Source organism: Porites lutea, chromosome 9, assembly GCF_958299795.1.
Source record: "Porites lutea chromosome 9, jaPorLute2.1, whole genome shotgun sequence".
Classification (NCBI taxonomy): domain Eukaryota; kingdom Metazoa; phylum Cnidaria; class Anthozoa; order Scleractinia; family Poritidae; genus Porites; species Porites lutea.
In genome coordinates this window covers 11574980-11785646 of record NC_133209.1, presented here as the reverse complement: position 1 = coordinate 11785646, position 210667 = coordinate 11574980, and the positions used below count along the sequence as shown (strand labels likewise).

General features: G+C 38.2%; 2 protein-coding genes and 1 long non-coding RNA gene across 3 annotated transcripts in view; 1 reads left to right on the top strand and 2 right to left on the bottom strand.

Moving 5' to 3' along the window:
* The window catches only part of LOC140948898 (VWFA and cache domain-containing protein 1-like), a 40168-nt gene extending 16372 nt beyond the window's left edge, over window positions 1-23796 (top strand). The window contains exons 14-26 of the mRNA XM_073398163.1: window positions 731-833; window positions 5636-5688; window positions 6714-6825; window positions 7476-7655; window positions 13662-13721; window positions 15408-15486; window positions 15586-15682; window positions 16131-16226; window positions 16827-16977; window positions 20452-20612; window positions 21571-21718; window positions 22077-22368; window positions 22915-23796. Of these exons, the coding sequence (XP_073254264.1) occupies window positions 731-833; window positions 5636-5688; window positions 6714-6825; window positions 7476-7655; window positions 13662-13721; window positions 15408-15486; window positions 15586-15682; window positions 16131-16226; window positions 16827-16977; window positions 20452-20612; window positions 21571-21718; window positions 22077-22368; window positions 22915-23279 (1897 nt within the window). The 3' untranslated portion in view covers window positions 23280-23796. The remainder of the gene's footprint in view (window positions 1-730; window positions 834-5635; window positions 5689-6713; window positions 6826-7475; window positions 7656-13661; window positions 13722-15407; window positions 15487-15585; window positions 15683-16130; window positions 16227-16826; window positions 16978-20451; window positions 20613-21570; window positions 21719-22076; window positions 22369-22914) is intronic.
* A 23126-nt stretch (window positions 23797-46922) lies between these two features.
* Window positions 46923-185351, bottom strand: LOC140948897 (uncharacterized). Its single transcript, XM_073398162.1, has 112 exons — window positions 185339-185351; window positions 185141-185295; window positions 181451-181655; window positions 179404-179745; window positions 178687-178812; window positions 174376-174498; window positions 163307-163441; window positions 163090-163212; window positions 161884-162006; window positions 160699-160821; window positions 157631-157753; window positions 157255-157404; window positions 152999-153148; window positions 152139-152288; window positions 149696-149818; window positions 148847-148969; window positions 147278-147400; window positions 146724-146846; window positions 146042-146164; window positions 145398-145520; window positions 142815-142964; window positions 138404-138553; window positions 137979-138101; window positions 137164-137313; window positions 136925-137074; window positions 135171-135293; window positions 134765-134914; window positions 134476-134625; window positions 133347-133496; window positions 132437-132559; window positions 132181-132330; window positions 129231-129380; window positions 127300-127422; window positions 126960-127109; window positions 124240-124389; window positions 123966-124115; window positions 123418-123540; window positions 123154-123303; window positions 120864-121013; window positions 117953-118075; window positions 112912-113034; window positions 112423-112572; window positions 111363-111512; window positions 106073-106195; window positions 105823-105972; window positions 104482-104631; window positions 103963-104085; window positions 103685-103807; window positions 102991-103140; window positions 102424-102573; window positions 102142-102264; window positions 100947-101096; window positions 100489-100638; window positions 99999-100121; window positions 99618-99758; window positions 99208-99357; window positions 98084-98233; window positions 96699-96821; window positions 96321-96473; window positions 96096-96245; window positions 95657-95779; window positions 95422-95571; window positions 95174-95323; window positions 94923-95072; window positions 94713-94835; window positions 94479-94628; window positions 94165-94314; window positions 93886-94008; window positions 93538-93660; window positions 93318-93467; window positions 92964-93113; window positions 92616-92765; window positions 92381-92530; window positions 92129-92278; window positions 91637-91759; window positions 91356-91505; window positions 91128-91277; window positions 90927-91049; window positions 84516-84665; window positions 82861-82983; window positions 82161-82283; window positions 77922-78044; window positions 77437-77559; window positions 76376-76498; window positions 75803-75925; window positions 75353-75475; window positions 75073-75198; window positions 73827-73942; window positions 69795-69859; window positions 69046-69191; window positions 68835-68948; window positions 63681-63806; window positions 63485-63598; window positions 62860-62963; window positions 62403-62606; window positions 61921-61989; window positions 61005-61010; window positions 58036-58186; window positions 57032-57193; window positions 56499-56789; window positions 56292-56370; window positions 55909-56050; window positions 54717-54769; window positions 54501-54624; window positions 53948-54054; window positions 53764-53863; window positions 53500-53656; window positions 52810-52876; window positions 52499-52562; window positions 51319-51422; window positions 47775-47901; window positions 46923-47381 (listed from the first exon to the last, which is right to left on the bottom strand). The coding sequence occupies exons 1-112, from the start codon at window positions 185349-185351 to the stop codon at window positions 46923-46925; spliced, it is 15348 nt and encodes a 5115-aa protein (XP_073254263.1).
* LOC140949245 (uncharacterized) lies at window positions 86149-88636 on the bottom strand. Its single transcript, XR_012167101.1, has 2 exons — window positions 88251-88636; window positions 86149-86565 (listed from the first exon to the last, which is right to left on the bottom strand). It is a non-coding gene; the product is annotated as an uncharacterized lncRNA (long non-coding RNA).
* Window positions 185352-210667: the final 25316 nt, after the last annotated feature.

Here is a 210667-nt window from a genome sequence, read left to right as displayed (position 1 = left end):
TTTGTTCGGATTCATTGAGATTTCACCATTAACGCCGTCCACGCGTTCCAAAATACAAAAAATATTTTAGTTTCACATACGCGTCCTCTAAAGTTCATTTCCGCTCCTAGGAAGGCCACACATTTTATTGGTCAATGATGACAGCTGATAACAGCATCAAAAGTCGGTGCGTTAACTCAGGCATGACAGGCCAAGTGGACGGTTTTCAAAGTCCCGGGGGTTGTCTGCAAGCGTTTCCTTCCCAACCCCTTCCCCGCTCTTTATCTTGCGCCATTCATCGCGCGTTCCTCGTTCCTCGTTCCTCGTTCTTTTCTCCTAAACCGCACGGAAACGCTTGCTACGCAAGCTAATGATAGCTCAATCATATATTACCATAACTAATTTCTGCTGAGTTTGAAATTAAGTCTGGAAAACTACAAAAGCTTTTTATTTACACAATTAAGTCTTTTGTTTTGGTGGAAATTCAAATGGAACAATCTTCTTCATCATGTTGTCATTTATCTTTGAGAGCAGACGCTTGTCATTGATACTAGGGTAAATCCAATTTGCAACGACGTGACAAGGCGGCTATGTCGGTTGACAAAACAATGCATTTTATTTCACAGAATTTGTATGAAAATCAGTTTAGTTCTAGCCCTGCGGAGGGTTGTCAACCAGCATGGCCATCGTGACGTCAGTTGCGAATCAGCGATACATGTTATATTCTCTAAACTCTATATTCAACTCACAGCTGCACCGGAAAGCCACTAGACAATAATCTAAGAAGAGATGTGCTGGCGGTTATTGGGATGGAGATGACCCAAAGCAGTTTCTTACAATTCATTATTGACAACGTAAGTGCATGAATTTAGTTAGTTCACTCGTATTTTACCGTGCATTACCTACTACGAATGACGTTATGACTTCAAAGGTGGCGGTGATATTCATCGGGTGACTAAAGAGAGGTAACAAAGGCTCCTTTTGTAGTCTAATATAGTGATTATAATAGCTCTTTCCGGCTAAAACAGTGTTAGTCTTGAAACTTGCCCCAGTCCCTTCGCGCTAAACGATCATTTTAAGCCGAAATTGTCACTTTGTTGTCTTTTTACGGTGAAACGAGAATGGTGACCCCGTTTTTGGTGTTTTTAACTCGCTATGGTTACAAGAAAATTATATGTTAAAGAGAAAAAGAACTCTGGACAGAAAATCTGTCATTTTGATATGAATGATAAGAAACTCCGCATTTAGAGAGAAGTATGAGATAATGTTAAAACTGTCCATTTTTTTTTACACGTTTTACAGGATCTGGGTAATTTAAAGTCACTTTACATAAAAATTACAGCCCAGACAAACAAATTTGGCTTTAGTTTTTAGTAAGATTCAAAGTTTCTGCTACATTACAAGATTTTTTGGTGGCTGTAAAAGTTTCGAACATTTCGCGCGTAACCGGGAAAAAACACCAAAATGAATCTGTAGTTACCTCACAGATCGCAAAGAGTATGTTGAATGTAACGGCCTGGCCTCTGAGTATCATAAGGTTAAATGTTAAAAGTGGTGTTCCACAGGGTTCTATCATGGGCCCTTTACGTTTTAATATTAATGATAAATTTAAAAGTTTATACTATTTGCTGATGACATTAACGACTTTTTCTCAACTGCTGAAAATTTCTAATCAGTTAAAATACCGGTGTCAAAATACCGTTTAGGTTTTGGTCTCTCGACGGTGCGCATTTGGAATGCCGCCAGAAATATTTTAACACAAACAACAGCAAAGGATATGCTTCAATACAGTTCTTGTTTCATGTTGAAATTCTATGTACCAAATGGGTTTTTACAATGGTGAAGTTAGGTCAAATTTGCAATTTTTGAAAAATGCTGAAACCGTGTTTCTTCTTGCGGCTGGTACAGTCACATTTTAACGGTTTATTTAAAGTTAATAGCTGAATTATAAAGTAAAAATGTGTGTCTGTTTTGTGACTTGATTTCATTTAGAGATATTATTCCGTTTTTATGTATGAGGGCGAAGAAAATGCTCAATTTTCGCTAATTTCATACTCGAAAGAGCGCCGATTTAGAGTTTATCAAACTTTGCCTGATTCCTGAAAAAATAAAAAGCTGTTACAAGTTGTAACGTGATTTTTGAAATTAGTGTACTATAGAGTTTATTTGGGCGAAATATGAAGAAATTCAAAAATTGACGACTGTCAACCGATTCTCGAAAATTACAGACATTGGCTCTTAAGTTTATACTATTTGCTGATGACATTAACGACTTTTTCTCAAATGCTGAAAATTTCTTATCAGTTAATGGCCAATAATCTCACAATTAACGAAAAGAAAACTACCCTCCGTGCCTTGTAATATAAGAATAAACAACGAAACTGTTGAACTTAAAACATATACTGAATTAAATTTCTTGGTGTTTATGTAGATGAGAATTTAACTTGAAAAGAACATGTTACCTTAATGCTTAATGCCAGTAAGGTCTCTAAATCTATAGATATAATAACGAAAGCCAGATTCTACCTTTCTATTCCATCGTTGCGTAACCTTATAATTTGCCCTTGTCTATCCTCATCTGAAGTGTGGAATCATTGTTTGGAGATCTGCGTATAAAACTACCTTGAATAGACTTTTTGGGTTGCAGAAATGTATCATAAGAGTAATCACTAAATCCTGTGTTACAGTCTGTGTTGATGCACCAGTGCTCGATTATTCTATGACCATAATCTTCTTAACATAACTAATATCTACATGCAACAGATTGGCTTGTTCATGTTTTCTTTCAAGAACTAGAATCGCCGAAAGGCGACTTTACCTGGTCTACCAATTCAAGGGGCGATTAGGGGGCGGCTTTACACACTCAGACTACCATAAAACCTTGTCGTCGACCATTGCGTGACCTAGAATCTCATGTGAGAGTGAAACATAAACTTATTTAAACATTGTACATTTGGAAGACTTTCGTAATTATGTAATTATCAATTAGGTTGAGTGAGAGATCGAGACACGATAGAACCTAGGAAATCTGTAACCGTAAAGTTATCAAAGTAAATCTGTAGACAACCATATCGAGAGTGATTATTTGTCGGAAACCCGTTCATGACAACCTAGACTATACAGAATTATAGTACTGCAAGAAAACGATACGTTAGCCAGAGCAGACAGCGAGCAGCTTTTAAGAGAAAACAACCCACTATAAAACACATCAAGATGCACGGGCCTTATTCAACCGAGACTGATAAAGATGATCAATAGACGATAATCTGTAATTAATGGTCCACATTGTGCCCCAAGATAAAAATATAAATACGTTTCAATATTCTTTCTTTTAAATTGTTATCTTCCTTCAACCTATTAAAAAAGGAATTAGTTCGTTTGCAATTTCCGACCTGGGAAATTTAAAAGATTACTTACCGTTTTTTTTTCCATGGCTGCACTAGCCTCCCACTGAGGCGTTTTAAGGGACGAAATACGAGCTCCCCAAAAACCACCTGCGTGGGAGGCTAATTGGCTGCACGTACTTAAAAAAAATAATGTAAATAGATCAAACGGTCGATAATTGACTTTTTTAAACGCAAATTGAGTCAGCGTCAAAGTGCTGATGACACGAACTTCAAATTGTCTTTAATTCAGGCTATTCATCTCGAAGCTCAATAATTGACCTTTATATAGTTAAACGGTACATATACTTTATACACTTTACTTATACAGCGAACGGATTCAGAACACTTTCAGTAAGATACGGGTTATGTACATAAAAAGGTATGCATGTTAAAGCGAGCGGTGAATTTTCAAAGTTTATCGAAACTCACTAGTGCTAACATCAAACATGCTTGATGAATTGGCGGAAAGACAGAAATTAGGAGAAGCATAGACACAAACAAAAGCAAAACCTCTTTGCTGCATTGAGAACAACTGTAAACTCCAGGATGTTAAGTCACCAGACCTTGTACTAGTAAGTAATTTGTCTTTGTACTCTATTTCTATCAAGTTGGTATTTGAAGCTCCCGGTGAAACTTAGCCTGTGAACAGGCCTTTGGTCGAGCGGGGAACTGGGGAGAGGGAAAAGCGAAACAGAGAGCCCGTTCACAGGCTAGGTGAAACTTTGCTTTCTCGAGGCTTCGCCGCTTATTTGCCCTCTCGCCAATGTCAATGGCGTGCGAATTTCTCAAAGTTCCTGTTTTCGTTGGACCAGTCTTCTTCTTGATCCGAAATTTAGACCTCAAAAATGGCATGTGTTGCATTAAACAGGAAGAAATTAATCGGCTTTACGCAACGCGCTCTAGGATACTGAGGTAATAACTGATAGTGTTCCGATTTTATAAACTTGATCTGCCTTGACGCAGACCAGTAATAAGCTTCCATGATACGTTCATATCTAGTTCTCAAACTGCATTCTTACAATACAAGAAATGCCATGAATTACAGTTCTCAGTTTTCTAGGATCAATGTTAGGAAATTTACCATTGCTTACTAAGGCCTAGCCTGCGAAGACATCCGTTTCTCCACGCTCTTCGCCGCTGGGGACGCTCCGCGCAGAGGAACGTCTACTATTCAGCGTCAGAAAATCCACACTGGTGACGTAAAATCTGTCCGGAATCCGGTCAGAAGCGCTGATTGGTCGACGGAGTAGTTACATTGTTTCAGCTATTGTTTACGAATGACTGACAAGAGACAAAAGGCCACAAAGGTCAAATGCAAAAAGCAGTCAATGTTTTTGGAACATAGTCTTCTCTAGCAGAAGCATTTGAGTTTCGCTGGAGCTCGTTGGCAGATGAACACAACACTTTACCGAAATCGACGAGAAGACACGTAGCATTGGGCAAAATTATTCTTGGAACCCCATGACTACCAGATTTATTATGTAAACACTGATTTGCGTCATCAGTATGGAATTTCTGTCGCTGAGTCGCAGACGTTCCTCCTCGCGAAACGTCCCCAGCGGGGAAGTGTGAGGAGAAACGGATGTTTTCGCAGGCTAACCAAGGCCCAAAGTATTGGAATACTCTTCCTACTGAACTAAAAAATGAATCTTCAAAAAGTGTCTCAGAAAAGAAGTTACATAGTAGATTTTTAGTTCATTAAGCAGATCTGTCCTAAGTTAATTTCAATTTGTTGATCAATAATTGTTTGTGTTTATTGTTTTTCCTTCTTTATAATAATATTTAATTATTTAATTAGAATTAATTATTGGTCTAGAATTATTAGATTCGATAATTACATACCCTAAATTAATTTCATATTGTTGATTGATAATTATACCTCTTAATTCGCTGTTGTAACCGTTTGTAAATGGGCCTGAATCTAATTAATAAGCCCCATGGTTTTCCGCTTAGGCTGCCCTGGCACCAGAAATTGGTAATTTTTTTCTTGGTGGTAATCTGACAATAAATAAAATAAAAGAATAAAAAGAATTATGAGCACGTAGGGCGAAAACAAGCGCAGTGACCCCATATTATTATTGTAGCTTTTTCATGTCCTATATATGACTGTTAATTGTGCCAAGTTTGAAAAAATCTGGATAGTACATCCTTTGTGAGTGAATTCCCTTAACTGATCATATTGAGAAGCGAAACATGCAAAAAAATCAGTACTATTTAAAGTGTGCATTGATCTTCGTAGGATATCTTAAAAACTGAAGTTTGCCTCTCAGGTTGCTTTGCAAAGTGATATGAACACCACCTGGTATATTCTTGACGACAGCGGGTGAGTATGGTAAAATCATTATGCTCATCATTTGATTTTTATTATTTCTTTCTCAATCGTCCAATGATATTTTTGTCTACTTTTGCTATGTTTTTGAGGCCGTGTGAATCTTCGCCATTTTCTCGAGCATAGCTGAGCTACGGTGCCGTGGGTCTCTTTTGCTCGCGATATCAATACGATTAATTGACGTCAATGGTATTGATATCGGCAAATACACCTAATTGCAATAACGTTGTCTTAGAAAAATGAAAAAAGGAAAAAGCCAAATAGGAATTAATTTGGCATTTGCAGCATCCGCGCATGGACGTCGTATTTGCCTGTTGGAATTTGCTATTGTTTTAAAGGTGAAGGACAATAAAATTGAAAATTCCAGCAGGGAAATGAAACGGCTGCAAATGAATCCACCATGAGAGTGTGGCTAAATTAGCCGAATTAACTCCTATTTAGCTTTTTCCTTTTTTCATTTTTCTATGACAACGTGTTTACAACTGGGTGTTTCTTCCAAGGCTAGCTGGTTGTCAAGTCTTAGCCTTGAGTTTGAAGCCAATCGGAAACGAAGAAATATATCAGCTTTACAGCCCCGACGAAGTATGATCTTAAAACTACTCCCTCAAAACATAGCAAGAACAGCAAGATTAGAACTCGACGGATGACATCTGCTGTTTTAGCTCGTTTTTGAAAAACGAATTATTTCGAATGAATAATAAAGCGATGAATCAATTATTGGATTCGGCTTTCGCATGATTTGAAGAATTATGCAGAACTCGGAGGGTGTTGTCCGCCTTGGCCGATAACACCACCCCCCCCCCCGCTCCATCTCGATATTTCTTTAGATCTTACGAAAGCCGAATCCAAGAATTGCTAACTGATATCTAACAACAGGCCCTCAGACGGGCAACAAGTAAACCAGGATTTAAGATTTCATTTTCTTTTTGCACCAACGTATTTAACCGTGTCTAAATAAAATATGTCTATGTATATCACGAATGAGCTATTATCATTGTTATTCTCTTTTGACTTTGTAGGTACCTATTACTAAACTTGCCGAATCCCACTATATTGCAAGCCCACAAAAAGCATTTAACGGAACGCATCCCTTGGTTGGCAAGAGATTTAATTCGAAGAAATATTCTTAAGGTAAGATTTTGTTCAAGTTTTTTAAAAAATACATAGTTGCTTGGAAATACAGATTCTCTGTAAACTACTTAAAGGAGACAGTCTAAGGTTCCATTCTGTCGTAATATATAAAACGGGGCGGCATTCTAGCTCTATTAACATTATCCAAAACTTTTCAATGGTTAAACAGACTCGACTACTAAATACTGCTGTTTGGATTGGAGCTTATTAACCTCTGTATAAAATAGCATCATATTTAAAATGAAGACTTTGGGAAAAAAAACTCCTGAGCCCGTCCTTCTTCTTCTCTCGATGACTTAACAAGTGTACTTTCGCACTTTTTGAATTGGTCGAACAGTTTGCTGTTCAATGGCTGTTGTATCTTACAGTTAGAAGTAAATAACGAGGTGACGTTATTTTCTCCTGTTTTTATCTTTTTTATCATTTCTCGAAGCAACCGCGTTACTTGTTATTCCATAAACATTTTTAAGTAATAGCTTTATATCTACGGGTGCCGGGAAAAGGTGTGTTGTCTATCTATAGAACCCAAAGCTTTGTCTTCGCATGAGCAGACACATGATCACACCTATTCCAACCTACCTATCCCTTCTCATCTTTACAATGATATCTGGTGAAAATTTGTTAAAGTTAATAACATATCATATTTGCAGGTTTCCTGGTGCAATAACTATCAGCATTACACAACTGAAATGTGTTACGAACTTTTAAGTAATGAATCTTCAAATAGCACCGTCCCTTGTCGTCAGTTCTCATTAGAACCTATACCTGGAACATCTCTTTTTCTATTGGCGGTACCCTCCAAGGGTAAGCATCATTGTGCAGCCCAACAGGTCAGTATGCATAATTCCAGGTAATCAGTTTGTTCTTCCAGGTGATTGAGTCCACTTAGGACCTGACCTCATTCTTCCAAAGGGATTAGGTTTAGGAGAAATCCTTGGTAATCTTGATGAAAGATAAATCCTGTATAACTGTTAAAAATCTTTAAAATGAAGTTTAAAAAGGGTTTCATGGACAAACAAGGACTGTGCAAAAAAATATGTTATTGGTGGTTAGTAATGCGTGGCACTTGTAAAAATGGTAGGGTTGATATTGTAGAATAAACATAAAGAAAGTAAATAGAGGATATTACACGGTGGCGAGAAGATATGAATTTTATGTTCGAGTGGCAAGAACAATATCTCACGAGTGAGCGAAGCGAACGAGTGAGATATTGTTCTTGCCACGAGAACAGAAAATTCATATCTTCTCGCCAACGTTTAATGTTCTTTTTATTATATGGAGAAACCAATTCAACAAAAGCAAAAGGCGGGAATCGTGACGTCATTGAACGATACGACACTCACAAAGGTGACATACGGAAAATACGCCGCTCGGGTCCCGGATGAAGTGGCGTATGGAATCTACGAGTGGTTTAGTTCCCAGTAAATCACTCTCCTCCATATAATAAGAGACGTTACGTTTCGTACAAAAGCCGTAGAGGGATATGCAGTGAATGACATTTGCAGACCGCAGACCGCAGACTGCAGACTGCATGAGGCAGCAAGACTGTAAATTGAATGAAACCAAAAATATCGTAATAAAGGTGGCGTCATCATCAACATTACCTTTTTCCGAGAAATAAGGCCTAGAAGCCAAGTTTTATTTTTCTCGCAAATTACACCGACCTCATTCCTAAAGGAGCTGTTGGCTGTTCTTTTCGTATTGAATTAGAGCAGAATAATGTCTGCTGATGTCACAAACCTGCTCATGAATCCATAGCAACAGTCTAGCAATTTAGCCTGCACCACAGACGAAACTAAACTATGGTTATATAAGTCTGTCTGTGAAACAGCGCCGGGATCCTTATTCTACGGGAGCCCCACCTGTGTACTAGGACTTGCCTATGAGCAATGATTTGCCTATTTAGAAATTCAAAATGCACTTCTGGTAATTCGTCAAGTCCTGGTAGGATCTGTTCATTTTAGATTACTTGGCATATCCCTATTACGTACTGCTAAGATGAAATACGTCATTTAGAAGGTGTTAATTGTGCATTGCTACTTGTGATTATCAATTCACAATAATCAAAGAAGAATAAAGAATCAACGCAATTAGTGATATGCCGGATGAGTTGATAAAGGGTTGGTGAAGAATAGCCAACAGCATCTTGGGAATGAGGCCATTGTAACTTTGCGCAAAATATCAACCTTGTTCCCAGGCTACTTTCTCACTCCCACAGGATGTTATATTGTTGATGACTGCGGTCTGCAGTCTGCAAATGTCATACACCGACGAATATGAGACTGCAGAGTTCAGACATCGGACATGAGACATCGGACAACGGACAATGGGCAGTGGGTATGAAGTCAAAGCGGAGACAAAATGTTCGACTCGTCTTTTCGTGTTGTCGTTTTCGTTGTTTGTTCCTGAGCTTCTTCGTTATTTTACAATGCGACCGAGTTGGAAACTTTGTTGCTGAGAACTCGTCAAATAACTGTTGCCGTTAGTGTCGATGACAGATCATTACAAGAAAGATTGTTCGAGTTTACAGGATGTTGAGGGCGTCCTGTAATAGATATTCCACAGGAAATGCTGGAGCTCTATCTTGAGCATCATTTCACTCCAGTGAAAATTGCTCATCTGTTTTCTGTGTCGACGAAAGCGATTAGAAAACGCCTTGAGAAAGCATAGCCTGCTTACATCTCATAGCGCAATTCTGCATCTGTCAGACAGCTATGCTTTTCCAGGGGCGTAGCCAGGATTTTTCAAAGGCAGGGTCACAGAGGCTACTCACAAGATTGTCATGTCGACCTCCACGCCACGCCACGCCCATATTAACTAAAGCCAAGGGCCGTTGACGAAAATACTTTACAAAGAAACAAATTTTAAAAAAGGGGGCTTTTCGACACGATGGGAACATAAAACAACGAAGAAGCTCGTGAAAAAGTATATATCACTTTGTCAAAATGTGTAATGAGATAGCTTACTTCACTCTCACTCTCATCGAACTGTTCATTTACGCGGTTAAAAATGAGCTCTACACTTTGGTGGAGGTCGCCATATTGTCCAGACAGTCAACTAATTCATGTTATTCCTGGGCGAATTATACCTTTTCTCGTTCCCAGGCTAGCACGGTGAAATAGGCGAAACGAAACGACGAAACGACGAGACGAATGACAAATCGAAACAAGGAAACGACGACACCGGGGCGACGAGACGACGGAACGAAGCAACGAAGTGACACAAAGAAACGACAACGCGGAACGACGAGTCGAACATTTTGTTCACGATTTGACTTCATAAATGGGCATCAGATGTCAGACACGAGACGTCAGACATCGGACATCGGACGACAGAGGTCGGACGTCAATGGACGTGGATAAACGGACAACCGACGACGAACATCAGACAAATGACTTTATACATCACACTTAAGTCTTTGGACTTCCACAACTTAACGCCATGTTGTAGAACAAGGAAAGAACTATTTCAGAGTCAGTGAAACTTTGATTAAAGTCGCGCTGTTGTAAAACCGAGGTGTTTAGCAACGTCATGGTTTGAACTACACCTTTCTTTACCTGGGGTAAGTTACATGCATGCAGTACGACTTTACTGCCGGCTTTTTTAACATTGATGCATCCTCCTCTGTCTTTGTAGTCCTCCTCCATATCATTCATGGGTAACATCTATCTGAACCCGTAGGACTGATAAAAAGCCGGTTGGAAAAGTCTTACTCTTACCGGGGTTTTGTGAAAGCGTTCTTCGGCTATATAAACGACCTTGTTTTGAGGGCGGGTAGCGGAATTGGAAATAGTTGCTGATCAAACTTCGTCACGTTCAAGCCATATTTTACATAGATATGGAAGAAATGGGTAGATACAGACAGTTGGGTGAAGGGACCAAGTGACAGTGCATAGACTCAACATAACAATAAAAATATTTTGTTCAAGGAATAAGATAACAAAACCAACTACCTCTCGAAAGGGGAGATCTTGAGGTTAATCCTATATAAACGACTCTCCAAAGTAAAAGAGAAAAAATCCAAATCTGAAAACTAGATTCTAAGAATAGACTGCGTAAATCCTGGTTCATACTGTCGACATCAGGGAGTGTAAGCAAATACAAGGGCGACGGCAACGTCAAAAGAAGCCATAGATTTAATTACCAAAACATACGTGCATCACACTTTTCTGTATATTTCTTAGCCGTCACTGCACGACTACAACGTAAAATTTCCAATTTGACGCTTGATAGAGCCGTTAACACTCGACGGCAAATTTTTCCTCCTTTTGTGAGACTTTGATATGCTTCCTAAAAATTCAACTCCAGAAAAACTCGCCTATATTTCACTAATTGAGTCAGTTAGAATAGCAACCATGAATTAAAAAAAAGGAATGCATTTTATAAGTGACGTTTTTGCTGCCGTCAGTATCCTTATGGCTTAATAGACATAATGATCAAAGTAATTTTGACTAAAAAAGAAAAAAAAAAGAAAGAAGGCGGAGGCGAATCTGCTTTATGCGTTTGGATTTATTTTGTTAGTCTTTTATCGGCGGACACGACAACGTCAACAAACGCTTCAAAATAGGAAACCGTTCGCGAAAAAATAATTATTCTTTATTTTACTGCCTTTAAAGGGACCGTGACATGCTTCTGCGCATGAGCAGCATTTTGATTTCGGGTCTGGCGAACCATTTTTCAAAGTTGGCTTTCGGTGAAGATGTCCTCTTCCATTGACCCTGAGAAGCCTGAGAAAGCTATAACATCAGTATTAAAGAGTAGCATGAATTTCAGACGATTACTTCGGGTCGTTTTCTCCTCTCAGCAATGTCGTTACTGAGGGAGTAAAAACGACTCGAAGTAATCGTCTCAAATTTAGGCTATATTGAAGAGCTATCTGGTCCATTTTGGAAGTTTTAACCTCCATATTTTGTATTTCCATGCAAGCGTTGTCGAGGAATTCGAGTTTATCGCGGAGAAATGTCCGAAGCCATATTTGTTGTTGTCAGTGTTACTACTAGCGGATCAAATGAGGCGTTTAATTTCGTTATCTGGCCTTCATTTCTGTCTAAAACATTCTCCAGTAAACGATCTACCTTTACCGGATAGATTTTAAACGATAAATGTATAATGAAAGTTGAAAACTGGTTTCCTTGATACGGCCTGATTTTATTTAGCTACCTGACAATCGATCTTCTGCAACAGTTTAGTCTCTCGTGTCACTGTATGGAATCAGAAGGAGAAAACTCAGCAATCTTTTGTTTTACAGAAAGTCATGTGAGGCTTAAGGAAAGAATCCATCGAACATGAAAAGTGTTAACAGGCATTTGATTTATGACTCCAATCTTGTTGTACCCGAACAAAAGTACACAACACCCCGCGCGATCTTCATCGATGTGGTACGCTTGAAATGTTCCTTGTATCTTTGCGGTATGAGCGTATATGTTTAAGAATTGATCTTTAAAGATAAATCGTTACCATGAATATTCTGTTTATAGTCTGTTTTCTTTATGTGCTCTTCTCGATAACGGTAACTTGTTTTGTGAAACACCCGACGCAACGTGAAGGAATTTGTTCATTTGCTGATATGCAATTGAAGTTATGCTCAATTTTGCGGTTTTCCTTATTTTCATACGTTATGCAGCTACTGTTTTAATGAAATCATTTTATGATGAAGCGGTATTAAAGACACATTTTCAAACACTGCTACGTTTTTCAGCTGGTATCGGCTAAGCGACAGTGTTCATGCAAAGTGCTTATCACGCTAACCGAACGCATGACTTATTCATAATGCCCATTCAGCTGGCATTTTTAGCAAAAAAAGGTGCCTTATCCGATGCTGTGTGTTTTGGTTACTGGTCTGGCGCTATTTGCAGGCATTTCTAAGTTTATACAGGGTGAACTGAGCCCGGGACAGAGAGATCAGTAAGGCTTGTTTACAAATTTTATCTGCTGATCGGAGACAAAGGTTTGCCAGTGTGGGTACACACGTAGGTAAATGTTTGTTTCAAAGCAAAACAGGGTTGTAAATTTTATTCTCATAGGCTGGAGCATATATCTGAGGAATAGCAGAGAATAAATATAAATCATGGGGATATATAAAATCGAATTAAATGTCCGGAAGACTCCTGCGTCGCCAACGATGAATTTAAATCATGTAAATTTCCTTGCGTGCCTCTACTTCGCTTCCGACTGGTTTAGAAACAGTCAGCTACTGTCACAACTCACACATGCGCAGTATCGTTGTACAGTCCCTTTAAACTCTTGCAAGGGTTTGTCCTTATATGACAGGGTATTTCCGAACTCTCTGATAGCAGTTCTCCATTATCTGCGTGTACTTCAACCGTCTACAATCGACAAGTTCAATAGTTTTTGAGGCGCTCTGATACGTTATTTGTTATGTCGTTATATCGAAGATTATTCACACTTGTTGGTACCATAATCAACCTCAATATTAATTGAACAGAAACGTATATAAATATAAGAAATAAGTTCAGTGAGAAAACAGATGGACTTGGATTGAATTGAGCCATGATGTTATGGCTGATGTTAAGGCAAGGGAGCTGCCCAAAAGCATTGACCAATAGTTTGTATAATTTCTGGAAACCTTTGAAATAAGGGATAGGATATGTTGATTGTATTTCGAACGTAAGATAGACTGAAAATAATATCCGTACTTGCCAAACAACACGCTTTCGTGATCTTTATGAGCCTTAAACACATTTAGTTCTAGTAGTAAATTTTGACCAGGCTAAGCCTTAAATTTGACCGCAAGAAATGGAACCTTGCGATAACTTTTATCCGGTAAAAAGAAAAAGCATGCATCTGATGATCTTTCAAAACTGTTTAACTTACAGGACTGTTATTGTGGGAAAGCGTGTAACGTTTGCTCTGCAGATGTGACTTTTAAGTGTCAGGTTAGTCTTGCCCACTATTTTTCTTTTAAGGAATACTGTACCAGTGATTAAAAAAGTCCAGTGATTAGTGTATGCAACAGGACTACATGCTGTCTAATTTGGAAATAACTGGATGGAGAAAATTCCAGCCAAAACTGAGCCAGGACGTCGGCCACTGCTGTCAAAGGGCTTTACACTCTTTGCCTGTTTTTATTAGCGGAGCTCCACACGCGCGCGAAGCACCATTGCTAAGTAAATCTACCCATCCCAGAAAATTTGGTAATCACGTGACCGTACACCGACCGACCGCCCGCCGTCCGTCCGCACCACAGGGAAACCAATGTTTACTCTCACACTTTTAGCTAGTTTGGGAGCTCAAGAGAAAACTAATTGCACAGGCTACACATCAATGTTGTGATCAATTGACAGCTATCAAAACAGTGCATCCACTGACAAGTATCACCTGACCGTACCGCGGGCTCAAGTGTCGACCCATCGAGGTCTAGTATTTTTTTAAAGTTATCCGCTGACAAATTACCAGTTTCAAATGATCGCAGGCTCAAGTTTATTTTTTCCAAGGATTCATATCAAATATGTTGTAGCGAGGAGTTCACCTTCGAAAACAGTAGACACCGCGCTGGGAAGCCGGCTAAAAGATAAACTTAAGCTTTACGCTTAAAGACTCAGGATTTTTAGAGACACTTTAATACTTGTCTTCGTGAATGAAAATTGTTGTCTCTGTAAATATTTCACGGAATTATATCTCTTTTTTTGATTGTTAGTAGTCTCTCTTGCAATTTTAATCGCTTGTCCATGCCGTTTGTTTTCATCGTCCATGACCATCGCTTGCAGGAGTACTCAAAAATGTCGCGCGTATCAAACGCTTTATAAGATTACACATCGTTATAACTGAAACCATTAAATAACAAAACAAATAATAATAAATTCGCTATTATGTTGAAGCGTAACTCTGTTAAAGTTCATTCAAACACTCGACCACACTGACAGCTCGCACTATAGAAACGACAACCAGCTGGCCGTATGGGTGATTTTGGAAATTTTCTGAAATTTTTGAACGGTTTGGCTCGTCCTGAATATTGACTGAGTACAATTTGTCTTGAAAAATTGTGAAATACCGCATTCTGTCCGAGCTCTGTATGATAAATAGTACTGTTTCACCTCAAATGTGGTGTATAAGAATTATAAAAGGTTGGTTTAAACACCCCCAGATTTGTTGGCAAGAATTTGTAAAGTAAACCTGTCGAACGTAAAAAAATTTGGCGTGATTTGTTTTCCAAGAATTTGTTTTCGAGGCCTAATCTACTGTGATCTTGAATGTGATCGAAGATGTTTGCTATTTTTTGGGTGTACATACAAGGTTATCAATTCGATGTAAGATGTTTCACTCTAAAATAACTTAGCCTTTCCCTCAAAAGTCACATGAATGTGCCCTTAAATTAATGATTTGTGGATTAAAAGTTTATTGTTTGATTTAAATTATAAATTTATTAAAATTGGAGCTTCGCTTTTAGCCCTGGCTAAATCTATGTATTATTACCTATTGTATTTTATCGGATTTGATCTGCTCAGACAAACTGTCTAAACTTTCCTAAAGTTAAATTGGACAGTTTTATTTCTAAAAATTAAAATAGAATAGCTACGCTTATGATATTGGATCAACTGACTTGCTAATAATTACTACTTCAGTGCCCTTGTAAATGTCAAATGTCATACGACGAATGTGAGGATTCCGTAACAAAGCTGTGGACCTCGGTACCCTGTCCTTGTGAGTACGCAATGAAAAATTAAAAAAATGTTTTGCCCTCCATCATTACTTTTTGAATCAACAGACGGATTTAATGAACAAATTTTGTAACTTTACTAGTGCCAGCACCCCCACTGTTTGGAACAGAGGCCGAAGAGGCAGTTTTCAAGAATGCACTCGCCGCCGTACCAAGATGTGCTCGCGAATGTCTGCCAATGTACGTATATCAATGTAAATGTGAGGCATTTTTCCGTGCATCACTAGAGCGTCTATTACAGTTTGTAAGCAAGACATCCAAATAGGCGTAAGATTATTCAGGAAAAATTTAACGGCCCTCTTTCAATTAAATGAAATTGATTCTAACTGTATTTTTAAAAATTAATCAAAGCTAGTTAATTCGATTTAATTAATTTTTCTTGTCGTAGGGTGGTCAATCATAAAATATTTCTTCAAAGTCATAATTAAGAGACAGTATATTCTTTGATTATGTGCCTATATTGTATATTTATATATTGCATATTTTCTTATTTTGTAAGTGAAATGTTTTTGTTCTTGAATTTCTTTTTCGAGACTTCTAGCTTCCACATTCCTGCGAAGGGTCCAAAAATTGAATGCCTGGTTTCATCGTATAAAACAGCATTCAGTTTTTTCTTTTCTTCCTTTAGCTTGGACATGGATGAATGCGAAAAAACTTTAGGTTGTCACTGGTGCAATATAAATGCAAAGAAATCATGCAACTCAGAATGTAGAACGGGCGAAAGGTAAACCATAGTTAAACATGATATGTATATACGTTTACCCAGTAATAATGCATTATTTGATGCTTGGCTGTTTTGCCTTATACCTCTCCACAGTCAATATAGATCCGTTGCCTATTTTATTCCCCCTCAAAATTGTTTGCGACCAATTTTCATTTAAAATTGACTAAAGGCGAAAGTAATTGAACAGTGTTTATAGGTATAAGGATACTTCTTCAAAGAATTAGCTGTAACCCTCCACACGGGGCGAATCTAATGAATAAAAAATTATGTTAATGTATGTCTCCTAGTACCTGTAGTTTCATTAACACGCTAGAGCTAATTGTTTGCTCAGTTTATCAAGCATTCAAAAAGTGCGTTGGATTTGACACATTCTTGATTAATGCCAAAGTCAATTCATTTGAGTCCACAGAAGTAGGTATTTGATTTAATGAATGAAAAGTTCGACGTTTGAAACGGGCCAGACCTCCTAAATTTTAGTATTCGTTCTTGGTTTATAACCATTGTGACTGTTAGAGTTAAGACAACCGAAATAGAGAGAGGTTCATGAAATACTGGTAAGTTGCTATAAACACACAGACTTTTCTTTTATTTTATTTTCAGTTTGTCGATTGCTGTCCTGTTTCCTTGCAACAATTTTCAAAATTTGTCAGCTGTTCAAAATGTCGCTGTCAAGTTCCTTTTGAAACGAAATTTACTGAATCTCGTTTCTAGTATGACCTCGCTAAGCTTGGAAGTTTTAGAACTACAAAAGGTAATGTAGCCGCAGGGGACCGCAGAAGTGATATTATTCTAGCAGTAGCACTGACCATCAACAAAAGCACAATTAGGTATATTTATTGCCACATTAGTCTCAATCGTAGAATAGAAAAATTAAACGAGACTTACCTGTAAGTTGAAGTTTGATTGAAATTCTGTTACGTGACGTGAGGAGGGGGAAGATCACATGAGATAGCACAGCGCACGCGCCAAGTCATTCTTCAAAATGTGTGGGTTTGAAAGGGACATAGAGTACCAAATAAAGCCCAAATTTACTCAAAGGTATTTGGCGCTCATTAAGAGCAACACAGAAGTAATGTTCCATGGGAGGAAACAAAAGGGTTCGGGCATGTGATCTCCTCCCTCCGCACGTCACGTGATAAAATCTCAATCACATGTCAAATTTCGTCTCGTGCAATTTTCCTGTCCTATCACGTGACTACAGGAGACAGGTGATCCCATGAGACTTTAAAGCCTTGAACACCCACAACAGTCAACAGTGTATTCATAAAAGTTTCACTTTATCACAATAATACATATAAATCATGAAATAACAAAGAGTTGTTCAATAACGATAGCAATACGATATCCTGGCCTGTGGTACAGCACAAATATTTGCATAAAAAGAAACCTATTCTCGTATAAACATAAACCTTACTTACTAACCTAAAAGACTTCCTTATTTTGATACAATTCTTTCAACAGCTGTTTCAACAGTTGGCTGGCGCTCAGCTGAAACCTTTCACAAGTTTTATGATAAACCAATCTGGGAGGACACCACAATGGCCTCGCGGCTATACTGTCCACCTATTTTCTGTACAGAACAAAACTTCTGAAAGGTTTCAGCTGAGCGCTAGCCAACTGTTGTGAGAATTGTATCTAAACGTTCATCTTTCTCTTTGGCCTTGAAGGCTGAAACCACTCTAGTGCTATGTGCAGAAAGTTTTGTTGAATCATTTCCAGATCTTTGAAGTACAGATCTGGTTTCCAGGAGCAGTATGTGTCAAATTTATTATTGATCCTTGTTGCAAACAGTTCTATGTTAAGCCCAGGATATTCTGATAAAATTTCTTTTAAAGCCCAATCATATTTGTCAGAAAAGTTGCGTGATTGCTAATCTGCACCTACATTTGACTTCCCAGGAGTGTGAACTGCTGTAAGCCAGTTGTCACGTTTGATAGCCCATTCCAAAACTTCTTGCGCTTCACTATCCGCTTCGATGCATTTGTCGCCCCTCATGTTGTCAATATAGACCACAGTGGTAGCGTTATCTAACTGTAACTGAATATGCGCCTTTTTGACATGAGCCCCAAATGACTGGAGGGCAAATAATGCTCCGCTTGTAACTCCAGCAGGTTTGTGTCGAGATGATTCACAGGGGGTCCACCTTCTCCAACTTCTCCATCCTCCAATTTCTGACCCTTCAAACACTGTCACCCACCCCTTTTTGGATGCATCTGATTGGATAATCATATGGGGTGTAGATTGCAGTTTGGTTGTTTTGACATAAGGTATATTTGCAATCCACCAGTTATTCTTTAAAAGATGGAGGATGATAACATCCTAGGTACTTGGAATATCACTGGCACTAAGGGCCTTGGTTTGTCATGCTCCAGTGGTCTGTGGTGTAGTAGGCCAAATTGAGCTCCCTGAAGATTTGATATTATAATGCCAATTAGCCTGGCCACCTCTAAAATTTCAGTTCTTCCTTTAGAAATGATCTGCCGACAGGCCTGAACTGTCTTTTCTACCATTTGGGGAGTGGGATATTCTGTCATTTCTACCGAGCTCAAAACGAATCCCGGAAAAGTCAAAATCTGGTTAGGAATGGACACAGATTTCAAGGGATGGAGATAAAACCACAATTTAGTAAATAAACATGCGGTGTTCATGACATTGCGTCTGCATTCTTCACTCGTGTCTCCTTGCAAATTGGAGTCATCAATATAAACTAGGCTCAGATGGCCCTGATTATGTGGACTTGAATAAACAGGCTTTAGTAACTACGTAAAAATGCGAGGCGCACTGGAAAGACCATTAGGTAAGCAAGTTTATTGGTAGAGGGTGCCATTAGACACCATAGACATTTCAACTATTTCTGGCGCTCAGGGTGTATTGGTACTGTGTAAAAGGCACCCTTTAGGTCCACAGATGCCATTTAGCACCCAGGTTTCATCATCCTTATTACGATCTCTGACGTGTCCATTTTGAAATGATGGTGCGCTACAAACTCATTTCATTGTTTTAAATTAGGGATCATTCGAAAAGATCAATCACTCTAGACCTTAAAAAAAATAAATTCACCTGGTTCAGTACCAGATTCCTTGATAACCTCCTTTTCAAGAAGGGCTTGAATTTCAAGTTCAAGGATATGATGTTGCTGGGCTTTGAATACACCTGGCCGGGAAGTTCCCTGGCTAGGGGAAATCCCTCCCATAAATGAAAATTGACCCCACGCACGTATTGTGGTATATTTCGGTCAGACATAATATCACACCACGCGGGTTGAAACTCTTTCAGCTTTCCCTCTTGAAAGGTAGTAAGAGTGTACATAAATTTACCAACATTATATTAACATACCTCTGAAGTTACTGTTTGGCTGCCCTATCCTTTTTGAGCCGAAAAATCACTAAAAATTGTTCCAAAAAAATCGACAGAAAATCACGTCCAGTGCATATTTTATGGGCTAAAACGGCTGTTTTGATTCCCAAAGTACCTTCGACCACTAACATTATTTTAGTGGTTGCTGTGGTAAGAGCTGGTCTGGCACTTTCTTGCAGGTAGGCCTTTTGGCGTCAGTGATGTCTTTTGTCAGTTTGGACTGGTCGCCGAAAAGAACTTCCGAGGACGGAAGACACGTGTTCTTGCGGCGCGAAAATGCACGAATGTATGTTGCTTTAACTGCGTTAAAGCTCCATTGGGAATCCTTAACGTTTATATTTAGGTGAAGTACGTTGACTTGTCAAGTGAATGCGAAGCTTCCTATGTAAGTCTCTTGTGATTCCCTGGCTATTTCGCAAAGTTTCCGTGTGACACTTACGAAGACAACCTAGCTTTCCAGCGCAAACTGTGTAATGATCTGGCGTGTTCGCTGTGCTATCTCAAGGTTTCTCCTTTCCCCTGTAGTCACGTGATAGAATCTGAATTTAGAGCTTGTGTTTGTGTCGCATTTTTATTGAATTGAGTTTATTGCGCTGGTAAGTCCATCGTAACTTGTTTTACAAAGTGTGATCTTTAAACTAGACGAGAAAAAATAACAACAAATATGGCACTCTTCCATTTATACATTTACTCCCTCCCCCAATTTCTCATTCATAAGCTCGATAACCTATTTGAGCCAGTAAAAGTTGTGATTACTGCACGTACTATACGGCAATCTCTTCGAGTGAGGTTGCTGCTGGTCATCCTTACTTTCTTGCTTCCTAAGTTTGCCTTGTAAGGAATAAAACGTCATTCTGTTATACAATAGGATGGAATACTACTCAAGTTGTTTGCAACCAGCGTAAGTAGTGATCTCAAAGGAATGCAACAAAATATTCAATGGTTGGCAAGGCAAGGTAAAATAAGGCTTGGATCTGATTCGGATCTACCTCAAGTTTACGTTGCTAAGAGTCCAAAGGACTTCACGGAGTGAGTAGTAGTTCTCTCTTGTTGATCTACATTACAAACTATTCAGGGGCCATTTAGAAACAATAGCTTTGATGGTTGCTGCATAGGTTCAAGTAAAAGCTAGGCTTAATTAATAAATTGTAATCAGAATCAGCTTCAGCCTGAAAATTTTTCACACTTAACTTTCGACCTTTTTACAAGTGTCGCTTATATTTTTCATTCTCATACACTGCGTGCATGATCAATCATGATCAATATGACGCCTACTTGAACAGAAATATAAATTATAAACTGAAGGCAGTCATGTTTACTATCGTGGCTTTATTGCTTGTGTTTAGTACATCTGACCTCCCTAATAAACCCCATTTTTTTTCAACCTTTGACGAGAACGAGTTAGCTAGACGTTTGTTTGGTGGCCCCACAATACAGACGTCTGTATAATTTCTCGTCTTTGCGTGGAGCATTGTCTTCTATCTATTCAGACTCCACTCGAGCAACAGTCTCGATGAATATTCCCTATCTGGTTCTTATCAAACTACAAAAATCCTCGGAAGGGTCTATTGCACACAGTTACAACAACAAACATAATTTCAATACTTTTCCGTTATCCCTAGTTCTTCGGCAATTGTCTTCCTCTACCTTTTTTCTAAAGGGGAAAAAGTCTGAGAGCAAGATCACAAATCCGCCCTAGTATAACTATTATATAGCATCCAGATTTACTGAACAGAGTAATTAAACACGAAATCTACCGTAATTGGCTAGTGCCTATATGGCTGTAGAAATGTTATAAGTAATTTATATATTCGTTATGACCCCGTGTAACGTCGAGGTGGTAATTTATTTTACTCAACATAACTTGTTACAATGTTCGTTTCCGCCCCCTAAAACTGGCTTTTATCTCTTTAATTGCGTCCTTTTGAGTCTTAATCAAGTCAGTGTACTTTTTAACGTGACTTCCGTTTAATTTCTATCTTGTTAGTTTGATCATTTGCTTAACAGTGGACGGTGATCTTCCAGCGGAATCCCTTGTTATGAGTTACAACATTGAGTCTGAACTGCAATATACTCTGAACGTGTTGCTGGGAAAATCACTGGTAACACGAATCCGTCGAGTACATTTTAACAAGGTAAGATAAATCAGACATTTGTTTCTTTTTCGTTTATTTCTTAAATTATTTGAAAAGAAACCAATTTGTAACTCTTTTTTAATCAGGTAACAGAAACGAGTTCAGTAAATATATTGATAAAAAATAATCTGTTTTGGCATTTCCCGCTTGCTAAAGTTTTGTATTTTGTAATGTCATTTGGTTGCCGCCTTTGTTACAAACGTGAAGGGTGATTTTTCACAATAGTGGCATCCAGTGATATCATGCTAATTTAAAATATTTGCGTTCAGGAAAAAATAGAAGAAGAAAGTAAAAGTAACCTTACTGTTCGCCTGAGATGAGTAACAGAGGCTAATAAACGGTCTTTTTCCGGTTTTAGACATCAGTTACGTTCTCTTTGAGTAACGAGGGTTACACACACTTGTATCCAATGGAGGCATTTAAAGAAAGACTCAAAAGAGCTGTTAGATTGGGCGAGCTATCGCTCCACATTCCCCTTGCCGAGGGGAAAACTACAAAAAAGAACCTGACTGTCATTAACATCTCCGCACGTGGAACGTTCGATTTTCTTTGTTATCCATGCACACTAGCTACAACAAAAGAGGCATTTCAAACTTCCTCGCAGACAACAACGCATGGTGGTAGTGATGGTACAATGGGGGCAATAACAGGTGAGGTGTAGTCGAGTCTGCCTAATATGTGTGATGTCTGTGTATCCTATAAAACCAAAATAGGATAACAGTTGGCACTACGGACCCGAGAAGAAACAAACAGGATAATCTCTCTTGTACAAACAGCTGAGACCTTTCATAGAGCGTTTTTACACGACGTCACTACGGCCATATTGGTGTTATAAACAACTCCTGTAAAAATTGAACTCGTTTTTTTATGTAAAGGTCTTCTCTTTTTTGTTCCAATAAATTTGAATAGATGCTGACCACGTGACTACAAACGCTCCGTTCGGCTCAAAACATTGGCCAACATCTTAACTATCAATTTACATTTTTATCCTGTAAAGAAATTTTACCTGTAATTTAGCAACACCTTACACCAGAAAAAAAGGGTAGTTTGACCAGTTGAAGTATCGCGTAAAACTTTTACCCATATATGTATACGTTCCTTTTTCGTTTCGTTCTTGTAATGTTTAATCTTCGTTGACAATGATTAATGGAGTCGCAGAAACAACCAACTTAATTTGTCGTCTATTTATCCTTTAGCGAAAAGTACTTTCAACACCCCGTCAGAGAAGGACAGGGAATTAAAGCCAGGCCTTACCCCAGTGGAGATAGGAGTGATTGTCATAATCTCTATACTTGCTTCTTCCTTGCCTTGCATTCTGTGTCTGCTGCTTACAAGAAAAAGACAAAAGAAAGAACGCGTTACTCCTCAGCAAGATCTTGACGAAGATTTGTCATCTGAAATATCTCAGCTATCAGAAATTGACGCTGATTGCAACATTATTGTCAATCGCGCGTACTTACTGCAAGAAGAGTCCAGAGCATATTGTCCACCGAAGAAGGCCTGGGTCAGAGCGAAGGAACTTGCAATATCTAATCATGTCCCAGAAGGAGCATGGTTTTAACGCCCATGTTAACGCCCAAAATACATGGGGATCCCCACCGATGCATTTTGGTCATATCTTAACAATCCTTGATCGATCAAACATCGAGCCATCAGATAATCTCCGTAATAAGAATAGTAATAATAATTAATATATAGATTTAGCCGGGGCTAAAAGCGAAGCTCCCATTAATAAAACTATAATTTAAATCAAACAATAAACTTGTATTCCACAATTCATTTTTCTGACCGGGATTGTATTTACCTGCAATGTTGCAGTAGAGTTCGATGACTTTTCCCCGGTTACTCGGTACAGCTAGACCTCTTCGGTTGCCTCTACTTTCCACTTTCGTTTGGCATTGTATCCCATCCTGGTCGCCAATTTAATAGATCAACTTGTCAACAACTTGGTGTGCATGTCTGCCATGCTTTCAATGACCTAAGCAACCGAGCCTTACATTGTCCCAGAGTTCCTAGCGTGTTTAATTAGTGGCCCGTATGAGCCGCCTGCGATACTACGATGGAGAACTACCAATTTTTTCGAGAAGGGATACGAAAGTTGTGGAAGCTGAAGAAAGTGACGGTTGTGCAAATTGTGATTGGGGCTGGAAGCTATGTCCGATACTTTGAGAAAGACGCGGGAATGCTTAACGTTACCATCAGACTTGAGGTTATCCAAAAAGCGGCTCTGTTGGTAACAGCTGGATTATTACGGAACGTTTTGGCTATTTAGGGACGCAAATGTTAGGACTCCTTCGGGACACAACATATTTCAGATCAATTAAAAAAAAATAAACTTGAGCCTGCGAGCATTAGAAAACTAGTAACTTGTCAGTGGATAACTTCAAAAAAATACTTGACCTCGATGGGTCGACACCTGAGCCCGCGATACGGTCAAGTGATACTTGTCAGCGGATACCCTGTTTTGACAGCCGTCAATTGATCACAACATTGATGTCCAATCATATGTGTGCATTATCATTTCCTGTGCTCCCAAACTAGCTAGAAAGTATGAGATTGAACATTGATCGCGATCTAGTAAAACAATTAACTCGTCAGCGGGCAACTTCCAAATAAATCTCGTCACCTCGATGAGTTGACACTTGAGCCCACGATATGGTCATTTGATACTGATCAGTGGCTATCCTGTTTTGACAGCTGTCAATTGACCATATTGTGAATGTCCAATGTGAAAGATGTAGATTTACTAAGACACGCCTGAGACATCCCTCCCTTCCTTTTGATAGTCTCCCCTACCCACCCGTGCAATCTGTAGACGCGTACGTATGTATGTACGTACGTACGCTCGGTCAATCACGTGACAACCAAACGAAAAGAGGTTGACCATTTCTACGAGTATGTGGATCTGTCCCACGCGCGCGAAGCGCGCGTGGCAGCCCCACCTATAATAATAATAATGATAATAATAATAATAAGAAGAAGAAGAAGAAAAAAAAGAAGAAGAAGAAGAGGAAGAAGAAGAAGGAGAGAAGAAAAAGAAGAAACAATATATAGCGCTAATTCGGTAAAGTTCATTAGCGCTTCACACTAAAATGAGGAATTGTTAAAAATAAATGATTAAAATAAGCAATAATAAATTTACATGTTAAAAAGCTTTCAAATGGTCTCCGAGTTTATCTGGCAGTGTATTTCAGAGAATGGGTGCTGCAACTGAGAAGACTCTAAGACCATAAATTTTTAGGTAAGACTGCGGTTGACTGCGGATTGGTGTATACGGGTGAATTAAAGCCTTAAGATAAGCAGGGGCAGTGTCATTGAATAGTCATTAGTAGGATTTTACATTGGATCCTGAACTCAACGGGTAACCAGTAAAACTGTTTTAACAGAGGTTTGATGTGTTCCTGCTAGTTGGTTAATAGCCTGGCCGCTGCGGTTTGAACGCTTTGAAGGTTTTGTATCAGTTGATTAGGAACATCGTCAAGAATTGAATAGCAGAAATCCTTTTTTGACGTCACGAGGGAATGAATTAAGGTCTCTGCTGCTTCTGCTTGCAAGTGTTTTGGTATTCAAGCTATGTTCCTTAGATGGAAGAAGGCAAATTTCCTTAACATGTTCTTTCATAGACAGTGACAATAGTAACTGAGGCAAAAGGCGGTGGTGGGTGATGTCCGCGTTAAGAATTAAAAGCTCAGTCTTACTTCTGTTCAATTTAAAGCATATGCAGGCTTCGATCCTCGTTTTTGCCAATTCCGCTCATGAAGACAGGTAGACCTGGGTTTCATCGGCCTAAAAATGGAGCCTCGGATCGTGTTTGTGGATAACGTCTGCTAGTGGTGCTATATACATCAGAAATGGCACAGGGCCAAGAATGGAACCATGTGAACCTCGTAGGGTAGATTACGATGCCAGGATGTGGCCCCATTGACACACACATGTGGCCCCACTCAGATAGATGCGAGGAAAACCAGTTGAGCGCTGTAATTTTAATACCAAATCTCTGAGAGAGTCGAGTCAACAGAATGGCGTGGTCCACGGTGTCGAATGCCGCGGATAGGTTTAATGGTAGTAGTAGTATAACAGACTGTTGGCGATCTAAGGCACGAGGCACTTAATTTTGGACTTTTACTAATGCCTTTTCCGTACTGTGGTTGGCTTTTTAAGCAGATTCAACAGCTCATCCATATTATTCTCTTCCATGTAATTACTTAGTTGAGTGGAAACAGTCTTTACGATAGCTTTTGATAGAAATACAAAATATGGTGGAAACTAGAATACGCTTTATGGTGAAGGGACGGTCTGAGAGCAGTAATCTTAAATGTAGCTGGCTGACACTGCTAGATAGTGATAGGGTTAACGATCATTGTTATGGTGGGGAGAAGCACGTAAATAAAGTGTTTTAGGACAGAACCTGGAGCTGGATCAATGTCATGATTTTAACTCGTACGAGAGATTTTTTTATCATGAGTCTAGCGAGCTCAACATCAGTAACTGGAACGAAGTACAGTGGAAACTCGATTTAATGAACCTGTATATAACGAAGTCCTTGATATAACGAACGATTTTCTTTACTCCAATAATAGTAAAATATATGAAAAAGAACCTCGTTATAGCGAACAATTTTTTAAGTCCCTTGGCCCATCGTTAAATCGAGGTTCCACTGTAGGTTTCAATCACAGAATCAGATATTGAAGACAAAGGTGTTAGCTCATCCCTAATTTTTGTGATTTTGTGGGTAAAGAAATCGGCTGAGGCATTAGCTAGTGTGTTTGGAGACTCACTAGAAGGACATATTTTACCTGGTGTTCTGTAGAGCATTTTGTTTACCAGTAGTAAACAGTACTTTTTCATCATTCCTGTGTTAATCGATCACATTAGACCAGAGGGACATTTTGGACTTTGAGATTTCGGAATTAAAGCGCTACAAAGTTAAGTACTTTAAGAGAAACTCGTTACCCCCTTGCCCTTTCCTTGCCCCGACATCTGGCCGGGAATATATAGAAACAAACACGCTCACAGGGGAGATATTGGAGACTGACCGACCAATCTGAAACTTTTGTTCACGTCTTTTGTGGGCGCAACCTTGCCACCGCCGTTTGATCGCGGGTTTTTCCTCTATTCGCACTCGTTCAGCTTTTCGCCCGCTGTTTAGCTCTCTTTCAATACGGCTTCCTCAGAGGCGCCAGTCACTAACGGTCTGACACCGTAAGCCGCCTTTCCTACAACTTCGCCTTCAACGAACTCTGTTAGACTAGAAATCTGGCTACCTTTAAAGATAAACATTAATAAAATTAAACACCGTGTGGGCGTGTGTTCCCGCGCTGCTTGCAATTATAACCAATTATTATTGCGGGACACGCGCTCGCGTGCTCAGCTTGCTTATGATTAAAAGAAGAACAAGTAATAAAACCAAGCGTACCACTTTAGATATCCAACCGAAATACACATATATTAAGTAACGTTTGTCAGTTTGGTAGGAAAAAATTTAGCGGAGCTAAGTCGCGGTCTAAGGCTCGACAGAGACTGATACCCCGTTGGGGAAGAAAGTTTGCTAAGCCTATCGATGCGAGAGATTTTAGCGACTTCAGCGTTTTAACTCTAGATATAAATTAACCGTCGCAGATGAACATTTCATCTGTTAGCACTTCTGATATTCGTGATGACAGATGAATCAAGCAAAAGAGAATTTTGGCTCGTATTTCGTCTAAGCACCGGTTTTGTATCTCGTGTGAAACGGTCATTGCTTGAAATTTCTTTGTTGCGGAGAATAGAGTGAGTGCACCATAAAGTTGTTGCGGTACTTTAATCAATTTTATTTAAACTTTATTTCAAAGACAATCTATTAGTTTTGTGTAAAACTAGACATCTTAGAACATAATCTTAATTTACTAATTGCACGATGTGATTCAAAAACGAACACTTTATGTGGAGTTTGCTAAGCACATTTAAAATCAATTACGGGGAATTCAGTAAGTGCCAAGGTTGTTACTTTTTTCCAAGGGAAAAGTTATATCCAGAAGTAGTAAGGAATTATAGTATAAAAACATGGTATGGTTAGCGCCTCCAGAAGCAACGAAAAGCTGTGTTCACAGGTTATCTTGATTTATCTAACTCATTCTGAATACTGTTGTCGTTGAGTGGTAAAACACGAAGTTGCTTCGTCACTTGTAGTGCATAGCTCACACAATGGTAGGTAAAACGCCGCTGATCTATGAATAAACTTCAAAAGTTTCGGCAATGCTGTCTTCATCAGGGAAAGATATTCTCTGGATATTAAAATTTATCCATATCATTATCTCTCCATTCATGGTAAATATTACTATTTGTAGGCCTCGCTGACTTTCATTTCCACATATCTTGATAACTGTACGCATGACTAGTACGCACTGACCTCACCAACGCTTTGACCTCTTAAGCTGTTTAACTTACCCCAAAAGCGCATAGTTTATTACCGCAGGTAGAGTTATCAAAAACCAAAATTTGTAGGCTCGTGCCTACCGGTCTATTGGGTGGCTACCCCCTGTTTTAGACAAATTCACACTAGGGCTCTTCAGTGCACTTGAAGTGCACTTGATACGTACTTTTAGTGTGAACTCCTTTCTGAAGGAGTTTGAATTTCGATTTATTTACGTACATGTTCAAATCTCCTTGTGAAATGTATCAAAGAGATAAAATTTATTGTAAGATGAGTGTAATCAAAAACATTCATAATTTGCAAAACGTCTTTTTCAATGGCTACTAAACAAAGACGGGTTGCCATCAGACAGTTTTTGAAAGTGAAGTCTGAATAACTGAATTCAAACAGCACGAATTTTTTAAAGTATTTAAACCTTTCATGGGCATCGGAAAGGCGTCTTCAGGAAACGATGCCATAACCTTAAATATCAATGGAGCTCTGGTAAATGTTCAGAAAGTTGTCTCAGAAGAACGTGCTTGTTACTTCCCTACTGTGGCAGATGAGATTGGTGGTAGAGACAATTTGTCTTTCTCTGAGGATGACTTCACATTGCACCCTAGTGTGATCAATATTAAACACAACCAGCCTAATTGTGATCTTTTCTTTTTCACCGAAATCACGGTTGAGGATACTATAAAATCTTTGGAAAAACTTAATACTTTTAAATCTACTGGTTGGGACCTAATACCATCAAGGATACTGAAACTACAATCATCGTCAAAAGTGTTGGGAAGGTTGCCCTTTTTACCTCTTCTTTTCCTTCCTCCCCCCGCCCCTGGCCCAATGTTGATCAAAACGTTAATGTTTATACGCGTAATTGTTCTGTTATATTCCAACATTGAATAGGGGGGACGGGGGATATTTAGCAAAACAGAAAACTCTCTTTTTTCAGGATTAAAATGGACTACTGTTAAGTTGTACAACCTTCCCAACTACTTTTGTCTGTGATTGTAGCTGCAAAGGAACTGGGACCCTGTTTGACAGATCTCTATAATTTATCTATTATTTCTGGGCAGTACTTAAAGCAATGTCGTGTCAGCCTTAAAAAATGAAGGCAGTGATAGTAAGTGACTGGTACAGAAGCAATTTCCTCCTATCAAGCAAAGATAAATTTCCCACAGCAAAAGATACATCGGGGATATATGTACTGTTGATGATGAGGAGATCGAAAGCATAAACTCTCTGAAATTATTAGGAGTCGTTCTAGATAACAAACTTAATTTTAGTGAGCATGTTAAGTTAATGTGCTCCAAACCTAATTCTAAGATTGGAGTTCTGACAAAGATGAGGAAACTGGTGCCAGAGAAGACCAAGTAGCCTCTTTTTAAATCAGTTATCCTTCCTGGATTGAACTATTTTTTAATTGTATGGTTATTCATTAGAGCATCCGACAAGCGCAAATTGGAAAGAATGCAAGAGAAAGGCTTGCGAGCGGTATTTAATGACAATACATCAAGTTACGAGAACTTGATGTTTAAAGCTAAGAATGGAATGTCTCCATTTCTGAGCCGTTTCAGAAATCGGACACTAACTATAATCTAGGTAATTCTGACTTTATGATTCCTAGATTCAACACAATCACTTTTGGTGAGCATGCTATAAAATATCTTGGTCGGTATCTATGGCGAAATTACCAATAGCCTTAAGAACGTTAACTGAAATTGATAAATTTTTAAAATGAAAATTATGAAAAGTGATTTAGCCGGTCACTTGACGGAAGACAAATGTTGGTCAGAATGCACCTTATGTAGCTATTAAATCTTTCTTCCTTTGTATGTATAATATTTTTTAAAAAGACTCCATAGTTTTACTATAGCAGTTTTATGTTAAAGGCATATTTCAAGCAGACGTTTTGTAGAAAATTCTACGTTGTGGAAAACGTTGTGATTTAATTCTGAGGCGGCTACTCAACTGCATGCCAACTTATGCTCGCAAGCAATTTGCATTTAAACTCGCAAACGAAACAAAATTACCATTTTACTTTAATTAGCGGCATGTCACAACAGTTGCGCACACTGGTATTCAACAAAATCAAATTCCGTGAAGAAGAATTAACTCCGAGTGAAAATGTGGACTTTACAGCTCGACATGTTGCAGACACAAACAACGTCAACCTGGTAAGATGAATGATTTAGCGTATTTTTGTAGGGAACCTAAAAATGTACTCCCCGCAGAAAATAATAATAATAACAGATGAAATAGTATTTGAAACAACAGTTTAGAAACCTTATAACTTTTTATACAAAACCCCCTTATCATGTCTTAGCTGCGCGCAGTCATGGCTGAAAATCTATTGAGTAGATCTTAAGTCTGCTTGACATCAGGTGCACTTCAACTTTGGTCTTCGGTACACTTTGGTCCCTAGTGTGAAGGCAACAATTATTATCTGGATATTTTAACAGCGTTACCGAAACGTTGGCATCTATTTCTAGGATAACAGCGTTTTACCTACTATTTTTCACTACGTTTAACTCAGGACTCTGCGCAATCATACGCGATTGAACCTTATGGAGGAAAATTCGACTGTAAAGCCAAATGTTTAGAATTGTTTCTGTACAGGAATTACACCAATTACACGTCTATGCCTGTCTATCTCTATACCCAAACAAAATGAAGCTAGTAAAACAGTGCTCGAAGACCGCGGACTATTCAATTATCCAAAGAGAGTTGTAAGTGAGTCAGTAGTCATTGATCACCCTCCATTGTTTCTGCAATAAAGGAAAATAAAAGTCAAGAAACCATTAAAAGCCGGGGCTATTGAAAAAAGAAAACAAACAGACAAAAGATGTTATCTCTCCAAAAAAGTAGTTAATTTTGTCTGGCCAGGTCGATCCTGCTGTGGCCTAAGTTGTTGAGCCCAGTTTAAACATATTGGCCAACTTCGATCAACAATGTTGACTACAACCTGTTGGATCAGTCGGAACATGAACAGTGTTGTGTGTTGGTGGATGAAGTTATACCCGGTTTGAATAAGTCAGCGTCACCCAACATTTAGTTCCCGGTGGGCGATTTATTGTTGACGGAATTTGGATTTTCAGATCAATTTAACCTCGTGCGCTTTTATATTTAAGCAAAAAATGGCCCTGAACGTGCCTTTTACATTTTGCAATAATATTTAGCCCGTGGTTCTTTTTGACTTAAATTTCCAGGGTGACATGCTAAAAGTGACGAAATTGGCTTCGTTTGAACGCTCCATTCAACATAACCAACCCCGATACAACTATGGAAGATGTATGGATGGTTGATGAGAAGGGCTTCTTCTAATCTAGCACGAACGATGTGCATAACAAGTATCAAATTATTGTAGCGCTAGGCAAATCCGCGGGTGCCCCTCTGAGTAAGTCACGTGACATATGGCGTAATAACCATGCGCGAAGTAGGCATTGTGAGACTGTATCTGATAGCAGATTAAAGATGTGATGTTCATTTAACGCTGTTTTAACCGAAGATTGTGGCGTTACACTGATGTCAGCGGTAAACAAATACGAACTTCACAGATATATGTGTTCCATGGCGATAATTTAATGGTTTGCGTGACTGAACTTCACCGTTTTGCATTGCTTTGCATTCGAAGTCTCTTCCTGTGTTTAATACCGTGGTTTTGCCCGTTTGCAATGTGGATTCAGGGTTTAAAGGAATGAGTTGTTTGATGCCAGTTAATCCCTTTAAACCGGGGAACTCGTTTACAACAGTCTGATTCAACTGTAGACTCATTAGTGAATGTCGAAAGTCCAAGCCAATCAGCAAACCCGTTTGCATCGCCGCTAGATCCATCACTAAATATTAGTAGTGCAAGTCACCGATTTCACTACGCAAAACCGTTCGAATCGGAGAGTCAACAGGATACTTATTCCACTTATCTATTTACACACTGCCAAAAGTTTAACAAGCCTATTGAAAATCCTGCAGATTATGACGGTACTCGGTCGCTAAGTGATTATTTGAAACACTTTGAGCGTTGCTCTGTTGTTAACGGCTGGAGCCAAGAAGAAGCTGCTTTACTTCTTGCTGCACGCCTTCGAGAAGAAGCCCAAAAGGTACTTAATGGTATGTCTGATAGCGATTGTCGAAATTACACAAAAATTGTTGACAAATTGGAGGTTCGGTGTGGAGTTGAAAAACATTGTGACTTACAGTAAGTGCGTCTTCATAACCGTCGCCAACTGGAAAACGAAAGTGCTCAAGCTCTTGCTGCAGATGTTCGGTCCATGGCCACTTTAGCACAGGACACGCATATCTCAGGACACTCAAGAAAGATTTGCCGTCAAACACTTTATTGATGCACTCAAGGATCAAGACGACAGGTTTAAATCGCGTGGAGATAAACCACGCTTCCTAGCTGGCTTGTGAACTCGAGGCTTTTTTGGTCTTTTGGGTGGAGATGGGCGTAGAAGCTGTCTGAAAGTTCGATCCGTGGATGAAGTTGATAAAGAACATGATTTGCCCAGTTGGACATGCTACGGTCTGCCATTTTGGCGCAACACAGCGTCGTGGGACGCAGCAAGTTGCCCTACAACAGTTAGTTGAGCAGGTCCAGCAGCTCTCCCAGTCATTAGAGAGATTAAGATTCACGTTTACGCCAAACGGCAAACGTAAATATGTACCACATGACCAAGTTTTTCGCTTAATTATCGTTAAGTGTTTATTACTTTAACTAAAAATAAGTAGTTTCAGGCCAGTTTTATACAGTAGTTTCTGGACAGTTTTTATCTGCTTATTTTCTTTTCTGAGAAATTCTCAACTTGAATCTGACGTTTGCCCTCTGGCGTAAACAGGAATCTTAATCTCTCTATTATCTCTAAACACCGCAACGCCAACCTCCTTCACGTTACTTCAACCGAAATGGTCCATGCTGGAATTGCAAAGAATTTGGCAGGTATCGTCGGAACTGCCCAAAGCACAAGTCACTTGACCGAGCCAACCCGGAAGGGGGAAACTCCAGCAGGGTGTCGCCCCCGGGCCAGGGGGGTGTTCACCCCACCACTAGTAATTATGTGCTTTCTCTCAGCTATCGTTAAAGAAGGAAATGACATGTCCTGGTACACCCATGAAAGAGACATGTTAATGAAAAATTACGAGGCCTTTATTAGCCAGGCTTTCTTGGAGGATCTGGTGTTATGTGGTTGATAGACACTGGTGCTGCTCCTTCAGTTTTGTCGTTCAAGGTTTATAATTCTTTCCCTGCTAGAGTTAAGTTCAGTCTAGGTTCAGCGAATTTTGCCATTGCTCTTCCTGATGGTCAACAAGCAAAGACTTATAGTACGGGACATGTGTAGTGCGCCTGGGTAACAGAGAGTTTCAAATGCATGTAATCGTTGCTGAGGTTAAGGGTGGGGGCATTTTGGGTATGGACGTCCTGTCACAAGTTGATTCACTGTTGACATTGCGAAAATCAAGTGTTCATTAATGGCGAAATGTTTGATTGTTCGGATTTTAAAAACCAACTCCTTTGTTCTAGATGTACAGTTCGACGGTTAACCATGATTGAGCCTAACACTGAGGTGATCATTGCAGTAATTGCTCAAAAGCGTTCATTTAAGTTAAATTCAAAGTCATCCCAAATAGGCATGCGATTGTTGGAACCGTGCTTAAACTGACACTTGCAACAAAAGGGACTTTATGTTGCAAGGACTCTGGTTGATGTTAAGGAAGAGTGGTCCCTTTACGTGTTTTCAACGTTTCTAATGAAGTGTTTCACTTCGCTGCTGAGACTGTGATTGCCCTAGCTAAGTCAGTTATTGATGCCACCTCACTAAAGCTTATGAAGAGAACCAGGAGAGTGCAATGGACCAAGCTGGAGCAATGAATGAGCATGTGTCAGAAGGAGCAGTTTATACGACTCCACCGAAGGCCTTGAGGGGAAGCACTATATTACTTAACTGACAGTGAAACTGAGAGACGGCAGGAGTTGCTTTTTAATTACAATCATGTGTTCTCAATTTCAGACAGAGACTTAGGCACCACGCATATGGTCCAGCACAGGATCGAAACGGCAATCCACCTCTAGTACGAATACAACCAACGCGAACTTCACCAAGTAAACATGAGAAGATAGAACGACAACTCACCGACCTCATACAGCAGGGAAAGTCAAAAGAATCGTGTAGCCCCTGGTATTTTCTGGTTGTGCTAATAACTAAACAAACTATCGCCAGCTGAACGCAGAGACGGTAAACGATGTCTTCCCTTTGCCGCGAGTTGATGATTTTCAAGCTGGTTTGATTGGGTGGCGATGCTTCTCAACCTTGGATCTCCCGTCCGGTTACTGTCAAGTGGCAGTGGATGCGGACACCCAGAAAAGCCAGCATTTGAAACTTCAAGCTGCTTGTTCGAATGGACCGTGATGCCTTTTGGCCTCTGTAACGCACCCAGTATCTTTGGCAGATTGATTGAGCTTATTTTGAAGGGACTACATTGGACGATTTGCTTGATCTATCTTGAAGATGCGATAATTATGGGACGCACATTGGAAGAAGAATTAGAGCGGTTGAAAGAGGTGTTTGACTGACTAGCCAGAGCAGGACTAAAGCTTAAGCCAAAGAAGTGTTTTGTCTTCCAGAAACGGATCTCGTACCTCGGACATGTGGTCACAAAGAAAGGCATTGCTGCAGACCCTGGAAAGGAGGAGCAATTTCGCACCTGGCCCAACTCGGAAAACAGCAAGGAGGTCAAAGGTTTCCTTAGACCTACGTCTTATTACCGCCGATTCGTCCTTGATTTCTTGACCATAGCTAAGCCGCTGTATAAGCTAGCAGAAGCCAAGACGGAATTTGTTTGGACAGCGCAATGTCAGTTGGCTTTTGACGGTCCTGGCCTACCCGACAAGAGAGGGAAAGGTTATGCTAGACACCGACGCAACAGAACATGGAATAGGCAGTGTTTTCACAGTTTCAGGACGGGGTAGAAAATCCCATTTCGTTTGCAATTCGGACATTGTCCAAGTCCGAAAAGAACTATTGTGTGGCCCGTCGTGAGCTCTTGGTAATTGTTGAGTTTGATAAGCAAGATCGGCATTTTCTTGCAAAGTACAGAACTGCAGGTTCCCCTGGATGTCATAACTGAGAGACGTCCTGATGCATCATTACTCTAGACGGGTTATGCTCAAGCTGTTCAAAAGAGATCGGCTGGTGCGCATGATTTGCCGAGGCGTCATTTGAATAATTTGGGCTATGCTCAAGCTGTTCAAAAGAGATCGGCTGGTGGGCATGATTTGCCGAGGCGTCATTTGAATAAAGCAGCTGTACGACAGAAGAGGAACTACGATAAAAGGCTTGCTGGTAGATCATTCGTTATTGATGGTTCTGTTTGGCTGCATAATGTTCGAAGGACGACGGGAAGAAACGCCAAACTTGACTGTCCTTTGGAAGGACCGTATCTTGTAATATCAGTGCTGTTGGATGTGGTGTACCGTATCCAGAATAGCCGTAAGCCCAAGCCCAAGGTCTTTCACTCAGAGAGATTAAAGCTTTACCATGGGACCCCCACTGGAGGTATGGATTCCAAAAAGGCAGAGGTAGGTAACGAGCCCAAGATAACAGGAGAGACAGACAGCAGATGTCGATTCTTCAATTTTTGTCGACGACAGCCAGTCAGCTCCGGTTGAGGAGAGAGAGGAAGTTGAGCTTGACGAAACAGAATCTACGGAAGGAGACAAGGCTGATGTTTCTCCGAGACTTCAGAATGCTTATCGCATTGCGGATGATAACGGTGGGTGAGCCTGAACCTCGAGCGGATTTGATAACTTCTGTTGGGGATGACCATAACCAGGAGGGTGTGAGCTGTCAAACAACCGAGTCGATACGAAACTTGGGTGACTGATTTGCCTGAAGTGTTCCGAGAGTGAATTGATGCTGTTTCGGATTAGTCGGAACTGATTCGTAAAATAGTGGACCAGCACTGGGACAGTGCTTAAAAAATGGGGGAGAAGTGTAGCGCCAGGCAAACCCATTGGTACCCCTCTGGGTAAGTCAAGTGACATATGAAATAATAACCAAGTGCGAAGTAGTTATTGTGAGACTGTATCTGGTAGCTGACTTCTGGTAGCTAAAATAATTTAATTGGACCCTTTCAAAAGGCTTCAAAGACAAAAAGGATCCACTACTGATGGAGTGGTACCTCCAAAATCATATCATACTATCGCACATACCTTACAACTAACTTACGTCGGTCTATTTTCGGCTTTTATTTGGTAAATAGTGTAAGTAATGCTAGATTGGATCGAAAGTCGTGCCTGCCTTTGTTAGTTTTTTCCCAAGGAAGTAATTTGACCAACTTAAACCACGCATTTATATGACTTCTAAATCAGACACGAGTCAATACCTAAAAATCAAATTAAAAGGTAGTAGCTTACTTTTATGTGTGTGTTAGGTGCGTAGAGCTTGTTTTCATTCTTTTGTCTTTCTGCCTGTTTTTTCATAAACGACTTTTTTGAGCTGAATGATTCGTTTGAGTAAGCCGTTGCCTGAAAAGAAAATCAAACAAGAGCGAAGCGATAACAATATAAGTATTTAAGAAAGATGATATTAATATAAGGAAGTGGACATGTTAGAAAATACCCACATGTATTTATATCTGGGAGAGGGTCGGTCTGCTGAGCGGGAGGTCACAGGTTCAAACCCCGGCCGGACCAACACTCACGGTCTTTAAATAACTGAGATGAGAAGAAAGTGCTACCTTTATAATGACATCTGCAAACGGTTAGACTTTCTAGTCTTCTCGGATAAGGACGAAAAACCGTAGGTATCGTCCCACAGCACTTACACGTATCTTGTTCTTGTGGGACGTAAAAGAACCCACACCACCGTTCACACATCAAATCATTCACATCATGGGTTGGGTGGATGATACAGTAAGCTCATAAATGGACTGAGAGCGGCTGCCAATGGCGCCTTTGTATGCTGACGCCCGAGCTTACTGTTCAAATGTTAAAAAAAATGTATTGTAAGAGGGCACGTCTGTTGTCTGCACGACTCTTTATTCATTCATTCATATTTAGTTTCTAAGTAAGAGCCATATACCTGTTTTAACATGAGCTACCTCTACAAATCATAAGACTTTAAACATGCAAATGAAGTATGTTTCTTACCCTGCTAATGGACGAAGCGAATATATTTTCTCCTCCAAGACTAACCGGCATACTGGAAGACGACGGTGATCGGAAGGGAATCTTGGAAGAGTATTTCTTCAAAAACTTCTTAAACGCCGTGGAAACCTTACAGATAATAACAAGAAGAACTAGCCTGTAGACAAGCACCTTACTGGAAAGCAGATTTGGCGAATAAAAGCCAAGGAAATTGGAGAGTTTTTCCCTCCCCTTCCCAAGTGGCACTGAAATTCGTCCGTTTCCAGTTAAGGAGCTTGTCCACAGGCTACTGCATAATAATGACTAATTTGTAGCAGCAAAAGGTGAAAGATGATTATCTCATGACATCGGAGCTAGCTCGAAAGATAAAGCAGACAGAAATAGCGTAAACAAGAAAAGAAATAGACGAGGGAATGCAAAAAGAGAAAAGGGCACAGGTTTAAGTCTTCCCCCTTTTTTTGCCACCGTGGGTAAGGGAAAATGAAAAGTATATAAATAATGATCAGACAAATTGCGACTTTGACATAGAAACCACAGTAGAGATATCTAGTGAAATCAGAGGAATGACGGCAAGTAGGATAAAGAGGTACAGGACAAAAAGACAGAACAAACATTATCCAAACAAGGACAAAAACGTTGATAGGGCGAAAAAGCGGAAATTAAGGAGGATGAACAAGGTCAGTACATACAGTACTAAAAGAGGATCGAGTTGGAACAGAAAAAAAGAGAGGAGGGAGGATTGCCGGCAAGAACAACGAATAGACATACAGTAACAAAGGCTAATCACAAATGGAAAGAGAAGTTTGGGGGCGAGCTTTAAGAGCCATTATCTGGGAAAATCGAGAATCGCAAGACACTCGTCAAAAAATCGACTTTTTTTTTATTTTGCCAAAACATCCCTTTTAGTGACCTAATTTAAGGAAAAATAGTTTTGGGTTCAAACGATTCATTTTAAAGGAGAAATTTAAAAAAGTTTGAAAAATCGATTTTATGCCTGTTTTTCGATCAAAACACGGCAGGATGCAATGGCAACTTCGAGAGAAGGGTGAACGCGTAAGAAACATTCCCTGACATTGAAACTTCCCCGAATTATTATTTTGTTTTTACTCTTGAAAACCTTAAAAGAAAATTTGAAAAACAATGTCTTACGTTTTTATGATCGACAAGTCTAAAGAGGTCATATTTGTGACGTTAGACATGCTAGAAAACGAAGGCCAACTTTGACCATTAAAAAAGGCCTCTGGTATATGCCGCTTAATCATAAAATCAATATAAAATGGAACCTTGGCTTTTGTACTAACTTACTGGAAAGTTTTAGCTCTGGAAATCAAATACCATCCTGACACCAAAGCAAGCGGTGAGAGCAATTGAATTGGGAAATTTATGCAAATTAGACGGCTTGCCGACGGTTGTCAAACTAAAAGAAAGGTTTTACATGAAAGGATTACTCACCATTGCTTGTAACACGTTTTTACGGCAAGGAAAGTTATTTCCAACTTCTGTTGCGTCGGTTTGAGTCACAAAATCCACAATTTTAAGCCAAAAGGTCCAAAAGACAAACGTACGTTTGCTCAGCGACTGCGCCAGAATCCGGCCGTGAATCGAAATAAAGTCACAACACGTGGAAGCAAGAGTTACAAGAGTTTTTACTTCAGTCAGGAGGCAAAAGGAATAAAAATTCATCGCAAACTAATGACTTCGATTTTGAAAACCTTTCATCACTTCAATCGTTCGTCGGCTGATAATAAACATCGCACAAGATCGTATGACCTTTGGCGTCTGACCGGAAATTGGTCACACGCTTTAGTCACGTCAGCATGCTGTCACGAAATTTTCGTAGTTGTTGTCAGCAATTTTAATACAGTTTTCACATTTTTTGACAAGAAATCCTCTCATCGCAGTAGAAACAGCCATGCATATTTATTTTTCTTTTATTTACCTACTAGGCTTTGAAACAGCTTTTTTGCCTTCGAAGTACTAAACAGGAGGGGTACCTCAGATACCAAGTGTCGTGAGTGATCCGTGGAAGCGAAAATTAAGACCAAAAAAGAACGAATATTTTGAATACTTAAGTAAAGCCACAGCTAAAAAAAAAAGATTTGTTCAAAATATTTTCAAACCAAGAAAAAAACATACTTCGATCATCCCCGTGGCTTGGAATCTGGCCAGAGTACCCCCCTTCCCCTTCCTTATGCCGGGTCAAAATACTAAGTTCCCCCGGCCCAATGTCCCATAGTCAAGGGAGTATACTCTCTTGCTGTAGTAAAGAACTTGCAGAATAATACCAATTCTCCGTGACCAACGGATTCAACGCTATAGTTTACTTTGGTTTTTGCTTGTTGATTTTTTCGCTATTTGCTCACGATCAGGAGCCCATAACCCCAACCACGACCAAATTATGAAACCTGTTATTAGAAGAAAAAAAAAACACAAAGAAACAGTCAGTCACTATCGAATAAAAAAACCCAGAAACCATTTTGTGGAAAAAAGGTTCGCATACAGCTATCAGCTTCTTTTGTCCACAACTCGCCGGTAGAGGTGCGCGGAAACTAGTGATTGTGAAATGGCTTCAAACTATGATCCTATACTGTTGGAATATTACTTATCACAGAAAGCTACACCTGATTTCTTCTAGCAGACCCAATCCTCTTGGTTCGTGTGGACAAAGTAGCTCATCCCGGCTATTTGCACCATGCTACCATAGTCTCCCTAGATTCCCAAGCCTCGCACGCAGACTTTCCTGTCCCAAGAACGTTGTTCTGCAGTTGATTTCTTTTATAGACACCTTCTAGGTATTGACAGGCTGTGAAAAAAGTGTATTTTTTTTTATTATTTTTTGGACTGCTACATCATTTTCCTATAAATTTCAAACGTGACTGCTAAAAGACTGTTTGGAACCCATGGATGGAGAAAAGCTGTGCCGCAGAGAAGGTCAACCTCCCAGCCGAGCCAACTTTAGCGAGTGTTTATATGAGGAAATATTGACAACTTTGTCCGAGTCAACAGTGCTTGCGCATGCCGTCTTTGTCTAGCCTTGACCGTGTTGTGCCAGCTAGCTGGGCGAGCCAAAGTAGAGAAATATTAGCCGGGCTAGAAGGGTGAGGCCACCAGTACCGGCTAAGTGGAGGGCTGACTTCCGGAAGCTTTCAACCCCGCCCACTACTGGTAGTAAGGCGTCTATCCGAACCAACCTTTTCTTTCTCATGTAAACGGTTTACCAAGTTTTGTAAGTAAATGGAGGAAAAGTTGGCTCGCCCAGGGTAGCTTGAGAGGTGAGTAAACACCAGATAACCCCAATAATAAGCACAAACTTTGATTGTCAGTTAGATGTCCACTATTTTAAGTAAGCGACCTTGCATGTGATTGTCGCATTAAATGGCAGTGTAACAAATCTCTGGCAAAATATTATCTTTTACCTCTTTTGACAAATACAGCTTTTAAATCATGCTAAATTTAAAGAGGGATTCAGGTGAGTGAGATATAGAATAGTCTAGAATCACAACTGAATCTTCACTTTGTTGGCTACATCTACTAAGTTAGGATATGTGTAGTTCCACGATGTCAACAAAGGTCTTCATATTTTCTAAGGAACATAGTGCACACAGCAAAAATAGAGAGCAGAGAATGCGTCAACTGGTCGCTTATGGAAAACAATTAACCGTGACGCCCAAAAAGTGGTCGCAGTCACTTAAAGAAGGTTGTCGTTTACTAGAGGTTCCAACTGTAAGGCTTTGACTGGGAAAATTTCGTCTTTTGGATTGACGGTCGCACATTGAGGTTCGACTGTGTTAAGTCTGTTAGAGTATAAGCCACCATCACCTCACTGTGAGTGACGAGAGCCAGGAAAGTATAGTATACACTCCCTTAGGATGCACAGAATCGTTGTTTTGAGGTCCTGTTTAGCGAAATGGATCATTCAAGGGAGGAGCTGAAGTCCCATAGTGAAATTTATAAGGTTTATGGGTTTTTAGTGCAAGGCGAAACACAATTCTTAGGGCCCTGTTGTTCAAACGTTGGATAGTGCTACCCACCGGAAATCACTATGAAGCGAATAGGAAGAAGCAATTGCGTTACTTACTGGATATAGATTTATCCAGGGGAAAGCGTTAGTCCCGGGGGCGTTAGTCAACTTTTCGAACATACAGCCTCTCAGTCACTCTCCTCCGCAGACTTACCCTGGGCGACCAGGATAGGGGAATATAATACTCGACCTTCCTTGCATCATCCCGAGAGCCTATAGCCTTCACTTTCTTATGGCTCGTCCTGCAATCCTACCCAACGTTCGTGGGACAGGAAAGTCTGCGTGCAAGGCTTAAGAATCTAGGGAGACTATGGTAGCATGGTGCAAATAGCCGGGATGAGCTACTTTGTCCACACGAACCAAGAGGATTGGGTCTGCTAGAAGAAATCAGGTGTAGCTTTCTGTGATAAGTAATATTCCAACAGTATAGGATCATAGTTTGAAGCCATTTCACATTCACTAGTTTCCGCGCACCTCTACCAGCGAGATGTGGACAAAAGAAGCTGATAGCTGTATGCGAACCTTTTTTCCACAAAATGGTTTCTGGGTTTTTTTATTCGACAGTGTCATGTATTGATTTTTTTAAATCTTAATGGAGGTCTTTTTTATTATGCACTGTCTATCTGACTGACTGTTTCTTTGTGTTTTTTTTTTCTTCTAATAACAGGTTTCATAATTTGGTCGTGGTTGGGGTTGAGCTCCTGATCGTGAGCAAATAGCGAAAAAATCAACAAGCAAAACCAAAGTAAACTATAGCGTTGAATCCGTTGGTCACGGAGAATTGGTATTATTCTGCAAGTTCTTTACTACAGCAAGAGAGTATACTCCCTTGACTATGGGACATTGGGCCGGGGGAACTTAGTATTTTGACCCGGCATAAGGGAGGGGAAGGGGGTACTCTGGCCAGATTCCAAGCCACGGGGATGATCGAAGTATGTTTTTTTCTTGGTTTGAAAATATTTTGAACAAATCTTTTTTTTTTTAGCTGTGGCTTTACTTAAGTATTCAAAATATTCGTTCTTTTTTGGTCTTAATTTTCGCTTCCACGGATCACTCACGACACTTGGTATCTGAGGTACCCCTCCTGTTTAGTACTTCGAAGGCAAAAAAGCTGTTTCAAAGCCTAGTAGGTAAATAAAAGAAAAATAAATATGCATGGCTGTTTCTACTGCGATGAGAGGATTTCTTGTCAAAAAATGTGAAAACTGTATTAAAATTGCTGACAACAACTACGAAAATTTCGTGACAGCATGCTGACGTGACTAAAGCGTGTGACCAATTTCCGGTCAGACGCCAAAGGTCATACGATCTTGTGCGATGTTTATTATCAGCCGACGAACGATTGAAGTGATGAAAGGTTTTCAAAATCGAAGTCATTAGTTTGCGATGAATTTTTATTCCTTTTGCCTCCTGACTGAAGTAAAAACTCTTGTAACTCTTGCTTCCACGTGTTGTGACTTTATTTCGATTCACGGCCGGATTCTGGCGCAGTCGCTGAGCAAACGTACGTTTGTCTTTTGGACCTTTTGGCTTAAAATTGTGGATTTTGTGACTCAAACCGACGCAACAGAAGTTGGAAATAACTTTCCTTGCCGTAAAAACGTGTTACAAGCAATGGTGAGTAATCCTTTCATGTAAAACCTTTCTTTTAGTTTGACAACCGTCGGCAAGCCGTCTAATTTGCATAAATTTCCCAATTCAATTGCTCTCACCGCTTGCTTTGGTGTCAGGATGGTATTTGATTTCCAGAGCTAAAACTTTCCAGTAAGTTAGTACAAAAGCCAAGGTTCCATTTTATATTGATTTTATGATTAAGCGGCATATACCAGAGGCCTTTTTTAATGGTCAAAGTTGGCCTTCGTTTTCTAGCATGTCTAACGTCACAAATATGACCTCTTTAGACTTGTCGATCATAAAAACGTAAGACATTGTTTTTCAAATTTTCTTTTAAGGTTTTCAAGAGTAAGAACAAAATAATAATTCGGGGAAGTTTCAATGTCAGGGAATGTTTCTTACGCGTTCACCCTTCTCTCGAAGTTGCCATTGCATCCTGCCGTGTTTTGATCGAAAAACAGGCATAAAATCGATTTTTCAAACTTTTTTTCATTTCTCCTTGAAAATGAATCGTTTGAACCCAAAACTATTTTTCCTTAAGTTAGGTCACTAAAAGGGATGTTTCGGCAAAATAAAAAAAAATTCGATTTTTTGACGAGTGTCTTGCGATTCTCGATTTTCTCAGATAATGGCTCTTAAACACAGAGAACGAAGTAATCAAAGAGAGTGTTTACATAGGCTAAGAGTAGAAAAAATTATAAAAAGGCCAGACTAGAAAAAACAGAGTGAGATCAGACAGTATTGGACGAGTTGCAAAGAAAGTATAGAAGACTAGCAAATAACAGTGAAGTTATAAATCTAACCACTATTCAGGAGAGACAGTAATATAAAAAGAAAAGAAAGTAAGGACAGAAGAAAGACACAAAAGCACAGCACAATGAGGATAGAAGGTTGCAAATGAACATAGAAAGATCCGGAGACAGAAGGACTTGAAAAGGACAGCAGAGCACAACACAGAGGATAGAGAGTAAAAACTTAGTGAGAGCAGAAAGTTGTTGTGAAAGGACAGGATATATGTAAAAGAAAAATAAAAAAAGACAGAAACGCTAGCAGAAAACAGTGAGGATTGACCGTTCATACATAGTGAAACCAAACATTTATATACGGACGGATAGACTCTGAGTAAGGCTGAAAGAGGCCAGGGCATAACAGCACATCACATTAAGAATAGACGAAAAAATCTGTACTAGGGTAGAAATTTAAAGAGGGAGGGGAAAAGTGTTGACAGAGGAAGCGCAAACCATTATAACACGTCATGAGGACAGACTACTAAATGTATAGAGAGAACATTCATATTTTAAGGGTAGGTAAAGGATAGAAAAGCACAATTCAAGTATAGTTATATCAGGTAGTAATAGAGGGAGGATAGACAACAAGAACAAAAGAAGGGCAGTTAAAAACAGCACAGGGAAGAATTTAGCAGTTAAAATGAATCGATAGACAATAAGGACAGAAGAATAGCAGAAAGGCACACGATAAGGAGGGACAGATAGTAAAAAACATAGGTATTACAGGCAGTAAGGACAGGAATATCTGGAAAGTAAACAATGAGCAGAACGAAATAAGAACAGTAAAGGGATAGACATCACAGCATAAAATAGATTCTAAGAAAAGTGAAAAGACGGACAGTAAGAACAGCGATCGGACAAGGTGGAATAACAGAAATTATTATTAATATGGCTGAGTCTGTTTTTGCCATGCGATTGGTCAATTTGCGGTCCGTAACTTGCTATACGGACCAAAATTTTAAAGAAAATGCTCATTTCGGAGCTCTAAATCTCTTTTTACCTCGGAAAAAAAGGTTTAAATAAAGTTATAAGACACCTTTCAACCTTAAGGACTTGGATTTTGTCTTTGGCCTTCAACATTTTAAACTGTGTTTATTTGTGAACGAAGGCGGTGAAGAAACTATTAAATTCGTAATCTTATCGAAGAGGATTCTAGTCGGTGTTTAAAAATTTTATCGCGTGAGTACACAGTTAAGAAGACGAAAATCGACTGGCAGAGATTCGAGATGTTTTGCCTAAGAGAAATATGATAACAAACATACCTGCACCCGATCATCTTGACAATCTTCTTTGCCATTTGTAGTGTTTTTTCGAAGACCAACGAAAGAAAGATAGAAGCGAGTTCGAACCAGACACAATGTCCAGTTTTCAAAAGACTTCAGCGTCACACTAACGAGTGAATACTTACAGTGCTCTTAGTTTTGACCGAATAAACGTTAAAATATATCTGTAAACCCTGAGGACTGGGATGTTGACTTTGCCTTTCCAAAGTTTAACCTAGCTTTGTTTTAATGAGAACGAACCTGGTGTAGAAACTGAATCGTAACCTTACCGAGGAAGAGAATTTTAGTCAGTGTTTGAAAATTTTAACGCAGATCACAATTGAAGACGAGAATGAACTGGCAGAAAGAGAGGCTTTCCCAAAAACAATTAACGAGCGAATCCTTCGACAATGACAACAAACTTACCTTGAAAAGCTTCCTTGCCTTTTGCAGTGTTTTTTTTTACAAGGACAAACAGTGGAAAGATGGAAACGACTTCTAGACAGACACAGGGTCCGGTTTCCAAAATACTCCAGCGTTACATTAAAAAGCTAAAACTTACGGTGCTCTTAATTTTGACCGAATAAACTTTTTCAACATGGCGAATTTGTTTTTACTTTCTCGGAAAGCCTTTGTTATGTGCTATTGTTTTCGTGCGCCAATAAGAACTTTCTATTTTGACGCCTGTCAAATGACTGTCAAATCGTGCGTCCTGCACTTGTTTCCGGTCCCCCAAACAGGAAGAAGCCATATAATAAACATCTTATTAGCCTCGTTTTTTCGGTCCGTACTGTAAATTACGGATCCCCGTTTTTTTTCCATCGATTTATGGCCCGTGCTCTTCGCGCTTCGGCCATAAATCGACGGAAAAAAACTCGGTCCGTAATTTACAGTACGGACCGAAAACTCGGCTAATAAGAGGTATGAATAGCAATAGGATAACAGAAAGAATAGCAATAGGATAGCTTGTAATAACTGACTAATGCATGGACAGGACAATAATAGTAGGTAAGGATAGAGAAGGATGGACAGTAAAAATAGATGTATGGCAGGAAGTAAGCGGGCAGAACAAAGATGATAGTAAGGGCAAGAATGAAAAGATAGCAAGATTTTTGACAGCTCGTAAGGGCAGACCAGAGATAAAAAGCGACACAATGTAGGGCAGCAAACAGGGGTAAGATAGGAAGTAAGGACTCAGAGGTTATGATAAGAAGTAAAGACAGAACGAGAACAGAAAGTAATTGCTTACAGAGAAGAATAGCGGCAGGACAGGAAGCAAGGGCAGAGGAACAATAAAAAAGACGGACGACAGGACGGACGCCAAAGAAATGTCTGGCATTATGTCGTTGTACAACAAGAAAAGAGGCAGGCATAATAGTATAAGGAATTGACAGGTTTAAAACAAGGGGAAGACATGGAACAGGGAGTTGATATACAGCATAAACAGACGAAAGACAGACATAACAGTATGGGAAAGATCGTAACAATTAGAAATGACAGAAAAGAAGGAAGGAAAGACAAAAAGAACAGACAATGGATAAGAAGTAAGGATAGATCGTAGAGATCAAAGGAGTAGAGAAAGAAAGCTAACAACAGCAAAGAGGTAACCCTTTCAATGCATATTCTCATCGCAAAACAACTAGTAATGATCGGCATATTCCAAAACGATAATTTTAAGGTGTCTTGTTTACCAAAAGCCTTTTTTCACTCGAGTATTGATGTACGTGATAACGAAAGCACTAGAAATATAGGAGACAAAAACGAAGCGGCCCATGAGAAAATGTATGAATCAAACATTTTCAAACTAGTAAAGCGAACAGACGGAGAATAAACAGATAGTGAGAAAAGATTAAGTAACTTTTTGGTAAGTACAGTTAAGACACTAAGAAAATAAAAAATAAAAAAAGACGACAAGACAGTGACAAATGTGATGTGCAAACCATAAACCATAAGAATTAATAAATAATTTAAACCTGACCAGAATTAAAACATAACGAGAAAAGACCAGAACAGAATAATGACAGATAGCTGAAGGAAATGTAAGAATAGGTAGGAATAACAAGTTGAGAATGTAAGTGAGAAAAGAATTAGGGAATGGAGTTGAAAGTTTTGGCGAAAGGGGTGATTAATTGAGGCAAAACTGGGAAAAGATCTAATATAAAGCATAATGAGAAATAAGGAAGACGAATAAACGAAAATCGAGAATTTCGTTGGTGCAAGGTTGAACGCACACCGAGAACAGACAAATGGTACATATAAAGGATGGCAACTGAGAAAAGGGCGGCAACTGGAAATAAGGGGCCGTAAAACGTGAAAGACATTAGAACTGAAAGACATGATGACCGGCCATAGGCAAAAGAATAAGAATGTGGTACACTCCACAAGGACAGTTCTAGTTACCTCCTGATTCAGAACGATATTGGAGACAAAGAAAAATACGCCCTGCAAATGAATAAAACACAAATCAGTGCCTGAAAAAACAGCAATTAAGTATAAAAATCATCATCGGACAACAAACAAAGGGAAATGTTATTTCATTTTTTATATTGTATTTTAATCAAAAGAATAAAGTGACTATGGCTCTTTTACATCTACTCCTGGAAAACCTCGGATTTTTTGTGAACAAATGCGAAACAAAAGTTCCTCCCTTACACCAGCGTTAAGGCATTGTTAGTTTGGACCGTAGAGTAAGCCATAGTAAACGATTTTCCCTTCCAGGTGATTTAAGGCGCGTCTGGTGTTCAGTGATACCGATGCACTCAGTAATCAACAAACGGAAAAAAATCTTCCTGACAAAATTTTGATGTAACAAAAATAATGAACGCTGAACTTTACCTGAGAAGAGTTGAGGAGAACAAAAGCGTACGACATTACCAATGAAGAAAGATTCGCTTGCAGAAATCCCAATAACCAAGTGACTCCAAGTAATGGTAGGAGTATTAGGCATCCTTTTAGTGCCATTCTAAAGCAGAGTGAAACAATACAATACATAAAGAAAATAAGGGAATCAGCCACCAAGTATTCTTTGGCGTACATTCCCTAAGAACCTAAGAAAAGTGTATTTTAGTTTATTTTAGTGACTGAACTGTAGCTTTATTTAGTTTTTTTAAATTGAAAGTACAAATTACTACCAGAACCTCTCCGGAAAATTTTGCATTTGAACACAACGCGATTTTTTCCAAATAACTTTCAAATTTGCTACCATTTTGGCAGTCCATTCTAAGTCTTCTCTCGAAAACGTCGCGGGAACAAAAGAGCTGTGACGTAGATGAAAGAACTATGACACAAATTAAGGAAATGTTGACTTTAGATACAAATAGTTAAGTGTGGAGTTCTAGAAATATTTCTTCCAATTTCATAAACTGAAACTGCTGCTGAAAAACTGCTGACCTGCTGGTAACCGCCGTCTGGTTAGCTCAGTTGGGAGAGCGCCGGTCTGCCGAGCGGGAGGTCGCGGGTTCAAACCCCGGCCGGACCAACACTCTGGGTCTTTAAATAACCGAGAAGAAAGTGCTGCCTTTGTAACGACATCTGCAAATGTGACCCTCCACAGGATTTTAATGCTAAAGGTGAAAGCACGCGCACGACACGCTTTCACTTTAAAACAAAAGAATTTATTTTAACACGCTTTAGCACGCTTGCAATCTTGCCTCATTAGCAATTTCTTTTGTTTCAGAGGACCCGCTTGAGACAATTAAGCGTGAACAAGTCGAACAAAAGAGCGTGGAGTTTTCAAACAAAAGCTCCGTGCGAAAAAGCGCAACACGCTTTCAGTGTGCGCAAAACCACGCAAGGCGTGTTATCTATAAGCTAAATAAATTTCCCCTACAAAAAGGAACCGTAAATGATTATGAACGGCACCCTTTTTTGGTAACTATTGAGAAAGAAAAAGTTCTACCTAAGCGATCGCAGCGATAGTATCTGATTGAAAAAACGTTGTCGCTTGAAAAGTATAAATAGTGAACGGTGGGACCTACTGGATTTATGGGTAGAAATTACAAGGGCTTCAGCATTATTTTCCCGAAAAATTTAGCTTCCAATTGAAAGTTTTAGGAAAGTAAGAATTTCATCGTAGTTTCGGTTCCGAAAATTTTAGGATTCCTTTCTCTACGAAAAATAGCTAGGGATAGATAAGCTTCGAAAATTGTATATGCATGGAACGGTCATCTAGAAATGTTTAGCCTTCCTCAACCTATAGAAAATTCTAGGCAGTTTTTGTTTCTCCGATTTAATTACCTTCGTTCGTCTCAGCATGGCTTAAAGAAATATATTAAACTAATTTATTCAACTTCATTTCTCTGTGCATTACTGCTAATAAATTTTCCGGTACGTGACATAACTATAATTTTCAGGCGAAATAACTTTAGTGGCTCGCATGCGATAGCAGGCCTCTTTGCGATTCCGGTCAACCGCCGACAGCCGGAGAAATTGGTTTACACTGATCTCGCATTAATTCCAGGCTAGACGACCATTAAGTGGTAATTTTCAAATGGCTATGGTTACGATCTTACGATCTTACATGTCTTACCCCAACTGCACGCTAAGCGTGCTATAATTCGCACACTTACCGTGACATATGGCACGCTACAAAAAAACAAAAGGTCTAGCGTGTTAAATTTATCAAAACAAAGGCAAGTGTGTCCGTCTTTGTTTTTTCAATTTAATATGCGCATATCCGTGATCTACGACACGCTAAGCGTGTCGTGCAAGCGTGCCATGAGCGTGCTTTCACCTTTAGCATCAAATTCCTGTGGAAGGTCACAAATGGTTAGACTTTCTAGTCTTCTCGGATAAGGACGAAAAACCGTAAGTCCCGTCTGACAGCACTTTCACCGATCTGTTCATGTGGGACGTAAAAGAACCCACACCACTGTTCGAAAAGAGTAGGGGACGCAGACCCCGGTGATGTGGCCAGCCTTTACGGGTTGTGGGATTGGGTAGGGATGGCACCTTGCATGAGACCAATGAGTCCCGTTCGTGCCTATTCCCTCTGGGCAGGTCTGTGTCCAGAAAAGCTAGTAAAACTAAAAGGTAAAACCTGCCAGTAAGATGCGTCGCAATGCAATGCAACAAAACTGATGACTTTAAAAGAAACAGATAAGCATGCATGAAATCGAGATCAGCAGAACGGGTGTGCCAAATAAATTTTTACTTAAAAAAGTTATAAAAAAAATTAAAGGCACTCTAAAAACGTGGTAAGAACACCAGTGACATATTTTGTAACTTTGTTGGCTGCAAGCTCTTTCATGACGTCACATTTGCTGACGTCATTCATAGGTAAATTTTATTTTCTAATTTTTTTTCTAAATCTCCCAATTTTTCATAACAATTTGGAAAGAACTATTCAAGGGAAGTTGAATGCAGAAAACTTTTTTTTCCAATATTTCAAATATGAGCTGAGATATGACTTTTTGAAGTTGGATAAATTCGTACCACGGACAAGGGGTACCCCCATGAAAAATAAGTCTAAATTCAAGCGTTTTATTGTCTTGTCACCATTTCTATTTAAGATAAACATAACACATGACTGTTTATTGTCGAAACCTAGAGGAAAAAGAAAATTTGGAAAAAGGAAATTTCCAACTGTGCAAAAACCAAGAAAACAGTTTAGTGACGTCTACAATGTCAAGTGATCAGCGTTTTTAAATGATACGATTTTGGGCAATTATGAAGGGCTTATGTTACCAGAAAATCAGCTTACTTAGCCAAAAAATGTAAAGAAAAGGAAAAGTATTGTTCCGGGGATTCACTAAAATACCTTTAAAGTCATACGTGTCGTAACTTGAAACAGTTTTCAGCGTTTTACTAACCTTCTAATTATCTTTCAGATGATATAAGTTCGATATTGAAATTAAATAATTCATTTAACCCGTTTTAGGGACGGCAGCCATTGTGACGTCATTATTTGACATTTTGCAGTAAACAAAAAATTAAAAATACCGGTTCAACAACCGAAGTCTATCTGGCAAGTTTCGTGAAGAAATGAAGACATGTAAGAGATATGCAAATGAAGCCTAAATAATAATTTTGAGGGGAGGTTCGGCCCCAACTTTACGACAATTTGAGGTCATTTGTGATCTATAACTGAACATGCACACAGGAAATGGATTTTTTGTCAAATAAATGACAAAGTTTTTCTGAAAAGATTCAGTCATTTGTCGATTTGGCCCCGTAAGAATTTTATTTATTTATAGGGGGAGATCTCTGCCCCAAATGTATATATATGGTCAAACGTGGATGAGGGACCGGAATCAAAGAGTAATAGTAGTAATAACGGGGGAAAAATTGTCACTACATAAGTGTTACTACAGAATTGAGATCGACCTACCAATAAAATGAGAAACGATGATTGTCCCGCCTGATTCTTGAAATGCCTTACCTGATATTGGAAATAAATGCTTGGTCACTAGCGTACTTCTGACGCCTCTCTGTTGTAGGAGATATCAGCACGCCGATAACCATTCCGAGAATGATTATATTTGTCTAAAACAGAAGACGAAAAAAGAAAAAAAACCTAATAGCACGTCTACGACACGCTTAGAGTCTCAAAAAGAGCAAATCCACTGTTTAGGGTTTCCACTGCCCGGGTGATGTGATTGTACGCAAGCCATCTGTTAGGTACCGGCTAGGGCGTGAGTTGGTGTATGTAAGTCACTTTCTCTTAAGAATTATGTTACAAAAGGAAATTAGTGTCCCTATGGCCTCATTAAGTAATTTTTCAAACCCTATAATTTAAGTAATTTCATTAATTTTAACCATATGGATAACAAGTTTAAAGCTTAAAAAGCAACAAAATGGAGGAGCTCACACTATACAAGTTAATCTACGATGAAAAAGTTTTCTGGTTTAAATAATTAAGAACGTAGGCGTTCGGCTTCAGTTCTAAAATGTAAAAATGCGCGACGATCAAAGCATATCAGACCACTGAAGCCGAGAGCTTGTGTATTTTTTAAAATATTCAGCCAGATGAAGTTTAGAGACCTTCCGCCACGAGCCTTAGCTCATATGGGACAGACAGGTACAGTCCTGTGATTACATGTTTTAACATTTACAGTAAAACGCCGCGAAGAAGAACCTAGGATTTAAGAACCTGCTGGCAGAAAATGTCATTTTAATACTCCAAAATGTAAGAACCAGTTTCACCAAGAAAAATCAACAGGTTCTTTTATACATATATACATTTTCATGAACATTTTGACCAAAAGTCTGGCTTTAATATGGGGAATTTGTATTACGTTATATTGTTGAAAACTGCATATCTTCTAGCTGTTAACCTAGTTTTGTAGATTTTTGGTAAATAAATGCCTATTATGAAGGACAAATAACATTTATAGCAATTTCTTGTAACCAACAACAGTATCCTTTTTCATAAAAATTAAGAACTTGATTAAGAACCTATTTAGCCTGCACTTCAAATAAGTAATCCAAACTATAAGAATCTATTTTGCCAAACTTAAAAAAAATCTAGGTTCTTCTTCGCGGCGTTTTACTGTATATATTGTATATGTTGTATATGTTTGTTTATTATTGATTATTACTATTATAGAAAATCAACGTACCAAAATAACTACCACAACTGGAGGTAACAAGAGGGAAACCAGGACGATTTCTGTCATCCAGCATCTACAAAAAAAAGACAACATTAATCATCTCACAAATCACCTGTCGCTGCCGGCACTGTGTTCTGTGATTTTGTTTTTTTAGATACTTGGTATTTGGTAAAGATTAAAAGAGCCAAAAAATTTAAGTATCAGTGTTCATTCTCAACTGTTTACTTGATTATGTGACAGAAAATTATAGAGGTACGCTAAAATGTGGATAAGGGATAAAAATCCGACCGTGAAATATCAAAAGTGTTCATACTACTCACATATTTCCTATACCGTAATTGTCCCAAAAAATAGCTACTGACAAGGCAGTTATACCGGTAGGTAAACCTGAAATAAACCGAAAAGTAAACGCGGTTATTTGCCTTTTAGCTTTGACATGTTTATTGCGAATAAAAACAGGGCATATTCAGCTATTCATGCAAATGCCTCCGCCTGGGAAACCTGGGGTTGGGGTAGCTAATTGGAAACGAAAAAAAAATCGAGCGAAAGGAATGAGAAGAGTGCCACTGAACACTTGTCTTACAGAACAGTTTCAGGAACTTTTTTGAATCCTCTGCTTCTGATTGGCCATAAAAACATTTCTGATCAACCGAAGCTTGCAGGAAATTCAAATGGGAATTGATTTTGTGATAGTAAGTGCCCAGGGGATTTTCCGTTCTTTGTGACAACTAGTGATTTTGCTACTCAATGTACTGTCCAAAGGAGCTCTCCTTGGGACCACTCAACAAACGATGCAGTTGAACAGAAAATCTGACAAAATGATCAGGTTTGAGCAAGACTCGAACTCTGACCTTTGTATTTACTGGACGCATGCTTGGCAATCAAGACACATATCTAAAGTACCATTACTTTGCATAAATTGATCAAAGCGCGCCAGGATCACTATAACTCATATAGAAAAAAAATGAAGAATCATGAAACAACAGCAGCTAACTACTAAGTAAGCCTACCATATCCTAAAATGTAGTATCTCTTGATTAAACTCTTCTTTTCAGCGGTTAAAACTTTGATTAGAGACAAATACAGATGCCACCCTTCTACTAGCATCCAGGAGAACATAGCAGTCAGGAAGAAGTGTAAAGCAATCCCTGTTGCCTTGCACAGCCACTAAAAAGATTAATATGGTAACTTAAATCATCACTTAGCAAGAATCAAACATATCCAAACACTTCGACAATTAAGGTTTGGTTCAAAAGACAAAATTTTGACGTTACCTTGTTATCAGTCTGATCGGCTCCAAAAAGAAAAATCAGTGTAACCGCACCCATGTTAAAGGCCAGATTTTTGTGTACATGAATGTGATCTCCCTTGAGACTGGAAACAGAAATTTTGTAGATATCAGTAACAGGGTGGCCAATTTTTAATATTTAGATAGCTCAAAAAAGGGAATTTGCTTACTGTAAGATACTGAAGATAAATACGGCAAGAAAACAGCAAGCGGCTGACAAACCACATCCAACGTAAGTTATTATGGAAAGAGTTATGTCATGAACTTCAACGATGTCCTGTAAAAAAGTAGTAAATTTAGTATTTGCCCTTGACGAAAACTTTTTTTTATTGATGTTCGACAAGAATAGACCTTAATGCATGAGAAGATTCGTCCTTAATTAAGCGCTCGTTCACACGTTTGGAGAAATGCCGTCTTGTTTCATCAGTGTGAAGCCCTTTGGGAAAAAAACATTGCTCACGCCGAACAAATTATTGACTTTGAAAGTGCTAAAAACTAGTCTGATATGTAGATATAGCCGAAAGAATGTGGTTTCTTGGGTAGAAAAGAATCAGGCCATACCTTGAAGCATTATCGATTTCGCTAACAAAAGAGAAACGTCTTTTCAAAGAATAAATTGTTCTAAAGCGAAAACGCGTTATAGACGCGCTTTCACCTTAAGCATCGAAGTCCCGAGGGGAGGGGGAGGGTGAGAAATAACATAGTTACAAACTAATGTCATACCGGAGAGCCGTGTAAGTCGAAAAGAAGTGCAAAATTGGTGAGATGAGAGCAGTGGCATGTGGTGTGGGTCTTGTTGGCTTCGTAAACAAAACATCCGCTATCAAACCAGCGATCGTCAGGATCACTAGAGGAAACACAAAGTGTCATTGTGAAAACTTAATAGACGGATAGAAGATCCTTATGAATGTAATATCATAATGATTTGTATTTACTTACTCTGATTCCATGTTAAGAAAGCCACAAATAACTGGTATGCTACTATTAGCATCCTGGAAAAGCAAAGCAAACATCGCGCCACATCAGTCAATGTTCTCTTGGTTGAAAAAAGATTGAACGATGGAGGGAATAATAACAACCTAGTGAGAATCTATCGTTAAACTGAAGACGAAAACAATCGTAAAGGCCATTGTTGTTCCTCCAGACAGTGAGGCTGCGACATCGTCAGAGTGGGGAGAGATCATTCGACCTCCACACACCTTTAGGGCTTTAGTTAGCAGGAGGCACCAAAATAATGCCGAGTTAAAAAAGATTGATTTTTCTAGTGAAAATGAAAAATGCTGAAAACCCCCATGGTTGCTATTCCCCAACAGAGACCACTTTAGCGCCTCGCGCCTTCGATGATTGCTGATCTTTCCTCGGCTCTCTGGCCACAGTCCTGACCTTAAAAATCTGATTAAAAACAGTGACTTGTTAAGTTTAGGACATTTCCAGAAGCGTTAAGGATGGTCAATTGTGACGAATGTTATACGTTTTATACTGGCAGGACTCGACTGGCTTTTGCACTCAGACGAACGCAGATGGATAGGAGTCTTCGACAGATCCGCAAGAAAGACCATCTAATACTTGACGCAGTCGCAAATTGTTGTCGGGGCAGGGGGGTAATCTGAGGTTTAGGTGAGTATTGATGAAAGTTTTTATTTAGTTGTAATGATCTTTCTTTCAGCAGGAATGTTGCTTTTACAATCGTTCTGGGCTAAGCTAATAGGATATCATGTTTGGTAGATAAAAATTAAGTAGGAAATCGAAAGATTTAGCCAACGTCATCCATTATGATGGCTTGTGAACAGGCTCTCTGTTTGGGAAAAGGGTGAAAAAATCGCGAGGAGAGGGAAAGGATACAGGCTCTCACCCTTTCCCTCCCTCTCCTCGAGATTTTTTTCACCTCTTCCCCAAACAGTGAGCCTGTTCACAGGCTAACATTATGACATCATTATTTATTTGACTCAACTTGATTGGTGAAAACTTTCGAGGAGTCGTTTTTCTCATCCCGACTGAGTCACCAAGAAATACGGAGTGATAGTTCCTCGGATTGGCAACAGAGCAATTATAATTGTAAAACAAATACTCTTGGTCTGATAGTTAAGTTTGGCAGAAAGATCAAAATAAAAAGCTTATTTCAAAAACTTACCAATCGTTCAAACACCAATACTATCGGATCTTGCAAGGACTGATAAAACTTTGCTTCCTCTGTGACAATTTTTCCTGATATAATGATGGAGTTAAGCTGAGATTCGTTATAAGGCTCCTGCGCTCCCATTCCTTCCAGGGATCTGAAAAAGTCGACCAAAAACGGGATATTTTTATTGAATCCTGTGTCGGTTAGTTCATTATCTGAGACAACTCATGCAAACATTTTTAAAAAATTGTTGTAACCACACGAAATACTCTTCGCTAAATGTTTTCACCGGCCGCCAGACACTAGATGAGGCCTTGGTAGACTTAGACGGCGGATACTAGGACAGCTATCGTTATTTATGAAGTTAATGGAACTTGACAAAATTTTTTTCTTACCTTATTTCTAGTAGTGGATCAGATGTAAGTAAATTATCCAGATGTTTATAGAATATTGAGCACACACATGTGTAGTATGCTATGAAAGTGAAAGGAATAAATTAAAAAATTATATTATTTTTAACCAATAATTTTTAACTACTTGTTTTCGTTTACAAGGCTTCAAAAAACAAAAAATATTTAAAATTTATTCATTCAATATCTTACCGTTAATGATGTAAACATCGTTCGCGAAAGTGCCTCCCTTTCCATTGACACAATTTTCCGCTGGCCCATATCTGTTGTATGTGAGATGCGCTGTAGGACTGGACGCACACCAACCGCCATCTTGGACAGCAAAGACCTTCCAGCCGCGACTCCTAGTCACTTCTGCACACTTTTCCACAGCATTCTTACGTGTGAGAAAGCTACCTTTTAGCAACTGATGTGTTCCTTCCATGGTGGGCACTGCTCGGTCTTGATCGTTATCATTAAAACAACCAAGGCTAGAATAGAACCCTGTAACGCAATAAAGAAGCCACAATAATTCACGCGCTAGATAATGACTGAAATTACATCATCTTAGTCTATCGGAGTTAAAGTAACATTAAACCGTACGTTCAGCTTTTCTTTGTCCTTATTGTACTGGTTTCCTTTTTTTACTACTGACATACGTTTTATCAAGTATCGTATAAACACCTTTATTTTGAAAGGCACCTCATGCAAACCGGAAAAAATAAGTAAATTTTCTTTTGACCCACCTGAGGCTAACTTATCGCTCAGGGCGTCTTTAAACAACGTCGGTGGAAAACCAATTTCATTAAGAAAGAGCGTCTTATTTTCGCCCTCCTTCGTTACGTTAGTGATCAGGAAACGTACAAGGCCCTTGAACTCAATCATCTCAACAACATCAATTGATATTTCTGTTTCATTCAAAAAAGAGTGAAAGAAAACAGCAAGGTTATAATCCTTGAGCAGTAAATGTTGTTTTAATTGGAGCGGCCTATCAGGATGTCATCCCGCTGCAAGCATATAAGCTTGTCAGAATGTCACCCTGTTAGCATCTGAGCATGTAAGCCTGTTAGCCTTCTACCTTGTGAGGGGACCGTGTAAGCATGTCAGTCCGGATCCGTGTGCATGTCACCTTCCTATAAGCATATGGTCACGTCATCGTGTCAGCCTGTCATCCTGTCAGTGTCAGCCAGTCCTCAACCATTAAGTGTGTTATCGTGTTATCAGGGTGTCAGCACGTGTCAACTTGACGTCAGCATATAAACTCTGTCCAAGGACTTGCGCTCAAAATGGCAGCTTGTCAATCTCAGTGAGAGCATCCAATATTACTCTAATGAGCACAATGCCCCGTCAACACGAATCCAGATTTTTTAAAACCGCATCGTTGTTTTTTTTTAATTTATTAATTTACAAACTTATTTAAGAGGCCTGGATAACTCACAGAGCAAGCTCCTCTACGAGGTCTAGAATCGGCCTTCCTCTCCGCACAAAACCTGAGGCAATCTGCTCACCGAAACTGTACCTCTTTGAAACCGCTCTCCAGCGCTCTGTTCTTTTAATCGCCAACGGATTTGCCAGTTCGTATCAACGATTGAAACTGGATATCAGTCTTGCAATTCATTTAAGAGTAGCTAACAGCCTGCCAGGATTTGTGTGGACCAGGCCTGATATGTGGTTCTTTTACAAAAAAGTACCACGACCTCATTCTTAACTGCGTTAAGTTCAATTAAATGCGGTTATTAGATGTCATTACCAACATTGGGGTATTTGGCTTTTAGACTAAGGTTGTGAAACTTGTCCGGGTCAGTAATTGCGTTATTAAGCATGTCACGAAGCTGCTGGTGTGCAACTGCTTCGGTAGTACCCTCTAAAGCTTTCATCATTTCTGTGGTCTTGAATGCGATCTACAACAATAAATTTAAGAAGAAAATGTTTTCATCAATATGGTTTAGTCCAGTCAACTTGTAATTTAACATCAAACTAATAGCAACATTGACAACTGTGTTTTTCAGCCCCATTTAATTGTTGGATGGCTACTTGACAACACACTAAAAAACCGCCAAAATCCGTTCGGTGAAACATGAAAATAATTGGCAATAACGATTTCCAACTTTCTACACAAGAGACCCAATTTCAGGAAAAATCATCAATTTAGACAAAAGGTGTGATCATTGTGAGTTTTTTTAAGAACCCTAGATGCAACATCGCTATATATTTTGGCTAGTTTTGTTTTAAAAATGCCGACTAAATGTGTGAGAAACACCTGGATCATTGCTAATTATTAGGTAACGGCTTTCGTTTTTCACCCTTAATGCCTTACGACTAAATTTGTAGTGATTTAAAGCTAACAGTTCACTCTGTTGCTTTGTAAGCCCCGTTGTTTTGGGGTTCCTTCAAAGGAGAATGGCTTCCAAAAATAAACACTTCTTTTTCATCACCGAAAACTAGGTATAAGATGTTATTATATGGCCGTGTTTCAAAGGACTGGAAACAAACAAATTTAAGAATTTGATTAGCTAAAATCGATCTTGACCGCGGTCTAGCCTTTCCCATCTAGACCACCATCTAGACCGATCTTGTTGTAGCAGTTGTCCTCAAAGTTACAAACAAATAATATGAAAAAATTGGCTTGTTCCTGTTAATAATACTAAATGGAAGAATCAATCGACCTTCACGAGGAAGCAGGTAAAGAAAAACGAGCAAACGTTGGCAAATTTGAGTCTTGCCGAGGAAGCTACGAGCAAAGATGAAGTCGAAATTGAGAAATTTTTGCAGGAGCAGAAATCAAAAAACACTAAATACAAGACTAAGAGCGATTTTAACGCATGGAAGAAATTTTGTGAATCACTGAAAGAGTCCAGAGCAATTGAAAACATACCTGCCAATGAGCTCGACCTTCTTTTGTCCAAATTTTTCATCTCCGTTCGTTAACAAAATGACACTGAGTACGATGGAGCCGAGTACAAAGACGCGTTTGCTGCAGCCAAACTCGATGACACAAACAAGAACAAGGTTTCTAATCTCTCCGTTAGAAAGACCAGTGTTGGACGACTTCTCGAAGCAGACGTTCAGCCAAACTTCGTTGCACAGCTAAAAGCGGTCACAAAAATTTGAAAAGCCTCGACAGAGAGAAATGTCTGTTACCCTGAATCGTGAGCCAGGTACATCCGCTCAGTCCGAAGAAAACCAAGTCAGTACCTCCATTACAACACAGCAAAATGTCTTCACAGTCCAACAAATCCAGCCTCAGGCAATGTTTGCCGGAGCGCATATTGACAAGTTCGAAGGCTGCACATTTAACATCAGCGTTTTCTGTTGTGATCAGTCGAAGATCGCAAGGCTGAATGAGAACTGATCGCCGAGCGATCGAGGCACAAACCGGCATTACTTACATTGCAGTTGCATTTTTGTTCACTTTTCATAAATTGTTGTGTCAACCACAAGCTTTTTCATTGAGCCTGTATGAAAACTTTTGTCTTCATTCATTGACGAAGTTTGTAGAAAGCTGGACTTTGAACAATTATTTTGGTCCCGTTTGGACTGGAGACCAGTGACAGAAGAAAGCCAGCTAAATGCTTGAGCCTGCGCACGGAAGAAAATAAAATTATTTATGTTTTTGTTCCTTTGCTTTCTTGTTTGGCCATATAATAAACATCTTATTAACCGAGTTATTTAAGTTTTCCGTAAAAGTAGCGAACACATTTTGGCATTTTTCGTTTGAACGTATAATTTCATCTCACGTGCGTGTCCTGTGTTAAAAGCTCAAAATGTTTAAAACTTTATTTCGAAATGTTTTACCTAACGGATTTTGTCTGATAGATAGGCCACCCTCACTTTAATGGCGTTGAAGACAATTCTGTTGCAATTAGTTTGATGTTGAGCATAAAAAAATGCCTACATTGACTGGACTAGTTGTCATACAGCAAGAATAGATAACCGTTATTCACCGAAGTGGAGGTGGCTAGTGGTGGTAGTTTACCGAGGCCGCGTTACCGTCGAGGTAAATATCCACCACTAGCCACCGACTCTGAGGTGAATAATTGTTTTAGTATATACTAAAACAGTGAGATAACTAAGCACAAAAATGATGAGTTTTAACTCATTTACTACTGCCAACGATTACAATTTTGGCGCGCGATGACCGAACGACCGCGGTCGTGGCTTTTTCTTGCCGACAAATAAATTTTTGAAGACATTTGTTTAGCTCTTGCGGGGAAATTTCTTCAAAAGGAGTTGTGAATTCTTTTTGTATTTAAAATCATTCTGTAAAAAAGATTATTAAATTTAGTTTTACGCTTATTTATGAACAAGTCAACTAAATAAGGTAACGCAAGACTTAAGCTTAATTTGCATTTGTAAACAAAGAACTTTTTCACCGGTTTTATCGATAAATTCAAGTCAAAAAGACAAGACTTTACCTGTTAAAACGTCCAAACCGAACTTCGTCACCTTCTTCGTGTATTTCGGGAACAGCTTGCTTGATTAGTTGTGAAATTTCTTTTTTTGTTACGGCAGCAGACCGGGAAGGCATTTTGCTCGCAACTTACGCGAGTTTAGAATCGCTCGCTCGGAGGAACTGGAGGTGAATCAATGAATAGCGCAGGATATTCACTGATTGAGTAACCAATCAGAGCGCGCGAAAAACACTATCCACTGTTTTAGTATATACCAAACAGAAATACCACTGATAACGGATATTTGCTAGAATAAAAAACGACTCACCTGAAACTGCCATGGAACAGGCAGATGTTTTAATAAGGTAATTTTACACACAATAAAGCATGTTTTAGTAATATTTTGAATCAATAATAAAAATAATTATTGGATTTGACCTCCGTATGATATATAACAATTATTCACCGAAGTGGAGGTGGCTAGTCGTGGTAATTTACTGAGCTGCGAAGCAGCGGGGTAGATATACACCACTAGCCACCGACACTGAGGTGAATAATTGTTTCAGTATATACTAAAACGGTGAGATAATTTAGCACAAAAATGATGATTTTTCACTCAAATACTGTTGCCAACGATTACATTTTTGGCGCCTAATGACCGAACGGCCACGGCCGTCGCTTTTTCTTGCCGACAAATAAAACTTTTGAAGACATTTGTGTAGCTCTTGCGGGAAAATTTCTTCGAAAGGAGTTGTGAATTCTTTTTGTATTTAAAATCATTCTGTAAAAAAAGATTATGAAATTTAGTATTATGCTTATTTATGAAAAAGTCAACCAAATAAAGTAACGCAAGACTTAAGCTTAATTTGCATTAGTAAACAAAAAACTTTTTCTTCTTCTTCTTCTTTTTTTTCAGTTATGAAAGGCATTTTGCTCGCAACTTACGCGAGTTTGGCGTCGCTCGCTCGGAGGAACTGGAGGTGAATCAGTGGATAGTGCAGGATAATCACTGATTGAGTAGCCAATCAGAGCGCGCGACTATCAACACTATCAACTGTTTTAGTATATGCTAAAAAGAATTAATATTAGCCCGAACATCTCGGAGCCGGGGTGTTATCCGCTGAGGCCGGAGGTATGACATTTTGATCTGCATTATTCTTTATATCACACTTCTAAAGCCTAATTTCATAATTGCTGATTACCTTCACATATAAGCAAGGACTTTTAAAAGAGGACCACTTTACCTTTTCCATACCGTTCCAGGCTTGCCTATTTTCAGTATGCAACAAATTGTCAACCGCACCACTCATAACCTGCCCAAAAAATACACGCTCTTATAAAAGCTGTTTTCTAAAAAAAAATATAGACCCTTCCACATTTTTTTCTTCAACTTCTGACTGGGACTGGTCAGTAAGCGAACAGAAGGGGGGCAAGTTCGTGTCCCCCACCATATAAACGTCTGTAAAATTTCGCGACTTTGTGTACCTTTAAACTTAAGTAAACACTTGGTAAGTTTCCTAATTTTAAGGCGCTCTTTTCAGCAGTGTAAATGGATATTCGTTCATTGACCTTTATCAAAACTTGAAAAGAAAAAAAAAACGTGGAAAGGTCTATTGCTATCTCTGTTAAAGCGGCCTAATCCATTTAACAAAATAGGTTTGACTTTAGACTCCGGTGGACAAAGTAAATAAACTGAGAAATCATAAGAATTCATAAGAATTCTTACCTCTAGAAAGCAAGTTAATTCATCCTTGGTAACGTTCTGCATTGTGCCGTTAGTTTGTTGAGTCAGAATAGCCATAATATCTATCGTAGCATAGATATCTCCGGCATAAATCTTGTCAACTCGTGGATCCAAGATATTACGTAATTCTTTACTGACTTCGAGGAGGTCTGTAAACTTTACGTCTTCGTTCAGCAACCGTGAAAGCTACCCAGGAAAGGAGCAGAATGAATATCAGAAATAAAAACCTATGAATTTGTTAAATAGTACCTGCTTTCAGTTTGTTTTACAGTGCACATGACTCTTAACTTCTTGTTGGATGTATAAGGACTATGGAAAGTTGTTAGGCGGATGATTGCAGCAGCGAATGTCAAATCTCAGTTTCTAGTCTCTATTTGAACAATGGCGATAATCATTAACCTTATGCACTGTCATTGTAAGATATTTTATAGAAACTTGCCTTTTGTTGAAGTTCATTCATTGCTTTAGTGATGCAACGCGTAAGATCTGGCACTCCCCATACTCCCTTGTCACGTCCGTTGTAACATGTCCTTCTTGCCTCACCTGGTTAAGAATTTTGAAGCTATAATCAGCTTCGATGGTTTGTATCGTGCGCCTTCTCCTATGCGCTTGCAGTGTCAGCACCTTATGAAAAAGATAAACCCGGTGATCTAAGCCAATAAGTAACTGGTCCCCTTGTGACACGGAAACGACGAAATCGCTTCTTGTTAGCTGTTTCAGTCTACAGAAGGCCAACAATCACAATGTCTTTAGCTTCAAATGCTGACAGCAGACATAAAAAAATGTTTACAACAGACTAAAACGCCCTTTTCGGGCAATAGCCCAGAAAATCGAATAGCTTAAAGTCGAGCCGATCTTAGAAATTATTTCGAAACACAGAAGATGGTAATGACACCTTCTTTTCGCCGTTTCACTTGACACTTTAACATAAAGAATTCACACACAAAGAATTCGAAACCAGGCTATTACGCTTTGTTATACACAAATTACTTCTAATAGCATGTATAACTAAAACGCTTTCTACTTTGTTCTTCGTTGCTTTGTTGTAGTTGATAAGTACTGACCTGTCAAGTGGTCCTGAGGACAGGGCTTGATATCAGTGCTACTAGCCACAGTGTGACTCCATAAAATGTCTTGACGCCATCCAGCAGCACAGAATGCATAGTCGCCTTCCGAGGCTGCGCAGAAGAGAGGCAAAAATTACTACGTAATGCTAATCTGTTACAGTTAAAAATCATTGCTTTTATTCGTGCAGCTTACCCCGGCATTTTTTTCTATCACTGTGAAGTGTAAAACCACGATTACACAAGCAATGGTAACTGCCGCCGGGACTGTTGAGGCACACATGCTGACAGCCGCCATTGTTCACTGCACACTCATCCAGGTCTAAGGATGTCAAATAAAAGATGAAGAAAAAATCTGTCTGACTCTCGATCTTTAAACCAGCCTGTCAGTAACATTAACTCAAGTAACAATAGATATTACTTCAACTGAAATGAAGATGACGTGACTTTGTACATATGATATATATATGATATATGATATGACCGTCGCATTGTAGTAGCAATTTAAGCAAATGAAAATTAAACCGGAAAAATTGACACCCACACACTAGGAACAAGCCAATTTGTCACGTTCATCTTTACCCGTGGAAGGAATGAGACGTAGAATGAAGATAATACGAACTGCGGAAATACAAATTTAAATGAAGCTCTATATTTAAGTGTTACATATGGTGCAATATTGCCTAATCCCAAAATGGCTAAAGAGCTCTTTAAGACTCGAAACAAAAGGTGTTAGGAAATCGCTAAATCGCATTGGGTCGAGAAAATAACAACACAAAAACCAAACAAACCAGGTAAAAAAGGCAAAGCGTTGTTTTACGTGAATTCGTCCTTCACCCATACAAATCCTTTGTGTTGACAGCCTTTCAGTTTGTGGTTTGCAGTATTGTACTACATGTAACTCTCATACAGAGCGTGGGCCGCATGTGGTGTTTTTAGTACTTGACACTTAAGTAGTGTGGTAGGGACAGAAGTTTCCGCTTTTTGCGCAGGAAGACATTAAAACCGATGACGTCATTACCAAGAGAGGATAAAGGGGACAGAGAAGGCATCCCCCAATACACACCCTATTCCATAGGTAATTCGTCTTGAGTTATTTTTAAGACCACAGATCCCAAGGGGGATTAGACAACAGCCAATCTCATAGCGTGAATGTGTTCCGCGTGGATGACCCACGATCAGAGTCACGATCAGAGCCACGCGTCCTTCACGAATTGACGCAGACCAAAATGGGAGAAGACGCGGAGAGCGATATTGATATTCGTTTTCTCGACGAAAACGACTACAGAGAGATTCCTGCTAGAGCTGTGTCAGCGAAACGGAAATTAAAAAAAAATCGCCCTTCCTGGCTTGTTTCTAAGCATTGTTACGACGTTGATTCGAGCGAAGCTGAGAGTTCTAGCGAAGAAGATGAAAAGTCAGTGCAAGCGAGGAGGAAGCTATAACCGAAACGGAGAGTGCCAATGAAATACAAGAAAACGTAGAAAGCTTTTATTCCGATGATAGTTCAGCAGATGAAGCGAAGAGGAGGAAAAAAGCAGGGAAGCCTAAACCTGCGCCCTCGAGTTCGATCATCACCAAATCAAGCAAAAAGGCGCCAAATAAATCAAATAAACGGAACAAGAGTCCTTTGGAAGAAGAGATGGAGCGATTCCCTTTTCCCAGGTGAGCGCCGACTCATTTCGCTTCAATATTCAGGAATGCTCTCGATCTTTGAACGGCGTTTAGTCTTGCGAAACCTCCACGCAGCGCGAGAGGTAACTTAATCCCGATTCTAAAAATAACTCGAGACGAATTACCTATGGAATAGGGTGTGTATGGAGGATGCCTTCTCTGTCCCCTTTATCCTCTCTTGGTCCTAACCTTTTGCCTTGAATAAAATGCAGGGGAATATCATTATCTTGTCTTTTTGTGCTTCTAATACAAAAGAAACAAAGGACCTGCCCAGGCTTACCCGAACAGGAAGTAAGAATATGTGACCCTCCACAGGATTTTGATGCTAAAGGCGAAAGCACACTCCAGCCACGCACAACACGCTTAGCGTGTCTTAGATCACGGATGTGAACATATTAAATTGCTAAAACAAAGAAGGAAACACCTGGCTTTGTTTTGTAAAACTTAGCAGGCCAAATCTTTTGTTTCATGTAGCGTGCTATATGTCACGGTAAGCGTGCGTTTTAGAACACTCTTACCGTGCGATTTGAGTTTTACACACGCTAAACACGCTAGATTACTTACAGCAGCAAAGGATAAGAAAAATTAAATGGCTTGTGCGTTTAGTGAAATGAAATGCAACTGATAGCTAGTCAACAAAACTTAAACCGTTTTGTTACAATAAAAAACCGAGATATATCTGTTAAAAGGCAATTAGATTTGTTTCATTGAATTTGATGTTAACTAACCAACTTGTATTTTAAAAACACATTTTGGAAGTCGGCATTTTATGTTTTGCTTTGAATGATACACTTGGAGATTCATTATATTAGCTATTCAGCTTTATCCAGGTTATATATTTTGTGTTTATCATAGGATGGCTCGACAACAGTATCATTTTGACCACTATTCCCGACAAATAAACTTCAAGATCAAGTATCTCTTTCGCCATCGCGACTGATCACGCGACCTGTAGCAAGTTATGCGCCAAAAACAAACACAAATTTTATTATTCACGAGATAGACTTCATACAAAAATACACAGAATAAAATTTTCCAAACATTCAGATAAGCAACCTATCGTTGGTCCTCTTTTTTTCGGCTAAAAGTGAAACTGTCACTTGGCAAAGTGTAATATCAGCGGTGCACGTGCATGAAAGCACTGAAGGGCAGTGTGAATTTCTATAGTTGCAAAGAAATAAATAAATTTTTCGAAATCCTGTCGACTGATGAATATTCAAAAATCCTGGTTTTTTTTAACTCAAGAGTCTAGTTTTGAGTACTTTTGAGCAGTACTGTAGCTTTAGATAACACGCCTTGTGTGCTTTCGAGCACGCTGAAAGTGTGTTGTGCTATTTCGCACGCAGTTGTTTTTTTTAAACTTTAAAACGCTCTTTTGTTTGACTTGCTCACGCTTAATTGTCTCAAGCGTGTCCTCTGACACAAAAGAAATTGCTAATGAGGCAAGATGGCAAGCGTGCTAAAGCGTTTTAAAATAAATTCTTTTGTTTTAAAGTGGACACGTTTTGTGAGCGTTTTTTCGCCTTCTATTTAACATTAAAATCCTGTGGAGGGTCACATATGAACTTTTATGGGAGGAATAAGCGAAAATTCGCCTGTGACTTAGGCCCTGTTTACAAGGAGGGAGGGTAACCTTGGTGCTAGGGTTACCCAAGCACTTACATATTTCTTCTTTTTTCACACGACGTGCTTACAAGGCAGGTAGGGTTACCCTAGCGCTAGGGTAACCCTACCAGAGTGCTAGGGTTACCCTACCGCCCTTGTATACGCTCTGATAGAGATAACTCGCCTACCCGGGTCAACTTTCCGCCGTCATGCGTGATCATTTATCGTGCCAATTTGAACGGTATTGTCCAATTTCTGAGCTCAGTTATAAACATCTGTCTACGATGATAATATTTTCCCTTTTTTTCGTGAATTTAACGCGTTTTCCATACAGAACTTCAAGATTATTTCAAAACTTGGACCGTTACAAAGAATGTCACGCATGGCGAAACACGCCATGCAAAGCAAAGCAAAGCTGGTAAAGTTGACTCGGGTGATAGGTTAACCCCACCTGTAAAGTTTGCTCGTAAACCACTTATAACTTTAACCCGCTTGCTAGGGTAACCCTCTCTCCTTGTAAACAGGGCCTTAAAAGGACTTAGTCGTTATGGAAGTTCTATTTCCCTACCCCTCCCATTGTCAACAGTTGTTAACGTTCCGGTTCACTCATTCTTGGCGCGCAAATCGTGAATATTTAATGAGGGCCACAGCAAACTGGCTCTTTCTACCACCAAAAACAACTTTTTTCACTTTTTCTCCTCCCATTTTTGCTTCTCCACATTTCTATAGCTTTCCCACCACCACCACCACCACCACCACCACCACCACCGCAGTTTTGTTTTCCTCTTTGTTCCACCTACACACTAATGACCCTAAATTGACCCTTCATCGACTCTACATGGACCCCACATGGACCCCATATCGACCCTACATTGACCTCACATCGATCCCACATCGACCCTATGACTGTCGTTTAACTGAATTTTTAGCCTGCGTTTGGCCTTTCTGACTTTCTAAATAACCTGTTTGGTAGAAAAGCAATAAAAATGAGGAGGAGGAGGGAAAACAATAGAAATGTTGTGGTGGTGGTGGTGAAGAAGAAAAACAGTAGAAATGATGTGGTGATTATGGTGGTGGAGGGAAAACAAAAGACATATCCAGGTGGTGGTATGTAGCTTTACTATTCATGATAAATATCATTACAAATAAACTTTGTCGAAAGGAAAGGTGGACGTAGTGTCGATGTAGGATCTATGTAGGGTCGATGTGGGTTGCATGTAGGGTCGATTTAGGATCGATAATGTGTAGTTGAATGAGGAGGGAAAACAAAAATGCTGTGGTAGTGGTGGTGGTGGGAAAGCAATAGAAATGTGGAGAAGACAACAATTGTTGATAATGAGAGGGACAGGAAATGGAACTTGCATAATTACGTTACGACTCAGTGATTTTAAGTCAAGGACGAGTTTTCGCTTATTCCTCCGATAAAAGTTCATATTCTTACCTCTTGGTATGTCCTTTGTCCTCTGTTGTTTAGAAGCACAAAAGGGAGAAGATAATGATATTCTGCCGCATTATATTCAAGGCAAAAGGTTATGACGTCATCGTCAGGCGAGCTAGCGCTTATTTCTCCCATAAAAGTTCATATTCTTACTTCCTGTTCAGCCAAGCCTAAGCAGGTACTTTGTTTCTTTCGTATTGGAAATACAAATAGAGAAGATAATGACATTTCCCCGCATTTTTCTCCTGATACAAAGACAAAAGGCTATGACATTCATCAGCGTTAGTATATTCCTGCCCAAGTTAATGAGATTACTGCGCAAAAAACGGATAATTTAGTCCCTACCATACTACTCACTTGAAAGCCTTTTCAAAGCAATACAAAAAACCGCCAAACGATGATCAACATGCAAACAATATGCATGTACATATCATATCAGGGGGGAGTTTATGTACAAACAATATATCTCAATATATATTTTATTTACAAATAATATATCTCTTGCAATATATATTACAAACAATGTATCTTTCGAATTCTACTTAGTTTACTCTATTGCATGCTGCCTTACTTTACTCTTGATTACGAGATAATCATGTTTTTCTTTTCAAATTAATTTGGTAGCCAACTTACCAATACAATTTATTCCATCACCAATATATCCTCTCGCACAGGTACACTTAAAGGAAGTTCCGTTTCTGGCACAAAAAGCGTGCTCAGAACACTTCACTGGACAGTCAATTCTCTCTGTTTAAAAAAGGGAAAATATCTTTTAGTTTTATGTTCGGTTGAAGCCTTTTCTTGCCCATCTTTGTCCGCTCACTCAATAATCCTCCAAACATACCAGCTACTTGCGTGACTTGATAATCTCCCATCTCAATGGCCAGATTTCCTAGTCTACCCCTCTTGACGGCCAAGTTAAGAGGTGTGATGGGAAGTACTGCCTCAGCCTCAAATACCATCCAGAATTCAGCTAGTACGACTCCATCACTAGTAGAAATGAAATATGTAGAGTAAGAGTAATCGATGGGACCTCTACATAACGTTACATTTATTGAATCGTTAAGTTAAAACTGAACCAATTTTCTTAAAGTATAATTCGCCTGAAAGAGCCATGATCGTAGCATTTTGCTTGAAATTGATATTTGACTCCTCTCATTTAGCTTAGCTTTTTATGTGGCCAGTTCTCGAGAATACAATAATAAAATGCACTAAACAAATAAAATATCATGCTAAAAAAGGACAATTTGAGATACAAGTAAATAGCCTAGTTCATCTGGCATCTTGAAAAGACCAGAACATAACCAAGTACAGATACAGTGTATCTGTAAAAAAGGTGTGACATGAGAAAAATACTTTAAAATCAGATTTCCGATACAGCACTGTAACCTAATATTTCCGGATCATATGAAACATAAACACGTTTTGTCCAGTTCATGTCCTTCGTTCACTCTAGTCTAGTGTTGAATTAACCATCTGAGTCACAACGCATTTCAAAAGTTACCTTCTAGTTCTAAGTTGATTTATACAGTTCATAATGGTAGGTCTTATACAACCCAATATAAATAGCAAACATTTGCGAATAATCTGTACCTATTGTGAAGGTTGACAACGTACATCCGTAAGAATTTGTTGTCATTCTGGTAAACGTCCTCAACCTACAAAACAATGTTTTAACTTGATTTTAATTCAGTCACTTGAAGGCATTACGTATTCATTGTGTCTACGCCTGGGGTTTACGGAAGATATTATGGTTAAAAATCTCCCTAATGCATTCATATCTAACTGAAGTGATAGAAAAAATCTCTAGAAGTGTGATAGTTTGCTGTAGAGTTTGTCTAATCAAACCAGCGCAATATCGTCGCTATAATGGAGTTAAATTCTCTTGAGCGTTGACTCAAATGGGTGTATTGTTGGAATGAAGATTGTATGCTTCGTTGTGGTGGCTATCAAGCGATCGACTGCGAGGAGCTTGGGTTTGTTTCTGCTTTGTTGTGGAGCTTCAAGGGTGATAGAATTTGGTCATCTTTACATCCACGAAATTTTTACAATAACTAAGCGGCCTGCGCGCGCTAATTGGTCGAGCGCTATTACCGATAAGAGTGCAGACCATAGTTGTTGATTTGTTAATTGGTTGTGACAAAATCGTCCGTCTGGCCATACGCCCATCCATTCAAGTTAAGGGATATGAAAAATATACAATCCGTGTTTAACTTGATATTGGACATTCGTGTTATGGTCAATTGACAACTGTTAAAATAGGGTATCCGCTGAGCAGTGTAAGTCACATGACTGTATCGCGGGCTCAGGTCAGTCTGGAGTACAACTCGTCTACGTGACGTGTATTTTTAAGTTTTCCGCTGGCCAGTTATTGGTTCTTAATTGGTCGCAGGCTCTGGTCCATTTTTTCAGGATTAATAGGACAATTGCACGATGACGATATTTGACTACAACTACCAGAATTCATTTCGGTTGTGCTTTGTTATTTAAATTTGTCAATCCCGCTGAGGATTAAAAAACAATAGCCTTAATTTGCACAAGAAAACAACAAACTCAAGGATTCTGGTAGTTGTATTAAAATGACGTCATCGTGCAATTGTCCTATTCAGATTGCTTTTTGCTTATGATGAAATTTAAGGTGGCTCTGTCATTGATACAGGCGCATTTAGCTATGACGAAGTTTTCACCATAACTTTTTCGGCGTTTTTAAGACGATGCCCGCAAAAATTTGCAAAGAACAACAGATTTCGTTTGGCAATGATTTAATTAGGCTTTCATTGATGGTAAATATTTTTGCGAAATTAGCGCCTAAAAGCACCCTACTTTTCAAAGAAAATCGCGTCTAGTAAATGTCAGAGAAATTTCACAAAAATCGTTAGAGCAGAAGTCCGTAACTAAAAGTCACTCAAATTTCACATGTGAAATTGTTTTAGTTATGAAATTGTCCTGGAATTTCAAAAATAAATTGCTATGAGGTAGAAGGGGCCACTAGTTCCGATTTTCGGGACAAGTAATTTCTGTGTTTGCCAATTCTTAAAAGAAAAGCCGATTGCGAATAGTGCCATTCTTTGAAAGGTAATTTTTGGTGCAAGAAGCACTATAAATTGTTCCAAACCTTGCTTTGAAGTCGAATGACTTGTTTCTCGACATTTTTGAAATATGCCTTATCAGTTTTGGCTGAAACTCCTGCTACATACACTTTGATGTATTGCAATGCATCTTCAAAAGCTTTGTCTTGAATCAGAGCTCAGTTAGAACTTTGGAGAACCTTTGAAAGGTTCATTGTTAAGGGTGTTTTGTTTTCTTTGTTTTATGTCAGTTGTGAGTAATATTTTTTGTTATATTCCTAGACTAAACAGGGACTGCCATTGGTTGATTCTTGGTCACGTGGCCTTGACTAAAATCAAGTGTATGCCGATCGTGATACATTAAGAAATGTACCCCGCTCGGGATACATTACAGAACGTGATCAAAGCATGGTGGAAAGTGGTGTGACGGAAGGCGGGAAAAACACTGCCAGTTTTCTTTTTCGTGAATGAACACAACTTGAACACAAAGACGAGGCCTCAAGCTAAAAAAGCAACGATTTTTAAAGGCATCCCAGAAGAGAAACAGCAGCTAGTGGACGAAAAAGATGCAGATAATATAAGGAAAGTACTTTGTAAATCATTCATGCAGTGGTTTTAAGAATTAAATATGTGTTGTTATAAGTACCGAGTCGACTGTTTTGGTTCGCTCCGGTTATTCTTTTGTTGTATGTTGAAGTGAAAGTCTAGAAATATAACAAAACACTTAATGTCAGGTCCCTTGGGAAACCAGTTAGTTTTGTTTTCCCGAGAGTCCTGATGCCAATTCGGAGATAAGCCGAATAAGCAAACACCGAAATTACCTGTCCCGAACATTCAAACTGCTGGCTCGTTATACCTCATAGCAATTTGTTTTTGAAATTCAAAAACAATTTCACATCTTAAATTTGAGCGACTTTAAGTTACGGACTTCTGCTCTAACGATTTCTCTGAAATTTCTCTGGCGTATTTATTATATCAATGAAAGATGATGCCAGAAATTTCATTCAAAAATATCAGCAAAATGTTTTACTAGACGCGATTTTCTTTGAACTATAGGATCCTTTTAAGCGCTAATTTACCATTAATGAAATCGGAATATTTCACATTATTATATGGCTTGGTCAATTTGTGGTCCGACTAACTTGCTATACGGACCAAAATTTCAAAGAAAATGCTCATTTCGGAGCTCTAAATCTCTTTACCTCAGAAAAAAAGGTTGAAATTAAGTTACAAGACGTCTATCATCCGTGAGGACTTAGATTTTGACTTTGTCCTTCAACATTTTAAACTGTGTTTATTTGTGAACGAAGGCGATGAAGAAACTAACTCGTAATCTTATCAAAGAGGATTCTAGTCAGTGTCTGAAAATTTTATCGTAGTACACAGTTAAGAAGACGAAAATCGACTAGCAGAGATTCGAGATGTTTTGCCTAAGGGAAAATGAGTAAATATGATAACAAACATGCCTGCACCCGATCATGTTGACGCGCTTTTTTGTCATTTGCAGTGTTTTTCGAAAGACCAACGAAAGAAAGATAGAAGCGACTCCGAGCCAGACACAATGTCCAGTTTTCAAAAGACTCCAGCGTCACATTGGCGAGTGAATACTTACAGTGCTCTTAGTTTTGACCGAATAAAAAATGTGTCTGTAAACCCTGAGGACTGGGATGTTGACTTTGCCTTTCCAGATTTTAACCTAGCTTTGTTTGAACGAGAACGAAGCTGATGTAGAAACTGAATCGTAACCTTTCCGTGGAAGAAAATATGGTCCGTGTTTGAAAATTTTAACGCAGATCACGCTTGAAGACGGGAATGAACTGGCAGAAATTCGAGAGGTTTTCCCAAAAAAAATTAACGAGCGAATCTTCGACAATGACAACAAATTTACCTTGAAAAGCTTCTTTGCCTTTTGCAGTGTTTTTTACAGGGACCAACGGAGGAAAGATGAAAACGACCTCAAGAAAGACACAGTGCCCGGTTTCCAAAATACTCCAGCGTTACATTGAAGAGCTAAAACTTACAGCGCTCTTAGTTTTGACCAAATAAACTTTTTCAACATGGCGAATTTCCTTTCACTTTCTCGGAAACCCTTTGTTGTGTGCTATTGTTTTCGTGAGCCAATAAAACTTTCTTTCTTGACGCGTGTCGATGTTGTTTCCGGTCCCCAAAATTGGAAGAAGCCATACACCTTATCAGCCTCGTTTTTTTCGGTCCGCACATCGATTTATGGCCCGCGCGCTTCGCGCTTGGGCCATAAATCGATGGAAAAAAACTCGGTCCGTAATTTACAGTACGGACCGAAACCTCGGCTAATAAGAGTTATTTATTGCCGAACGGTATCTGTTGTTCTTTGCAACGTTTCGGAGCTATCGCGTTACAAACAAAAAAGTTATGACGGAAAGTTAATCATACCTTAATGCTCCTGTATTAATGACAGAGGCACCTTAAAGAACGTCAGAAAGAAATTTCTTAAAAGATCCTACGAGAGCCCCGCCTTTGGCCTTGGCTAATTCTATGTATTAAAAACTGGAACAATTTTTGAATAAATAAAGCTTACCCCTTGTTCAATTTCCGCGGCGAGGTCCAGGAATTGTGAGCTGTTGGACATTCGGTATTCCTCGCGCCATTGACTTGAGCGAAGCTTCAGGTCAACCATATAAACCTGGTCCAGCTCTGAAAAAGGAAAGATCAACTTTAAAAGATGGTTTTTGTATCCGTTATGACGATAGTAGGTACAAATTAAAATATACAGCTATTTCGAGAAAGGTTGTCGGAAAAAATGTGCAGGCGACAACCCTAAAAAGTAATATGGGATATGCTTAACCCACTGTTCCTGACACTGTAGCTGTAGAAACTACTTTTGCCGCTTTCCTTTACCACTCGCAGACATATGTCCATGGCCTCTCCTGCTATTCTTTAAAATTTCTTTGAAAAACAGTGAACTCAAAACCACCCTCAGTACCTTTCGGGGTTGTCGCGCGCACTTTATCCCACAACCTTCCTCGAAATAGCTGTATGAAATGAATCATATTTTGAACTTCGAAGATCATGTTCGCTTTCATAACAGTAGGTACCTTTCATGTCAAACTAGTAACATCATTTTACAAACTTTTATTGAACAACTTAACACAGAAACCGTTTAGTATTTGGGCTAAATAACGTTGTCTTTTAACTCTAAAAGATCAAACTGATTCTCAAAAACAATTCGTTCATGCCCAAATTGAGCACTAAGTACACAACAAAATCAAGGCAACAAGGTGAAATATTCATTTAAGCCTTCTCTTTCCGTGGATGGTGATGATATATCCCCTTATGCGCCATAGCCACAGAAAGCGTAGAAGTCCATAGATTTGGACGAAATTTCTTTTCAAAGTTTACATCGTATGTAATGAAGTAAACTAAAACACTCAACTTTTTTTCAAAATTAGGAAGTAGGAAAAGTACTTTTAATTTAGCTGAAGAGATATTACAAAACAAGATTTATATATAGATGGACTAAATAACAGTGAAGACACTACTATACAGTAAATAGAATTCAAACTAACATAAAACAAGGCAAGTACATAACGATTACGAAGAGAAGCTAACCTAAAGTATTAAAAAACTTAATAAGACGTTAATGTTGAAACTTTAGATTTGAGATCGTTATTTTCTCTTCTTAGGTTGGCAATAGACTCAGGCATAATATGACACGCGAAACAAATAGAAGAAAGCAGACGGAACACTTAAACATAAATACCTCAAAGGATTGTTATAAAACATTTTGATTGTTATAAAAGAATTGGAATCAACAACTAACTAACCAAGGCAGTATGTTCCATTCCCTTTTGAGCCCAGAGCGCATGTGCAGAGAAAAGAAGGTATCTTATTGGTGCAGATACCATACATTTCATGACAGTTGTGTGTATTCTCATTACACTCGTCTATATCTGGAAAATAAATTGAAATGTCAAATTGATACGATAGTGATATAGAAAAGCGAAACGAGAAACGTTTTACAGTGTACTTTTCATCATCTGAGAAAGTCCTAAAATTCAACTGACAATAAATGAAGAAGATGTGTTGTCGTTGATGGATTCTTACCGAGGCAATCTGTTCCATTGTAGAGGAAACCTGGCAAACAAGAGCAATTGTAGCTGCCGTGTTCGTTGATACACACTGAGACTCCTTTACAGTCATTTGAGCCAACTAAGCATTCGTCCACATCTACAAACATAATTTGCATGAATGATCGATTCATGGTACTGGGCTGGGAGGCACCATGTTAGTGTTCAAAGATAATACAAGGATTACAAGTGCCTAGTGCAATACAAGTACTTTGTTTGGTTGGAACACCAACACCCGTAATGAATTTACATCATGATTGCTAGCTGATTTGTAGCTGCGATACAATTTGGATCGTTATTCGTGAATGCTTGAAACAAGGCCTCTCAAAAGTACAATCAGTTAAAAAGTGAATTCAAATATATGAAAAGTCGTGTGTTTCAAATGAAAACACCTACTCCACAATTTTAAAATCAGTTCATAAATTACCTGTACAAAAGCTTCCATTGCCACTAAAACCATGAACACAGTTGCAGTTGAAAGAACCATTTGTGTTAGAACACGTGGCATCGGGGTGACAGTTATGGGTTCCAATGAGACATTCGTTTATATCTAAAATACAATAAACCAATAAGCCAATAAGACCCAGCTTTACCAGAACTTTGTTGCAAAAGTAAGTCGCAAAAGCAAAAGTCAATTACGAGAAAAACGTTTTTAGAAAAGAGCACGACATAACAGTACAAAAGATTAACTTTGAGAGATTGGATACTCAAAGAATTGTTAAATATATAGGACATAGCGAACCACTGGGCTCTCACTGAACGTCAATCAGTCAGCTGCATTTCTGTCAAATCCAAATTCCAGTGCGTATTGGGGAAGCTGAACAATCTAATTTATCTCAGTTATCATTACCTTGTGTAACCGCTTTTTTTTTCGCGCGTGGCGGGACGCTTCCAGAGTCGGTCGGAGATCAACACCACTTTTGCCTAGCTCGAAGGTCGAGGCAACGTGCGCTATAAAGACTTGACTTGCCCTCTGTGTTCACATTAAACAACCACTTACCAAAGCAAGTAAAACCATCCCCAGAGAATCCCGCGGAGCATTTGCAGTAAAACGATCCTTTAGTGTTAAAGCAGGACGCTCCCCAACTGCAGTTGTGCGTGTCAGTTTCACATTCATCAATGTCTTAGAAAAATCACAATTACATTTTTTGTAAGTGATACTAATTAGAGACTCAGCGTCAAAATGCGTCCTTTTTGGGATTAACAGCTTTACACTAAAAAACTTCAGTCAAAACCTGCCTAATCAGTGTAGGCATAGAAAAGAGAAAGGTGGAAGTGGGAATTTTCAGCGCGCGAGAGCGAATGGCGCGCCTGATTCCTCCCCTCCCTTTCGAAAACCTGCCACGGAGGCTATTACCCAATAGCAGGGAACTTGCCTTGTTGTGGATGTGGCTTCAAACGTCTTAACACAACTGGTTACTCCAATAGTGATGCTCTTGTTTTAGGCTTTTTCATCCGCGGCAAAAACTCGCCTGGAGATGCGTCTGACCTTCTAACATGGCACCAGTCATTCAACGTGATCATTCCCACGTCCGTTTCCTTTAGGATGGATTCCCATTGTCGCGTACTTTTTACGTGCGTGTACACACATGCAAATTTTACTCGCGTAAATAAAATAGAGGTAAGATATAGAGTGTTGAGCTTAAACGTGAAGTGGAGCGAGATTCAATTTTTACGTTTTCGAGCGACCTTTCATGCATTGCCTCTACTTTATTTGGAAATCCACCCTTAGGCTGCGCATTATGTTTTTTATTGTTAATCTGTGGTGTATACAAATCTCTTGCAGCGGATTTAACGTACTCGCAGATGACGGGCCTTGCCCAAAACGTTTTGAAACCTCAATAACATGGCACGTTTTGTTCATGTTTTGTTTTTCGCTAAATACACATTTCCTTCAGTACTAATTATTAATATGCCACGCAGCTCACTGGTATTTTCCTATTCACTATTATATTTTACCTTATAGCTACGTGAGAAACATAGGTTATCAATAATAATATAATAAAATCCTTAGAATTACAATACGTAGTTTAGGGTGTATTGATTAAATGCTACTCTTACCTATGCAAGAGACTCCATCACCAGCGTAACCAATCAAACACGTGCAATTGAAGGAGCCATTAATATTAGTACAAGTCGCATCTGCATGGCAATTGTCTAGGTCATATTTGCATTCATCCGTATCTAAAAGCAAGATATCGAGAGGCCAATTAAAAAACTACCAGCCTTAATTCTCTATTAGTCACTTGGCTACCGTTAGATTAGAGCATATCGACTATCTACTGCTTGAAAAAAAAACTTAATTAATCGATTTGTCTGCACGGGCAACGTTACACTCTTCCAGAAACCTCGTATATGTCGTAGTTAAAGGACAGAACATGTCTTTTACTTTTTGAGTTTCTTAATAACAAGGTTGTTGACAACTAGTGCTCCGACAAAACCAGTGGAATAATTTAAAAACCTCAGCAAAGGTTACTTCTAGAAATCCCTGACGATAACGTTTTTTCCTTCAGAATAACAAAGCTCAGTAGTTACTTTAAGCTTACCTACACACTTATAGCCAGTTCCATGAAAGCCTCGATTACAGGCACAAGTGAATGATCCTTTGGTATTGGTGCAAGTGGCATGTACATGACAACTATGAGTTTCCATGCTGCACTCATCCATGTCTATAGAATAATATTTGAAAGCTATGTAGTTATTAAACGTCCAGCTTCTTGCGTAACAGCCTTTCCTGCAATTTATGTGGCTAAACTAACTTGACTTGAATAAACAAGGAAGTCCTGACTCTTCTTCCGAACATGTTCTTACGTAATCAACTAATCCAAAACAAATTTTCGTAGTCCCCAAACAAACGACTGAAAGAATGCCTGCTCAAATCGGACTCTGTTGCCTAAGTTACAGTAGGTGAACGTGTCGTTAGTATTGGTGGGATTCACCGGCGAAAAATGTCTGCGCATGCTCTACTAAAAATGACACGTGATCTATTTCGGGCAATGTCATTGGCTCTGAGGCAAAAATGCCCGGGAAATGTTGTTGAGATGGAAGAAGCGATGGCAGCTTTTTTTGGCAGTGACAGCGTTGCAGTTTCTTGCCACTGTAAGAGATCAAAAATTATTTTGGTCAAAGTTTTGACGTAAGTGTGTTCTCTAGAGAATATAGCGTCCTGAAACTGGCGAAAAATCGCATTAGCACGGTCTTGTTCAGTGTTATTGACGTTGAGATCGCTGGTTTGCATGTAGAAGACATGCCGAAAAGGTGGGTAATTTTTGCTCTTTTTGTTTACTGCATGTTCCGTGCAACTCGGTACAAAAGGAAATTATGAAGCAGTGGAAGAAAAATTATTGGGCTTTGTTTTGGTATATAAATTAGCTTGCACCGAGTTGCACGGAAGCGACAGTTTTGTGAAATGTGTATCCCGTTTTTGTGTCAAAATTCGACTTTGATAACATTCGACTGTTGATCGAAGAGTGTATTACAATGCTATCCAAAATTTTTTTGTTGTTTTGATCAAGTTTCTTATCACGGATTCAACAACAAAAAAATAGAGGGACAGACATTGTGGGCTTTGTTTTGTTAATATGTCTTAGCGTGTACTTTGTTGCTGGAAAAACTATATTTAGATGCCTAATCTCCGCATGTTTACACTGTTTATGGCAGAAAAATACGCTTACGCTTGGTTCAACTTAATCTCGTGTCACTCGGTACAAAAGGAAATTATAAAGAAGGTAGAGAAATATTCTTAGCGGTTGTCTCGCTGTGTAATTATAAATTGTCTTGTGGCGAGTGGATCGAAAGCGGCCGGGTTGCGTTAGTTTTCTGAAGTGCGTAGTTCGAAACGTGATTTTCTCGATCGATGCAAATTTCATTGTTGTTGCACGTTATTACAGCTTTGTATGTTACCATATAGAAATTTGAGTTTTATGCGAACTGTCGAATGAGAAAATGTGAGAGTGTTTTCATTAAATACTTAGACCGTCTTGGAGCTACAGTTCGATAGGTCCAGCAACATTCTGATTTGTGAAAAAAATTCTCTTTACAATGTGCACAGCTGCTGTACATTTAGGCTTGCAATTTCATAATTGAAAGATCGTATTTTGCTCATCAATTTGGCTTGGGAGTATCCACACAACGATCGAGTTACTTCGTTAGGAACCGTACTTACGGACATGATTTCTTCCGTGTACAATTTTTTAGTACTAAATTTTGCACACAAGGTTTTCTGTGGGGGGTGCTTCTTTGCTTGAAAACTGGATCCTAGAAGGAGATGAACAGGGTAATATTCCTGTGAATGCTTTTGTTTTTCTGTCCATCGTTTTCGGCTTAATTTTTTGTGGAGCAAAGTTATGAATGAATGATAGAGTTAACATGCTATTAAGTATTCAAAAGTTCTTTCCCAGACAAAAAAAAAATAATCGTTTAAAGTTTGGAGTAAACTTTGAGTCTTAATGAAATTTTAGTTGGATCATGTTGATGAATGCAGTTGTTTAGGATATGCAGTTTCCAATTTTGATCTTCTGTCAGAATTATAAGAGAACACTCAAATACAGATCTCATTCATTATAGATATATATTAACATAGTTTCATTGCAATTATCGTTTGTTTCTTTTCCTCTAAACTTCTCATCAGCTCTACATTTTGCATGAATTTAATGTGATATATATTTGAAGGGGTTGTTGTTTCACAGTGAAGTATTTTTCACTTTGTTTTTTTGATATGAAATTGAGTTTCTTCTTAGTTGTTGGCTAAGGCAGTGTTGAAGTAGTGACATGTTAACATACTTTATTGTTCATTCCTCTTCAGAAAAGGTTGATTGATCCTGAATCAAACAAAGATGATTGATCCTGAATCAAACAAAGTGATATGAAGTTGAGTTTCTTCTTAGTTGTTGGCTAAGGCAGTGTTGAAGTAGTGACATGTTAACATACTTTATTGTTCATTTCTCTTCAGAAAAGGTTGATTGATCCTGAATCAAACAAAGTGAAGCTTCACAAACAAGATTTTTTGACGAACAAATGTGTACTCAAGCAAAGTATATGTCCCTGACAGTGTCAATAAAATTTATTAATGGAAAGATCTGGGTTTCTACTCCTTTGTAGCACTTTTAACTACGCATCACTTTTCTAACCTATATAGTAAAAAGATCATATAGTATAATCAGTATTTTTTACAACTAACATATTTGCAATCAAAGGTCTCTTCTTTTATATATAGTATTCCTCTAATTTTAAAAATTTCATTATCTTATTCAGATCAAGCACAGTAACCATTGAAAAGAAAAAAGAAAAAAAAACCTGCTCGGTCGTAGACGGCTTTAAAGTTTTGATATTAAAATTGCAATGAAAAGAATATGAATGCAGACACTACAGTTCATTTAGCTCATGTTCAAGCTTTTTCCATAAATTAGAATTAAAGTCTTGCTGGAGAAAACATAATTTTGCTTTATCTTTTCGGTAAAAAAAAAAAAATAATAATTTCCAGGTGTCTAAGCAATTTCAAAGGACCCATAGTGTCTTATTTCTCCGCTCAAAAAACAAAGGCCGTTCTTTCTAGTGACCCGGCTTTCATCAAAAATATTGGTGACCTGCGTGATCGTGAAGAGTCCGAAGTTGAATCCGGTAAACCGGCCAAAACGCGAGCATCGCAGGGAACGAATCCCAAACGAATAGGTGAAAAAGGATAATAAAAAGTCTAGGCTATTCTAAAAATATCCGTATATGGATTTGCAACTCATATGAAGCCGCAATTAATCTTCTTTCTACTGGAATAAACAAACTATGGAGGTATTGCCGCCATTTTGAATTGGGCAATGTCACGTGGTCGCGCGTCGACCAATCAGACGTTTTTCGCCGATGAAATTGGTGGGATGATTTTTAAAACTTTCTGCAAATGGACTTTGATTCAGATGGTTAATTTATTTACAAAGTCACGTTACTTTTGGGCTGGTGAGAAACAGGACAACAAAGGTTAAAGAATAAACAAATACATGAATTACACAAACAACCGACAAACAAGCGTTTTTTTGAGAGTCTATTCAATTTATTGCCGTTCGTGAGTTCCCTCATACTTTGTCAAACGTTCGCTGTCAGAGATATTATGGTCTAAAGAGAACTTCGAGCGGGAAAACGTTTGTTGGTATCCCTCTGCGTAGCCTAAGCCCCGGCGAGCAGTAACACAATGTGATCGTATAAGAAATATTAATAATATACATGAAAGAAACAACTTTGCACGTGCAGCACACATTTTTATATATTTCCTTGTCTTTGTTTTGCACGACTAAAACGTGGAACTTCTTTTAACTTCCTATTTACACGTTTTATGGAGGAAATGTTTGTGTTCTTGTTCACTCACAGTTTTTTCACTGCCGATCACTTCACTTTGGTAGCCGCTAGCATTTCTCCTTTTCTAATCGCCGCTATATAATTTTCATGTTTTTCTTCCAACGAAATTGGCCGAAATTTCTCGCTCTAGCTCCTTCCCTGTTATCTAATTTTTTTGTTTTTTTTTTCCTCCCCAAAAGTCCGAGCGGCCATGTGATTTACCGTCGAAACAAGCAAGTTGCTTGAAATGCAAAATTTCACCTCAGCTATAACATACTCCTTCCCCCGACGAATGACGTCTGACTCCCTTCCCCCGTCTCCAGGGTCTGTACGGACGGGAGGTCGTATGCTGACGTCATAACTAAATTTTCTCGGATGGATAGATCACCAAATTTTCAGAAAAAAGCAAGCCTCAAAATAAATAAATAAATAAGAAAAGAAATAGTTAATTATGGTCGCCGTACCTGAACAGTTGACTCCATTCCCTGAATAACCATTATGACACGTACAGTAAAACGAGCCATTTGTGTTGTTACAAATAGCATCAGTATGACAATTATGTATATTGTCTACACATTCATTGATATCTGCGTTAAAAATTAATAAGAGTAAAGAAAAGTTGGAACCTAAAGCGAAAATGCAGATGTGGGTAACACTTCATCTTCAAATGGCGCGTAAACGTAAAATCAAGTAAATAATGCGTTCCACAACCGGCACCACTTTAAATGCAGGATGTCATACCAAGATGTTACTACTACTTAAATAGTCTCAATAAAACTTACTAATGCCATGTAAACCGTTTATAAGTGTTTCGACAAAGAACCGGTAAGGAAAAAAGTGATCTTAAACTGTAAAATGCCAAGTCTGCATTTCAAATTTGACAGTGTTACTTAGGAGGATGGCTCAAGACGCCGATTGAATATAATTTGCTCACACCTTTGAAAATGTCTTTCTCTTGTTGTTCAAAAGCTATTTCGTCAACTAGTGAGCATACCTCGTTACTCAAGGGTAGTTTACGTTAGTAGAGATTTCTCCTGATGCTCTCCTCTTTAGGCTTAAGTAAGTCGGTCAACCCCAAGTTGAACAAACAAAATAATCCATTGTTTTCTTAACTTGTCGTTTCCATGGTTAATTAACGCATTACTAATACTATCGTAAATTTACCTTGACATGTAACTCCATCCCCCTTAAATCCACTATTGCACGTGCAGGAGAAGGATCCCTTGGTGTTGGTACAGTTGGCATCGGCGTTACAATTGTCGGTATTTATTTGACATTCGTCGATATCTTTTCGGAAGTAATGAAGAAAAAAGGTGCAGATCTCACAGAAGCTGGTTTCAGTTCATAAGATTGTGAATTCCCAGACTGTGTTTGCAGTCACGAGACCAGGACAAACGTAGACAGGTTGCGTTCCTTTTGACCAATCTAGATCCGGATTTTGCGATCCGAAATTTGACTTTTCGTTCCATTAAGGACTAAACCAATCTAAGATTACAATCTGTCCACCCAACCCCGCGCTTGGATCGTTCAGGTTGGTATCTCAATCTGGTTTCAGATTTTTGTTCCATTTAATTAACGAAACTGCTTTTCGATCACAAGAACGTGCTCGTTCGTCCATAAACACGGCGGGTCAAGGTCAGTTCAGGCAAAAGTCACTGATACGCCCCCGTGTATCTATGCCTCTAAAGGATTGTAGTATATTTAACGCAAGTTCCACTGTAACACTAAATCTGTAAATTAGCGAAAACGCTTGGATTTTCTCACCGTAAAACGTCCAATGCGTGTGTGTTTAGGGCGCGCTTCTCAGCACTTAAAGGCCGATACACACGAGGGGTTTTGCTCCCGAAGCATTTTCCAGGCTCATTTTTGCACGTGTCAGTACACACGAGGGAGCGTTTTCAAGTTCGCTCAATTTGCCCCGGGAGCTTGCTCACAAATATTTAACCGGTTAAATATCGTGGAGCATTTTGCGGGGTGGAAATTCTGCTCCCGAGGATGAAGTATACCCATGAAATCATTGGTAGACACGGAGGAGCTCAAGCTCCCGGAGTATGCCCCTGGAGCATGCTCCGGGAGCAAAATCCCTCGTGTGTATCGGGCTTAAGAATTCGTGATTGTTTTCTGAATTTGTTTGAATCAAATTCCAGATAATTTCAAGTTGATGACTCCCGGTATAAACCACCGCTAGTTAAAGAGCTACTTTTCCTTCTATTTCTCCACGAGAAAAAGCTTAATTTAGAGGAAAGAAATAAAGAACGATGCGTTGAAATTGAGATGAAGATCAGAGTAGTAGGCAGCTACTGTATGGATCAACCTTATTTCAGATTTTTGTTCCGGCTAACACAAAAATCCAAACAATCTGGATTGTCTAAATCCGAGAAAAATCTGGTTAAAAGGAACGCAACCACTCATAGACCAGTCATAGATTCTCTTGATCTAATCACTTGATTATCTAAAAATTGAATTCTCCATTAATAGAAGAGATAAAATTCACGTATACATTCCTACAAGCGTAATAGAAGTAATCTTACATGTGAATCTATGCCAAAACAGTTTTCAAGTTGAATTTGTTATTAAACAGTCTTAAGAAATTTTATCCATGTAAAACAATTAAATAGTTTTAAATCTGACAGAATACCAAGTTGTAGTCTAAACAATGCTCCGCTCTCTTCCTGGAATGCAGAAATGAATATAATATCTAAAATAACTAACAGTTCAGTTTTCTTATTTATTAAAAATTCGTTAATGGAATCTATGGGGCTGCGCTTGACCTGGTTTGACATGGGTTCTAATGAACATGCAAAAATGGTATAACTTACCTAAGCACGTGACTCCGTCTCCAGTGTAGCCGACATGACACATACAGTAAAACGATCCCTTGGTGTTTGTGCAGTTAGCGTCATTATGACAATCGTGTGCGTAATGCCGATGCACGGCAGTTAGACCTATCGATGAGCACTCGTCGATGTCTGGCAAGTTAAACAGGAAAGCTTTTGTTAAAATCATTTATTATATAAACACCAATGAAATACCGGGTAAGCTTTCGCGCGAAAACTTGATATCTTCACATGTGAAAATAACATGTTATCTTCACATGTGAAAATATCACCGTTGCTATGGCTACATAATAAATCGCGCCTTTCACACCGAAAAACTATGAAAGTCAAATGGTTTGGTATTTCATTGGTCTTTATATAATAAATAGAACATTACATGGCCGCTTGGAGATACGAAATTTATCTTCTCGTGTTGAAAAAATATTTCACGCGTTCGCTGCGCTCACTCGTGAAATATTTTTTGACAGTCGAAGAGAAATTTTGTATCTCCGCGCTGCCATGTAATATCTTCTATTTATTATACAGATACTGATGAAATACAAGGATTTTTCCTTGTACTAAAAAATCATATCTTCATCCCGCGCAGTGAAGATACTATTTTTGTCTTTCACGTGTGAGGATATTGGTGTCGCCGTGGTTACTAACATGATTTAACGGCTTGGAAACTAAAATTTCGAGGACGTTTTTGGACTTTTTACATTTAGGGCATGAATTTTTCGTCATTTCAGGCCATGGAACCTAAAAATGAGCCTAGCTAGCTGTAAAAAGGGGCAATACGGACGCAATACGTCCTAGCCGGCATGATCGCATGCTGTTTACTGAAAATTCCCTCATCCATGTCAGGAAATTCTGTATTTTAAAACCTCCCCTAGGGCATGACTCAGCAACTGAGGACATTTCTGCTACGTTTTCAATGTTGGTTAGCATGCAAGGATTTTTCCCATGCCTATCGTCAATGATTTGCTCACTGGTAATAGAGGGGGTGGCCCCAGAGTGGTTTTGCATTGAAATTGGCATGCAACAGAATTTCGCATGCCCTGTAAGCATAATTTGAGGTTCCGTGACCTTCTCACCCAGGCCGCGAGAAGCCTAGGTTCTAGTAATAAGTAATTCATACCCAGCAAAATCTCCGGCATGCCGGGCATGCCAAATTTTCTGGCATGCCCGGCATGCCAAATTCTCTGGCATACCGGGCGTGCCATAATCTGGGTCATGCCGGGCATGCCAAAATCGGTCTCTGGCATGCTCTCAACGCACAGGTTATAATTCCTTGAATCTACAGAGATTTTAAGCCTGGCTAAAAAAAAAAAACTAAACAGATCACAGTCCTTATCTTTTGATGAACGGTTACACGATGACGTCATTGCTGTTCCTTTCATTTTCATAGATTTGGTTGTCCCAGCGAAGTTTAAATAACAAAAGCTCTAATTTTCACAAGAAAGAAAAACCCTGAGGGATTCTGCCGTAGTAATAAAACAGCGTCATCGTGGAGATGACCTGTTGGGGGATTGTAAAAACTCCTCACCCCTTTTAATGGGTCTTTAATAGGATTCCCATTTCACATTGCGAATAAAATGGAATTGACTGAAATCAGTAAAAAGAGAGACAGAGACTATTTTCATTGTATAATAAAATGCATCTATGTTCCATGAAAGCTTTTAAAAATACAAGGTTATAGAATATCTTTCAAAGTTCATTACAAACTGAGCTAAGCCCCAAAATCACTGTTCATTATTCAGTAAATTATGATGTTTGACAATGCAATGTGCTTAAATATAACGTTGCAATTACAAATCTCTCGAACGCAATTTTCCCTACGTCAGAAAAGCTGTTTTTATCTTGTTTCACATTTTGATAAGGAGTCTGAGTTCCTCTTTCGTGTTTTGTAGGCTTGCCAGGGATTAATGTTTTTGTGTCATTACCAGTGTCTGTGTTCTTTGTTTTTAACTCAAAGTAAGTCAGTAATAACTGACAGTATCAAAGAATTGCTCTCTAGAAAAGTAATTATCTCCTCGTCATGTCTGGAAGTTACCTGTAACAAAAAAGAAATGGAATGTTAACACATGCAAGGGCAATATGAAAAAAAGAAATAGAACATGTAGAGCTCAGCTTCTCTTAACATATTTTCATGCTGGCTTGTTGAGTCTGTTAAAGGTCGAAACTAATTGTCTGAGGCTAATTTCACAAGAGTGTGCAATTGAGATAAATGCATGGTAAATAAAGTGAAAGAAACGTGGTTTCACATTAGCCAATTTACATTGCGTTGTTCGATGATGTTTACACGCTCTTCTACTGCGAAATAAACCTGTGCATTTGGATTTGCATGTCAAGATTATACCGAGTTTGACTGACACTTAATTGAACAACAGTTTCATTTTTAAGCAGGTGAGGTGTAGACCCATATAAAGCCGGAATATGTAAAGGAAACTCAGCGAAAACTTTTTCGCATCTTTTTGTGGCGATATTCTCTCATGGCCCGTCAGCTGATTAGGGCTTGCGAAGAAAAAGTAAATTAGGACCAAAGGTTAAAGCCTGTCCGGTTACATCATTTCGTATGTTTCGTATAAATAGGTCATAAAATAGGATTTAACGACAGCGAATTTGTTTCTCAATCGGTGTATAAAAAAGTGAAGCTATCAAATGAGAAGTTTATAGGGTATCAAAATTATTAAATTAAAAGCTCATATAATTAGGAAAATTCCTGTACGAAAACAATGCTAGTGACATTAAATTGATCAGATAAAATTCTCAGAAAAAATGTCGAATAAAAGCCTCATTGTTTGCTTTTGTTTTTGCGTAAAGGTAAATTTTTCGGCCCACAAAGCAAAGCTAAAAAAGGGGCTAAATCTTAGTTTTTTACATTGAATTTCTTTATTAGCTTAGTTTTCGTCCGTTTTAAAAGCTTTATAACCCAGTCATAATTTTCGGGTTAAAATAGTACAAAATCATTTCAAAAACCATGTTCATTCAAAGTAGAGCGGGCAAACGTGAACATTTTGTAATTCAAAAGTCGGACCCAGCCAGGTTGTTTAAGCTTAGAATTATTTGCATTTTAGTGTCCTATAAATTTACCAGAATCGCCTCTCAGAGGCTTACTGTAACAAAGCATTTTGTAGTACACTCGTAGACAAGCAATGTAAGCCTTAAGTCTTTGCTTGGATGAGATGTCCAAAAGAAAAATTAGTTTTGTGGACCTAAACGCACATTCACAGACTGCTTATATTGAGTTGTTTACAACTTTGCATTGACACCTGCAGCATGTTCATTTTTTTAAAGCGAAATCCAAATCTGATTTTGGCAGTTGATTTACGGATATTTTATTTTGTCTCCAAAAGTGATTGTAATATCCGTTTGATTGTCTTTCAAACAACAGTCAAACTATGCAGCAAAAATAAGTAACTTTACCATTACAGTGAAAAAATATGACCGTAGGTGCCAAAAATAATTATACTCGAGCTATAAAATTAGATTTGACTTTTTTTAGCTTTGGTTTCTATATTCTTGAAGTTTTCTCTAGCTAGTCTTCTTAGCAGCAGAAGAAGATTACAAGACATACAAACAGAAACAATCCGAAGTGAACGAGTTGACAACCACTTATGCCGGAGTTCTTAGGCATGCTCAACAGCAAGATAAACTGAATGCCAAAAGGCTAATTTACGGGATTTGTTCGATATTCAGGCTTTTTCTTTACGAAATTAATACTAAATTTGTACTTACAGTCTCTCGCAGAATCCATTTCTTGTCCAGCATTCACCAACATCTCAACTATGCACCGCAGAAAAAAAAGACAAACAAGTGCGAAGACACATGACGACATCGTGACGCCACAACTGCCACGCTACATCAAACTAGATTCATCGTCATCCGAAAACACTTCTGCGGAAATTCGGCCGATTTCGTGCGTGCTCGGGGTATCTTCGGATGACGCAGATGACGTTGCTCAAAGGACTATCGTCAGCAAGGAGTAAAACAGTTTGCGAGATTCGCATAGCCGACAAGAAGCGTACTGAAAAACTAAGCAAAATCGCTCTGAGAAGGCAGTCCAAATTCACCAAATCTGAACGTCTTTGCAGTATTAACGTCGTACTCTCGTACTGACTTGAACGACCTGGTAAGCTTCATTTTCACCAGTCTTTTAATGCTGTTGACCGGGAAACATTCCGACGCGATAAAACTTAAGCATGGATAAGTTTATACTGAGAAGATTTGTTATGTTATTGTTTAAGACGCTTTTCCGCGATCAAATTTAAATCTGGACCTAGAAATGTCAGTATCGGTTTGAAATAAAAGGATTAATCTTTGATTGCAAGTTAAGTATTCTATTTTATGCATGAATAATGTTGTTTTGTTGTGCTTTTTATTTATAAATCCAGGCTTCTGTCTTCAGTTTTGCCAGTCGATCCCGTGACACACATTGTGACAAACATGACTTTTTTTGTTATGCATTTATTGCCAGGCATGAAACCTGTAACTTCAAGCTCCCTAAGATATATTTGGCGATTATATGTGATTCTCAGAATACGATGCTGAAGCGAACATCAAAATCAGTCTCGCTGGGCATGTCAATTTCTTGCCTGGCATGCCGGGCATGCCAAACCAAATGGCTTCACCATCGGCATGCCCGGCATGCCAAACCAGAGAAGCAAAAACTGGGAATGAATTATCAACCCGGCGAGAGATCTGGGACCTAAGTTTAGCTTGGTCAATTTTGGGCTGCGAGGGCATGAACCCATTTTTTCCATGCCTATGAGATGTTATTTCTAAGTACCAATGTTCCCTTAAATTTTGTCATGCCTAAATATATAAAATTTTCCCTCTCTCATTAATCCTCAGACTGGATGCGTTTTTTACGCTCGCTAGGCATGTTCCACTGAAAATCATGCCCATACCCTTATTCAAAACAAAATGCTATCAAATTTTAGTTTCCAAGCCGTTATTTGCCTTATTTATAAGTCGCTACTGAGAAAAAGAATCTCTACACCCATTAAAAGCCAAGAGAAGTGGCTCAGTGACCTTCAAGTCGAAAATGCAAGTGATATTGATTGGAAAGATGTATACACAATCGCTTTCCACTGTACGGCTTCTACAAAATTAAGAACATCGGAGGATTGCTACCAATGATTTTTTAAAGAAAATTAATTTAAAGCAATCGGACAAATGCTCTTTTTGCCAAAGGGAAGTAGAGTCTATATCTCATCTATTTCGGCGATGTTCGGCAACAATTGCTTTTTGGAACGATGTTAAACAATTTTTGATTCAAAAGGGCCTCAAGAGTACTGCACTAACCGATTTGCATCTGACGGGACTCTCTAAATTTGCACCCTCTACCGCCATTGATCTCGTTCTTCTTATTGGGAGACAACATATATACTAGAGCAAACTTGCAGGTAAGTCTCCCTCCATGACTCTTTTTAAGGGCAAACTAAATTCCGTCATTGAGATGGAAAAACAAGAAGCACTCCGCTGTAATTCTTTCACCGTCTTTTCAAACAAATGGAATTTTTTTCTTATTTAAATTTGTTGCTTGCACTTGTTACCCTCTAGCTAATCGCTTTGACTTAGCCATGTGTCCTGCAAAGTTGAGCCATCCACCGTCCACCGTTCGCGTCCTTTCCTTTTATTGTAAGTAGCTAAGCGAATTCAAGCATAAATGTAACCTCAGCTATTTTTATGTTTGTTTCGTCAAGTTGTAATATGTATACGTTTTGTGTGATGTAAATTTAGCTTAAATAATAAATTTTAAAAAAAAAACATGATTTGCCAATTACAAGAGAGCTTCCCGCTCAGGCGTGCGGCCGGTTCTTTTGAAATTTCATTCACAAAATGGCTTCGGGGTGCAAAGACGGTACAGTAACCGGTGACTTTCTCGATGAGTTGCCAAATTTTCACATCGATACTTTTTCCGAGCTTGAAGAACATTCAGAAAGATTTGCCGAAAAAAAAAGTTGTGTTTTATGTAGGAATTTCATCAGTATCTATAAGATAAACAGAACATTATATGGCCGCTTGGGGAGACGAATTTTATCTTTTCGTGCTGAAAGTATCTTTCAGTACTCGAAGATAAAATTCGTATCCCCGCGCGGCCATGTAATATTCTCTATATCATTAATTATAACCAATCTTCCCTGGCAGTAACTGAGTAAATGCACCTCCATTAATTTTATAACTAGCCATAGTCTGTTCAATGTCAAACGAAATGTCAAGAAATAAGAATATAGTAACACAGAAGAAATAGTTTTCTCCTCAAATTTCAGTTCCTATTCAGCCTAAGATTCGGAACTTTAAATGTAGGATGATTATACTGTATTTCTTTTTAAAAGGCCAGTTAATGGCTTAGCTAACGTCAATACAATATTGAATATTTTATGTTCATAATTAAATTGTTAAGAATACCCTCGCAAGTCACGCCGTCTCCAGAGTATCCCGTATGACACGTGCAGAAGAATGATCCTTTGGTGTTGGTGCAGTTAGAATCAGAGTGACAGTTGTCGACATTTGTGCCACATTCATCGATATCTAAAAATATAGGTTGATAAATCACATGTTAGGGAAAGCAATTATTTGTCTAAAGAAGTTAAGACCTCTAAAACTTACCGGTACAGAAGACTCCATCTCCTGTGTATCCCGAGAGGCATGTACAGTAAAAAGAGCCTTTTATGTTGGTGCAGATAGAGTCATTGTGGCAGTTATGGGCCAAATGTCGGTAGAAGTCATTGATGCCACCAGGTTCGCATTCGTTTACGTCTAAATGAAGAATAAACGGAAACAACGTGGTTGCAAAGGCGAATCGAAATGTAAGATTTTTTTAAGATGCCGGCTTACCAACACAAGAGACTCCATTGCCTGAATAGCCATTTAGACACGTGCAATAGAATGATCCTTTGGTGTTCGTACAGTTCGCATCGTTATGACAGTTATTTACATAAGTTGTATGGTTCTCAGATAAAGAATCCAAGCCGCATTCGTTTACATCTAAAAAAGGAAAAAACGAAAAGGGAGTTAAATCATGCATTTTGAAATCATCAACTTCCTTTTAGTCTTTACGTCACAATAAGTACAAAAGCCATTTAAAACATTTTTATTGTCATTTTAAAATCCTTTACCGACACACTTGACTCCATCTCCAGAGTATCCCGTATGACACGTGCAGTAGAACGATCCTTTAGTGTTGGTGCAGTTGGCGTCAACATGGCAGTTATCTGCATCAACCTGACACTCTTCGATGTCTTTAAAATTAGAATAATGACAGTAATAACGAACAAGTTAAGCAATGATTAGCACTAGGAGGGCTCCCCAACTGATAGTTACTCTGAATGATAAAATAGATATGGATACATGTACGTAAATTCTACAGTTCATGTTTTTTTTTCAACACCGTGGGATATATCACAAACTAAAGACTGGCCTGCTTTCTAGATCGCTTGAATCCCAGACACTTTACTTTTCAAGTTGACTAAGACATCAATCCATCATTTTTTTTTTCTAATAATAACTCAAGTGTACAATTCTCCAATTCTCCTCCCCATTGTATTGTCAAAGTTGTTTTCGTACGTTTAAATACGACCATTTGTCGGGAATATTATCACTGTGCTTACCGACGCACTCTACTCCATCTCCTGTATACCCCTCAAGGCACTTGCAGTAAAATGATCCTTTAGTGTTGGTGCAGTCGGCGTCTAAGTGGCAGTTATGCGAAAGATGTTTGTATTCGTCTGAAATCTCACTTATGTTACATTCGTTCACGTCTAGTTAATCGAAAAGAAAAAAAATTACCGATCAGTGATTTGGACATTAAGTCAGAGAAGGAAGATATAAGGGTTGCAAATAAAGTTATTGTGCATCAATACCTTGACAAACAACTCCATCTCCAGAGTATCCCATATGACATGTACAGAAGAAAGAGCCGTTGGTGTTTGTGCAATTAGCGTCATTGTGACAGTTATGTCTGTAGGGGTTGTGTATTGAGGCCAAAGCGTTCGGTCGGCACTCGTTGATATCTGAAGAAGGATTAATTATAGCATTATTAAGGTTGACAGGATAGATGGAGATCGAAACATGTCTGAATTTATCTTAAAAACGCACCAACGCAGGTGACTCCATCACCAGAGAATCCAGTTTTACACGTGCAGAAGAAAGAGCCTTTAGTATTCGTGCAGTTTGCATCAGTGTCACAGTTGTGAGCAAGATGAATATAATCGTTTGAAATCTCACCAGGAGAGCATTCATCTATATCTGGAAAGAAAATTGCCGTACCAAGGTTCATATTAACAAGCAAGGAAACAAAATAGATATGGAATGCGCCCCTTTTTCATTGCGACAATTCCTCAAAATAACACCCTTGGCCAAAATTTTTTCTTTTTGAATAAGAAATGGGAAAAAATCAAATTCAATCAATACAAACCACTAGAAGAGGAAAAAACGTGGAGCTACCTTGGCAAGTGATTCCATCTCCTGAATATCCTGCTAAACAGTCACAGTAGTAGGAACCTTTGGTATTTGTACAGTTTGCGTCATTGTGGCAAATGTGTGCCAAGCGCTCGTGCTCGGAAAGCAATCCACCTGGAAAACACTCGTTTATGTCTAGGAAAAAGAGAGAAAAGGACTTGAGTGAGCCGGGAAATAAAAGTTGTACAGTAAAGTGGAAAATCATTGTAAAAGGTAGAAACACACTTCTGTTTTGCAGAAGTTATCTTCTGCATGTGCTCTAGCTATCTGTTGTTGGATAAGTTAACGTCATGTAGGTACTAAAAATAATTGTTACTGCCTGCGTTAAGCCTATCTTACCCTCACAAATGACACCGTTTCCAGAGTATCCTAAACGACAGGCGCAGGAGAAAGAGCCTTTGGTGTTAGAACAGTTGGCGTCGTCATGACAATTATGAGCGAGGTGTATGTATTCATTAGACAGGTCACCAGGAAAACATTCATCAATATCTGAAAAAAGTCGACATTCTGTTAATTGCTTTTCAACTGTCTTATTACACATGGATATTATAATATTTACCAACACAGCCAACTCCATCTCCTGAGTAACCAGTCAAACAGGTACAGTAGAAAGAACCATTTGTGTTTGAACATTTGGAATCAGCATGGCAGCTGTGAGTTCCCACATCACACTCGTTAATATCTGAAACAAATAAACAGATGTCTCAATGGGTTGGCATGTTGCGTGTGTTTATCAAGCACCTGCTAATGGTGAGCTTCCGGTAAGCTGTACCTTCTATTAATGTACTGTTTCCCATAGTTGTGTTATTTACCCCTTCGTTAGTTTGATCCATCCACTTCTTAAAAAGTACCGTCCGAGGAATTGCTTTGATATGTTTTAATCCATAATTAAACGACGTAAGCCTACCTGAACAAAGCACGCCATCCCCGGAGAATCCTGTATGGCAGGTGCAGAAGAATGACCCTTTGGTATTCGTACAATTCGCATCAACGTGACAGTTGTCAATACCTGTTTGACACTCTTCAGTGTCTAGAATAATAAGCAAACCGTAGGAATGGCTGGAACCGTTAGGAGAACCATATTAATATTAATTTGTTAGAAATTTCAAACTAATTGCTTTAAACAGAAGAGGAATTTGTTAAGGATAAGGAATTTTCCTTTACTGGTTTTGAAAGACTGACATACCTAAACAAGACAAACCATTTCCTGAATACCCAGTGAGACATGTGCAGTAGTATGAGCCCTTGGTATTGGAACAGTTAGCATCGTCATGGCAGTTGTGACTCAGATTAGAATATTTTGATGACAACAGATCCGGAAAGCATTCATTTATATCTGAATTGTAGAAATATAAATCATTTTACCTCAATAGAGAATATAACCATATTATGACATATGATGCATCAGCATGTCATCTTCAAGGATGTCTTCGAAACCCTTAAGTTTCCTTAGGTAATGTGTATTGCATACTTTTTCAAAAATATGGAGGCTTTTCTTACCAGTGCAAATGACTCCATCTCCCGAGTACCCTGTATGACAAGTGCAGTAGAAAGATCCTTTGGTGTTGGTGCAGTTAGCATCAGTGTGACAGTTATGAGAGTAATGGCTGTGATTACTGGCCAGTCCTTCTAGGTGACACTCGGTAATATCTAAACAAGTAGGAGTAAAGTACGCACTCTCAGAGTAAAATAACTGAACGTAAACGGTTTCAGTATTGTGTGAATCATTGCTACCTTCACAAGTGACTCCATCTCCACGGTATCCCGTATGACATGTGCAATAGAACGATCCTTTGGTATTAGTACAGTTGGCATCAGCATCACAGTTGTGCGTTCCAGAAAAACACTCGTCCACGTCTAAAAGTTAATTGTTGTCCATGTTAAGTAATATTCTTAAGTAATGGCTAAAACTGAAATTCCATACTTATCATAGAAAAGGGGTACCCCGACATTCTTGTCCGCTTCCATAAAAGCCCTCCTGACAGCCACATTTGTAAGATCCTTTGGTGTTGGTGCAGTTTGCGTCCTTATGACAAATGTTCGCCAGGTGCAGATGCTGCGGTGATAATCCAGAGGCGTCGCATTCGTTGATGTCTAGGTGTCAGAGTAAATTAAAACAAAACGATAACTGAAATCAAAGCTAACTCTAAATACGAAGATTTGACTTAAGTGAAAGAGAATTAAGATATCATTACCGACGCACGTGACTCCATCTCCAGAGTATCCCATATGACAGGAGCAATAATGTGATCCATTAGTGTTTGAACAGCTGGCATCAGCGTGACAGTTGTGGGCGAGGTGACGATATTTATCAGATATCTGTTTAGGAAAACATTCATTGATATCTGAAAGAAAAATGATAACGAGATAGGCTAAGTGACGATTTGCTGGTGAAAGTCATTCACCTTACCGGGTGAAAAAAAACAAGACGTAGCTTTGTTACCAACGCATGTAACTCCATCTCCAGAGTAACCAGTAAGACAAGTACAGTAAAATGATCCTTTCGTATTGGTGCAGTTCGCATCAGTATGACAATTATGAGCAAGATAGTCATATTCGTCAGATAGCTCTTCTGGGAGGCACTCGTTCACGTCTGCAAAAACAGTTATTAAAAAAGAATTTGTCAATAACAAATTTGAGGAAAAAGCTTCTAGATTTGTTACTACGGATTTACTCACCGTTACAGGTAACTCCATCTCCTGTGTAACCATGGTGACAGGTGCAGTAAAATGATCCTTTAGTGTTAGTGCAGTTGGCGTCACCATGACAGTTGTCTGTATTTGTGGCACATTCCTGGATATCTTTCGGGCAATAAAGGTATTTAGTGGAACACAAACTTAAAAATTTCAAATCGCATCTACTATAATAACAAGAATTGAAGGACAACATGAGTTTTCCACTAAAATATTATTTAGGAACAGATTAAATATTAGATTATTAATTAATTTTGAGACACAAGTAGTATTTCATCCAAGTTAGTACATTTGGAAGTAAGCATAAGATGCGCATGCATGATTAGATTCATATTAGATTGGATCAGGAGTTAGTTGCATGAGATGTGTTAGGTAGCTGCGTGGATATTTCACCTCTAAAATTCTCTAATGATTATCCACTCACCAACACAGCTTACTCCATTACCGGAATACCCATTGAGACACGTGCAAGAGAATGACCCTTTAGTGTTGGTACAGTTGGCATCAGCGTGACAGTTGTGAGCAAGATGATGGTATTCATCAGATATCTGATCAGGGAAACACTCGTCTATATCTACAAACAATTGGAAAGTCGTACTTAATAGTGTACCACCAAGAAAAGAATGGTGAAGTAGTGACCTGATCGTACCTAGACACGTGACTCCATCTCCAGAGTATCCCTTATGACATGCGCAGTAGTAAGATCCTTTGGTGTTAGTACAGTTGGCATCAACGTGGCAGTTGTGGGAATAGTTATGGTGGTGTTCGATTGCTAAACCGTCTGCACGGCACTCATTGATGTCTAGAACGGAAAAATGAGAGAACAACGAAAAAAAGGTTAAGAAGAAGACACATTAAGAATCACCCATAAGCGACGAAAATTTGCCCAAAAGTTTTCGATCTGGAATTTTAATTTGAAAGCAACTGGATTTGCATAAAGAAAACAACTGTCTTGTTTTGCACCAGAAAATCGCAGCGACTGTCATTTGTTTTCTTGGACGTGCAGAGTTGTAATTCTTGTTCTTACCGACACACGTGACTCCATTTCCGGAATACCCTGTAAGACAAGTGCAGTAGAACGATCCGTCTGTGTTGGTGCAGCTAGCGTCTGGATGGCAGTTGTGTGTTCCAGCAGAACACTCGTCAATATCTAAAATGGTGGACAGGGCACAAAAAAGTAATCTTAAGTTGATTTCTGTTAAAGTGAATGGCTTGTACGCAAGAGTGAAGTCAAGAGTAGGTGGAATATGATCCGCCCGCTGATTGTAGTCACGAATAGGACTGATGTTTGCAGTGGCTGACGTTTAAGCAACCTATGCAGTCGTCATACTAGTAAAGTCAAACTGTGTTGTATGTCGTCAGTTGATGGAACCCTGGTTATAGCTGGTCAATTAACTCTTGTGTTACTGATCATCTTTCAGTAAAGCGTCGATGTTATTGTCTGTGAGGACTCTAAATCACATTAACATTAACATCAACATCAACATCAACATCAACATCAACATCAACATCGACATCGACATGCAACATTAACAATAACATTAACATTAATATTAACATTAATATCAATATTAATATTAACATGAACATGAACATGAACATGAACATGAACATGAACATGAACATTAACATCAACAATAACATTAGTAGTCTTCAGAGCCAAAAGCAGCTCACTTTTATTCTTCAGGATCACACTCACCTGAACGATCATACTGCATCTACTTATAATAATATTTTTCTCCGCCATACATCTATCAAGATGGACTTTTCTAGACTTATCGGTAGAATTTGGCCCTCTCAGGTGTAAAAGGGGTAAGTGACATGACGTAACAAATATGCTATTTTGCTAATAGATATCCGCACAACCACGTGTTTTATAAACCTACATAGTTGAGCTCTTTCTTTACTCTTTCTTTACTCAACTGCATAAGTTGCGTCTTTCACTGTGATTATTTTCCCTGCATTTACTTCTTCATTTCGCGATTCACTGTATGAAATACATATATTCAGTCATCATTTCATCCCCATCAATTGCCCGGGTGTGTTACAAAAAGTCACTTAGATTATCAGCTCCCAGTTTGTTTGCTAGCTCAGTTGGTTCGCGCGATGCACCGGCAAGCTGGAATTTATAAAGCTTTCTTACTCAAATGCATAAGTTGCGTCTTGCACTGTGACGATCTTCTCTTCAATTAAAATTTGACTCTATTCATACCAGCTATTTGACGTATAATATTTCCACAGGCATCATATTAATTGTTGGGGCTGTGCAGAAATCTTCGTTCTTCCAGTTTTTGCTTTCTTTTTTACAAAATGTTATAGGAAATGGAAGAAATGTTAAATCCAGACACAACGAGAAGAAAACATCATGATCTTTTGACGTAAGTAAGGTTAAAGGAAAGGTATATTAACTACCTTGGCAGTAAGTGCCTTCACCAGAGTAGCCCTCCAAGCATGTGCAGTAGTAAGATCCCTTAGTGTCGGTACAGTTAGCATCATCATGACAATCGTGAGCCAAGTGTTGGTACCCAGATGATAGCCCGGAAAGATCGCATTCGTTAACATCTGAGAAGGGAATCAAACGAATGTCATACTGGCATATGAGTCCATGACTTCCGTGTCTGGTTCGTGCTTAGCGTGTGTATATCGCGTTATGGGTGCATGCGGGAAGGTAGGAGATAAAAGGGAAGCGTAAGCTCAAGCTCTCAGGTAAAATATAATTTCAAAACTACAATAGTAATTAACCAATCAAATGTCTGCATCGTAGAAACCTGCCTAGTCAAAGTTCCTTCAAAATCAAGTCCCAAATTCAAACTCGAAAGCCAAGTAGAAATCAATCAGAAATAAAAAACAAAGATCTAACCGAAATTCAACTCGGAATCATAAAAGCCAGGCGCGGATCCACACCGGCTTCCACCGTTTTACGAAAATCGGTCAGAGTTTTCATAAATAAATAAATTTTTCATGAAAAAAAAACTTTCCAAGTTAAAATCTGGCCAATATCCTGACTGAATGACTCAGGTGACTTTAGGGAGTGAAAAAAAAAAAAAAAAAAAAAAAAATTCACCGGGGTGCATGCCTCGGACCCCCTTATAAGCTTACGCCTTCGACGCTCGTTTTGGAAAACGGTCAGTATTTATCCTAGATCCGCGCCTGAAAGCCGCAATTTCTTTGGATAAACGACACTTACACTTACGAAAATCGTTAGAACAGCCACTCTCAAGTACTAAATCAAAAAGGTATTAAATCAATTGACTTGACAACATGGGAATTGAGTTTTCCAGTTTAGAGATTCTTCAGGATCCCGAAGTCGGTGAAGATCAGCCGAAATAGCGAAATTTGAGATACCTTAAGACTTTTTACGGTTAATATTAATCTGCACTTATGACGGTTGATGGTAAAATATAACCTTTTTTGACGGACGACGGTTAACCCCATTGAGAACCTCGTCATAAGATCATTGTTTAAAGTTACGTGTATAGGAATCGTCTCTATTTTATAAGAATAAATTTAACGCCATTAGGCTTTCTAAAACTTACCAATACACGTGACACCATCTCCTGAATAACCAGTAAGACATGTGCATTGGAATGACCCGTTTGTGTTGGTACAGTTGGCGTCGCCGTGGCAGTTGTGGGCAAGATGGCGGTACTGTGCAGGTATTTGATCAGGAATACACTCATTCACATCTAGAGAGAAAGTATCAAGGGGGTTATTCCTTTAAATCAGAGCGGCAAAGGTCTCATGATTAATATTGCGAGGTTGGATTACGACAATATATACTAAGGGTAATAAAAGTAATTAATAAATAGAGATAATTTAAAATGATAAAGGGAGGGATAAATAATTAAGGACACTTCTAGTTCACAGCGCTTAACAATAAAGTAGGTACATCATAAAACATGAAAAATAAATAAAATTACGTAAACAACTAGAAAACCGTAGTTACCGGAACACGTGACTCCATCACCCGAATATCCCGTGTGACAGTTGCAGTAGAAGGATCCTTTGGTATTAGTGCAGTTGGCATCGGCATGACAGTTGTGAGCAAGATGATGATCATCATCTGACATTATGCACTCGTTTACATCTAGAAAATATACGCATGCTTGGTTTAAAAGGTTTTGGCTCCTTTTTTTCACTGGATAAGTATTAAGGAAATAATTATCCCGCGATCGTGAGTGTAATTTGTCACCCATTAAATTGATAGGTAATCAAAATGGAATACTTGTAAAATTAGGGACGGGCCGATTAATTTCACTTACGGTGTTAATAATGTCACTCTTAACCACTTGATTACACATACTAATGACATGAAGTATAAACATACCATTACACGTTACTCCATTCCCGTAGTAACCATAGAGACATTTGCAGTAGAATGATCCTTTGGTGTTAGTACAATTGGCATCGGCGTGACAGTTGTCAGAATGTGTGGCACATTCCTCTATGTCTGGAAACATGGTATGGTTATTTCATTGAACTATTTCTTATCATTTTGTGTAAATTCGAAAACAGAATATTTAAAAAAAGAAAAAAATGATGTTTAAGATGATATTAAACTTATTTACACGGCAAAAGTGAAAGTTACAGATTAGTTCTAGTCAATACTTCATCGTGAACACCTTCATGTTACCTGAAGTATTAGCGCGTATTCATTTTAGCTAATATTACTTTAGTAACAATGGATCAGGAGTTAGGAGTTAGAAATAAATTTATTACCGTCTACATTTTTTATTAAGATTAAAGGAATGAAATGATGTGAATGGCAAGAAGAATGACCATAACTCAGCCACACCAATGCATAGTGTTCAACTCACCCAAACACGTGACTCCATCACCGGAATAGCCACTAAGACACGTACAATAGAATGATCCTTTGGTGTTGGTACAGTTGGCATCAGTGTGGCAGTTGTGAGCAAGATAATTGTATCCTTCTGGTATTCGATCAGGGAAACACTCATCCACATCTCAAGGAAAAAGGAAATAGCTCTATTTATATTACTGTTTTTGCAGTTTGTAAAAACCTTCAACACAATAAAGACAATATGGAACTTACAAAATAAGTTTTTTTTGCGGAAGGCAAAGAACACTACCTACAATTACGAGAATCAGACTAACTTTTTTTTTGGTTACAAAAGAAAAGAGATGAGTAAAGATAAGTTAAACAGGCGTTAATACAAGAAAGCGAGCATTGACAAGGTGGAAGGATCCAAGAGGTACTATTTCACTGAAATAACCTTGCCTTGTGTCTCAGTTTTTCTACTTTGGGCTTTACCTTTACAGATAACTCCATCTCCAGAGTATCCCGTATGACAAGTGCAGTAAAATGATCCTTTGGTGTTGGTACAGTTGGCATCGTTATGGCAATTGTGGGCATAACTGCTGTGATCAGGGGCTAGGGTTTCCGAATCACACTCGCCTATATCTGCAATTGTATTTACAAGGGTCGTGTTCATTTAGCTTCTTTTATCAAGAAAAAAAGCTAAAACTACTCGGTACTTGGTTCGATACAATACAGTAAAAACCGGCGAGTAAGAAACTGGGTTTTTATAAAACTGTGCTTAAGTTTGCTAGTTAGGCTCCTCTGTACAAGAACCTGTTCAGCCTAAAATTTGAAAAAGGTTCCCATTTTATAAAATCTGTAAAAGATTTCTGTACACTTGGGAAAATAATATAAGGCCTTACAATACATGTATGTTATGTTCTAAACGAGGACTTCAAAATTCATGTGGTCAGTGCTTCAGTTGTTGTTCTTAAAGTCATTTTTACATAAATGTTACAAGTCAAAATTAAATTCAAATCAAAATGTGTTAACTTAAGTTGACTATCAATTTCCTTGGTCTCCTACGGGTCTTTAGCCCTAACTATACATGAATTAGGGCTAGGAGACAATAGAAATTGAGAATTAACCTAGTTTAAAAAAAAATAACCTGAATTTAGTTTTGACCTGTAACATAAATACTAATTTTTTAAACTACTCTTAGCTACAATGTATTTTTCCTTCAGAAAATAAGAAACTACAATCCTGGACAAAAGTCCTTGGAACAGTACTGCAATATTCATATTTTTCTGTCTTTTCTAGGTTCCCTCTTAAAACAGTGCATCCTTTTCGAATTTTTCTTGCAGTTCTCCCTCCCCCCACTCTATACAAAGTTGAAACTCGGAAAAAATTCTGGAAAAACGCGTCCAACATTGTTTGTGGGGTGAGGGGAGGGGTTGGACCTGTGTGAATTGAAAAACGCCCCAGAAATGCAAAGGTGTCCCAAGACTTTCGTCCATCATTGTAGTTAAAAACCTAAATAGCCTAAATTTGCGCTCATTACCATTTATCTAGAAACCTGTTTAGGCTAAATTAGGAAAATTCAGATTCTCACTCGCGGGTTTTTTTACGGTATTTGAGTATCCACTACTTACGTTTTGTGGTATTACGAGACTGTTTTTACTTAATAAACGGTAGTCTGAAGACTTACCAACACACGTTATTCCATTTCCGGAGTATCCCGTATGACACGTGCAGTAGAACGATCCTTTGGTGTTGGTGCAGTTGGCGTCGGCATGACAGTTGTGTGTTCCTGAAGAGCACTCATCGACATCTTGGTAAAACGCAAGGAAGAAAATTAGGTCAGTGCAACAAGTATTTGAAATAAAAGCTTGCCGTTGATGTCATGTTACTATCCTTGTAAATTTTTGGGTCATGCGTTATGAACATCCCCCGCCCTCCCCCCAAAAAAGAAAATAAAATCATAACCTACCTTCACAATTGTTTCCATTTCCCGCATACCCCTCCTGACAGCCGCAGTTGTAAGATCCTTTGGTGTTGGTGCAGTTCGCGTCCTTATGACAAATGTTTGCCAGGTGCTGGTGCGCCATCGATAAACCAGAGGGGGCGCATTCGTCAATATCTGTAAAAAACAAACAAACAAAGGAAAATAATAACATCAATAAAACTTTGTTCAATTTCCCCAGCTAGCTGGAAGACGTCTTCACACTTTTGGTTATTTGACAAAAGGATTTTAAACAAGCCTTTCATCATACCAGGCTCTCACACTGCCTGGTCGCTCTTTTCAGGCAGATTAAACTCAAACTTTGAAAGGTTGTTAATTTTAAGGCGCTATTTCAGCAGCAGCGTAGTAGAATTTCGCCAACTGGTGGTATCTTTTTTTGAAAAACACAAATCATGGAAAGGGTCCTTTCAACTCTTAAGTTTACCATACAACACATTCATGCAATTTCTTTAATTTATTGAGCTTTTTATATTACACTATTCCTTAAACGGATAATTCGTAATGAGAAGATGTAAAATAGCGCCAAATACCTACCAACACACGTGACTCCATTGCCAGAGTATCCGGTATGACAGGTGCAATAATAAGACCCATTAGTGTTTGAGCAACTAGCGTCAGTGTGACAGTTGTGCGCAAGATGCTTATGTTCAGTAGACAGCTGTTTAGGCAAACACTCGTCGACATCTGAAGGAAAAATTATCTTATAATAATAAATGGCTTCCAGCTTTCATGCGTTTAAAATGGGCAGATTTGTCAACTGATTATTAAGAAGCTAAAAGTGTCTTCTGCACAACTTATAGGGGGCTAAACGGGCAACAAATGCGGAAAAACAAACATGGAATTGAAATATCACCAGTGGCTGGGACTCTAACTGATTTAGGCCCCTGCACCCCAATTACGACCACGGACAACAACTACAGCGTGAAAAACAACAATAACAACAACGACAACAACAGTTTTGCACGTGTATCACACTATTTGGTTCATTTCATTAAAGTCTATCACTCGACTAAGACGTGAACCTCCCTAATGAGCGTTTTATGAAGAAGGACACAGCCCTGATGACCTATATTTGACCGGGGAAGAACAATTCAATCAAACATATTCTAAGTGACATAGCATTATCAATTCTCAGAATCTCGCGACTCACTTATGGACCTCTACCCTACGAAATGTTCCAGTAAGGCAGCCCGCTAGTTACATCAGTAATCTCATGAATTAAACTCACCAACACACGTGAATCCATCTCCAGAGTATCCCGTATGACACGTGCAGTAGAACGATCCTTTGGTGTTGGTACAGTTGGCATCAGCGTGGCAGTTGTCAACATCTGTTGCACATTCCTCTATGTCTATAAATACAGCATAATAAACAACAAAATCCAATAGGCACCTAGTCTACACCATAAAGTAGTAAATTCATCGTAACCAAATTCATTACAATTTTAATTTCTCATCACCTAGAATCTCATGATGTCAATGTACAAAACTGAATTGCCCTACGTACCAACACACGTGACTCCATCTCCAGAGTATCCCGTATGACAAGTGCAGTAGAATGATCCTTTGGTGTTGGTACAGTTGGCGTTTAGGTTGCAGTTGTCAGTACCTGTTGCACATTCTTCAATGTCTAAAATGAAAAAAATATTATTATGCGTGCATCGAAAGAGGGAGTTACAAGTCGTAACTTAGCCTGCATCGCCGGGAAGAAAAGACTGATAGCAACAAAAAACATTCGCGCACCCGAAGAAAACGCCTGCACTGCAGGCCAGTCGAAACGTGAAAAAAAGAAAACATCTCATGCAACTTGTACTGCATTTAGTCATATCAGTTAGCATGTGAAATCACTAGTTAGACAGACAAGTAGGAAGACGAAAAAAAACCCAAAATTATATGATATATGGATCAGGAGTTTTTATCCACAAGAGTTAACAGATATCAAATGTTCATTTAAAGATGCTTTTATAGTATCAAATTAAGATTCCAAACTGGCGCAATGGCAGGTTTCCCTACCAGTGTCACCTACCTGCACAGGCCACACCGTTGCCTGAATAACCAGGAAGGCACGTGCAGTAAAAAGAACCTTTGGTGTTTGAGCAATTCGAATCAGAGTGACAGTTATGTTCAAGAAGACTATACTCATCTGATATCAGATCAGGGACACATTCGTTGATATCTAAAGGACATCATAAACATAAAATTATATTTATATTTCATTGGATATTCAATTAAAAGCTAACATCCATGCAATCAGAAACAGGGCGACAAAAAGCTTCTGTTACTGAATGACTGCCACAATTTGAAATGAAATGTCCAGAGAAAAATTGAAAGTTAATTGACTGTTACTACACTGTTCATAAACCTAATTTCGATAACCTCAGCGGGTTTTCCTGGCAAATAAACCGAGAAAAAATAAACAAATATAAATTAACAAGGCAAATTTTATCTGACAAGTTTTGTTTCTTCTTAAATTTGCAGAGGCGATATATTTTCCCCAGAGGTAATTGATGAAAAAACCACTGTTGACACTAGTATTAGAGTTTTCAGGGTTTGGAAGAACGTTTCATGAGACAACCTAAACTTAGGCTTAGACCAAACGTCGAACTTCTCATGGGATGAATCAAACTTAGTGAGTTAAGTTCATAAAGAGATCGACGTTTGGCTCAGTTAAGTTCGTCTGAATGAGTTGGATTGTCCAACAAGTTCTATCCGTCTACTTCAGACGGGTAGAACGTCTGAAGATCGTCTCCGGGACGAGGTCGATTTTCAAAAGCGACAAACTAAACTAATAAATAAGATCTGAATGATATGTATATTTAGCCCCTTTTCTGATAAAATTTATTAAAATTGCTCTTTGGTCTGATTCAGTTGATTCGTTCGACGCGTCCTAAGACTCCTTAGTTCGACGTCTTACCCAACAGACGATCTTAACTTGATTTAGGTCGACCTAAGTTAGAGTTTGGTTCGTATCATGAAAAGTTCGACGTTCGGCCTGGGCCTAAGTCATAAAAGTCTACATTCCAAGCTAAATAACTATCAATAACCAAAGGTTACGGAGTGCTGGCGACAACGATCGAAGGTCAAAACGCTTCTGCTCCATCGTTGTGCTTTGCATAAGTTTCACGTGACAGATAGTTAAAACACGCGTGATCAGTTAACGAGGGATAGAAAGTCTAAACGCGCGTGTTCGAATTGCTTTCTGTACATTCCATTCATTCTTCGTCGAAGTCCGAACGAATGCAACAACCTGGAGATTAGGATTGCGGGCTCCTGTTGTCGCCCTCAATAACACCTAATTGTCTGTTTTCATTCTTTTAGATGACATATCGTCGACCTTGCCCTTTCGTGTCAGTACAATTCACTTTACCTGAACAGACAACGCCATCTCCAGAATATCCCGTTTGGCATGTGCAATAGAATGATCCCTTAGTATTTGTACAGTTGGCGTCCGTGTGACAGTTGTGCGAGTAATTGCTGTGATGAGGCGCTAAGGCCTTTTCATCACACTCAGAAATATCTGGAAAGAGAAAAAACATTTCAGCGTAATTAAAGCTATAAAAAGTAGTAATATGTACATATATGAAGGATTATTGCGGTAGCTCTTCAGAAAAACTAACCAGCGCAAGTGACACCGTCCCCAGAGTATCCTGTATGACATGTGCAGTAAAATGATCCTTTGGTATTAGTGCAGTTGGCATCCGCGTGACAATTGTGTGTTTCAGATACGCATTCATCAATATCTTAAAAAAAGAAAGATTTTTTGTAATATCTGTAAATATATATCTCGTTCCTTTCTGTCTACTAAAACAACATCCTCAAATTGTAAATTTGAGTATTAGTCTTAAAGAAGCATGTAAAAACAAGTTACGCTCCGATTGTGATGGACTGCTACTAAACCCTGTGAAATTCAAGACTTTAACAACGTTAGGAGATCGATCTTTTGCTGCTGCTGCTCCTCAACTATGGAAATCATTGCCCTATTCAATTAGGAGCAGCCCTCAGTGGCATCTTTTAAAAAGACACTCAAGACATTTTTATTTCAGAAAGCTTTTTTGTAATTTTATGTGCTTTCTAATCTCGTTTTTAATAGGTTTTATGCAGTTTTGTACGATTTAAGTAGTCTAGGTAATTTTTCTAGTTTTATTGTTGACATAATTGTTTTATTCTTTTTTGGAGGTTCATGCACTTTTTGCATGTATACTTTACACAGTCTTAGTATTTTTTGTGTTTTTTGTTTTTGTTTTTTTTTTAAATATTTTTATTTTCAAGGGCTGATGAAACTAGCGATATTGATATCGGCGCTATATAAGTATTATTATTATTATTATTATTATCATTATTAGCCGTACTGATGCCAGCAATTTGAAGCGGCCATCTCTATTACATATAACGGCTTGGAAACTAAAATTTCGAGGACGTTTTTGGACTTTTTACATTTAGGGCATGAATTTTTCGTCATTTCAGGCCATGGAACCTAAAAATGAGCCTAGCTAGCTGTAAAAAGGGGCAATACGGACGCAATACGTCCTAGCCGGCATGATCACATGCTGTTTACGGAAAATTCCCTCATCCATGTCAGGAAATTCTGTATTTTAAAGCCTCCCCTAGGGCATGACTCAGCAATTGAGGACATTTCTGCTGCGTTTTCAATGTTGGTTAGCATGCAAGGATTTTTCCCATGCCTATCGTCAATGATTTGCTCACTGGTAATAGAGGGGGTGGCCCCAGAGTGGTTTTGCATTGAAATTGGCATGCAACAGAATTTCGCATGCCCTCTAAGCATAATTTGAGGTTCTGTGACCTTCTCACCCAGTCCGCGAGAAGCCTAGGTTCTAGTAAAAAGTAATTCATACCCAGCAAAATCCCCGGCATGCCGGGCATGCCAAATTTTCTGACATGCCCGGCATGCTAAATTCTCTGGAATGCCGGGCGTGCCATAATCTGGGTCATGCCGGGCATGCTAAAATCGGTCTCTGGCATGTTTCAACACACAGGTTATAATTCCTTGAATCTACAGATGTTTTAAGCCCGGCTAAAAAAAAAAATAAACAGATCACAGTGCTTATCTTTTGATGTACGGTTACACGATGACGTCATTGCTATTCCTTTCATTTTCATAGATTTGGTTGTCCCAGCGAAGTTTAAATAACAAAAGCTCTAATTTCCACAAGAAAGTAAAACCCTGAGGGATTCTGCCGAAGTAATAAAACAGCGTCATCGTGGAGATGACCTGTTGGGGGATTCTAAAAACTCCTCACCCCTTTTAATGAGTCTTTAATAGGATTCCCATTTCACATTGCGAATAAAATGGAATTGACTGAAATCAGTAAAAAGAGAGACAGAGACTATTTTCATTGTATAATAAAATGCATCTATGTTCCATGAAAGCTTTTAAAAATACAAGGTTATAGAATATCTTTCAAAGTTCATTACAAACTGAGCTAAGCCCCAAAATCACTGTTCATTATTCAGTAAATTATGATGTTTGACAATGCAATGTGCTTGAATATAACGTTGCAATTACAAATCTCTCGAACGCAATTTTCCCTACGTTAGAAAAGCTCTTTTTATCTTGTTTCACATTTTGATAAGGAGTCTGAGTTCCTCTTTCTTGTTTTGTAGGCTTGCCAGGGATTAATGTTTTTTTGTCATTACCAGTGTCTGTGTTCTTCGTTTTTAACTCAAAGTAAGTCAGTAATAACTGACGGTATCAAAGGATTGCTCTCTAGAAAAGTAATTATCTCCTCGTCATGTCTGGAAGTTACCTGTAACAAAAAAGAAATGGAATCTTAACACATGCAAGGGCAATATGAAAAAAAGAAATAGAACATGTAGAGCTCAGCTTCTCTTAACATATTTTCATACTGGCTTGTTGAGTCTGTTAAAGGTCGCAACTAATTGTCTGAGGCTAATTTCACAAGAGTGTGCAACTGAGATAAATACATGGTAAATAAAGTGAAAGAAACGTGGTTTCACATTAGCCAATTTACAGCTATTTACATTGCGCTGTTCGATGATGTTTACACGCTTTTCTACTGCGAAATAAACCTTTGCATTTGGATTTGCAAGTCAAGATTATACCGAGTTTGACTGACACTTAATTGAACAACAGTTTCATTTTTAAGCAGGCAATTGGGGTGTAAACCCATATAAAGCCGGAATATGTAAAGGAAACTCAGCGAAAACTTTTTCGCATCTTTTGTGGCGATATTCTTTCACGGCCCGTCAACTGATTAGGGGTTGCGAAGAAAAAATAAATTAGGACCAAAGGTTAAAGCCTGTCCGGTTACATCATTTCGTATGTTACCTAGAGTCCTAATAAATAGGTCATAAAATAGGATTTAACGAGAGCGATTTTGTTTCTCAATCGGTGTATAAAAAAGTGAGGCTATCAAATGAGAAGTTTATAGAGTATCAAAATTATTAAATTAAAGGCTAGTGACATTAAATTGATCAGATAAAATTCTCAGAAAACATGTCCAATAATAGCCTCATTATTTGCTTTTGTTTTTGCGTAAAGGTAAATTTTTCGGCCCACAAAGCAAAGTTGAAAAAGCGACTAAATCTTAGTTTTTTTCATTGAACATGTTTATTAGCTTAGTTTTCGTCCGTTTTAAAAGCTTTATAACCCAATCATAATTTTCGGGTTAAAATATTACAAAATCATTTCAAAAACCATGTTCATTTAAAGTAGAGCCGGCAAACCTGAACATTTTGTAATTCAAAAGTCGGACCCAGCCAGGTTGTTTAAGCTTAGAATTATTTGCATTTTAGCGTCCTATAAATTTACCAGAATCGCCTCTCAGAGGCTTACTGTAGCAAAGCATTTTGTAGTACACTCGTAGACAAGCAATGTAAGCCTTAAGTCTTTGCTTGGATGAGATGTGCAAAAGAAAAATTAGTTTTGTGGACCTAAATGCACATTCACAGACTGCTTATATTGAGTTGTTTACAACTTTGCATTGACACGCGCAGCATGTTCATTTTTTTAAAGCGAAATCCAAATCTGATTTTGGCATTTGATTTACGGATATTTTATTTTGTCTCCAAAAGTGATTGTAATATCCGTTTAATTGTCTTTCAAACAACAGTCAAACTATGCAGCAAAAATAAGTAACTTTACCAGTACAGTGGAAAAATATGACCGTAGGTGCCAAAAATAATTATACTCGAGCTATAAAATTAGAACTGACTTTTTTTAGCTTTGGTTTCTTATTTTTGAAGTTTTCCTTAGTCTTCTTAGCAGCTGAAGAAGATTACAAGACATACAAACAGAAACAATCCGAAGTGAACAAGTTGACAACCACTTATGCCGGAGTTCTTAGGCATGCTCAACAGCAAGATAAACTGAATGCCAAAAGGATAATTCACGGGATTTGTTCGATATTCAGGCTTTTTCTTTACCAAATTAATACTAAATTTGTACTTACAGTCTCTCGCAGAATCCATTTCTTGTCCAGCATTCACCAACATCTCAACCATGCACCGCAGAAGAAAAAGACAAACAAGTGCGAAGAGACATGACGACATCGTGACGCCACAACTGCCACGCTACAACAAACTAGATTCCTCGTCATCCGCGAAAACACTTCTGCGGAAATTCGGCCGATTTCGTGCGTGCTCGGGGTATCTTCGGATGACGCAGATGACGTTGCTCAAAGGACTATCGTCAGCAAGGAGTAAAACAGTTTGCTAGATTCGCATAGCCGACAAGGAGCGCACTGAAAAACTAAGCAAAATCTCTCTGAGAAGGCAGTCCAAATTCACCAAATCAGAACGTCTTTGCAGTATTAACGTCGTACTCTCGTACTGACTTGAACGACCTGGTAAGCTTCATTTTCACCAGTCTTTTAATGCTGTTGACCGGGAAACATTCCGACACGATAAAACTTAAGCATGGATAAGTTTATACTGAGAAGATTTGTTATCTTATTGTTTAAGACGCTTTTCCGCGATCAAATTTAAATGTGGACCCAGAAATGTCAGTATCGGTTTGAAATAAAAGGATTAATCTTTGATTGCAAGTTAAGTATTCTATTTTATGTATGAATAATGTTGTTTTGTTGTGCTTTTTATTTATAAATCCAGGCTTCCGTCTTCAGTTTTGCCAGTCGATCCCGTGACACACATTGTGACAAACATGACTTTTTTTGTTATAATCTGCATTTATTGCCAGGCATGAAACCTGTAACTTCAAGCTCCCTAAGATATATTTGGCGATTATATGTGATTCTCAGGATATGATACTGAAGCGAACATCAAAATCAGTCTCGCTGGGCATGCCAGTTTCTTGCCTGGCATGCCGGGCATGCCAAACCAACTGGCTTCACCATCGGCATGCCCGGCATGCCAAACCAGAGGAGCTAAAACTGGGAATGAATTATTAACCCGGCGAGAGATCTGGGACCTAAGTTTAGCTGGGTCAATTTTAGGCTGCGAGGGCATGAACCCATTTTTTCCATGCCTATGAGATGTTATTTCTAAGTACCAATGTTCCCTTGAATTTTGTCATGCCTAAATATATAAAATTTTCCCTCTCTCATTAATCCTCAGACTGGATGCGATTTTTACGCTCGGTAGGCATGTTCAACTGAAAATCATGCCCATACCCTTATTCAAAACAAAATGCTATCAAATTTTAGTTTCCAAGCCGTTATATGAGGTCCAGGGAAAAGGAAAGACCACAGAACCCAAAGAAGAGAAGAATTAAGAAGAAGTAAACTATTTGGAGTTGCTATTTTTCTAACGCTTCGTAAGTTTTATATCCTATCCAGAGGCTAGTATTAGAAACCGCTAACTTCTTCTCAACTAAAGGGTTCTTCTAACTAACAAATCCACTTATGAGGGGCTTTACTAATTTAAGTTATAAAGGAGCTTTCTTTTAAGAGGTACGTGAAAAAGCGTTACCGTCACAATCCTGTCCATTTCCTGAGTACCCCTCTAGACATATGCAGTAATAGGATCCTTTAGTGTTTGAGCAGTTAGCATCATCATGACAAATGTGAGACAAGTGTTGGTACTCAGAGGATAATCCAAATGGCTGACATTCATCGATATCTAAAAAAAACGGTGTGAGGAGACGTAAGTGTAAGGCCGAACACTGGTCAAAAATAGTATGAACAGTACCCTGTAAGACTGAAGAAAAGGCAGAACTTTTTTTTCACACGTTATTGTTTTGTAGTAAAGCCGACTTCCGTTCAGCAAATTTAACCTCCGAGGTACTTTTTTCTATGAGATTGTGAGGGTAGCCACTAGTAATAACGCTTGTGAGTTAACTGAGTGGTTCCTTCTAAAACTGTAAGGTCTTCACCTTTCATGAGACCTTTGTGCTCTTTTCTGGAGCTATAAAGTCAAGCGCGAAATTTATCAGGGTCCAAAGTGCACTTCCCAGATCTGGAAGTCTGCTGTGATTGGTCTACGTTTTTTCCGCTCAAGTCAGCAGACGTCCGTGGGTCAGGAACGCGTGACAAACCCCTAAAAACGTCTGCAGGGGAGGCTACTCCACAACGGCCACCTCTCTATAGCGGCATCGGCCACTAACGCATGTTCTCAACTGCCAAAATAACCTCTCGGCGAAGGCCAGTGTTTTTCAACGACTGATGAGAAAGTCAAGAATGGTCATGAATTTGCACGTTTATGATATATCGGGGCAATCGTATTTTGATTTTTGCTTCATTTATACTGCAGCAGTAAGTACTTATGGCGAATGTTGCGAACCTTGCTCGTTTTGGCGGTTACGTCAACATCTTGATTCAAGACATAATTCAATTTTTTTGTGTATTTTTTCTCTTTGCATTAAATATGATTGGATGGACAGTAAATAGGCATGAACTTGGCACTCCCTAAAAGAATTGTCATATAACAACCCTACCTCCCCATAACAGCCACTTTCTTTTGTCCCCAAGGTGGCCGTTGTGGAGAGGTTCAACTGTACTAAAGGAAAGGATAGTGTTTGTAGAATACCCACCAACACACGTGACCCCATCTCCAGAGTATCCCGTATGACACGTGCAGTGGAAGGATCCATTAGTGTTGGTACAGTTGGCGTCAGCGTGACAGATGTGGGAGAGCAAACGATATTCATCAGATATTTCATCGGGCAGACACTCATTCACATCTAAGATAAGACAACGATAGAAATAATGTCTGTTTAATATACTCATATGCTAAGTTATTTCTTACTAGTAATGATTAAACTCCCCGCCAAATGTTTTATTTAAACTTAGTATAGAGGAGCCTGCAGTGTATTCAGCTCAGTGTTGATTGAGGAAAGGATTTCTCGTATTTTGCTTCACAACCTTATTTCTTTTAATTACACTGTAAAACTTATAAATACCGCGAGTAAATCCATGACGCGGCAATGCATGTATTTAATTGCCTACTGCGTGTTCTTCTATTCGACATTACGACCAGTGCTTCAATGAAGCACCACGGTAAATGAAACGATCGTACGTACCAACACACGTGACTCCATCTCCAGAGTATCCCGTATGACACGTGCAGTAGAACGATCCTTTTGTGTTGGTGCAGTTGGCATCAGTATGGCAGTTGTGAAATCCGACAGAACACTCCGCGACATCTTAGAAAGAGAAATAAGCAGAGTTTTTTATTCAGTACAGTCTTAGATTGCCTTAGCCCCATAAACAGACTCGCATCTCACGTGTTTTTCCTTGCACCAAAAGGCTGGTTAAAAGAATTGTAAACCATGGTCGATCCAGACTTACCAGGTTTTTGAACATGAAAAAAGTCAAAGAGAAAATGAAACGTGACTTCTTGCATCGACAAAAAAAACCTTTTTTGACACAACAGGTCACGCTTATTTTTCTGACGTTAAAGGTGAAACTTCACTTTCATGTTACCTAGGTACATGTAGCAAGCCGATTACCACAGTTATCCCTTTTTAGCAAAATTTCTTTAGACAAGAAAAGAATAAATTTACATACTGACAAGCAACGACTAGGGCGTAATGGGACACCCGTCCTTCAGAATTAGAGTTTCACGGCCATTACGGATCTTACGGACTGACGACATGGCTGGATAGTGTTTCAGTTTCTGTGGAAACTGTAAACACAAATATGTCGCTGCAGAGAGCGTTTGTTGTTCTTGGTGGAATCCGGGCCTGTTCATTGGAGCCTTGTTAACCATTCAACGAAGAATACTGTGCCACTGATTAACCAAGATGGATCTGTTAAAGTGGTAGTTTTTAAGGGAATAGACAAAAAATATTGTCTGAATCGAAGTCTGAATATTTTCAAGCGTATCTTATTTAATAGCTTGAAATCTTCCATCGTCCTTAAAATAATCTTATGTGGCTCTTTTCAGCAAACACGCATGCGTACAATAAGGAAAAAAAGTGGGTTTTAAGAGGTTTTAAGAATCATGAATCAGTACTTTGGCTTATTGATGTTCTCTTAACGTTGCCATAACAATAAATCTATATTATTTTAAGGTGGCTCGACTGGATTTTTTTCAGGGGATACCTCCCAAGTTTGAGCATTAACTACGTCGCCATTAGTAAAGATATGGGAAAAAGATTACCACAACTGTATTATATAAAGATGAAAATTTCTTATGATCTGGGTTTTATTGCCATCGGAGTCGCCATGGCAACGTAACGACGCCATTACGTTTTTTATTTATCTTTGTGTTTCTCTGTACCGGGAGTTTTTTTAAGAAATCGCTTAAGGGAGTTTGTACCTGCCATAATTGCCTCAATTATGGCAAAGTTTGAACAAATTCTATGAGAGCGTTTTCGAGATATTTTGAAACGAAATTTTAAGCATCATAAAAACAGTGAAATAGCATGCTATCCACACAATTAGCTAACTTTTTTAGAAAATGATAAGCTTTGGAAACGCGGCTTCATCTCATAGTGGTTTGATTCCATTGAAAACTGCGTACAAGAAAAGAGGGGAATTGCTCTGGGCGATCGCGAGTAAGAAGAATTTTATTAACTTGCATTCGGCTGCTTTTGTTACAGTTTTTGCACATAATTTGGTCCATGCCTACAATTTTCACATTTTTCAAAAAACCGCTCGATAAAATTTTTTCTAAACTTCACAATCCCGAGATCATTTGCTAATAAATATACCCTGCAAGTTTCAAGAACATTGAAAACAGAGAAGGCTTTTAAATAGGACCTCAAATATAACCAATTTTCCCCCCAGGTTTTGTGTTTACAAGTGAGCGTCCTCATTATTCATTGGCATTGTTTCCAAGTTTCATATGCACGTGCACATTTAGCAAAAATAAATAAGTTTGCATCAAAAAGAACTCTCGATTACTTTCGGAAGAAATATCCGGAATATGCTAATAATTGGCTTGTGTCACAGATAGCAGTGAGAGCCGAGACGGTGAACGTCACGGCTCATCGTGCAGGATGAAATACTTTACTTACTCGGGTTATAACTTCACAGAAACTCTTACAAAGAGTTGCTGTGACGTTATAATATATCACTAATTTCTTTACCCGGTTATTAGCATATTCGGGAGATTTAACAGAGGGTTCTTTTTTGATGCAAATTCTATCTTTTTGCTAAATGGGCACGTGCATATAAAACTTGGAAACAGTGCCACTGAATAATGAGGACGCTCACTTGTAAACACAAAATATGGGGGGAAAATTGGTTATATTTGAGGCCCTATTTAAAAGCCTTCTCTGTTTTCAATGTTCTTAAAACTTGCAGTGTATATTTGTAGATGATTGATCTCGCGATTGCAAAATTTATAAAAAAATTTATAGAGCGGTTTTTTGAAAAATGCGAAATTTGTAGGCATCCACCAAATTATGTGCAAAAACCGTAACAAAAGCAGCCGAATGCAAGTTACTAAAATTCTTCTTACTCGAGATCGCCCGGAGCAATTCTCCTCTTTTTTTGTACGCAGTTTTCAATGGAATCAAACCACTATGAGATGAAGCCGCGTTTCCAAAGCTTATCATTTTCTCAAAAATTTAGCTAATTGCGTGGATAGCATGCTATTTCACTGTTTTTATGATGCTTAAAACTTCGTTTCAAAATATCTCGAAAACGCTATCACAGAATTTGCTCAAACTTTGCCATAATTGAGGCAATTATGGCAGGTACAAACTCCCTTAAGCGATTTCTTAAAAAAACTCCCGGTACAGAGAAACACAAAGATAAATAAAAAACGTAATGGCGTTGTTACGTTGCCATGGCGACTCCGATTGCAATAAAACCCAGATCATAAGAAATTTTCATCTTTATATAATACAGTTGTGGTAATCTTTTTCCCATATCTTTGCTCATGGCGACGTAGTTAATGCTCAAACCTGGGAGGTATCCCCTGAAAAAAATCCAGTCGAGCCACCTTAATAGCACCCATCTAGGCCTTTCCCGATTGTGCTCAGCAACTTTTGAGCAACTTTTGGCGTTTGGAGCAAATTTTTGAGGTTCTAGCAACCTCGAGCAAATTTTGTCTTTCTGAGCATTTTTTGAGCAAAATATAGGTTTAGAGCACATATCAATCAAGCATGAAAAAGTCAACGATTTCATTGAAAAGTTCAATTTTTCTATTTTTAAAATTATTTTTAAATTATTATTTTTACTTTTTTTCATTTTTTTTTCTTGACCGATGTTTGTAATTATTGTGAAGAACGAAAAATAAAGCTTTTATTTAACGTTTATATAAGAGTATCAAGAAATTTAGGTGGTAACTTTTGAAAGTTAGGGAGCAACTTTTTGGCATTGCAGTGAGAAACTTTCCAGCATTTTACGAGCAACAACAACAACAACAGTTTATTTCTACTACTGTAGACAACCAAAAGAATTTACAAGAATATTATAAATAAACAGTACATACAGTAGTCGGACACCCAAAATAACTAAAAAGCTAAACTAGTTGGGTGAAAGTAATTATGATAATTAAAAATGTGAAAGTCAGGAAAGAGGCACAACAAATACATTGGTACACATAAGTATCATAAACTTGGTACAATAGTGGATATACAGAACAAAACAAAACAAAATAAATAAATATACACCATCAAAATATCAGTAAAGATTAATAGAGACTAATGAAATGCAACTTTAGTTCTTTTTAAAATCGATTGGAAGTAAGACACTTGAATCTTTCATCGAGTTCATTCCATAATTTAGGTCCATTAAATCGAATATTAAATTTGCCATAATTTGTTCGAATTTTTGGAAGATAGAAAATAGATCTAGATGCAAAGCAAGTATTTACGTTATGTTTACAAGATGTTTTAACAGAAAACGAATCAAAGATCTTTGGTAGTTTGCCAGTATTAAATTGATGCATAAAGCAGAGAGTTTGAAGCTTAATAATGATCTTGAAGTTTAAGAAGGTTAAGCTTAGCATCGAAATTAGAGAAAGTAATTAAACGAATTGCTTTCCTTTGTATTATTTGAAGTGTTTTAATGTTATGGTCATAAGTGTTGCCCCACACTGTACAGCCACAGGAGAGAAGGGAAGAATAATGCATGGTATAATTGAACTAGTGTTTTCGTGTCATCAAAATGTCTAATCTTACCTAGGACTCCAATAACCCTAGATATATATTTTTTAAATTTCTTGGATTTGTTCCTTCCAACTGAGATGACAGTCTATGAGAATGCTAAGGTACTTAACACTTTTTTGTTAATTAATTGGCTTACAATCTGTTTCAATGTTCAAGGAATTGTTTATCTTTTTTTGATGAGGATGAAATATTACAAAATGTGTTTTAGCAATATTGTGAGTTGGTTGGCACGAAGCCATAGGCTCGATTAACATTTTCCTCAACATGATGTAAATCACTATGGGTATAATATAGATTAAAATTATCAGCAAATAAACGGAAATAAAAAATAGATGAACAATTGGTGAAGTCATTAATACAAATCAGGAATAATACTGGGCCAAGCACAGAGCCTTGTGGTAATCCACATGTTTTTTGCAGTGGATCTGAATCTGATTGTTTTACAGAGATAAATTGCTGTCTGTTAGTGAAGTATGAACCGCTCATTTGGTAAACCAAAAAAGCCTAATCCCATCAATATTGGGTTATTACAGGCCAAATACGCTTTCAGAGAGTCCGATTATGTACAAAACTGATTCAAGGGAATGGGGACAGAAATACACTGAAATGTGAAAGCTAAAAACTTCTCAACAATTTTGACCACGATAGCGGTAAGTAAAAGCCATCCGGGTAGACCGGCCTGTAAACTTCGTACGGCAAAATTCAGCTCTCTTTTCGCCCGACCATATGAACACACTTTATTTATTATCAAAGCGGTAAGACGAGCTGTCGTTCAAAAGTGCTCAATATAAGCAAGCGCTCGTAGACTTGTCATTCAGGTTTTTCATTCAGCAGTACTACCTTGTGGGAGAAATACAGTTTAGTGGTGCACAATTTCTTTGATGCTAAAGGAGCTGCAATAAGAGGCAGCAGAATGATCGGAAAAAGACTTAGAGTACCAGGTCTCGCAGAAAATATTTTTAAACGATATGTTAAAATTACTTTTTTTAGCATTTACCGACACACGAGACTCCATCTCCTGTGTAACCAAGTTGACAAGCGCAGTAGAATGATCCATAAGTGTTTGTACAGTTGGCATCAGTATGACAATTATCCAAATCTTTTTTACATTCCTCTATATCTAAAAAGACAATGTTCAAAACCGTATTAATATACAATAGTTTAATGGCCCAGTTGGATTCAAGAGTTTCGTCACACCTAATAAATAGTTCACTTCTGGTATGCAGATTTTACATAAATAATAAACCGAATACCACTACATGCTAAATACTCTTAGCTACAATTTGCTTTTTCTTCAGAAAACAGGAGCCTGTTTAAGAACTTAAATAGCCTTATTATTCATTCAAAATATTTCCCCGATTCTGATTAGCTAAAAGCACACATTTAATTCATCATAACCAGTTACTAACGACCAAATTTGGAAGAATTTTGTGTTTAGCAAGAAAATGACGCCAAAAATGCAGCGTTCTTGCAGGTTAATGCAGCGTTAACCGAGAGGACCTTGTGACGAGGTTGAGTTGTTTTGGTTGTGAACTGGACATTTCACTCCTGTCAAGAGTAAGAACTAGACAAAAAAATAACTAAAACCATGGCAAGAACAGCAAGAAGACAACTCGAAGGGTGACATCTGCTATTTGGAGAATATTTGCGGAGCTGAACAACCCTAAACGTGCACTATCGAAGATGAACTTAACATCGATGGATCGATGGAGGTAAGCATGTGTTAGCCTTTTTTTAAAACTAAAAATTGTTTCAATGAATAATAAAACAATTATTGAATTCGGCTTTCGTATCTTATGAAGAATTATGGAGATCTGGGATTGCCTTATTCATTAATTGTTTGTTAATAATATGTGGTAATTACCATTTATGCAAGAACCTGTTTAGGCTAACTTGGGAAAATGCAGGTTATTAGTCGCGGATTTTTACTCTTTTTCTATTCGCTGTCAAAAGGAAAGATCTGAGTGTATCTTTTGATCTTTATAAACATGTCTTGACAAACACAAAAATGTCGGGAAAGAAAGCTCAAGAAGAATTGCTGTTCTTGAGTGAAAATGCCATGATTTTTCTAATCTCGCCTAACGAAGTTTTTTAAAGCTGTGCTTGGACTAATGCGATGTAAGAGCAAAGGAGAAAATCTTTCTCATTAGTTAGTCATTTAGATTAAGGTTAAGGTCAGTGGCCTCAATTAGTGCTGGATTGGAGTTAGGCTTAGCTTCGTACGAGTCAGGATTAGGGTTTAGGTTTTCAGTTGGGGTTTTTAAGGCTTAGGGCGGTTAGGGTAAGTTGAAGGGTTAACTGTTAAGGTAATTCAAAGGAATCAGACTGTAAGTGATTGTTGCTCCTACAAATATCTAACAGCAATAACTGTCCATCAGTAGTTCCACATTCGGTTTCGAGTCCATTAAATTGCAGCGTTATTTGGTAAAATACTACGCCCCGGCCAATCAAGCATTTCGTAGTACCATGTCAGAAGTCCTGGGCATCCTGCAAGTCCTCACACTTTTCTACTAATTGAATTACTCAGAATATCCATCTGGCGGAGGCAATTTTAATTTTTCAATTATCGTATGTTTCTCCCCCTAGACACTGGATGTACTAGCCTGAAATTCATCCCATTGCTTCGAGTCGTTTTCTCCTCTCAACAACGTCTGAATCGACCGGCCGTTAATGCCGTCAAGTGACGTCACTCACTACCCGAAAACCGGGTAGTGATTTTGATTGGTTGATTGTCTAAACATTCGCATAATTATGTATAATTATGAAAAATTTTAGCGGAATTGCCGCTTGATTTTCAGCGGATCGCATCCCTGGCATTCTTTCGTTTAGTTCAAACATTTCGATAAGCTAAATCTTTATCTTAAACAGCAAAATTACCCTTGTCTTCGAAACTGAAATGCTAAATTGAACTGCAAATGAAGAATCATTGCCGAGAGTCGGTAGGTTTTTTTATTTAGAGTCGCTTTGTGGTTTCGGCGGCCGGTGATTTTGTTTACGCGAAGTTTTCTGAGATCAATGTCATAATTCGACCTTCTTGCTGTTTTTACCGTCAAGTGTAATGATTCTGTTAGCTTTTCTTTCTTGTCTCCTTGTTATTTCTTCGTTAAGAACCAAATAGCTTCTTTTCAATTAAAGCAAATCATTGTGTTTTTGAACTAAGTGTTCCGTGTGTGTGTTTATTTCATTGCGTGATTGCGACCGAGTTTGATTACAGAATTTAGTACAACCGGTTCAGAGTTGTGCTGCATGCAGTTGATAGTTTGAACGGTAAACATGAATTACAATCGAAAAAAGTAAAGCAGTTCTGTATCATGCAGACATTTCCAAACGATATTTCTCGGTTTGCCACTTGAATATCGTGTTTACTTTTTGCATGAATTAAAGCAAAGGGCAACGAGTAGTGACGTCACTGGACGGCATTAACGGCCGGTCGATTCAGACGTTACTGAGGGAGTAATAACGACTCGAAGTAATCGGATGAAATTCACGCTATGGATGTTCTGGCGCTGTAAAATTTCATTTTTATAAACACTCTTCTTTAGATAGTTGTCTTTTGTTCTGAGTTCACATGGACGAGACAAGGCCTCTGCCAAAGATAGGGTGATAATTAATCGTCCCATGTAAGCCATCCGGATTCTGGAATCCTGGATATTTTTGCTTGCAGAAACCGGAATTCACCACGTGTAACCTAGAATCCATGACTGTCTTGGATTACCTCGCATGGGACGAGATTAAGTAAAGCAGACAAACATTATGGTGAAAAAGGCACCATATAAACAGAAGTAGACATTAATTAAGAAATCTACATGAAGTTATCAACCAAGCAACGTATAGAAATAGAAACTTATAATGGATCAGGAGTTCCTCAAAGTTTTATTATTACTTCGCTACATCTAAATCAGACCTACCCACACATGTAACACCATCACCGGAAAACCCCTTTAAACAATTACAGTAAAATGATCCTTTCGTGTTGGTACAGTTGGCGTCGACGTGACAGTTGTGTTCAAGATGCTGATATTCATCAGATATTTGATCACGGACACATTCGTTAATATCTACAAAAAAATAATTTAGATTCACCATTAGGACAAAAATGGTGCTTTTTTTGTCGTAATACTTAAGAGAAATATAAAGGTGTAGAAATGTAAGAAATAAGTTTTTTTAAAGAATTCGCATTCAGTTACCCTTTTTTCAATTAGCTTTTTCACTAAAATTTATCTCAGGGGCGCCTGGATTCACCATTAGGACAAAAATGGTCCTTTTTTTGTCGTAATACTTAAGAGAAATATAAAGGTGTAGAAATGTAAGAAATAAGTTTTTTTAAAGAATTCGCATTCAGTTACCCTTTTTTCAATTAGCTTTTTCACTAAAATTTATCTCAGGGGCGCCTTCTGTCTTATATATACTAGGGGTCGTAATGTGAGGTTAATGAAATTACCGAGATATAGGGGCCAAATATTTTACTATGACTATTGCTTGAATATATAAAACGACTTATTGACGAGATCAAGCAAAACTAACTACGAGAGAACGACTGGACAACTGACATTTTGACTAACAATCGACGACCGTTTAATTGTGTCGACAGACGGATTGAAACACACCAATTACTGATTACGAGTCTTCATAGCCAATAACATGACACGGCTTAACTGACAGACGACCAATAACATCGCGACGTAATTGACCAATCAGATCAATAACCAGAGTATGATACCATCAACTGACGTGTTACAACTCACTTTGACTCTGAAGATGACTACCGCACAGGTTGTCGAAACGTCAGTCACTGTCAACAACAACAGTCCTATTCAGGACTACGTTCACCCGGACGATCAAACTCAACCTACTTTTGAAATGACTCTAACCTGAGATCAGGCCCAATTTGAGCGGTTCTCATACATTCTCTCTAACGGCTACCGCTGAAATTGGGCCTGATACAAACTCATTCACGTTTGTGCTCGTTACGGCCAGATTTTGGCCGTAACGCTGATTGGCTGTTAGAACAATGCCACAAGATCTGATTGGCTGTCGGAAACGCCGGAAGCTGAAGCGCTTATTCCTCGCGTGGTTGTCTTCGTGAATGACCCGTCGTCGGCGGAGAAAAGGATCCATTCTGCTGTCTTTTTTATTGTTTTAGGGTCTTATGGTAGGAAAATATTCCTTAATATGTGCCATGGAAATTCAGAAAATTCATGTGGTTGTTCATATCTTCGCAGGATTTGCTTTATTTACGGAAAGTGAGTGTATCGCGGGGTTGAATCCCTCTGCAAGTTGTTGACCGCTAACAAGGTGCATTTTGAATTTTTACCAACAAACGGGTGCAAATCAAAATACTGTCCATCTTAAAACTGGTTTCATTTTAAAGTTTAGCCGGGAATGACTTCTCTGAACGGGGTACGCAAGCGGAGGCTCACTGCGAAAGAAACCTCAATCGCCAACTGTGAAGCATTAGACGGAAAATATCGCCTCGCTGTTCAAGGAATTTTCAGTGTTCACAGACTGGTTGTTTGCCTTCGCTTTTTGTAAAAAATAAACCAAGAAAACTGGTGCCCTCGCTCGTTGGCTGTTTGCTTTTTTTTAAAGATTTATGTACTGAAAATCGGGGGAAATTACCGAGGAAAATATTAAGACAACGGAAAAATAGAGATTTCAGTATTTTAAATTCCAGAGCGCCTAGCCAAAATAATAAAACTAGTACAACATCGCGTCGCCGTCTTTTCGAAAACTTTTTACCTTCTACGCCAACAGAAATAACCTTCGAGATGTCCCTTAATCTCGCAATAAGTTAAATGTGATTGTGCTGACTGTTTTATTTTTAGCTGAAAAAATTAAGAGATAAATTAAAGCTATTTTTTAAGTCAGCCATTCTGCATTTTTCCCACGCGTGAAAAATTTGCATACTAGAAAAACAAGCAACGGAAGTAATTTTGGCTGGCTGATTCGGCAAATGTCAATCAATCAAAAAAGTGGGCGGCAGACGTTTGGTAGAAGGATTGTGTCAGGCTCTCTTTTCGTTTCGCCATGCCCGCCAGAATGTTATTTACAAAGCGAAACGAAAATGGAGCCTGATCTCAGGTTAAAATGACTCCTGGGTTCAAACCTTTCACAAAAGAATTTAAATTGAAAATGTTGATGATAGCACAGTTCACTGACAGTTGAGTCTATTAACTTGAAAGGGAACAAATGTCTTACCAACACAGTTAACACCGTCTCCCGAATATCCATTCAAACAGGTGCAGTAAAAGGAGCCTTTGGTGTTGGTGCAGTTTGCATCAGAATGACAGTTGTGAGAATAGTTGTCGTGCTGCAGTGATAAGCTGTCCGTGTCACATTCAAGAATATCTGTATTAAAACGTAACGTTCTTTTAGCGTTTTCCATTTACCCAACATAAATTTTAGTTTTAGTGTTGACACTTTTTAAAGGAGAGGGAAAAAAGTTATTTTACAATTATATACCTTCGCACGTTACACCATCTCCAGAGTATCCCGTATGACACGTGCAGTAGAACGATCCTTTGGTATTGGTACAGTTGGCGTCAACATGACAGTTATGTGAACCAGATATGCACTCATCGACATCTTTATGAAGACAAGAATACAATAAAATTGAAAATTTAAACGCCTTTCTAGAGGAAGGAAAAAATAAACACCTTTTGGCCTTCACAGTACAGGTGCGTAATCTCCAGTCAGTAGTACATTATCAAATCAATATTTTATTTTCCAATAGTTTTTCAGAAAAGAAAAGACTCTTTGGGATTTTAGTCTGGGGTATCACAGGATGAGCACTTCTAGTTGATAATGGTCAGTAGTAATGGCTTTACACACTTCGTGCTCTAACAGTCTGCAGAATCATGACAAAAGTAGCACCGGCAACTTGTAAACGCTTTCTTTGATACATTCAAAGCAGTCTTTACGTTAAGTAATTCGAAATGGAAGGACATAAAACGCAAGAGTTCTGTAATGCGAGATAGACATATGTCTGCCAGGATAGCTGATTCAATAACCTTCACAATTGTTTCCATTTCCGGCATACCCCTCCTGACAGCCGCAGCTGTAGGACCCTTTAGTGTTGGTGCAGTTCGCGTCCTTATGACAAATGTTCTCCAGGTGTTGATGATCCGCTGATAGTCCAGATGGATCACATTCGTTGATATCTGTAAAGCAAACAAGAGAAATAAATCAAAGAATATTAAAAATTACTCTGTTATTTCAGCAAAGTCAACGTTAACTGATATATATATAAATATATGTTTAATCAAGAGTCAAATCATCACCCACCAATACACGTGACTCCATCGCCAGAGTATCCCTTATGGCAGGTGCAATAATATGAGCCATTAGTATTAGAACAACTAGCGTCATCATGACAGTTGTGTGCAAGATGTTTATATTGAGCTGAAAGTTGTTCAGGTAAGCACTCGTCAATGTCTGAAAGAGGATGAATATGTGATAAAATATGTACAGTGCAACCCATTTACCATGGAAACTTCAAGGCGACATGCATGTCCAAGGGCTAATATGGTGTCCAATGATCGGAAAACAATGATAAAAAGATGGACGATAACTGATATCTCCAGTTTACAGTGATTTATACACAGTGCAGTGACCTCTTCGCTTATTTGTCATAGTTTTGCACTGCCGGAAATGAGTGTTCGCACAGTGTTTCAAACCCACGGCCGTATACATTTAAAATAATCTGTAGTTTTTCTTTGCATTAAAATTTTGATTTAACGATTCAGCCAGACGGACTATATTTCATTTTAGTATATACTAAAACAGTGGATAGTGTTTTCCGCGCGCTCTGATTGGCTACTGAATCAGTGAATATCCTGCACTATTCACTGATTCACCTCCAGTTCCTCGGAGCGAGCGACGCCAAACTCGCGTAAGTTGCAAGCAAAATGCCTTCCCGGTTTGCTGCCGTAAACAAACAAAGAAATTTCACAACTAATCAAGCAAGCTGTTTCCGAAATACACGAAGAAGGTGACGAAGTTCGGATTGGAAGTTTCAACAGGTAAAGCTTTGTCTTTTTGACACGAATTTATCGATAAAAAAAAAACCCGGTGAAAACGTTTTTTGTTTACAAATGCAAATTAAGCTTAAGTCTTGCTTACTTTATTCACTTGAGTTGTTCATAAATAAGCTTAAAACTAAATTTAATAATCTTTTTTTATAGAATGATTTTAAATACAAAAGAATTCACAACTCCTTTTGAGGAAATTTCCCCGCAAGAGCTAAACAAATGCCTTCAAAAGTTTCAGTTGTCGGCAAGAAATAGACTACGAGTAGTCCCCCATTTTTCCTCAGGGATAGTAGAGCGAGCGAAACGCGAGCGCGCGTGAAAATCACCCCACGCGAGAAAAGGCGACACGCGGAGGGGAGAGAGAAAAATGAGGGACTACAGACAAAGCCCAAGCTTTTGACCCTTCACGGCCGACTGATTTCGGAGTGTGAAGTTCGTATCCCCTTCCAAATCAATTAAGCGCATCCAATGGGATTCCTTCCCTCATTGAGCTGTCATTGCTCTTGTTATCGGTAAACTGCGGGGGATACTTATTGCAAGCAAAAGAAAACCCAGATACTAATTTTCTTCACGGTTGTTTCGCGTGAAGAACTTGATAGTGTAGGCAACACACGACTTTTACTCATGCCAAAATGCTGCTTGTTCCAATGAATTTTTTTTCTCTGACGGATAGATTATGCTCTGGCGGAAAACGTTTTGACTGAGCAAATGTGATTTTTCCCGCTTATTTCATACTGAGAGGTCGTGACACGCATATTAATTTTCTGCGCTTATTGTTTATGGTCGGCATGATTTGCCCTCTAATGCAAGAGCATTTTCTTTGACCTCTTTTGAAAAGTAAAGCTCTTCAATGCGGCTAAATAAGGGTTTGGGGTTGTTTAATTTCTCCGGCGATTGCCTCCTGGATCTGAATAATTTTAAGCGATTTTCTTTTTGGCCGTGAATGTGACGGTTTCCTACAATGTTTTGTCACGCTGGGCCCAGCTCGTTAGCGTTTTTAGCAGGACGGATAGCGATATCCAAATCTCGAAGAATGGATTGCAGCTTAAACTAAAACTACATCAACTATAGAGAACTGCGATGTGACTCAGTCATGACTGCTCATGAATTTTAACTGCCGCTTGTTTTTCTGGAGATAATGTGAGTATTTGGACTGGAGTGCGTACCTCCTTCCTTGGTGATAACTTTTGAATAAGCTTAACAGCCTTGCGACTGTTCTGTTATTCAATTCCCACTTTGTGATCAGACAAGACCATGATTTCGGTTCTCCACGCGAACCTCATCAGTTGCCGGGTTGGCTTTCTTCTGACTAGTTATTTGTTCTTTGCTGTTATTAGTTCTGCTCTAGTTATTTGTTCTGTAAATTGAGATTATGTCGAGTGTTGATAGCGGCTGGCGCGTTTTTGACAGATATTGACAGGTTTCCATGGAAGAGCCAATCATAGTTTTGCGTTGTGAGAGCAACGCATTAGTTCAAAAGCTTGGGCTTTGTCTGTAGTCCCTCATTTTTCTCTCTCCCCGCCGCGTGTCGCCTTTTCTCGCGTGGGTTGATTTTCACGCGCGCTCGCGTTTTGCTCGCTCTACTATCCCTGAGGAAAAATGGGGGACTACTCGTAGTCTAGCAAGAAAAAGCGACGGCCGCGGCCGCCCGGTCATTACGCGCCAAAATTGTAATCGTTGGCAACAGTATTTGAGTTAAAAATCGTCATTTTTGTGCTCAATTATATCACTGTTTTAGTGTATACTAAAACAATTATTCACCTCAGTGTCGGTGGCTAGTCGTGGATATTTACCTCACTGCTTCGCAGTTCGGTAAATATCCAGGACTAGCAACCTCCACTTCGGTGAATAATTGTTATTCATCTATATATCTAGGAAGTTAACTCCAATCTGTAACCAATTGCTGCTCTTTTGTTTTTCTACCTTTTTTAAAGGACACAATTTGACATCAATGACTCCTAAATCTGGACGCACCTGAACACTTGACTCCATCGCCTGAGTACCCCGTGCGACATGCGCAATAGAATGACCCTTTCGCATTGGTGCAGTTCGCATCGGCGTGACAGTTGTGGGCAAGATGACTATAGCCGCCAGATATCTGATGAGGAAGACACTCGTTTACATCTGAAAGCATGTAAATACAGTAAACACAGTTGATTACCTAAAAGGTCACTGTTTATTAGAGTGTGTTAAATTGCAATGGTATTGGCTATAATCAGTTATTACACGCATATTCGAATCCTTAGTTTCAAATGAGAAAGGACTTTATGAGCTACAGCAGTTGTAGCAACCATGAAAGTAGAACAACGCATACCAATACACCTCACTCCATCTCCAGAGTATCCCGTATGACAAGTGCAGTAAAATGATCCTTTCGTGTTGGTGCAGTTAGCATCGACGTGGCAATTGTCTGTTTCGGTTGCACATTCTTCAATATCTAAAACAGAAGCATACCTGTATATATGGGCTTTTATACCTCACCAACAGTGAGCAAGGAAAATCATCAACACAAATATATGATTCATTCCATATATTTCAATTCAGAAGATAGTCTATCAGACGTAAACATATGCTGAGGATGCAGACTGATTTAAAGGAATATTGAAATTTCAGTCTGAGTTAATTTTAAGGAAATTCATGCATAGGGAATAGTCGTGGCATATTAAAACCTGTTATTGCCATTAACCGAGGGACAGCATGATGTTTTCATCGTCTGGACAGTAACTTCTAAATTGCTCTAGCTCAGCCCACCACAGCATGCATAGAAATAGTAATAGCATTTATTTATACGCGATTAAAAAAGTACTGCAGAGCTCATGTGGTCGTGTTAAAACTAAAAACATTATCGACATCAATAAAGCAATTAGCAAAAGTATTTACAATAAAATTTGAAAGCCTAAAATATTTTCTTAAAAAGCCGAATTTTCCGCATCATTTAATAATCAGCAAAACTGTTTACAATAAAATTCAAAGCCTAAAACAATTTATAATTAATGAAATGATATGTGTGGAGAGAAGAACAGAGAAAAAATTCTGAGTTCCAGATGGGAATTTAACCCACGACCTTCCGTACACTATAGTCGGATGCTCTAACCACTGAGCTACTGAGAACTCAGTGGTGAACAGGTCAGTTGTGGGCTGACATAACTACCGCATCGCGCAGTCACATTATCAAGAGAAATGTCAATTAAAATTATTTACTGAACAAAGCCGACTTTACAGCGTCCCTTCAAAAGAGTCAAAACTTTATGTTTTCCTTGTGTGACTCTCCAGAGAGTTCCGTAATGTTCAGTAGAGCTTTATAGCAGCTGAACTTGCGAAGATGCTCTGTCCTGGGAAAAGGTGTCTCAAAAGTAAGCTTTTTTCGTAAACTATAACTGCGGTCGTACTTTTAAAAGAATTCTGGATAGCTTCAGGGTAGTTTCGTAAAAACGTTATGGACTACGAATAACTTTAGATCACAGAGGCCCTTATTTAACGAAACCAATTCGTATGAGCTAGCACCTTGTCGCTGGGAGTTTACCGGTCTAAACCAACGATAATCTTGGCAGTAAGTACATGAATCTTTTCTAGCTCCTAAAAGAGTGTTTTCTGCAAGAACCCATTGGACTAGAGCACATTTGACTGAAGGTAAAACGATTTTAAAATGACAATCAGCTCTGACTGTGATAGGTAAAAAGTATAAAGATCTCAAAACCGTCAGTTTTTGACTGTGTGAATGACTTAATTAGCTCGGTAACATGAACATTTCAATTACGTTTACAGTCCAGTTCGACACCCTGGTATCTAGTCGAATAGTCTTGACTAATAACATTGTCACCTATTGCAATTAAATGTGGAGAAAACCTCAAACCAAAACACGGCACTTTTGCTCATTATTATTATTATTATTATCATTATTATTATTATTATTATTATTGTTGTTGTTGTTGTTGTTGAACACTCCCTTACCTATTTCAATTGCCTGCAACGAACCAATGAAGCAGCTACGTTGTAAATTAATATACTCAGTACTTTTCCGGGCTGGCGTATTAGTATCTCGCTTATTTATTTCCCTTAGTATACAGTGTTTGCCTATTTCCTAAGAAAAACTTTGCAACCCAACAGTTCACAACGTGTGCTCTCTTTTAGTTACGGGTCACTTGAAATTGGGTGGAGCAGGAGTTCCTCAGCTTGAAAACAAAGACGTCAGCATTACAGGCTATATGTGCATACCTGATAACTTCTTTCCTCGACGTTACATACCTACACACACGACTCCATTACCGGAATAACCATTAAGACAAGTGCAGTAGAAGGATCCCTTTGTGTTAGTACAATTAGCATCGGCATGACAGTTGTGAACAAGATGACCGTTTTCGTCAGATATTTTATCAGCAAAGCACTCATCCACATCTGTAAGAAGCAGAGTAGCAACAAGTTTTTCTTTAGCAAGATGACAGAAGTTGTGCGAATATGAAATCAGAGCTTACCAGTATTAGTAAAATCCAACTAGTGGTCTATTATCAATGCTGCGTTCTGATTAGTTGAGCTTCAACTACGCTATATGTTGTAGCCCATTAGTAGTGAAAAGCACCAGCTTTGAAAACCAAACCAATGGCGACTGAATTGCGTTTTGCTAGCTAAAGTTGTTTGGTCTCGATTTTTTTGATGAACTAGTTGGATTTTACTAAAACAATTATTCCTGTCGCCCTTATGGCCTCTAAGTCAATAGCCCATTCGGCCTTCGCCCTCATGGGCTATTGACTAAGAGCCCATTCGGGCTTGAGGAATAATTGTTAATTAGCCATGTTGTTTAAAATGGGCCAGTAACAGACATGCCAGAGAGAGAACTCTCTTTTGTGGAAGATCAGCTTAAAAAAGCGTTTTGCACTCCTGCGTTGATTTCGGGTTCCAAAGTATTTTAACAAAGGGTCTGGTAGAATTCTTGAATGTTATTAAACCCCCCGACTTTGTCATGGGACCCCTCTATAGGCCTGCATAGAATGAAGCCAACCCATGATCTCTTTTTTGCAATAAGCCACTCTAGTAGTGCACGCCTTGTTTAATGGTGGTTTCCACTTAACGTAATCAAACACTGCACTGCAGATAAACAACGCTCACCTCGATCGTAGCCGCTTTTGACAGCATTTGCAAGAAGCGACAAAAAAAAATTTTCTCATTCACGGTGAGTTAACAGAAGCAAATAAAGCTCTGTTTTTCTTCTCAGAAAGGGGAGTTATTTCAACTTTCAACGTTTTCCTTTCAATCATTGATGCTAAAGCTTACAAAAAAATTAAAACTATGATTTACCATGTTGGCAAATACTGTAAAGATCAAAGTTTGTGCGTCTGCTGTTTACGGGTACATGTTCACGCATGAATTCACCCGTCAATCAAACTAATCGTTTTTTCCATGGTTTCCTTGTTTCTGATTCTGTTGAGATCACTTCGATTCGTGTGTATATACTAAAACAATTATTCACCTCAGGCTCAGTTAATATTGTTAACTTCGCCTTCCGTGAATAATTGTTAAATATTAGCGGAGCCTTCGCGCACGCGAAGCGCCGGCGAGCGTGAAGCTCCATACCGAAGAAAATTTGGTAAACTATCTATCAAATAAAATTTGGTTATGACGTCACCGTACGTCACACCATACGAACGCTCCGGGTAAAGGTAAGTAGACACGAATTCCTCCCCTATCCTCTAGAGATTTTTGTTTGCTATTGTTTCAAAAGCCTTTAAAAATGATTTACAAATCAGAATCTGTCAACTGGGCAAATGTTTGGTGGATTTTAGGGGCCGACCATTTGACTTTTGAGGGGGTTATGGGTGATTTCATAAAAAAAATATCCTGCAGACTAATTTCGAGGGGAAAAAGCTTGTAAAACGAAACGAAACGTTTCCTGTGAAATTGTCTTTCGAGGGATTCAACCTTGTTTTCTTGACGGCGGATCAGTGCGCGTGGCGTGGTTTGAACCAACCGAGGCAGCGAGGTTTCTGAAGAAACTTGAGATACATTCTGTATACTCTATGGTCAAGGAAGGTACGTTTTTAAAAAGGAATTTTTGTATTTATAAAGGTTTCATGGACGCTTTCTACATTTTTACATCGGTGTGAAAGAAAACCACAAAATGTGCTGATTTTTTGCCATGTGCTCAGCCGATTTAACTTGTCTGAACGGATCCAGGATCCAGTTGGTGTTACGCGAATTGCTTTTTAGGATTAAAGATTGGATTATAGATATTGGTAGCGAAAAAGATTATCGTTTGCTTTTCTATGTCTCTCCTCAAAGAAAAGATACACCTTACGGTAAAACTTTCTATCAGATATTGTGAGGCTGTATAAATGTAAAGGCTAGACATACCTGTTTGTCCGGGCCCGTTTAAAAAAAAAATAGGGAAGAAAAGAAAGCATAATGCGCTTACAGGAACACAAAAGTCCCTAAGTCGGCCTAATTTTCCTTTAAGGTCTTCCCTTTAAGACAGAAATATTGACCCACGATATCGTAAACAGTAAACTGCTGCTACCGATGAGACCTACTATGTCATAATTTTTTCAATTTAGGTTTGTTTGCGGGATATTTTCATTAATCATTTAGCCCCTCGCTCTAAAGGTGAACTGATGCCGAAGGCTCCTTATTTCTTTGTTTTTTTTGGCTTAGAGTTCATTATTAGTTTCTATTTGATTGTTTTTATCGCAAGTATAGAAACGGAAGCTTCGCTTTTAGCCCTGGCTAAATATATATATTAATTATTGTGATACGCTTCAATTTCTAAGCTAAGCCTTTGCGTGACGCGGCAGTTACTCTGTGGGGCTGCCGAGAGAGCCACTGTCGTGTAGGTTAAGAAAGCGAATTATTTTGGGTAAATTTTGCTATCTGGACAGTCAGTGTTCTAGAAAAAGTATTACTTTCATGTTTTCGGCTTTCGTCGCAAAACTCAGTGGCAGATGATGGCGATGGTTTCCAGCCGCCATGTTGGTGCCCATCCGGATGGACATTAACATGGAGTCTCCATACAAAGGGTATATCATTTCTCCGAATAAATCGCATATGAAAAAATTGCGCTGAATCTTGGTGAAGGCCTTTTATTATTTACCTCCGTTCATATCCCAGGTTGATGGTGTTGCAGTGAAATCCAGCAATACAGTAATGCATACCGTGAAAGGTTTGAGCCCAGGAGTCATTTCAAAATACAAAATACAATAATGCATACCAACACACGTGACTCCATCTCCAGAGTATCCCGTATGACAGCTGCAGTAGAAAGATCCTTTAGTGTTGGTACAGTTGGCATCAGTGTGACAATTGTGAACATAACTGCTGTGACCAGGCGCTAGAAATTCTTCATCACACTCGCTAATATCTTTGGAAATTGAAAGGAATAGGTATGGAATTCAGCTTCATCTCCTAGTTTATAATTATCCTAGGTGTCACAATGAGCTGTCATTTCTTCAAGAGTTGTTACTCACCAACACACGTGACTCCATCTCCAGAGTACCCCGTATGACAGGTGCAGTAGAAAGACCCTTTGGTGTTGGTGCAGTTGGCGTCAGTGTGACAGTTGTGTGTTCCAGCCGTGCATTCATTTATATCTAAAAAAGAGATTTTTTTTCTGATTTTTTTTGGTAGATTTGTCTATCAAAAGCGATTAATTGTACTATATCTTTAGTACAGTCAACTGCCTTTATAAAGGACACTGTAGGGAGCTTGAATTATTGTCCTTATTAGCGTTTGTCCTTAAGAGCGTGAGTTTAATTTGTTTTTGCGTGGAATTTAGCTGTTGTCCGTATTATAGGGGTGTCCGTTATAGCGGAGTGTCCGCAAGGCGAGAGTGAAAGTATTAAGAATTGAAATACTTTTTTGGAAATCTCAGAATCGGCGCCCCCGACAGGAACACATTTGCAGCGCGACGCGGTCACTTAATGTTGTTCAACACACGAAGAGTGAAAGAAACGGAAATTCCGTAACGAGAGAGTGCCACTTGTTAACTTCCCGTTACCCATTGCGTTTCTTATACGACGAGGGAACATTGCATTTGGTGACATGAGAAACACCATAATTGCACATGTTTAATTGCATGCAGTTCTATTTCGTGGAGATGCAGCGGGGAGAGAAGAAACTCTGCGGGTGGAATTCTTGCTCGTTCACCAGCTGTGCATCAATTATCTTATAACTTCAATTTTAATAACTCGAACGCTTAATGAAGATTGTGCTTTAAAGGACCGTTAAACCAACTGTAGGTGTCTGTTTTACCGTGGTGTCCTTTAAGAAACTTTAAGAGGGTCGATTGTACTAAATAAATATGCCTGCACGTGTAAATTAAGACCGAAATATATAAATGATGTTAAGTTTTGAAAAAGTGTATTTTCATAGACATACCATTGCAATCTCTTCCATTCCCTGTGTACCCCTCCAGACATGTACAGTAATAAGATCCTTTGGTGTTTGTACAGTTAGCATCATTATGACAAATGTGAGCCAAGTCTTGGTACTCAGAGGATAATCCCGATGGCTGACATTCGTTGATATCTTAATTAAAAATGATTTCTCAATTATTATAAAAGACGAGCATTTTAGCATTCTCCCTAATGCCATGTTCCAAAGCGGAAATATGTCTTTGACCTGAGTCAAAAGGCATAAAACATTTATTAACGTTGGAGAGAATCTGCGTTTTACTATTTGATTCTATTGAACATCTACGAAAGACAGCGATCGCAAGATAAGCGATACTATGACCACTGCTTGCGTTATACGTTTACTTTCTCGTAAAACGTCAGGTAAACGCATTGGCAGAATACTGGAAAATGTGTTTACAAAGCGCTACCATAAAAACATGAGATTGAAAAAAAATATAGAATAAGCAGAGATTTAGACATTAAGAATTTCTAAATTTATTGTTCAAATCAGGTGAATTGACAGTTTTGCGTAACTGCCTAGTGCTTGACCTACTTTAGCCATGGAAGCAAGGGTGGCGCAGTGGTGAGAGCATCCATTCTCTCGCCAATATTGCACGGGTTCAAATTCGCGGCGTCGACGGCATTGTTGGTTCTCTCTCTTGTTCCGAAAGGTTTTTCTCCGGGCAGTCCGGTTTTCCCCTTTTCGCAAAAGCCAACACTTACAAACAAAATCCACTTCGATCTAAAACGAGCTAAAACGCAAGAACTCCAAAGTGCTTCGTGGGTAAACCGAATTACAATTAAGCCACCGCGAATGGAAATTCTTTAAAATAAGACTGTTATCGTCATAGCTAAGAAGACTGTGAACTTTCGTTCCTTGCACCCACTTTGGTCCAAGAAAGGTTAAAAAGAGCTTCGAGCCCTGTCTGCTGGAGTTGGCTGAAGATAAAAGATCACATTTGCAGCTTACGTTGTTTTCTTCCTTCTAAGCAACTAATGAGAAACAGGTGCTCACAGCTTCATCTTAGCGAAAACCAATAAAACGCTCTTACAGAAAAAATGTATTGCGTGCATTTCGAACGAACGACAATGACTCATGTATACTTAATTACCAACACACGAGACTCCGTCTCCAGAGTATCCTATCTGACACGTGCAGAAGAATGATCCTTTCGTGTTTGAACAATTGGCATCAACGTGACAGTTGTGAGCAAGATGGAGATATTCATCGGATATTTCGTTAGAGAAACACTCGTTCACATCTGGTAAGGAAAAACAGTGCGTAGGCATTAAGCAGCTAATAAAAAAAAAACAATATCTCTGCTATAATACAGAGCTATTGAGATGTGTGGTAGGCGTCACTGTGTTTTCCTGATAATATCAACAAAAAATTTTACCCACCAACACACATGACTCCATCTCCAGAGTATCCTGTAAGGCATGCGCAGTAGAATGAACCGTTGGTGTTGGTACAGTTGGCATCAGCATGACAGTTGTGGGTAAGATGGCGATATGGTTCGGATATCAAACTTGGAAGACACTCATTTACATCTGAAAGTAGTTGGAAGAAAACCTTGTAGCCAGGGTATCGTAAAAATATGAAAGAGCACGAGAAGACACACAGGGCTTGCACTGTAAGTATCCCGGAGAGCTCCATACAATTCCTTATAATTTTGTTATAAGGAATTGTATGGAGCCTTCCAGGAGACTTTTCTTCATTAGCTTAGGCGCGGCGGATTTTGTCACGTATGATCAGTGCCAGGTGTTTTTCCCGACACCCTTCTGTCAGGAAAACGTCAGTACTTACCAACACACGTGACTCCATCTCCTGAGTAGCCATGGTAACACGTACAGTAAAATGATCCTTTAGTGTTGTTGCAGTTTGCATTTACATGACAATCGTCTTTTCCTGCAGCACATTCTTCGATGTCTAGAACGTAAGTGGATGACTTTCTGGTTGACAAATATATGTCTCGTGCGAAACTACGATGGTTAAAAGATCAATTCAACAATCTAGTGCAACACAAACGGAAATTATACCACCGTTGCCTAACTTTACTTGAAAAAAGTTGCTATCTACCCGTAATTTTCGTCTTTATAACGGGTAATTATGACAACCCGGCTTAAAATATGTACCTTTATACTAAACATGATAGGCTAGTTTCGAACATTTTTTAAAAATTCATACTTGGCACCGATACGAGGGGCATTTCAAGTCAAAGAAAACGCATTGAGATTCAGTCATGAATGATTCACTTCTTTTGTTTTATTCCTCTCAGCGTGGAACAAAGTGTGAATTTTGATAATTCGAAACTGGCCTTTTGTCCGACCATCCTCGTGCATGTACCTTCAAAATAAAACATAACTCAACGAAGCCGTACTTTTCAAATATATATTTATATATTTATATATATATATATATATACCTTTGAAGTTTCAGGATAAATAACTTTAAAAATCGTTCAGCAAACGTGAAAGGTCTAGAAGGGCATAATATGGATCAGGAGTTTGATGGAGTTTTTTTCTGGCATTTCTCCGGGATCTTTAATGGTCTGGGAAGCTTTATAAAACTTTAAAAAGACTGCCTCATTAGGCAACGAACAATCTTGAAGTTTGTAACCGTTCTTTTAAGGCACACACTTCTCGGTATTCCAGAAAGTAAAAAAAAAGATTTCCAGACGAAAGATAGAATCAGTTTCCTCACGTTTAAAGATAAAAAACAAATACGATTCCAAGGTACATTTTTAAATTGTATCTGCTAGAGATAACCGATAGATAACGTACCCAATGTACATTTTCAGGGCTTGCGGAGTATTATTATGCTGTTCATGAGATCAAATATTTGATTGTCTTTTTTGGCTTATTTTGAAAGAACACCAAGACATTATATTACCTGTGTTTACTAAACTTGGGCATCTTCAAAATTCTACAATTGATAAATGCTTCTTTTTTTTTAAAAAAAGCGTTAACAATACATAAAAAATACATATTAAAGCCATCACTGATTGGAGTGTTCTTCCGATGCTTAGCCAAAAACATTACAAACGCGCCCTTAAGAGGCGTTCAATTCGTAGTTACGCTTTGCTTCTTTCAAACCGCTAGGTTGAGGTCGCGGTTTAATTAGCCGACCAACGTTTTTGAAATTTCAGTTTAGTGTGGTGTTATAGTGTGTGTTAATAAAATTGGAATTATTAGATTCTCAAGCTCCCAAGTTTGATGTGCTCGCGAGTACAGTTTTACGTCATGTCAAAGAACCTGCCAAAAGGACTTACGAGCAATATGTTAGAGGCCAAATGGATTTAACTTAGTGGCGTACCTTTCTTCCACGCAAAACTTCTCTTACTACACTTGCTGCTACTCTATAAAAGCTTCTTAAATTCCCTTCTTCTTTTAAAGTTTCTACTTCCCTTTAACGGAAAAAGCAAATAGCGCGAATATAGGCTTCAAAGGCCATATCGCAAACACAACTATGATATCGATCGACCACAGTCTCGATAACCGACAAGCATCATAGCAGACTCCCAGTAATGGTCTAACTGAAAGATGCCCCTGCAAACGTACCTTGACATATAACTCCATTACCAAAATAACCGGTAAGACACGTACAGTAAAAAGAACCTTTGGTATTGGTACAATTGGCATCAGGGTGACAGTTGTGCGAAAGATCCTGGTATTCAACAGATAACTGATCTGGTGAACACTCGTTTACATCTGAAAACAGTGAAAAAAAGCGATAATTATGTTTAAGTTGGCCGATAGGTATCATAGTAACCTGTATAATGCATGCGTTTTATTTATACCTGTACAAATAAAGCCATCTCCAGAGTATCCCGTATGACAAGTGCAGTAAAATGATCCTTTAGTGTTAGTACAGTTGGCATCCGCGTGACAGATGTGGGCGTAGCTCTTGTGATGGATAGCTAGGGTTTCTTCGTCGCATTCAGATATGTCTTTGAACGAAATAAGGTAAATACAGAAGAAAGTTACGTTGGTTGAGCCGATTTCGTTTGATCTATTCAACATCGCACCTGATCGTTTAATTAACTGATGTGGATCGGTAGCAGACATTTTTGGAAGACCAAAGTTGTTTTAAAGCGATCTTATTATTCCTGTTGGGTGACTTCTGTCCACCTAGCCTTCAGCAGAGCTTAACATAGTAAAAGGTTTATTGGGGCTGTCGCTTACAACTTCCTGCGTTGTTGGTAGCGACCCTGATTTTTTATTAACCCCCATGGTAAGCTCCCAAGAACGCTTTCATCTAATTTTGGGCGTCGCTGTTCATGGTGGAGTGCCACGATTCCAAGAAAAGCCTCTTACCGTAGATAGCTGTGCCATGCTCGAAGATTCTGGCACCTCTGGGATAAATACCATGATCTTTTGTTTCAGCATGCTGTTGAATTATCCATTGCCCAAATCATGATATTCCTCCCAAATGAGATGCCAAATCCTCAGAGATGTCGGCAACAGCGCACGAACTTCTGAGGGAGGAGAACAAACGGACTTTTAGTTGCTCTAATACTAGTGGACAGAAGCCACCGAAAAACTTGGAAGAAAATTCAGATAGTTCCGAATAACTTTCCTTTTAAAAATAATACTAAATTGCAGATTAGCTTACCCACACACGTGACTCCATCTCCAGAATATCCCTCATGACACGTGCAGTAAAACGATCCTTTGATGTTGGTACAATTAGAGTCAGCATGGCAGTTGTGGCTTCCAGAAGAACATTCATCAATGTCTAGTTAAAAAAAGAATCCAGTTTCTGGTTGGTTGGGCCATCCTACTGGAAATTTTGATATTCTGTTTAATGTCAATTTCACCCTTTGATAATTCTTCCCTTGACGTCATAAAAACTTGACCAGTAGAAGAGTTTGACAATGGGGTTTAACATAACATGACATGAGAAACTCTCGGGAAGACGCCATATTTGTTTTTGTCGGGTGTTATCCTCCTCGATAGCAATTGAAAGATGTCTTAGATTTTGGTGGTAACAACCAGTTATGAGAAGTGTACAAACACTTGCCATTCTGAGAATCTTACCTGAGCAATGTTCACCTTGTCCAGAGTACCCCTCCAGGCATGTGCAGTAATAAGACCCGTTAGTGTTGGTACAGTTAGCATCATCATGACAGATGTGAGCCAAGTGGTGATACTCAGAGGACAACCCAGATGGATGGCATTCATTTATATCTGTTGAGGCCCAAATGAACAACGTGATCAGCATAGCGCTCCATCTCTTACGAATGAGAAGCGCAACAGTATGCTAAATCCCAAATCTGGAGTTGGTAATTAACACTTTTAAAATTCAGTAGATAAAGGGAAAAACGTAAGTTAATGTTTAGGCCAGAAGCCATAATCGGGGTAGGAGACCGCAACTGGATACCTTTTCCAGTAATGCGGTTGGTTCCATCGTGATAGCCAAATGCGATATTTTTAGCACAAATTGTGCCATCTTGTGTCACAAAGCGCACGCATCTTTTGCGAGGGCGCTGCGCAAAGGATGGCGTTGGAAATTATCTCCGTAGCAGATGAATAAATTCCATCATCGCCTCTTCTGATTTTGAGGCAAGACCTTGAGGAGAACCGTGAATGTGATTCTGCTTATGTTAAATACCGTGCAGTGAGAATGTTTTTGACAAATTCAGTGCCGAAAAGATGTCGGAGATGTCTTCCGATGAATATTTCGTCCGGACGACACAGACCAAAAAAATTTCGGGGAAAATGAGGGCGGAGAGTTAGCAGCAATAACAACGAATAATTATTATAGCTAATTTTCCTCAAATATATCTTTGAATTAATGATACAGCTCCACCAGCTTCGAACAGCGTCTACCGGTAGAATTTCACGAAAATAATACTTTCCATATGATAGTTTTTCCCTTTAACGTTGGCTTGGCAGCGTGGCGCAGTAGTCTAGTCGCCGACCTTCCATGTAGATAGTCCAGGTTCGACTCAGCTAAGCTGTTTTTTCTTATGTTGTATATTTTATCGTTTTGTTTTTGCTTTTAATCATATCTTCCCCTTGGCTTGTTTCCCTTTATTCTTACTGCTGGCCCATTACAGATTAGCGAGGTTTTTACTATAAACGTATTTCTAGTAATGTTTATATAACACTGGCTCATTCTTCCACCGTGCATGCATCGTCTTTCAAGATACGAAGCACTTGGAAAGTTCAGAAAGCACTCAAATAAAGTCGCAAAACGATCGCCCATCTACTGAAATTCCACATAAAAGCCGCGCAAACTCGCGGATTCCTGCGCGAGTTTGTGACGTTGAGGGTGGCGCAGTTTGTCTAAAATAGTACATTTGGCTATTTCGATGGAGCCGCGTGGACCCCGCGCTTGCGGTCTCCTATCCCTATTATGGCTCCTGGTTTAGGTACTTAGCTCACATTTAGCCTACAATAGGTCTTTAATAGCCCTGACGATTTCAGTAGACCAAGTAACACATTTTCTACCCTGGGTTACAGAGGATATTTTTTTCTTATCGATACTGATGGTTCGCGGCGAAGCCGCGTCAACGAGGCGCCGAGAGAAAAAAAGTAACCTCAGGTCACAGGAACTACGAGTCTCATTTTCGTGCAATTTTAGGATCATATATCTCATCAGAACCGGTTTGGAGCTAATGTGCATGTTTTTTTTCATTGACGCTGACAGCTGAGATTTGATCGTACGTGACTCTTTGTCTGCGATGCATGAAAAAAGAATTGCGAGAAAGCATACTTAGAAAGGAAAGTGCTATTAAAAATTGTTACAAATTCTTTTCCAAAAAAATATGCTTCAAGTTTCAAGTATATAAAAAGGACAGAAGTCAGCTGAGAAGTACACACTCCGTATGTTTTTAGAAGTCAAAAGGATAAAAAGAATTTCCGCTCTTCGACACTTGTATTACTGCACCAGGTCTGAGGTCAAACTAAATATTGCCAGGCAAAACGGCCATGCCAAACAAAACATTATTCTGCTGCATTTTTTGGCAAATAAACCGCAAGGCGAACTATCAGGAATTACGAAAAAAAAAAAACCTTTTGCACCCAGGGTACTGTCCGTGAGAATCACCATCATGGATGAACCCAGCAAGACAAAGCATAGCAGCAAATCATCACATTCATTCATATATTCTCTGTAATAAGTCAAATATTTTTATTTATTAGTCGAGCTTGCTTTAGCAGAGCGAGACTCTAAAAATGCAGTCGTTTCTTTTTTTTTTTGTCGGTGGGACCTACTTTGTAGGGCGGGCGTTCCTAGCGAAGACCGTCGAAACTGGGAATAAGAATCGTAGCGACTTTCACTGTATGCAAATGAGTCTCGTGATGAGCATGCGGTATATTTTCGGCGATGACTGAAATGACACATGTGCACTTTATAAATACTTGAGATATCAAGTATCCACTGTCACGTAATTTTTACGTGCGTACGTGCGTAAAATTTGCGTTCGCAAATAAAATAGAGGCAATGTATGAAAGGCCGCACGTACAATTATGTAAGCGTAAAGGTAGAAACTCGCTCAACTTGACGTTTAATCTCAACACTTTACATCTTACCTCTATTTTATTTACGTGATTAAAATTTACGTGCGTTAACGTTTGGAGCCAAAAACGCGTCAGTGGAAATCCACCCTAACGTTACGTATGTGTCAGGGATGTGTTTATACGGGTAGCTTTGAACTTGACTATCCGCGCACTCTACTTGCAGCACTTTATGTCCATAGAATAGAAATTCCATATCGAGCTTTTCCGGAACGGGTTGGTCCAAGAATTCTATCGCTTGAAAGTGTTGATTATTTTAGAACAACTGATCACAACTTCAAGGTTTACTGGAAAATTAGGATCGAGGACCGAGGAATCAGAGATCGAGGATCGGTTAAAAAGAACTTGAAAATGAAATAAATAAATAAATCGTGGATCAGTGGTAATGTGGGCCGCAGACTGTAGATAAATTCACGGAACATAACCCCGTTCGCTATACTGAACACTAAATTCAAGTAAACTAATCCGGGTCTGTCTGAGTCAGTGATTGTTTTGACGAGAAAGTGAAAATTTCCTGGAAAATGAAACGCCTTATCCCAGTGATACTGTAATAAAAGAAAAACTTTAACCGACAATTTTTAATTTGTCAATTGTACATTTGCTTTCAGTACTCCTAGTTTTTCTTGTAATTGTTGTATGCACGACCCCACCAGCAATGCTGATCCTTTTATCGTGCTAATATAAAGTTCTTATCCATCCATCTGTCCGTCCGTCCATCCATCCATCGATCTATCTAAAATGCATGCTGTATACAACTCTAAACATTATACTGTGAGACTGTACGGAGATATTAAAAGTAGATACTAAGCAGCTATGGAAAATGTAACCACTTTCACGCTATATTGATATCTTATAAAACGGACAACAAATTCAGCAGGAATATACGCGAACTGAATTAACTGTTAGTTGTATAAGGTTCTGCTAAACTTACACATTTTTCCTGTGCTGAACATATACTGTACCGAGCCGTATCTTGGTCCGGTACAAAGAAGCTATGTATATTTTTACTAACAGAGTCATGGGCCCGTGATACCGATAAAAATTATCGTTCAATTTTTTGAGTGTCAAATCCCTGAAAGAGTACTCCTCAGTGGAGCAATATTAATATGTATAAGGTTTTCAAAGGTTTCACACCGAGGCTAAGATGTGCGGCCTGTTTCTCCTTGCAATTTTTACTTTTTGAGTATTTACATTATGACATATAACACTCGTTTTGTATTCCAAACGAAAGTTAGTATAACAGCACCGGCGCCTTTGACAACAAAACTTATCTCCAAGCAAGCGAGACTCAACGGTACTACGAGCGTTCTTGTTTTATTTTTTTTTAGAATAACGATTATTGTAAAAAGCCATTGAGCTCACGGAAATGGCGCTTTATAAATTCTTGTATTATTTATTTATTTATTTATTTATTCAACGTACGTCCTTTGGTAGGAAAAATTCAAACAAGGCTTCTTCCTTGAGCAACGTTGATTCAGTTGTCCGATGTTCGTTTAAATTATTTCGAAGTTTAGTCAGAGATTGCTTAGCCACACTTCCATAACGAAACATGAAAGCCGAGACCTCCGAATTACAACGCGGGATTATATTGTTCAGTTATGAACATCGCAATTGCAACCGGTTTTTAATCTCATGCGGTGAAGTTTTTTGATGCAGCCAATCAAGTTCACTGTTACAGCGTTAATTCCCTGCGGACGTGGGAGTAGCCTATCGGCGACCCAGTTCAGATTCTGAACTGATTTCTCGCATGGAAATGAGGTTGCTTGCTTGTGTGACCAGAGGTCCGTCTCGGGAGCCTTATCAAATCGCAAATCGTAAGTACGGTTTATTTCATATTAGGTATTTTGAGCATGGACCTCTGGAGCCAGGGTACACATTTTCGCTTCCCATGATTACCTCAAGATACGCACTTAAATAAATTATATACCTATACACGTGACTCCATCTCCAGAGTACCCCGTATGACAAGTACAGTAGAAAGATCCTTTGGTGTTGGTGCAATTAGCGTCAACGTGGCAGTTGTGAGCAAGATGATTGTATTTTTCTGAAATCTGATCTGGAAAACACTCGTCCACATCTAAATATATGGGAAAATTTTGAGTTGTCTATCTACCGAAAAGTTAATGAAGCAATAAGAATTAAGGTTGGTGTAAGTTGTAGATTAGCATACCTGCATATATTATTACCGCTGAAAAGAGTATTCAAGGTTTTAGTAAGGGACTCGGTAAATGTGAGACACAAACATAAATATTCTATTTTAAATTCGAATATAAATTCTCAGAGGTATAGTCTCTTAAGCAATCTAGTTCACACTCTCTCGGGATATCATACAACTATTCCTTAAATGTGAATGGTGGTGGATATAGACCAAACGAGTAGTGTCGAGGTATATATCTAGCGCTATACACCTACCCTGTGGGAGGGGGAGGGGGGTAGTAGCTTAAGTATTTACCGAATAAGTTGCAGCTTCATTTAAAGCATTTGAACCTGCCGCCGTATCAAACGCCATTTTGGTTGGTGTCCCAAAACAGCAATCTCGTTCATAGGGACCTCTCTCCTCCTCAAAACCAAGGCTATCCTAGCGTGGATGTTTTTTTGGGGGGTAAGGATTTACTGTATATGAATTTTGTTAATCCATGCAATGTGTACAGCTTAAGAGTGACGTATTCTATTAGGAAATTGAGTAATTTTAATTTTCAGTAGACAAAACCCTTGAACCAGAATAATTTCAATTATATTGCATTCTTTTTTACCCTTTTCGAAGGCTATAAATGTAATAAGCTATATAAAATAACTCCAAAGAAAAGGTTCTTATGGCAGCCCCAGAAAACAAACTTCAAAAGCTTCAAATAATTTCACAAAATGAAACGTTTTTACCTGTGTTTTCTCAATTCCTTTGAAATTTGTCTTTGCAGTTATTTCGATAACTTATTACATTTATAGCTCTTGAAGAATGCGAAATAGCTTAAAATATTCTGGTTCAAGGTTTTTGTCCACTGAAAATTAAAATTGCTCAATTTCCTGATGGATATCCGTCTTACGTTTTGTGAATTTGGGATATCCTAACAAATTTTGCCCGGAAAAGGAAGTTAATTAATAAGGGAAAAATCGAACAATTGGTTGCGAAAATTCTTTATGTCAGCTGGTAAACAAGACAAAATAGTACTAAGCCGACGCTAACGACGTCGTTCTCAGCACTGATTTTTAAGAGCGGCAACGAAACAAACCTCCTTCACCAACTTGGCGAGTTGACAGAAGTAAAGAAAAGCTCTGCATTTTTTCTTCAGTTGGAGTACAATTTATAATTTTGAGGATAAGGATTACAACTATGATAGACAATGCACCATGAAAACTCCGTGAAGATCTAACTTTTGCGCATGAAATGTTTACGTTACACACAATCTTGATCATGCTCAAAAGAGCTATAGGTCGAATTGACCGTGAAACAAATCGTTTTAAACAGTTTAAACTGCAGAGATCACTTCCAGGGTATATACTGAAACAACAGGCCAATTGAACGATGACCTCTGTTTACTACTACTACCAGAATTCAGTTTGTTTTTTCTTTAACACTTAAATTTCGTAGTTCAGTGAGGGTAAAATAACAAGAGCCCTAGTTTTCACAAGAAAGCAAACCCCTAAAGGATTCTGGTGTTAGTGGTGAAATAACGCCATGGTGAAGGTGGTCTATTAGTCCAGCTTGCTTTAGCAGAGCGAGACTCTAAAAACGCAACCGTTTTTTTTTTTCGTGTGAGCGCGCCAAATGGTAATTCATGGTCCCAGATGTTCCTAGGAGACCGTGGAAACTGGGAATAAGAATCGCGACGTGTGAGACCTCCATGCCTCGCTCCATGCATATTTTGTGAAGCACTGAAGGTTACAGAAGCTTAGGAAAGATTGATGCGAAAGATGTCGAGCTTTTTCCGGAACAGGTCGGTCTATGAATTCTATCGCTTGAAAGCGTTGATTACTCTAGAACAACTGGCTGAATACTTCGCCCCCAATCAGTGGTCGGGGAAAAAAAAGAATCTTTATGAGCAAAACTTCCATGGTGAGGCTAACTGGCCAGGTGTTGTAAACTTTCATTGTATGCAAATTGAGTCTTGTAATAAGCATGCGGATTATTTTCGGCGATGACTGAAACAAGGCGCCAAGTTTTTCACGTTTTCGTATTTTGGCAATAATGTATTTTCTCTCGAATCGAAGCCTTTGATTTTCGTGTATTTATGCACGCGTACGAAACAAGATTGTCGAATACGCAATAAAAAGTAAATATGGACCGTCGAAAAAGTGGGACGAGAAAAACTTTTAGCGAGGAAATTCTGTTCCGGCTTGTCATAATTCTTATATAATCTCCAGGCCAAGAAAGCGAGACTAACCTATCAAAAAGCGTTCTTGCTATTTTTTAAATCTCGGTAAATAGTAGCTTTACGAATAATTACGATTTCGCGGAATATTTTTTATGATAACGAAGATTGACTCCCCGTTGATGGATGATATACCAACTCACCGAGACACGTGACTCCATCTCCTGAAAATCCTGTATTGCATGTACAGTAAAATGACCCTTTGGTGTTGGTACAGTTGGCGTCAGCGTGACAATAGTCCGTATCTGTGGCACATTCCTCGATGTCTAAACATAAGAAACTGAATCAAAGTTCCATTTTTAAGTGACTTCTAAAGAGATATTTCGCTAACAATTAATCTAATTTTCTTTTTATGTGGCGGTGTTTGGAATCTTTGAATTAGTAGAAAAATCATCACTATCTGTAGAGGAGACGGTTATGAAAGCCGGCAATCGTCAGAGATAGAAACAAAGTTGCTGTAGTTTATGTTGGGAGCTCGTAGAGGCCTGACCGTGCACAGCCGTTTGTTTTGTTCACAAATTGTTGCAGGATGGGTAATGAATTAAAACCTTAAAAGTTCGGTCCCTTAAAACGAAAATCAGCGATGACAAAAATCACAGAAAAATGCGACGCAAAAGTGATTCACCGTTGGCGTCATTGCATTCTGTTGCATATGTTTGTTAACCATGATTGCACTTTGCTGATTGAGGGTGACGAAGCCTTAAAGACTTAAATAATGACTATTAGTATTTTTGTTTTCTAATCACAGTTTTGTTAGATCACTAAGAAGAAAATACTCAGCGCATACCCACACAACGAACACCATCTCCTGAGTAACCCTTGTGACACGTGCAGTAAAATGATCCTTTAGTGTTGGTACAGTTGGCATCAACATGACAATTGTCGATGTCTGTTGCACATTCTTCAACGTCTGAAATTGAACGGCTTATTACCTGAACAAACGTTATTTGTGGAATTCAAGAAAGTTTAAATTCGTCTCTGAGACATGACTGAGTGAAGCAGTTTAATTAATATCTTCACATCAGGAAGTTATTAGTAGCGCAAATTGGACAAATGACAGTTTTCCTGGGCAAGGCATTATTGGAAAAAGTATATGTAGGATATATTATTTCATGTATTATTTCTTTGCGTGAGTATTTAGCTGCAGCGCTGACTCTCATGCACAACATTAGATCAAGTCTAGTATATTTCCTACGTTTAAGAGAGTACCTTAATCCAAAGTTTGGATTCGCTGATATGGTTTGCAACAGTTGCATCTAAATTAAAATTATTTCATGCAGAGAAAGTCTATCCTTTCTGTATTTCTTGCGTTTGTTCTTCAAACTCAAGCAAAGAAAATAGGACCTAGACCATGTTTTAAGACAGTTAAATGGATCAGGAGTTTCACTTAAGTCGTAATTTTTTTTAAATTTTAATCCCGTTACTAATACACTGACGAGCCTAAGCGTTCTCCTAAACAAGAGACTTACCTAAACAAGAGATACCATTACCAGCGTACCCATCGAGACATGCGCAATGGAATGATCCTTTCGTATTAGTGCAGTTTGCATCATAATGGCAGTTATGAATTCCAGTTTCACATTCTTTTTCATCTATTGAGAAACAAGAAGTGATGGGAAGTAAGAGTTGTGTTATCACTAATATTAGCTTTGTCAACACTATTTCTGTTCCCGTTTTTTTGCTCATTTTGGAAAAGCGGAATGTGCGTGAGCGTTTATGGAAGCGTTTAGGAGATAGAGACTACACATTGTGCAGTACTGTAGGTGGAATTTAAGCGAATAGCACATAAATTGTTGTTTGTAGCTTTTCTGTTCCAATAAGAAATAACTGGTGGATTTGGTTATATTTCATTTCCTATTTCATTGTGTTTATGGTAACCCGAGATCAAGGAAGAGTTGAAATAAAGTGTTTTGAATTCATTGATCTTGGCTTTCGCATCTCCAAAAATAATCCCAGAAGTGCTAGCGCCGACATTTTCGACCCAGGCTACCGATCATTTTTTTAAAAAAGAGCCTTTGCTTACCTTGACACGTGACTCCATCACCAGAGTATCCTGTATGACACGTACAGTAGAACGATCCTTTGGTGTTGGTGCAGTTGGCATCTGCGTGGCAGTTGTGACGGTCTTCGTGACATTCATTACTATCTGCGTAAAACCAGACAAAATAAAATGCATGGGGTTACATGTTCAGTTTAGAACAGTGTACCTCGTAATCAACAAGTAAGATCAGAAACATAAAGGTGTACGTCTGTTGTGTGTAAACTTGATTCGCCATTTTTATTTCTAGTTTATTATTATTTTTTTAGTTATTTAGTAGATAAACCCCTTCCGGCGGCTGATATATCTGAGGATAATGCCTGCGGCGGAGAGATTGTCCGAAAAATAAACATTTGTGCTTCTCTCAGCCAAGGGCATTATCATCCGATATTTCAGCAAGCCAGAAAGGGGTTATTTATTTAATAATCCTCTGATTAGTTTTTCACATCTATAACATGTTAGGAGAGAAAGAAAAACAAGTGGTGAGTGCCCGTGCAAATGACGCAAACAAGCTCATTGATTGGTTGATTTTTTTAATTGAAACTGTAATTGGACCAGCGCTTGACAGGCTGTCATTTCAAAATGAACTGTCGCAACGCCCCACGAATCAAAACTCGAAAAAGCAGCGCTTTTAGTTTATATTTTACCAACAGCACTGTTCGGAAACTACTCAAATAAAACGTTTCCAATGGATAAGTAAGAAGAATCCAACCATGACTGCCTGCCGCTGCAAGGGCCTGAAAAGTCATTACAACTATGAAACACGTAAGCTTAATTTGAAAAATCTGGAGCAATTGAAGGATTTACGTTAGTGGACCGTTGGCAAAATCTGGCTTAGTTGCTGAGAATGGCGTAGGCTAAGGAAGTCATACAAAGAAAAGAACTAATGAGGCCCAGCTTTAAGAACAGGTTGAACTGGCCGGAATTTACTTGAGTTATAAATCACCTTTATAATCAAAGATGACTCGAACTGTTCCTCTATAGTTGGTTGCGCACTGTATAACTCGATCAATTTATACGCTTTCATGGTTTCTCCATGCTGTAACGCAAAAATGGCTTACTTTAAACACTTTGTAGTATTTTTTTTCCATAGCTGACAGCTATGACTGCGCAAAACATTGTATTCAAGTTTCTGTAGGAATACTTTAATATTAATTCGCATACTTTGCTCATCTTCGATTTATAGCATCATTTTACTGATTTCTTTGCATTTTCCGGAACTGTCATTTTCCGACTAGCTCATAATTTTAGTGTAACTGGATTATACAAAACGAGTTTGTCTTTACTGCTTCCATTTGACTTTATTAAAGAAGATAAAAACTGAAAAGAGACTCACTGTGCTGACTTTGCCATGCTTTCTTGTCACTGAAAAATTTTAAGGCAAATATCGACACTGACGGGGTTTATTGCTTGATACCCGCCCTCCGATCTGCTACCACGTGACTCAAAATAGCCAATTGTATCACGCAAAACTTAATCAGTGGATTAAAATCACTGATATTGTGGTAGTGTAAATAAATTTCATGGAAAATTGTTCCAGACTTAATAACTCACCGACACATACCACTCCATCTCCAGAGTATCCCGTATGACAGCTGCAGGAGAACGATCCTTTGGTGTTGGTGCAGTTGGCATCAGCGTTACAATTGTGAGTTCCAGATGTACACTCGTCAATATCTAATAGCAGAGGAGTGTTAAGAACGTTGTGAATTTCGTTCGTTCGCTGATACTACAAGGAGCTTTGAGTGGCCATTCAAAAATGCCTGGCCAAGAATTGCCTTTGAGGATTTTTAACGGAAAAGGGCACGGCACAACGCAGTTTTATGCAGAAACGGTAATGTGTGCCTTACCTCTGCAATCTTTCCCATTCCCTAAGTACCCCTCCAGGCATGTGCAGTGATAAGATCCTTTGATGTTGGTACAGTTAGCATCATCATGACAAATATGACCTAAGTGCTGATACTCAAAGGACAATTCACTTGGATGGCACTCGTTCACATCTGATGTAAGACAAAATAGTTGAACTGAGTTCCAGCACTTGTTATTTTAAGTGTACTGTGTAATTTAATTTTCATATAATAATTACAATTTCAGGTAGTTTGCCTTTCTAAACTAAGCAATTAAATACGCATAACTCTTTCCCCAAAAAACTCATTATATTTATGAATAAGAGCTCGGTGCATAATTTAAGAATACCTTTTTTAAAATGTCACATCAATTTGGCCCATGCTGGTAACTTATTTATGACGTTCTTTAGTTTTTTTTGTGTATATGTGTGTTGTTTTAAACTTTTGATCACAAAAGAACACGACCTGTATTTACAACTAACTGGATACCATTGCAAATGACTGCTTTTAAGCAGTCGCTTTTAAGTTTGACTTTAAAAAGTCAAACGTAACTCACCAACGCACGTGATTCCATCTCCAGAGTATCCCGTATGACAAGTGCAGTAGAAAGATCCTTTGGTATTAGTGCAATTGGCGTCAGAATGACAGTTGTGTGTTCCATATGAACATTCGTCAATATCTATAGGCAAAAAAGTGTTTTACATTTGTTCTTATTTGAGTCCGTTTTAGCTTAAGGTGACTCGACCCAGTTTTTTTGGTGACAGTACCATCCTACTTTAAAGCTCTCTGGTATGCCCACCTTTACTTTTATCGCAAGTCTAGCACATAGAATGGATAACATATAGATCAATCTAAAATATAACATAAAATTTTGGCGATCGCAGTAAATGTCACTAGGTTAGAATGCCACGCCCCTTTGAGGTCTGAGTCGAAAATCTGCTGTTGCCGGCATTTTCTCGTGAAAATCTCTCGGCTACGCATAGTGCGCATTAGTGCCTTGCGCTGAACAGAGTTTCACCAAAATCGCAAAGACCCAGTGCGAGAAATTCAGCGATTTCCAAATTTAGGTCATAATTTATGCGAAAATTATAAGCACACTTTACACGATTATATCTAATAAAGTATAGGATTCATCCCTTTATTTTGGGGATCGTTATAACAGACGGGTCCTTGCAAGTCAGCAAAAAGCTTTAGGGCGTTGTAAATGCGCGCGATTTCGAGCAAGCCAAACATTAAGAAATTATAGTTTTAGCTATTTACTGACGTTTGTCAGCGTTTAAGAGTCCTTCTCACGAAAATAGCATTTTCTTAAAAATTCGTAGTTTTTTTTCCTTCCAATTTTTTCAGGGCCACAATTGATTAACTAACTACCTGGATTCTGAATTTCATGGTCATTGAAAAACTGTGACATTATCTTCTATAAGGCCAAACTTGAGTAAACATTGAAGATTTTTAGCGTTTTGGCTGAGTTTGTGTTTTGGGAGTTGTCTATTGTTTCTAGACTGTCATTATACAGCATTCTTGTTCAGCACGCGTGCAATGACCACGCTTGGCTGACTTCCGAATGCTCACCGAGATATGATAATTTTGGTACGGTGAAAATAACGTAACGTCTAGACATGAACACCCTCAGCGCTTTGTATACTGCAGGAGGTACAAGGGCTTTGCTAACAATTTTAGCATTACCTCTAAGCAAGACGAGCATGAAAGATTCTAGAGCGAAACCAAGAGTCACAAAAAAACTGACAGTGCTCACAAGTGTAGTTTATTTTTTCACTACCAGATAAAAAGATAAGTAATGAGTTGGTTTAATTATTGTAAAAATGATATTTTTTTAATAGCAAGTAGATTTAGTGTGTAGCATTTGATTTTTTTGCAAAGGCACAAGAAGCACGAGAATTGATTAAGAATCGTGAGTTTAACCTCTATGTATCACGCCATAGCCTGTCTCACCGTACCAAAATTATCATATCTCGGTGAGCATTCGGAAGTCAGCCAAGTGTGGTCATTGCACGCGTGCTGAACAAGAATGCTGTATCATGACAGACTAGAAACAATAGACAACTCCCAAAGCACAAACTCAGCCAAAACGCTAAAAATCTTCAATGTTTACTCAAGTTTGAGCTTGTAGAAGACAATGTCACAGTTTTTCAATGACCATGAAATTCAGAATCCAGGTAGTTAGTTAATCAGTTGTGGCCCTGAAAAAACTGGATCCCCAAAATAAAGGGATGAATCTCACAGTTTATTAGATATAATCGTGTAAAGTTTGCTTATCATTTTCGCATAAATTATGACCTAAATTTGGAAACCGCTGATCATGAATTTCTCGCATTGGGCCTTTGCGATTTTGGTGAAACTCTTTTCAGCGCAAGCCACTAATGCGCACTATGTGTAGCCGAGAGATTTTCACGGAAAAATGCCGGCAACAGCAGATTTTCGACTCAGACCTCAAAGGGGCGTGGTACTATAACCACGTGACATTTATTCCGATCGCCAAAAATTTTATGTTATATTGTACATTGATCTATATGTTATCCATTCTCTTTGTTAGACTTGCGATAAAAGTAAAGGTGGGGATACCAGAGAGCTTCAAAGTAGGATGGTATCGTCCCCAAAAAACTGGGTCGAGTCGCCTTAAATAAACGTGAAATAGTTCTCAGTGACTACAATATGCTGTCAATAGCTGCTGAATCCCATCATAAAATTGCAGAGTTCGGATTCTTGATAGAAAAAGATCACAATACAATAATCGAGTGACTGACTCAAACGGTGGTAGACTTTTTGCATGCTTAGCAAGTTATGCAGCTATTTTCGCGAAAAATCGTTTATGTAAGATGAAAGACATTTACTAAATACAAATTTGTTAGCGTCAAGGCATGTTAAAGGCAAAAGCCTCACTTTCGGTCGACTTGCGTCGCTCAAAAACCCCTTAAGCTCTTTTATATCGTTTTCGAACAACACAGCTCCACGAAGAGACGGGTAAATTTGCACCTTACCTACGCAATCTCTTCCATTCCCTGAGTATCCTACTAAACATGTGCAGTAATAAGATCCTTTGGTGTTGGTACAGTTAGCATCATCATGACAAGTGTGTGCCAAGTGTTGGTACTCAGAGGACAGTCCATGTGGATTACATTCGTTGACATCTTAAGCAAAATAAATAGTTTTCTATGTCAGGGCTTGGGTGAAAAATTAATTGCCGACCATCACAGACAATATAAAGCAGCCGGCAAACGGACGCAACATTGTTGACCAACAACTCCCAACATTGTTGGATGTTACATCTTGCGTCCATTTGCAAACCCTGTTGAATGTCATTGGGTGTTGTTGCGTGTTTTTCCGCAAAGCCAAATCGGTCAAACTTTTAGCCCGGTGCCACGCAACATTGGTGGTAGTTGTTTCGTCCGTTTGGACGTAGCTTTAAGTTTGACCGGTTTCAAACTTTGCGCAACAACCCCAACAATACGCAACAACAAGCAACAGGGTGTGCAAACGGACGCAACATGTAACATCCAACAATGATGGGAGTTGTTTTCCTATAATGTTGTGTCCGTTTGCATGGGGCTTTAGAGAAGAAAGCAAACAACGGACACATTAATTTAAGTAAAAAAAAAAAACACTGGAGTCTCCTTACTTAGAGGTCTTTTGAGAACGAAAAGGGTTAATAAAAGAAGTCAAGCCCCTTGCACGTAGCTTAAAAATATTGAAAAACAACAGTGGAATAATTATATACAACATAATGGGCGACAGCAGTTCGAGCTTCACAATTGCCAGGTGTTCTTGTCTTAACCTTGTCTTAATTTTAAAGAGAAATTGTAGCAAAAAATTATTTAGAATTAAATCTACAACTGACTACCGATGCAAATGATTCCATCTCCAGAGTATCCCGTATGACACGTGCAGTAAAAGGATCCTTTAATGTTGGTGCAGTTGGCATCGGCGTGACAGTTGTGGGTGAGATGAAGATCCTCTTTTGATTTCTGATCAGGCAAACACTCGTTAAGATCTGAAATGAGCAAAGTAAGTAACGAGTTTTATTACAGCGGAAAAGCGCGCGCGCATCGAAGACCCATACCTAAAACAAAATAGGAAACCTATCGATGCCAGAAAATTAAATTTGGTTATGACGTCAGCGAACGCCCGAAGGTTCGTGCAGACTGTGGGAGTAGTGGTAAAAATCTCGGTGGGGTAGGGAAGGGAGTCCAAGACATGTACGTTAGGGTTCGTTTGGGCGCAAAATCAACCATTTTAGGGGCAACCAACGGAGTTGCTCGACTAAAAATCTAGATTAAAGTTTCGCGTGTTCGACTTACGCCACAATTTTCGGAAATATATTTGTAAGGCTTTCCTTTTTGGGGCTTGGTCACGCTTTTGGTCACACTCCAGGAACAACCTAGTCTCGAAAGTTTTGACAGGTGAAAACCTCTGCAGCATCTAGAAATTTGCTTGCCGATAAACTACTTACCGACAATTGCTGCCATTTCGTTTCAGTCAAGTTTTGAAAGTATCCTGTTCTTGTTCTGCCGGAACAAAATGAAATTCAACTGCCATCAAGTTTCTTTTTCCGTTTTTCAAAACTGAATTGTTTATTTGATTTTTCGTCGAGGAAAATGCCACGAAGGGATTCATCGATGGCTGCCTTTGTGCTCTTAATTACAGGCGGAATATAGATAAATTCTTTTAACATTTCAAATTTTTAGTATTTTTGTTCTTCCTCTGCCGTCTTAAAATGAAATACAGCTGCTATCAAGAATCTTCCTTTATTCGACGCTGGTTTGTTTATTCGGTTTTTGGATTGGTGAAGGCTTCGCCACGGGATTTGAACGAAAGTGAAAGTTGAACATGAAGGCTTTTACAGCAGAGTGTCCCTGTTACGACAGCGACTATACCGTGCATCAGAGGCACCTCTGAAACTATCACACATATACTACAACCTTACAAAATACAGTAAAATTCCGAAAATAAACCCCTCCAAGTATAAGCCCCTCCAAAAATTAGCCCCAAACCGGTAACGCAAAATACCCTCTGTTAAATCGCCCCTCCAAATATAAGCCCCCAGGGGTCTTGTATTTGGAAAATTGCCCTCAAATACAACGTAAAACAAAGTAAAAACGGTAAATTTACTTCCAACTATAAGGTTAGCCTAATCGATTTTGAAACGCAAATTTCCCTCCGTAAATAAGCCCCTCCAAAAATAAGGCAATCAAAAAGAGCCTTTGAAAGATATAAGCCCCGGGGCTTATTTTCGGAATTTTAAAGGGAAGTGTTCAGTGCACACAAACCGATAACCACCGTTACGACGACTACTTACGAACGTCAAGGACAAAGACAAACCGAAGGACAGACCGGGAGCAGTATACAAGATCAAATGCTGAGACTGCCAGGCTACTTACATTGGTAAAACCGGCAAAGACCTTAGCACGCGACTGACCGAGCGCAAACGAGCAATGAGAAATAGTTACGTCAACAATCACATTGCTGAACACCACTTACAGACGAAACATCAAATCGACTGGGACTCTGCGACATGTATTACGTATTCTAAAGACTACTATCAACGACTCACTTTAGAAAGCTGGTTTACTAACTTAGAACAAAAGCCACTGAATCGTAGTCAGTTACCAGCACCATACAAACGACTAATTGACGAAATCAAGCAAGACTAACTACGAGAAAACGACTGGACAACTGACAATTTGTTTGACAATAATAGACGACTGTTTGACTGTGACAATAGACGGATCGAAAAGCACCAATTGCATTACGAGTCTTCACAACCAATGACATCACTGCTTAACTGACAGACGACCAATAACATCGCGACGTAATCAGGTCAATAACCAGAGAATAATACCATCAACTGACGTGATACAACTCACTTTGACTCTAAAGATGACTACCGTACAGGTTGTCGAAACGTCAGTCACTGTCAACAACAACGGTCCTATTCAGGACTACGTTCACCCGGACGGTTAAACTGAACCCACTTTTGAAATGACTCCTGGGTTCAAACCTTTCACAATGTTAAATAAGTTATCAACTTTCCTGGGTCTTTTTGGCAGAAGAAGCAAACTTATTCTAAACACAAAACTCGGCCTAATTTATTATTCGGATAGAATCCCTAATAGAGGAATTAATTGACTTATAAACGAAAGCTGTGAACTGGACGCAGCCCGAGAGTTTTGTGAATGACAACCCTTATAAAACATTAAATCTCATGCCTTGGGCTATTAGTCTATTAGCTTCTCAAAGGGATGTGGTTGGGGGAGGCAAGGGTAGGTTCAAGGCCATTACTGTGATCGAACTTGATGAATAGTTTTCTATTTTTGTTTTAAAATCAGTTAAGTATACATTTTTGGTTTTAAGTAATTAAAAGTATATAAAGAACGATTCGGTTTTAGCCTGGACTAAATCTATATACATTGAGAAGATACATGTTTTTGAGTCCTCAGTCAAACGAGACTGATGAACATAACAGGGCAACATTAGTCGCATAGTAGTGCTGTTTCAGACCCCTCTTTGAGGGGCAACATTCTTATTAAGAAGGACAGAAAATACATTAGCGCCCACGACGTCATGAAACCCATTGAGACAGAGACCTCCTATTTGCATTGGAATGTCATTAAGATGACGTCATGTGCGATTTTGGGTGGTTTCAACTGGTCTGACAAGACATCTTAAAATAAATATAAGATTTTTCAATAATTTGCACGAAGTGAGCGCCGAAAATCAGTGAACCGGTACAGGGACAATAACTGTGGGAGGAGAAAAAAACTTGAGCAATTATGTTACGGATCAGAGATTTTAGGTGGAATGTGACATAGGGCTTATCCCTTCGTAAAATAAATCAATTAATGAATGCTTTTCTAATTTTCAGCAAACCAATCAGAACAATGAAACCAACTTAAACAACTGTAAACTTGTTAAACCGATTATACCACCTGCCAATGGCACGTGGTGTTATCTTATGAAGAATCCACTGCAAAAAGGAGGTCCCTATCTTAATAAGATTTATTACGTCATCGTCGCTAACACATTCCTGTTCCAAAAACGGGCCTAAAACATAACTCCTGTGCTACTAAAGTTGACGATTTGGAAAATTGCTTTTACACTGAAATATGGCCTATTTTCAAAAGAAAAAGAAACAAACAAACAAACAAACAAACAAAATTTTGTCTACAAAATTCCATGAAGCAGCTGTTCATGGAGCTTTATTGGAGAAACACGTGGAACAACACGTAAAAGGCAGAAGAACACAAAGGCAATTATCGCGGTACATAGTTTTTGGAATCCTGGCACCTTGTGAAAGCACCTAATGCGGACAATAACTCTTGCCTTTTCCCAAGTTAAAATAGCATTAATTTACTTCAGGCGTTCGAAAACTGGTATTTTTAAAACATTTTTCGCCAGAGGACGTTTTTTAACATTTTAATATGATCAACCCTGGCTACCGCCCCGATATCTTTTCAATTGAGGAAAATTTACTTGTTAAATTTTTAAATGATTTAATTATAGGTCCCGAGTTTTAGCCCCACCAGTCTACATGACAAGGAAATATGAAATATGAAATATATTTGGGTGATTTTGAGCTTCGCTTAAAATATTTAATTCGACGCGCTTTGTATTTAGGTTATCGCATTAGAGTAGCTGTTGATTGATTTGTACGCCAGTATATATATTAACGTCACGACAGAATTTGTCAGTTTTTTAGCAGATCGTGATAGTTTGATTGTTTCCTGATGTCTCAATCCGCATATTCTCTTCGTCCACGCGATCAACTAGACTACGCTTTATTTTACTAAAAATGCCCGAATTGTTTAGTTGAAACCTTAGTGGAATTTCTGAATTTAAGAGTAGAAATGATGAGTATTTACGACGAAATGGTTGATGTAGTAAATAAACGCCATCCATAGTAAAAATGACCCATACTTCTATACTGACGATAGTTTTTAAATCGTTTGAGCGATTAATGTACAGTGTAGTGTCTATGTCTATGTTTCCAGCTTTATGGTTTTAACGTAAGAGAAATAAATGAGGAAACAGTCACCAAGTTATTAGTTTTCTTTGCACCTTGGCAATTCCGGTAAATTAAATGCGCAGAGATGTTCTCACCAACACACGTGACTCCATCTCCGGAGTATCCCGTATGACAGGTGCAGTAAAATGATCCTTTGGTGTTGGTACAGTTGGCATTAGTGTGACAGTTGTGGGCAAGATGATGGTATTCATCAGATATTAGATTTGGTAAACACTCGTTCACATCTGCCAAAGTAAAAGTCGCAAAAATTGTTAGAACTCTTAAGTGGAACATTAGGTATTAAAGTAATTGGTTTGCACCATTAGAAAACAAGGCATACGAAATGAGTTAAATATTACTATAATTTAATTCTTTGTTGCAGAAAAAATCAAGTAAAATATCTTTACGCCACTTTCGATACAAATCGAATGATGTTACAAGGAATTTTAAGTTAAACGAATACGTCAATACCATTGCAGGCGACCCCATCTCCAGAGTACCCCGAATGACAAGTGCAGGAGAATGATCCTTTGGTGTTGGTGCAGTTGGCGTCAGTGTGACAGTTGTCAATAATTGTGCCACACTCTTGAATATCTGAAGAAAGCAAAAGTCAAAGTGTCAATTGTGTGCGTTGCTTTGGTATAGTGACAATGAAAATGATCCATTTGAAAGATGTTAGGTTGTTTTGCATGTGTTCTCGTCTTCAGTTTGACATCACGTGCAAAGTGGATCAGGAGCCTGCGCAGAATGAGCATTTGTAAAAAATTCCCTGATGTTTGCATGTTAAGTCGGTCACGGTGGCCAGTAATAATAACAGTGCATTTACCTTAATTCACAGTGCTTACGTTTACAGATGAGTGCACCAAGTATCTGTGTAATTCTTCATATTATGTTCAGCCTCATCCAATAATTGCTTAAGTTATGATCACTGTTAGAAATTGTGTACGACACGTATTTTATGGTCCTGTAATTACTGTTAGAGAGCAAAGTGTTCACTTATTGTTAGTATGTCACTAATCGTTAAAGCATGAAGAAGAAAGAAAGTTAATATTAATTTTAGAGAGTTACAAAAATATTGGTTCAGAAATTAAAGAAAATTAGATCTGTGGTGTACATGGTTTTATATTTTTGTTTCCAGTTGTTCTCTTCTGCTTAATAACCAGTCACGGCTTAAGAAGTTGTTTATAACTAACCGCCCAGTTAAAAATAAAGCTTATTTTAAAGTCACAAAGTGTTTGATCCTATAAAGTCACGTGATTCTTTCTTGCTTGGCAACATTTGAACCCCTTGCATTTTTTGTTACCCACATGTTAGCGTCACTTTCCAAGCATGCGTTGTTAAGATGTCAATCTCACGGCATTTAGGGCACTAAATTGCAGATAAACTTAAAGGCTTAAAGGCTATATTGTTTTTTTGCGCGGCGTTTGTTCCCTAAACAACTGCCACCCGACTTACTGCAGGGAATGATTATTTCCCCATTTTTAAGGTATTTCGATACAGTTTCTCGGAGACCATACCGATGTTTTTCAATCGCCTTAAAAGTGATTTTATCCTTGTCCGATAATTTGAAACTTCAAGACGAACCTAGCCTACGAACGACCAAAAATCGGCGTTACAAAATTCACTGTTTTGACGTGATGCCAATTTTTACGAATTAATGCTCGCCATACATACCTTATGACTTTTATTGCATATTTGGAATGAAAAACACTGATAATGTTCACACTGAAATGTATTAGCCATGAAGGTAAGTATGGTGGGTATTGATTTGGAAAAATTAGCGTAACGTCGAAACAGTGAATTTTGTAACGCCGATTTTTGGTCGGTTCGTAGGCTAGTTCGTCTTGAAATTTCAAGGTGTTTCAGTGAATCTCAATGAAAGTTTCAGACATTAGTAGATACATCATGGAGATTTTTTTGATGAGGTTCTGTCGAGCGGTTTGAGAGATATACAGAAAAGCGCTAAAAGTCAAAATTTAGAGTAAAGTTGCACTGAGACAGGTGGTGAGAAAACATGTTAGTTTTCAGGATCACAAAAAAGAAAATACACCAAAATTTCCATGCGTCTAAAACTGATATTAAGCAGCCTTCTGATGTTACTTAAGATTAATTTGAGTTATTTAGAACTTTTTTATTGAACGGCTATTGAAAATATAAGGTTTGAAATATATCTATGTTTTATTTGAATTCAAACATACAGAACTTTTTACCTCTCACGGAGGTTATTTGCTAAACACTAGACTTTAAGTTCTTGGTGTCGGATTTTCAGTAGTAGGTCTAGTTCGCGCGAAATTCGGATTAAGTCGATTTCAAAGTTTTTTGCTTATAGTTGTCATATTCATGTCTAATTTACGAAAAACTGCATTTTGACAGACTTCAATTCATAGTCAATCATGGTGACAATTTTGTGGCGATCAGACGAGGATGAAATCACTTTTAAGGCGAATGAAAAACATCGGTATGGTCTCTGAGAAACTGTATCGAAACGACTTAAAGAAAGCCCTTTAGGATCAAAAAGTCGCTTTATGGAGGTGCATCATGTGTATCCCATGGCTTGTGAGGGATGGCCCTCCTGAAATTCGCCCCGAATGCTCACTCTAAGATTCCTGTATTCTGGTCCACCCTTTGTTTTACTCGTAGGTAGGGTAACTTCTAGAGACACCACTACTTTAGCTACGAGTCCTTCTAAGGACACTGCTGTTCTAGCGGACATAGGCCCTATCTACCCTATCATCCTGTTTTTACCAAAAGTTATGGTGAAAATAAAAAATACATTTAAAGTTTACTTTTTCACCAGTATACCTAAGTTAAACAATCCTTTTAGGGGAAAGGGGAGGAGTCATTAAGACCCATTTTTTTCGTATCTCACTATCGTTCCTTGAAATTCCCCTTTTCTTATACTGATCTTTGATATTGATTAAATTTGTTTGAACCCATTTCTCAATGGTTGAGTCGACCGGGATTTAACCTAATTATATAGTGGTTTAAAAACACTTTAATGACACCCTAACAACAATGACAATGACAAAAACTCTATTAAAAATATGACAATCAAAAATCAAAATTTCAGAACTAAGTATGACTTTCTCACATCACAAAATTCAAAAATTGGCTCTCACCTTTCAGCTTCGCGTTCAGAGACCACTGATGACATCATTTGCAAGGGTAAAATATACTGTAAGATGAGGGCCTCAAAAAAGGGAATAAAAGTATGGTTTAATTTTAAGGTCACCACAACGCAAAAACGACACAATTAAAATAACAAAATTTCACCCACCTCAATGTCAAATCTCTACCGCTATGCACCTGCTTTAAAACTTGACAAGGTTAGAAAATGAAAGAATGGGGGTAATATGCGAGGAACTCCTGATCCATATTTTTGCTTGCTGAATAGGCAATGCACACTTTGGAAATCGAAAGCAAGTGCTCATAGAATTCGAATTGTGATATAACCATTGTAAAGCAATGCCTTATTTCAGCAAACATTTCGTTCTTAAAAACATGGTTTACTGCAATATTTTGATCATTATATATCTTACCGGTGCACAAGACTCCGTTTCCTGTGTATCCCACATGACATGTACAGTTGTAAGACCCCTTGGTATTATTGCAATAACCATCATCGTGACAGTTATGCAGATCTAGATAACAGTCGTCGATATCTAAACGTAAAGCAACACATCCAGCTCAGGGGCCAGAAAGGCATGCAAAGGAGAGTCCAAAATGGTGTTTAAAGTAAGTATGTCACTCACTGTAAGGCCGTTTAGATAGTGTATGTCCCTTTCCTTATTGGCCATTTCGGAGTCACGTAGGGAACTGGGGCGAGTTTCAAATTCAAACTAATCGATAATCTGACACCACCATCTAAAAGGTCATGTTGGGATTGGTTTTTTGAACACGTTTGGTGCTCTAAAGTTGAACAGGGATCAAGTTATGACTCTTGAAACATGGTTAAAGATCCATACAAACCTCCGTAATTTTGTGACAGCGTCCCCCCAAACCATATAAACTCTTAATTTTTTTTCACGATTTCTATGATATTCCTAAAAACAGGCGAACACAGTGATTTTCGAATTAGTTCCTTCCAAGTAATAGATACCTGACGAATTTTACAGTTTAAAAGAAAAACTGAAAAATTTTAAAGAGTTAATGTTTATATGGTTTTGGGGGACGCTGTCACAAAATTATAGACGTTTGTATGGATCTTTAACCATGTTTCAAGAGTCATAACTTGATTCCTGTTCGATTTTAGACCACCAAGCTTAGTCAAATAACCAATCTCAACATGACTTTTTATATGATGGTGTCATTTTATCGATTAGGGTAAATTTGAAACTCACCCCCGTTCTGTACGCAACTCCGAAATGGCTAATAATAGATTTTTTCTTATGGAAGAAGTGAAGATTTAGTAACATAGGATTAATGAGAACGCAAAGGTGCAATAAGAACTCAGACGGAAATCGTTTTCAGATGAATTGAATGTAGGTTCTCGTTTCTTAAATTTTCTATCATCTTCTAGCTTATACAGCAAATAAAAGCTACTTATAATATATCAGATCTTAACAATTTCAATAATTGAAGACAAAAAGAAATCGCTATTCCGATGTATCAAATTTATTTAGGTTTGTCGTATCGTAAATTTCTATCATCTCCTATCTTATTATATAGCAAATAGAAGCCACGTCCAATTAATCAGCCTCTAAAACTGGATTTAAAGAGTGTACCTGAACACGTTACTCCATTTCCTGTGTACCCTTGATTGCAAGTGCAGTCAAAAGACCCCTCAGTGTTGGCACACTTGGCATCAACGTGGCAATTAGCCAACCCAATGGTGCATTCATTGACATCTGCAACGAAACAGATATTAAAAACATTCTAAATGGTGCTACCCTATTATGAAGACTTTGATTTACGGGATGCATTTAAGTGATTAAGCACAGACAAGACTGTTATTCAACATATAAACCTTAAAAAGTAACATTAGCAATCATTGGAAAAATTTCGTCGTTTCTAATTGGGTAAAATCCACTGACACTTACCAAATTGTGAAGATGTGACCATGGGCAATAACCCATCGATTCGATGGTATATTGCAAGCAGCCTCGTTTCCAGCCAATAACTGCTTTTGGTGTGCAAACCATTACAGCACGGCAGGCTGGCTGTGTATGCTTAAGTGAACTACAGAAAAAATGGCTTTGTGATGACCAATTAGCCGTATTTCTGAAATCTTCGGAGACCCAGAGGCTGTTAGTCGGGTCGGGAGAATAGGCGGTACGAACGTTTTTAAGCAGGGGTGGAAGAGCCCCTGGGTACAGACTCTCACCAGACCATTTTAAAACGGTCAGGCAAATGCTGGCTCTCGATTGGGCACAAGAAATGCTTTTATTATTGTGCCCGATCGGCGAATAGCACATCCTGAGTTCTTTTTGTGTGTTTTCACACGATGGCTATTGTCTCGCCATAAAAAGAATTAAACTTTCCCAAAGAACCTCAGTGAAAGAAATGGAGAAACAGCTGTATGATTAACTCAACGGAAATCGCTGAATATTGATCATTTTGTAGCAAATACCGAGCATGTCACAGTTGTTTTATTGGTCACTGAAATAGTTTTAAAGAGTATTTTTTATGATTTTGAGAGATACAGACCAAAAATTATCTTGCACTTCTCTTTCGCCACTCCAAAGCGCGGAGAAAATTGAGCGGGGAAACGTGCCCAATGATGATCTTTGGGCCATGTGCAACGTAGAGTCGGACTGGTTTCGACAGCGGTCATCAGTTAATACTCGAATAACAGTTCGTCACGGTTCGTCAAGGCTCCAACTTTGCGCACGATTTTCGCACAAAGTTGGAAGCGTTCGACAAATTTTTTTGTCGATAGCGCTTTTGGGAAATTGCATGTAAGTTAAAGGAAGCGAAAGATGGTAAAATACCCGAACACATCACACCACTTCCATTGTATCCGTCTTTGCACCTGCACTGGAAAGAGCCATCGGTGTTTATACAATATCCGTTGGCGTGGCAGTTATGGGTGTTAAGTGCACATTCATCAATATCTATGGATAAAAAGAGATGAGGTTTTATATATTACAGCTCACACCTAGGCCTGAGCATAAAACACTGCATTTTTTAACAAGTGACGCAGAATACCTTCACAGTTGACTCCATCACCTGTGTACACCGATGTGCATGTACAACGGAATGATCCATGGGTATTGCTGCAACTGGCATTGCGATGACAGTTGTGTTTGTGGGCCAGGTCAGTAATTTGACACTCGTTAATGTCTAAGATAAGCAAAGAAATGGTTTATTTAGGTCGATTAATGCTTTATATTGTAAACTATTTGTAAAGTGCCAGGCGGCTTTTTTCCATGCCCCGTGGAAGGAAGACGGGGGGAAGGTGTTAGTTGACTCATTCTTTCTGCAATGGCGATAAACAAGTAGAAATCGTCAGAATTGTAAGAAGGCACTGAGACTGTCCCATTTGAGATGAAATTAATGCGAATCCTACCAGCCGGGTTGCTGTACTTTTTTGTGGTTTGAAAGTGTAGGTTGCAGCGCGACTTAGCAGAGATGAAGCTAGTCACAAACTTTAATCTCAGTATAAAGTGGGAATTCACTGGAGACTGAAACAGAAAAGTACAGAAGACTTAATTTACATGACCAGTCTTTGAGAAGTCCCAAATGGTGTCCTATTCAAAATTGTATCTTGGACATGCCGATTTTAATTGAAAACGTACAGAAGGATCTCGGTAACTGAAACTGGGATAACTGGAACTTTCCGCTAACTCTCGAACTAAATTTCGTTTCCCTTGATCACTGAGTGTATCCCAGTAACTCGAATTCTTGTTTATGCAACTCATCACGCATGTCATTCCTTTGGCTCCTCTTGTCGTGTGATCAGAAAAAACACTTATACTAAAATAAAGCGAGTAGATTTTTATTGGAGCAATGAACAGATCACTTATTTGACGGTCATTTAGTAATATCGTGAGTCATACCGGATCGTCAGAATAAGAAATAATGTATAATCGCGTTGCAGTTTCCGTTGAGAGATAACTTTAATTTGAAATGTGCTGTATACTGAACTGCTAAGAAGTTATTAAACTATCACTTATTTTAATAAGTGATAAAAAGGGACTATGTCAGCTGGAGAGCATGCGCTCTGAGGTTATCCAAATTAATTCAACTGTCAAAATTCTACTGTTTTTAACGCGTGACTTTCTCCATGCTCTCTGTCACGTCTAAGGCTCAGAAATTTAGAGAGGTTAATGTTAACAAGCGAAATGGGTTTGGATAAGGGATATTTCGATAGAATTTACGGAACGTTTCACGAGGAGCCGCAAGACGTGATATTTTTGCACGGCATCTGGCGGTACATCAGAGAATTTGGAATTGAAGGGCAAATTCCTAGAATATCTTAGCCAGTTAAGAGAAAAGGTGTTAAAAAACCTCAGGATCCAAAACAACACGTCAATCAAAATATCACTTGTACTTTTTCGCTAATGAAGAGCTATCACGCGGCTAAGCTTGAATTAGACATGTATTGAAATAGGAACTCGTGTCAATAAAGTATCAGAAGTGAGTGGGAATCGCTCCTGGTTAAAAAACTGGTTCACAGGGATATGCATCTCTTCTAGTTAAGAGAAGAGAATCAGAACTGCTTTTCATGCGGGAACAGGTTTTCTTCGGGCTAACTATAAAACTTCAGCTTATTTCACTCCTTGACATTGTCAAAGCGCATTTTGTAAAGATAACTTTTTCCGCTTTATCAGCTTTTTTTATATCCTATTCCATTAATGTTTAACCTCCCTCAAAAACCCAAATAATACAAATGCTGTTGTTAAAAAAAGCGCTTTACCTGTTTTCGTGAATTCGCTACCCAAAGATCACTATGCTCAAAGGACAGGGCAAAATTTCCAGGAGAGTCGTAAATTTTTTTCCCACGAGCTTACAAAGAGAAAATGCAATGATTATTATAATTTAATGTAACCATCAGGTATACTCTACCCACGAGTTTACGGACAGCAAATGCAGTGATTATTATTAATGTAACCATCAGGTATGTTCTACCCACGAGGTTACAGAGAGCAAATGCAGTGATTATTATTAAATGTAACCGTCAGGTATATTCTACCCACGAGGTTACAAAGAGAAAATGCAATGATTATTATTAACGTAACCTTCAGGTATGTTCTACCCACGAGGTTACAGAGAGCAAATGCAGTGATTATTATTAAATGTAACCGTCAGGTATATTCTACCCACGAGGTTACAAAGAGAAAATGCAATGATTATTATTAACGTAACCTTCAGGTATGTTCTACCCACGAGGTTACAGAGAGCAAATGCAGTGATTATTATTAAGAGCCAGTCTCTGTAAGATCCTCATATCGAGTTTTGTCCACAAAATGGACTTCGCTCATAATTTTTCTGTAGACTTCTTTTAATAAGTATATAACAAATATGAAACCTGATTGGAGAAATTCGCCTCTATAAATTATTTTTAACGAATTTTCTTTCGGCGCCACATGAGGACCTGAGATGCTTGTGAAATATGCAAATTTTGTCAAAATTCAACCGATTGCTCCGGATACAAGAGTGCGACCCAAAGCTTTCAATTTACTAGTTATTTTAATTGAGCCTTTATCTTTAAAATAATACAGGTCAGAACCAGCAACACCCTTTCGTTTAGAAAATCTGAGGAAACACACTTAGCCCCTTTGACCCACTTAGCGAAACATACCATTACTTATTAAACGAAGTCTACAGAAAAATTATGAGCGAAATCCATTTTGTGGGCAAAACTCGATATGAGGATCTTACAGAGACTGGCTCTTAAATGTAACCATCAGGTATATTCTACCCACGAGGTTACAAAGAGAAAATGCAATGACTATTATTAACGTAACCTTCAGGTATGTTCTACCCACGAGGTTACAGAGAGCAAATGCAGTGATAATTATTAAGAGGCTGTCCGCGTAAGAACCGATAAGGCAAATTTTGGTCTATCACGGATTGCCCTGATTTTCCCAGTGGAAGATAACTATCCTATCCCATGAAGAAATATCACATTTATTTGGACCAACTCAATTTTTTCTCTATATTACAAGAAGATTTTCTAGGTCACCTAAAACTGGCCAGTTTGCCGTCGGAAGTGGTGCGATTTTGGTGAAACTTTAGGGCTCTGTCAAACCTGCCTTACAAAGCTGAATAAGCTGATTATTTTACACACAAAAGTTTTAACTCTGATTAATAGTTTCAAGGTTTAATGGTTGCATTCTGTGGAAAGTTGGCTGAGATATGATTTTTTTAAAATGACCTTTAATTTGCTTATCGGGAAAATTAATTTGCATAACTAGAGCTGAACGGTAATTTCGCAAAAGTGGCACCTGACCCAGACTCAAGTCTATGATAAAACAGAAGTACTAAGACCAGTCTACTTCTTAATGCAATAAAATTTGTGGGCATTCTTGTTTGCGTGCTGTACAAAGTTCCGTTAATGTTCCAAAATTCGCCATTTTGACAGCAAAGCTGGAATTGTAACGGTCTGCATCGGATCGTCTAATTTCCACAGCTTTAACGTTTCTAGTCATTACTAACTGTCATTACACCCTTTAAATGTTGGACTTTCGAAAACATGTGGAGAAAACTTAGTAATCGCTTTTTCTTGGGTTTTTTCTTGTCGACGATGAACGTGACTTCATTCTCCGTATGCAAATTAGCCTTAGATGCGTCGTTTCAACAACTTGACGTGAAACATAATCCTTACATTTCACATTTCTAAGAGGAAAAATAACTCTCCTTTCCACAGAAAAGCACTAACCATCACTTAGAATCCCCTTAAGGTCTGTTTTTTTTTTTTTTGACGAGGAAGAGTCAGCTGAATAATATATCATGATATATGTTTGCGTGGCTTAAAATAATCGAAATAACTGTGACTTGTCACGCATTCCTAAAGAGGGGCGGTCGATTAGAAAACAATAGCGTTTTTACTTGTATCGATCAATTTTATTATATTATCATCTTTTTTTAAATGATAGTTATTGATAATAATAATAAAAAAGAGTTAACCTGCAAGGTAAGTCCTCTTGTCAGCACAATAAAATTTGTGGGCACTCTTTTTTGCTTATCAGATCTTTGTACACGGCACTATCATTAAAAAAAAAAAATGCCCCACACTTTTTCTATCTTAAAAAGTATTTTTAAAGAGAAAATCCATGTATAGCTTTGCAAAAGGCAAATTAGCTGAAAAAATATCAGTTTCATTCAAAGGTCTTTAAAGCGTTTATCGGACTGGCAGAATGAAACGGGAAAAATGGTTTCTTTTTTCAGTGAATACACGCAAAAGGGATTATCTCAGTTTTCAGTTTTTGTTAGGGTATAACATCCGTATTCCCAAGATGATCTTGTTTGGTTTCAATCTAATTGAATTATAATGCAACAGGTGCCAGTTTCAAATATGATTATGTCATTGAAATCGCTGAAGAGATCAATTGTGAAAAATGGCTTATTCGGCTATTTCATCACGCTGTTCTTTCACATGTCGTGAATTTCCAGATAGCCAGCGAAATAAGTCAAAGTTTTGCTCTATCATGTAAGTATCATTCTTTTTTCTTCTTCATGCAAAAAATTTCTAAACGTACAGAGATATTCTACTTTCTCTATTTTAACATTTTAACATTCGATGTTTTCTGATGTTTGTTTCCAGTTTATTTGAGCTTGCAAAGATAGTTTATTTATTTCTACTTTTTGATAGCCGTGTATCTTGCCCTAATAAATTCTTACCTTTAAAATACTATACATAAAGGTTAATCCGTGTGTTGTAAAAGATAGTTTTCTGATGATTGTTTGAAGAGCATTATAGATGGGATAAAAAGAAAGAACTTTCTACACGGAGTCAGGATTCAACCTCGTCCCCAGGGCTTCCCCCCTCCCCTGCCATTTTCTAAGAGGAATGTCCTGGGGACGTGTATGAAAAGTATTTCATTCTTGCAATAAAAATAATTTTTTTTTAACTTAAACAGTGTTTAAAACATGTCTCTGGTTTTGTAAAAATTAGTGACACTTAAAAGTACCAGAATGTTCAGTCCAACTTTATATAGCCGATTTGCTCCTCCTGTCGCAAGAAACGTGAAAAAACTTGACGCCAAAGGGTCGAGAAGAGTACGATTGAGCAGTCAGCAACCATGTCCACACCTTTGCCGGTGAAGTTTATTGGACAAGATTTCTCTGTTTTTCTTTTTTTGATAACGTTTACACTAAGTCTTCAAAAATGCCTCCAGATTGCAGTTTTTTTTTGTATTTATACCCTCTTGAACAATGGGCACCATCAAAGTGCTCCTCTCATCTCTCTATTTTTAACCTACTTTACCATCCACCCTCTCTCCCCCCGGTTCCACCTCTACTTTTACAAGCATTTATACTTAAAGGGGTGAAATTTCTCCTAGGTATATTAATTTCTGAAAAATTAAGTCCTTCTAATTTTTCCTTAAATTCTTAAGCTTAGTTCTTTTTTCTTTAAGAACCGCCAAAGATGCTGCTAAGGCTGCAATACGCGCACTGTGCTCGCCCTTTCATATACTTCATCTAGTGAAATGCCTACCCTTTCATATACCTGAAGCCTGAAAAAGATACCCCTTTCGGGCGGAGCCTCCCCGTATAGGCCATCATAGGGAGTTCCCCGACTCCCGTTCCAATTTTGTGCTCACCTATTGCCAGTCCATGTTGGACTCTTGGCCCGTTTGAGTCAGCACCCAAACATAGTCCTAAGTGTAATTACAATAAGGTGATGGACGAAATGACCAATGTAATGAACTTGAATATAAATTGAACTTGACCATAGAGATCTGCTGCAAGAAGACGAGGTGTTCGAAAGGCAAAATCTTGTTGCAGGAATCGCTGGTGAAGAGTAATTGACACCACAACACCCTCAATCAGAAGCTTTCAGCCTATGTGTATGTCAAAGGAAGATCAACCTAGTCAGTTCAACGTGGTAACAGAGCCGTTGGGCAGCTGCCCCCCCCGGACTTGTTGAGCCAGACAAATCAAGTCTGTGGATGGATTTGTTTTCTTTAGACTCAGTTATTTTGATTATAGTGATTTGCAATTGTTTGCCATTTTCATCTTCGAGGTCTATTTTTCGGAGACATATCTCATGACAAGTGCTGAAAATAGCATTTTGGAGCCTCCTAATTTGAAAATTTTCTGGAGGAGGATAACCTCAGACCCCACTTCAAGGCTCGTGCCTTCGGCACTCGCGATAATACCCCCCGTTACAAAAAACCTAGCTACAGCCCTGGGTAAAGCTAAAAAAATCTTGTGTCACTTTTGAAATACCATTCAAACCCAGGGGAAGAAAAGGAGACCTAATTTACCAACTTTCGTCTTTCATACAAGAGTGCACGTGCTTTTCTCCATCAGCTCAGTAGTAAACATAGACAACATAGGGATCCTTAATTTAGTGTGATTAACAGCCGGCAAATTCTCTTGGGATTTAACAGGAGACGGATCGTAAACAAAGAACTATGCCTTTTTCTGCATGCCATTCCTAGTTTTTACTGAAATGTTGTTAATATTTAGCGATAAACAAAATGCTCTGTTAATACCACCGTAAAGTTTGTAGGCTAAGGTATTAGCTAGTGATCTAGGAAATGTGTGTGCTACTGAAAGGACTTTGCAGGTGTGGTCCTGTGGTGTCGCACGGGATTTCTGAAGTTGTTTGCGAGCGATTTCCCAAAGATTAATTGTCATTCTGTGATTTAAAATATTGTGCCAGTGCTCGTGAATAAGAGTGGCCGTGTCCAAGTGACTTTGTAGCTATAAATTGTCGTGTATTACACCATGGGAGGGGGGGGGGGGGGGTCATATTAAACCCTATCCTAGTGGCGCCCGGGGATACTGACTCAGTTAAAACGGTCGTAGAATGAATAAATACAACAGCACGGTATTTGCCACCCAGTAAAGAATCGGAATTGACAGTGATTAAATTGTATGATTATCAATAACTATCACTTCAAAAAAGATATAATAAGATAAAAGAACTGATCGATATACGGTCACTCTGGGGGAATGCGTGACGGGCCACAGTAATTAAATTATTTTAATTAGCGTAAACATACCTCCTTCTGATGCTTCTTCCTCGTGAAAGAAACAGACCTAAGAGGATTTTAAGTCATACAGTGTATGGTTCGTGTTTTTGCTTGGAAAGAAGAGATATTTTTCCCTTATAAAATATGAAATACAAGTATCATATTTCCTGTCAATTTGTTGAAACGACGCATCTAAGGCTAATTTGCATACGGAGAATGCAGTCATCTTCATCGTCGACAAGAAAAAACCCAAGAAAAAGCGATTACTAAGTTTTCTCCACATGTTTTCGAAAAAGTCCAACATTTAAAGGATCTAATGACATTTGGTGATAACTAGAAACGTTAAAGCTGTGGTTTTGGTCGATCCGATGCAGACCGTTACAATTCCAGTTTTGCTGTCAAAATGGCGCAGTTTGGAACATTAACGGAACTTTGTACAGCACGCAAACAAGAGTACTTCTGTTTTATCATAGACTTGAGTCTCGGTCAGGTGCCACTTTTGCGAAATTACCGTTCAGCTCTAGTTATGCAAATTAATTTTCCCGATAAGCAAATTAAAGGTCATTTTAAAAAAATCATATCTCAGCCAACTTTCCACAGAATGCAACCATTAAACCTTGAAACTATTAATCAGAGTTAAAACTTTTGTGTGTAAAATAATCAGCTTATTCAGCTTTGTAAGGCAGGTTTGACAGAGCCCTAAAGTTTCACCAAAATCGCACCACTTCCGACGGCAAACTGGCCAGTTTTAGGTGACCTAGAAAATCTTCTTGTAATATAGAGAAAAAATTGAGTTGGTCCAAATAAATGTGATATTTCTTCATGGGATAGGATAGTTATCTTTCACTGGGAAAACCAGGGCAATCTGTGATACACCGAAATTTGCCTTATCGGTTCTTACGCGGACAGCCTCTTAAATGTAACCGTCAGGTATATTCTACCCACGAGGTTACGGAGAGCAAATGCAGTGATATTATTAATGTAACCATCAGGTATGTTCTACCCACGAGGTTACAAAGAGAAAGTGCAATGTTATTATTAACGTAACCTTCAGGTATGTTCTACCCACGAGGTTACAGAGAGCAAATGCAGTGATTATTATTATAAATGTAACCATCAGGTATGTTCTACCCACGAGGTTACAAAGAGAAAATGCAATGATTAATAATAAAGTAACCTTCAGGTATGTTCTACCCACGAGGTTACATAGAGCAAATGCAGTGATTATTATTATTAATGTAACCATCAGGTATGTTCTACCCACGAGGTTACAAAGAGAAAATGCAATGATTAATAATAAAGTAACCTTCAGGTATGTTCTACCCACGAGGTTACATAGAGCAAATGCAGTGATTATTATTATTAATGTAACCATCAGGTATGTTCTACCCACGAGGTTACAGAGAGCATGCAAATGCAGTAACAATTATTAGATTTTAGTGCAACTATCAGGTTGAGTTCCTCCATTAAAAGATTTTTTTTGCTAGGGTTAAACAAGTTTTGCTTTCATGAGTTTCAAGGTGCAAGAAATTATCAGTATAATTATAGCACACAAACATTGTCATCTAATTTTTCGCACGTAGCCGGAATAATTCAACAAATGAAGCATATATAACGAAAAATCGTCCTCAGATGATCTCCATATTAAGTAAATTATACTAAACATGGCGAAAGAAATTATTGTTTGTATCCGTGTTATCCATCGTAAAAGCGAGGGTTCATCGCATGACATCCGGTATATTAAACAGAGGTAATACTCACGGGTTTCACGAGTTGTATGCACTATTTTTCGCCGAGAAACAAATTTAAACTTCAATTCTTACCTTACAGTAGTCCGTTCTTTTACCTTGCATTCGACAACAAATCTGTTAAAGGCGAACAAAGCGATTCCGGCACTCTTCTTTATGATGAGTAGCAAGCCGCAGGAACTGAAGCCGCTTGACTAAAGTAAAATCCACCGATATGCACGGCATTCTCACTACAAATATAAACAAACGTCGCGGGGAAAAAAAGACGAGGAGGAAAAAATGCCAGATCTTCGCCTCGACAATGTATTCCAGCTACCATGCCGGCGTATCTCCAGAAGGTGGACTCGAAGTGGGACAAACCTTGTGATTTTTTTTAGAAGCCCTTTGCGCGCAAACTAATTTATTCTGGCGCGAAATGAAGATTGACAATATGTATACTGAAATCTAATCCACGACAAGAAGATTTTCGCACTTTAGCGCGACATATTAAATGCCCATTTTTACAAGTACACAGAGAAAGTGGTCCACTAGTTTAACTTTTTTAAGATGAATTTACTCCACAAAAACAAAATGAAATGTTTTATCTCTATGTTGTTTACGTGCCTGATTAGAAGGCAGAAGTAAATTCATCATACAGACCCCATCAAAATGAAAGTACACGAATGAAACGGAATAAGTCTGGGGCGGTTTAGTTTCTACTCAGCAGCTTCTTTGCTTTTATAACAAAAATTTAATGTTGCAGTCTGTTTTAAACGTTGGCACATCAACGCGCACAGTCACTGAATGAAAACAGCAGTCACGATCACGTTCTTCGAAACCGACCAGACGCGCGCGACCTGCCACTGTTATGGTATGCAATTATCCTGAAGGTATTAATGTTCCCGTGACAGTCTTCGCACTGAAGGTGTAAATGGTAAACCGAACGGTCGCTTTGATCATCAGAAAGACCTGTCAACTTTGATGATTTAACTGATTAAATTACGGGACAGAAATTTTACTGCTTGCGGCTCCTCGTGTTCTTTGGTTATGCTAGATGAAGAATAAAAGTGTTACGACAATTTTACTTGTAGTTTTGAAGTAAAAACGCATGCCATTCATAAAAATAGAGCGCAAACAAAAATTCAACAACAACATATTGTCTTAGTCAACAAAATAAATCGAAGTTTCATTTTACAAACTACCCACAAAAGACGCTAGACCGAAGATTAAGACCAAGACTGTTTCATATCATTAACAATTAGACTGTCTGTCGCTACTGATTTAATAATTTAGATGCTGATAGAACAAGAGACATCAAGTCTTTGTTTTGATCTTAGGGCAACACACATTGATCGCGCAAAATTGTTCGATCGTGCCGAATCACTGCGACGTCGAGAAAAACAGAACCAAGCATCATTGGTATACTACTCCACTGTAAGCAGTCCGTTGATAAAAAGGGAAAGTAAACTCTGCTATTTTCCAAAAATCTGCTCGAACACAAACAGTTCAAAAACATGGCATTTACAGGATCTAACTCGTACTAAGGTGCCTCTCTAAGTCCGTTGAGAACAATCTGGACGAGCAAACGGTCGTGTTTATCTTTGCCGTGAATCCAGAAAAATACAAGAAGGAATCTAGCCGAATTTTATAATGTTTCCTTTGCCAGGAGTTTAGTTTCGTCACGAAACTCATGGCCTGATGCTCCTTGTAATCGTTTACAAAAAACGGCCGCCGCCAACTCGATAGTCGCTTTATTACATGTCCACATAAAAATCCTAGAGCCAGCAGCCTCTAAAATAACTCAATAGGAAGGTTCTGGGAACTATAGGGAAGATTGCATCAAAGATTCCATCACTCATTGTAGAGTAGCCGTCGTTAACTCTGCCATTACAACGGCCGCTGATAAGAGGACACTGTAAATCCACGTAAAAAAATTCCACAGGCAAACAATTTCAAAATAACGCCAAAAATTCTTCTGTAATCACCATAGAACGATTCTTAATACAAAACTTCGCTAACTATCGAACGATGGCTGAGATTTAGACAGATAAAAACAGTCTCCAAAATTTCCCACACAACTTGAAAAAGTCGGGCCGAATTTTTCAAGTTTGTTATCATTGGCTCGCGCATGCGTGTGGGGTGACATAGTCCCCTTAACATGGAAAACTGAGTATTCAATCGACCGCGATAAGTCTATCCCCTCGCTAACTCGAACTGGTTTTTGTTTTCCCTCAAAAATTCGAATTAACCCGGATTCTAATGTATCTGCAACCAAGCGTTCCTAAATCCCGTCACCAAATAACTTTATCGGGGCACTTTTGGCTCAAGATATTTGAAAGAAAGTGACAACCGATGACATGATTAGTAGTCCCTACAAACATGCTGAACGCACTCGGCTTACCTGTACAGCTGGTTCCATCTCCTAAAAAACCAGGTTTGCAATGACATTCAAAATGGGTTCTGGTATTGTTGCAAAAGGCATCTTCATGGCAGTTGTCAAGATTCAAGTTACATTCGTCAAAATCTGAAAGCAAATTAAGATAATTTGAAGCAACAATAAATACATACGAATATATATCTACCATTTCCGCATAAGAGTGTTTGAAAAAGGAAAGAAATATTATATTTGGCAAAAAGATAATTCTCCCAAACCTAGCTTGTCACAGTTCAGAATTGGACGAGTAAACGATATTTACACATTCACACACACCCTTAGGTTTTCGGAACATATTTTCTTTAGAATGAAGCTTGTGTAATTTATAATAAAAACTCATTAATACTCACTAGTCATATTAGTCCACTAGTCATGTTTATGGTGTGAAAAGGCTACTCCCATCCCGCGGGTCCCCGGGTTGCGATAGGGGAATGGCCCCTAAATATAGGGGTTAGCTGCGAATTACCAAAAAGCAGTCCCGGACAAAACACGGTTTGGCCTTTGGCAAGGCGTAGTATCCGGAAGCTACCTTAACCAGGGTCACAGTGGAACCGGGGGATGCAGCTTGCTAGATGTGTGGCTTAGCGGAAGAGTCACCTCGACCAGTGATAATACACACATGATGCTGGGCGCGAACCTCTGCTATGGTCAACGGCCAGGATCAACTCATTCCTGAAGCGAAATACTGCTGCCTTTAGTGCAGTGGCGACCCTTCTGAGAATTAGCCATCGAAAGACAATACGAAGAAGCAACATCGAAGCACTACGGTTAAAGTACCCATCATCCTAAGCCAAGCATTCAACCAACCCAGAGCAATGAGGGTAATGACGCCACGTTTTTTAAACCCACGGCACAAAATGTGGCTGATAGCAGCGAGGATAAACAAGGCAACCGGGAACAAGTATCGGAAATATTAACAAAGCCCCGCATGCTCGACCATAAAAACCCTGCCTACGTTGCAACATACAATGTAAGGACAATAAGACTGAAGATTACTAGCAGATGGAATTGGTTAAAATATTTAGAGATTCAAACTCTCTGGTACTCGGTATAACTCAACACAAAATAATACACAAGGATGAGGAAATATTCAATAAATACATCGAAGGGTCCTCATTGATCACGCAATCCGCTCGGAGAAATGATCAGAATGCTGCTTGTGGTGGAGTCGGAATACTGTTAGAAAAAAAGAGCTGAAAATGCTCTTGCTGAAGTGAAAAGCTACAAAGAATGGATTTTTATAGCCAAATTCAGTGGCAACCTCACCACCGTAGTAATAGTAAACTATTCTCTTCCAAGAAGGCACAGAAGAGGCCGAAGAACATTACACAAAAATGATCGATGCAATAAGAGAAACGCCCTAACCAGACCTTCTCCTGGTCATGGGAGATTTCAACGCGCATATTGGAAAGGAAGACGCAAAGTTTCCGTACCACGAAAGGACTTTAAAAAAAAACGGACAGCTGCTATTAGATATGGCGCAGGAATGCAATATGGTTATTTTTAATACCAAGTTTCAAAAGAAAACAGGTAAACTTTAGTCCTACCTTGACAGGGCAGAAGACCCAAATTGACTACATTCTGGTTAACAAAAAATGTCCAACTCAGCCAAGGACATCGAAATGTACAACACGTACTCCAGGATCGGATCTGATCACAGAGCACTGAGGGCTAAAGTTAAAACTAGTTTACGTACTTGCAAAGCCCACAACGGAAACCACAGTACGACTGGTCTGCTCTCAGATCAGACGAGAACCTGCAACTAACATACTCAGTCACTGTGAAAAACAGATACGCGGCACTGTGTGAAGACACGCAATGTGCGACCGAGAAATGTAAAAAGCTTATCCAGAGCAACAAAGAGGCAACAGAAAAGCTTATCCCCAAAAAGAGTAGGAACTCGGCAGAAGGAAGTTGTAAGAAGACCCACGTTTAGATACAGTCAGATAGAAGAAGCAGGAAGCATTCGTTAGCTATCAAGAAGATCCAACAGCAGAGAATGAAATCGAATTACAAGTCCAAAAACAATCCTTACATTTAGCATACAACCAATGTATGGAGGAGGAACTGGAAGAGCAAATGCGGCGTGTGGAAACACTTGAAATGGAATCCAAACATGGCGATGGTTAGAAAGTAGTCAACGAGATAAGCGGTAGAAACAGCAGCAAAAAAGGAATCTTGGAGGGTGGAAGCAATGAAGAACGGGTTAAGATAAGAACTGGCTTTATCATCTTTAGACACTGCTTGGTGCTGAGACAATGAGAACGAAGAAATAAAAATTGTGATCGAGGGTTTGCACTCTCCAACTGGCCTATTCAGCATTTCTGAATTAGAAAGAGCAAAATCTAAGATACTTGAAGGAAAAGCAACTGGACCTTATAACATCTCGCCAGAAGTCATTAAGTGATGTGATCTGGACGATATCATACTGAACATTGCCAAAAGCCTCCTCATCAAAGGTGAAAAACCAAACCAATGGTCTAGGAGCAATATTATCCCTGTCCCCAAAAAAGGGGACCTCAGTAACGGAAGCAACTATCGAGGAATCTCGCTCAATGCCATCATAGCTAAACTTACCAACCGTCTTGTACTAAATAGAATCCAACCAGTCTTAGATCTAACATCTGCGAACGAACGAGAATGGCTTCAGACCAGGCAGATCAAACAACCTCCCAGATATTCTCCGAAGACTTATTGAGGGAGTCAAGTCCGACGCCCTACCACGGTAGTTCTATTTCTCGATTTTCGAAAGGCTTTCGACCGCAGGCATCGTGGTACAATGCTGCGTATCCTCAAGGAATACGGCATACCTGAGGAACTTGTGAACGCAATTGCTAACATGAATGAGAACACTCAGGCACTTGTCCTGTCGCCAGATGGAGAAACAGACTGGTTTGAAATCACAGCGGGTGTATTCCAGGGGGACGCTCTTGCCCCACAACTCTTTACAATCGTCCTTGACTATACGATGAGGCAAGCATTAAAAGCACATGGCAATCCTGCCGGCTTTACGGTTGAACCAAGAAAGAGCAGACGACACCCACCGATCATAGTTAGCAATCTAGACTTTGTCGACGACATAGCGTTGATACTCAACCACATTGATGAAGCACAGAGTCGCTACTAAGTATAGAGAATGCAGCTGCAAAATGTCGGACTATATCTACTAATTAAGACCAAAAGTGATGGCTCAATAAGAATAGCGACCGATTTTAAATATCTAGGTCCTTGGATTGATGATTCTGAAAACATGAAAACGAGAAAAGCTCAAGCCTGGGTGGCGTGCAATAAGTTGGGCAAAATTTGGAAATCTAGCCTGTGTATGGGGAAAAGGAGGTTAGATAAACCCTGGCAACAGTAGAAAGTGTATTCCTTTACGGCAGCGAAACATGGACTCTAACAGTACAGAAAAGTAAATTGATGGTGCCTATACCAGAATGCTTCGCACAGCACTAAACGTTTCTTGGAGGGACCACATTACCAACAAAGATCTGTACGGTCACCTCCAAAAGTTTCTAGCAAGATCAGGGAAAGAGGAATGAGAGTAGCTGGGCATTGTGTTAGACACAAAAAGGAGGAGGCATCGAAGCTTGTGTTGTGGCAGCCACAACACGGACAAACTTAGAGAGGAAGACCTAAGACCACGTACATGCACACTTTGTTTGAAGACACCGGGTTCCCCATTATCGGAGAACTCAGAACGGCAATGCTAGACCAAAGTGACTGAGGAGGGAGAATCCATGTTGTCCGAGCTGGTGCTCAACCAAACTAGTCCAATTGCAGGCATAACGAATTTAATCACACGTAAGGACCTTTTTACCCGGTAAAACTAAGCGAACTGAAAAGTCCTGGGAGGTCTTTCATTCCCGCCCTTAGGGCAAATACGGGGTTGAATGACTGAAAAAATGTGACGCTGATTAGGATCAACATTTTATACAAAGAATACTAATAAACAAGAAATCGTAAATAAAACGGGCCCTCCATTTGCAAATTACTGAAAATTCAATAATTTAACAAAACATCTACCGGAGGCAGAAAAATGTTCATCCTAAAAAGAACAAAAAACCGTCGACAGGTCAGAATTTTTTCCAAAATGAAATATTTTTTTTTAACCGTGGAGAAACACCATATCAAGATAAACTGTTACAGCGAGTTTCAAGAATGAGGTATGGAAATGAGTCAAAAACAATTAATTTAAATCAAAGGTAATAAAAAGTGGTTTCAAATATCATTATTATTGAACACGTTTTACTGAAGACTTAAGAAGAATTACATTACCTTTATACCAAGTGCATGTTTCGCCATCGCCAGTGTAACTCAGCATACATGTGCATTTGTAAGACCCCTCCGTATTATTACATGTTGCATTCGAATGACAAGGCTGGTCATCGCATTCATTCTGATCTGAAAGAAATGCATTATATTTATTTTCAGTTAGGAATATTTTCAGGCCTGTTTTCATCAGCGAGGGAATTAAAAGCAAATGTAGAAAAATTCCAAGATGATTTAGACATAAAGGTGCATGGTGCCTTAATAGTAACAACAAAAGCTTAGGAAGTGCTAGCGTTTCAAAGCACTGGTGTTTTAATAAAGTTTACCTTAGTTCACACTGACCTCTTCAGTTACACACGAGTCTCGGGTGTAGATAATCCATTTTAACAATTTACTCTCATCTAGATAATCTGAGCTATGAAAGCAAATTTCTAAATATAACTTAGAGGTCTAAATTCGAAGCCAACCCTTGCATTATTATTTAAGTTTTCCTGCTTCCGCCAAGGAGATGCAGCCTTTTTGAGGTATTTTTTAGGTGTCGAGGTGATGTTTGTAAAAGTACCAAACGTTATTTTGTCGAAATGCTTCCTTTTAATTTCAAAAGGGATGAAGAGTACCGAATTAGCCACGAATTTTTTGTATGTTTTTGACCTCTGCTGCACCATATCAGATATCTATCGCCAGATTGTAATTTTTCTACATTTAGTTTGGTTTTGGTTTTACCTTTTGCCTGATATGTGATATCAAACCCTTCAAACTCTTTATCACCGTCTGTATTAAAGGTAATCGTCACTGGCCCAGTAGCCTCTATGATAGGGGGCAGTACGTCGCCACAAACCCTGGTTTTTTCCGGAGAACTTGTGGAATTTCCTTCTTTCACTGATAGCCAGTCGAATGAACATCCTTCGTTCTTTTCTAACATAAATTTGTGGAAAGTCAGAGTAGTGTGATAGCCGTAGCCAACATCAATGAGCCATACGCACGCTAGTCTTGTTGGGTAGTTATCGGGATGGTTTGGAGACATAATGGTTCCCGACAAAGCCGTCAGCCTTACATCACAAATACCTTTTTTAGTAAAAAAAAAAAAAACAATAAAAAAAGTTGATATTGATTGTTTTTTACCATAGGCTATTACTGTTGTTATTATAACCTCCTTATTACACAATGTTGATATTGTTCAATACGAAATGAATAGCTCATAATTCAAGATTTCAGTTTTTCATTTTGACAGTTCATTAATTATAGGAGCCTTCTGTAAGCAGTTATCTCTTAAATTTGTATCATTCATTTGTATAGTTCATTTTTAACATATAGTTTAGCTGTCAGGGTCCTTTTGCGTCTGACCAGCAATTTTTATTACAAGCGTCGTTTTGAATTGCAAACGAATCAACTTTCATAACGATTAGTCTTAAGAAAAAGAGAGAAGCGCTCGACTTCGTTCGTACTCTAGCTCCTTTCTGTTTTATTTGCTTTACAACAGAACATACATACATACTTTATTTGAGTATGTTAGAAGGGGCAGCCAGAGACTGATGTGGACCTACTAAAGGACAAATAATTAAAAAATAATAATAATAGATAAATAAATATAAATAACAGGCCACATGAAAGGCTTCTTTATTTGTTAACTATTGTTCATAACTAATCATATAACTGCTGGCTTTAAAAAAACATAGCAAGCGTAGTTACACTCATATATGCTGAAACCTGGAGCGTTAGAACGCCAGAATACTACTGAACGCCAGTAAAGATGGAGTCTATTAGAAAATACAACACAAAAAAAAGCAACGAAGAATCACCCAGGCCAAAAAGTCTGGTTATGTTTCCTGCATCCTAGGTGTCCTCCATAAACCAAAAGTTGATCACGGGACTTTAAAAGGGTATCGTATAATATCTGTGGCAAAACGTTTGGTCAATAGTCTGGTCAATAATTAATGACAGACCAGCGCGAAAGTGTAGGCAAAGTTTGCAAGGCAAGTTCCGAGACTCAGCCCCGATTCGATCTACAACTCAGAAAACTTACAAAAATAACACGCAAAAGTTCCTAATAACGCGATGCCTTATGTATTGTCACATACACTTGGGAGGAGATGGTCAGATCAGTGCAATCCGAGAAGGTGCACACCAGCAACCTCTCCTAAATAAGAGACCAAATTCTTAAGACATAAAACCGAGACCCGAAGCCTCTCTGCTCACTGCAACAAGAAAACAGCAAACAGAGCTCACTCAAAGTGATACTCCGCCAACGATAATAATTGTCTCAATAACTGTACTATCACGTAAAAGAACAAGAAGTATAAATCACTTACGCCTCGCTCATTACTTAGCAAAGCAGAGTTACAATCCGAACGCTACATTGTGATGCGCTGTTACACCAAAAAAACGCGAAGCTTAGTTGAAATGAATGAAATTGTCTTTTAATGAAAATGTTTCCCATCTTGTTACAGTAGCTATATTTGGGGACTTTGATCCAGTCTTCGTTATTCTTAAAGCCGAAGTTTTAACCCACTGACGAATTGACACTTGCAGTCGTCATAAGAACTAAATACTAAGTTGCCGGGTCTTCCGAATACTCATAGAATGCCAGAAAGCAAGAGCAAGTAGTCTTGTTGTTTTAGTCAAGACCATGCCAGAGGGCTTTCTATATTTTGCATTTGCGGCAAACAGAATTAAGCACCCCTTTGAACAACAATGAGAAATTCCGGGATTTGGTATATATCAGCGCTCCGACGTTCCAGGTTTCGGTTTACGTAGTTCAGTAGTTTAATACCTTTGTGCTTTGCTAAAAAGCCTCTATTTTCCTTGTCATTGTCTGTATGCATATGCACAAGTAGCATGTTACTGCTGGAAACAAATGTTTTCTCATCAACATCTTGCAAGCTGAAGCCACACAATCGCGCTATTACGACGGTGCTTCCATACGAACCATCCAAGATTTCAATGTAATCATTCGGACAGTTGGCATCCTTTTCCGCCTATTTTAAATCAAAATTAGGACGTCTATTAGTAATCTATTACTGAGCCATTTCTGAATTAGTAATCTGAATCCTGAATATCTGGTAATGAACAACCCTAGTGTACTGTCCCAAATCTTGGATGAGTAATCTATACGGTGAAATGACCAATAAAGAGTTAACGCCCAACTTGTTGATCCTCGGTCGGGAGACGTAATGGCTCCTTGCAAACGAGAGTCAGTCATAGTATGAATATCTTCTAACTTATACCATGCAACTCTGACGTCCCTCTCTTTTCATTTAAAACTGAAGCTAAGGGTCGCGAAAAATCTCAGAACAGCGAGGTGTTGATCATTCATTGCCTCCTACTCAGGCTGCACTGACAGGAAGATCAAACTTATTTAACTTTCTATTACAACTATTTGACATTCCTGTTTATATTTATAGCTAGGGGGTTTAATGGAAAATAGTGAACTTAGAAACTACTTCTCTGACCCAAGCGACCGGTATTATTGCTGGCGAGCCTTATGCGAGCCAGCACACTATTCTCTACAATGCCGGGAAGAAGCCAAAATTTGTCGCATGCAACATCGTTCCCAGGGTTCTCTCCTACCCGCCCGTAAGAGGTTGTGTCGCATGTACGATCAGAAGCATGCGCAGTCCATTGGTTTTCTTATTATCCAGGGTATTCACCCCTGGGTGAGGAAATCACGGAAAACGCACGTGGATGAGATCGAGATATTTCTAATAAATTTCAGAGAACAAGCAGATTATAAACGAGGTGAGTGTTTATAATAATAATGGCTATTTTTATATGCTAGATGTCTTTTTCTTGTGGAAGTATTCATCGAGGTCTCGTTCCAGAGCGTTTTAGTGGTGAATCTAGAGGAATACGAGATGTCTATGTGTCCATCGATCAAATCCTCCTTCATCGAGATAATTTTTGTCTGCGCATGCAGCAGAAGTGATGTGACGGGCAAAAATTCTTCTTTTCGGAGCAAACAACTGCCGACTCTAGCTTGCTGGTCTCGGGAGAAAAGAGAGGAAAGATGCGAAGCAAATCAGTTTTGCGTCTAAAGCGACTTTGGTACCGCATGCGATAAATCAAAGAATTCTTCGCCGAAATTGGGGCGTTAAATTTTATCGTTGTGCCAAAACCGCAGCCCGCTGAGGTAAATACTCAGCTGATAATTTGACCATGGGCCACATTAGTCCGTTAAGGCGAAATGAAGGCCTGCAACCATATGGACTCAAAATGCGTATCGCTCTTTGAAGCTAACCCCTGTCTAACCATTCAACTGTAAAACCATTTGACTGTCGCGTTGGCTAGCGCCTGCTACTCAGGCTACCGTCGGGTCCAATTGTTTTTAAACCTTTCAGCCAAAAGAAAACTTCTCGAGCACCAGATTAAACCCGTTACTATCCATGCGTCGATATCTTCGCACCTCCAGCAGCCAAACACATGAAAATCTCTTGTCTTCCTCGGGATTCCGCCATCACTTAACCGTTTGTGACCTCGATAAAATTATTTCCATAGGCAACTAAGGAAATCTAAAAAACTATGAACAAACACTTACTAAAAACTCAGGCTTCGTTTATCGTCTGTTTGCACCCTAGAAATTTACTCGGAGAAGTATCGAAGGGCTTTTCCTTTCATTCATCACAAATACACAGACTGAAATAACACATTTTTTCTTTTAAATACGCTCTAATTCCCAGGGGTATTCTACGTAGTGTCCTCCGGCTCTGCCGCCAGTACTTATTTTTCAAATTAAAACTCCTATTATGTATGCTCACAGGTTAGGATATCAATGATATATTTTCCCCACCCAACCGTCAATTTTTCATAACTCCATGATTTACTCTATGATCTAGGCCGGCGACACGCACCACGAATAAATAAACTGACAAGAGTTGAGCGAAACGCAAAGAAAAGTGGGTTTCTAGACTCTAGCTGGAAGAACTTTTTAAAGATATGGTGGAGTTAGGTTATTAACAATCTTAAGACAAATGAATATCGTCAACTAACTAAAACTGGACGTGATTTTATCTTCTTTCGTCCCAGCTACTCCATTAGACGAAATCTCCTTTTCAATTCACGTTACCAGTCGCAGAGCGAATTGTTGTTTTTTTTTTTTAAAGAATTCACTTTCCCAATGTCGATGCAAATATCGCCCCAGTAACATCAGCTTTTACATGGAGAGATCAATTAATATACGTGTGGTTTTCTTACAGGATCCTTGCCTACTTTGTCTAGTGGTGATTCATGATATATTCACAGTAATTGGAGTAACAGGGGAAACATAATTCATACCGTACGATCTGGATACGCCGTCATCTGAAATCAAAAGAGAGAAGAGAAAATTACTGTATGTATTGTATACAGCTTTAGTATACACACACTCAGTGATCTTGGTAATTCAAGCAATCTGATTGGTTCGCTATCTCGGACTATGACGTTATATTCACCGCGCTAGGCGGTGAATATCAAGCAGAACAAAATCGCTGTCGTGAACTGGATGTTTTGCCAAAGTTTCATAGTGAAGCCTTTTTGAAAATATACGAATATCCAAGTGCTGATGACTTTGAAGGCAAGAAAAGACTTCATGGTGTTTAAACAGCGTGATCTATTGTGAAGTGGTTAACTGTAGCTGACTTTTTGTACGCTCGAAGCTATGTTTACCACGACAGAGGAAAACGAGGCCGCTTTGGCACTTTTGTGATTTCGGGATTTTCTCGCAAGACCAGTTTTGCCTATAAATAGAAGTTAATTCATGGAGAAAAGAGGAAGGCAAATATTTTCGAAAATTGTACGTGCCAGCAAGTTAACAAAGCAAAGAACATTGGAGATAAACAACGCTCACCTTGATCGTAGCCGCTGTTGACAGCATTTGCAAGAAGCGACAAGGGAAACTTTCTCATTCACGGTGAGTTGACAGAAACAAATAAAGCGCCACTTTTCAATTTCTTCTCAGAATCGGGTAGTAATATAAATTTTCGGCGTTTTCTTTTAAGCTGTTGATGCTAAAGCTTACAAAACTCGATACAAAAAGATTAAAACTATCATTTGCCATTTTTGAAGATACTGTAAAGATGTAACTTTTGTACATCCACTGTTTACGGCTTCGTGTTCACGCATGAACTCACCCGTCAATCAAACCAACCGTTTTTTAATGGTTTCCTTTCTGATTCTGTTGAGATCACTTCGTGTGAATATACTAAAACAATTATTCACCTCAGGCTCAGTTAATATTGTTGAATAATCCCCTCGACTTTGTCTCGGGGATTATTCAACAATATTAACTTCGCCTTCGGCGAATAATTGTTAAATAAAGTTAAACTCGTTTCGATTTAACGTAGAAATGAGTTGACAAAACGCCGGCTTCAGCGTCCAGGATTTTCACATAAATATTCATGGCCAAAATACCATAAATACAATTAAGGCATCATAGAATGCTGAAGATTTACAAACTTAACGTTAGTCATTCCTTTCTTTTTATTCTCACCGATAAATCTTGAAATTCTATTTCAATGTTGTTTCCTTCAGCAACTCGAATCAGCCAGTAACAGTCCATATTTTTTGAGTAGGGGGATGGGTAATTAGGCGACTGGAGCGTGCCACTCCATACTGTGATATTTTGCTCCCCACATGGCTCTGAGTCTGCAAGTGAAAATTTGAAAGAGTCTGGTCATAAAAAGTTTACAACTTTCGCCCATTGGTGGCCTAAAACAAGCGATTATTATATTACTGTTTACGCAAGATGAAGTGAATGCTGCGTTTTGATTTGCTACCCTAGCGAGCGAGATGGGCCTATCTTCGGCGCTCAGGATTTCCTACTTTGTCCCTCAAGGACAGAGTTTCTTCGCTTAGTTCGCTTGTTCGGTGAAAGATGGCTAGAATTGGCCTAGTCCTCTTTGTGCGTTTTTTATTGACCTCGTGTTCCTCTCGGTCCATAAAAAGGAAGGGAAAAAATAAACTTGGCCAGTATCCATCTATCTAGACCGAACAAGCTTGGTCAAGATTATTGTTTATAACAACACAAGGTATCTCAAAACTTAAAAAAGAATGTTTTTTTTAATCATTCCACTTTCTTTTCTTCTTAAAGACAGTCCTCTCCCTAGAGTACTAATGCAGTTTTCCTTCTTCTGATTTTGCTTAATTAATGAATTAAAAGCGTGGTAGTAGGAAACCTTAACTTCAACTATTTAAGGTAACCAACGCAGCGTGAGCCGGTGCTAAGACCTTAATTCTTTAGCAGATTTTACCTACCTGATATCATAAATAGAACGTACAAAGCCAAGATGGACAAATTCGAAGCCATTTCATCTAAAGACAAAAAATTATGTCCTCACTATAATAAAAACAATTCAAAAACAAGTAAGCGAGAGCACTTGGTGATGTTTCAATTTAAGACTTCAGAAAAGTAACTTGTCGAATGATTTTCGATGAATTTTCTTGGTCGTTTCAAACTCAAAACTTTGTAGCTTCTTTTCACGCATAGGGGCGGTGTTCCAGTTAATTAATTCTATGAAGTTGCAGTTCATACTATACCGCGGGATAGCTTTTCTGGCTGTACGAAAGGCTCTTCTGTATGGTGTGAACAAACCTAATGCTTACTGATATCTGTGTTAAGTGCTGCCATTATTATAAGGGACTCATGCTTCTTTGTTGTAGGAGGCGTGTGTATTGACTAATAATGGTAACGCTTTTCAGTACATTTGGGAGTTGCACCATTCGACAAGCAGAGAACATGGTTTTTGTACCTTCAAAAGGGTTTAACTGTGTGACAGATGACCTCAAGTACAATTTGATTTTCATGATTTTGCATAAAGATCCAACTGTAGTAAATAATGTCTCCAAAATTCAAAACAGGCTTCAAAACTGAACATTATTGGTCGTTTTTATACTAAGGACGCATTATCCATCTGGACGAACTTGGGTAAACATTTGTAGTTCGTCTGGTTATGCGTCTCAAGTATAAAGACGGGCACAAGAGGCGTCTGGACTAACTTTCCTTCGAAATACGTCTTGAACGACGCACTACGAAAGGTAGTTTTCCTCCCTCAATTCAAGCCACGGATCATTCTCCTCTCTTGTCAGTATCTTGTCTGTAATTCATTAACACGACAGTAGAGTCTCAATATCAATCGTAACGGAAGGTAAATCCTTCCCACAACAAATTACTAATCGTACTATTTTCTTAACATTGTACATTGTATTTCCGCTGTGCAAGAATTGTTGCCAGTCATCTCAGCCGATTTCAGAACATTACCTTCTTATGCCCATGGTAGTTTAAGACAAACATTTTCTGTCATCAAAAGTGCTATTTTTTCGAATTTACGGAGCACTTCATCATTGTTTAATGAAAGTATACAGTTAGTGGCGATGAAGAGGATTATCAAATTGAGTTTAAATTTGCTGATAGTTCCTAGTTGGAGCTGTAGTGCCATGTTTAGATTTTGATATTTAAGGACTAATGATCCCCCTTTGTTACAATATCATCGTTGTCAAAATATTAGTACAAAATAACAAAATAACACCTGCTGCCCCTGTGATGGAAAGACGTGCTGGTCTGATTTTTATATCATGTAATCATCTTTTTTTGCGGACTCACTGATTAATAATTCAAACTTTCCTCGAAGTTTTCACTTTTTTTAAGAAGATTGGGGATGAAATAAATAATCAACGGCGAACGGCAAAATCAAATTACTAATATAAATGTAACACAATTGCCACTTTTTTATTTGCTTCTGGTGGTCAGTACGGGGTAGTTGACCATTCCAAACGGCGCTTTAGGGTAACTTGCTGTTAAGTCTTGGCAGCACTGATGAAGAAGTCGACAAATGGGAAGGCATAATGTACGTGTACATCTCACGGAAAACGTTAATTTCCTCAATTTTTGGTTGCACATGCTTCTCTTCTTGCCGTAAACTAGAAACCTACTTATTACTTAGAAGCCGGTGAGCATACACGCATACGCCCTGAACAATCGATGGATGAAATATAAATATCTATAATCGTTAAAATCGATTGCTGGTATTATACGAATCGGACAAGGATCACACATTTATTAAATCCTTCACAATTCTATCGTTTGTTCAGACTGTTCAGATGTTCGAATGTTTGAAACAGTGGTCAATATGATCGGAGGCGCAATTTTTTGGGAAAAATTTAGTATATATTTATACTTACATAATGGGCGTTTAAAGGAATTAAAGATTGGAACGGAAAGGATTACATTATAAAACTAAAACTTAGAGATACCTTTCAAACAATTCCTCTTCAACACACTTGTGCTTCATGATCATTGAAGTAAAGCGATATGAAGGCCATGCAGCATTGTCCACCAACTTCTCTCGCTCGTAAAATATTATTGTATTTAATTTTTAGCATCTTATTTTGTGCCATTCACAAATCGCTAGCTAATTAATAAGAAAAAAGTAAATTTTGAAAGGAAATAGACTATTTGCGTTAAGTTGTCAGTACTGTCCACTTACATACAACCTGCGCTTTAAACACCGAGACAACCATTGGTTAGTTCGTTCATTAACGTGTAATAAGTGTTTATTTATTCATGTTTTTGTTATCTTGCTCGATAAAATATGTTAGCAGACGCGAAAGCTTATTAAGCTAATGAAGTGGAATTTAAGCTAATTTATAGAATTATGTATTTTATAAAACAAGCATTTAAAAAATAACAAAGGACTAACATTTATTTTAAAAGTACTGTATTTATTAATGGCAATTATGGAAAAAATCGGCGACACTGCCAAGAGTGTAATTGATTTCAAAGTACTTATTTTCGAGAGGACTAGCTGGGTGTGCTTTAGTGATGTGACAATACTTCCATTCTTTTAACACTGTTCCGCAACTCAATTTATCAGTTTGCGGTATCTGCGTTGTCCACTCTCGTTAACGTTGTTTTGAAGTGATGTTTTAAAAAAACATTTCATTGTTCAGAGATACTTACTATAAGCGTTGCGACATGAACGCACATACACTGCTTACGGGTAGCCATAAGAACTCCAGAAGGTGGGTCATGAGGTTATCCCTATATTAAGATCTTTGAATTTGGTGGCTTAGCAATGTGACTGGTGTTTTTTTTTTTTTTTGTCGTATTTTTTTATATACATGATTTTTCGCAATCATGTATTTTAGTTTGTCCACTTTTTGGCACAACATACAAGAATACAACAACTAGTTTCAGACAAGTAGTTAAACATATTTTCAACCCCTTGGAGTTCCTTCAGGTCTTTCTTGTAATTCTTCCAGTTTCTGTACTGTCACTGGAGGAGTGGTCGCCGATCTTCAGTACTTGTCTATTTGTGTTTCAATGTTTTAACTTGCAACAATTTGTATCTGATGAGGACAGCACGCAGTTGTAGAGACGTGTTGTTTTAAGGCTAATTTTAGTCTCTGTTATTAATATACTCTTAAGAATATTCCACCTATGAGAAATGTAAAAGCTTCGAGTGATGCGAGGGGATCCGACCTCAGATGTGAAGACCGAGCCGGTAATTCGACGGTAATTCTTGTTGTTGCATCTAGTTTTGATGAGATGCTGGTACCAGACCGTCATTGCAATGTTTAAATAAGCCAAATCAAGAATTGTACAACCGAAGAAACAGTAACTTTAAATCAAGCGAATGTTTCACTGAACTAGAGCAGCTTATTCGGAACTAATCAGTTCACTGGCCCTGATGGAGACGAGTCGTGCTAGTTGAAGTCTTATCCTGGTAAAAACGTACACGTGCTTTCCTTTTAACAGGGTAAACTACATCGAGTGAAATATTAAGTTGCAGCTTTTTGTAAACTCTAGCCGTAAAGGTAAGGGTAGGTCGATTGATAGCAATGACAAGCCATACCTGCTGGTGCGTTGGCCCATGCATAAATGCACAGAAAAAGAATTACGTCAGTGTTCGACCTCAGTGAACATAAAAATGACCTGCTGGTTCTCCAACAATGGTGCATAATTGTGATAATACGCGCTTGGTCATTACTTTCAAGAAGGACTCATAGCTCAGGCATTTTCATAGATATAGACCTCTCCTGCATTCCGGTTCAGTGAGCATGAAACCAGGTTGAGGCCTTGGTGGACAGTTTAATACAAATCCCTGTATTTTGCCACCCTAAACCGTGAGTTGGTGCCTTTATTTACCGACGCTGACTAAGTAAATCAATTTTTTTAAAACTTCAGTGGAGAGCCGGTACGAAACAGTATCCTTTTATTGCAGAAAAACAATCGAGAGATTATTTTCGTATTGCAAATGCATTTAGTCACCGATTTTTAATTCTGCTGTTTTTTACTTCATGATCAGTAGAAAATACGCAGAGATTTCATTAAATTCTACCACAAACTTATAAACGGGTTGAAACGTGTATCTCGCGTTCAATGCCCGTGAATATTCACTTTCACCATAATTAAAAAAGGAGAATAACCATTTTCAACAAAATCGCTGCCGCGCGATCACCATGCGGTGGTTTTAAGACCAGAGTTCTGCATTTCAAGGTTAAAATACACCGTTAAAAGACAAAAAATAGAAAGAGAAAGTTCAAAAGAAAGCTTTTCTTTTTGTAAAGAAAGAGATGGGATTTGATGATTATAAAAATGTTTATTTTCAGGAGAGGAGCAAATGAGAACGATGAATATTATAAAAAGTGATAATCATGAGATTTGTCCAGTGAAAATAAACAAAATAGCATTATCTGCAAATGAGGAAAAACGAATTGTGATGAGGGATAAAATTCATACAAAGGCTCTTCAATAAAAATATATTTTAAGATTTTAATTCGTAAATAAATGAGTTACACGAGTAAAGAAAATTACTTTGAAAAAAAAGATGAAAATTAACTTGTAATATAACATCTTTTGAGGATAAATAAACGGGAAAACCAAAATTAACCAACAAATCTTTTATAGATAGTCTTTTTAAAAGATTAATTAATCTGCTTAATTGGGAATTAATCAGTACAAAAACAGAAACGATTTACCAAATGAAACCGAAGCCATTTTTAAAGAAGATTTACCAAAAATACCCTTACATCTCAAAAAAATATCCTAGTATTAAATTGGAAAGAAATGTAATTCATAAATTTTCATTATACAGAATTTTTGATTTTAGTGATGAACAAGAAGACAAAGAAGTCCTTAACGAGCAAGAATCAATTTTCATGAAAAGTTATGATGACAGATATGGTACTTTTTTATATTAAAGCTAGTGAAAATAAAGTTATTTTTATGTTTAAAACTGATGTAACAAATGATATAAATTCAGATATATTAAATAAAATTTTACTTGGTAAAAAAAATGATTTTGTTCGTTGTTATTTTTATGATTACTATGTCGAATTAAAAAAATCATGATTTAATGTATAAATTATAAATAAATGTGTTACACTGAAGAAGAAATTTCAAAATTTATCGAAATTCTTAAATCTGACAATTCACCACCGAAATCAAACAAAGTTTCATGTAAGTATTGTAATTGTTCAGACTTTTTTATTCAATGCTGTTATTACCATTGCTCAAATTGTTTTGTTAGTATGGGTCATGTTCTTGGTTATTATGATAAAGCTGAGTATGAAAGATTTTACTTTCTAAAAGAATCAATCTATCAAAGAAAGTATCACTATCAGAACAAGATTAAACAAGTGATAAACAAGTTTAAAATTGTTCTTTCAGAGGATGAACAGTATCAGTTATACAAAAAACGGATGGAAATAAACGATGAGAAACTCTCAAAATTAAACAAAAAATTCAAGAGAAAGAGATTGATTAATATTTACTATATAATTAAATGAGACATTTACCAGCGGGTAAATGTAGTTAATGGAGCATGAAGCCCCAGGGGGGTAGGCCGAGAAAGCCTGCCCCGTCTTAGGCTCGGTGATATCTTGAAAGCCTGATTCATTAAATGAAAGCACTCTATTCTTTAAGCAGAAAACAAAAGCTTTTCATGGCTAGAACCTCACTAATTTGTCGCATGTTTGTCATCGTGTATTTTCTTAGCTTCGCAAAGATTGGTCCCTGTTTTCAAAGCCCTATTCAGAGCTATTCATGGCTAGACCTTAATCATGATAAGTTGAGATAGTTTATAGTACAACTGTGCCTATTGGCCGTACTTTGAGACACTGTCTGACTATAAAGCTTTGCCAATGCCACTCCTAGTCATTATTTGGTTAGCTTGCACGAAAGCAATCATTTAAAGTAGTTTTGTTACCCGCCCTCCCTCCCTTTGGAGGAGTTGTTGTTTTGTTATGTCTCAATAAATTTTGGTGGGTCACTCCCTGTGGTGCGGTTAAGTCTGCGTTGCGACTTCCCCCAAGCTTTTGGCATTGCTTGTGTCTTGCCATATTTTGAGCTATTCCTTTGCCTTAATCTTGTCCGATCCAGCCCGTGCGGCGCTGGGGAGATAAGAAAGGCTCTGCCAAGATTCTTGTCCTACCCCACGGTAGTGGGGCGATAAGTAAGGCTTGTGTTATTTTGTGCGCATAACCCGAAGTCGCTATAACCTGCCACAGGGCTGTGTCCCCCCCTCATTACGCCATCATGTAGTTGTTGTTTATTTAGCCTGCGTGCGTCATTTATTTCGTGACGTTTGCATGCGTATCTTACAAGCGGAATAGTGACATTAACAATTTTTAAAGTCTCAAGGAAAACAACACGAAAAAATTGAGTTAAATCTCTCTCCAGAACTTTGAAGTTTTACAGGAAATGGATCAAATATTATCAATCAATTTGACATCTTTTTGATATGAAATTATCAAACTCTTTAGTGGAAAAACCAGTAAATGATTCCTGTAAAAAATCCAATAATCGGTGACTTTTTTCATCTTGTGTTTGCAACGTAAACTCTTCCTCTTCCTTTTTTATATCTGTCATAAAACTTACTAAAAGCGTATGAAAGATGAGATGGTTTTTATTTAAAGAATATATTTTTTGTTATACCTTTATGAAAATCTATCAGCCAGTGGGGTCTAATCGATTATCATTTCATCCATTATCTTCATTTTGTCAATAAAATCATTCTTATCAAATTCATCTCCTCTCAAAGCAGTCCTCAATTCAACCAAAACTTTTTCATAGGTTGTAGAAGCGATTTCTGTCATTTCTATCTTTTTCTTGCAATTTTTTATTTTTCCAAAAATTGGTGACAAGCATACCAGCTCTGTTTACAACAAGGAGAATAATGGATTCAAAGTTATTCTACCAGTTATTGTTCCAATAATCATCAAACAAATTCCAGAGATTGTGATTGTTTCACCAAGATGATTGGATCTTTTGTAAGATTTTTTGAAACACCAGTATTTCTTGTAGTAATGCTTGTAAAAATCTTTGAGAGTTTTGATGTCTGATTCTGATGGAGATTTATCTATGTGATTGGATTCAAAGATATCTTTCATTTATTCTTAAACTACATAAGACCCATTCAACTTTTCTTGTGATATTGCTCGGAGTCAAAGTCGTAAAAGTTTTGAGAATACATAATTTTTTCAATGGTGATATATATCTTCACTTGTAATTTCAAAAAAATCTTTACGTGTTACAAAACTATGATGTAAACTTAATGTCAAGGTTGCTGAATAATTTGATATTGACGCTTTTATAGTCTCATTATTTGTACTTGAACTTCTATATTTTGTTAACCATAAAACAACTTCTTTTCCACTAAATGAATTTGGTATGGTAATGGATATTCTTGGTAAATTGTTTAATATTAATTTATTTGTTGTTTTATCAAATTTTAATTCTACAATTTTATTGGTAGTAGTCATATAACCTTCAATAGAAACATTTATATTCAACCAAAGAGATATAACAATACACAATGTAAAATTTACAACACTAGCATCCAAATTTAAAATGTAATTTTTTACTCTTGGTCCATTATGTAAAATAATACTCAAGTCCTTTGTTGGAAATGACAAATTAGGATTAACTTCTGTAAAAGTAACTCCTGATGCCCCTATTGTAATTTTATAATTTCTTACGTCACTGAAGTCGTAAATTTCTTCAAAAAATTCTCCGTACAAATTGTTTTTTGTAAAAGGAATAATATCCTTTACCATTTCTACTGTTGCAGCACTATTATCACTGTTTCTGTCCAGAACAATGTTCAGTATCTTTTTTTGATTTGCATTAATGTCGACATTGAATGATGTGTGATAGTCGTAAACTTTATCAGTATCAACATCTGACACTTGTCCCAAGATTCCGTAAGCAATTACGTAATTTTTCGTCCAGTTTTGTGGATAAACTCCCAAATCACTTCCAACCTGAGGAATATCAACGAGTAGATGAAGAAAATTATACGGATGTGATGCTGCTGTTTTCAGTTTTAAATGAATTATCAGTCAGCGATGTACATAAACTCTGGACTGTTTTTCAAATCAAGATATCTATGAGTGAATTTTTTCACTGAAACATTTCCAATTGTTAATCCTTGAGATGTTGCTCTATCAACAGAAACTGATAAACAGTGTTCAGTATTTCAATACAAAGAATATAATCAGCATTTAAAAACAGAGTGTAAAAATTAATTCCAATTTAGTACTTGTAACCGCCTTGAGAATTTTTATAATCGTTGTATAAATGACTTTGTGATTGTAGGAGTGAAAATTACCTTGAAAACTTGATAAATCTGCTCCTTTTGCCGTATTAAAACTATTTCCACCATCAATCAAGTCAGTCCATTGCAATACATTTGACATTAAATTACTAAATTGGTCTTTTTGATGACTTGGTTTGACATGAGAATGAGACACCACAGAATCAACGTAATTTTTGTTAACTCCATCAATTCCACTTGTTGGCTCATCATTTAAGTTCCTTATTTTGTGATTATCCATGTTTAAATCTCCAGTCATTTTGTTTGTTCCATCATTTTTAAGATATTTACTTGCATCAACTTTGTTATCATCAACACACTTTTTGTTTGCAGCATCTGTATCAGATGTTGGTTGTAATAAATGACTTATTTGTTTATTATCCATATTCAAGTCATTAAGCATTGGAGCTGTTCCATTACGAGGAAGATACTTGAGGTCAGCAAAAACCAATGTTACTGGTTGTTGGGGTCCGGTTGGAATTGGAATATTAAATATTCGATAGTTATTCATGTCCAGATTTCCCACCATTTTGTTTGTTCCGTCATTTTTAAGATAATTACTTATCAAGATCGGTAAAAATCAATGTTGTTGGTTAAGTTGGTCCGGTTGGAATTGGTAAATTTTGAATACGATTATTATTCATATTTACATCTCCAGTCAGTGGATGACTACCATTTCTGAACATAAAGTTAATATCAGCATATTGTTTTTTGGCTGGTTTATCTCCATCAGATGGTATTGGAAGGTTGAGAATACGATAAGTATATATCATTCATGTCAGTGTCCGAATCAATTGTGAGATTGGAGGATATTCCACTGCCGGAGTTCTCATCAACATACTGTTTTAATGTTGGAGTTCCAACATTTCTTAGTTTTTTACTCACCATATCATAACTTCCATCTGCAGTGAGATTAAATCCAACACCTGGAGCGCCATGTATTCCTTTTGCAAAGTGAGTAGAAGAATGTTCATTAAATATTCCCATTTTTTATTTAATGTTTATATATTACCAATGAATTTTTTCTTGATTTTTTTCATTGGTTTATCAACGTACAAAAATGAATACGGCTCCCGCGTTGCTGCTTTAAATTGTGCTTTATCAACTCCCAACTCAGATGATATTCTGTTGGACTATCGTGAGAAGGGAAATTCATAGATGCAATAATGAGAACAATTCAATCGAATATCTTTCGGTGTTTTGTAAAAACTTTGACTGGGATAGATTACCGGGCAATCACTTGTCTCTGATTTTTTTCACATACGCACTCATCAAATATAACAAGTTTTGATTGTCTTTATACTCCATTTCTGACACTGGGGTATTTCATCATTACTCACATTTAAAATATTATAATCCATTTGATGACTTAATTCTCTCATTTTTTAAATTAATTTTTGATACCTTTCTTGCTCGAGATTTTTTGCATAAAGATAAATCTCATCATAGTACAACAACTGTTTCATCAACATGTGATAAAGAAAAATTAGTTTTACCACTTCCAATGTTTCCACAGATCAACATTCGGAATGTATCTCATAGCATATATGAATATAACTGTTTGAATTTTTTATCACTATTCCCATCACTATCGGAGTTTGGTATTTCCATTTTATTATAATTATTAAATAAAAATGTATGTCGAGGAAATCAGAAAACTTGCACGGAATAAAATTGAAGCTGACTCTTTGACTAAACAGGTGAGAGATAAAAACAACGATTTGGGAAAACAAAACCTCAGAGAGGGATTTAAAGAAACTTTTAAACCGCTTATTGAGTCGCAGCATAGTGTTAAAAAAAGCGTTGATAAACAGCAAGACGCGATGATAAAAGAACTTCAAGCTAATCAACTTGCTCTTACACAAGGTCTTAATCAAAGCAGACTTGCTATAACTGAAGGATTTGATAAAATGGGTGAGGTAAAAAGACGGCATATGCAACAATTACCAGGTTTTGAAGCAATTGAAGGACTTAAAAAATCTATAAAATTCTCTGATATTAATAGATTTATCTGGCATATCTGACGTATCTGATGATGATGAGGATGAGGAGGAAAAAGGTGCTACTAAAGGGGTCACAAAATTAGATATAGAAAAAAACTTTGACGATAATGATAGGGTAATCCTTGGAAATTATGATTATTCAATGCCAAACAGTTTTTTTGATATGACTGAAGAAGAACGAAACAAAGTTTTTAAAGATGTAAATGAAGACGTGAAAAAATTAGCTAGAAAAATTGCTGGTAAAAGAAACATTAAAAACAAAACTCAACTTGATAATGATTATATAAGTGATTTACAAAAACAAAAAGGTACTTTAATGAAGTATAAAAACACATTAAATGATTATTTAACATCGCCTAAATATATTCAAACTGGACAAGGTATTTTCTACTTTAACAACCCTCATCAACTTCTTGACAGACTTGAATTACTCGGTGGTTCAGTTCTTGCCGGAGATAATGGATTAATACCACAGAGTTCTCCCAAATTGCACATCTCCTCAACGAAATAAAAGTTATCTCAAAGAAACAGCTTAATAATTTGTTAAAAAAACTATATAACAATTAAATAAAAATGGAAGAACGCGCTATTCATATTTCCTCGGTAAATCGAGAGAAAAGAGGAACAAGTAGACCCGGTGATTTTACAATCAAATTTAATCCACCTCTAAAACCTGACCCTGAATTGAAACACGAACTTGCTCTTGACCGATTATCAATGACTTACTCTTGGTACAGCATTAGAAGTGATTATAAAAACAATAAAATCAAATACAGACATGACAAAGGTGTTTCGTGGCAGACAATTACTTTTACAGATGGAATGTATTCCTACTCAGATATCAATGATTATATTCATCAGTACGTGACTCAAAAAAATCATCACTCAATCCAAGATGGAAACAAAAAGTTTCACATCAATCTCACTTTTTATTCGATCAACCTATCGAGTGTTAATCTCTTTTGACGACAGTGATAACTATCAACTTGATTTGAGAGGAACAAATTTTGGAAACCTCATCGGATTTGAAAAGAAACTTGTTACAAGGACAGAGTATGGAACAAAACTACCAAATACCACAAATTCGATTGATGTGTTGAATATTAATACAAGTGCTATAAAAGATAGATTGTAGGTGGAATAAATACTGATACTATTGCTGTTATTCCAACAGACAATCTAACAAGATCTTTTCCATTTACATTTGAACCGCGAAGACCACTGTTTTGCCCTGTTTCATCAAACACTATTTCTGAAATCAGAATCTATGTAACAGACTAAATTTTAACGGTATTGATTGGTTTATGACTTTATTACTTCACTCAATGTAATACAATTCTTAAAATAAAATGATGAGACAATCAGAGTTTGAAATGAAATACAACCCTGAATTGGGAGATTTACAAGACAGCATATTTATGGAGAGGGAATTATGGATGTTTTTAAATCTTTTGGTCCAAAACTAATTGGTCCAACAATGTAGAAAGCTGCTAAAAAAGGCGCTGAAAAAGCAGTGACAGCATCTGTAACAAAAACTGGAGAGCATGTTGGTAAAAAGGCCGTTGATAAAATAGTAAAAATGTTATCAAAAAACAGTGAGAGTAAAAAATATACACTCCCAAAAAATTTGAAACTGTTAAACCAAAAAAAATGACTCAACAAGAGATAAATAATAGAGTGCTACAAATTATGACTGGGGGAGAAAAATTACATAATTATTAAAATAAAAATCTAAAAATCCAAAATTCTTAGAAAGATATGAAGATGTTGTTTTTGATCTTGAACAACCTCTCTCTTCATATTTTCCACCAAGATTCTTTGGAAGTTGGGAAAATTCAGTTGGAGCAGGGGTAAAAAAAATTTAGAGGAAAAGGTTTAATACTGGGAAAAAACAGCCCCTTCAATTCAATTCCAATACTAGGGATCGATTTTGTAAACAAACCACTGACTAATTTTGATTTGTTTGACTGGGTAAAAAAACTTGGAATAGAGAACTTTAGAGATATTTTCAGTAGAAACGCTTTACCGAAAAATATTGGAAAAGAGAGTGGAATAATTAATCTCGACGATATTCAAGGACCTGGAACACATTGGGTTTGCTATCGAAATCTGGATTCATTTGTTGAATACTTTCACCCATTTGGGTTGATTATGCCTCATGAAGCTTATCACTATTTAGCCACGTCTGGAAAAAGACAAATTTACTTTCAGGACGAGTTACAAAACAGAGATTCTGTTCTTTGTGGTTACTAGTGTTTGTACTATCTGAACGAACGACAAAAAGAAGAGTCAGTTTTGGAAGTTATTCATAATCAACATTTTGATTCAGATAACAGAGATTTTATAATTTCTTATTTTAACAACTTGTAATCTTATATAAAAAAAAATGATATAAGATTAAACATCGTGTAAAGCAAAATTCAACTCATAGTACTCTTTAATCATTTTTTTAGCTCCTCATTGTTTGTTTTACAATTTCCGCTTTTCAACTCATAAATTAATTTGTCAAAAACTTTATCAATGTCTCTTGTTAATTCTTCTTCTTCTTTACTCACCTCAATTACTTTTTCTTTGATCTTTTCAAACACTGACTTTCTAATACTTTTCAACTTTACAACGTAATCCATTTTATTTATTAAATTATTATTTTTTAATTTTAATTATCATCTTCTTCTTTCAACTTATTTTTTTTTTAATTTTTCATTTAATTTCTCAACACTTTCCACCAACTCAAATAACTCTTTATAAATTTAATCAGTTTAAACAATCTTTCCTTTCTTTCTCTATCTATCTCAATCCAACCATACCCACCATTTTTAATATTTTCCCATAATTGAGACTCAATTGCAAATAAAACTTTCAAGATTGGAATTGGTTTTTCTTTCAATTTCAAACTCATCTCTAATTTTTTTTTTCTTTATTCTTTTTCAAAATCTTTTAATGTTTTAACATTCATTTTCTTTTGTATCTCTTTGAAAAATTTAGTCTCCATTTTATTATAGGATTAAATAACTTTCTTTTACAACTTGTCTCTTACCTTTTATCTCAAAAAGTACTTCAAATATTTTCAAAAATGTTTTGTCATTTTCTAATTAAGAGTATGGGGTATAATCATAACTAACATTCAACTGTTAATAAATCTTTTCAAGTTCGCCTTTTACAAACTGTAGTCTTGAATTCGTTTTATTAAAATAATTATATAAACCTATTATAAAATGGAAGAAACTTATTGCATTGTACATAAAAGAAAAACTCCTTGTGTTGAACCAAGTGGTTACCAAAGAGATAAAAGTGGACGATTACAATTTTATTGTAAATGTGCTGTCTGTGGACGTAAAAAAGTTATATGTAAAAGAAAACGGTCAAGTTGGAAAAGGAAAAAAAAACTGGAAGAGGAAAAAAAAGTAAAAGGCTGTGATGTTTTTGACACTGTTGTTGGAAGTGCGGCAGATTTTTTTGTTCATCACGGTTAACCCTGGATGGCAAAAAAAGTCTGTTGAGATGGGTCGTTATGGTGCAAGTGAATTGACGAGAAATAAACAACAAATCAACAGAATCAACAAACTTACCCCACTAATTCACGACTCTGTTGGGACAGTATTAGACCAATTATCAACAAAAGTAAGACCTGATTTAAAATATAAAACTGATAGACCAGAATTAGATGGAAGAGGAATTGATATTCACAAATGGATTGGAAAATTCCCAAGACCAAAATCTGGTTTTACTCCTTCAAAGTATAAACACATGGGGCCGTATAATCCTCACGAACAACAATTGAGTTACAGTTACTAATCCAGACACTGGAGAAGTAACAGAGTGGAAAGTTCAACCTTATAACAAAGGTGATAAAATTGCATCTTCTCACGATATTTGTTGTGAAATGGGAAGAAACAAAGGCGATTGCGACCGAGAAATGGTTCAATCATTGGATAATATTCCTTACGGTGAAATGCCAAAGTGAGGACAAACTGCAAGATTTTTAATAAATACTAAACAAAAACTTGGTCTTGGTCTTCAGACAAAAAAACGTAAAACGGTGTTTAGTAGTGATTGGTCTCAAAAATTAGCCGACGAACTTCACAAACCAATCACAAGAAACTTTTCAAAGTAATATCAAACGGGATTGATAAAATCTGGGCAGCTGATTTGGTTGAAATGAAAAAGTTTAGCAAGTGGAACAAAGGTGTGAAATATCTGCTGCTGGTAATCGATGTTTTTAGCAAGTACGGTTGGGTTAAACCAATGGCAGATAAAAAAAACTGAAACTGTTGGTAAAGCATCTGATGAAATATTTAAGAGTAAACGTAAAGCGCAAATGCTCTGGGTAGATAAAGGTTCTGAGTTTATGAGTAAACATTTGAAAGATTTTATTTAAAAAAATAACATCAAATTATATCACACTGAGAATGAAGAAAAATCACGCGCTGTTGAAAGATGAAATAAAACTATAAAAAACAAAATGTGGAAGATGTTCTCCACAAACAGATATACTGTTTATTGGGACAAACTTGATAAATTAGTTGATGATTACAACAACACGAGACATTCAAGTATCAAAATGGAACCTGTTGAAGCAAGTAAAAAGATAAATGAGGAAAAAGTTATTGCAAATTTGTACGGAGATTTGATTTGCTTAAAACCTCAAAAACAAAGTTTGCAGTTGATGAAAAAGTTCGTATTTCAAAACAGACCAAGAAATCTTCAGAATAGATTAAGTTTTGAAACGAGATAACAAGAAAAAGTTGGCACTGGTAAGGTGGAGCGGTTATCCTGAGAAATTCAACTCGTGGATTTCTGTTGACTTGCTAAATGTCTAGATTTTTAATACAACAATTTGTATTAAAAAAGAATTTGATGCTTAATCTTCTTCAATATCTGATAGTTTTTTAATTTCAGACTCTTCTTCACTTTCATCATCAGATTGTATTGATGGTAACGCTTCTCTTGGTTTCAGCGGTTTGATAAAAAACTTCATGTATCTTGATTTGCAAAGAAGTGATATTTTTGGAGAGATAAAGACTCTCAATAATGAGCGCTATTTTAACCCTGCAATATTCATTCAGATAATCAAAAGGATTAACTTTGTCATTTCCCTTTGTGCGAAATAGTGAAAGTATTCCTTCTTTTTCTTTATTTTACCCTTTTTGTCTGTGTATTCAACTTGTTTCCAATAGAGTCCATTAGTTAAATAACTCGCCATATCAGGCCCAAATTCTTCCTCAAGATATTGCTGGCAGATTTGTGTGACTTTGTTTAATGCTTTAATATCCTGTGAGTTGATCAGTTTCTTGATTAAGTCTTTCTGTCACTCCACATGCCCCACGAAAACAATAATGGAGTTTCGATTACAGAGGGTCGTACAGGGGGGTTCTCTCGCACGGTTCACGAACAGAAAAAACAGCGAATCACGGATCACGGCTGTCAAAATTTCATTTTCCCGAATCACGAAAATAAACAAGTAAGGTACTCGTTTTAATAACCTTCTCTTACGGTAGAAAGAGTGTTTGAAGAAAGCAAAATCGTTAAAAGCTAAGTAAAGGCTGTCCTTGATGTCGTTTAATAAGAAGTAAATAAATTCCTACCTTGTAATGAAGATGTATTTCCTGATAGTAGCGGCCTCTCCTCGTCCCATTGCTCTTGTGTATTTATCGCAAAGGCCTTACTGCCATCTTTTCCCTCTTCGAGACGACAAAATTTAAGTTCAACACAGGAGCCGAGGCCACGTTTCTCAGCCTCTACCTTTAATCCGGCAAATTCCGCGAACTTTTTAATAAACACTGCCAAAGATGAATGTTCATCTGTAATTGGAAAGCGAATTCGTTCCTTTCCAAGAAAATTAAGCGAGCCGACAGACTTTGGGTCAACGTAAAATACAATACATTCGACCTTCATCATCGTACTATACGTACTCGTCCCCTCCATGTCTCGGATGTTTCGATGTTTTAGATCACTGTCCTTTGACCTCCAGTGACATAGGAGACCATAGGCATAGGAATAGACATCTGATCCATGATAGGCATGTAAAGCACGTGAATTTGCACAATGGATTACTTTAATTAAAGCGAAGTCTGTTACTTGTCACATTTGATGTTTTCAGTCTTAAAATAAGTCTTCCGGAGCACTCGCATCTCAAAATCACGCCAAATAGAGTGGTGAAATCACGAATATCGGTTAATAATTCAAGTTCTTCACGGGTCACGCAAAACCTTCAGATCACGGATCACGAAGAATAATTTATTAAATTCACGTTTCACGGAAAATAAAATCAGCCAATCACGCATCACGGGAATACCCCTGTACGACCCTCATTACAAGAGCGCCTTTTTTACCATTTGGTAAAATGGTCTCGATTTTTATTCTTTGATATTTAAGTTTGGAATTTTTGACTAAATTCCTCGACCTCATGAAATAAAATTTTGTTTTTGGTAAGATTTTCGCAGCTTGTCAATTGCATTATTTAATTTTAAGATTATATTTTTTAAATCAAATTTTTTTTTTTCTCCACCCCATAGAAGCCGAATCGACCAATAGTTTGCCAAATTTGGATTCTGCCAGGTTAATTCTTTTTGTTTGTTGGTTATTTTCTTTGCTCTAGCGAGATATTTTTTACAACGGTCTTCATCCTTGTGTAATAAAAAATCCTCGTACTTGGGATTTCCGGAATGTATCTTCTTTCCGGCTTTGAGAGTAACAAAATACTTACTTTTTTTTCGATTTGAAAAATCAAGACTTGTAGCACCAAGTTTCAGGCTTTTTTGGTAAGTTTTGCAAAATCTTTTCCAGTTACAAGATTTTTGCTTGGTTTATCTTCAATAATATCCTCCGTTTTCACATTTGATATATAAATCTTTCTTTTTTGGTTTATCTTCATCCTTTGTTTTCATTTTACAAACTAATTTCAGGGGCACCCAACGAGAATATAGTTCAAAACTACTTAAACATAGCATTGTTAAACGTATTTTAGTATTTAAACGGTACATATAGGCATATTTTTATCCCCTAAAAATTTTTCATCTGTTCGGATTTGCTAGCTGAAAGCCTAGTGATCCGAAAATTATAGGGAGCAAAACTTACCTTTTTGAAAATTTCAGCCAGAAAAAAGGCTCCCGAAAATTCTAGGTGATCTTTTAAGGGTAAAAATCCCTTAAAAATGGGCAATTATACCATTTTTTAGATGTTCGAAAATCCTAGGAGAGGCAGGCAAGCAAGATATTTTACAACAAATGCTCCGAAAATTCTAAATCTCAAATCGTCTTCCTAACAGATATTTTCTGAAAATTGTCGTTCGGTGCCCCTGTAATTTGTTGTACAACCGTTGTAATTTCCTCATCAGTTGAAGATTCCTCAATCTCAGATGCTGAAGTAACATCAATCACTTTTGGATTCATTTTATTTAATTGTTTAGATAATTGGGAAAGGTTTGTATCAAAAATTGATAGAAAACTGTTTCGAGCACCATAAAAAAAAGCCCCGAAGGGCTTATAAAATATTTACTAAATTTATGTTGATTAACTGTATTTAATAAATTATTTTTTATCAAATGATTATACTTGTTTGAAAATTTTCAACATTGAATCATAAACAGATTTTGGTTTTTGTTCAGTGTATATTTTTTCAACATAAACATCTTCGCCAATATGATAAACTCCTTCACTTTCGTTGGAAAAATCACGATATCCAGCAAGAATACGACGTCCTTCATATGGGTGACAGAGAATATAATCCTCACCATTGTCATGAAGAAGAAGATTGACAGTGGAAAAACATACTCCATATTTTATCCAATTGACCTTTTCTTCAAACTCTCTGTTGAGATTGGAATGAAGTTCTTCATCAGAAATACCATAATAATAATAATAATTTAATATTTATATTGCGCAAAATACATGTAAATATGATCAAATGCGCATTACATGAAAGTAAATTTTCAACATTAATAAGTTATCCAAAATAACTAAAAATATTGTGTAAAAAAAAACAATGGATCTATAAGAACATAAGATATACATAATCCTAAAAAATCCTAATAAAAAGCTAATCTAAAAAAATGGGTCTTAAGTAAACCTTTAAACCTATGAAAATTGGGCTAATTTCGTATTTGTGATGGTAACCCATTCCACAGTTTAGGTGCCGCAGTTAAAAAAGCACGGTCACCCAATGTCTTTTTAGTTAAAGTTCTTGGCGTTTGAAGCATGATTCCCATTGCACACGATCTTAAATTGTATCTCTTTTCCTCCCTTTTGCTAATGAGTTCTTGTAGATATACCGGAGCTTGTCCAAGGATCGCTTTAAAAGTAATTATAATAATCTTAAAATGAATCCTAAATTCTACTGGAAGCCAATGAAGCATACACAGAATTGGTGAGATGTGATAAAACCTTGGAATCTTAAAAATAAGTCTTGCTGCGGAATTCTGGAGCCGTTGTAACTTTGCTATTTGTTTAGCTGGTAACCCATACAGAATACTATTACAATAGACAATGCGCCCAATTTTTACGGCATGAACAAGTGTCTTGGTTGCTTGCCGTGATAAACTCATTTTGTTAAATGGATTCTTTTCTTTAAGCCTTTATTTTTAAAATCAATTTTATTATTTCCGCCCCAATTTGTTTTACTAGGAGTAATCGGAGCTTAGGAGAGTGCGTTCGATATGTTTGCTAAGCGTACAGTTAGCAGTGGGGGGCAAACGGTGAATGGTTCTTGCGATAGATAACTATGATTATGGCAGATTTTTAACGTAAGGGTTGCGTACAGCGAAACCTCGATTTAACTGTGTATCATAATGAAAAGGTTTTGAAGGCTAGTGATCAGCGTGATATCGTATGGTTCGTCTCAAGTGCTTGTTATTTTAGGAGACACTGTCCAGGGGTGCTTCGGACTTTTTGTTTTACTAGCGTAGCCTGCGAGCAAGCTCTCCTATTTGGGCGAGTGAAACAAGTCTCGCGAGAACGCGTTCTCGCGAGGCTCGCTTCGCTTGCTAAAATAGGAGAGCTTGCTCGCAGGCTATACTAGCACTACAGATGTTCTACTGGGTGCAGTTGTTAGAGGGCCGATCAGCGCTTAACCCGGGTTTCTTTTTCTTTTGCTAAAAAACATTTCTTTGGATAATTTTCTCAGTTATTTTTAAGAACGTCCAATGAAATGGTGCCGCCGAGCTTCACATCTCGGTAGATTTACTTTGTGGAATAACGGCCGCCGAGCTACACAACTCGGTAGATTTACTCTGTGGCACTACGGCCGCCGAGCTACACAACTCAGTAGATTTACTTTCTTGCACAACAGACGCTGAGCTTCACAACTCGCCGGTAAATTTACTTTGTGGCACAACAGACACCAAGCTAAACAACCCGGTTTGATGCATGAGCCAGGAGTAGCACGCATTTTCAGAACAAAAATATGAAGGCTTAATCCAAAGTAAAATTTTACTCAGGGTGTAAACTTTCAGCACACGTTTGAAAGATGAACACTTTGGAAGATTCAGTAAACACAGATCGATAGTAGGCCTTCAGCAAACTCTTAAATATGTACACTTTACGAAAATTCAGTACACTTTTAAAAGATGAAAGATTTACGAAGACAGAATAGCAGACCTCAGCAAACGTGCCGAGGACACACGAATCACCAAGTGAGTTAGCGCGTCAAAGTGAGGCAAAACGTAAGCAAGCGCCTCAAAGCGAGGCAAATTTGTGTCGACGAAGATGCAATCTCGAAAAAACCTTCCTTATTAATTGCACAGGTCAACCAATAATGCACAGAACACCCAACACAAATTAGGAGTTGCGTTTTCGTACCTCGAACGCAATCATCAACCAAAATCGCCTGTAAATATTTAATAAAGTCAAACAATAGACTACATTCCTTTCTACCCAAGCAACTCGGTGTTAGCCAGGTTAAGTGAAAAATGGCAGTGAAAAACTTTGTTTTCGTGAGAGAAAATCAGTTTACCAGACGTTCAAATTAGCCACAATTACACAAGTTATCAACTTACCTTTTCTGAATCTAATCGACTAATTGTTTCAGTGATCTGTGCCTGGTTATCCATAAAAAAATTTCAATAACTACAAAATAGTCAAAAACACAAACAGCATGAAGCAGAACAACTGAACCTGACCACAAGCTGCACACAGAATGAAACCGAGCGCGCGCGGAAGACTTTGATCTGACTGGAAAGTGTGACTGCAAAAGTAACCGGAAATGCTTAACCTGGCGCATGCGTAGACGTTTTGTATCTGTGTTCCTTGATTCCATCAAGGTCAAGAAGATGATGCAACCAAGTCAAAAGCACTAGTTGCTGTTTGAGCTCGGCAAATGATTGAACTTTGGAGTTTGAGGTACCCGGTAAGATGATAACAAAGGATAGAAGGTTTACAATCCATATTACATCTACAATTAAAAAACTCTTGAGGACATGTGCAGGTAAGCAAACGATTGAAGGAGTACCTGTCTAAGAGTCCCTGTCGACTATTTTCCACTACAGTACAGTAGTTTGTTTACAGCACCAGCCTTGGATCTTGAGCTCACCATACTACTCTATGTTTGCTGGAAGTAATCTTTCATACCTAAGAGATTGCTCTTCTCCAAAAATTTTTTTAAAATTTTTAAGACGGAGAAGCTCCAGTTGAATGAAATGGTATAATTTGTTTTCCTTATAGTCCATGAAATGTCCTGCTTCACTTTCTGTTTTTGCTCTCTTCCGTGGGTTGTTGTTCTCTGACTGTCAGCCATTGTGGATATCCCAGAGTACTCCGCGTTGAGTGAAGCAATAGTGAAACTGACCAGGGAGGGAATGGGAAAAATTGTACATAACCCCCAAAGCGATTAAGTTAAGGTCGAAACCAACACATTTAACTTCTAAAAACGCGTGGCAACCCCTACTTTTTATCTTACCAAATGAAAGTAATAAGCCTACTCAGCAAACGATCAATTTTTGGTTCGGGGAAAATGTCGTTTACACTATTTTTAAGGCAAACGCGTGGAGAGGGGTAACTGGTGATAACTTCCCAGTTGTGCTGTCATTTCAAAAAAGACGTATAAAGAGCAGTTGTTATGTTATGATTTGTTGCTTATTTTGAAACCTTGTTACAATTATCATTGCATTTGTGTCAGTTTACGTGTACACTCTGAAATTTGGGGAAAAAATAACTTTTTATCATTTTTCTAAAAAATGCCCATTCAGCGTTTTTCTCCATATCGAAGCGCAGTTATCTCTAAAAAATACGTGGTTACCCCCAGTTTTCTTTTTGGATTTCAATAGCCGCTGATATGATCTACTTCTCTCACATAGCCATTATCTGGGAAAAAATACTTCCCATTAGTGGGCACCGTCCTCAAGCACCTCAGATTTTTTTGTTAAAGATGTATCCGTTGCAAGATTTCCATCAAAGTACATTTAGATCATGATTTTCAGGGCAGGAAGCTCTAGCTGTAAACAAAAGTCTTCATTCGAGCCTAGTGGCCCTGCACCAAGTCGGATCTTATCCCGGTTTCCGTGGCCTAAAGTAATGAATATGCTTCCTTTTGGTTTGTTACGCCCCTAAATTATTACTGCACACGTTTTGCCTTCGCTGGAGCAAAAAACCTATTCTGGACCCAAACTCTCTGATTTCTATACTCCTACCTATAAATCCCATGTGTGGCAGTACCCTCCCCCCCCCCCCCCCCATCACTAAACTGTGATGTATTTGCCGCGGTCAAATTAAGGGAATGAACAGTGTCTTAGATTTAGTGCTGTGATAGTAGAACACTTTTTTTTTTACCAAGACCCGCTAATAGTAACAGTGGATTGCGGCATAACACACCGCATACGGACCTGAAGTGCTACAATAGTCTAACATTTAGTGTCAATCAATGGCTGAATGGTGCCACCGTCACTGCGCCTTTTCCTTTGTGAATTTAACCTTTTTATTATCCTTTCAGACCTTTCAGTTAGTGTAGGTTGTGTGTGCGCGTCATTTAAATATGCACGCGCTCTCTTTTGGTGTGCAATTAATTCGTTATTCAGTATCATGCTTCTCTGCTTCAAGTGTTTCTAGTGTCGTTTTGTAGAAACTGGGTTTCATTTTGGGTAGCTTGCAAGGGCGGCTGTACCACACTGCTTTTGTCATTGTTGACAGTTTAACACAAGGGCTGCTGTCTCGGTTATTTCCCTTTAGTTATTCCTTATCCTCTTGGCCTGTTGATTCAGATAGCTTGCTTTAAGTTTGTCTACTTGAGGGTTCTTCAGCTAGGGTTGTTTTGTTGACTGGCTTTGCCTGGAGTGGGGCAGCACCGGTGGTCTCCAGAATTGTGTATGGCGTTTTCTGTGCCCTCACTTTCACAGGCCTCGATTCTGTTACGAACAGTTTGTTGAAAATGCATATTTGAATAAACAGAAGTGGGGGTTTGGGTTTGTGGTGGAACTGTCCGCCCGATTTGCAGGACGGGGGAAAACCAACGGCTTGTTTATAACGGGCACAAGAGAGTACATGCCCTCAAATTTCAGGCTGTTGCGCTTCCTAATGGGCTTATTGGACATTTGTTCGGTCCTGTGGGTAAGACGAGTTATTCTTACAAAGTCTCTTTTGTTTTGGTTTTAAGTCACCGGTTTTGGCTTAGAAAATTTACCATTTGAACAATGGTTTTTTCAGAAGGAAAGAGGCATGATGCTGCCATGTTGGCTATCTCTAATTTTCTCACCGCTTTGGAGCACAATGCTGTATCCCCAACTGGCCAACAGATGTGCATATACGGAGACCTGGCCTATCCTTTAAGGGTAAATCTCATGGCACCGTTCAGAGGGACCGCCCTGACAGCGCAAATGGAAGCATTCAATGATTCTATGTCGAATGTGCGTACGTCCTTCGTGTGGTTGTTTGGAGACATTGTTGAGTATTTCAAGTTTATGAACTTTAAAAAAACCTTAAAATAGGTCTAAGCTCGATCGGAAACTTGTATGTCGTGTGTGCCCTTAAGAAATGCGTTAACTTGCCTTTGCGGAAATTCAACTTCAAGTTTTTTCGATCTGGATCGTCCCACACTGGAGGAATACTTCTCTTGAATAATTTTAAGTCATCTTTCTACAAACTGCTGAAGAAAAATTTAGCTCTGAAATCAGTTAAAGGTAGTTAAACAACGTTTCGATAATTCAACGAATTTTTTCACAGATAAAGGAATCAAACACTTTATTAACATTCAAATATTATTCAAGCACAATTTTAATAGAAGAAACAAAGCTGTCGAGAAAACAAGACCAAGGCTATAATTACACTCACTGTTACTAGAAAGGCTCAGTGGTCTCAGTGTTCACCAATTTTAATAATAATAGATAAACACTAATACATAGCTGTGCCGAGCTACTTTGAAAGACAATTACAGTCACTGTAAAAGTCACTTGTTTACCAGTTTCGACAGTAGCTCCATCATGTTTTGTTGTTGTTTTGTTATATTATCTAGAGCTTTAATATTCTCTAAAATTCATACACATAGTTAAGGTGACTGAACACAGTTTTGGCAGTTTCTGAGTATATGTCATTTGCTAAATCATGGCAAGAGAAGGGTTGCAGCTCACAAGCTGAAACTTGGCAAGTGGAAAATATATTGATGAAAGATTTTGATTGACAGGTAAAATTTGACATTTTCGTAGTTTCCATGGCAGCATGAACGATTGAATACAACCTTAAAATTTCACTTCTGCTCAGTTTACGGAAAATTCACTCATTAGATTTTCCTATAAACTTGCACACAGCTTACTATAATTAATCATTATCATTTGAAACTTATTTGACCAAATTTTAACAGAGGGGTTTTCAGATAATCAATAATACAATTGTACTATAATTATTAAATGTGTCACAAAAATCGTCTGTTCAAATTCCATTTTAAAGTTCTCATTATTTAAAATACGATAAAAGTAAAAATTCTGCCAAATATCACAAAATCTTGATGAGTAGATTTTGAGAAATCGTCATCTGTGTACCATTGCTTTTTCGCCGCCATGTTTGTTTGTCTAAGTTAAAACACTTACGGTCACGTGAGTCACCGCTGACCGCCCGCAAAACTGTGTTCAGCCACCTTAAGAAAAATAGCATTACCTATAATATATTTCTTACTTAAGTTACAGATGAATATTCTTAATCGTTTTCCTCCCGATCCTTCAAACATTATCAGGGCAATAAACTGATAGACTCGTCAGTTTGGCAATTTCGTTATTTTTCACCTCCTTAGTATTTAATTGGGGCGTGTCCTTCTCCTATCTCAGTTATACTTCATGCCACAATCCGAACGACTTTTCAGCGCTATTATTGACAGCTTGCGTTGTAGGCATGAAAGTGGAATGGAGTAATTCGGGGCGAATGGGCGTATTTATTGCAACTAACGTATTAGGCTCCTAGACTTGCGTTCTCGACTGATATACTTCCTTATTCTCTCGTATTTCTTCGT

Coding starts and splice junctions, on each gene's coding strand:
- LOC140948897 (XM_073398162.1), bottom strand. Junction 146,165..146,723: donor TAATGGTATCTCTTGTTTAG/GTAAGTCTCTTG, acceptor GTTCAATTTCAG/ACGTTGAAGAATGTGCAACA. Junction 127,423..129,230: donor TAATGGAGTCGTGTGTGTAG/GTATGTAACGTC, acceptor CTTCTGTTTTAG/ATATTGAAGAATGTGCAACC.